The sequence below is a fragment of the Callorhinchus milii genome, unplaced genomic scaffold (genome assembly GCF_018977255.1).
Source record: "Callorhinchus milii isolate IMCB2004 unplaced genomic scaffold, IMCB_Cmil_1.0 Scaffold5, whole genome shotgun sequence".
Lineage (NCBI taxonomy): Eukaryota > Metazoa > Chordata > Chondrichthyes > Chimaeriformes > Callorhinchidae > Callorhinchus > Callorhinchus milii.
The window spans coordinates 17,135,258-17,393,162 of NW_024704746.1; the positions used below are offsets into that span (position 1 = coordinate 17,135,258).

The window sequence follows — 257,905 nt, forward strand, 5'->3', positions numbered from 1 at the left end:
CTTTCTACAATCAAACTGGTAGTGGGGCTGAAAGGAATTTTCTGAAAAGAATTCCTCCAAGTCCCTAGGAGGTAGTTTACTTTCAGCAATTGAGTACAAGCAATTACTTTTCCTTAATCCCAATAACCCACCGATTAAACCTTAAGTGAAGAGGAATGTGTGGAATCTCAAGGACTTCTCTGATGGGACCGAAGGCTGTGCAAAATGTTACCTTCAGAATCAAAGCCAATTTTTTTCTTATGTTTGGAAATCATGTGAGTAGAGTCGAACACCTCCCAAAAAGGCGATGGGCAGTATTACTTACATACAGTAGTGACCAAATTTCTTCTTAAGAGATCAGTGAGATAAATGAGTTAGACTGAATAGATCTGTGAAACCAAGGGAAAAGTAGCAAAGTGGAGGTACAATTAAACACCCAGTCATGGAGTTGAATTGAAAGCATAGACATTGCTTATAATCTAACTTCACGATCATTAAAAGTCTAATGCATGAAAATGCAATTGCACCCAGTTGTCAGAGAACAATCCCAGTTCAGCTTGCAAAGAAACGTCGTTAACTTTGGAAAATAAATAACACTATCAGAAGTTTTCTAGTTACACAAAGCTTTATATTTGTGTCCTGCTTAGGAATGAACTCTTATTGAATAAGAGTACAAAATTGGTTGTTATTCAGTGGTCTAAATCTTCGCTTCACGTTTTCATCCATTTGATCGTATTGACACCTCTGCACCACAGGCATTGAGAAGCATGAGCTATAAATAGATCTGGTGTGTCAGCTGCACTGCACTTGAGTTTCAAAATTGACAAAAGCATTGTTTCTCATGCATGACCATCTATTAATACGTTCAACACTAAGCAGTGATTTGTTGCTTAGTTCTTTTTTCCAGGGAAGGAATCTTTTATTCCATTACGCTTCTGGAGGCAGGTATGGAATCGCAGTGGAATGCAGTAGTGGCTCAGAAAGCAGACAACCTGATGGGCAGCAGATGTTTTGAAAATAACGAGGGAACTAAGCCAGTGATGTTCACTTCAAATAGCAACGTTTAGCTAAAAATACTTTTGTCTAAATACCTTTAATTCCCATGGAGATATATCTGAAGAGATTCAATCCCGGCAGACTGGTCCTTGAGCCTTTAGTCTGCAGGTGATTGGAGTGGGTTAGATAATAGATTTTATTGGCATGACTAAAACTACATTTAAGTTCCCAATAAAGCTGGTTTGACTATTACAAAGCCTATTCACCATCTTCAGCTAGCGTTTATTCTACGCATGTTTACGGCTTTTTCCAATAAACTGTGTTTAGAAGATTCATGCTATGTGCTTTGAGATAAATTGTGTTAAAAATAAAATCTAATGATCTGCTATTGCAGAATTTACTGTGAATGAATGAATATGCGCAACTTCCTTTTAATCGCACAAAGCACTAGATAAGCTCATACAATACTTTGCGCTTCATGAAACACCGAAGTATATTATGTGAATGATTCACAACGATAACTTTAAAGGTTCAGAGACCATTTTCATTCCTGAAATATCGAAAGGGCAACAGAAGTGCAGTTCCTGCAGCAAATGGAGACATCAACAAAAATAACTAGACTGGTGTAATCTTTCAGCACTATTTTGAAACCCCAAACACGCACGCACAAATAAAATGAGTTGGGAACCAGTCAACACGGCACACCAACACGATTTAAAAATTGTTATCAACCTGGCAGTCTTATGCACACAGTACAGTTAACCTTCTATTGAGCAAAAATTGAATAATTTTGAGTTAACTAGTAAATAACTTTCAATTTCAATCTCAGCAATGTGGAAATATGAAGCAGCTTGATACCTTTATTTATGTGATGTTAAGGATAACCGCACTGCTATCGACATTTAAGCCAAGCACTCCTTTTGAACTTTGCAATTCATCAATTCTTATAACAGTCAACAACAACATTGCTGAGCACATTTCCAGCTGGGAAAAATATATTTTTGCTTTCCGTTAAAGCCCTCCAGAGCAATATGAACCAATCTGTCTTTTATCCTGTTTAGCGAAAGGCCACAAATTCAAAATAGACCATAAAGTAATATAATCCATGGTCAAATGTAATATTAGGAAAAGCAAAATTAATGGATTAGAGTCCCATTATGTTCCGTCTCTCCATTAAAGTCCTGCTTCTTTCATTCTCATCCTGAACTTCACTGGAGTAAACTGTCTGGAACTAAGCCTTTCAACCAGGATATAGCTCCACCCTATAGCAATTGCAGAAGCCTTGTAAACCTATTTTGCAAACAAGGTACAATTTAGTCACATAAATATTCAAGCTAACACGCAACTTAATTCAGTCTTGTGATATGGGAAATAAATCATGTGATGTAGAAAAAAATACACCTTAAGTCATCAGAACCTTCAATATTTCAAAGCCCATTGTACAGGTTCCACACATTTGAGCTTATCTGGCAGAGTTGTTCTACGTTTTTCACTTGGACAAATATCCAACAACTTGCATTTACAGAATAGTTTTTATGTAAAATAATGTCTCAAAGTACCTGATATGTAGTGTAATGGTAGACACTAAACAGGGAAACTAAAAATGTTTATTTAAGATGTTGACAAAAGGCATGGTTATGTTTTCAGGAAGGTTTAAAACAGGAAGAAAAGATAGCAAGGTAGAGACACATATCTGAAGACCATTGATGGGGTGAAGGGAATTTGTGTCATCATCTTTGACTCTGATCCTGCCCAGGTGTAAACCTACCCAACAGTACAGTTTACTGAGTACTTTTTATTTCCCCAACATGTCTCATAAATGGCAATTAATTGAGAGTATAGGTGCATTTTATAGTTAGAATCTATTTCTTATTGTTTAGCCAGTTTTCAATCCATTCGTCAACTTCCTATTTATTTCTGAAATCTCACTATATTTTATGAAACACCTTAACTTTGCTTAGAATCCCCCATTTACTAACATAATCATATAATCAAAAAGTCCATTAAATTGATAAGACAGCAGGATCCACTCATGAATTCATACCAGATGTTAATCATACATTAATAAACTTAAGATGGTTGTCTTGTGCTTTCAAGCAATTTTACTTTACTGTTAAGTTAATGATTTTAGTATTCCCGGAATCAAGTTTATTTCTTACATTAACTATCTTCAAATTCTTACACAAGTCCACATTTCCTGCAAATTCTACTCAATTACATTTTTAATGATTTTGCTTGTGACAGTGCACAACAACTCTGTCACAAGCAAAATCATTAAAAATGTAATTGAGTAGAATTTGCAGGAAATGTCATCCCAGATACTGAAATAATTTGTGACTTTCAGCTAGGGTCAGCTGGTTTCAAGTTATCAGACACCAAGTTTCATGTTGTTTCTGGTACTTATCAGGTAATAAAAAGTAAAAGTATGATTGCAACTTTTAGCAAGCATTCCTTGTTCTTTGAATGTACTTTACCCTCCACATACTTGAGGATAAGCCAATTATCCACGAGTAGGAAATCATTGGGACAGTGTACCCTCTAGAGCTTTACGCTCCCTACTTTACAAAATAATTCTGATACTAAAGAAAGCTTCTTGAATAAGTAATAATGGATGCATAACAAGTTATATATGAGGGAGACAGTCTCTTCTTTCATTCCCTTGCTTTGTATGCACTTCTATAGACGGGAAAAATAACATAAAATGGGATCCGAAATTTACAAAGTGTGAGATCAAATGTGTCTCATGAGACTTTGAAAATATTTCTTAAAGCAAGAGGTCCTCTAATTTCTATTGTTGGATAATGAACCTTATTCAAATGTATATAGAATAATAGAGGAAGAAAATAAGTTTTTAAACATGTTACACAAGCTTCATCTCTCTTAGAGAACTATCAGTATTTGAGATTTAACTTTTTTTTAAAAAAAAGTCCTTTTACTTGATGTTTTTCTCAGCCAGAGAGTGCCATTCATGAAGGGAAATATAGAAATGGTCACAGTTCTAAAGGCAGGAGAGTGTGCATTTCATCAAATGTTCCCCTAGAGTGAGGAGAGTTCGCTACCATTCAAAATCAGTCTAAGCGTCACATATTCTGTTTTGCAACATTGGGTCAGGATCACAACCTACAGAGGCAGAAAGCAAAGCTAATTCTTTTTGTTTGATCTATAAATCAATTTTAAACACATGATACATTTTACTTGTTTTCTGGCTCTTGGATAAAGGGAGACAGTATCTTCTTTCATTCTTCATTCTCTTCTTTTGCAGGCACTTTGTATCTGACCCAAAATCTCAGCCACCTACCCATGCTACGTTAACCTTAGAACAAACAAGGATAGATCTGTTGGAAGAAAAACATCGGAGACATTCAGAATCAATTAAAGTATTATGCAAGTTTGACTTCAGGCTTTCGTACAAGATTCAGAACATATGGCTAATGAGTAAAATGCAGACAAGTTTCAAATACTTTTGCTTGGTACAATATTAAAGTGAAATAGTATTGATGCTAATTGTACTTAATTCCAATTATTGATCAGTTCTTTCAAACTTTGAATTTTTTTAAAAAAATGTTTATTGTACAGATTATTTCTACACCATTTTAAAGAAATTATGCCAGATCAGTATTCTCAAAAGATTGTAAAATACTGACACAGGAATGCTCAGGAAACAGTTGTACATTATTATTACAAACAAAAGTTAAAAACATAAATAATACTTCAGGGAAAATTAGGCAATAACCTTTTGCTATCTCAAGATCCAAAAGAGGTGGAAGGCCTGCCTACCAATAGTGGGGCGAGCAAGGCGGGGGATGTGAAGCAGGCCGGAGCCCGCTGAGCGGAGGGAGCGAACAGGGTGGTAGGAGGTTTAGGAGGCCAGAGAGGTAGGGGAGAGCAAGACCGTGGAGGGCTTTGAAGGTGAGGACCAGGATCTTGAACTGAATCCTCTGTGTGATGAGAAGCCAGTGGAGTTGGGTAAGGATGGGGGTGATTGGGTCGTGGAGCCTAGTGTGGGAGAGGACACGGGCTTCAGAGTTCTGGATGATCTGCAGCCTGTGGAGGGAAGAGTTGGGGAGGCCGACAAGCAGTGAGTTTGCAGTCGAGCCTCGATGTAATGAAGGCATGTATGAGGGTTTCGGAGGCCTGTGGTGTGAGACAGTGTTGGAACTGAGCAACGTTGTGGAGGTGGGGGAAGGCAGAGTGGGTCATGGCGCAGATGTGGGCTGCTATTTTTCGAAACATTCAGATTAATACATTGCTATATAAAAGGCTATTATTCTCTTCCTCTTTTAGCGACATTAGTTCATAAGTTAAAAAAAACAGATGTTTTGGAATAAAACCATGTTTATTAATGACTGCATTCTTCCTATTTGAAATATACTTTTACTTTCTATTTGTAACACTTGGATATATACTTTGGCATTCATATTTCCTGCACACAAACCATTGCAAATATAAACGTATAAACTTCAGATGAGTTACTTCAAAAAGTTGATACAAAACATGCAGTGTATTCTGAATTGTCTTGTTCGAGTTTATGCCAAGTACTAACGAAATATTATAAAGAAAGTTGGTGTTATGTTGATAATGATTAAGTAATTAGTTCTTAACAAAAGATTTACAATTGACTGATAAGCAAAGACTGTTACCATGCAATTCTGAAGATACAGTGTAAATTATACTTGTAGAGTGAACATGGTTGAATAACAAGGTACGTAGCTAAGTTGGGCCATTCAGAATTACCATGGAATGCACATTCTCAGTAATGTTACATCAATGTCCTCTTTCTTCTGATAATTAAGATGATTTTGCACATCCACATTGGTGGTTCACAGTTTACCATAAACAGTGACTGAAGGGAATTAAGATGTTCCATTATGATCCTGGAATTCTCTGGCATGTAATGCTGGAGACTGATCTCTGTCATATCAGATCTGTCTGAAGTTAGAAATTAGATGTATACTATATAAACAGGTCTACACATCTGTTTTGAACTGCATGCTGACCAAAAGGACAATCATAAAATTAATTATTAAGCTTTTACATAAACAAGTGCACAAGGAAATCGAATGAGATTAAACATTTGGGAATGTGTTGGATTCAGTGTTTATCCAATGGGTGGATCATATAGTGCACAGTGCTGAAGCTGTGTGTTTATAATGTTGGATCTGCTTCCTAGATAAAGTTCATTTTCAATAGTTCCCAGATGGGTTCCAATCTTTATCATGAGTATAAACAGAGATGATCAACTTCAGGGAAGTTGGAAAGTTAAAAATAAAACCACACCCGGATGTACCACGGATGCAGACAGCCACGTAATTTCTTCTATTAGTGTGGCTGTGGTTACTAGGGCTGCTTTCACCAATAAATGTATTAGGAAATCCTTTAGAAAGATTGGGTAAAAAGGTTTTGATCCACTATCGCTGACTGTCAGACAGGGACATCCTCCTGATGTGAAAGGTGCTCTACAAATGTAATTTGTATTGTATTGTACTATACGTTCTGGGGTGTCTTGAGAGAATCTCAATACCATGGGGGAAGAAAGAAGAATTATGGAACTGAGGTTTAAGAACAAAACATGTGTAAAATCCCCACACAATCATCTGAATTTTCTGGGTTCACAAACAATGAAGGGTTTCTTGAGTACAGTGCCCAGGTTCAGACGTACGTGTGCTTAGGAATCATTCCTTTATTTCTCCTTCTTCCTCTTCACTTTCTGAGGAAGTCGATTCTTCCATATTCTGAGAGTCTTCAGATGAGCAGATGTCTGAAACAAAAAAAATCAGCCTACTTTAGCAATACTCCGATATTTTCTCTGTGGTTTCAATGAGCTGATCATCAACACTTGTGTTTGAAGCAGGATGACCTTAGCTCAATTGCCTTGACTAGGTATAATCAGCTATGTCAGCAATTAAAAAGGGTGCAATCACTCCTATTAAAAGAAACCTGGAAAGGTAAATAAAACAACTTTCTAAACTGTTAAGGTCAGGAGACTTTTACCTTGTTTAATTTTTTGAAATATTTACATTTGATTCAGTTGTTTCACATTCGGAAAGACTTTTCAAAGTGTTTCGCATGATTCACTGGAAAGTGCAGCGATTGTGTATTTTGTAGGTGAACGCAGCAGCCAATTACATGCAGTAATGTCCCACAAACAATCATGAAGTGAATGACCAATTTTATTTAGGGGATTGTTGGCCAAGTCACCAGAAGAACCCCTCACCCCACCCCACCGACAGCACTGGGGGAATCTTACATTCATCAACGATGGCATTTTATATCAACAACATGAACATTTCTTTCAGAATTCTTTCATAATGAAATTGCAATAAAAATTATGAAGCCTAAACTGGGTGTGTTTTTGAAGACCTTAAACTTAAGACCCAATCTCAACATCTCTCATTTGTTAAAGCGGATTGTACAATTCCTCTTGTGCATGTATTCAATTCATGTCACATATTGCTATATTTATAAAGCATTACACTGAGATTACTTACTATCACCAAGCAATCTGTATTGCTGTGAATGCTCCTTCAACACAATGTGAATTGTAGGATATTCAATAATGGTCTTCTGTCCCAGATTTTTGGTAAGACTTTCACTGGAATCCAGACTGAAATACCTTTATCAAAAGAGAAAATTTGCAATGGTGAAAAATTCTTATGATTGAGTAAATTGCAATAGATTCTTTCCATTAATGAAATGGCACAAAATTAAGATAATCACAAAAAGCATAAAAGGCAACGTTAGAAAAAAAGTAGTTAGAATGTGGAATTCTCCACCACAAATTCATTGTTGAGGGAGAGTCACTCAATGTTTTAAAAGAAACGGACACTTAAAAAATAAAAATTTTAAAGAGTATGTGGTGCGAACAAGAGTGAGATTAGATAAGTAATTCATGTGGAGAAGATACCATTAGAGACCTGATAGTCTGCCCATATGGCCGATTCTATCATTCCACTTCCCAGCAGACTGTCTTTCTAAAGATGAATTATATACGCTTAATTTGAATAAACAGGATTGCTTAATATTAGCTTGACTTGTTCTGGTAGTTCAAGCATTTGAACGCTTGAATTGTATCTCAAATATTCTCAAACTTAAGCACCAGTGATTTTGTTTGTTTTCAGCCCCGTCAGAAACAGCGCCACACAATCTGGGGGGTGAAAGATAAACGAGAATAGAAAAAGGATGTCTTCTTGACAGTAGCTTACTTAATCTGCTTGAAGTATAAACGCTGACGGCCAATTGTGGAATAGTGTTAACTACCGTCACAGCTAATATAAGAAATATAGTATTCTCCTTCAGTGAAAAGGTGGAACTCATTTTTGAACCATTGCCATTAATCTGATTGTTTGGCAGTCTGTTGTGTAGCAAACATCTGCTATGAATATTCTTGTACTGATACTTGCAAGCTGTGAGTTAGAAAAATACTATCATCCTGAAAGAATGTCTAATACCATTAAACTAGGTTATCCTAACAGTGGAAACAAAAACATGCCCACATTCCTCAGGAAACAAAAACGTATGTGTGAAGAATTCAAAAACAATCATGAAGTCAAACAAGAATAAAACGATTCAACGGCATTATGGTGCAGTTTTATTGAGGGCGTCTGATCTTAGTCTACTTTTATTTCTGTACAATTCAGACTTAATCCAATTCATAAATAACACTGTACATAATAGATTTTGCAACACATTAGTTAAAAAGCCTTGTACAGCTTGTGAGCCTAATTTATACAACTAGAAACAAAGAGATGGTGCTTCCAAGAGTTGAGTGATAATGAGCAGAAAGCCCAATTTACAATCCCCACTCTTTATTGTTTTGCTCGAGGACGTTAAATACCAAGACCCCATGCTTAGAACATGCAAATCAGACATGGTTTTTAATGTTATTAGAAAATTTGGTCGCATTAGTGGGTCTTTAATAGCATTGAAAATATTCCCGTGAAAGTAACAGGGCCGTTCATTGCACTCCCCCAAATTTTGAAGGGATCACTGAAGAATGGAGCTGTAAGTGAGTCACACCATTGCCTTTATTCTGAAGCTCTGCACATTAAAGTGCTGCCAAAACCACATAATCAAGGTGGTCTCGGCGGAGGGCCCAAGTGTGATTCACTCCTGAATTGCACAGTTCAATTCCAATTTGTACTGACCTTTTGCAGTGATCAGTCACATCTCGAAACGTCTAGAATAAACACAGCGCAACTTTTTTACCAACCTCATATTAGTTTAGTAATAATAATCCCTGCATTTAATAATAATATAATAATCCTTGCATTTGATATAGCGCTTTTCACGTCGAGAGGACGTCCCAAAGCGCTTCACAGAACACACTGTAAAGTGAATTGACTGTATATTTGTGGGCGAACGCGGCAGCCAATTGCGCACAGCAATGTCCCACAAACAGTCGTAGATTGAAAATGACCAATTTATTTATTGTTTTTTTTGGTTTTTTGGAGGGATTATTATTAGGCGTGTGGAGTAAGGAAACTTGCCCAAGGTTTCGCCCTCTGCCTGGATTTGATACACCGACTAAAACATTGAAACATCTCAAAACATTTCACAGGCAATTATAGAAACTATTTGTAGGCTCAGAAGCAAGAGCGCTACCAACTAAGCCAAGCTGTCATTTCAATTTAGGACAAGATACTATATTGAGCATTAGGCCAAGGACTACAATTTCATTGGTCTAATGAAAAACATGATCCGATTTGTCTTAGGTCTCTGGTGGCAAATAAATAGGCCTACAATGCCAGTAGATTGAAGCAGATAAACTGTAGTAAACCAACCTTTTGCTTCTGACAACATTTATACAACTGCTCACAGCCTGTTATGCCAGAAAGCAAGTTGATCAATCGTATTATCAGATAAGTCCCACAAGACCAAACTTCACCTCATCTTAGGAAAGTGTGATTATAATTGAATGCAATGCACTTTTATTTCTCACTATCCTGGCAAACAGTGGAAATAAGGTTAGAAGGATCATATTTTCACAGCCTAAGGATTTACATAATTTAATTTAACATTCCTATCATGTGATGAGGCTTTGGGTCTTTAACACTCTTAAAAATGGTCAAGAATCCTGATGAATGTTTGTATAAAGCAGGCAAAATCTTGTGCCCACTTGGGTGCTTCTGTAACAGAGGGAGTGAAGTTGCACCCTTATTGCATGGAGGAGTTCAGACAATCAATTTTATATTTCTAGAAATGACTGGAGTCCAAATCCCAGAAAGGTCCTGTGCCCCTTCGGAGAGAATTATTCCTTAAAAACATGCAGAACTGAAATCCCTCAAGATTTATAAATCACGCAATGAAATATTTGGAGAAGAAATATTTGTACTGAGGAAAACACTTTACATATACTATTGGCTCTACAATCTAACTTTTTCTAGTAGAAACATGGACTTACTTTAGGAACAAATGTAGTTTTAAGTATTGGTTGTGATTTGCAACTAAACTTCTCAGGCAGTGCTTGTGAAAAGTGATTGCCCTATTGTGGGTACATATTATTTGGGAAAAGTTAAGGTACATTGGTCAATCCAAGGTTACAGGCATATTGTATCCAGTTATTCAGATAAGGTGCTCTGTCATATGAGGACATCAATGATGGCTAATGGAAATAAATGGAAAGAAGATCTGGATAGCAATGAGGTCACAAAGGAGAATGGATGTGATAACGTAGTTTAGTGATAAAGAAATCTGATGTAGATTGGAGGCAATATAAAGGTATAAAACATAAATGACTGAGCTTGGGGAAAGCACATTTGGAGGAATAATATTAATAATAATAATAATCCTTGCATTTGATATCGCGCTTTTCACGTCGGGAGGACGTCCCAAAGCGCTTCACAGAACACACTGTAAAGTGAATTGACTGTATATTTGTGGACGAACGCGGCAGCCAATTACACACAGCAATGTCCCACAAACAGTCGTAGATTGAAAATGACCAATTTAATTATTGTTTTTGGTTTTTGGAGGTATTATTATTAGGCGTGTGGAGTAAGGAAACTTGCCCAAGGTTTCGCCCTGCCTGGAATTGAACTCAGGTCTCTCACTTGCAAAGCGAGTGCTCTAACCACTGAGCTACAGGACTCCATTCAAAAGGATGGACATAAAATTAAAAAATGCAAGACCAAAAAGTGTTTACTTTATTCTGTATATAGTGCTTTATTTATAGAGAAGTGTGCAACATCTAAGCATTGTGTGTTAAGCCTGTAATATTCAAACAGTCCCTTGAAAATAGTAGTGATGCACTGGTACTTCACACTGCACCACTGACCATATAACCACTTCTGTACAGTACTTACTGAAGATTAAAAAGCAGGGTATTTTAATGTATTTTCAGTGCTAGAAAATCACACAAAACTATGGGACACAAACATTTCTCTGATTCTATTGAAAAGAGTGAGTTACTGGCAGAAATAAAATTCTCAAGTGGCATCCCACTGAGTGCTGTGCCAGTGGTACGATATGGGATGCCTGCCACAATTCCTCACATAGTGAGGCTTTATCTTTGCCAACCCATCAGGGTGCACTGTGAGTGCGGGAAAAGACAACAAACACACACTGGGCAACTTCCAGCAGTCAGATTAGAAATGACATTGGTAGTGGCCTGGAAGCCGGTCATTTGTGCACCCCCTGGGCTGGGGATCAACATAGAGGGACCCAGGGAAGAGGAAACAAGAGAGGCCACATCAAAGCTGCACTTCTAAAACCATCATAACAATGTTTTTTTCCTCAACTTTAGAACCAGTACTAAATTCAGTAGAAACATTCAAAAGAACATTTTCCCTTATCTCTATTGGTTTGCAACAATTAGAATCCACCCCAATTGTTTTATGGGCAAAATAAATTGATCTTGATTCTGAACTGTCATTTCATTCATAGTTGTGGACATTTGACATAAACCACACTGAATCTTAAGCACATTACTGTGATTATTAGTTTTTGAGGGAAGGTAGCCCCTAGTTTCTTTAAACAAAAGTGATTGCCAGTGGCTTGGGTAGAATGTAAATAGAAGAGTGATAAGGCTTTAAAATGCTCTACAAAAAAAANCACATCAAAACAAGCATACATAAGTTCTGTACGTATGGTGTAATGACATGTGAGAAGGAAAAGCTCTACAACTTTATTAGCTTTGAGTGCTCCCCTGTAGTCTTCGCTCTTCTTACTCTGGTTTGCTGCTTGCGACCCATTGTCTCTGCTCCATTATCATCATCATCATCACCACCACCACCACCAGCAGCGGCTACCCTGGAGCTCAAATCTCAAATAACTGCACCTTGCTACTTCTCTCTCTGCTTTCAAAAACCTCCTTTTAGACTATGCCTTTAGATGTCTCTAAATTTCTCCCACTTTCTGCTTGGTGTTCATCACACCCATTGTTAAATGCTTTTGAGATTTTCTTTTTAACTTGAGTGGCACCAAATAAATTGCCCAAGTCGTTTTTGTTCCCTGAACGTTTCTTGTAAATAACATTAATGTATTTGCTTTTATATGCAACAACGCTAGAGACTTTTGTAAGGTACACGTCTTTCAATCCTGAATTGCAACTCTCATTTAGAAACATTGTTTTTTTAATTTTCTATACTAAAGTACTAAATATGTATAATCTATATATATATATGTATACACAGTATAGGGACTAAGGCAAAAAACAAATGTGGAAGAGTTAGAACAGGCATGCCTTGAAAAGTATTCAGTTTTATGAACTAGAGGTATTTTACCCCCAAAAGTACTGGCTTTGAACTGCTTGGCACTCAACTGAATGCTCTCAGCAGGACTCTTACTACACACGCTATTGTCATTAAACTGTATTTATATATTGTTGGCATAGCGCTGTGCATCAAATCACAAATCCAAGGTAGTTAACATGGAAGAACAGTAATAGACAAAACAAATAAATGTTCAGAATATAATGCTGTACATTAAGACAAAGAAACCCTAATATTAAGTGCCACAAATCTGAATTCTATCCAAAATAATCAGTTACATAAAATGGTAGCATCATCCGAGCTGCAATTGTGCACCTGCAAAGCACAGAGTTTCAAAATGGGTCAATGATAAAGACTTAAAGATATAGGATTACAGAAAGAATGTTAGGAACAGCTACAACAAAAACAGGCTGGGCTGCAGCATGAAACGTTAAAGATACTACTAACCCCATCCCAGTACCAGAGAGAAATAAAACTCTAAAGGAAAGTGAAGAAAATTGTTAAGTCTGCATTAGCCATTTAAAACTGTTGGTGATTAAATGATAACTCCAGGCTGTTTTCAAGTAGTTCAGCTGTTGTGCTCTGTATAATAACTGATTTATAGATATGCTATATAAGCATAGGATTGCAGACTGTTCCAGCAATGAAAACAGGATATTCAGCTCAATTAGTTTGTGTTTTTTTTTAATATACTCCACACAAGCCTCCACTCCTTCTCATCTCCACCCCAATACACCTCTCTTTCCAGTCTCCCTCACATATGCTTTAAATTTCCTCTAAAACACATTCCGGATTTTTGCTATATCACAGCTTGCGGCAGTGAGTACCACATTCTCACTACTCTCTCATAAAGAAGTTCCTTTAAACTCCCTTCTAGATCTGCTATGGCTATCTTACATATACACAACCTTGTTTTGGACTCACCAACAAGTGGAAACAGTCTATTAACAACCACCTTATTGAATCCTTTCATAATGTTAAACATTTCTATCGGATTCCTTCTCAATTGTCTAACGTCCAAGAGAGAAAAGCTCCATCCTGTCCAAGCAGGTGAGATTTATACAAATGCATTACTTGATTAAAATGCCAAACTTCAATAAGTTTCCAGTTCCCTTTGAAATGATTGTCAAGCTTAGAATTCAATATTTTCAGAGAGAAATCTTAATAGAGTACAATTTAAACACCTCATATTACTTGTTATTTCTAGGTTTGATGTGATCAATAATTAAAATTTCATTCTTTTTACAATAAGGGTAATTTATCACCTGAAGAGCAACAAATATTAATAATAATCCTTGCATTTGATATAGCGCCTGATCACATCTTCGAGACATCTCAAAGCACTTCCTAGAAGATACTGTAAAGTGAACTGACTGTACATTTTGTGGGCGAACATAAAATATTTTGTGGATATTTTCTGGGTGAACATTGACTTGCATATACTTAAAAATAAAATTACAATGATCATGAGAGGTGGAGTAGCCTAACTAAAAGTTAACTTTAAGAAACAATCAACAAAGTTAAACTGGTCCTACAGCACAACAGCTTGTTTAAACCTGCTAACATGAACTTGTAGACCAGGGCAAAGGGGATGTGTCAAGCCTGGCATCCATTCCACTGTTTTACTGACATCTCTGCGTTGGCCTATGTGGCTCTCAATGAGATTTATACAATCAGAGGCAGCTTATTCCACAGTATAAAACCCCTGGATCCAGACAAGGGCCGACTGCTATTGGGAGTTCTCAGCATGTGTTTAGTTGGGAATGTGCAAGATTCTCCTCACCCTGAGCAATATATTGTTTTACTGCTGGAAGAGATATTGCTTCACTCTATAGCATAAACTCCTTTCTCTTGCACATCATTTATTAAAATGAAACCCAGTGCAGTGGCTCAAATATATTCTCCTGTCTAAGGAGGGTTGAATATATGACTTGTGCCATCAGCCATGCTTGAAGCGGAGCCAGAGCACCATGGGATGAAATGCTAATCCTCTCTCCCCCGACAGGAAGCACTGATCAGATTCTATTAGTGTCATCTTTGTGACTGTTCATCTGATATGTCAAACTAAGCGCACAGAAAATGGGTCCCTCATTATTTTATGTTAGCATTAAGCTTCAAGCTGATTATAGCACTAGATTGCTGACTCTCAAGATGATTCAATGTAAAATTGTGAAGCACCAGCCACTGTTAACTTGTAACCTTAGTACGCTGCAGATGAGTTCTTGTCCAGCCAGCACCATAGATGAGAACTATTCCTGCAACAACCCTTCCTGGTTTAGACACTAAACATTATCAAAATGTTGATCTGGTCACATATTTAGCATTCTGACACTCAAACAGATTGGGCTGACAGACAATTATCCTAATATTTAATAGTGGTTGGTTAGACAAACAAAGTACTGAATGCAAGTGAAAGGTTCAGTTTTCAAAAAAAACGAAAGGCGTAGAAAAAATTAACTAGGTTCTATATGAAACTGTATTAACTGACATATTACAAACAAACATTAATCTAGTTGCTTATTTGAATGTTGCAAATAAGTATTTTTACAGCTGACACTATTTAACACTTGAAGTTTACTTGCTTATTTTAATAGCAGCTAATTTCATGGTTCAACGTGTCTGCTGTGAATGCAGTTCAGCTTTTAGCTCCACAGCACCACTCAAAGGACAATGTAGCTACTGCTTCAGAGAGAATTAATGTTAGTAAATATCAGCTTCTCCTCTCCACAGATTTTCCATAAATATCCAAAAATGAAAGTAAAAGTTTGGTATAAAACACATTTTTGCAGCACAGAAACGAATAATCAGACATTAAAAAGAAAAGTGCTTGCAATCTCAGAAAGCACATAGTTCAATTAATATGAATGCATATTAATTTGATTGCTAGCGACTACAGGATATACACTTTGTTCAATGATGTGAATGTTGGAGGACGAAAGTCAGGCAGTTGTGTTCAGTGCCAATACATCAACACCTGGTGTGCAACTCGGTTCTGCCAACTTCACAGAGATGAAAGCAAGAAGTGAAAGCCTTGTTCCTGCATGCACCCCAAAGCCTTGTTCCTGCATGCACCCCTTTATCTTTTGCCACTCACTCTCTTCACAGCCCACAGTGCTATATGATTTGAGGTGTGAGCAATTCCAGCATTTACAGTATATATGAAAGTGCTCTATTGTAAGGGCCTTCAGGAGTTATTAAGAGACAGCAGTTTCTCTTGTGCTACAATAAAGTGGGATAGTCCCAACTCAATCGTAATCTGCTCCAGCTCATTTGACTGTCACTTACAATTGCCTACATTTTCTTCAAAGCGTTATGGCTATTGTTCTAATAATTCTTTCATTAGTAAGCAGTACTCGTGTTCCAATAAAATGGTTTCTTGTCAGAAATATGAGCCAAAATGCTCAGTTGCCAAATGCTTCCAGTATATAATAAAACAGAACGCAGTTTCTACAAGTTACTTGGCAAGTATCTCCTATTTGGAACACTTTTTTTTATTATCTCCAGTCCATCACACGCACAATGTCCCACATTTTGAGGGAGCAATTATTCAGGTTGCACTGTGGTTATGGAAGAAAAAAATAGATAATTTGTAGCTTGGTTTTATGGGAGTGACTCTGCACATGCTGGGAGACTCATATTGTAAGAATTAAGGTATCTTGGTCCCCCCACCACTGTATGCGTTCTTATGGTTATTTGTTTGATGGAATGCTACTTTACAGTATCCTTTGAATTTTAATTCAGGCACATTATGAATTTTTTTTAAACAATAAAATTTACAGTTTTTCTGTTTTATACAATGCATTAAAGAATAAAATAGAAATCAAGTTAAGATTGCTTTTGCATAGCATAAACATTAATTGAACAGTTCCTTTTTTGCTTAGAAAATTTCATTTCCTGAAAACCTAAGACTTTTGAAGGCTGGTAAAATAGATCAGTTTCCCCTTACCTGATGGAGTTATTTTCCTGTTCTCTATTTTCATGAAGATTCTTATTTTAGTCAAAGGAGTGAACACATAAGCTTTCAACCTACAAATAAGATAAGGAGGATTCTGCAGGTTAGGATCAGACAAAGACAATATGTTTATCTGAAGAAATCAATTCAATTAAAAAAATCATAATATACCTGAATTCAAATTCAAAGCAAAAGATCAAGTTCATTTAAATGTAATTAATCTGAAATTGAATATTTAATCTAACGAATATAATGCCTATAATAATTTGATCAAGTCATAAGCTGCAATATTTTTCACTACATTCTATCGAGTTAGATACAAAAACCTGGCATGTATTAGCAATGTAGAACGCTCCACATTATCACAATAAAAAGTTATTGCCCCGTGCTTCTTCTGATCTTTAATCTCACTTAACAGATCAAAGGCATTTTCAGGCAACCAATACTCAAATCCACCATTTAGTTTTAAGTGTATTTTGGCAAACATTGAAACATAATCTTGAACCTCAAAAATATTTTATAGACATATTCTGAGAATTGTAAATTTTAAACTTTCAGCTTCAAAGACATAAAAAGAATTTGTTGAAGGGGATAAAACCACGATTAAAGTGGCAACAATATATTAACACAAGTGTCCATGTAGGTTCACCCTCACAACTCCTCACACAGCACATTATTCTCAAGCAAGATAGACTCAAGGGGTGCCAAACAAATGCCTTACCATTTATTGGTTTAAGTCAGTCTGCTCACACTCTGTGCCCCTAGGTTAGGCACATTGCATCGAGAGCTATGAAAAGTTTCTTGCCTATGTGCTCAATTAGGAAGATCATGGAGGAGATTCCACAAACTGAGAGAAAGTAACATCTGCAGTTTCATTCGAATTGGTATGCGTCTAAATGAAAAGCCAATGCTATTTTTTGCAAACTTTCTAGATTTAGAAATTCTGTAAAAACAAGTTACTTATTAACGTGTAACTGAACATGAGAAGAAAGGCAGTTATTTATGATCATGAGGCAAGCAGCAGTACATACTTCTGTCGAATGACTGGGTTGGCTTCTTTTGGATTAATGTATTTCTTAAGGATGTCTTCCAAAGTCTTACTCCCTGGCACCCTAAAAACATTTTAAAAACAAAGAATTTACATTTATATAGCACACTTCAGCTCCTGAAGATGTTTAAAACAAGCATCAATTGGGTTCAACACTATGTAAATTATTATGGCAGAGCAGAAATACAAATGGGTACGAGTTTATTAGGCAGGGAAGAATGCAATCTTCCCTTAACTCATTTGTATCCGATTCTAAATGCATTGGTTTAAAATACCGTAGAATTGCATTTGACATTTCTCAGCATTATTCAAATCACTTTACAGTATTAAATGAGTTGGATTTGATTTTCCAGGTCTGCCCCCAAAAGACACAAATCCTGACAATGAATTTGCTGGTTTTCTAACCACTTCCAGTTGTGCACAATTCTTTCTCAGGAGTTCATATTTCTGAAGAGATTTTATGGAGAAAGCGAAAGCGTCCATCATGCTTTGGATAGTCCACAGCAGATCACCTAGCTGACCATGAACTTCTGAAGTATGCATGGCACATGGAGCCTCCGCTGAATCTGATCATGAAAATGTTCTTCAGACAAACTAAAATTATTCCGCGTGTCTCTGCTGTTGGTTTGCTCAGTACAATACTATTCTAGAATTTAATTCTAAGCATGTATTTGCTTGTTAACATATTGTCTCAATTGGAAAGAAAATCATTAAAGTACCTACAAATAAACATTTTCCTAATAATTTAAGAGATTCACATGTTTTAATTTTTTTAAGACTTTGACAACTATACAATTGTGTAAACTTGAAATAATACAAATATTTCAAACAAGACTGTAACAACTAAAATGTACTTTTAGAGATGGAATTTGACCCAAGGTATTATCAGAACTTTGTTTTTTTGGGGGGCTTTCAGTATGTTGAGTGATGAAAGGCTTCCCTTCTTCTTATTTCCTCATTATAGAGTTAAGCTTGGTGTTGACAGCTCTCAAACAGGACAAATTACACCTGCTTCTTGTCCACAAAGATAAAAAGGGATAGATTATAAGGGCATGAACTATAGTCTCCAGTGCTTTAGAGAGCTCAAGATAACCCGAAACAGTTTACAATAATTCTTTGGTTACTTTGCCCCAGATGTTTTGCTGAAATGCACAGTGATGTATCCCAGCTGTCAGTCAATCTCTGGTCACTTAACCAGCACTATTAGAAGTGCTTTGGACAACAAACAGCTCATAATTACTGCATGTTGTATTGGCTAACATGACAGGAATGTGGAGATGAAGTCAAATAATCCTGGACTTAGTTCAAACAGGAACATTACAAATGTGGGTAAAGATTTTCTGAATTAAGAGTGACTAGACCTGTAAAATCCAGACGAGACCATATTTCAGACTTGAAAATTGGAAAGTGGAATATGGGCCATAATTTTTGTTAGGGGCAAAAGTCAACTAACAGCATGAACTGATAATGAACTAAAGTCTACTTCTGTATAATAATAATCGTTGCATTTGATATAGCACTTTTCACGTCTTCTAGACGTCCCAAAGCGTTTCCCAGAATATACTGTAAAGTGAAGTGACTGTATATTTGTGGGCGAACTGCGCACAGCAATGTCCCACAAACAGTCGTGGATTGAAAATGACCAATTTATTATTGTTTTGGGTTTTTGGAGGGATTATTATTAGGCTCTGTGTGGAGTAAGGAAACTTGCCCAAGGTTTCGCCCTCTGCCTGGAATTGAACTCAGGTCTCTCACTTGCAAAGCGAGTGCTCTAACCACTGGACTCCATGATATTTAACTGCACGCAAAGCAGTTGTCTATCAAACTACTGTACATTGTATCAAAACACTCAATTATACATTATGTCTCAAATTAGTGCTGGCTAGTTCTTAGTTACTGAAGCAAATGGTATGCCTTCTTTATTAGCCCTTCAGAAAACCTCCTAAATTTTAACAGGTTCAGTCTTGAGGGTGATTTGCCAATTTCACCCGAATCAAGAGCTAAAGAAGATGCTTAATGCAACGTAAGGTGTCTTAAGTACTTCATATCTGAATCAAACAGATCTCATCACTTTGCAGTATCTCAAGGTAATGTAGATTCCTTCAAATTCTGTCCTCACATTACTTTCGATCGTCCAATTAAAAAGCAATTAGTAACAATGTCCAGCAGTGCAAGAGGTCAACAGCTTTTTACAGGGAGTAATCTTGGAGAATTAACTGGAGTCTACATACTTGCTTTGCCTTACAAAACCAATTAGAAAGACAGTTAACTGAACTGACACGAGATATGAGAGACATGAACTGCTGAGTTACTGAGCAATAAATCTCAAACAAGTTTGCTGCTTGGAATGTTGATGAGCAAACCTGATCTTCCAACAACTTTCCAATTAACGACTGAAACTGAAGTGCTCCAAATAACATGTCGCACTTTCCGAATTCAACCTCACTAGTAGTGCGTGATTTACACCTTCATACTTGCTGAAACATACCTCTTTTCGACATATTCAGTTTTGCTCTGAGGAAATACCAGCTTCAAGTGCCAATAGAACACCTGCTCCCTGAACAAAGAAGAAACAGACAATTAAACTTTTTCTTTTAAAAAATACAAAAAATAATTACTATAACTTGTGACATGCAAATTGATAATTCCTTTACTAGTAAATACCACACATACAAAACTAGTCTGAACAATTAAAAACAACCCTAACCACTCAGATTGAGTGAGCCCTTCAAGCAGCCGCAATGCAACCGCTCACCATTGTATTAGAAATATGGTCTTACGTAATAAACAGCTGCACACAAATTAACACACTCTCTCAGACTTTGCAAGCACGAAGGCCAAGTCCAATCTAATGTCTTGATAAGTATTAGGTCACCTGGACAAACAGTTTAGAAGTAAACTAAGGATTGTCACTGAAAAAGTTAAGGGTGAGGCGAGAAGAAATTATTCACATTGGGTGGGAGGAATAGGCTCTATTGCTTGCCCAGCTAGGATATCCACAAAAAGCAGTCGTTACGGTTTATATATATCCTGGAGTCCCATAGCGTAGTGGTTATTGTGCTTGCCTCACAAACGAGAGGACCCAGGTTCAATTCCCGGGTGGGGCGAAACCTTAGGCAAGTTTCCTTACTCCACATACGCCTCTGTTTACCTAGCAGTAAGTAAGAACCCGGTTATTAAGTCGATTGGCGGATGGCTTTCCAGGGATAATAATCCCTTAATAGTGTGGTAACTCAAACCATAACTGCCTGTGAGACACTGCTGTGCACAATTGACTGCTGCGTTTCATCCACAAAATATAGTGAATTCACTTTACAGTATATCCTGTGACTTTGAGAGATATCTCATCGATGTGATAAGGCACTATCAAATGCAAGGATTATTATTACTGGAGTATTAATAATCATGGAACACTTTTCCACAAATTATTGAAGCTGAGACCATAATATTTACAAAGGAATTCGATAAGCAAGAGAAAAAATCCAAAAGGATATGGAAGGGTGTTGTTGTGATTGCGGTATTTAGAGCTGGCAGAGCTGTTGGGATTAATATCGGCTTAATGGGTTTGACGGCTTTCTCTGCGCTGTAACTACTATGAATCTAAGTATACCACCCACTTTCAGAACTGACATTTTGATCAATTACACAGAGGTACCCTCTACACTCTCATGCTGAACAGAACTGTCTGTGTAACAAATTCATTGTTCCCCATGGCTCTGTACAGAACTTCAAAACTCCAGTCACCTCTTTCAAATCCTTAGACTATAATTCTCAAACTGAACAGGAGAAGCTGTTCAGATAGGAACAGAAAGTACTTTGGTAGTAAATACCTCTTCCTTTTTTGAGAAATGAATTCAACTTGGAATATTTCCACATTTGCAAATGATCTCAACTTCATGTAGCATTGAGGCTGGTTGTAAATACATGCACTTCCAGGTGTAGTCTGCTCTAGTTTCTTTGTATACCAGAGCATTTTTAATCCCCAGAACACCCAGTATATAAATTATGTTAGAAAAAACATGAACTGTTTGCGCAGTGGATTGATCTTGATCAGTAATCAACTTATGACCCATTAAATTTTTAACAGCTGAATTCAGGACAACCTGAATGGTCACAGACACACATCAGACATTTTGTAGAAGTGGGCAGAAGTGTCCATCGAATGGCTGCAATGCAGAACTACTATCCTCTTAAATTGCTCTGCAGTCTATTATATTTTAACTTATCCGGAAGAAGTCTACTATGCAAAAGAAAATTAGTATTTCCTTGAAAGGTTTATAGATGTCCAGTGCCCAATACGTTAAAATACTTGGAACCTTTTTAATCTCCCTAAAAAGAAATGATATTTCATGAAGAGAATGATCTGCCTTCTTTGTTGCCAGCTTTTTCTCTGAACTACTATTCTGCTACAAAATCTTCCTAATGGAAAAAGATATACAGTAACCTCAAATGGGATTCAATTCTTTGATAGGGCGTAAAGTACCAGCTGTGATTTAACAAGCCAAACCTCAACGGAATTTACGATCCTGCAAATGAAGCAAATAGTCAATGTCAAATATGCCTCAGATAAATGATTTAATAAGGTTATCCATCCAACCTCAAAAGGTAGATTGTACTAAAAGCCTGCCACAGACATAATGGCACATTTGTCTTGTGGCTTTCATCTAAGTCAGTGTGGTCAAACTGGCGACCCACGGGCCACATCTGGCCCGGCGGGTGATTTTACCCAGCCCAAGACCATTTCCAACATTCCAACTTCCACTCCCCTCCTTGGTGAACGTCCTCTTATGGCAGGAGCCAGCGTTGGGAGGATGCAGTGTGAAGAGTGGAAATAATGCCGCCCATTACTGCAATGTGTCAGGAAAGCAAGCTTGTCTCTTACCAACCGCATCCTTAGCAACCGTTGGCTCCCGCCCCTGCAGATAGTGATTTCCACACATCTGATTGGGAAAGAGAAAGATTGAGACGGGATAGAGGGGGGAGGGGGGAGAGGTAAGAAAGGGGGAGTGAGATAGAGAGACTGTGTGAGAGAGACTGTGGGGGAAATGAGTGGGGGAGGAAAGAAACAAAGCCCAAAGGAGTAGCCTATTCTAAGCTAAGAGCAAAATTTTCATTTGTAAGTACTGGTCACTCCCTTCATGCCATTTGAAAAGGGATAACCAGCTAAGAATGACAACCGGAATCCTGATAATAGCCATTATCAAATGGTCGAATCAAACACAGTACTCCTGCAATGTCACTAGGGTAAACATGTGATATTTGTCCTCAGATACATTCTAGATATTTTTCAAAAGATTTATGTTTAGAGGAAGTGTTTTGCGGTGCACAACACAGGGAGAATTATTGGTGGTGGTTTCAGGAAGGAGCAGATTGAGGTGATGAGAGCACAGCATGAGAAGATGGGCACAACATTAAAGAATATTGGCTTAAGTGTGATTTTTCCTGTATTGGTGCTAAATAAGACAAACAAGAAATCATTCATGTTCAGTGACATTGTGTGAATATGCTTCCTGTTTGTAAAGTTTAGAAATAACAAGGGAATGTTGATTTAAGGCTTTTACTTTTAACTTCTTCTAGAATTCACGGACTGCTGCCTTAACTCCATTAACAGCTTCTCAAAGATGCAGTGTTTCATCAAGTTACTTCATGTCCCCAAGAGCGATCAGCAAGCTGCAACACTTTAGCAGGTCTTTCACTGCCAAGTTAGCGTTGGAATTAAACTGGAGTTTGTAAAGAGTTGGCTTCAACTCGGGAGATATATCCTGCCAGACCACAGATGCTAAATTATAACCCAGCCCAGTGGGAGTACGTTTCAGCTTCATGAATAGGGAGGCATGAAGAGTAAATGTAATTGTGCATGGACAAATCTAGCTCCCCCTTCAAAATGAAATTCTATCTTAATTATAGCAGATCACGTAGTCTGTTACCGGTAAAAAAAATGAAAGGCAAATTAATAATATAATTTCTGGTGAATACTTTATAAAATATTAATTTATGAATCCAACTATTTTAACTTCACTAGCAGTTTTATCTTCGAGACAGCTCTACCTTCTGATCTAATGATTCTTTCTCTGTTTGATACTGGTTATGCTAGAATATTATGCATAGCACTCATAGAGATACTTAGCTCTGGGTTCTCTTTGTATTTACATCTTTTTATCAATTTCAGCAAATTCTTATACTACCCCACCCAGATTTGTCTCTCTTTTTTACCATTTTAATTTATCCTTTAATGCATTCTTGAGGGCGCTCATTTGGATTACACTATTTTTTCATGACCATACACGTATCTTGCATACTCGCAGAGTAAGGTGAGAAATAGAACAGAGGTAATCATGGAAATATACGTTTTGTATATAGTTGTCAAACTGCCAATGAAACAGATTGCAGCACAATACAAACAAAACTTTAAATAGATGTCCTGTTGCTTTTCGATTCAGCTAGACATTAAAGATACCATGGAACTATTCGAAAGTTGAAGGGAGTTTCTTTCAGTGTCCTATACAACAATCCCCCAGATAATATTGATCATTCACCCCATGCTTATTTATGGGACACTGCTGTGCACAAATTGGCTGCAGTATTCACTTACAAATTATAATCGCTACAATTTATATATAATTTATAGTAATTCCTCTGAAGCATTTTACAACAACCTCCTGACATAAAAGGGGTTATACCAAATGCAAGGATGATTAATTCACCGATCATAGTACATTTGTTACAAAAGACAACTTCCACAATTTTATTTCACCCTACTTATAATGATTATCTATAAATTAAGAGGCAGTGATTCAATTGTCCTTGTAAACTTACTTTTTGTTGAAAAATGTGGAATTCTCTTTTCTTTTGCTAAATCCAAGTGGCAAAAACCTCAGGTGTATGTTACATTTGCGAGCTTTGTACATCATAAATTTTAGCTGTAGACAGAAAAAAAAGTGCATTCACCAAAACAATGAATAATGGTCCCCATACAGTTAAGTGCACGAGAGTGAAGCCAATACATTCCAGAATTAGATTTTGTGCTTTTGAAATAAAAACACCACTGTAATTCTTAAACGGTTAAAAAGAACTTACACGTTGATTAGATGATGGTCTACGAATACTTGCATCTCGGTTAGCACTGTCTGCCAGCCTTCCACTATCCTCCAGAAATCTATAGTCTAAATGAGCAAACAAAACAAACAGTTGATGACTGTGAATCACAAACCTTTGAAATCGTTGCATTCAAGTGCTTTACTGAACTTACCACTAAGAAGGTGCATTTCATTAAAATGGTTGACAGCCAGAAATGCCGTTTTATCTCGGACTCCATTGCATTCAGCATCTGCTTTGTGCTTCTTCACACAGGATAAACTTCAGATAATTAAGAGAGACAGGGAAATTAGCAACATACAGACTGCATGCAAACTGCTGCTTACTTAATAACCATAGACAGACCTACCTGCACGAATAGGTCATGCAACGTGGACATCTGTATTTCGCTTCAGTGGCACAACACGTTCCACACCTGTTAGTCAGAAAATATAGATAGCTAAACCAGATGCAGATCAATTAATTAAGATTTTAATAGATATTTACTCCTTTTTCTTTTGGAGCAATAGCATAATATCTGGATGTACACACAATAAATCTCATCCACAATGTCCTGTTTTCCCCAGAATACAATATAAGGAGGGAAGGGATTTCCAAAAAAATAGTTGCAGCTTGATGCAATTAATTTTTTTTAAAATGTACAAACACAACTAGATGATTCTGCACAGGTATTTCCCACAAACCACTATGAATTGGGAGATTGTTGGCCAGGTCAACGGGAGAAACTCCCTTGTCTTTTCAAATAGAGCCATGGGATCTTTAATGTCCACCCTTAAACAGGCCCTTGGTTTAACATCTCTTCCAACATTATAGCATCTCAATCCTCCAGAACACCCACCTTACCGTCCCATCACTTCATCGAGCTTCTTTTTAAATGAGGTCCAGTGTCCTGGCCTCTACCACCTATCCTGGCAACCTGCTCCATTCGTTGATTACCCTCTGTGCAGTTGAGGACTGGCTTCCCGAAAGAGCTTGGGATTTTCATGGAAAAAGGTGGGCGCCAGTGCCAAACAGCACAAATGCATCACCCTCCTCTATCGATATGATCGGAACTCTAGCAGCGAGGGGGAAAGAGCTCCCTTTGCGCTAGCACTTAGGTGCCTACAAAGCCGAAGTGCAGCTACATGGAGGGTAAGTGTATGTACGTCAGTTGATTCTCAAGGACCCAGCGATGGCGTCAGTTTTCTGTCTCCTACTACATAACAATAATAACCCTTGCAATTGATATAGTGCCTCATCCCATCTTCGAGCCATCTCAAAGCACTTAACAGAATATACTGTATTTTGTGGGTGAAACGCAGCATAAACAGTCGTGGATTGAGTGACCAGATTATTATTATTTTTTTTAAGGGATTATTACCCCCCCCCCACCCACCACCAGAAAGCGATCTACCAATCGACTAACCGGAGGGGGCACTGGAGAAATTTCCTGAATAGCCAGTCCGCCCCCTTCCTCTGGTAAAGCCCAGACATCCCTGGTTTCTGTCCTGAAGTTGCCCTTCGCAAGTCCCTGAGCCCCATGTCCTCTCGAACCGCTACACGGTCTTGGGTGCACCCAAACCATTGATCTTGGGGTTGATTATTTCAATCCCATTTGTAGCTGCAGTTCCTCCAGCCCCAGGGCAGGGCACAGAGAGCCAAGTGCGGGTTTCTTACCCTGACAAGGAGATCTTGCGCCTCAGTTGATGATGTTGTTGTACATGCGGCTGTTCTTGTACATGCGGCTGTTCTTGTACATGCGGCTGTTCTTGTACGTGCGGCTGTTCTTGTACGTGCGGCTGTTCTTGTACGTGCGGCTGTTCTTGTACGTGCGGCTGTTCTTGTACGTGCGGCTGTTCTTGTACGTGCGGCTGTTCTTGTACGTGCGGCTGTTCTTGTACGTGCGGCTGTTCTTGTACGTGCGGCTGTTCTTGTACGTGCGGCTGTTCTTGTACGTGCGGCTGTTCTTGTACGTGAGGCTGTTCTTGTACGTGAGGCTGTTCTTGTACGTGCGGCTGTTCTTGTACGTGCGGCTGTTGTTGTACGTGCGGCTGTTGTTGTACGTGCGGCTGTTGTGTACGTGCGGCTGTTGTTGTACGTGCGGCTGTTGTTGTACATGCGGCTGTTGATGTACATGCGGCTGTTGATGTACATGCGGCTGTTGATGTACATGCGGCTGTTGTACATGTGGCTGTTGATGTACTTGTGACTGTTGATGTACATGCGGCTGTTGTTGTACATGCGGCTGTTGTTGTATATGTGGCTGTTGATGTACATGTGGCTGTTGTACATGTGGCTGTTCTTGTACGTGCGGCTGTTCTTGTACGTGCGGCTGTTCTTGTACGTGCGGCTGTTCTTGTACGTGCGGCTGTTCTTGTACGTGCGGCTGTTCTTGTACGTGCGGCTGTTGTTGTACGTGCGGCTGTTGTTGTACGTGCGGCTGTTGTTGTACATGCGGCTGTTGTTGTACATGCGGCTGTTGATGTACATGCGGCTGTTGATGTACATGCGGCTGTTGATGTACTTGCGGCTGTTGATGTACTTGCGGCTGTTGTTGTACATGCGGCTGTTGTTGTACATGCGGCTGTTGTTGTATATGCGGCTGTTGATGTACATGCGGCTGTTGATGTACTTGTGGCTGTTGATGTACTTGTGGCTGTTGATGTACTTGTGGCTGTTGATGTACTTGTGGCTGTTGATGTACTTGCGGCTGTTGATGTACTTGCGGCTGTTGTTGTACATGCGGCTGTTGTTGTATATGTGGCTGTTGATGTACTTGTGGCTGTTGTTGTACATGTGGCTGTTGATGTACTTGTGGCTGTTGATGTACTTGTGGCTGTTGATGTACTTGTGGCTGTTGTTGTACTTGTGGTTGTTGTTGTACATGCGGCTGTTGCTGTACATGTGGCTGTTGCTGTACATGTGGCTGTTGCTGTACATGCGGCTGTTGTTGTACATGTGGCTGTTGCTGTACTTGTGGCTGTTGATGTGCATGTGGCTGTTGCTGTACATGCGGCTGTTGTTGTACATGTGGCTGTTGCTGTACTTGTGGCTGTTGATGTACATGTGGCTGTTGCTGTACTTGTGGCTGTTGCTGTACATGTGGCTGTTGCTGTACTTGTGGCTGTTGCTGTACATGCGGCTGTTGCTGTACATGTGGCTGTTGCTGTACTTGTGGCTGTTGCTGTACATGTGGCTGTTGCTGTACTTGTGGCTGTTGCTGTACATGCGGCTGTTGCTGTACTTGTGGCTGTTGCTGTACATGCGGCTGTTGTACATGTGGCTGTTGATGTACTTGTGGCTGTTGATGTACTTGTGGCTGTTGTTGTACTTGTGGTTGTTGTACATGTGGCTGTTGATGTACTTGTGGCCGTTGATGTACATGTGGCTGTTGATGTACATGTGGCTGTTGTTGTATATGTGGCTGTTGATGTACATGCGGCTGTTGATGTACATGCGGCTGTTGCTGTACATGCGGCTGTTGCTGTACATGCGGCTGTTGCTGTACATGCGGCTGTTGTTGTACATGTGGCTGTTGCTGTACATGTGGCTGTTGCTGTACATGTGGCTGTTGCTGTACATGTGGCTGTTGATGTACATGTGGCTGTTGATGTACATGCGGCTGTTGCTGTACATGCGGCTGTTGCTGTACATGCGGCTGTTGCTGTACATGCGGCTGTTGCTGTACATGCGGCTGTTGCTGTACATGCGGCTGTTGCTGTACATGCGGCTGTTGCTGTACATGCGGCTGTTGCTGTACATGCGGCTGTTGCTGTACATGCGGCTGTTGCTGTACATGCGGCTGTTGCTGTACATGTGGCTGTTGCTGTACATGCGGCTGCTCGTGTTGCTGACGTGGCCGTTGTTCAGGTGACTCGCTCTCACCCGCTGCTCCCGGGCCCGGGCCGGGCCTCGGCGTCGGCCTCGCGCTCGGCTCCATCGCGAGCCTCACAAACCGCCGAACAAACCCAAGCGGCCCAACCGCCGCCGTCGCCCCTCCTCCTCCTCCTCCGCCGCCGCCGCCGTAAGTCGCCAGGAACTTTGCGACACTTTGCGAGCTTTACCCGATCCAATCGACGGCGGCCTCCCCGACCGCTGGCGGGGAGCGGGCGCCCGCGGTGGCCGAGGCGGGAAAGCGCGGAGGAGGAGGTGGAAGAGGAGAGGAGGAGACGTCGCTGCTGCTGCTGCTGCTGCTCTGTGTGTGTGTGTGTGTGTCGGTCGGAGCTGATCGGTGTTGTGTCACAACAGTAAATAAAACGTCTCTCGAAACGTTCGAAGAGAGAGAGAGAGAGGGAGAACGTGAAGGGCGTCTTCGGTGAATGATTCGCTGCCCCCCTCCTCCTCCCTCCTCCTCCCTCCTCCCCCCACACACACACACAGTTGAAGCAGTTGTTACTTGTGATGTGGGGCAAAGGTTGTTTTGGAAGATGACAATAATAATAATAATAATAATAATAACAGCAGTGTTTGCTTTGGATACGGCCCCGTCACGCGTGGTCGCGGGGGGGTGGGGGGGGGGGGGGGGGGGGGAAACGCACCTCTCGGAAGAGCTTCACGGTGACCGCGCCCGTGCGAGCGCCGGGGCGGCGGCCCTCAAGCCGTCGACAGCGCGACACCACGTGGTTTTTTAACGCGGCGCCTTTCGCGTCGGAGGGGGGACGTCTCGAAGCGCTTGACGCAGGCCGCGGGGTGGGGGGGGGAGGGGGGGGCGGTGGGGCAGACCGACTCCCTGAAAGGGCTCAGGGTTTTTCAAATAAAATGAGGGCGGGTGGGGAGGGGCGGGGGTTTGGGCGCTGAGGGTCGGCGCCAGACTCTGGTTGGCTGTTGTTGTTGTCAGTCATCAGGGAGAGAGGGTGGACAGCGGGAGAGAGGGTGGACACTGGGTAGATGTTATGGCTACTGTAGCTGTCACTCATTACTGCAGGTGGGCTCTGGGCATTGATGGCCAGGTCCGAGCTGTCGCTCACCCCACGGTCGGGGGCTCAGGGGTGCGACGTATCAGATGCCGATGACGGGCGCTCGGAAAACTTCCCAGATAGCCGGTCCACTTCTGGTTGGGGATAAGCGGCACGAGGGATAGGGTTCCAGAGAGGAGGAGCTGAACGGCTGAATTTCAAATGGCCTGAAGAGGCTTCTCGATCTGAACCTCTCATGATCTCCACTGATTTGATCAGCGTCTTATGGGGTCCTCCTGACGTGAAAGGCGCTTTACAGATGTAATTTTGTTGTTGTGGTAGATTGGTAGACAATACAATACACCTGATCTATTTCGTTAGTGCTCTTTGTGATGTGTGACATTTTTTGCAGGCTCCAATAAAAAAAGTGCACCAGTTTAAAAGAGGGCATTGTCTCTAAAAGATTACACAGCCCATCTCCGGTCCTATTGGAGGAAGTGGTCCATATTATCACCTTTTCATATACTCTTATTATTTTGTCCTGAATGAAAGTTGAGAAAACAGCTTGTAAAATAAGTTTTAAAAATCCTCAAGAGGTCAAGATGATCAATATATGTATGTATGTATGTATGTATGTATGTATGTATGTATGTATGTATGTATGTATGTATGTATGTATGTATGTATGTATGTATGTATGTATGTATGTATGTATGTATGTATGTATCTATCTATCTATCTATCTATCTATCTATCTATCTATCTATCTATCTATCTATCTATCTATCTATCTATCTTTTGGTAGAGATAATACATCCAAAGATTATTTATTGAACAAAGAATTAATTGAGTGGGAAAATACTATCTCACTGAGAACAGTGGTGTTCTGTCACCTGAGATATAGACTCCATTCTGTTTATAATTTGAGTGTTATTTGCCTTGTACGGTATATGTCATTTAGAAAGTGGAATTCCATAAAAATTGGGTTGATGGAAATAAATATGTTGCTCACGTGTTTCAAGCAAGATGAATCACATCATTCACATCCTTTTTTGGTAAATATAGTCTTGCACACAAAACCACTCTTTTCTAATATAAATCCGTTTGGTATTTTGTTCTCATACATATGCACATTTGGCAAATATATAAATGCAAAGAACAAGTTCCAGCTAACTGTCAGCTTTACTCTTGCAAGCTCTAGGAGACACCAGGGAGCATGACTCATGCATATCTCCAAATACTGCCTCATGTTGCATTTGGTCATATAGTGAAGAATGCCCCATGATATACTTCCCAAATGCAAAAGGCTGCAAGTTCCTTTTCGGGGTCCGATTGATGGCCAGCTTCTTCTTACAGAAAAATATCAGTTTCTCTCCTGTGAGGTCGGGGTTCTTCCAAGAAATCTTCAAGATGAAATGTTCAGCAATAAATGTCGGTAGTTACTGTTAGTAGAGACTCTTACTACACTAAATGTATTGCAATAGAAAATTTGCCTATTAACAAGGTACTGCTGATGTTTGCATTTAATTTGCTAGAGTGACACAAAGCCACGATCAGCAACAATAGAATATTAGATTCAAGCATTAAGGATCTATTAGAAGATTGCCAGATATAACCTAATACTTAATATCAATGTCATATTCAGAAATAGTATATTTAGTACATGCAGTTGAATGTTGTACAAGTCTATTTATAGAAATGACGACATTTCTATTACCTGGATTTAACAGTACAGCCTAAACACACATTGTTTTTTGTTTGATATATGGTGTTTGTCATTTAGAAAGTGTAATTCAGTAGACCTTCGAATGATGGAAAGCCACTTATATATACATGTGAGGATGATGGAAGGAAGGAGCTGGGTTAAAGTACTATTTCTACTACTACAATTTTAGAGGCAGCCATAAAAGAAATTGTTAATAATAGGGCATGATTTGATATTTCATCTATGGGGTATGAAACATGGTGTATCTGTTCCAGGCTGTTCTGGTAGGATTGTGACGCTTCTGTTTGTGGATTATATTGTGCTGATGGCAGACTCACCTCGGGGCAATGCACTACACTCGCCTTCTTGAATACTAGGCTACGCAGTGCAGAAACATGATTGAGTGTGCCCAAATGTAGAATCATGGTTCTGCATGACTCAAGAGGAGAGAGTTTGCCTGATGATTGACTTACTCTTTAAATATTAACAAGTTGAGCTCGTTTTTATGATGGGTCTCAAGAGGAAATAAGTGCTGATAGTTATTTTCCACTTGGTAAATTTACTGACAAGCGGATAATAACCCTCTTTGTAACAAGATGAGATATTCTTAAATACTGAATAATTTTTTTAAAAAAAACTTGCATTTGACACTTGGATACATTGTGTCTCTAAGTGGTTCACACCATGAATTACACTGAAGTGTAATAACCGTTAGACAGGCAAACCCCGGGATAATCTATGATAGTACACTTTTTAATCAGAAAGCTACAAAACTGCATAGAGCGATGTGCAGAATTGTATCAATTTGATGTAGACATTCAGTCAGCAAACGAGTAAGCTTTGGCCCCCCCACTTAATATCTGAATGCAGAACTTTTAAATAATTTAGCAATTTATCTTTATTTTGATTTCCATTAACAATAACAATTTACACTTATATATGCCCCTTCCTGTCAGGTAGATCGCTCAAAGCACTTAACAAAGCTGACTGGGAACCTGAGCTGTGAGAGGGTAGAGAGAGAAACACGGTTGGACGAAACGACCATTCTTAAGGCTTACTTTAAAAGTGAGGATGGAGAGGGCGAGGAGGAGGGTTTCCACGATGGTGTTCGTGAATTAAGCTTTTTGAAATGAAGTATGGTACAGTTGGTATTCTACCACTTACACCTTTGAAAATATAAACACTAGCAGGTCAAAAGAAATTATGTTCCTAGCAGAATGAAGACCACGTGTACACATCGCTATTACTGAATTTTATTTAATTGTAACATGGAAATATTGGTAAATAAAGTTTTGATGAGTTTTCTGTAAATAACACTTTTAATACATTTTTTTTTACACATTTAATTTATCTTTGATGGTAAACGGTTTCATTAGCACTGTATCCTGTACACATTTCTTGGTTAAATCCAAATCGGAATGTCTATTACGTTTTAAAACTACTTACCAGTGGTGCAGCTAGAAATGGAAATTTGGGTGGCACCAACTTATGGTGGACAGGCAATGACCAAAGGTTTCCATTCCAAGCTACGCCATTGGAGGAGAGTTGGAGTGAGAGGTATCATACTCTCTTCCCGTCACTCTCTGCGCTGCCTCATAGCTTCACACTCTGGCAGGATGAGAGCCAGAGTAGAACACAAGGGTGGAGATCAACATGTGAGGCAGTGTATCAGTTCACACGAACTTTTCTAGCAACATCAATTGGTGTGCAGGAGAGGCTGGACTTCCGACAGGTGCTCACCAAGACTGTCGAGCTGATGTGCAATGGGAAGAAAGCAGGAACATCCCGGGAGTTTTGAAGCAGTGCGGAGAGCAACGGGTGAGCCCCGGTGCTAATTGGGCCACCCAGGCCCACCATGGCTATGCCCCTGCCACAAACACATTACACCTTAGCTGAATGCACTCTTATCTCTTTTCCAAATTAATAATTGAACCAATTACAGTTAATCCTTCTTAGAAGCAAATCAGAATCTCCAACAACAGAGTTCTTAACTGAAACTGTCTTTATTATTAATAATAATAATCCTTGCATTTGAAATAGCACCTGTTTACGTTGGAAGGATGTCTCAAAGCACTTCACAGGATTTACTGTAAAGGGTATGACTATTTAATAGACAAATGCAGCAACCAATTTGCACATATCAATGTCCCACAAACTGCTATAAAATAAATGACTATATTTGGGAGATGTTAGCCAACAACTCCCTCACTTTTTGAATAGGGTCATGGGATCTTTAACGTCCACTTGACTCAGGTGGCGAACTGTCTCAGATAAACTGAAACAGGCTGATCTCTACATTTATGTAGGAATTTACCATTTCACATGATGCATAAAGCTCAAGTGATCTTAAGGCACATGTTTTTTTNGAAGCCGACAACTGATTGTGAATACCTGGCTTGCAAGCAGACAATCTAGTTTGGAGTATTAATGGTGGTAGAAATGCAATTGTTACAATAAGGACCTTTTTGGACTATTTGAGAGGAATTTTATTTAAATACCGACTTTCCTTTATGACTTTTGATTATTAATCATCCAAAAGAGCCATTGGACATAGTTTAAGCAATTATGAAAATGTTGCTGTTTCCCAAAATCATGCAAACAATTGAAGAGGTACTTAACATTATAAATAAACTTTTATTGCTACAACCCATCTGAATGAAGAATGCTCCTGATTAGAACCAATCCTCTATTAAAATATCTAGTTCTACTCCCCTCACAACCACTGTAATAAGAGGCACAAGAACTAAATGAGATATTGGAAAATGTAAAGTATAACTAAAAATGGTCAACACAGTAATTCTAAAAAAGGAACCCTGTATAGTACTAGCTTTTGCATAGCAGAATCACCACCGTGATGGAATAGGCAGATAGTGAGTATGATAACTTAGTAGCAGCAATTTAAAACAAATTGCTATTTCATGATCTAAAACAAGCTTGGGCTGTGACAACCAGTTACAATTATTTGGAAACATGAAACTACGCCAAGAACAGTCTGACTTGATGATAAAATATTTAATGAGCAAAGACCAGCTTGTTCAGATTATAATTTCAATGACTCTGCCCCAACTATTATGTATTTAATATTCAGCATTTATTATGACAGCAATATCAGCAGCCTTCAAATAAGCATGATCAAATGGGTATACAGTTCCGCACCCCGCTAATACGATCTGCCTCCGTTAAGTTAGTAAATTGTTTTTTGAAACTTGTAATAATTCATTTTTCTCAAAAATTGATTCATTGTCACAGCCTGATAAACTATACAAAATCTGCACAAGTAACATTTTGCTTGATGTCATCGAATGATAAAGATTTAATGACAATATAATAGCAAGCTACAACCTTAGAAGCTGAACAAAAACTATGTAGTCGTTCTACAACATTCCTTCTACTGGTCTATCTACAGCCACCAAATAAACTGTGCCAATCTGTACAGCACATCCACAAAGTAAACCAATAGACGACTTAAGTGGCATAATTACACAGTTCATATAAATAATGTTTTGATAGAAATAAATGACCAAATAAGTTCTTTTAAAACTGAAAATACTGAATGTAGCCAGTACATACAATTTGAAAAAAATAATCTCAAAACCTTTCCACAATGAAACAAATAGCACCCTTTCTTCTTAAAAAAAACATAAGCACAGATGGTGAACAACAGGCAACACATAGGAGGTAGAGGACTGTTCCTTAAGTGTCAAACATCCAAATTGTAACAAAGATATCAAATTGAAGAGAAGATTGATGAACTGGATGCTGCTATTTAGTCGGATTTCACACTCATCCAAAGACGATTGCACATTTCGCAACATAGTCATCAGTGCTGCCTGCTAATAGGAATTTATCCCTTTCTTTAGGGTCAGCATTACAGTAATTGAGCAAGTTGAAAACAAAAATGTAATTGTTTACTGAAACGGTTTATTCCTTTCAACATTTAAAGGAGCTTTCAAAAGGAAGCCAAAAATATTGTGCAGGATTTAAATCTATTGGCCTTGCAAACCCTTTATATTTAGAATTCCGTAAAGCAACGCCATTAACGCATTCTTCCTGAGAAGTTGCTTTTAAAAAATGCACTGTAATTTGTTTCTAAACTGTTCTTAGATTTTCCACGAACTTCTTCCTTTTCCTCTTCAAAACAGTTACCCAAGTAAAGGATTTAACCCTCAGGTAGTTGTTTCCTCGCAGAGCTTCTAAGGAATAATTCATTATTCACTACAGAAAGCATACAGGGCCAACTTCTACATGGAACTGCTTTCCTGGCTTGAATTGTGGGAGCTTCTGAATTTCAACAATTGGAAGCTGATTCACATCCTGAGCATGAACAAAGAACTGTGTCTGTCGCCAGCTGCCGTCTTGAATCTGAAATTAACAAATGGCAACACTTAGCATACAACCAAAATGACCAAGTGAAAGTTCAGGACTGCTTTCTAATCTGTCTAGAGCACTGTACATCATCTGGTTTCAATGACTGTCATTTTAAGTGAGCTAAGGATGAATTAGCGCTATGATGAGTTGAATAGCTTCATCTCAATGCTTCTGAGGGGTTGACCTTCAAGTATTAGTTTGACACTGTTAAGATAACTGACATTAAGTGCTGAATGCAGTTTACAGATTTCAGAATACACATTGGAATTGCTTACATCCTATGATACATGCAAAAGGTGTATTCTTTAAATGTTTAGTGTTGAGAATCATAAAACAGAACTGAAGATGCTTAAATGATCTTAGAATGGTACTGCATTTTTTAAAAAGTACTGTAAATAAAGCGTTTGCGATATTCTGTAGAACCGGAAGCAACTCCAAAATACACGTGAATGTACCTTGCATTCGTCTTTTAGCACCATTGGTTGAAATCGTGTGTTTGCTTTAAATATCTGCCCATTCCATCCTCGGAACCTTATAGAATTAGCGTAGGGATCTGTGTTGGTGGCGTTCATCCAGACTGGGATATTGAGACAATGGATTGTGAGGGTCTGGACAGCTTCTGAACTCAGTAAATGCAAAAAGTTCATCTGGACCTTCCCAATGCCAAATTGCAACTGAGGGGGAAAGAAAAGTGTTATCATTTTAATTCAAATATTTTAACAACAATTTGCATTTAAATAGCGCCCTTGAAGCGGTTTATAATAATAAATAATAATAATCCTTGCATTTGATATAGCAGGTCTTCTCGACATCTCAATGCGCTTCACAGAATAGACTGTAAAGTGAATTGACTGTATATTTGTGGGTTTAGCATCCCGGAGCGCTTATCTTGACTCCACTGGTGAAGATGCTCGACCCTTTACAGTAAAAAGTTTATTGAAGCAAGTTCAAATGTAATTCCCCTCAGCAAACAACACATAACTTGACACATTCTTATAGCAAGTACAAAATACTGACCTTAGATGCACTGACTGGGTATAAACAGGTTTGGCCACCATTAGTAAAATTGCAGAATACTTCTATTGTGTCTGAAGCACAGCCCAGATTTGGGTCTATCCAGTATTTCCCTGGCAGAATGAACAGAATCAGTAGTATCAGTTATTTGCACCTGATAGTTGGGAGCTATCTGATAATATTGAAATGCAGAATAATAATCTTTAGCAAAACTCACCGTCTAATAATCGATGTTCGCAGTTCAACAAGTCACGACAAATGCGTGCAGGATTGTCTCTCGTTCCTAGAGGATTCTTCATACTGTGCATTAGATTGCTCAGGTAGTGTAGAGTTTTGAATATCTCTACACCCTGTTCTGGAAAGGGTATTTCAGTATTTTGGTAGTTCTATAGGATATGTTATTTATCACCAAAGTGGAAGATGGTTATAGAAAGTGAAGCAAGGTGGACATAGCGAAAACAGCAAAATAATATAAATTATAAATATTCATCAATTCAGTAAGCATTTCAAACAGCAAAAAGTTCAAAATAATTTAGTATTAATATCAAGGGTAATGTCGGTATTATTCAAAGGTCAAGAATAATTTTGTAGCCACGCATGCAACAAAAGAAGAATTAATTTTATTAGATTTGAATTCACAGCACATTCAGATTATGATTATTCCCCAATACAAAGCAGAATTCACAGAGATATAGCACAGAAGTGGTGTTGGGAGAGAAAAAAAGAGAAAAAATAATTTAATCAATAAACTGATGACAAATGAGTAAATTACTATTTAATATCAAAATTTATGCTGAACCATTGGCCTAGGAATATCAATGTCAGTTTCTGACAGCTTGCTGACATGGATACTACTAAGCCAATACACATGTATATTGTAATTTATAGCACGGTATTCTATGCTTGCTATAAAGAACTGTCTGCTTTTCTACAGTTATGTTCTTTATTTCTGAATGTATTCAACCCACTGTTGAAAAAGTAATAAATTCACATCAATTCAATTGCCTCGGAAAAATATGAGCTCCTATTGATTAATTGCCACCTTCATTCCATCTATTCTTTATTTTAAGTTATCATATATTTATCAGTGATTCTCTTGCACTGACCACTGTACTTCCTTTATTAGAAGTAGATCTATTCATACGGAATTGTCCATTTTACTAAAATGCAAAGAAAAGCGAATGGTAGGAAGAGCAGTGACTTGTGGATACCTCTTTGCATTTACGATTTATGCATCTTGGCCCACAGGAAGAAGACTTCTCTATTCTAGGAACCATTGGCAGGTCACTATGCATTCCCACAGGAATGCATTTACCCATAAGGAATAGATACATAGACTGGAAGGAGCGAAAATGCGGTCCTTCAGTGTAAATGTACAGAAGTGGAGTATGATTAATGAACTAGAGTGTCGTGTAGAGGATGCTTAACAACTCCTAACCACTAGTTGTAGCCAGGTATTATTTTTAAAATTGGGTTATTATTTTAAAATATAAAATGCAACTTTCATGCTGCTTGAGTGGGAGGGAACCCATACCTTGAAAGCTTGACTTCAAATATGTTGTGCATCAAGTCAGGCAAACATAAATTGTTTTAAGATGTTGAATACCGTTATACAGAACGATTTCCAGACAGAAAAGTTCTACTAGAATATGGTATGCAGTGTGTTAATGCCTCAAGGATCACTTTTCCAATCTGATATTTAATTTAGGATGTGGTAATTTTTTTATTGAACAGATTAAATTGAGGATATCTTGTGTACAATCATTTCAAAATAGTGTTATTAAAAAATGATTTCCTCCAACTGCCCATTTTTCAGCGTTATTTCTTGACTAAGATGCTAGGAATGTAGCCTGTTTCCATGTCTTGCCCAATCGCATCTTGAGGGGGTTGGCAATACATGCAGGAGAGTACTGTACGTTGACACATCTTTCTGCCTTCACTACCTCACATCTCCCCAGATGCTTTGGCAGAGGCGAGAAGCTCTAAGTGCAGTATGACACAATGTAATACTTGCAATTGATAGAGTGCGTTATCCTGTCAAAATCTCTCAAAGCACTTTGTACAATGGGGTCTTAATAATAATAATCCTTGGATTTGACTTGGCGCATTATCACATTGTTGAGACATCTCAAAGTGCCTCACAGGATATATTGTAAAGTGATTTGATGGTGTATTTGACTGCACGGCAGGCCATTGTGCACAGCAGTGTTCCACCGTTGTGGATTGTGTGACCAAATTTATTTATTTATTTATTTGTGACGGATTATTACCCCTCGAAAGTGATCCATTAATTGACTAACAACTAGGTTCCTACTTACTACTAAGAGGTGTGTGGAGTAAGCAAAATTGCCTAAAGTTTTGTCCTGATCAGGAATCGAACCTGGGTCCTCTCGCTTGCGAGGCGAGCATGCTAACCATTTTTGCTACTTCATTTGTGAGTTGGGTTAACAATACATGCTCACAATTTTCAGGTTGGATTAGCCATGTACTAACACTTGAGTGCAAAGAGAAATATAGATAGCCATAATTATGTAATTATAGACATGTTGCACATATGCATCACTCATTTCCTAAAAAATAATGCGGATTTTCTATTCTACTGAATTTTCAAGTTATTGGGTAAAAATGAGAATAGGCAGAAAAACGTTTCAAGCAAATGATTACCACAATCTGTAGAGCCTCACTGGATGCGATCAAGGCTTGAATAGCTGCACCAAAGTCCACATGTTTCTACAGAACAAATTGTTTGTTTAATAGTAGTCAGTTTCAAACCACAAATACTGACTGTGTAATGTTAATGCGCTGTTTAACAATGCCCTTGAAATACATCTTCAAATTGGAAAGAAAAGTTTTTTTTTAAAAAAGCAGGCTGATAATGTAATCAGAAAACTAATTTAAACGACAAACAAAAGGACATTTAATTTCAACAAATAAGGACTGCTTTACTTACCGATAGGCCAGCTGCACCCGGTAGACCCTAAAATTAAACACCAAGACATTGTAGTCATTTCAGTTCCACTCAGGTTAAAATGAATCATAAACTTACTTCAGTGAATGACATGTGTTACTCACAGGCGGACCAGGCTGTCCTCGAGGCCCTTGAGGACCCTAGGAGAGAATGAGAACACAAAGTCTTTCCAAACAGCAGCACTAAGCAAGAATCAACTGCAGAATCAGGAAAAGCCTTTTATCCTGAAAACACAATTTCATCTCTGACATATACACTTCGTTTGGATCCAACCAGTCCAATATACCAATTGCCAATACTTTGTCCCAAATCAACACTAAACTGTCAGTCATCCCTAGTGATACTTGTTGCCCGATTGTGGGAAATGGACAAGTTTACACAGTTGAGATGTAGAACGTTCTTCTAATCTTGGGTTTAGACATGCTGTTTGGGCCAGATCCTTAGAGCATGCCTGGGTCTCGGCTTGGCTACATTCCTAGAAACGGTGGATTTAGTGCCAGAACCGATATCCCTCACCTTGATGAGCACTGATTCCTATGATAATGGCTGAACAATAACTGCTAGGTAAACAGAGGTAAATAAAATAATGCGTAATAACACAGCATCCCTCGCATACAAACTGATTCATGAGTTTCATCAATGAATACTGGTAGGTATTGTTAATCCTTGGTGAATCAATTTAATGTTCTCTTTTGAAAGGTTGTGTGAGTTCATCTTTGACAGTTTCCAATTAATACAGAATTTAAGTCTGATTTCCATGTAAGTCATTTAATTCCATGTTTAAGCAGTCTAACTGCAGCCCAATGGATGAAATTAAAACTTCACCACCTCTTTAGCGGACTTTCACAAGCCCCAGAATTATAATCGTATCGAAATACTTTAAGTGAAATATGCCTCTTCTGGGTTACAGAGTTCTGAGACACAAAAGATTTTAAAAAATGCTTTTTTTCAAAAGAACCGATTTAACTTTTTAGCAATCTATAAATTATGTATTTTCGAGCAAGGTTCTGCAATATCTTATGAAATGTTTAATATTTACTGAGTATTAGGTTTCCTTTGAAGTCTTTGAAATACCCACATGTTTTTGATAATGTATTGTAACGGCACTTCACAACATTCTAAGCCTAAAACAATTCCAAGTAGCATTGCAGAAATGTAAGAAACCACAGAACGTTTGCAATTTACGGGGATTATCTGAATAAACAGAAGTAAAAAGCCTGCAGGGACCTTTTCCATTTGCACTGATTTGAGGGCAGCCAACCATTAAAGTTGCTAGGTTACATTTGGCTCAATTTATATTTTCCAGTTAAGGAACGCCCCTGTGATTGGAGAGTAAACAATATTGGGGGAGTGATAAAACAACATCTTTCTTTGTTGCTCTCTGCAGACCAACTCATAGCTGCATCACAGATGGATTGCATGATGGCCCTTAGTCACATCATCTCATGCAGCCCAACTCTGCGCTGCAGCTGCGCTAAACCTACAGATTTCACTCATGTGAACTGCACCAAAATCTATTCTGTGACTGAAACAGAAAATCTTGTCAATTCAGGGGATTTAGTTCAAGCATCCACTGGCTGAGCATGTAGGAGTTGCTGGTATATTAGTCTGCGGTCAGATGGCTCCAGCTTGATTACAAGCCAGTCTAGAGTGCCATAACTGCTTCAGAAGTCATGCAACTGCTCCCTGTTTATACGTCACAGAGCAGCTGAGAAGGGAAGGAGGCCAAAGTGCAGCTCCCAGTAGGGAATTCCATTATACTGTATTTTCTCTCAGGCCACATGTAACACTGCACATTTAGACTTCAAACAGAAAGTACCCTCCTCCCACTTTGTTTGAGCTTCAAAGGAAAAAATTCTGAGTTGATTTCAAGCCACTTTCTGCATTGTCTGCATTTTCTTTAAATTGTCCTGTGTGCAACTGGCTGCCATGTTTCGCCCACAAAATATACAGTCAGTTCACTTTACAGTATATTCTAGAAAGTGCTTTGAGACGTCTGGAAGACGTGATAAGGCGCTATATCAAATGCAAGTATTATTATTATTATTCTATTATTATTTGATTCAGCTTTTCTCTTTCCCCCAAAGGTGTTCAGACCAGCATTTCGTAATCCACACTCAAATAGTCCGGCTATTCCATCGGGCACTTGCTGTAGGAGCACAGAAACTTCTCCTGTTACGTTTAAGAAACAAAAAGATTTATAAAAGCTGTAAAATGTTGATGGTCAGCCTTCCAGTCATTCCTTCAGTTAAAAAGGACTTTATTAGTGCATTACAGATTGGTCATTTAAACCAACACTTCTGTTTTGCTGTAAGCTTAACTAACTATTCAATAACAGATGGATTCATATAATTTCAGTTGTTTTTACTGCATTTGAATTTTGTGTATAAAAGCGCATAAATCTTAATTCCTAATTATCTGACACAATTGGTGGAAAGGCTCCCATAGCTTCTTAGATCTGTTTTAGGAATTTATCATCTTGATCTTGATGGTTTTAACTGATGGGAACTATCAAGGGAAGCGATGCCATAGCTTATTGTCTGAATTGCTTTTAGATATTCTGATATGTCAAGGAGTCGCGTCAAGTTTTTCTTCACTAGTCAGTCTGGTAGTGTTGTAGTATCAGACTTCTGCCATAAGGTGGCAACGCAGTACAGTTTAGTGGTTAACATTAAGAAATAATTTTCACAGGAGAGTTTTTGAGAAATTTTGTTGAGTCTGATTTTGGTGTTTCTGAACAAGTTCTTACTTATAATCCTCAACAAAGGGAATGTGCTATGCAAATATTTGCCCTTGTATCCCATAGCTGCAAGGATTATTATTATTATTATTATTATTATTATTATTATTATTATATTGTCCCTATGTGCTATATGGCATTTTTGGGAGTCAGCCAGGTGTCTGACACATGTGGAAACCCATCACCATGCTTAAGAGTATCCAAACCAAGCTGAGATTATACGCATACAGTTCAAGGAGTGCTGAATAACTAGACACAGCAGTGTGATTTTGAACTATTTTATATTTATGCTCATTTTACGATGTCCAGTTAGAATTAGGCTGCACAAGATGGTTGCTAGCTTCAGCTAACAAGACATGTGTGAAGATTATGAGATTCATTGGGTCATCCCCTAACTTCAAAGCACATGTGACAACGGGCTACTGATGGAATGCAACATTGACAGCCATATTTAATGAACTGCATAAGACTCAAGCTTGGATTACAAAGCTCTCAAGGTTTTTCTTAGAGGTCATTAAACACTTAATCTGTTGTGCCAGTATTCATGCATTACCATTCTCAAGCATATTTTCCTATTGTAATACAATAGTTAAAGGCATATCATCAGAATGTCTAAGTAAACACCTTACCATTTCCCCCCTGTTTCCTTTTTGTCCTTTTGGACCCTGTGTGGAAAGAAGAATAATACTTGTTACATTATATTCAAACAGCTGAATCCTGATACATAAAATCAGAAATGATTTGCCTTGGGTCAAGACTTTTGTTGACCATTTTTCATTAATGAATGGCTAATTTATAACATATCTATCTTAACTTTCAAAGCGCTCCAACTTAGAATCAATTATTGGCAGACAAATTTTATTTTTGGATTGTGTGTCTGCTGATTTGGAGTTAACTGTGTGGGTTTGAAATTACATAACAAAAAATGACTTTAAAAGTCTTACTGCAACTCTACGAAGGATTGAGGCTTCTGGTTAATTGAAAGCGAAGGGTTACAAACATTACATTTGGAGCTTGTCCAACACTGGTAATGTAAGACACTTTGCTTTGCTTGAATATTTCATTTTATAATATTCAATGGATGGTATACATATTAGGGCAGCCACAGGAATGAGGTAGTTTTTGCTCCATAAAAAAACAATGTATGAGCAGAAGGACCTGTCTGTGCCAAATACTGGACCTAGCATCTCCCACATCCGAACTGTTTTCCTGGCAGTAGCAGCACTCTCAGACTCTTTACGAGAGAAATTAACTGTTCAAGAAAGGAAAGTTGAAGCTTAAGGTTATATAATAATAATATAATAATTGTATTTGATATAGCTCTTTTCACATCTTCTAGATGTTTCAAAGTGCTTCACAGAATATACTCTCAAGTGAATTGACTGTATATTTGTGGGTGAAACGCAGCAGCCAATTGCACACAGCAATGTCCCACAAACAGTCGTAGAAGAGTGACCAAAATATTATTGTGTTTTTTTTCTTGAGGGATTATTATCAAGCAGTGGAGCAAGGAAACTTGCCCAAGGTTCAAACCCAGGTCTCTTTATATATCAGTAGCTCACTGGAAATAACGTAAATGAGATTCTGGAGAGTCTTTTCCTGATGTGTTCTTTAGTGCTGTGAGGGTGTTCTGATGCATTCCTGTTTATACAGATAATTAAAGCCTCAAATAAACTTGGAACAGTAAATGAAAGATCCTCTCATCTCTCTCCCATGACCTTGGATCGCGAGTGTTCAATAATAAATAGAAAAAAAATGTAGACAGAAAAAGATTGTGATTATATAATCAAATACAGTGGAACCCTTCATAAAGCCCGTCATTAAAACTGCATTAAATGGAGTGCAGTCAACTCACTGGCAGCTTGTCAGAGCCATTGGATGTAAGAATAAGTGGCTAGTAAGATGGACATACAAACAGACTACTTGATTTCTGGGGTGCAATGTATTAAACAATAGTTTGGACTCTAGGAGAATATTTCATTGAAAATACTATCTTTCTTTCTCCCATCCCTCCCCTCATTGTGTTCGTGTTTTTTTTAAATCTTCCATACAGTATTATTGGTATCAGTAATTTTACTGGTAATACTTTCAAATCAGTTTCTTCTCATGGGGAAAAGGAAACAAGAAAGTAAAAGTTAATTACTAGAGATCTGTAATTGGTCAGACTCGAAAACTCGTCTCCCCTGCAGCAAATGATCAAGTGCTCCGGGCTCTACCCCGCATGATCTAAATGCAAGTTCTTGCTGTAGGTTATTGGGCATCAGATATGTTTGCTGTTAGAAGTTAGAAATGTTGTACTTACGGGTTTTCCTGCAGGGCCTACTATTCCTGCTGGTCCAATTGGCCCGGTATATCCCTTCAAATAAACATCAGAAATGTGAATTAAAATTTGAGTAAGAAATTAACATATACAGGTACGCAGAATTGTTAGATAATTGAGTTTCAGGGTTGAAGAAACATAGATTAAAGGTTTATATTTCTCATGTTTGCCACCTGCTTAAGTTTCCCTGGGCAATACATCATTTGCTGAGGAAAAGGGTTGTCTTGAATTTACTGATAAGGTAATCGGAAAGTGCTGTGAGTTACCAGAAAAAGGATGGAAGAGGCCAGAACTCTGGACTCATTTAAGAAATAGTTTGGTGGTATAACAGGAAAGCAACAGGTGATAGGTTGAAAGCAGGAGATCATCCTCAGAAACTGTTGTGATCTCAATAGCAATAGAGGGCACAGGAGCCCCATGGATGGACTCTCCCATTTTTATCTCCTTACTGATGGACATTTTCTCAACCTCTGCTTACAACCCACCCAGGTGTCCTGTCTGGAATACACATAAAAAATCACTGAGGAGAGATTAATGACTGTTGTCTTGCCATTGCATCATGTGCAAAGGAGCAGCGCCAAAAGCATTTAAAATGATTAAGAGACAACATTTACTCACAAACAGTCCTGCAGGCCCCTTTGGACCACGAATTCCTGCATAACCAAAGTCTCCTACAGGACCCTAACAAAACATCAGAAAAATACTCTACTAATTAGCTAATAAATGCAGATATTCATTTTATTTTATGCACACAAAATCACAGCTTTGATCTAAACATTATCTGAAACGATCACTTAAAATTCATACCAACACTTAAAATTGGTAATTTCCCCAATATTTTCCCCCTAAACGATGCATGTTTGTACTGATCAAAGGGAGTGGTATCAGTGTTGGAACATGGAGTGTCCATTGCCAGTGTTAGACACTCCAGTCAGGTGTAGGCAGAGCTGGATGCAGATCATAACGTGAACCAACAATGTGGTATGATCTCACCGCCAATCTGACAGTTCCGCATTACCTTCTAAGTTTTTACTATGTTGCAGCCTGTTTAACTGTTCATGTTGTTATAGTAACTTTGCATGTTTTCTGTATCCGACAATGCCAATACTGCTGTCAGCATGATTTTAAGCCCAGAGATATGCTTCTGCAAGTTTTCATATATTAATCTCTGCTTCAGTTCTACGTACCTTTGGACCCATGAAACCCTGAAAACCCATTAGTCCTTGATCACCAGACTCTCCCTGTAAGAACAAAACAATGTCATGAAATCAAAACCCTTCGCACAAATTTCCAAAGGGATATTTTCACTAATAATCTCACAAACAGTATAGCAAACTGTGAGTTGAATGTTTATACATGTAATCCCTTTATGGATAAAATATTTTTACTCAATTAGACTGTTGTTGCTGCAGAACACTTACTGGCTGTCCTTTTGCACCAGGTTCACCAAATGTTCCTTGATTACCTTGCACTCCAATCTGACCTCTTTTCACACCTGGCTGCCCAGATTCACCAGGTAAGCCTTTCTCTCCCTGTCAAGGTATAAATGTTATTATACAGCACAGTTGAAAGGAAATATTGGAGATGGAAAAGTTATGAAATAACAATGTATCACAACATAGAAAACATCAGCGATGAAATGTAAAGGTACATATGTAACATACAATCAGACAATATAATCAATTACTGATAGTTTTGTTCCTTTATTAAATAAATTCTGATAAGAAAGAAATTATTTTTAGCAGTAACAATTTCTCAATAAAATATTTTAGTATTACCTGCTCTCACATGAGAAAATTTGAATGGCATGATGTTGAATTTGAAAATTTGAATAGCAAAATAATTTTTTTTATAACATGATCAAACAAGACTATGGTATGAAATACAAAGAGCTATGCCAATTCCCAGATACTGTTATGAATCATATTACTTGGTAGGTGACAATAACCACGGTCATGAGATTGCCTGAAGCTGAAGGCATCAGTTGACACTTCAAGGACTGACAGGTATATATTACTTCTTGACAAAAATTGCCACCATTAAAAGGCTTTAAGATAAATTAGCGGAAATATTTTGTCTATTTCACTGTGGGCTTAAATATGCTATTGGATGGAAAGGAGGGTCTATTGCATAATAACAAAGTATTCAAATATTGACCATGACTGAGTATTATAGTGAAAACGTTTGATTGATGTTGACATAACTTGAGTGTACATATGGACAATAATTTATCCAGTGATTGGAAACTGTTAAAGAACCAGATCATTGAATTTTGCAATCTGATATTCATGAACCAGAATTCACACTTAACACACCAAATCCAGTTTGCAAATATTACATCCAAACCCCATTTACTGCTTAGAAAACATGGAAAACAACATTTAAATACCTTTGTTCCTCGTTGACCTCGGTCACCTAGTAAGCCTGGCCTTCCTGGTGGTCCTCGTAACCCTGGAAACCCTGCCAGCCCTGATAATCCTGGCTCACCTGGATTGCCCTGTGATAAGCACATTTGTGTCATCAAGACATTAATTTGGATGTCAGGTTGACTCAATTAAACTCCTACTCTAGGCTGACTGTTCAGTACAGTGCTGGGGAGCGCTGCACCATCAGAGTTTCCATCCTTTGGATGAGACGTCATTAACCAAGGCCCTGAAATACCAATTTCAAGCAAGAACGCTGTCCATTACCAGATTAACTCAGTTCAGACTCGGCAGTGTAAGCAGGTACACAGGAGGACAAACAGAATTAAGTGTGTTAAATTCAAACTTAATTTCACAGCTTTAACTTCAAAAAGGCAACTATGAAATTCACTGTAGGGTTATACAGACAAAAAGGATAACAGTTTCAAAGCCTTTATATGACTGGATTAGGTTCATATTATTTGTGGTGGGCTGATCTTTGACACTCATTTCTGCTTATGATCAAACCTAACTTCTTTAGATAATGCGTGCAATTGTCTGAAAAATCCAACAGTATTAAGTGAATGACTGTAACACTGAAATGACTGTGCAAAGCAGTCAGGAGTCCTAGAATGCTGGTAATGTTTTAGTTTACAGGAAAGGAAATACTGCGGCGAACACATGAAAGACACAAAATAAAAAGAATCTCACTTTAAATGTGGCTATTTTATCATCGTCCAATAACTTCTCATTTCAGTGCCAGGCTGGAAATATTTTCAGGAGAAATAGCTGCAGTATATAAACACTTTTCAATATGATTTTTAGTAAAAACTGATTTGTTTATAACAATAATCCTTAATCCGATTACAAGCAATTATACCCGATAATATCTAAGGGTGGAATTGTTCTGTGTGTAGTAATGCTACAGCCTATTTTGGTGTGAATCTTAGGTTTGATGTGGTGACTGCATCTTGCATTTTGTAAAATTAATTACACAAAAGTAATGCATCAAACATAAACTAGAATGCTTGTTTAAAGCAACTAAATGGTGGATTTAATTACTATCCCATTTACACTCCTGCAAACAAACTGAAATGAGAAGGGAGTTTTTCATTATGTCCTGGTCAACAATCTCTCAGTTAAAATTGGTCATTCATTTCATGGCTGAGTTGGGGATATTGCTGCCGCGTTTGTCTCTAAAACACCCAATCTATACCCTTTACAGTGAATCCTGTGAAGCGCCTTGAGATATATTCCTGATGTGAAAGACACTCTGTTAAATGCAAGGATTATTATTATTAAATCACTTTGTAATTGGAGTGGTTAGGAACAAGAAACAGTTGTTTCTATTTATTTCCCCAAATTGGTTTGTGCCAGTTGAGGAACAATCTGCTAACGAGTGCTAAATGTCACGTTGGGTTCAAATATAATTAAAGAGTTGCTCACACAAGCAGTCCCTTAGTAAAGCTAAAGAGCACTTACTCAGAGTTTCAAAGGGACCATTTTAGTGGCAGACTAACACAGACTGAATTGGTTTACACTGTCTACATTTATTGGGGTGAGTGCTGTATTGTTAGAGGTACCATCTTTTGGATGAGACTTTAACTGAAGTCCTGTCTGTTTGTTCAGGTGGAAGGTAAAAATGTCATGATACTATTTGAAAAGAGAAGGGAGTTTACCTTGGTGTTTTGCCCAACAATCTCCAGATAAAATATTGCTCATTCATTTCATGGCTATTTGGGGGACATATTGCTGTACACAAATTTGCTGCTGCGTTTGCCTATAAATACAGTTTCTGCACTTTACAGAAACCTCTACAGTGCTTTGAGATGTTTCTGTGTGATAAGAGCTGTATCATATGCAATGACATTGCAGCGATAAATGTCACTTTGCTGGTGGCTTTGCAAGCTGCAGAGAGCACAAATTGCGCTGCAATAACATGCCCACACCGATATTTATATCATGGTCTGTTCAACATCATTTTTGCATTGGCCAGTTGCAAATAGTAGTTAAATGGGGCATAAATAATTTAACTTGCATTCTGTGTGCTGCAGTTCAAGCGCGATAAAATAATGCTCACATGTACAGAATCTTTCAGTCACAGCAATGTTTCATGGCAATGAAATATTTGATTTGGCAGCAGCAGTCTTACAGAAGGAGAAGGAGATTCTAGTGGATGAGGCATGAACCATTTAAAATAATTGGCAAAAATACAACTATTTGACACGAAGAGAACAGCAACGTCTTTGTGGCCATTGGCTTAGTGGAGATTCACTTGCACCACCTCTGGCTGTTGCTTTTTAGTTGAAGCTTCATTCAGTGAGAAGCAACAGACTATGTAGGTGGTTCCAAAACTGCTGCACAATGCATATAATAATCGTTGCATTAGATGTAGCAGCTTATCACGTCGTTAAGATATCTCAAAGCGCTTCACAGAATATACTGTAAAGTGAAAGGATTGGATATTTTGTGGGCGATATCGAAACATAAGAGGGAGAGACAATCAAGGGATGGCCTATCCATCATTGTCTTTGTAATCCCAGTTTGTAAAATGGAACTGTATAAAATGGAACAAATCGGAGTTGTATGGAAACTCTTCAGACATATGTACTACCTGCTCTTTCTCCCTGGAACCTGTTGAAATCAAGAAACAATGACACCTCTACTCTAACTCATTCTTTGCCATCAACATTGCAAAAAGTACTGCCGTGAAACGTACAAGTGCATTTATTCTGCTCGTTTGTCCTTTTAGTTTGTGTGATTTCTCAGCAACACTGGTGCACTATTCACTTACAGGATATCCGACCGCTCCAGGCAGGCCAGGTCTTCCCACATTTCCAGGGTTGCCTTCTCGTCCTGGGTAACCTGCTGCTCCTTTCTGACCTGTTAGTCCAGGGCTCCCCTAGAAAACCAAGAAAATAACTGCTTGGAAGTTTGCTGTTTTTAAACTATTTCATTCAATTCTCTCCCCTCCACTGCAAGTTGGACAGCAATGAGGATTGTCCTCTAGTGAGTCTGGGCTACCTTTATGCAGGTTGCCAAGGGTGCCACTGCATGGTTACTTGTTATGGCTTGTAATTGTACAAAACAAGCCGTAAAATAACAACTCAGTCAGTCCCAATTCAAACTGCTTCCATGCAACCCACTCAGTGAATGAACACAGCTCACCTTGGCAACAGGAACCAAACCAAAATGTTTAGAGGCGAGAGAGGAAGACAAATCTGGGACTTAAACACATGGCCTCCTGGCTACCAGCCAAGCATTCGTACACAGGAATATCAAGGTTCAGCTACAACTCCAGAGCCACCAAGAGTCATCTTTTAAATCACTAGCATACAACTATAACAGGGTGAGATTAATCAACAAGCAATTTGAACCTTGATATTCTTGTATGTAATAGGCTTATGATACACAGGAAACACACAGCATTTGGAAAATTATAAACACTTCTTTACATTAATATCTGATATGAATTCCACTCACCCACTTTTTAATTTAATTTGTAAACAGTGATCATTGAGTGAGCTGTGGAAAATCATTTCAGGACACTGATAGTTACAATGTACAGTTCTAGAGTGGTACCTAATAGACACGAGTTGACATTCTAACAGTAGAACAGTTCCATGAAACGTCTTTGGAGTAATAAAATGCTTCTAATAATAGTGTTAAGAGAGTACAAATATGATTTGTGCTACTTACTGGGAGTCCTGCTTTGCCTGCTCCACCACGAGTTCCTTTAGTCCCTTTTGGACCCTGGAATGGTAAATAGAGCTCAGAATTTGTTACAAATAAACTCTGATTACAATGAAATATTAAATACGCAATGACAAGGTGCGTTTCGTAATCACGTCCCATGACGTTTCCTCCCACTGTAGGATTTTGTGTCTTGTGTCAGCTTGTTCTTATTTGGCATCTCTAGAAATCTTTATGGAAAACACAGGGTGTCAATGCTTGTGCATTAAGTGACCAAGGGTGGTAAAATGAATGAAGTGGAAAGCTGTTATATCCTGTACGTAAAAGGGACTGGAAAACAGCTGATTATCAGAGAAATCAAATAAAGTACAAAACATCACTATCCCTGCGAGGTGATCACGTTATACATTATCAGGGTGTTCTTCCACTTGCTTAGGAAAAGATGAGAATCTATTGACAACAGCAATTACAAACCACAACAGACGTTTGAGGTTTGTGAAAAGAGTGTTTACAGATGAAAGAAAATGTCAGTAATCTGCAAAAGGCAAAGCATAAAAAGTGGAACATTAAGTCCTTCTGAAAGTAAATGTATTCACTGTCTATATTTAATCAAATGCTGAAACTTAGGAGTAAAGAAAGAGAGAGATAGAGATCAATTTTTTTTCTATTTTCTTGTTTTGTAGTGGAGACATCGACTCATAGGTTTATGGAAATTTCAACACAAAAGTTTCAATACCATTATCGTTTCAGCACTTTTAAATTGCTGAATACTGCTGTGCATTAAGAAGCTTCAGAGAAGATGTAAAACACAGATCTGAACACTCACAATGTGGACATTCACACTGTAATATACAAACACTGTAAACAATCTGGGGTCGATCAAATGCAGTTCCTAACAGACAACCTTCTTTATTTTGTGCCCATTTAATGTCTACTGGGACAGATCTAAAAATACAGTCTTAATATCCAATATGTATGAAAGAATGAGACGTTATGTAAACTGCACCGCGTACAGCTGGAGAATCCAGATGGTAGAGCAATAAACCGTCTCTGTCTGAATGCTTTGCTATGATCATTTCTCTTTGTGTTTATGTCAAAATTAGTGACATACTAAATCAGCAGGAGTCCTGAATCAGGCTGGAATTGGCTTTATGTCCATTTAATTAAAAATATAATAAAGCTTATCATAAAAAAAGGAATAATTTCTTCAAGAAGGATACCATTAATGGATGGAGCGAATACCTACAGAGTAGTAAACTTCTCTGAATGGACATCTCTCTCTTTCCCCCTCCTCCTGTGCTCAACAACTGTCCCTGTGAGTCTTTCTGAGATATTAACCTGACGTGAAGAGTGCTATGTAAATACAAGTTATAATTGCCACTATACTCGATTGTAAAATACTTGCTAAAAAAAACCTTTGAGATACTTCAACGTGATTAGGCGTAAAAATACTAGCTCTTCCTTTATCAACAACAGGGCTCTTTCAGGCTGGTTGGGTAATTTCAAAGATACAAATTCCAGTGAGCAAATACAAAATCTTTGAGCAATATTTACCAAATGCAAGCAATCAACTCAAAAGCAAGAGAAATAGAAAGCAAGAGAGAACAAGTGAGAGATTATTTGCATTGGGACCATAGCGAATTTCATTCAGTCAAGCTGTAGAACAGACAGGTTTAGTTCCCGTCCTGGAGAATATACTCTATCAACAAACTCTGAAATCTAGTGAGAAATGTGTATGGAAATCAGTGCAGTTATAGAAGCTGATTTCTGATACTGCTTCTCTATTACATAGCTTGTCAGCAGTCTCTGAAATAACAGAGACAGAAATAACATACTTCAACCGTCTGTTCCTGAGCAGGTTTGCACATTTCATTTTGCAACCTTATCACCATAGAGCTTTCAACAGGAAGGAATACAGAAGTGTACATATGCAAAAGCATCAATCCTACTTTTAATGTTCCCATTGATATATGGCCACTATTCTGTGCCCACTGTTGTGTGCCAGATTGTTGTTTGGAGTCCTGCCACAAATAAATTAATTAACAATAGACTAGGTTACATTACATATAGTCTAAAAACAACAAGAAATTGTGTTCATGTAGCACCATTCACATTAGGAGGATATCCCAAGGTGCTGGACAGTGAAGGGTTTGCACCCAAAGTGGGGCATAGCAAGTTCCCTATTGTCAGGTATCACCAGAATTGAGGTGATTTGCACCTCCATCTGGTTTATTTACTAACCTGGGATCCTTTTTCTCCTTTATGCCCTGGTTCACCCGGATCGCCAGGATTTCCCTAGGTGGAGAAAAAGCAGAAGTACAGGTATAAATATTTTGTTTTTTAGATCATTAACGGTGACAATGTTTAAAATGTTTTTTTTAAATAAAATAAATACCATACCGGCACTCCTTGCTGCCCAGCAGCCCCTCTCAGTCCTGGTATACCATCATAACCCTATACATATAGATAAGATAATAAAATGTTTATCAAGTGTATCTGAGAAATATGAATACAGGCAAATCTGAGTAAATGCATAATTCTATCAAAGCATATAATGTTCCTTGTCAAATTAGTTATGGGTTTTAACAAGCCCACTGAATAAAGATATTATCACAGTAATGGGAATTGTAGTACCGGCTTCAAGCCAACTGACTGAATAGTTGGCATCAGTAGGTTCATTTTCTAGGAATCAGAGGCAGAATAAACTGTACAACCGGGTACACAAGTAGGCACAGGAACATTCTCTATCAGCATTGGCTCGTGCAAGTCAAACTAGATTAATGGTTCATTAGTTTGTAATTATTTGCCAAGACAATATTTTGTTTGCATACACTTGACTCTATCAGATGGAGACTGAGCCCTTTAAGTTTTGGGTGCAGTCATGACAAATAAAATTGTGTGAAATTTTGTAATTTTACGGAGATGAATGAAATCTCAAATTACAGCTATAATTAGCTGAATGAGAATAAAGCACAATCCAATATATATGGGTGAAAAGTTGTATCTCCTGTTGCGTGCATTGGTGATTGTGTAGGAGAGTGGAGTTTAACAGAGTCAATAGGATACAGTTAGAAGGACTGATTGGAGCACCTGCATTGCTTAAACAATTTACAAAAGAATTTATCTGTGGAGCATGGAATATCTGTCTACAAAGCTGGAAAATGTCCTGCTAGCTTCCCTTCCCTTGGGTGTCTGGTTGTATGTCTGTGGGTGAGGGTAATGATAATACTCATAAGTGTTGATTCAGAAGGTTATTCTCCGCTAGTCAGTAAATTTACAAAGTGGAAAATCACACGCAAGAGGTCTATTTCGAATGAAATTCTTTAATTAAGAATCCAGAAGTACATCACACCAACTTGGAAGAACTTCCTTTCTTTGTGGTCAACTTGTGTTTGCCTATAGGTACACAGTCACTATACTTCAGACACTTGGTGAAGTAATTGGAAAGATTTTCAATGTTATATAATGTTCAATGTTATAGTTGCCAAATCATAGAATCACAGAATATTACCGCACAGAAAGAGGTCATTCGGCCCACCGTGCCTGTGCTGGCTCTTTGGAAGAGCTACCTAATCAGTCCCACTACCCTGCCCTTTCCCCATGCCCCTGCAAATGTTTTCTCATTATTATGACATTAATATTTTTAAAGTAGTCTAAACATAATCCTTCTGAATGGTCAAAACCAGAGTAGTTCAGAACAAATGTCAATACTGTACAACTACTAAACTCTGCACGTCAGAAAAATACTCATACCCACAGAACAATCCAAACATCTAGCTTGTGTAGGTAACAAACGTTTAGAACTGAATTAGAGCTGGATGGTTTTTGAATGATGGGCTGTTCTTATTTTGTAATTCACCGCAACTCACTTTGACTCACTGAAACTTCTCCTATAATATGTCAATCCAATTGGTAGAATTCATCTTCAAAAGCAACAGAAAGAATTTCATACCAATCTTCATTCACTTACCATGTAGCCATCATCCCCTGGCTCCCCCCGGTCTCCACGAGAACCTACGGGACCCTATGAAACAGAACAGTCAGTAACATACAGCATGCAAGTAATTGTCTGTCACACCCAACCATAAGCCATTGAAATTTTGCAGGCTTTAATTTCCATGTCTAGTTACATTTAAATCACCCAGCTTTTAAATAGGGTTTGCAGGTAAATTTAACAAGATTCTGCAATTTTAGGTTTACTTGCTTTCTAAGTCTTAATATTTTCATTTTGTTTTGAAACAGAATAAATCAGGTTTGAATCACGGTGATTTGTGCTGGTGACAGCTGCAGAGGCCACACTGAGTAGGTTGTTTCACAAGGATATCAATTTTGTCACTGCAGTTCAAATGCAGGCAGTTTGAATCAATCCAACCTCCAACGTGAAGATGGTCCTTTCAAAGTCTTTAAGAACCATTCTAAGAAACATTACAAACTGCACCAGAGATTGGTGCTGCCTGGAGACCTCCTGGTGAGAGCAATTCAGAGACTGAAATATATATCAGACTTCCTGCAGTAAAACTGGGTATAAGAAACCTTTAATGACGTAAAGCAGAATATATTATACCAATTTGCTACAGAATGAAACTGGTCTAAGCGTTCATGATGAGGAACAAATGATAAATGAACGTTCAAAGTGCTCAGTACAGCAAAAACTGGGAGGCGTCTGTGACTCTACCAAACGGATATTATTTGTTGTATACCTATATGAAAATACAGCTGTTCAGCACCAGCTTTCTTTGAAGCACTCTGTACTTCCTTATGAAAGTACCTTTGCTTAACAGAGTTGAGTTGTAGCACTTGTGACCTCTTCAAGAACACCACGACAGGCGCAGAATTTGGAAGTTCACGCAACTATGTTGCTACAAGGGAATTGGGTGCCACCAGTGAAGAGACACTCAATCATGTCTGCTACGTATTATTGGTTCACAGCTAGGTGACAGAACTGGCACTACACATCTTTACTTGAGATACACATGCCTTTCCTAATAGGCCTAGAATGGAAAAACGTGGGCAGAAACCTACACCCATCTTTACTACAGAATGTGTGTCTATGAAAAATAAAAATTCATTCACAAAAATCGTTGGAATGGACTGGAATAATAAGGTTATCCAGCAAGCAGAGCTTTTTCATAGAACTTACCTTACCTTGGTGAGGTAAGTCTATAGGAAGCTAGCTTGATAGGTAACCTCCAAGTTCTCTTTTATAACATCTTAAGAGAAAACAAATTAGAATCAATGCTATTAGAGCTACTTGTCGTGAATTATTGCCAATTTTATTAAGTGTAGCGTTCGAGAATCAGTTTGTAAATGAAACCCTCAGAATGTTCCTTTACGCAACCGTTTCGTGGTGGAAGGAATATCAATGCCATTGACGTTGAAGGATTAGTAATAGGTCAGTTATGTTAAAATGAATTTTCATTTCACTCTTAAATTTCATAAATAGGTAGGGATTTTTTTTCCTTTCCCAAGATCATGCACCATTTTCCTGCCAAGGAAGAGGTGTGCAAATATAATGTATAATGAACCACTGGATGATGTATGAAAATGACTGGGTTTCATTTCTCCTCATCCCCCCCAACCCGCCCCTCCTCTACCCGTCAGTGAACAAGTGCTTCTCACTGGCGTTCTCACCGTGTTTGACATGATATTCTATTACTCTGTGAAACTCTGCACTACCTTCGAGTGTTTTAAATTCCGTTTATCAAATTTATGGAAGTACATTTTTCCACTGAAAGGCAGATTATGTGAAGGAACATATGCTGAAAGCCATCTCTGAATCCAAGATTTTTTTTAAATTGGTCTAAAAAATTTATAATAATTTACTGTGAAAAGTATAACCTACTGGTTCACCTGGAGGCCCCGGCAGACCTGTGGCACTGCTCGCTTCCCCTGGATAGCCCTGAATAGTAAAAGAAATGTATTTGTCCTGTAAACTGTGCAACAAATTTAACAGGAGCAACGTTGAAAATATTTTACATAAATTGTCATTAATTTTCAGATACATGTTACTTTCACCCACAAAACATACAGTATATTCCGTGAAGCGCTTCAAGACGTCTCGAAGGCTTGATAAGGTGCTATATCAAATGCAAGGATTATTATTATGACTTCAATGTAAAACATTCTGTAAAGTGAGATTGTAGCATTATTCGCTGGATGAAACTGGAAATGCTCAATGCTATCGAGAACTAACTTCTCCAAGATAAACACTGGCCTCCGAAACACCGTCATTAAATTCTGAAGCACTTTGAGACGTCCTCCCAACGTGAAATGCGCTATATCAAATGCAAGCCAGTGGAGCCTGGCAAGGACTGGAATAATGGGGGTATGGAGTTTTGTTGAGTGAGCATGCAGGGAGTGGAGTTTTGAACCAGCTAGATTTTCTGAATGGTGAATCTAGGGAGACCGGCGAGGAGGGCATTGGAAAAATTGAGGTGGGAAGTGACAAATTCGTGAATAAAACAATTGTATTTTACCTTTTCACCCTTCGGTCCCGGTGGTCCAGAAGACCCTTGTGGACCTTGATGACCCTGAAATTAATATATGTTTTAATGTTGCTCAGTTCATTCTTCAGTATTTAAACTTGTGCATTGGATACTTGAACAATTCATATAACCTAAATCGATACATCTTGAAATCCCCAGTGATTTTCACAGAGTACTCTAGATGAATGGAAAAATATATACGTATAATACAATATATTAAATTGGTAAACTGTAAGCTTGTGAAGATTCAAATCCAGCAATTTGGAGGCAAGACAAAAATTCTAATTGGAGCTACTCCAACATCTTAGTTCGTCAATCAGCGTTTAGTGCAAAATTAAGTGAAACAGCACTTAAGGTCTCAAATTAGATCCAAGATTAAGGTATGTCTATTTTCACGACAGTCTCAACCAATAAAAAATATTTGCTAAAATTTTTGAAAGCACATCTGGTTTGTTCTCTGCCTACTCTTATACATATGGTCTTTTCTGAAGCCTGTCCTACTGGGAATAAAGTTAATGGTAGCAGAACAAAGACAGCCAAAGTGCATTACAGTACTGTGTGTAGTCTAATTCATTTTTGTCATCACTCACCCCATATCCCAAAAGTCCTGGTTCTCCCATTGGACCCATCAAACCAAAAGATCCCTACAACGATATGAATAATTACTATACACATAAAGAGGAAATGTACATTAAAAATAAGATCTCAATTTGATGCATCAGCAAAAAGTGGTGGGATGTGGATTGTGTGCTTGCTTCAGTTGCTGGCTTAATAATTCAGCACTAATGGGATGTAGGCAAGTGCTGATCAGACGCCAAGTGCATGCCCAGGGGGAGGAAAGAAATTTGGAAGAAGAGTTGTCCCTGAACCACTCCTTCACACACAAGCAGCTCAGTGCAAGCCCTGGAGGCCTAGGAGAAGCTCCCTGGCTTTGTTTAGGCAATGACTTATGACACAGGAGATAATACAGTAAGTAACAATGGAGTTTGACTGCCCAAAAAGTAAATCAATAAGATTCAGTTAAAGCAAATAGTCCAACCCAAGCTGAGCTAGCTTGAATGCACAATGAGCATTTGACAGTACAGTATGCTTCCCTAGGGTATTTTTTAACCACTTGCATGTGTGCAGAATTTAAATACTCATCTTCCCCCCCAAGTTAAACAAACATAAATAAAGCACCTCCTGCTGTCTTGCTAATGGGTAGCAGTTGTTACTTTTTTTTAAAAAAAAGGGACTTTGTCTGATCTTATTGTCTGATGTTGAAGGAGAAACCGGGTGGAGTGAAATGTGAACGAACTCCATCGGGGCCAGGATACCCAATATATCTGCTGCCAGTGCAAGTAGGGAAGCCTGAGAGGATTATTGGCTCAACACAGTGGAAATTGTTAATTGTTAATTGTATTTGTCTTGTTGCATTGAGGAGAAATAGAGAGGGACTCATTCGGTTTCAAAGGAATTTGTGTCAAAATCTAATCCTGAAATCCTGGCTCACAGATTTTAATGTGTTTGATGAGCCACAAACACACGTTACCATGGATTAAGGCAGACAAATTCTCCCACACTTTGATTGCTTAAAAAAAATTACCATCAGCCCCCGTGTCCCCCTTGCTCCTTTAGGTCCTGGTTTTCCTTCGTCACCTGGACGACCTGGGTCACCTCCTTCACCTAAAGGCCCTTGTTTGCCCCTTTCACCCTGAACACAGCAAAATGCAAAATGAATAACTTTTTTTCCTAGTTTTTTTTTTAAAACTAGCTTTTAAACAACTGGAATTTATTCAATTTAGAAGAGCGAGTCTGACTCCCAAAGAGATTAAACCTTAATATTTAAACAAAGTCAATTCACAACCACAAAACAGGAACCTTTTTGCCTTGTCGTCCCCGTTGTCCTCGCTTTCCACGTTTCCCTTCAGGTCCCTGTGAATGAAAAGTGAGAAATGTGTGTGTGCGTATTATTCCTGGATGAGGAGAACCAAGACTTTCAATTCACTTGTGCTTAGTTTATTTAGTTTCTGCTCAAAAATGATATTGAAAAGTTCTTTGCTGAGCCAACAGCTGACAACTTGCTCTTTAATAATAATAATCCTTGCATTTGACATAGCGCCTTCTCAAGCCTTCGAGACGTCTCAAAACGTTTCACAGAATACACTGCAAAGTAGATTGACTGTATATTTTGTGGGCGACTGTATACTTTTAATAACATTAAAAACTGATTTGCCTATCCTGACTCTCCTCAGCTACTGATGAGAAAGATTGGGAACAGTTAGGTAGGAATCAGGAATCCCTGATTCCAGCGGTACAGACCAGGGTAACAAGAAACAGCTTAATTTTTTAAGCCAGCAAATCTTAAAAATCTTAAAATGAAAAATGAGTGTTCATAGCGATTGCACAATATGCTTTTGCAATAGGCATATGGAGTGTTAAACAAAGCTACAAAGTAAACATAAACACTATAACATGTTTGTTGTAGGAAAACAAATAAATATAGATCAGCGTATAAAGTTTGTAACAATTTAACATTCTTTTGATCGCATCATTTATCATAGTCACTAAACAATGCACTTACTGGCATGCCATTTATCCCAGATCCTCCAACTGAACCTGCACTTCCTCGAACTCCAGTGTTGCCTCTTTCTCCTGTCTCACCTTGACGACCTCGATCACCAGGTTCACCCTATAACAACAGTGCGTGCAGTTAGAACTAAAGGAAATAATATCAATAACACCAATACTTGGCACTGAGCAGTGCTTAAAAAAATAAGAGGGACAGTTGATTTCAATCAGACCAGATTATCTCACTTCTCCCACTCTCACCAACCTTGTGTCAATCCTTCCACTTATACACATTCATATTCAATAGCACAAAGAGAGAGTACAGCAGATTACAAGTATTAAGTTTCCTGTGCTATCGCATATTACCAGGTGAATTTCATCAAGCTGCTATTTGTCTTGTACTGATAGTTAGTATCTGTACAAATGTAAACCTGATATGTAATTGTAAGTGTTCAATAATCCCTCTAAAGTTACACAAGTATTGTTGTGGCACTAATTGCAAACATTAAAATTCTGAAATATGAGTTTCAACTCAAACCTATAGGAAGATCAATAGGATTGTAACTACATGCACTGGGTGCAGTGGATATGATGGACAGTGTTCATCTTATATTTGCATTGGATTTATACCAAATTTAGCAAGTTTGTGCAGAGCTTTCTTCAAAAGAAAAAGATCTGCACAAACTTGCTAAACAAAGCTGCACGTCTGTGTTTTTGCATGGTGGTACCTGTACCAGCTGATTTTGCAGTAGTTCACCTGACTCTTTTTCAAGGTAATCATTTCACTGAATAGTGGAATAGTTCCCACATGCGTGACTTAGTGATGTCAAGGTGCAGAATTTCTGCCCCGAGCCAGGTTGCACAGCATTTGAGCACCCGTTTGCCACTGACAATCACAGCTATCTGTTGAGATAAATTTAACTGTTTATTTATGGCAGTATATCTATGTCTCCTACTCCCACACAAAAATCCAGATCCTGTAAGTTCAGCATGTGGATTTACCTTTATTCCATCTTTTCCTTGAAGACCTTCTTCTCCTATGGGACCTGGTTCCCCTAGATTAGAAAAGATTCTCGTTTTAGGAGGGGTAAAAGTAAATGCACTGTATATTTTTTCTTACTGGAAATAACACTTCAAGCATCAATTGATATGTAGCCTTACACTATGAGAATCATTGGTGCAAATGAATTTTAATTTTTAAGCAAAAGAAAAGAAGATTCTGCACAATGACTGATCAAAGTCTGAAGTTTGAAAAAAAACTTTCCTTTACATGAGTACTGAAATCAATACCGTTCACGTGCTCTGATGGGTAAACATGCCTGATGCCTGGATAGAGTAAAATAGGACAGAAAGAGGATCTCAAAGACAATGTTTTATTTTTATTTGTGTGAGTACAAATTCAGGCTTCAGCGGAGTGGCAGAAGCATTTTAAGTGTAGAATTTCAGATACGCACACAAATACCACAAGTTTGCTTCCTTTGGGGGAGAACGACTTCCAAAAATAATGCAAATTAAACTGCAATCTCACTTCATAGAAAGAAAGACATTGATAAAAATTAATGTTAATAAAGTGTGAAAATATTGTAAATGTTGTGCCATATTGTGACAAAAATCCACCCCACCCTCAAGCATACTACAGAGTCAGATATTGGTAGTAGAGATGATAAACACAACAATGGGATATTGTTATGTGGTGCAATGTACAGTATGATTTAACATTTGGCTCCTGAAGTGGTTACTTTTATAGGCAGACAATAGACACAATTATTTGGTACCTTAATTAATATTAACACATGGCAAAGCAGCGTTTCATAACTGTAAACTCTTTGAGTCGTGATTCTCCAGATTACATCAATATTTCAATTTTTAAGGCAATGAAGATCACTTGAGCAGAGTTAGAAACAATGAAGACAAGATATTGTATGGAACTCAAACTCACTCTTAATCCCAGTTGACCTGGTTCTCCGACATTTCCAGCTGGTCCAACTTCACCCTGTTTTATTCAAAAGAAAGCTTCATAATACAACGTAAAGAAGAGAATACGTGCAATATTCACAGGATCGGCAAATTACTTTCTACCTTTGTTCAATCATTTGCTTTACTCTGCACTGTGAATATTATCTTTTTTTGTTTCCACTTGTTCCTTTTATTATGGTTTATAATACTTAGCATTTCAAATTTTGTTGATGATTGGAAGGTGGTATTCTGCACGTTTCTTGGCTTTTGAAGTGTGCATGTTTAAATGGGAAATCCCATTCTGAAAGCACATCATCAAAGTGAGATGAAATACATTGCACCCAGGGATAATTTCAAACAATAGATATCACCTCCATATTTTGAACTTTATAAAGATTGATGGGACCAAGAGATAGGTGGAAGGGGAAGTGAAAGTCTAGACAACAGATCAAGCTTCAGTCACCAGGCTGAATAGGTTTGAGGTTTTGTACAGAGCAAGCAGGTTACCAGCACTGAGAGAAGGCTTCCTGTAGACCAGCAGAAGGATACATTGAAGGAAATGAGGCACAGACATAGTTGAACAGAAGTCAAAATGATGGAAGACTGGACTATAGGATTTGTGTCTACGATGTATTATGTAATTTGTTTCAAATGATGCTGTCTTGGAAAAAATCATTCATTTTAATTGTTGAAATTTATTTTAATTGTTGGAAAGTCATTTCTTTGGTGTTTTTTTCTTCCTTTTCATCAGGCATAAGTCCATATCTACAAAGGTGTATATTTCTTTGCCTGAGTTGAACAAATATAACTTATAACGTCCTGTGAAATGGAACACATGCAACCTCAATTTATGCTTTTGAGAATTGGTTTTCTTTTGTATTTGTCACATGCACTGTTATATACAAAAGTTCACATCATTCTGCTGCTAAGTCTAACAATTTCCAGAAGCTGGAGGTTTGAACTCTGTGGTTATGAAGTTTCAATTCAAAGACGCATCAGATCTGTGGCAGAATGTAAAGTTCTTCCAGCTGTTGACAGGAAATTGTAATTCATTTCTGAACACCACTGCATCTTCCCACAAGCAGCACCCCGTCAATTCACTGGTTGTAAAATGTATCGCACTTACCTTCGTCCCAGGATCCCCCGTGTGACCAGCATCACCCGTAGCACCTGAAATTCCCTGCGAAATAAAACGTTATTCATATTGTGATGCGCTTTTAATCTGATAATTACAAAGTCTGAATGATTCTGGCGAAAAAAAACCTATCCCTAACTAAAACAGATCAACGCTTTAAAATCCTCAAAGGTTGGGAATATAAAATCTAAGGCAAAATAGACATACCTCAAGTCCAATTTCTCCGACGGGCCCGGCATCTCCTTGTTGTCCTCGAGGGCCCTACAAAGAAAAGATATGGGCAAAATGTAGCACTTTAAGACATAAAAATAATAGTTACTTTCCGCAAAAGAATATAGCCATCCACAAGCATCACCATTGACACAATAGTAATATATATATATGTATGTACAACAAGAGTTATTCCACACAAAATTGGTCACGATTTACAATAATGTTCCTCGTGTTTTTCTCCTTCATTTGCTTCAGTTTTCTAGATTTTCTTTCTACATTTGTGTACAGGTTATTTTCCTATAAAAACAAATATGTTGGTCACAGGAAATATCTCGAGAGATGACCATGCGATGCACATAGAATCAAAGCTCACAACGGTCATTCCGAAGTGGAAAGTGAACTTACCGGTGGCCCTGCGGGTCCCAAATCTCCTCTGCTTCCTGGAAACCCCGCCAGACCCTAAAAAGAGATGAAAGTGATGAGACCGAATGTTTAGCAATGTATTTTATTGAGACTCAATGTTTATCCAGTGCCATAATCAAAACAGATATGACGAACTCCAATGCATGAAATTACAGGAAATTCTGTTCATATTTGAAAATGAAATGCACTCAGTTTGCATTTAATTACAGTGCACATGTGCTCCAAGATCATTTCCATTTCAGTGTGATCAACAATGCAATTATGAAAAGTTGCGGTGTGAGACTGTGGGGTATTCTGCTCCGTTTGCTAAATGGACCAAATTTGTTCTGTTCATCAAATTTACCAAGGTTATTGCCGTGCATTTTTAATAACTGAATGAGCTATCATATTTATAGATTCATTTTAAAATATTTTATTACAGCAGATTCAGAGAGCCAGCAGTTTATCCTTAGCCCTGATCTGCCACTATTTCTTTGAACTGAGACAGGTGGATTTTCTAATACAAATATAATTACTCTAGTGGGCAGGACTTTTGAGTGCATACCCTCCATATAGCTACAAATGAACTTGCACTAGGTAAATGTGTCATTCAACCAATTGGTCTCAGTGAGAAGCTGGGAATCAAAAAGAAGGGAGGGTCTAGGAGCCATCTGCTGTACCAAGTGAACATCTGCAACCAATTTTATGTTCTTGGACAAGTAAATGACCAGAATGCAAATAACATATGAATTATAAGATAGCTGCAATCTTGAGTCAGGGAAATCAAGAGAGAAATAATGCCAAGCAAATTCCATTGCTAAATGGCAATGCACGTGGTGACACCATATGCATAAGAGCATAAACTGATTTTAATACTGATCTTCAATATAAGAATACAAATTAGTACTTAAATAACAATCCACTCTAGGGAACCTTTGAAAATGTCAGGACAGTGAAAGTTTCACTATTTTTAGTGGTGAATGTGAGACAGAACACCTGTGATTGTTATGATGATTAAACGATGAACTAGTGAGAATGGAGGCTGAATATTTTCCTGTGTTTAGACTGCTGGCAGTAAAGCCTCTTTGCTCTCGGCATTATAGTGATACGAAGTGGGAAGCCAATTTTTACTTGCTGTTCCAAATAGGTTCAAATCAGAGGATATTTTCCTATTATTAAAGCGCTGATCACATAACTGGCTGAATATACAGCGGCATTATTTGCACTGTTCGAGCCTCAGATTATATTTCATGTTTAGCAGAACATCACTGTCAAAAGAATCACAGCAATTCACCACCAAATGTGCAATATACACCCAGGATTAAATTCTGTAGCGGCGGAGGGGGAAAAACCGATGTGTTCACTTTATAAGCTGTAAAGAAAGCCTCAGGGTTAACACGTGCCTCTATTTTAAATCTGTCCTGCACCAAAGTTTATATGCAACTCAGCAATTAAGCATTCATCTTATGAATGAAAACCGCTTCCCTTGGAGTTCACTTTTATTACCGTCATCTTTGTTAACATCATGGTAAACACTTGACTTCATGATGACCTTTTGAAGTGTGAGTGGGATGCGATCGCCTGACCAGACAGTGAGGCTTCCTCAAGACAGATGGAAATAACAGCTGTAAGTGTGACTGAGCTCCTGGTGGTGGAATTAACCAGTTCCAAATCCATTTTGAACTCTTCTAACTTGAATACAAAGGCAGGAAAGTATTAATATTCATTTTAAAAGCACCAAATCTGAAAATTGTTCACAATGAAGAATAAAGCCATCTGCCAGAGTTCAACCTGCCCGATGGGTGACATTTAATCAGCAGGAAAGATTATTTGCTGTGTAATGAAATTTTATGTTCACTATGAAGTACAGTAATATGTGATGCCCATTTTTTCCAAAAGAACGATGAACTCTTGCTAAAGCAAACTGCCTTTTAAATACAAACAAGGCTTCCGTCATGTCTCACAGGTCATTCTGCATTTAAGCAGTTATTCTACATGGTGAATTCTCCTGTTTATCTAAAACCAAAGTACATCCAGAAAACTAAATATTTGAAGATCCTCCAAAATAACAGGCTTGTATCTCAATATACTGACCCCTCGCTATTTTAAAGCTGGTTCCTGCGGTCATTTCCAAGTATTTGATCCTATTTTTTAAAAATTAAACCCTTCCAAATGCTGCTTTGACAAACCCATTGTTTGAATTTTAATTTTACAGTCCTGTAAAACTGTCATGGAGATGCCTTTCCATTGTTAATAAATACATGACACAGTCAAGCATTGAGATTGAAAACCTATCACCGTGACACAAAACTCGGCACCTAGTTTGGGCAAAAGAGGCAAAGAGAGGCCGGATGGTTTGAGTTACTTCTTTCTATCCTTAAAATTTACTGATTTTCCCCTTTAAGCTCTGTGCTGTGGTGACTATCATTTTCTCAAGTACTTGATGATCCTCGGAAGTCAGCCACAAGTGATGTGTTTAAAAATTTGAGTAGGATGTTCAACATGGCCTTTCTCTCCTATCAGATTTGCAAATCTGTGCTGCATTAAAGTTACATGTGTAAAGAATTTGTGTAAAAACAACTGTCAAATAAATCATATCATACACCCAATTAAAGAGTACACAAGCAATAGCTTCAAACCTGATGATCATTTACTTATTTCAATTTGTAAAAAAAAGAAATCGCTTTTAAATTTTGTAGTTTTTTTGTGTATATTTCTGATGTCGGTGCGGGAGGATGAATGTACTCAGCAATGCTAATTCTTACTGATAAAAATGTTCGCATTTGTTGATACAATCAAATCTATGATCTTTGGCACATTTGAAAACAAATATAGACATTCCAAACAAGCAAAATCAACCAAAATCATCCCTAATCTTGTTCTAACTTACTTACAGAACTCAGGAGGAATAAGCTGGTTGAGACCACACACCAAACTTGATCCCAATGGCCAGCAAGAAATAATCTCCAAGATCACGTCTGGTGCACTATTTTGCATTTTGTTTAAAAATAAAGTGAGATCACAGAAATACCATCTGTAACCCCCCACCCCCCACGCACACACACACACTATTTTTCCAATATATCACATGTGGTATTCCAATTCTTATGCCTGATGAGTGACTCTAATAAAAAAAAGTATAAAAGTGAAGTGCTGCCCTTGGTTTGAACCCTTGTTACATAAAACATTACTGTGCACACGGACCCAAACAAAAAGAGATTAGCAAAACTGCTGATGGGGATTTTGGATCATTAATACTTTTCCCTTCGCATTGCACAGGAGAAATATCTTCGGATATTTCACTTGGAAAATACTCTTTGAATCTATCCACAGCCAAATCTTTATTTCCAACATTGCTTTTGAGAATTAGAATAAAACACTCTGCACAGAGATCACAAATGGACTATTTCTCCACTGATCATGAATGAAAAATTCCAGATCACGTCTCTCATCTGAGCCGTAGTAAATCTGGATTTTGTGTGTGAGCACCCGAGGGAGTAATTCTCTATTTGCCGGTAAATCCATGGACTTTGATGGTGTGTGCTTATAATGGGAAAATCCCATGAAATTTAACAAGTAGAAAATTACTCCCTAGGGTCTCAATGTTACTATCCCCTGGAATGTGTGAACTTGCATCACTAGGCCAAACAGATCTCATGAGCACAAGCAGTGATCTTCTCAGGATTACTGACTAATGATAAATAGAGTGCTAGGTGCATGAGTAGTATTTAGTAGTCATATTGGTTATTGTCGGAAATGGATTCCACCTGAATATGCAGAACAGTGTTGTCTGTCAGTTTTTACTATTTTTCTAAATAACCTTTACCTTTGTCCTTCTTTTGATTTTCTCCCCCTTACTGATTCTCCACTGAACACAGTGGTGTACAATGTGGTATGTTTCGGTGAGTGCTAACAGCAATCTATATTTTGTCCAAATTTCAAAAACATTTTGTTCTTAAGAAAATTATCAATGAAATAATTAAAGGAATAATCTGCTGCACCCTTCCTTTGTCATACTCTTCTGTTCACTGTAATAAGGACTTGTGCCTTGAAAGACTCATGATGAGGAAGCAGACATCTGTACATTCAGAATCAAATGCAACAAGCTTGGTTGGGTAAAGGTGAAGCGAAAAACAAATAAATCAGGGCTAAAGGCCAGAAGAGGTGAAATCAGGTTTGTATGTGTGAAATTAGAGCAGGAGACTGTAACATTGAGGCTACGGGAAGCAAGATTAGGAATCAGAACACGCAAAAGTATTAAAGCATGAAAACAACATCAGAGTTAGGATTTTCTGTCAAGATTCTGAGCTCCAAAAGCTCAGAACAAATTAGAACTCAAGAATAATTTTTTGAAATGATTTTAATCTAAAGATCTTAAGAAAAATATAATTGCTTATTTTAAGTTGCAATCATCGAACATTATTTTTTACCTTGTCCCTATAAATGAACAGTTGATGGATACGCAGAATCATAAACAAAATGCAGCCCAGATGACCATTTTCCCCATTGACCCTTTGCTGCTGATGGTTCCTCCACTCTTGATGGCTGCTATGTGCTATTATTAAAATACCTTGCTTGTTCCCATACTCAGTCGGCATAAGCCAAGGATACCTATAAAGATTGGATCCATCCTTGGTAGTATAAAAGGACTTCAGTCTCTTTAGACCATGTTGGATTTGAGTATAGGAGCTGCAAAGGCTTTGCTCAGACTGACCTAACCTTCATCAACCAAAATTTATGATAAAATCTATGGAAGCCCATAAATGTCTTCTCTGGTCCTATGGGAGCTTGTGTATTAACTCAGCAGGTTTTGGATAAGTAGAGGATAACGATAAGAAAAAGTGGCTGGAGTCAGCACATTGTGCGCATTAACATTTCTATTGTACCTGGAATACATTGATAACATTGAATTCTTGGACCTGTCCTATTTGCAATTCCAATCCCAATTTAAAGGAGATGTTCCAGCCAAATGAAGGGCGACCCTTGAAATTACCCTAACTTACTGTTTCAGGTATTGATTATGTATATGTTCATGCATTTTCTGCTTATATCTTGTGGTAAAGTTATACTTACTGGGGCTCCTTGAATGCCTCTTTCTCCAGGATTTCCTGCTTTGCCCTATTGATGAGAAATTACATGATGTCAGGCAGAGCGATAGACTTCCAAAGATGTTGATGGATATTTTTAAATGTCAATCTCTATTGGTAGATTTGCTTCATACTTACAATAAGTCCATTTTCACCTTTCAGGCCAGGTTCGCCTCTTTCTCCCTGGAAAGGAAATATGTTGTTAATGTACGAGATGTGAAGACCTCGAAGGTTGTAAAGGAAATGACATGCAACACTTGCATTAATGCTTAATTTAGTGTGAATCAAATAGAAGAAAGCCTAAGGCAGACAATGCCTTGGAATTCTGCCAATTTACTTTGTGGGGGCACAACACTTGTGAATGCATGGAAGAAACTGCGAATTCATGCAGTGCACAGCAGCTTCTAAGCTGTGACTGTTTTTTCTGGTCTTGGACATTCATAATGTCTGGGGTAAGTTCAGCAGAATGGTTTCAGCTCAGTCCAGCCTGGACCACATAGCAGCCACTGTACTTACAAGCAGGTGTACCAGGCACTGTTACCTCCAGAGGCAGGGTGAAGTCCCTCATTTAAATTATACAATACTTCTGAAGGTAATATGCCATTACCAGCACTGGCGCAAGCTAAAGTGCCCTAAGTACTAATATTAAACTGTCTTGTTGGCTCTGCACACAAAACATTTTTTTACAACAATAGCTTTGCAAATTGTAGCGTTTTGGAACATTGCCACAAAGAACACACAAATAGATGTGGTTGACAGTGCAGCCTCTGCCAATACATGTTGGTACGAATGAAGCATTGCTATACCTGGAGTGTCAGCTTTGCTGGCAGCTTGCCACATCTCTCCACTGATTATCTGATACAAAAGCTGACATTTTCAGTTCGAAACACAGAATTTTTTTTTCTCTCTAAAAACTGAAACCTGCCCAGATTATTTTCCATTCTACTTATTAACTCCAATCTAAATGAGTCACTTGAAATTGCAGTCAGAAATGTTCCGGGGAAACAAAAGCAAAACTAATTTGACTTTTACCTTGTTACCTTGTGACCCAGGTTCTCCTGAAGGACCATCTGGACCTCGTGGTCCCTGAAAGTCGTTACAACATTGCTGTTAAACACCACAGTTACCAAGATCGTCTATGGGATAATTTCTTACGTAAGTACTACGGTACATCTTAATGACGCGGGTTTTTAAAAGTAATCAGTAAATGTAAAAGGTGTACAAAAGGTCACTACACAGGGCTCAATGCTAATAAAAATGCACTTGTTATGACACTGCTCCTTTGGTGACAACACAATGTGTCCGTGGTTTGACACGCAATTGTACTGGACAATTTTAGTAAATTATTGGGTAATTTGGATCCAAAATGTAGGTGCACCGGGTAAATAATGTCTGCCTCCCGTGCACATTTTCTTGCTTGGTGGAAAATCTTGGACATTATCTCAAAACCAATGTTCCGATTAGGCTACCACCACACAGACTTTGGGCCCCCAAGCCTTGGCTCTTGCGAACTGGGTAATCAGGGTGCGTCCTTCCAGGGAGAGGCTGCGCTTCCCATTCCAGATACAAGAAAATTTCCACGAATTTTCCAGAATGAATAACTATATTTCAAAAATATTGAAAAAAACGTAAAAGCTTTTTTTAAGCTAATGTGTAGATATTGTATTCGTGCAAAAACATAAAATCGTGGCAGTTGTGAAATATCACACAATTTATTTTAAATTTTGATGTTCACTTCCTTATTGTTCTTTGTCCAAAAAGCTCCACCTTGTGTGGATCATCCCAATTAGTCAGAAGCAGCTGGTCTATGTACAACTAACTTAAAATAGAGAAAAAAAAGTCACTTCCTGAAATAAAAGGATGCTTGCAGAATAAATAAGCAAATGTTTAACAGAAAAGCTTATTCTCAGTCTTAACAGAATACAAAGATTGTGCTAAACTATTCTGATTGAAAGGTTCACTGCACACTGCAGGAGTCATTTAACACATTGCTGTTAACATCTCTCTCTAGTGATTTTCAACATGATGAAGCAGATGTTCAGTCACATCTACTTTTTGATATCGTCATAATATTCCACTGTGCAATACATCTGCCAACATTATAGATAATAACTTTAGACCACAGAATTTCACACCTTGTATGCCTCCTCTTGCTGTATTTAAAAAAAACATTTAATTCAAGTAGATAGTTCAAGCAATAGTTAGACCAAATTAACATTGTGTTAATTATGCATATGTTAACACTGTCTAATGCTGCAAAGTTAAGATAGATTAATTTCTCCAATCAATCTACTCATCAAGAAATCAGTAACTGGATGTCTCATGTTACTATGAATATAACATGAGAAAGTACTATTAAAATTGTGAAAATTGCCCCTGATCCCCAAAACTCTAGAATTTTTTTNCACATTTGCTGCATTATTTCTTGAAGTGAACATAGTAACCAATACGGTGCACAAAGCCAATTGTAATCCTACTGTGTACATTTCAACCTCTTGCACCCAACATGCTCATCTACAACCAAACACAATTATTGTTGTATATTTCTAATCTTTCTTAAAGTAGCAGAAGTAACTGAAATGACAACACCCATTTTCCTGCCACATACAGTTTCGCCCACAAAATATACAGTCAATTCACTTTACAGTATATTTTGTGAAGCGCTTTGAGATGTCTTGGAAGATGCTATATCAAAGGTGCTATATCAAATGCAAGGATTATTATGTTGTTATACATCACTGCCAAGAGGAAGAGAGCAGCCAGTGACACACTTGGAATCCTGAGAAGTGCCAAAAAATTCATCTGGAAAATGGAGAGAAAGCTGATAAAAGGGAACTTTAAAATTAAGGCTGAAGATTAAAATAAAAAAGGATTTAGGTCACTTACCCTCCTCCCTTTAGGACCTCGAGGGCCTTGTAATCCTCGTCCTCCTGGAAGACCCTACAACAAAATGATATGCAATGTCAAATAAGAGGCAATTTAACATTTAAGCTTTATTTTACAGCTGGATTGGATAATCAAGGCTACAACTATTGAACTATTGAACTATTGTTCAGGGTTATTGAATGGGTCATATCTAGGCAGCCTCCGGGGAAGTCTGATGTCACAGGTATTGGCAGTAGCCTGAGAATAAGCTGTACACCTGTGCTCTTGGCATTTTGTTTCAATCCCTACAGTTACAAAAGATATGTCTTTTTATTGTATAAAAAGAGTGAGGAAATTTTTCAAATGCCACAAAAAAAATCTAACAAAGAACAGGAACTTATTTTTCACAAGTGCAGGCTGGATCAGATAATCACGTCATTCTGGAATGATTTGATCATGTACGTAAGAAATGTTAACGTCGGTAAAGTTACAAAACGTTGACTTACTGGTAGCCCTTGGAGCCCTATTGGACCAGGGATTCCTGGAGATCCCATATAACCCTGCAAAAATAAGCACAGTGGAAGAAAGAGAGACAGAATGAATACAGGGCTAAATTTATCCACAGCATTTTCCATTAGATCACATCCTCGAAGTGACATCTCATGTGATCATTTATTTCTCAAACCAGCTAATTGCTGCTCCCTGGCTCCAACTAAACTATTTTTGTCTTAATGCGTTAACATTTTCTCCAAATAAAGCACTCGTAAGCAAAATTATCTTAAAACTTGATGCAAGTGTTCAATTTAATAAGAATCTCCTACCACTGAGCATTCTCATCAGATAAAGGTAAAGGGGTTAACCAAGCACAATGCAACATTTCAAACTCAGATTTATGCTTGCATGAATCAGGACATATCTAGATCTGCAGGATTATCTTGAATTATTGCACCATCTCATTTTGCCAGACACAGCCAGGCACCTTATTCAAGAAAAAAAATAACTTTGGAATTGAAAAGGATCAATTACTCAATGCAAAATTGTTCCACACTTACCTGCCAATCTGCCAGATACATTATTATATATCTATATAGGACACAGAATCTATAAACTGGATCCTAAAACACCAGTTTGAAATTTAGAGAAAGTGCAAGAGCATGAGTTGATAGACGACTCATGCAGTTAATACTAATAATATAATCCCAGCAAATATGTTCTTCAGCTTTTGTGATATTTCTTTATCTTAAGTCTCAGTGATATTTGTGTATTGGGAGGTATCTGCAGAGTTGAACAAGTCCCAGGTAATGTCACAGAACTTGCATGAATTTGTAACTTTCAGATGATGGTACAGAGAACCTTGTAGAATTATGGATTTGGCAGATATTGTTCGAAATCCCAGAAATATTAAACCTGTACATTCAAACTGTACAAAAATTCTATATAATCTTAAATTTTAAGGCTATGGCTAATGAAAAATTTATGACCATGAAGAATTTCAGGCGACAATTGATGGTATCAAACCATGAGAGAACTCTGAATTTTGCAGCCTCTCTGTTAACCACCAGATGGTGCTCACATCTCCTAAACAGATACGAATAGAAACTTCAATCCAATTCTCATTCTGTGGTTTCAGGTGGATATCAGTTATCTCTCCACCATTGGTAAGACGTAAAATCGGATCAAAAGTATCAGTATAAAAAGTGATTCAGCTGGCTTTCTGTAGGACTATGGCAGTGCCTGCTAATGGGGACAGGTGGGCTGTGCTTTAAGTGTTCCGTCAGCCCCCAAAGACATGTCAGATTGTTCAATATTGCACTTTCGAGTACGCGATTAACCTTGTTCATAAAGTTATTACCATCGGACTGAAGTGATCTCCAAATGGCTGTGCCTCATCATTCAATTAGGTCGCCATTGTCTATTCCAGCAATAAATCTGCTGAATCTTACTGAACAGTTATTAATAGACAAAGCCAGCTTGAGTCTTTGGGATCCAAATTTAAGGACCCAGGACACTTGGCCAATCACAGTAAATGAATGTCAGCGAATCATAATGAATCTGGGGGAGTGTAATGACACATCTGACCAAAACAAAAAAAACAAAAAACAATTTACTCTATTTGAATAATTCAGAAACTTTATGCGTTTTCTAAGTTTCCATGATTTTCACTCAGGAAATTACTGGATGCAGCTTCTATGATTTACTTCCAAACCGTTACAGAGGTGGTGGCACAGTTTTGAAGACGTTTTTTGAAAAAAAACTCAGCACTCAAAAGGTTAAGTCCACAATTGTCTGAAATCTCAATCGTGTCAGGAGGTGCGTGGAAAGTACTGGTTAGATTCTGAGGTCCGTTTTATAAAAGTGCATTATGGTTGTACGGCCAAACTCATGGAAAATAGTGCTAAACAATTCAGATGTGATATACAGAAACCTGGAGTAACATAGATCTGACTTACTGCTTACCATGGATCCTTTTTCTCCAGGAGAACCCAAGGGGCCTGGATCACCTCGATCACCCTGAAAAATGACAACGCATAAAACAACTAGGTGCCAAGCTCTGCACAAACACTTATCATCTATCCATCATTTGCTTATAGTTTGAACAGTAGAATGCATGAACTGCATCACAATTTTAATCAAACCAAACGTTATAAAGTGCAGAGCGGTCTGCTTTCTTCTGCATATTTCTTGGTTTCGACGCGAACCCACTTCACACATAAGGTGGAAGGTGTTTGATCTTCATGAAAAATGTCTTGAAGAACAAGTTCTCTATGTCATCGAAAGGCGCTATTTGTTGGAAGAAATCATTTAACACGGATGTGGTAAAGGTAGCTTGCTGAACTTAGTCCATCATATTTTCGGGTTGGGGAAAAGGGGTACAGATGTACAACTGTGATTCTGCTGTGTACTTATGCTTGGTGCAAAATTAAATTTTTCTGAGATGTAAACTGATTATGACCTCATGAACACCTTGCAAAGAAATATGTGTTCGTCAATTGTGTGACGCTTTAAGAAACTTTTTGCACTTTGTTTTTTTTTAATTTGTCTATTCAATGTGCTGCTTTTCTAAGTAAATCAAAACATTGACTATGATAAACAGGATCGAATTTATGAAATTACTGTAGGTAACTTCAGTGGAAAAACACTAAAATATGATTGAATTTAACTAGATCTCTGACAGTTCATCTTGTGCAGACTTGGTGTATGTAATAATGTGCGTGATCATGTTAACATCCTTCCAAACTAGCACTATTAACATAACAATAATAATCTTTGCATTTGATATAACGCCTTATCACGTCTTTGAGACATCTAAAAGTGCTTCACTGAATATACTGTAAATGAATTGAGTGTATATTTTGTATATTATAACATACTAATATTTTATATTAAAATTGAAATTAGAAAGTCCACATTTAAAAAGGTTAATGTTGCAGGATAAGATCTGATTCTGTCTCATACCAGTGAACTTGGCAGTTCTCCTGGTGATTACATTATTGAACTTCTAAACCCATCTGGTTAAGGTTGTACTAAATTAGGAATGAAGACAGAACAGAATTATGCCAGGGAATTAACACTTCTGTATTTTTAAGGAATTTAAACAACTTTCATACAATGTAACCATTTTAAGCCACTTCATTTCTTGGTCGAAACTATCTACAAGATATGCAGACAATCTCATGCAAATCGTCTTGTACTATATGAGCTTTCCTGTTTTAACACTAAAAATTGTCAATGGATTAAATGCATACTGCAGCCTGAAAATAAATTAGCAAATGGTGCTGCTGGATTGGATCTAATGTCAGATCAGCTGGAGATATTGATTTTCTAATGTACACTTATCTGGATTCTTTAAAGATCACATTCAAGTATGAGATGGGTACATCTGTTTCCAAGAGAAACTGGCATTAAAACCTTAGATTTGTCACTGTGGCGCAGTTTCACGCCACATTTTGATAAGTTATACAATCAACATCTGCCTAAAGTACGTAAATTGCAAATAATTTGAACACCAGAAGCTTATTTCTATTTCTAAAATGAATCCCTGTGGATTTACCTAGCAACTTTACACAAATAATAACTTTCCCTCTCATCATTCTTGAATAAGATCAATGAGCTGCTTTTCCTCCACCTGCTGTGACTCAGTAAACATATGGAAAGATAACAGAAACCATGCAATACATATTGCCAGGCTACGCATAAACTAAATTTTGATGTAGCAAAGGAATTTTTGTGCTGGTACTGTATTTGAAGGACACAATTCTGAATTTATTTAAAGGTATCTCCAGGTCACTGGTTGTAAAATACTTGAATCATAACTTATAAGCTCAAAGGATTTATAGGATTTCTTTTGTAAAGGGATTTTTCTTGTCTGGAGAAAACTGACATCAGGTACCATGGACTCCAGGCATCTTCAATAATCGTTTCAGCCTGGATCAGTTGGTAGCACTCTCGACTCTGAGTCAGAAGGTTATGGGTTCAAGACCACATCGAAACTTTGAACTTACAGTCTAGGCTGACACTCCTATGCAGTCCTGAGGGTGCGCTGTATTGTTGGAGGTAGCATCCTTCGGATGAGAAGATGGTTCTTTTATTTTAACTGTGCAAAACCAATTTCCAAATTAAGATTGATTTCCCAAGATCCAATATTTTTGAGCACTTTGAAACATTCTTTCTTGTGAAAGGGCGCTATACAAATGCAATTCGCTATTATTGAGGGATAAGAATGAGAGTTTGTAACAACACTTAAAGGGGAATAGGTACACTACAGTTAGACATGTCAGTGACACTGTTTATTTCTGGGCCATGAGAAGGGCAGACAGATGGGTTTCATTATTCTGCTCCAAGCGCAGGTGCACATCTCCCTTAGTAATAGTTGCTCACAGCTGGTGTATCTCACACTGTCTGAACCAAGGAAAATAACTTACTTTTAAAGAGGAATCAAAAGCGTTTTACTCAAACAGTAAAAATGTCAAGATAGATTTACCTTTTCGCCAAGTATTCCACTGGGACCAGAAGGCCCAGGTAAACCAACAGCACCCTGTGAAGAGATAAAGAAATCAATTAAAATTAGAGCCTCTCACTGAAGGTTAACATTGCATTTTGTAAGCATCAATAAATGTACAATGTAAACAAAAGGGGCATCAAAACTATGGTGCTTTTATTATATTAAACCCTTGTAATTGCAGGCTTTCAGGCATCACCGCAAACCAGGGTCACCTCTTGGCTAACCTTCCAGTTAGTGCACTGGAGCATATTTTCCCTCTCTCCTGTAGACAATCAAGTTGAAACTAGCCCAGCATGTCCTGATGAATACTTACTACAAAATGTGCATGATAAGGCCTCCCTCTCTCTTCACATTCACTGACTTATTCTTTTTTTCCTTACAATTTGTTGACAGTAATTTCTTTTAAAAACTTAAATGCTTTTTAAATTATTTTTCTACTTAACATTCCTGGTTTCCTGCCTCCTCCCAGCTATGAGTAGGTGGTTAATCGGTTCACATCGCAGTGATTTGGTAAAGAGAATCAGCCCTTGTACCTATTTGTTTGCAGACCAAGTAGCTGAGTGCTATTAAAATATTAGTGAGTGGTGACCAAAAAGTTCAAACTCAAAATAGTTGAATAATGTCCTTGTTGCATCCATGACCACCTTCAAACAATCCCAGCGCAGAATGAGCATTGTTTTGCCACTCTATTGTAACCCAAGAATGTGTCTTAACCTCAACCTCAGAATTTTAACATTACTAAGTAGTCTTCTATTTCGATTTCCAACACCAGATATCCTTGTGATACTCTTTGAATGGGATTGCCAAATTATGGGAAGATTTGTGCTGGAGTGATGAACACATGGAACTGAGATGAGATCAACTAAACAGAATTATCTGAGAGCCTCTGGAATTTTCGGAAAGGTCTTTCCTAAGATCAGTCTGGGTTGGAATCAAACCAACTTACCCGAGGAGAAAGGCCAACCTTCTAACACACAGCATCTTCCAATTGTGAGATGTTTTATGAAATAGTATCCATGGTTTGTCAAACCAATGCAATACTAAAACCATACATCATGCTTCAGCTTTACGAATGCATTAACTGCTTATACTTTAAATCCACAGCAGCCTTAGTCAGAGAGTTGCACTCTGCTAAAACTCCCCTGAATGTTTCCATTTTTCAAAATCTCTCAAATCATGCACGCAGACTAACTCTGGGTTCATAAGGTATTTTGGCATTGAATGCAAATGTGAGATCAATTTGCTGCTACATTTTCCATGTAACTAAATCTCAGACATCATAATGAACCCACATGGTAGATGTAAATTGTACAGGACTCATTTCTCTGAAGGCTTCAATCTTTGGGATGTTCAATCGTATGATTGCCGTTATAATGATTCTTAAAAAAATATAAACACCCATTAATAAGCAGTATTAAAGTGCAGAATGGCAAAATTAGACATATTTTTCCTGACTTGGAATGAAAGTGACATCTTGTCACCACACATCACAATATTCATTGCTTCATCATTATAAATGTACTGTGCAAGTTCCTCATAAATGTTCATTCTTGGAGCCTTTCTTTGGGCATGATTAGCTCTCTATTCATACTTAAACAATGAATACTTTCCTGAATCGCACAATTGGCCATCTTTATGTTCTACCTTATTTCCAGACAATTTCTAAAACGTTTTACCCCATTCAATTTTTTCAGCTTCTCGGATTCTATTTTAACATTTTGGATCACTCAGCATTACCTCATTCAGTGCCAGCAATTTTATTTAAAACTTTTGTCTAAGCTGCACTTTTTAGACTTGCCATGAATGTAAAGAGATGCATACACATGAACGTTTCCAATAAAAATTCATTGCAATGTGCATTTGGCTAATATCCAGTCAGCTCATAATAAAATAAATAGTATCATCTGGTGGGCATTCTTAGATCCTGAGTACAGAGCAAATGTAGGAGAGGCAGCTGGCCTTTCCAATTCCACCTGCTACCTTCCTACAATATTTAGCTCAACTGTTAACTAAGCTGTGCTGTGCTTAGTCCTCATATTTTTCATGCCAATTCACTGTGCGGATTATAACAAACTACTGTGAAACACACAGTATAAATCAGTTATTAAGCCACAGTCTCATATCTGTTCATGCAACAAACCACTTAACTTGGCCACCTGAAGGATTTGTCAGAATATCAATTTGTCATCAACTCAACAAATAGTTCCTTAAAAGATTGACCCCAAGAAATCTCAGGAGTTTATGTAATGTTATTGAAATGTCGGTTGCTTATCCAACTCTTAATAACATTTTTGTTTCTGCAAAAAAAAGCATATTCGCAAAATATGTTTCATTGTGAATGATGCAATTGATATAAAATTCATCAACGGTGTCTCATTGCATTTTGCATTTCAATGATTCATTGACTGAGCAGAGAACAAGCAATTTAGCAGAAGTCTCAACAGCACTTTAGTTGTCACGTATTGGAATGTTATCATGGGTTATCTGTCCAATAAGAACTACAAAGAGCAAATGGTCAAAGCACCAAGATATCAAGATCTTGTACTCTATATCCAGTAGTATCCTTAACGTGTTCCCCATAAAAAAGACTGCTAGCTCCAATTTGTTAATAGCAATCGTAAATAATTTTATGTTGCGTGATCTTCATGAAATTTGATTTGACAGTATAATGTGAAGTAATTTATCATCTACTGGCTTCTAAAATGACAAACTGCTTTTTGACAATTTTGCATGAATATCTGTTGAATTGTTGCTGCTTTGGGTTGAATAACGATCAAGTTGGTGCTTGCAGATACTGTATTTATTTTAGCATCTTATAATCCACAATGTTCCATTTCATTTCACACCAATGTGGACTGCCCCTTACCTCAAGTTCTCAGTGAGAAACCCCAATTATGGATCTGGTCCAAAGCATTGCATTTCTTTCATACAAACCATTAGGTGAAGGATTGGAATAAAAGATTGTGCCCTCACTCCATAGCCACTACACTGACCCGTGTTTACAGTATATCCTGTGAAGGGCTTTGGGACGTCATGATGTGAAAGGCGCTGCACCAAATGTAAGGATTGTTATTGTTAAAAAAAACCAACGAATCCAGAACATATGGGAAACAGGAAACAATGGCAAAAGTAAAAGAGTAACTAAATAAAAGTTACCACATGCCTTTGTCAACGTTCCAAAAGTACGTTTAAAGCCGTAGCAACGATAATTCTGTTGAAACTAGTTTCTTCCTCAGATATTTAAATGCAACAGGTAACCAGCCCATTGTACCATACAATCATTACATTTTTGATACGTTACGAAGTTTTTATACGGTGTTTGCTGGCATTTTGCTGCAAAAATGAGCAATATAAATCAGGATTGAGCACTGTAACCTTTATATTATAAATGTGGAAAGCATTGTATTCGGAGGAGGTGGTTTCAGGTCAATGCAATCAGGTGCTGCAGTATAAACACTGTGCTCACCACCCATGGTTCAACAAATGTTCTCAATAAAGTTCTCTTCCTTTTAAATAGACTTTTTTTTAAAATGTGACTAAAGAGTTCATCGACAACATTTAAAGGCCCTTTATAACATTCAAACAAAATTAACACTTGTTTGGTGTTCTGTGCATGTGCAACATTCTGAATTAGCTGCCAGATGTGCAATAGCCTGTGTGTGATGTGGAGCAGGAAATATAAATCAGTTACATGCTACAAGTTTCTCCACTGTTCTAGTTTACTCCTCAATTATAGCAGTAAGGCACATCTCAAAATGCACCTCTAAGTTTGCTCTCATCTTTCCCTTCTATTTTCTATTCCCCACTCCTTGGCTCAGATCACCTGCAGCACTGTTAAGCGCTTTGAGATGTCCTCCCGCCGTGAAAGACGCTATATAAATATAAAATGTGTTCTATTGTATTTAAAATAAAATAAACTATGGCATAGATACATAGAAAATTCTTACCATTTTTTAAAAATTGTAAATGCCATAGATTGTGTGGTTTCTTTTCTCAACCAACTAAAACTTCAAGGTAAAGAAATTCAGCTGATAACATTTCGCTCATAAAATATTTATAATATTAAGGTGGCAGTGATTCACATTATCCAAGTCCCTAAACTTTGTAGTTTGGGCAAGTTAGGGGTGCTCACTTTTGTTGCATTAAAAAAAATTGTGCTCAAAACAAGTTACACTGAATATGCAGTATTTCAACTGTAAACCTGACCCAAATTGCTTTGGTTGATTTATAGTCACAAGCATCGTCAATATTCACACGGAAACTCATACAAAGTGGATTTTTAAAATAATGAATAACCTACCGGCTCGCCATTCTTGCCAATAATCCCCGTGTCCCCTCGTTCTCCCTGTTTTATCAGAATAACAAAGTATTGTTACTAGCCCATTTGAGGATTTGGAAATCACACACATTTATATTTCCCATTAGTAGACTAGCATTGGTTAGATCACAAATGTAAAGCTAATGTTATCAGACAATACTTTGCAGATAATCATTCTATTGTTCTGAAAGAAGTGATTTGTTACCACCTTAATGCCTTCAGGTCCAGGCAGACCAGGATATCCTTTTCTGCCTTGTCTTCCCTGAAACAAAATGTTCACAGACAAGAAAGCAAAACATTTTCAATAAACACATAACTGTACACATATTTTTTTATATATAATTATTAGGGGAAATATTGCTTTGTCACTGTGCAACAGAAGGTTTAACTTTAAAAAATTCATATATTAAACTTGTACTCTAGTCATTGAACCTATCACCACCACAGGAAAATCTGTACCAGGCTTGTTCGTCAATTGCAATATACTAGGAAAAGTACTACAATGAAGCTGAAGAATCTGCCTTTCAATAGTGGGATTTTTGATCCTAACTTTATGACAGTATTAAATAAAATCATGGGAGTTCATTCAAAACACAATTCAGTTTCACACTAGTACTAAATCTCCCTAAGAAATAGACAAGGTGCCAATCTGTCCGTTATGTAAAACAGGTACAACAAGCAATTTAGCCAAACTGTCAATAAAATGTAATAAGATATTTTTTTATGAAACACACGACTCTTTACTCTAGCCTGTTATGACAGTTACAACATGCGTGTTGCAGCAAAATTGTTGGCACCATTTATGAAAACACAATTTAATAAAAGATAAATATTTTTTGGATTATCGGGTATTCTTTCCGTAGCAAGTCCCAATATGCTCATAATGGCAACAAACAACAACAACAACAACAACAAGATTCCATTTATAAAGCGCCTTTCACGTCAGGAGGACGTCCCAAGGCGCTGCACAGTTGGGTCATGACCCGAGCATTGGGGGGAAATGGTCAGGGTGAGGGGAGGGAAGGGAGGGAGCGAGGAGGGGGAAGAGAGTCGAGAGGGGAGCTGAAGGCACGGTCAAAGAGAAGAATGTCTCACATGTAGCAAAGAATCTCTCACTTGAAACAAAGAATCTCTCACTTGAAACAAAGAATCTCTCACTTGAAACAAAGAATCTCTCACATGTTAAATGTGAGAATACCTGCACAGAGTTGCTCAAACACACAGTGGTAAATATGTAAGGAGTACTTGGAAAAATAATAATATACCTGATTCCACTTCATGGGTACAGCAGTATTATAGAGCGCTGATCAAGCACTTCGAAATGCTATCTCAGATCAGGCGCTATATAAACGCAAGTTGCTGTGTTGTTGTTGATGTCAATTGTAGATAACACCTTATGATGTAGGATTATTAGCATTAAATGAGAAGTATTGCAATTAACATTTTTAGATTAATAGAAGGTCAAAACTTACCACTAGCCCTCGACCTCCAAGAGGTCCCAAGTGCCCTTCACTGCCCTGTTCAACAAAGATAGTATTACAAGCATGTTCAAGATTGTAGGGAATGACTGCCTACTGCCTATAATTCTGGCTGTTACTAAATGTTACAGCATTTATGTGTTGTTCTGGGAGAATTCTACACAGTGGTCATATGGCAGGGTCAGCATGCCTGATGGTTTCCGTGGAAAAGGAACCCTCCAGGGCAACTTAGCCCAAAGTGTTTGGTGAATGAATAAAGATGGCCTTTGGAGACGAGAGTCTAATAGTACTTTTACTCATGGAATGGTCAGCAGCTATAATTGATTACTTGGATGGGTGGTTGAAGTCAGGATTCTGGACTCATTTAAGAAAAAGCTTGCTGTTGTAATAGGAAGATTATAGTTTGGGTATTCTGGACGGATGAGATCAAATGAAAGCAAAGGGCTTCGTTCATCTGTGCCTGTCTTCTAAGATCATACATCTGCAAAAAGCAGAAGATGCAACCACATTTATAACAATTATTGAGCCAAAAGTTGCAAGAAATATTGCAGTCTTTGATTCGAACTGCAATTGCTAAAGTGGAATGAATAGATGAATGGCTCATTTATTCCAGGAATGTAATTGATTTCTTTTAACAACACAATGAAGCGCTCACTAGCATTATTTCTAACTGATATTTGTACACTTGACATACATTCTTCGGTCTAGTCGCAGATGATCATAAAGTTAAAGTCAAATTCTGCTGAATAGAATTAAGAAATTCCCAATGTCATATATTGCCTGAAAGACAAGAACTACACATTTCTGAGAATCCTTCGCTGTAGGTTTCTCTCCTACCTGTGGTCCTCTTGAACCAAGTGGCCCCGGTGGGCCTCTTTCACCAAAAATTCCCTGAACACAAACAAAGGGTGAATTTAAAATAAAAGAAATCATGAATCAAAAACAATAATGAAATCAGAACGCATCCACTTATATGCTGCACATCGCATAGTCCTGGAACAAAATAAAAGTTTAACATAAGAGTTATTAATAACACGTACCAAAAAGGAGGAGAAATCGTTTTAAATATACTCGGTCTGCATCAAAGACTCTTTACGAGCTACGTGCTGCAATGGTGCGTGAACTGTGAAAAATGGCCCATTACAGAGTATAAAACACTATGATTTACATCAGTGCAGATCAGATCTATTTATGGTCCCATGACACGAGAAACTACAGAGACCGGTGCTGAATGTTATGGGTTCACAAATAAAAATGGATTTAAATCTCTTTCAACATCAACTTACCTTTGGGCCTTCTGGGCCATTTGGACCAGGCAAGCCAATGTCTCCTGGGAAACCCTATAAAGACACAAAAAAAATTAAACTTTTATGTCGTAATAATCTGTTAACATCAGTATTAATAAGTACATTGTTCATGTTTGTGTTCTGAATGAATTCATCCTTTCAGGCAAGCAGTCCTTAACTTAAGAGTCTTCACTTCACTTAATTTGACCATTCTGACTTCAAGCATGATTATAGTTGTGTTTACACTGCAAAGATATGAGCAGCACAAAGACAGAACATACGCCCTGAACATTTTCAAAGGCAACTTCAGGGTATTATTTTAACTGGCTTATCTTCATGTACAAATTGGAGTGTCATCTTAATGTAGCTGTCACACTGGATTCAAATAGTGAAGTGAAAAGGGAATGGATAGGAAAAAGTTGTTGAAGTGTTTAAATGTTGAGAAACTATTTGTGAAAAAATCTAGAAGCATTTAAATTCTAACTCTTTTGTTTGGAATCATTAATATAAACAAATCGTAAATTTGCATGTGGAATATAGTATACAAAATAGGAAGCAATTCTCTAAAGTATTAATAGATAGAACAGGAAGTCTTTTTATTACCTTATGAATAGGTCAATGTAAATTTTCCCTTGTGATTAGTTATGGACTTATAACTGGTTATAATAACAACAACAACTTGGATTTATATAGCGCCCTCCACGGCGTCTCAGAGCGCTTTACAGTAACAGATCCCGGGACCGAGCCAGCGGGAGGGGTAAGAAGGTGACGAAAGGCGCAGTCGAAAAGTAAGGTCTTCAGCAGAGACCTGAAAATAGGAAGAGAGGGGGCGAGTGAGGAAGGGAATTCCAGAGCCTCAGGGCATAGTGGCTGAAGGCACGGGCACCGAGGGTGGAGTGGAGGACTCGGGGGACGAGGAAGAGGCCAGACTCAGAGGAACGAAGGCAACAGGCACTGTTTTGAGGAGAGAAGAGGTCAGAGAGGTCGTGGGGTAAAGAGGAGTGGAGGGACTTGAACACAAGGGTGAGGATCTTGAAGTTGACCCTCTCTGGGATAGGCAGCCAATGCAGTCTGGCAAGGACTGGGGTGATCGGGGAGGGGAGTTTCGTGCGGGTGAGAATGCGGGCGGCAGAGTTTTGAATGATTTGGATTTTATGGATGGTAGTGGAGGGGAGACCGGTGAGGAGGGCGTTAGAGTAGTCCAGCCGAGAGGTGACAAAGGCATGGACCAGGGTTTCAGCGACTTTTGGGGAGAGGTATTGGCAGAGACGGGCGATGCATAAATAAATGGTTAGCGATAAACATTCTTTGTTGCTGTAATAGTTTGGCTAAACTGACAATGAACATTGTATTTAAATACACTACACATTGCTTTCACCATGAGGCATGGCACTTTTCAATTAAACACTGTGTCGAATATTCTTCAAGTCTTCATATCTACTCATGTGCAGTATCAGCACCAGCTGGACAGGATGCTCTGAATAGTCTGTTTCTTGGCTGTACTTTCTTCGAATCTATGACTTCATAATGTAGTTTACCTATCTTTTCTAAAAACGAATTGTGCCATGCAGTAGGGAGTATTTGGTTGTGTACCTATTTATGCAATAAATCCTAAATACCCTATCTAACTGTTTGTAAAGTTTTCCAAACTTAGCAATAATTGACAGGGGATGGAGGTGTTTTGTAGTACAGGACATTGCTATGCCTGAGGAAAGCCTTGTAGCATAAGGGAGCCTGGGAGCGTGAAAGTTACAGAACATAACACATTCTCTAATAAATGCCAACTTCCCAAATTTCAGGGATAGATCTGTGTTTCAACCTTTCAAAACCCTTCCCCCTTTCATGGCTGTTAAGTCAGGCTGCCTTGCTAACTGTTTGTCTGTTTGTCAGCAGATCTCTAGCATGCCAAACAGAGTAATTGGCTACCAATCTTACCATTTGTTGGATTTTTGGGGCACTTAGTGCTACCCAAGCAAATTATGTATGCTACTGAACCAGCAATAAAAAAAGTACAATTCCTTTCACTCTTTAATCCCTTGGTTGCTAGAATTTCTTCCCCCTGGTATAAATGGATTATTGTTCCATGGAACCTTACACAATGATTTGCACTACAATAACCATACCATGAAATTGTAGAAAAAAAATGATTTAACCCATTTCAGATGTCACACTGCGCATTTTAATAAAACGAAAGCTTTCAGCAAAGTTCAAGCAAAATACGCTAAAATGGTTCCCAAGCGAATCAGTCTGCAGTAGACCACAACAGCCACATGGGGGCATGTGAATACACGTTGACAAAATGGGTTCTATTATTCATTGCTTGGAATATTAGGCAGTTATCAATGGGAGACTAAAATGTTAGACTCACTTGTGAGTAAAAGTTCTATGGGCCTTAATTGGATGCACCTTGAGAAATTCTCACTGCTTCAGAGTCGACTTAGGAGGATATCAACTTTAATATCCCACAGCTGTAAGTAAATAAGTGGTGTAGCCAGTTTGAATTTGAATTATAATATATGGAAAGAGCACATAAATCTCCAAGTGCCTTCTCTATTTTCAGCAAAGTGATTTTACAACTAGCCCCTCGTTCAAAGTCATACAACCATTGGGATCTAACATGCGGTATAAATTTAGAAACTCCTAGAATATCAAATACCATTTCCCCAGATGTGCTTGAGGCAGATTCTTCCCCTTGGACCAATCTTTGCGTCAAAGTCTGTGAAGCCAACTTTCATGCTTGACTGCCAGTTAGGAGGATAGTGACCCCTTGCTAGCCAATGCAAGCCAGGATCCCTCTAACCAGAAGTCCAATGCAATGTCAACATTGAGAATCGTGTTGAGCATATCCAGCTCCAACACATCCAGGTATTTCTTATTCAATGTGTAAAAAATGTAAATAGATCCCAGTATTTAAACTGCTTCCTTGATAAATATTCAGGGTAAACGGGAGAACAACACTGCTTCACTGATAGCAATCACATGTACATTGAGTGTGTGGTAAAGTGAACTGGAAATTTGAGCATTTGGAAAGTCAAATGTCCTCATAACAATACCAATAGTTGAAGCAAGAAGCTGCTGAAAGCAGATATTGTAAAACATAGTGAATGTGGGCCAATAGCAACGGTACAATCACTAGAAGAATCACAGACTCCATGTATTCTTTTTCAAAGTGGAAACTTTAAATCAGGATAAAGTCTACAAAGTCCTGTGGGATTAAATCCCAACTCTGGGTTTCTGGAAGTCTATATGTTTAGGCTTTTTGTTGCTCACTGGCAGAGCTCACTTATTTGTGAAAATTTCTTCCCTGACATTTCTTCAGTGCAGATTTTCAGCCATGGCCCATGTTTAGTTCTTTCAACCTACATAAACAAAGCCAATAACAAAAACATCTACTGGGGCATAATTCCTACCAAATCTTTCCTTAAGACACCAGTCCCGTGCCAGAAACCTAAAAATATTGATGTATTTGCCTTCAATACCATCCAGGAAAATCACAGGTAACACCTGCAATAATGCACACTCTGTGAAGATCTGAATGAGCAAATAGTAACTGCAGTTAAATTCATTATTTCAGCTATGTAGTGTGGAATTTTCCTTATATATAAATCTGGGATACAAAGAAGATAAAGAATCTCCAGTAGAATAAAAACAAGGCAAACTGACGTTCAGCAGGAAACCCAGTACAATCTCTTGGCAATGGAATAAGATTTCTTAAAAGAGATATTTTTAATTTTGTTTCCTTCAGCTGAAAGCCAAAATGAATACTTTGGCCTTGTTAATCTTATTTGCATCCCATATGTTGTGGACTTTTTTTTGCAAACATATTCAAAAGTATTTTGCGACTGAATCCTACAGGTTCTCACTTTCCTTTGCAGGTTAATACTGAAATTGTGATAGGTTATGTAATCCAGCCAACCAGGAAGGTTGCTGTACTCCAGGGTTTTGCTTACTCTATACTGCTGATTACAGCTCAGTCAGCCCAGCTCATTGGCAGGACCTGGAAGAGCAGACCAGTCACTGGGGACAGGGAATCCTCCCACTCAACTCCTGATAAACCCGCAAGACAAAGCCCTAAGGGTTAGAAAGTAAGGTTGGTCCTAGCTGTACAAGCAGCAGGAAAGGTTGACAGACATTGCTATCAATGGCACGATGTGCAATTTTAGCAGGTTAGACAGCACATACTCTGGGGTCCCTAAGCCTTGGCTCTTGCCAACCTGTCCTAAATACTTTCTGGAATTAGGTAACCAGGATGCGTCACTCCAGGGAGAGAGTGTGCATTGCAGTCCAACAGTTTATCTCTGAAATTTCCATGTGTAGGTGGGATACATTGAATTCTCAGTTTGGTTTGGATTCCCTTCAGCATGGGTGATGGGTTTCTGCATGTGTCAGACACACAGCTGACCCCATCCTCCCACCCTCCCCCAAAAATTGAAGCCAACTGTGAAGATGTACAGGACTGTAAGTATGTATTGTCATATTAACAATTAAAAGTGGAATTTTGCTCATCAACTGAATTCTTTTTCGCTCACATGCAGCAATACAATATAAAATCTGATTCTGTATTTCTTTTTTTTTTAGTTTAAAAATTACTATATTTTTTGACAATAAAATTGTTAAAATGAGAAGAGTTTAAATAGCCTTCTGTTTCACATAAAGTTTGAACCTTGTGTACTTGCTCCATCGCCTGTCACTAAATCTGAGCTGACTACTGGAACCGATGTGGATGGAAAGAAAGTAAAAAGTAATTTAACTTCATTGATTGACTGGATAAAGTGGAGGGCTTATTCACAATGAGGATGCACCCACTTGGCAACTTTAATCTTACATCACCTGCGGTAGATTCACTTTGCTTATCATTTTCTCTCTTTTTTATCTCCTATGTCGGAAGAGGTGACAATGGTGGTCGTGTCTACCTCTCCAACCCGAACTGATGCAAGCTTTCTGACATTGATTTTGGTTGAATATCTTTGCGATTACCAAAGGGTCAGAGCTTACATTTTGGTCAACCTGTTCAGTTCTCTTGAAAACCTTCTCTGTTACAAACTAAAACAAGAGAAAACAATGACGATTCATTGCTCTGAAGTCCTTACCTCTGGTCCAGCAGAACCTGTCAAACCCTGCGGCCCAGAATCACCAACTTTACCCTAAGGTCAAAGAGAAATGCCATAGGAATCAGTCTACGTTTAGTGATCTGATACAGAACTTACATCTCTAATGCAGTGAAATATGGTGATTTTAAAAGGGATTTCTTCATTCAGAAATCTAGATATATGTCAAGTTTACTCACATAATATGAGCTCGTATTTGAAATATGTTCAAAGGAGAGAATCTGTGAAACATTGTGACACAGTTTTGGTTCTTAGAATAAGTCCCTACATGGGTTCATTCATTCATTAAAGAATTTTATTTGAAATCACCATCTGATACATCCCAATATATTGCATTTATTTACCATTAAAAGCTAGTCTTAGAAGTTCTGTGGGTTCATTTGATTATTGAAAATACACTGTATATTTAAATTCAAACTACAAGCATGGTCAACATATCTAATCAGTTTGAAATACTTTTGCAAAACATAAACCTCCTGAGTAGTTAAAACCACAATAATTATAATTCTGCAATAAATGTGATGCTAAATACCATTCATACTTCGCAAATATAAATCAAAGGCTAACTGTGATAGTCAGCTCAACTTGTGAAGTTTGTAAAAATAATGAAAGTATGAGATAAAAATCTCACACACTCTCCCATTATAGTAGTCCCTGGACCACTGTAAAAATGATTGGTACATTTTAGTAATTGCATTTGAAAACAGAACTTGTATTGTTTCCCCTGATATTTAAATAGATTATGTTGATCTGGCATTTGAATTGAATCCATTCTTAAGTGAATGCAAGCAATTTGCCACAGTAACTTATCTAAATGTCAATTGGAGTATATTCATCATGACAAAAACAATGAATGAAACAAGCTGATGGAACATTTAACATACCAGTGGTCCTTGTTTTCCTTTAACTCCTGGTGGCCCCGGTAAACCAATTGTGCCCTTAAAAAGTGAACAAGAATACATTTGGAATAAGCAAATACAAATTATAGAAGGCTATTAATGCAAACAACCGTAGTCTACCATTACAGGCAATAACAACTGAGTTTGGGAGTCTTTGAATTATACATTATTATCCTAATGCAAAATGTTATTAAAAGTAATGGAGCTATTTTAAATTTAAACAAATTAAAATAGACAGTAGCAACTTGCATTAACTCACTATACACACATGAGGTTGAATAATTATTGCAGACACAAATAAAGACAATAAATATGTCATATGCCGTAACTTCTTAATATGCTTGGCTTTAAATATAAAGCAGAATAAAAGAAATACAGAGGTTGAATTGTATGGGTTGGTGAGCATGTATACGGGGATTTGCTCACTCTTTTATGTGAAAATAAATTGCTATTAGCCTGGGCATGTAACAAGCCTATGTTCTCTCTGATGTTTAGTGATTGTGTTGTGTAGCGTGGTTACTATTAATAATTGTGTTTGTCTGTGCAGAAAGAAGTTGGATTATTTTCCTTGATGTTTAAAGAGATTGTGTTGGTCTGGCATTAAAGCAATTGCTGATGTGAAACAAGTCTATATAAAGTGACTGTGTTCCCCATTCCTTTCTTTGAAAGCCCACTGCCCCAGATGTATAAAGAGCCTCTTATGTTCAAAGAATTCTGTCGGACAGATGTTCTGAGACAGAAATTGACACTAATGTTGTTTTCTCCTCTACTCCGCAATGGGCACTGACTCAAATTGGGATATGACTCCACAAGAAGCAGTCACCTTCCACAACCTTATTTAAGTAGCAGATTTTGATGCAGGAGCTCAGTAGTCAAAGTTAGTAGCCAATGGAACCATGCCAAGATTGTGTCATTCCTAGAGCTTTGAAGGATTGTGCTGCCCCAAATGTATGTTTGCATTGTTCCTGATGCATAAGAAATAGAAATGACCCCAATATTTCAAGATATTCTTCTTGACCTGATATTTAAAGAGGTGGGTTTGATCCTGATGTGATACAGATCGCTCATAATGGCTGGAAACTAGATGATTTTTTACTGATATTTGAATGCTATTCAACTACTTATTTTATAAAATTGCTTGCCACAATATTTCAGACTCCTGCCTAAAGATGTAATACTGTCAGTTACATTTCAGCTGTAAATAAATGTTGCTGTTTAAGTGACTTAATTGGGTTAACTAGACAAGCATTTTCTACTTTGGCTGGCCATGTTCATGCCTCAATAAAATGAGAATAATATGGGAGCTGATAACATGAGTAGGATTTACAACTCTTGGATTTTCTCTGCCAATCCCTCTCAGCTTAGTAATGCAAGCAAACTTGGCATCTTTGGTAGTGCACTCACAGCAGTGCAATCACACTAGCAGTAGTTTCCATATAGCATGAATGACAGGACGGAACTACTCCAAGAACAGTAGTTTTCTTGATGATTTATCAAGGCTCAGAAACTTTCTCTCCTATAACATCAGTGTCAGCCTAGACTATTAGCTCCAGATATCAGGCTTTTACCCAGAATCAGGGTGCAACAGTGTTAAGATGACCAGTTATCTTCAAATGAATTGATCATTCACTTCCTGAGCCTCTGTAGAACCTTACTGGCATAAATGGCTGTCACATTTGCCTGCATTTACAGTCACTATACTTTAGTAATTACCTGCAAAATGTTTTGAGATGTTTCAACATCAAAAGGAGCTACAAAAATTCAGGTTCTTCTATTTGGTTTCGCATTTGATGGACAGGACAGCCAGATTGCTCAAATAATCTGTGACCTTTTCCACAGATACTTTCTTAAGGGTTAGTTCGGTCAATTTATTTATACTGTTTTTTGTCATGCAATACATTTAAAACCAAACACCCACTTCAAATGGACTTTAAATCTTACCCGGTCTCCTGGATATCCTCTTTCTCCAGATGCTCCCACTAGACCATGCTCACCCTAGACATCACATTGCCATATATAGATACACAATGATCACAGCCAATTTTCACATGAACAAAACAGCATTGTTTAAGCTTCACATTTCATGTAAGAAAACACCTGTGTTAAATAATTTGCACAAGTTGATTAGCTTTGATAGTTACCCAAAGGCAAATGGAAAATGAATGTTTCACATATTAATCACTGTTATTATCTTTGCAACTGAAGTGTTGCTCCTGAGGATTTCTCTGCAACAATAAGGGTAATGCTTCACATTAGATTTTGTGGTCCAAGAGGACTGAGTGAAGCAATACAACCTAAAGTCCCCAAATCACGCAAGTACTGTAGTTGAAAGCCTTTAATGATTGTGGAAATACTTCTGCACCACCATTTTGAAAATACAGTAAAGCTTATGGTACATTTTTCATTCCAATCATTACCTGTTGATAGCTCATTTCCTAATAGTTCATTTCTCTAACACTGGGATCATCCTCATTTATTTAGAATCAGTAACTGCCACTAACTCGTGCTTGAACAGCAGCGTATACTAGCGAACAATTGGCATAGATTCACATCTGGTGCCATATGCTTCTTTTCCATTTCAGTGTTAAAGCTTGCAGATGTATTCCCATCAATGAAGAGAGGTTGACATTCAAAAGCATTAAATGAATTAGCTGGAATTAATTTAGCTTTTTTTCTCAGATAAGCAGATGTTTAAACAGTGTACAGTTTCTGTACAAGTGATGTATTACTCCCATAAGACGAGAAAAACAATATGGATATGGTACATAGAATATGTAAAACAGTGTTGTTTCACTATCTGTACCAGTGTAGACAAACCAACAAACACTGTCCTATCCCGTAAAAGGATACATCATCAATATCAGCTAATAAAATGTTAAAAAGTATCATTAATTTCTTATTTCTTATTGGTTTTCAGCTTGGTTTTATTCTGTTCTCGTGAATTAACAATGAAGAATTTATTAAATGACGAGTAATCAATGGTTGATTAGAATATAACAAAGAAATCAGTTGAACACTCTTATGATTGATGTTGCCCCTCCTTTCTGATCTACAGAGTCGGCCTGTTTTCTCCCGTTTATCACTTAATCCCAGACCTATGCAAACTCATGCTCAGCAGATGGCAGAGGAATGCTTCAATTTGCCTTCCAAATTTGCCTACCTACATGGAAGCACCTCCCAACATTATAGAAACCACAGCAACAAATGCTTTCATCACCACATGAAATTGATTCTATGTGGACAGTTTTTCCCTTGATCATTAGACACACTTAACCCAGTAAAACATATTAAATATATATGCAGCATCAGGAAATTTTAAAATTCTTTTCTTTGAAATTGATGAAGTCTACATGTGCAGAGAGCACTTTTACTAGTTCCCACAGCCTGTGAGGTTTATTTTATCTCCGTTCAGCCATACGGAAAAATTACACAAGCAGAGATTGAATTTAAATACAATTGCTTTATATTTTCTCAAATCAAAGCAACGTTTAAAATGATATCATAAAGAAACTTAGCTAAATATTTCATCTTAAAAATATACTGCAAACTTTAAATTCGCACAAAACAATATGTTCCATAGAATCTATAGGATTCTGATCTTTGTTTTGTTTTCCTCACTTCCAGGCTTGACTATGCCAACTACAAGCCTTCTTCACGTCCCCCCCACCCGTGCTGCCCTACCATCAGTGGACCAGCTTTCAGCTGATCTGTCCCCATTTTCTGGAATTCCATTCCGGAGTTCCTTCGCCTCGCCCCTTCCTTCACCTCCTTCAAGATCCGTCTCAAGGCTTACCTTTTTGACTGAACCTTCGGTCATCTCCATCCCACTACCCCCACACCCTCCCGAATCTAACGCCCCCTCTCGAGTGCAAATACCCGGCTAACTAGCACCTTGGGACATCCTCCTGACATGAAAGGTGCTATATAAATGCAATTTATTGTTGTGCTTTTGTTTAAAATAAGATCTCCAAATGTTATCATCGTTTGATGGTGCTATCTACTCACCAAATACAATATGTTAGTATTTTAGGTTTAACGTTTTATTTTCTGAAATTAAATAATAGTTTTGTTCATTGCAGTAATCATTACAACAAGGGGCACAAATCGCAGGGCACTGCTCACATTTACAACAAAGGCTGAATGTGATATTGATTTGTGTGAATTTATAACCAGTGATTAAAACTTTCTGCAAAAACGGATTTCACATATGCTTTCTTCCCCCCACCCCCCTGCAGTTTTCTTTGACTTCAAAAGACTCTGAACAGAAGAAAACCTTCCACAACTACAGCCTTTTAAATTAAAGTCAGGCTATTGTGTGTTCAACACAATATGGAAATCTAGAGAATTGCGTGTTTACACCATAGTGTTTAAAGATTACAATAACAGAAATATTTAGATCACCTTATCACCTTTCAATCCAGGTTGCCCGACATTTCCCACCAAGCCCTGTGGGGGAGAAAAAAACATTGAAAGCAGAGGAGAGGTTTTGTTACATCTGGAAGATATGAATCACATGTCACAATAGGATAATTGTAGAAATTCAGCAAATAGAAAATCAGTGCCTTAGAGGACAAAAACAGATACCTGAGGTCCTGAAATTCCTTGGAGTCCACGCAATCCCACAGGACCCAAATTACCCTATAAAAAAAAGGAATTAAACATTCTTACAAAGGATAGGGTGCAAACATTTCATCCTTTGTTCTTGCTCTTGATTATTATCCAGCAACCTCTGTTGGAAAGTGCACATGTATTGACATCAGGTGAAGAATGAATCCATCCCATTCATAAACGACTGCAAACACCAGGTTAGCCAATTGGGTGAAATACAACAGAGAGGTTGAGCCCAGTATGCGTTAATGCATTTTGGTCTACCTACTGGAAAGATCCCCATGTTGCAACACAGGAATAGGCCAACCCCTCTCCCTCACTCCTCCCACCTCAACCACAACCTGACTGAAGCTTCTGAGAGTTGTAATCCAGAGGAAGTCAGGGCTGAACATGAATCAAGTATCAAGTTGAAGCGGGGTGAGGGGGTGTTTGGAGTTGAACCCTGCTTTCCCAACTTCCAGGACATAATTTCTCAGGAGATTTTATTGTTGCGGTCTTTGAACACATGACAGGTCAACTTATATCATATGCTTTGAACTGGAAGCCCTGGAAACCCATCTTTGAATAGCCTATGAATTTAATACCACACTAATTTATAGTATGGTGCAGGATTCTTGTTAACAAATGCCATTTTGACATCACCTGGCTTTCAAATTTTATGGATTTCAAATCAGATTGGTAATCTTTCATTAATGCTTTTTAATTAAAAATATCTATCTATCTAATTGCAAACTGGCCAGTTTCCAATATGAAGCACAGAGATGAACTTGTCTTCAACACAGCTCTTGGATATACTTACAACTGTAAGTTCTTGGATCTGGGACTAGAAAACACCCTTCAATTGAATGTTACCAAAAATCTATAAGAAGATCTTGTCCAATTTTTGAAAAATACTTGTAAGCTTTGATTTAATAATGCAAAACTGCACTTGAAATGGACAACATATTGGCAGGATATTTTTAGACGTTTGTCACAACTGAAGGCTTTATTGCCATGTTTATATTTACAAAGCCAATACCCCAGAATGTTAAACTACAATAAACTAATTAAACTGCAATTGGTTATGCTATTATATCTACATTTGTTTCATAAGTTTACTAAGTTTATCACTGGTAAACTTATATTATAGCTTCTGGCTCACAGCATATTATATAAACCCTGCTAGTCCATAAAATGAATCTCTAAACAAACAGTCCTGTGAAATAGACATCAACACCATATTTGACTTGTACGCCAGACCTTTCACTATGACAGGAACATATGTTATTTATTTATATTATTTCAATGTGCTGTCAGAACTCATGTTTGGATCTGTTAAATTCATAAAAAGAAATGGTTTATTAAATGTTCCATTCAACCGAAAGTCCATAGCAAACAAAATTCATTTTATCCACATTGAAACTTAATCATTGGGAAATATGCTGATACAAAAGTCAAAATGAAGTACTGTTATTCATCCAGTACATCCTGTAATGTGTCTGCTATATACATATTGCAAAGCATGCACCAAATATACCCCATACACAATGTTTTAAGAGCAGAAGATAGCTAATATTTTGGGCTGGACATAGTTTAACTAAATTGACAAGTAAAATACGAGTTACATCAAATAAAATAATGAGTGTAACTATGTAGTAATATTAAATATACAGGGAATATTGAAATTGGTAATCAGTATTCATTTGCCACACTTCTGAATGTGTTCTACTTACTCTGAGACCAGGAAATCCAGAAGGGCCAACACCACCCACAATCCCCTAAAATAAAACAATTCTATATTAATACTTAAGTTTTCTTAGACTTCAAAAAAATGCGACAGTAAAACTTGCATAATTCGTATCTTTATAAGTCGAGTCCAATTCAGCTTTCTACCAAAACACTTGGATTTCATTGTACAAGTCGTATTAATCGTAACACTGTATCCTTATCCTCTATTACTCCTGTGCTTACCAGCTGTATTGAATTACGATTGCAGATTAATGATTAAATAGGATTTTATACAACTTATACAGTTTGTCTGTAACTTGGACTTCATGCAAGTAATATTAAATGTTAACAACACTTCTATTTGTGTGTATTTAACAGCACATAAAATACAATACAATAATACTGTATTGTATTTAATAGCACATCATACATCATCGCAATTCCTGTGTTCATTTCCCTTCGCAAAGATCTATTGACACAGTGATTTTAATCAGAACCAAAATCATATTCGACTAACTACAATAGAAATTACTAGTTTTTTTTCAGAATGATCTTGAATAAATGCTGCGTTGTTCTACGTTTCAAATAACAGATCAGATAAAAAATAACTGGAATCCAGCTTCCGATTTGCAATGCAGGTTGATTTATAAATTCTGAATCAATTCCACCTTTGGGGAACATTTCACACTGAGGCTGATTTAGATGTACAGCAGTGCAATCTAGGGACAGACTTGAGGCCAATTATGATAGACAAGTTCCCCGTGCTGTCAGCACATTCACTCCTTCCGAAATGCTACAAACACAGCCATTCTGCCTGCTGTTGCTGCATGTACATTATGCGTTAAACATTTAAAAGTAAGCTGCCACAGAAGGCAACAGTATAAAGCAGAATATTACCTATTTCACACACTATAATAATAAGGGCAGTCTGGGTAAACAATACCATGATTTTGAATTTTGCATTACATCTACAAGACCTTGGAATTTAAAGGCCTTTTACAAGAATATCTTGAATAATATCTTCTCCCCTTGTAAGTCAATCGTGAAGTATGATGGTTTGTGATGTACTCCATGATAGTTACAGCTTGAATGTTATGCACTTTACGTGTAAAACTGCATGTAATATAATCCTGTTTGACATAGATGATTTCAATAAACTCAAGCTGGATTCTAGAGAACTTAATGACGATGACAACAATTCCTAGACAATTTCAAATTATCGGGCTGTTTTCTGTATTAGGCAACAATAAGATTTCAAAGGTTAAATGTCACATTTTACAAGTAACAGCTCCATGAAAAAGTGCTTTGTCAACTTTTTTAAAAAATTGTTTGCCAAGCACACAAAGCAATGACATAAATCACATCAAAACACATCATGCTGTAAAAATATCTTTGCATTGCTTTCATGTTATGTCATTGCAATAAAAATGATCTGTGACGTTGCTGCTTCCATGCAATCAAGACAGTCCCCCTTCAAGACAGAAGGCTCTGATAGCACTGATAATGGACAGAAGACACTGGCATTCGGGTAACTCACAGGGTTGCCATCTGAACCAGGAGGACCTCTTGCTCCAAAATCGCCTACAAAACCCTATTAAAATAAGGAAGAGTTTCAGATGAATATTCTCACCAAAAGCGTCATAAGAGAAAGGACATGTGAGTCCACTTATATCTCCTTCACAATCTCCTGCCACCACCACTGAAATATTCATTCTAATTTAAACCAAAAGCAATCGTTCAACAGAGGCTTCGCCGAAACTTGCCAATGCAAAAAAAAAGCCACTGCTTTACATGTAACTTTTGTGAGTTTGAAAGAGATTTCAGACATCCCAAAAATATTCTGTTATTAAAATTAACATTTTCATTCAGCTGCTAATATGTTGTAAAATAAAGTACTTTGCTGCCAATCAGAAGAATACTATCTCCAGACAGCAATATTAGAATATACTATAGTTCCTCTCATGGTCGGTTTGAATTAGAATAGTTCAATGCAGGTAACATAGCATCTGATGCCTCCTTGTGGCTAAGCAGGCATAAGCAATGCAACATCAGAGGATTTATATGGTATTGTTTGTTGGTAGCTTGGATGCACGATCTAAAACAAGATTGCATTTAATCTTGCAAAAAATTAATCTTGCCCAAGGAAAAGAGCGCCCCACCTTAAGTAAAAGAAATTGTTTTAATAGTTAATTAGGAAACTATGCACTGTCCAGAAATTTCCATATTTCTAATGTTATTTACGTGTCCTGGACGTCATATAGATTAATTCAATCTCAAATCTGTTTTACCTCCCCAATTTTATCTCCTGTTTGTGCTGATTGTGTGATTGCACAAAGCTCATCCAAACTATCACTTATTCATCTGGATGTTACTCACTCAACTTGTGGACGTCTCTTCACTCACTGGTTTATTTCAGTTCCATTAACTTGCACCAGATGTACGATCCAATGAGGATGGCTTTGTAAGTTATGGGATAAAACCTGCTCCCAGTAGTCTTATGAGTCAGACAAACCCAATGCTTATGATAAAAATGTGTGTGCTATAAATAGGCAAAAAATGTCAGATGACTGTTATGCACAGAATTTATATACTGCAGTATATTGGACGGGACAGATTGAAAATTCTTTGACACTAGACATATTTATCAGTTTCACCCGACAGCTTCATTTAGGAAAATAAAGTAAGCATTTTTTTTAAGTAAGAACTATTTGGTTTTAATAAAATGTTTGCCAGTAGGTTTAGGTTGGAATAGTCAACAGACAACTGATTAAAACATAAACCAAGTCTTTTTAATTCACCTTATTCCAGCATAAAGCACAATGCATCATTCATTCTAATCATTCCCAAGGTAGATAATGCAACTACAGTATTACATTGTAGTGAGTGAATTTGTTCAGGAGTGTTGGCTTTTATGCAATGAGTTATGTCAACAGGGATTGATTCCTGGCAATCCCATTTCCCAATGAGAAACACAGTGTACGTTTGTTAGGACAATGACTTTGGGAGACATTCAAAGAAAAGATTACTGCAAAAGGCAGTTTTATAAGGAGGAGTTTCTAAGGTTTGTTGACTTCAAGTTGCAGTGAGATTCCATTCTAGCTCGAGACAGTACATTATGCGCCACAAACCAGACCCAAGAAGTAAACAAAACACATACTAGCTTCATAAGCTCTCCACATCTGTGGCACTTGTGGGTTAATGAGCCTGTCATAAACCACTGGTTCCTGATGTGTGTTCCCTGTCTGATTGCAGCAAGTGTAAACACATTCCAGTGGCTGATAGCACTGTCTGACATAGCCCTCTCCCTCCCTTCTAAACAATCATTGTTTGTTCATTTTTTCCAGTCTCAAAGTGATTCGATCTCTACTTCCCCAATTGTTTGCTCTTTACAATCTTGTATAAAAGAGCTCAATGTTGGGTGGGAGAAGTGGAAATTTGACTGGAAACTGGAAACTCGTACATTTTTCCAAGCTCCTAAAATTTCATTTCCTTAATGTTACTGGCTCCAGGGCTCATCACAACAAATGTGGTTTTATCTGGCGCAGAACTTAATTAGTATCAAAGCTGGAAAAAGCAGGACTATCAACCTTTGGTAAGGCTTTGGGCTTTGCTGAAAGAGCTATAATTTGGCTACCAGCTGTAACTTGAAAATATTGCTTGATCCTAAGCAGTCTCACTCATCACTAAAGCAGGTTCTGCACATACACAATTAGCAGATGCACAGTCCTGCAAAGTGATGTTATTTTTCATGCTAATGAAGACCTATCAGAATAAAATGACTGTAAAGAAATTACAACCACCCTCAAAAAATGAAATGGTCGGTTGGAGCGACTATATAAATGGACCAAAGGCTCATTATTGTATTTACTGCTTTTATATTTTAATTAATTTTACTTGACTCCAAATAATTGTGATTATTTCAATTTCTGAGGTAGTAACTCGAGCAGGATTTGGGATCAGAAGACAATGTTTTTAAGTTATCTGCTCTTTAGACACAGTGAGAACTGATATTTTATAACAAATGGATTAAAGAATAATAATCATAGTGCATTAAATATTGTGTTATAAAAAGAGAACCTTCTTATACTTAATGCCAATCATACAATATTTCCAAAGAAGTGTCCTGCGAATGACAGAGCTGTGAAACTTAAAGCGAACAAACTTTTGATGTGCAGTCATTCTTAGCATGTTTATTGCTTTGAAGTGTGGGTTATCAATTTAACATTACTATTTTACTAGTGTTAACCATTGCGTATTTGCTCATTTTATTGTGACCTCATTTAGTTTGCTTATTCTAAAAACAATCAAAAACATCCAACTTCTATTTCTCTCTAAGTTACTATCGTAATTAGATATCCATTTCCACCCAAGAGAAGACAAGAGAAGACAACAGGGATTAGTAGATTTCCTGTCAACCTTGAACAATAATATGCCAGCAGGAGGTGCTGTAACTAAAGCAGGAGGAATCGCTCGCCTTGCTCAGTACTGTGGTTCCATGCCAAGTGTCTAGTGTTGAGAAGCCTGGAAGTATTTAAGTTTTGTTTCTTGCTGATACGTTTTAAAATGTTTTGTTTCACTGCAGCTTCAAACTGCAGTCTGCCAAATGTGTGAACTCATTTGCGTCAGTTGAATGAGTTTAGGATGTTGGAGCGAGTGTGAGGTCAAGATCTTCGATCTCAAGGGGGCGAAAACAGTAACATCTTACTCATCGTCCTCTACCTGAATTTTCAGTCCTCTTGGTTGGGTTACAAGAACTGTTGGTGATAAAAGTTTGCCATGGGCAAAAAAAATGTACTTTTCCCCTGGGAAATACCACTTTCAATGTTCAAAGAAAAATCAAACAAAAGGTGCACTTAAAGTACCACAATCTGACCAGTTCAATGAAGAATAATCTGCCTTTTTGTTTATTGCAGATCAATAACATAAGATCATGTGGTCCCATCCAATATGAAGCAACACTGTAGCATTCACTTTAGCTCCAGTTGCTTTGCCAAATCAAGCTCAAGTCTAGTGACTGGTTGGATTCAAGTAAGTAACAGTACAGTTTTAAGATTCACAATTAGTAAAGGCTCTTATTATCACTTCTAAAAATAATCATGGAGCTAAATCTGGCATCATCAACTTTACAAAGCGGCACAGAAAAAAAAACGATAATGAATAATCTTTTAAGGTCAGTGCATGGAATAGCATTGATGAACACTGTTTTCCAACATTGCAAATTCTTTTGTAAGACTTCCTGGTAAATGGAACAAGTTGCATTCTTATGGAAAAAATGCTTTTTGGTTCAGTGAAGTTTAGCACAACAAATAGTGGGAACGCGCTCGCCCACGGTCTACCATCAGATCAGAGCTCCCATGCGTCAGCATGACAAACTTCGTATGTACAAACCCCAACATAATTAACCTGTTTCAGTGTGTACAAAGTTTCCAGAGTACCAGAAGAACAAAGTTGCAGGCCCAGAAGTTAATTTTTATCTTAAAATCAAAAATGTCAAAATAAAACTAACAGTTCTAAGCTGGAATTATGTTATTTCACAGGAATAGAATTTACCTGTCTGCCCTTTGGACCTCTTTTTCCACTGGGACCAATCACACCCTGTGAAGAAAAGGTCATTGTTATTACACCACATAACATTTAAATGTCATGGTCTTTTAAAACAATTGAACAGTCCACTACAGTCTGTCATCTGTACTAGTCACTGTAGTAGATTTTTGAGGGCTGTTGACCTATGATGGATATGGGTTTTGCAGGAGACTTTTTTTGTTTAAACGCAAAAGTTGTTTTAAAATGAAAAAAGCAAAAAAAAAAGCTAATTTAAGTAATGCAGTTATTTTCCAGGTTTCTTTGTTGTTTTTTTGTGAGTGATTAAAATGTTCACAGCATTTGAGAGGCAATTATATTTAGAGCTGATCATATCATAAGCTACAACATACGCAGCACTTTACAGTAAATTTTGTGAAGCACTTCGAGACATTCAACTGACATGGAAGTCTGTGTAAAATGGAAGGATCATTATTGTAGCGTGTGGCCTGTCACAAACTTACTCGTTTTCCTTCAGGTCCAGGTGGTCCCATTGTCCCCGGAGAACCGATAAAACCCTAGGGACAGAATTTGGATGAAAATCAGACTGGAACTTAATGCAGCAGAAAATCATTAACATTAATCAGCCGTTCTTCGGATGAGATGTTAAATCGAGGTTCGGGTGGATATTAAAGATCCCATGGCACTATTTGAAAAGAGAAGGGAGTTTCTCTCTCCCGGTATCCTGGCCAACAATTCCCCAAATAGAAAATGTAATAATTCATTTCATGGTTGTTTGTGGGACATTGCTGTGTTACAGTGTGCAACTGGCTGCTGTGTTTCACTTAGAAAGTACACAGTCAATCCTGTGAAGCTCTTTGAGATGTCTCAACGACATGACCAGGCTTGTATATCTAATGCAAAGGTTAATATTATTATTATTGCATTTCTACATAACTATGTCTGACTGCGAGTCAATAATACCATGCAACTATTGTCAGCTTATGATAAGCTACTTCTACAAATTAAGCGCCATATAGTTTAAACCTGTTAGGCCACTTTGTCTTAAAATTTAAAGTCATGCAAAATTGTGGAAAAATTACAAAATCCAGCCTTCATCTGGAAGATGTTTCTTTTTAAGAATTGCAGAAGACTCGCTACCAAATTCCGACTTATTTAAAGAATTTTCAACGACGATACACAGTTTTAAATTTTAAGACAAAAGGATCTGATTTTCTGATTTAAGGGGGAACTTATTGAAAACTTTAAAAATGTTGACACTTTACTCTGCATAGTGAATAGAGAAGTGACTGGCGAGTCAGTTCAGGGTCTCTACTTGAAAGGCACTACACAAAATGTAATTTGTTGTTGACAATGCAGTGAAGCAGTTAGAAAACCGAATGTAGAACTTGGATACGTTAGCCAGAACAGTAGAATATAATCGTACAGATATTATATTGCTCTCACGACACCAGGCTGAGTTTGTCAGGATGAAAGAATGCTGGGCAAGGGAACATGTGGGATTTCCCCAAAGTAAAATGCAGTTTTAAAAAAAAATCACAATTGCAGCTTCCTGCTAAAATGTAATAGGAAAACAGTGAGCACTTACCAGTTAATATCATGTACATTAGCCTGACTGCTCTTTTAAAATGGATGTTCTGCACTGTACATTGCAGTCTGATATAGTGGCAGAGAATAACTGAACAGGGCAAATACTGTATATGACTTGTAAAGTTGTTATTTTGCTGCCTTTGATCTGATCAGGCAACATCATGCAAGAGAAGCATGCAGCACAGAACAAAGGAAGAGTTGAATTGGGAACAGAAACATCCTGATTTGAACCTTTGTATGATAACATATGACAATTAAAAAAAACAGAGCTTTTCAGACTGTTGTTGAGATGAGAAAAAATAGTTCTATTAAATTAAGAGCAAATAAGAAATAGGTCCAAATGACATTCAGTGAGTCAAGTAATTTAAAGTGGAACCTGAGAACTATCCTTCTGTGTAAAGATATTGCAAACTAAGAAAATCCTTTCTTCTTTGCAAAAACTATCTCCTCCTATCACTTGCTATCTCCCAGCAAAATATTGGTGGTACAAACCTTAGAGGATGATTTAGATCGACACAGAAATGAATGGTAAAAACTTATGACAGTAACAGGAGACAACGAAACAGAATTCCATGGGAACCCGCTCAGCAAAGCTGTTGGCTAAACATCCATCTTAACAGAGCTGAGCGTTGAAAGAAGTATAATTTTCAACAAAACAGGCATGGGAAAATCTGTGTCGCCTAAACACAAACATGTGACATAATGATAGTAAATCATGTTGCAATACAATGTCACACTTAATCTCACTGTGGCTGATCAGATTGTCCTCCTTCCACAAACAAAGTAAAGTTTACAAACCACTGCCTGAAGACAGCAGCTTCCTGTCGCCTAAAGTTTAGGGGGAATGGGGTAAAAGAATAAATCTTTCCCACCCCCTCTTGAATCCAACTTCCAGCTCAGGTGGAAACCTTCGACTGTCCAGCGCCTTGGGATGCCCTCCCTACATGAAAGGCACTAAATAAATGCAATTTGTTGTATCTAAATTACACACAGGACCTCTGCTTTGCCACACAAACTGGTTAAAAGTTTAAAGATTTGTAACACTTTCAATTATCAATTATTCTCCATACTATTTATTGCTGTTAAGAAAGCTTAGCATTTTGATACTGATTGAGGTGTGCAATCATGTGGTTAAAATATTTGTCTCAATAGGAATTAACTAGACCTTTTTCTCAGTCCAATTAGGCAATTTGAGCTCCAGTAATAGAGGCTTGAGTGTTTTAATCGCTGTTTCTGCTGCTGGTTGCAATCCTGTGGAATTCTCTAAATTTTTTAAAAGTGTTATTCCAACATTCAGTAACGTAAACAGTACTGCAATGAAAATTCCATATTTATATTGTAATGTTCACTCTGATAAAAAAGTATACATTAGCCTGATAAGTGCCCATGTGTTTTATGTAATGTAATCCAGGGTAATCCTGTACCAAGGCTGTGTTTGGGATACATCCGCGTAACAGTAAGGTATGTCTGTGCTCGTGCGTAGCTGAGATGCTTATTTTTCGCACGACAGCTTGTTTTGCGCGACAAAATAAAACATTTCTGGGTCTTCGGGTCACCATCAAGTCACTTACTTTGCATGAGCAAAGTGGGACATGATGTTCCTGCTTTAACCTGGATGTCATTAGGTTCCTAAGGATGCATCAAAGCAAGAAGTTCCGTTAATTATGCCCTAATGAACTGAGAGTCATTCATATTCATGTGAAAAGCCATCGACAGGCAGGAAGTGTGCAGGATGTCTGCACTCGGGTCCAAAATGCAATCGAATAGTAAGCAAATTTGTTCTGTGGTGTTATCTCAGTGTTTGGGGATTACACATTTGTCCATCCAGGACTCTGTAGTGAGAGGCTCTTTCAGAAGTCTTTAGAAATGTATTTCAATTTGAACGGTTTGGAAAGATGGTTATATGTCACAACGATAGTGCTTTAAATTTCAGTGGTACTTTTCCACAAAGCTGTCTGACCTCCTTTCCCTGTGATCACAGATTTGCAGGCAAGTGACTTAAGAATTTAGCTTCTTGTAAAACAACCACCAGGGGGATAGCAAGGCACTTCTTGAATTAACAATCTGTGCACACATGTTTCATGTACTGAAATCACATATCTTATGCAGGGAGATATATACATCATGTGCTGACATATCCAAACTTGATAATACACCACCATACATGCTCCCCATCCTACCTGCATTACACAATACGATGTTGAAATTAAATCTCATTCATAGATATTTATCTAATCTTCTCTCTTACTCTGCTAACCGTGTTAGATTTCTGCACTGTGAACGCCTGCTCCTTCCGTGATCAGAAAATTGGAAATATTAAAGAAAAGCTAAGGAAAAATATTCCGATGTTGTATGAAGAGTTGCAACATAATATTAAAAAAAGGCTCAACAGTATTCTAAATATGAATCAATCTTGCCTCCAAACTGAGAATTGTAATATATTTTGGATGAAGGCACAAATGTTTCAGCTGCCAGATTAACTCAGTAAGAAGCAAACCAGATCTGTAATCACAAGTCTGTCTGTGGGTTCAGTTCCTACTGCAGACTTGACTTGTTTTGACAACAATAATTAGATAGAGGAAAAGGTTTGACTGTCCAGCTGGCGAAATGCTCACTGAGGTGTTGCTGGAGGGTTTAAACCCTCTGATGAATTGAAGTGGAAATTGAAGTTGTAATTACTCACCCGACAGAACTGGAGTATTGCCCACAGAATCCTAAAATTCCAAGGTGTTCACGTAGCTACTACAAGTGGCAACAATCACCTATTACAGTTGAGCCAAAAAACATCTAATAGTCTGCTTACTGCAATGACATTTATTGATAGGTTATAATTTAAAACATCCTGGGTAAAATGCACAGGTCTGAATCATCTGTACAGTAAGAATATGAATGGATCATTTGTTGTAATTGTAAATGCTGTGCTCGAATGTATGATCCCAGTACATAAATAGGACTTTGAGTGCAGTTTAATAGGCCACTTAAATGAACAATGTAAAAATGATAGAACATTAAGCCATCCATAGGGCAATTATATTTCGATTTTTAAAAAATTGTAAAACAGAACTCAGCTAATTCGTAATTATCCACTATAAATCTATTATTTTAAGAGCAAAGAATACTGATTTTTTGTGACCAGCTTAGATGTGTGTAGTTGTAATCAGAAAATTAGAATTATCAATTGCACTCTGGAAACAAGACAAACTGCTATTCTACTATGAATGTGAAAGTGAAGGTCTTTGTTCAACAATAGTGACCAGTATTAATGAATTAAGAATGACTGAATCCAGCTCATTTGGAAGTTTCAGAGTTGAATCCTTGCTGTTCTGTTTTGTTAAGCTGAAATGCATTTAATGTCCACACAAAAAATAATACTAATAGTTCTTATGCTATCTCTTGGTATGATAGACAGAGGAAGTCATACTGCAGTAAGCATTGGCGAGAGCCGACATTATACTAAAAAAATCAAAACTGGAGTGGTTAGAATAAGTCATCTGAAGCCCAGCCTAAATTACTGCTTGTTCTTCACTCCTACTTCAGGAGAAAAATAAAATTCTATTTTCAGAATCTGATAAAACAGTGCTTTGGAACATTCAACAAGATATTAGACTGGAGGGATGTTGTGCAAAAATGTTGTTTTACAACAAAGTGCTTATTATAAAGGAGTGTTATCTCAGCAAACACATGATATTGTATCACGTGACTTTCTGGGGTTGCAGGGTTTACTGGGTTGTTAGGTATTAGTAAATGGAGTTCTACCAGATTTCACTGAACAGTGATCAGGAGCAAGACCTCACATTAGTAATTTTCAACTCACAACTCTGAAAGCTGAAAAATGCATGCACAAATCTAAAATTGTTCTTGAAAAATATTGTTGTTTTGCACCCAACACTGATGCTAGTGAATATTTTGTTTCGGATTTGTCAGCATACAGTACACGTTAACACCCAATATGTTGATAACAATTACAACTGATCATTCTTGCTGTTCACGTGATGAAAATCTCCTCTTGAAAATCCTTTGACCTTCAAAAAGCTGGATTAGCGCCCTTTGTACCCAAGCTGCCATAGAAAAAACCTTGCTAAATTCCTGTACCTATTTTGTTCCCTGAAGGATGACAAGATCTGTTTGGATGAAGAAAGCCCTTCTTTCATCCTCCGAGAACACCCACCCTCCCATCATCACAACATCAAGCTATTTTTTTTTTTTTTAAAAGTCCAATATCCTGGCCTCAGCAATCCTTTCTGGCAACCTGTTTCAGTCATAAATTAGTCTCTAAAGCCACCAGCAGAAATTTTGCACAGCACCAAAGCCCAGGAGCTTGGACAATTTTCCTCCCTAAACTGAAATCCTGATCCTCTTTGCACACAATCCACTTCTATCAAAGCTCAGAACGGCTAACTTAGCAAAGATCAGGGAACAAACCTTTCTGCTCTGTGTTGCTCAGCTACTCTTGATTAAACTCATGAACTTATTGGTGAAGACTGTTTGTTAATGTTGTGCTTTATGCAGAAGTTTACCTGTATTCTCTGAAGATACATTTGTCCATCTCTGATGCACGGAAAGCAAAACCAGCATGACAAACACAACCATCGTTACAGAGTCATTTCATTGTTTGTAGTGATTGAAGGTTGCTATACAAATGTAATTTTGTGCTTGGTGGCGGTGAGCAAATGCTGTAGCATTGTCATCAATGGTTAGCAGGTTAAAGCAAATTGAATGGCTGGGAATCCTGTAGCTCAGTGGTTAGAGCACTTGCCTCGCAAGCGAGAGACCTGGGTTCAATTCCCGGCAGGGCGAAATGTTGGGCAAGTTTCCTTACTCAACACGCCTCTGTTTACCTAGCAATAAGTAGTTGTTAGTCGATTGGTGAGTTGCTTTTCCGGGGGTAATAATTCCTTCCAAAAAAATAATAAATTGAGCACTTCAATCCACGACTATTCGTGGGACACTGCTGTGTGCAATTGGCTGCCGTGTTTCGCCCACAAAATATACAGGCAATTCACTTTGCAGTATATTCTGTGAAATGTGTTGAGAAGACTTGATAATGCTGCGCTATATCAAATGCAAGGATTATTTTTATTATTGATTGTTTACTATGAATTTGCAGAATCAGGGCTTCACCAGCTGTATGATAGGCATAAATAAGCATTGGGTGCTGGGATTGCGTTATTCCCATTGTGCGAAATGAAGCAATAACCCAGGCCAGTGGCTTTTAACATGTGATATGTTTGGACTGAATTCTTTAGAAAAAGATTAAGGCAGAACACGGAGGCACACAGATGTTGACAGCACTTTCTCCTCAACACATTCTCCAGCACAAATTACTCAACTGTTTATTCCTGTTCTAGGTTTAAGCCCCCTCCCCAAAAAGTTGAGGATACATATGTACTCAGACAATGTGCTCCAATGCATGAAAGGAATGATACAAATGAACTGACAACTGAAGGTATAGAACGTAGCTCTAAAAACAGGCAGCGACACAGAATGAATTGTCTTTAAACCTTACTGTCCTTACTAGCCTTATAATTATTTGAAACATCCTTAAGACCTTACTCACCCTTACACCTTTGGGACCTGGGTTACCTTCTGGTCCAGCTAAACCCTGCAATAAGCATAAAACATGTTAGTAGGCAACATTAAAAAAGTGGTAGAATTCGTGATCCTATTAATTCAGTATTTTATCCCATACAAAATAAACTTGATACTTAGTAGGCATTCATAATTTTGTCGTTGAATGATAAATTATGAAACTATGAATGAGATATATTCATACCAAATGCACTATTTTATTCATCACCATAGCAGCTGCCAAGTTTTAAATACAATTTAATCTTTCATGATTCATCTCAGCATTGGTCTTGCTCTTAACAAAATAAAGGTTGGACAAAACACAGGCATGTTCCACATGATTGATGTTTCATTTGCAGAATCACTGACAGAATGCTAGGCGTGAAGCATGAACAACTGCTAGAGAAACACAATGAATCTGTTACTATTTGAGAAACTCGGGCAATGTAAACCCTCAGAAACATCCACTTATCTTTTACAACAGGCATTCTGTTTAGAGCAGTCACCTTTGCCAAGGTCTTCAGTTGGTTTGTAGAGAGACAGCGATCTCTAAACGAGGTTGTGAATATGGTTTGGGTCTGAGATTAGGTGAGTACCATTGAGAGGAAGGCTCTCTCTTTCAAGGTAGGCTTTATGACAGATTTCCATGGAATTGGCCTACGTTTTAACCTTAGAATATGTTTCACACCACTATACTGCCCATTCAATGTTACGTCAATAAACTATTCAACAGAGCAGGTGGATTGATGTTCCACGTGGTGAGTGGTGGCAGAAAGCTGGCTGATAGCTGGCTCTCTGAACAGCATAGCCGATAGGAAATAGATTCATGAGCATAGCTCTCCACAGGGAGAGCACTTAATATCAGCTATAGTGGGGAGAGGAGATAAAAGGAGAAACAATTGCCCACAACATGTATCTTCTTTTGATCGCATTGCTGCTTTCTAATATTCTATAGCTGATACACGCCATATCCTCTATAATAGAAACATTTGCCTCTTACTAGGACCATTGTAATAATAAATTTGTCACTCAATCCACGGCTGTCTAACTGTACACCCATGGATATTAATTTGTGAATCCTACACTTGATGGTAATAGGACATGAGAGTAATGATTGGTGAACTTCCAACCGATCAATTATTTAAAAACATGTTAAACATGTCTTGGACACCAAATATTATTTCAAACACATGTCAAGCGATAATGTCAATATAGCAAATATTTGAAAACTGTACAAAACAGTGTCAAATACGGAACCCCTCAAAAATCCAAAGTATAGTTACTGCACCTGCCTGCCAGGGTAACCAGCTTTGCCAGGACTGCCAATTGGCCCTGTAATTCCCTGTGGAGGAAAGAATTAGACGTTAACATTGATATTAAATATTAATGTTGAAAAATATTAAATCCTGCTGAGCATAAACTATTTCATTTAAACTACAATCTCTTATTACGATAAGGGATCTGTTCCTTCCATCGTGGGGTTCCATTGATTGAGGTTTCAATTCCAGTACGCAGGCCAATTAAACTTTCAACAAGTCCAAGCTAAGGTTTGTTGGGAACAGGATATTTAAAATCAGAGATTATCATAAAAAGATGTCATGCAAAATACAAAAGTACAAATGCGAGCAGTACATCTCGAAAGTCACATTAGCAGGTTCTTTTAGCTTTTGGGTGATACCTGTAGTTCCTTTGTTATGTCTGATTGCTGACACTAAACAGAATGGTGCCCCATTTCTAATTCTAATCACTGGTACCTGTCACAAGAAACGCTCAAGATTTGTTTCTCCAACATTTCAACTCTTATCAGTTACAGCACACTGAGTATCTAGAGAGTTAAGGCGATCAAGGGACATTAAGCATTTGTGGCTCATTTTCAAGGCTGATTCCAGCACTGTGTCTTTGATTTTGATCTCGATCTCCCAATGGAAATAGTGACCATGCTTCATCCAAAACCAAAAAAACATCCAGCAGATGCAGAAACCTTAATTAGAAGATTAGGCAAAGATTTTTTTTCAGCAACTTCCTCTGACTTATTTTTTATTACAGGCCTCTCATTGATTAATATAAAGCCACAATGAAATAGTTAATTTTCAGTAAATTCCTGAGGCCTCTCACATTTGCTGTTTGCCAGCAACAGGAAATGTTAAATCCCATTGTAAACAAGTGATGAAGAAACCACAATTTCTAACAAATCAGCACATGATAATTCCTCCTTGTCAACGTACAACTTTCTATTCATTCATAACAGTTGATGTGCTGTTTCTGTGAAACTTACCTATGTGCCTTGCACAACACTTTCTCAAATCTCATGTCGATTACAATGCAAACATCAACAAATGCAGAGAAAAGGAATTCAAGAGCACATACCTGCTCTCCCAGCAGACCTGGTGGTCCCTGATATCCTTTGGGACCCTGAAACAGAAAAAGTCAACAGGTGCTCGTTTTAGACAACTTCCAAGTACTTAGTAACTAGTCAGTTCTTAAGGTGCTGACATTTTAAATGAATCAGGCAATTTGCTTTGCTTTAAACGTAACTGGAAGCAAAGAGTTTTTGAAGATGACAATTAATTTAATTTAGCTCCTTTTTCTGAATATGCGTTGAGTATAAATTCAATTATTTTGTGGATTATAAATGTGCTTTTGCTGAAAGGAGCACCATCTTCACAACGACACATGTTTGACAAATGCTTTGATTAGATAAAAGTAAATTGTGTCAAAACATGTCACCGCACGATAAAGATATCATTCCATTGCTTCTGGGTTATGCAGTTACTGAAAATGACACAAGCCTGGTTTGCTCATCTGGCTTACCATCGAACAAGACAGCGCTTCTGCCATGAATCATTTATTGTTCAGCCTATTAATGATAATACTGGAAAGAGAGAGCTTCAGTAACCAAGAACATGAAGGCAAAGTGCCCAGAGCAACCTGCTGTTCGCAATTATTCTTTCAAAAGGCTGGAGACAGTCCAACCAATTTACTCATTCCCAATTCATATGCTAGCGGCTGCTATCTAAGAAATACAATTGAGCCAAATATAATTATGAGATGAGTACTACACCAAAGTGTCCAGCTACTTCTTTCTATATAATGGCACTTTGAAGAAGAATGGAAATTTTTTTTGATTTCAGAAAGATTTATATAAGTAACTTACATTGTTACTTATGTAAGTCGAGCAAGATTAGCAAGATCTTTTCAATGTAAATCTTCCAATTCGTTTTTTTTGTAGGGATTATTTTTGGTAAATTTTCAACTTTCTCTCTGAAATGTTCCCTTGGCCTGAAACCTTCGCAGCAGTGGAAGTGAGCATTCTGTTCCCAGACAATTCCTCCACATCAGGAGAGCAGGCATCGGTGGCAGACAGGTTGCTTTGCAAAGGTTTGGGGCCTCTACATTTTACTACATGATGATATTAAATCTTATCAGTGGATCCACTAGGAGCCCAATTGTCTTGGAGACCTGAGCCATGGGATGCCATGGGTTACATGGTCCCAAAAGCTGGAGAATCAAACATCATAACCTTATAAAAACACTTTATATGATTGCAATCAAAACTCTGGAGAAATATTTAGTTGATTTGGACAATAATAAATAATAGATAATCCTTGCATTTCAGATAGCGCTTTATCACGTCTTCGAGACGTCTCAAAGTGCTTCACAGAATATAATGTAAAGTGAATTGACTGTATATTTTGTGGGCGAAACGTGACAGCCAATTGCACACAGCAGTGTCCCACAAACAGTTGTGGATTGAGTGACAAAGTTATTATTACAATGGTCCCAATAAGAGGCAAATGTTTCTAGTACAGAAGATATGGCGTGTATCATAACATAACATGTAGGAGCAGGAGTAGGCCATTCGGCCCTTCGAGCCTGCCCCGTCATTCAATCATGACTGATCTTCTAATCTAACTCCAGCTAATATCCTAACCCTGCCTTATCCCCATATCCCTTAATCCCTTTTGCAATAAGAAATCTATCTATCTCAGTCTTGAATATGTTCAAGGATTGATTGTCAACAGCCCTTTGGGGTAGTGAGTTCCATACATTCACCACCCTTTGAGTGAAGAAGTTTTTTCTCAACTCAACTGTGAAAGGGCTGGCCTCTAGTTTTAAGGTTGTGACCCCTGGTTTTAGTTTCTCCAACCAGGGGAAATAATCTCCCACTATCTACTCTATCATGCCCTTTCATGATCTTATAGGTTTCCATAAGATCCCCTCTAATTCTTCTATATTCTAGAGAATATAGACCCAAATTGGTCAGCCTATCCTGGTAACTCATCCCCTTCATCCCTGGTACTAACCTAGTAAATCTGCGCTGCACCCCCTCCAAGGCAAGTACATCCTTCCTTAAATAAGGAGACCAAAACTGCACACAGTATTCCAGGTGTGGTCTCACCAGGGCCCTATACAGTTGCAGCAAGACTTCTCTACTCTTATACTCTAACCCTTTCATAATGAATGCTAACATACCGTTCGCCTTCCTAATTACTTGCTGCACCTGCAGACTAACTTTCTGTGATTGGTGTACAAGGTCACCCAAGTCCCTCTGGACGCTAACACATTCCAATCTCTCCCCTTCTAAAAAATAACCCGCTCTACTGTTTTTGCTACCTAGGTGGATGACTTCGCACTTCAGCTATAGAATATTAGAAAACAGCAATGTGATCAAAAGAGGATACATGTTGTCATGGTCAGCAACAAATAGATACCCTTTTTGATCAAATGTAAAGGAGTATGGGGGTACACTGTGGAATAGAAATAGAATAGAAATTCAGATTTATTTAAAATTATCAATGAAATATAATCAAATAGAAAACAGCAGAGTCTGCAAAAAAAGAGATTTCACATGTTGTATTAAGTACAGCTAAAACCATACCAGTTGTGTTTGAAGTTTTAAACATCCCTGCTGCATATTTTATGCACGTGGACTGGTAGATATGATACCCCTTTGTGCAGTTTGTTGAATTCATTCCATTTTAATTGTTCACAGATTTTCATTGTAAAGTTATAGCTCAATATGTTACTCGATGTGGAAGAAGGCAATTTATCATTCTAGTCATTAATAACGGCATACATATGTGCACTAACAGCACACATACGCGCAAGTTGTTGCAATCAAGGAGAGCGTGCAAGTCTACAGAGGGCTTGAATTATTCCTTTGATGATACAGACTGTGATTCCCAACTAAATGGTATGAAGCAGATACAGTCCTGTTGCACATGTACGAGCTATGTTTGTGACAAACTCAAGCTAATAACGGAAACAAAATTAAAAACAGAATTGGAAATTGTCTAGCGGGAAATCATGTAAGTTCTTAAACATTACATCTCTATTTGTTATTATGGAAAAATAGTCTTTTAAGCCCTAAAATATTGATTAAACCATATTTGTGAAGTATATTTAGCACAATGAGTTGTGACAAGCTGTCTTATAATAATCATTACATTTGATGTACAGCATTGAGACATCTCAACCGCCTCACCGATATACTGCAAAGTGTAGTAACTGTGTATGGAATTGTGATCACTTTCATTGAACTACAGACAAAACAATTGGTTGATAAATATTTGGATCAGAAACCACTGTCATGGAGTTGCTCATTCAGCAACTCAATCTAATCAAAAATAACAATCCCTGAATAATTATTTCAGATGTGCAGCAAAACAGGAGACTTCATGCTCAGGGTTGCGAAGGACAATTTTAAGACAGACAGCAAGAAAGACAATCAGCAGCTGGAACTGTTTATTTAGAAGAGTGGTTGAGGCCAGTCATTGGCTTTTTATAATAGCTAGATACTATAATGGGATAAAGTAGGAAGGCTATTCTGGAAGGATGATATCAAATGAGCTAAAGGGCCTATTATGTTCATTCCTCTTTTGTGTTCTGCACTTTTAAGACAAAAGTGAATCGACTTATAAACTACACTATGATTTCCAGAGCACAGATAACTGTGGATGGATTTGATTTAAGATTGTTGCACATGAATTATTCCAAGGTTTAGGGCATTTTCTGAGTTGCCTGGAATTTTATATTGAAATGCTGTACTAGGATCATAATGTCTGTTTAAAGTAACCAAGTGGCAGTGGATTGTACATTGAAAATCTTCGCTAAAATCAACATTATACTTGGATCAGGAATCTGGAGCCAACTAGTCCAGCCCCTATACAATTTTAAAACTTCTAATTGTCTAAAACGTACCTCACTAATAAATGCATAAATAAATAATAAGTCTGGTCCGATATAACCTGTAACAAATTCTCCCCCCAATGATGAAAATCTATTCTTATATTTGGCTATAATTGTTAGTGGAGTTGTCCCAATGCTGAAACCAGATAAAACCATATCTAACATGAATTAAAATTCAGTTTGTCCAATTCAAATACACAATACATCAGCTTTTACGAGATGGAGAACTCATTCCCCAAACAATTTAATGGAACCTAAAGACGTTTTTATATTAAGAATATATCATAAATCTACATGTAGTCAGCATGCTGACTGTTCCTATAGAATAGCTATAAATATTAACTATAATTTTATTCTTCATTATATTTGATATTTTAAAAATTCAATAATTACAATTTTTTTATCAAGAAACCTGTTAATAAATAGTGCAAATTTGTCCCCAATATGGACTATCCCCATATCCCTTAATCCCCAATAAAGGGATTAAAGGATATGGGGATAAGGTGGATAGGTGGAGTTAGAATAGATCAGCCATGATCTTACTGAATGGCGGGGAGGTTCGAGGGGCCGAATAGCCTACTCCTGCTCCTAATTCTTATGTTCTTATGTTCTTATGCACCTTAAGTATACAATATTGAGAGAATTAAATTCTTTATTCAGACTTCTAGGCATTCCCACTACTTAGAATACCAATGAAAATACTGCATGTTCATTCAGGTAAATTCTAGCTTAAAACTTACTTTGTACAATAAAAAATGATTTACGGCTTTGGCATGCTGTTACTGACCTCAAGATTACTCAACTGAAAACGAATCTGAGCAACAGTTGCCTTCAGAGATCAATTTTTGTGACATTTGGTTACTTTCGATTCATTGCCTAGATTCTTAAAATGAAATATTTCAAATACATTTCATACACCTCAAAAGAATGTACACAATTCTTTTATCTTTAAATAATTTTTTTTTTGTGGAGTCCTGTAGCTCAGTGGTTAGAGCACTCGCTTTGCAAGTGAGAGACCTGAGTTCAATTCCAGGCAAGGCGAAACCTTGGGCAAGTTTCCTTACTCCACACGCCTAATAATAATCCCTCCAAAACCCAAAACAATAATAAATTGGTCATTTTCAATCTACGACTGTTTGTGGGACATTGCTGTGCGCAATTGGCTGCCGCGTTCGCCCACAAATATACAATCAATTCACTTTACAGTGTGTTCTGTGAAGCGCTTTGGGACGTCCTCCCGACGTGAAAAGCGCTATATCAAATGCAAGGATTATTATTATTATTATTATTATAGATGCAGTAATAAACACTCTCTCCTGAGTGAGATTAACAAGTTTAACCATTAATCTAAACTTGGATTAACTGATTAGCCCAAATTTAGACTTGGGCTAAACAGTTAATCCAAGTCTGCTATAAGCAATTCACTGAAAATATTAAGATGGCTAAATACAAATTTAGCAAGGCTTAAGAACAAATACAGTAAATAGCAATTTGATCACTTTGATCACTGCCTTTGGTTAGAATTATTTAGCCTTCAACTCCTTCATCGTGTAAGAATTAAAAACCTGTAACACCTCAAAGGCAATATTTGGGAAAATAACCCTTATGGAAGTGTAGAAGGGAACCTATTCAGAGCACTGCTGCTAGCTGACGAAAATTGGTGAAGGAAAGGATTGGTTGTATGAAGAGACAACAAATGACCTTTAAATTGAGACAACAAAATTCACGATTGATATATCAAGCAACTAAAGAAAGTAAGTTAAGGCAGTCCACTGTATTGGTGTACAACCTGGTGTGCAGACATGCACACAGACACTGCTGTCATTGCACAATCAGTCAACAACAGATGCAAGCAGGCACTTGGCTTCCAAATTCAAATAGTTTATATAGCTGTTTATTAATTTTAACCTCCAAAAACGTTCATGTGGCTGTTCGAATGGAATGATCAGGAATGATCAGGAGAATAAGTGAGGCACCTTCTCCTGAGTCAGGAAGACAGCTTGAATTATTCTGGGTATTCTTCAGTACCTCCTAAGACTGGTTATAAAGCTAGTAAAGGCCAAGGAACAGTTCGCAGGCAAGCAATGTTGCATGGTATCAGAACATTGAAGACGGTGAAGAAAAGAATATAAAGTTAGTTTTTTTTAAAAAGGATTGATTTATTTAGTTTAATGGTTTACATGAAGTGAACATAACCTCAAGGGTGAAGTGGAATTTTGAAAAATGGCTGCAATCCAGTTACAGACGTGATTAGACAGAATATTCTACCATGTACAATGGGGCTGGTATCTAGCAATCACAAAATAACTATCTCCAAAACTGCTTGGTAAGGAGAAAAAAATTCCCGAAGACTGGAAAATTGCAGTTGTGGTTTCAATATTTGACGAGAAATGTAAGCATTGCAAAATGGTATTGAAAGAGAAGACTGTGAAAATAATTCAAAACCAGTAAAAATGTCTCAAGCAGAAAATACACAGAAATGTACAGATGTGCAAATATATATATATTATACATATAAATGGAAAGGTCTGAAATTTTGCTTAAGAATGAATGCTTTGGTCGATTTGAAAATATAGACCTTATGCTTGCTAGTTGTAAACAATTGTCTACTTTGGTATGATACTATGCAAAGTTGGCATAATTTATAGAGGATCAAAAGAAAAGTTCCTAATTAGAAAAATGTGAATCCCAGGGATTGTCTTTCTTTTTTATATTGTGGTCAGGTCTGGATATGAGCAGTTTCAATCGTCCAAATTACAAATTTTAAAAGGGGCAACTTTACGGTATTTCTTGACAGATTTCCTAATTGGGAAACTTGGAAGGCCATGATTCTGACTCACAGGAACTGCCCTTTCAACTCTCCATTTTCAAAGTAAAGCTCCAGCAGGTCAGAGTGCCGTGTATGACACCTTCACTCATATTTCTTAAGAAATACCACAACATTTATTCCTATTTCTGTGATAAAGTTTTATTCTGTTGCCAGGTGCCATGGTACACTGCAACTGATGGATTGCTCCAGCGATCAGCTCTTCTGATTTGAACCACAGTGACACTGGGTTTTATGTTAGTCTTGTGAAGGGAATAGCCACTCCGCACATTTTCAGCCGAGCGTCAGTGTTTATTTTAACTGCAGCGCCCGTGCTGATGAGCCTGAAACTGCACTGACCTGATTTGGCCACCGTGTGCCATCTGAAGCCAAGTTGATTCAAACTGGGCAAACGGAGAAAACCTGACAGGCCAGAATTCATCCAATTTGGGAACTACATCAATCATGGAAAACTATACTACAGCATTTTAGAAAAGCAAGTAGACAAGACTGTAGAGGATGATAAGCAAGAGGAACACGTTACTGTTGCAAACAAAATGCAATTCCACGGTGAGAGTATTTCTCTCCTGAGCAAGCAAAAGAAAGCGGTCCAGCCAAGGATTGTGATTTAGAAGAGCTTTTTTAAGTGTCTAGGATAAAAAAAAATCTTTACTTTTGAGGACAGATTAGCAAGTATGATATAAAGGGCCCTCTAATTGAGGTGAAGCAGCCATGCGTTTTAATTGTAAGTGACAAGATACATGTTTGAGTTAGTAAAAACGCTTACTGATCTAACCATGGTATTATACAGTATAAATGAATCAATCCAGAACTTTACCAGGAAATCGGTAAAGTCCAGACAGAAGCTACTAAATTCCATTACAGTCTATGCAGACATTTCAGTGTCATTACGCACAGACCAAGACAAACTTGATGAAGCATGCTGAGGCAACAAATGCAGAAACGATTAAAATAATGTCTATTTCAAAAAAGGCACGTACAATTACATCCAAGCTGGAGAGAGAATCAAGCAGAATAATTGTACATCTTTGTTTCCTCCAGCACAATATTTCAAAGGACCTCACTTGGTCTGAGAACGAGCCCAACCAACAGCCAGGCGCCAATCCTGAGGCAACATCAGTGTGGAGCATTTTGATTTTCTTACTGATCTGAATTTATTACAGTATCTCTGCATGATGAAGATAATACATGAGAGGCTAAAATTTAACAGGGAGGTTGCCACTGAGGTGTGTCATCTGTTCCACTGGAGGCCTGTGGGAACAGTCCAGCACTCGGACAACACTATCAGTACAAATAACGGTCACACAAAAGTCAGCTGGCTGAAGTGTGCATGGCTATATTAAGGAGGTAACTGAAGCAGCGTATTGCTGATCATCCCCTGTAACTCAGCAAACACCATCAGCCTCTACATGCAAGGAAAATAAAGCCTCAGGATCCCATTATGTGATTCTCCTAATAAGCTTTGCAGTTGAACACTACAATTTTTATATGTACATAAATTACTGTCACTGAACTGCGACTTGACAGCCCAGTATATTATTTTGGTGCTTACTATATATCTTTTGTTTTAACTTGTACACTGATCCTTTATTCTCTATATGGTTTACTGGGTAATTTCGTCAGTACAATTGTTGAATTGTCTACATTTTTAAAGACATACAATAGAAAATATAAGAATTACACAAGGTATAAGATACTCAAGGGCAAAACAATGCCTAATTCAGAAATGTTTTATAATGTTATGCAAAATTTTAAGATAAGCTCAAAGAGAATACAGTAACTTATGGAAATCTATCAGACTCACATCTGATACAATCATACTTGGCTGTGAATGCAGTAGGATACAGATCAGCATTATTGGTCATGTTTGGACAGAACATATTAAATTGGAGGATTTAACCATCACATTCTTGCTCTTTTTGATTGTTAACACTTTTAGGGATAGAAAAAAGTTCAAAGGTTTTATTCATTGAAAATTAAATTTATAACTGCACACAGAACTAAGACATGATCCCATTTCAAACTCAGAAATGAAATAAATATTTGGTTGATCTGTTTGGTGTCCGTACCAAGTTGATATCACAGTCCCATTCAGTGCCGAATTTGCAGAGTATTAATACATCACTTGACTTGAATTTGAACTATGTGGACTCGGATCATCCTACTGTTGGTCACCTTAAAACTGGTACATGTCTGTCTTTCACAACATTCAGAGTTCTAAATCAAAACAGGAAGTATAGGCAAATAATTGATAGCTCAAATGTGACAGCACTTTGATTTCTTTTAGCCCTCACAAATATTTAAGAAAATAAATTTGCTCAGATGAGACCAATTCAGCAGCAAAAAGAAAAATACTTTACCTTCTGACCTCGGGGACCTGGAGGACCCGTTGGACCAATTGGACCTTCATCCCCCTGTGTAGGAAATCATTGATACATGAGCTGTGGTACTGCATGGAATAACAACATAATATTTAAGGCAGAAGGTGGCAGAATAAATGACAGTGCTGGGCACTGACTGAGCTTTGTAGCCAGGAGGGCATTTGTTCTCAGAGTGAGTATTATGATGACAAATTCTTCAAAATATTCCTGCCAGTTGAAAAATATCAGGATGGTAGTGGAGTGACAGATTTAGATTGCAATGGTCTTTGTGGACATTAGTGATTTAGTAATGGGCTGTGTCTTGAAAGTAACCCTGAGCTTGTGACAAGACAATATTTTGTTATGGGTAATATTTTTGCATTTTTTTNGACACAACATTTGTTTTGAAACTAGCCCACATTCAAATAATTTTCAGTTTGAATATGTACCGCGATGAAATATTTTTAATAACAAAAGGAAGAAAAAGTTTACGTAACACTGCAACTCCCACAAAATATACAGTCAATTCACTTTACAGTATATTCTGTGAAGTGCTTTGAGAAGTCTCAAAAGCATGATAAGTCGCTGTATCAATGCAAGGATTATCATTATTATCTAGCCACTTCCACGTGTATGAGCTTGGAAAATGCCAAGCTTTCTGTGAACAGTTCTGAATTCTTCAGGAATTAGCTGATGTACTGTTACATTCCAGTGGCTATTACAAGTAAAATAATATCTGGTTCCCATAAATTGTTAGATACATTTGACTTTTGTACAATTTCCATTTTAAATTTATAAAACGTCACTTCAGTCACAGTTTAACAGTTACATTCCCTGGTGGGCTTATTTGAGAGCTTTCCTCATATTTCTCTCTCCCAATGATACTTCCTACACTCAGGTGCTACTACCTGACCAGGGTAATTAGGTCCAATTCATGTTAATGCTTAGTTGTGGTTCAGATGCTAAGTTATACTGTGGTGAGGATGAACCAGCCCTCCTTTTATTTAGGACATCATTTGTACCCTGCCAAGACTGGCAACTTGAATGGAGGAAGGTGCAATAGAGCATTTGTCATACATTGGATTGTGCATCTCAGCCAAGAATGGGATTTGAACCTCAGTACCCAAGTCGGTATTGCACAGAGCATTAAAGTGTTGCCAACAACTGGCTACTTGAATTGCATTTAATTGTGGCTGTGAATTGGTAGCACCGGCCCATTTTAAAAGTGGAAATGTTGCTCTCAAATAAACTCACCCTTATTCAAATACTAACAGTAGGATCCAACACCACATGCAATAAAAACAATCAAACTGATGGATTACAGCGACTGTCATGGAAATTCACATCAATGTAAAACACAGATGAAATGCAGAGATGGAGCACAAAAACAATGAACCAACATTGATCACATGCATCGCAAACCAGAAAGGATATACCGTCACCCCATTCTATCATGCACGCTGTTCGTGGTGAGCAGCCTTCTTCACAAACATTCCTCCAAAGAGGTAAGAGCCAAAAATGATGATAATGGTGAACCATGCAGGTGTGACAATGATGGGAATGAATGAATGGCAGCAAAGACAGTTTAGCACAAAGGATTGTGAGTGAAACATACAGTGATGAGGAGAATGACTTCCCAGTTCAATTTACCTTTTCTCCAGGTGGTGCTTTACTAGGTGTTAAGCCTGGATCTCCTTTTGAACCCTAATATAGGAATTATGCATGCACCACATGTAATCAATAGAATACAGTCAAGAGATTGTCGAACACTCCCTGATTTATAAACATTTCTAAACAGCATGGTTCATCCAACACGGTACTCAACAATGACTTCTCTCAATTATTGGAGGAAATGCAATTCAGCTATTATGCATTACAGAATTGCACTTGCTAACTATTAAATACAGTCATATTGGTTAAACATTTACCACCGTATTTATTGAGAATGCTGGGTATGATTCCTGCATATGTATTACTAGTGAATTATAGTCCGATTTACAAGTAGAAAGATTTTTTGTTTTGATCAGCATGTGTCTGATACATGCAGAAACCACATTTAAGAGTATCTAAATCCTACAGAGAGGTCCACATATGTTTGACACCTACACATTGAAATTTCCCTGCGTCTGGAATTGAATGTGGACTGTCTTACTCGATGGACGCACCCTGCTTACCTGATTCCGACCATGGTTGGCAAGAGTAAAGGTTTGGGGACCGCATAGTGGGTGTTTAGGGTACTACTGAATTTTAACCAGCTAAAAACCTTTCCATTGAGAGCACTGTCTGGCAAGCTTCCCTGCTTGTTCAACTACCCATTAGGGCTTCGGCATCGAGTTAACAGCAGCCAATGGAAAGAAACCCTGTACCTAGTCTGCCTCTCCAAATCCTGCCAATAAACCAGCTCAGCAGGTCTGTCATGAGCAGTGCCCTGGAGCATTGAGCTGAGGAACCAAACTATCACAGAGGTTGACTTCAAAGTGGAAAGCAATTTCATACAATGGAAACATCCAGTCAATAAAGTTCATTGTGCGTTACATCTAAACCATTTGTAACCATGGTTATATTGTTCACATATGTGAATATGATAAAAAATACTTCATTTTAAATTGAACAAATGACCTCAGAATGTACACGACAAGTAATGAAGGTCTATTGCGCATTATGCAAAATATGGCCTTGTTGCAGATGCAAGACCTATACCCAGGGCTTCTGATTTTTAGTTTTAACAGAAAAATAGCAATAAAATACTCCCAATATAAAAAAAATGAAATAGGCGTTTATCCATTAAACATCGGAAATGGTTGCTCAAAGATACTCATCAGTGAGATTCTCTCTTTCTTTCTCTCTCTCATTCTCAGTGGATACCCTGGTGTGCCAACTGCACATGTCTTACTTCGCTCTCTGCCACACTGTGTGCAGGAGCATCTGGTGAAGGATGTGTATGTGAGAGGAGGGAGTCACTTTGCGTGCATAAGGGCACCTCTCTCTCGCTTCTGGGACATCTGGAGAAGCATGCCCGATAAAATCTTCTCATTACAGCACGGAAAAGGCAAAAGACCCTCAAACCCAGATTTTTGGACATCTACATAGAACTCGAAAATTGCTAAAAATGAATCCTGAAAAACAAAATTAATTAATACCAAAAAACAGAAGCCTTTCTTATGCCCTACATGGGCCTCTGACAAACTAGAAAAAAGGTGTTATTAAAAATACCTTGGAAAAACAATGTAGCTATTACAATAAGCATTTGAAGCATTTCCAAGAAAGTGTATTTAACCCACAAATAAATAAAAGTTATTATTTGGTTTACAAGTTAAATGGTTGACAGCTGGAAAAGCAAAGCCTCCTTGGCATGCCAGCACTCCCAGCTCTACACAGATTGTAGCATTTAATGAGGCCCGCAATTTGAATCTACATACTAGTGGGACAATGGCAAATGGTGCTATTCTACAGGGCTTTCCATTGCTATGCATCCTATCACTTCACAGCAGCAGTCAAGAATAACAGGGGATATTTCGGATCTCACTGACCATAATTGTTCTGCCGACTGCAGCCAGAACCAATACGAGATAGACCTGGAAGTTAGGTGTGAAACGGGAGGAGAGCAGAATGAGAAAAGTGAGGCACGGTAGAGAAGCAGCAAAGAAACTATACCAGGCCAGCTGATCACAGCTGGGGCTATGCAAGTGGGGATGGGGAAGGAATCAACTAAGGTCCTGTTCTTCAGCAATTTGGGATGTCCTCCCGACGTGAAAGGCGCTCTATAAATGTAATTTTGCTGTTGCTGATTGATATCCAGTGACTCTCCTGGATAAAATCTATGCTTAGGTGAGAACAGAATTAAGTTCAGCTGTGGTAACTTCCAAAACTCACTGCCTGAGCTCACACATGAAGAAGTTATACGTGAGTTATACTGGAGGATTCCTGCTGTATCCAGTAAAATTCAGTACCTTCAGGGGAGAAGACAGAAAAGGGAAAAAAATAGGAAAGACAGGGAAACAGAAAGAAATAAAAGCCAACAAGAGAGAACAACCAAGGGGCTAGGATAGATTAAAAGAGCAAATAAAATGCATTCAGTCAAAGGAACAGAAAAAGAAAATTAAGTATTACAAAAGGCAAACAAAATTAAAAGATATATGCACTTGTTCTACACACTTCAAAGTTTCACTGTGTTCCCTTTATGTTTCTTCTTTCTATAGACATGCAACTGGAATCAAACTCTGTAACAGTTTAATGCCTTTTTATACCTTAGGGATCTCCACGCGTAATTAAATCAGAATTATGCTCCACACTTCCATCTCTTAGCTGGAATAGATTCAACAATCTATGCACTTTGGCCTGCACAATAACATTAAGACACAAACGCTTTGCAACACAATGCCCCAAATTTCACCATTTTATCACGTGCTCTGTGACGTCACGATGGCCCTGAAATCACAATTAATGCAAGACTGCAGGTGTGAAATGACTAACCCTGCACTTTCAGGATCAAAATGGCACAAGTGTATGGCAGAAGGGGAATGCTTGAACATCACGTTTCTCTTTGTGTGTTTATGCAAAAACCAAATCACTAAAGAAATGCTGAATACATTCAAGAAAATGAAAAGCTTGATCCTGATCTGAGAGCATAAAGCTGTTGTTAAAAACTGAAATTACACCCAAATAAAAGATCATTGAGATGTGACAGTTGTGAAGAGTGTACCTAACCTGGAATTCACTATTTCAGTGGTACTGGTACACTTTTGTTCACAGGCACATTTCTGATTAGATTATTGTTAAGCCTCTTACTGACAGAATGCCTAAGGATTTAACCTCCAAAGTATTGACCCACAATACTTTATCAACACATTGCATGCATTTTCCATCATTTTCCCCTGGAGTTTCCCCAGGACTAGATTCTTAGATCTCCTATTTGTTGATATGGTGAATCATGTAAAGCTATTTATAATGCCCAGTGCATCGTTTTCTTTAATAACTCGTATTTGTGTATGTAGGAACCCAGAGATTTAACTCTTTCCTTGTCAATATGTTTGGCCTGCACGATTCACGGGTTCAATATTGCTGAAGATCTGGGAGCACAGTTTCATGTTTTAAGCTAGAATTCATATTGAGAGAAACAACCCTTTTCCTGGGTACAGTTAATATATTTCCAATGAGTGAACCAGATGATGATACTATTCTAAATCAGCTGCTACTCTGCAATATTGATTTGACAATGTTCTTAATTTTGCAAATGTTCTAAGAAACTTATGCAGCTCCAATTCATAATTCTGCAAACAGTTCAGATTTCACTTTGCACTCAAACTATGCTGCATGAACTACAACCAATCATTTTTTATTTTAAGGAGTGGAAAAAGCCGTAGCTTTTATCCATTTATACAGAGTTTTGTTTACACAAAAATTTCTACTGCCATTTAAACAAAACATCAATGTGAAATTTGATCTTCATTTTCGAAAATTTGTACTGACCCACCTTTCCCGACCAGAGTCTCACAAGATAAACTCGATATGTTGACATCCATTGCAGTGAACTGAAGGTATGTTCTTAAAAAGAAATCTCCTGAGCTGCCTGCTAGTGCAAAACACAAAAGTAAAGCCTGCAACATTAAAGAGTCTTTTGTCTGTAAAGATAGGGTAGATTGGAGCCTGAGAAGGGTGAGAGATGGGAGTGGAAAGCGTTGTGTAGGTAGGAGAGAGACAAATGACCCATATTTGTATTGTTCTAATTTCCTACAAAATACACAGTCACTACATTTTAGAGTAAATCTCGTGAAGTACTTTGAGACGTCCTCCCGACGTAAAAGGCACTGCATCAAATACGTTTGTATCTGTACACAGAGACACATCATTAGCTACAGCCTTATCTCCACTTAACCTTTGGGTTGTGTGTGTGGACATTCTGAAAACAATTCCCTTGTAAATTTTGATCAAAAATCAGATTTCTGTTTAAAGGAATTCTTTTGGAGTCATTATGCCTTTGAAATAATGTACATGGGGACTGCATGAACTTGCCAGTATGCAAAGGATGGTGAAGAGAAAGAATCTATTCCTGTAGCTCAAATACCAGCTGCAGTTCAATACCCGCATCTTATAAATACAAATAAGCAGCTGGCACTGGGATGTACGGTTTAAGGCTACAACTCCATTTATATGAATACATTTATAAAGTAACGTGAGACACTGAATTCACTGTGAGATAATTAAACTATTTATAACTAAATTGAAAAACAGGTTTATATATACATATCACTAACTAGTCACAAACAGAAATAGTGGCAGTTGATTGACACATTCTCATTCCTATATATTTATAGCTTTACGATCGTACATTATTGATCACTTGTAATCTTCATTTGCCCCTCTCTCACTGACATTGCAATTTGCTTGCACCATTTTTTTGTTCAATGGTAACCCGAGGACAATCAACCAGACAGAGAAACAGTAAAGAGAGAATATCTACTCCTCGCTTTTGGTGGCCTTTGCAGACCCGGTCATATAAACACTCATTCCTCCCACTCTTTTAGTACTTCTTTTTCAAATTGTAACTCTTAAAGCACCATGGATGATTCAAGCTCCCTTCTTTTCCTTTTTACATTGGCTGCAAAACTTTCTGGCAAAGCCACTTGTCAAGGGAAGAGAAACATCAATAAAAAAACGCATTTCTACCTTTCAAGGTGGACAACAGAGCAAGAACAAACAGAAAAGGGGACTGTAAATGGCCTTTTTCAGAATAAACCTGTGAAGGAAATAGCTTAGCTAAGACCTCCAGCTTTAATCCGGTCTGCTGCAAGCTCACATTGCAAAAACTGCCCGAAATAAAACCCAACTATGTCTATTTCACCCAATTCAATTGTCTTCAATGACAGCATCAACAAAGCAGTATTTCAGGATTGACAAAGGTTATTCAGCCTGACATGTTGCTAGACGCTGTCATTTGGATGTCGACTTGTGTTAAACCTGGTCATGTCTCAGCAATAAAGACAAGTAAGACAGGCAATGGCGGCATTTATCATTTTGGTAACTGATTGGCATAGATAAAAAGGTTGTACACACTTTTGCCTAAACCAAGAATTTCAACCCAGGCTTTTTTGTAACAAAACATTATAAAGATTATGATGAAATGTCCAGATCGTCAGAAGTACGAGTGCGATTGTTTAAAGAAAAACACCAAGTATTAGGATCAAACGCCTTGTGTAGCATTTAACAGTGAAACAGATGGGACCAGAACAATTGCCCTCAGGCGCAGAGGTAAGGATTTTAAATTGCTCTCAAGACAAAGTAGGATACCATAAACATCATGTTGATCACACCAAGGGTGAAATGTCAGGAACTGTAAAGTGCCATAGGTGAAGTTACAATCAAAAATAAGATTTAAGCTTGTCCATATCAAGAACATGTGTACAATTAAGGAGAGTTAATAAAAAAGATAACTTTGTAGATTTTACGATGACCTGAACAACTAAAATAACTTTAGAAGTGATATTTAAAAGTAAGAATGGCAGCACTCTGAGGATTTTCATATCATTCTGGTGAACAAATTACCATCGCTCTCAGAATAACTGCAAAATATATTTAACTACCATGTAGTGCGAACACTTGTTCCATGTATTGTCGCCAATCTACAAAACCAATCCAGGACCACAGGAAAATACATTTCACAAATACCTCCAAGTTTCATGTGCATGTAGAAGTGAAAGGAGTGTTTTCATGGCATCTTAGGTTCTGGATGATAGATTCAGCTCAAAGTTCACCAGAATTTGTGATGCTTGACTAATGGGTTATTTAACTAAATTTCCATAAAAGCACTTTTGCTGTCACACATTAATTGACAGTAAACTTGCACATCATAAACAGTGCTCAGATCCTGCAAACAACTACTCCTTTATCCAGATGTTGTTTAAATTATTCAATTTTAATGGTTTAAGATATTGTATTAAATTAACGCAATACTCCAAAGTCATTTTTGTGATTGAATTGGGCAATGCAAACGATTTAAACATCAATTTGAAGTAAGTCATGTAAAGAATACATAGCAGACATTATAGGAAATGTCAAAAAGCAATGCAACAGCACCATACAAATGGCTTGTAACGCAAACATTTGACATGACTGGAATTGGAGATGAATACTTCAAACAGAGTCACTCGTCAAGCTTTCCGCAAATCAGAAAACTATTTAATGCGGTTAGATTAGTTTTCCCTTTTACTCTTGAAGAGGGGTAAGAATAGGAGGGTTGGAGCTGCATATGGAGTATTATCACCAGTGCATCCAATTGAAATGACAAGCTTATAGTTCTGCGTGTGAAGACAAGCCGTGCTCTCACTATTCTTCCCTCAAGAACGGTTACAGTTTGGGGTCAGAATTCTGAACATTTTCAGTAAACGCTGATTTATTTTGATGGACCTCATCATTCCAAATGTTCGAATGACAGTGACTGCCCTTTTGGCAACTTCCCCCTCCTCCCCCTCTTAGTTACCTAGCTCAGGCTTCCAGTCAACCAGGTGAAGCACTTTGCAGTATACCCCTGATGCGCTATATAAATTGCAAAATGTTATTGTAATAGTTCAATTATAACAAAATGATTCCAATTGGCAGAGAATTTGTTTTACAAATGGTGATTACTAATACAACTCTTGCTGTCATCAAATAAATTTATACAATATGTTTGACCAGGAACCAACAATTTCAAGGCAATGCAAAATTTCACATCTAAAGAATTAGGTTTCTCTAATAATAAAGTAATAATATACAGTATTACATAACAAGACACAACGATGATTAGAAATAATGATTTTTGCCTTATACCAAGTATGAGGTATACTTGAACAAACATGTTATTTCAATTAATTGTTTCATTTCTAGAAATCAGTCATTCAAACCTAGTGGTTAATTTTACAATTTTGTATGAGGTCATTTTAAACCTTTGTATCTTTTTGGCAGTTTGTTTACTTTCATTTCTCTCATGGGTTTAGCAATAATATTTGAGGAAGACAGTGTTCAATGGTGACATCTCACGTTTAATTCACATATGGCCCAGACAATCAAAGCCAAATGATTTAAAGGCCAAGGACTTCTTGAATACTTCAAAGATTGCCTACATATGGAAACAGGGTTGGTTAGTGACACAGATTAATTGCCTGGAAGTTAAACGTACCTTTGGGCCAGGGAATCCTGGCAATCCTGGATTCCCATGTGGTCCTGACATCCCCTAGAGAAATGAGAACAGGAAGTTTACACTGAGTAGCAGCATCGCATCATTATCTTTCCCCAGCATGACTATATTAATTAATGATACACCAAACCATAGAAACTTTGGGTCTCGGTCTACCTCAAATGTAAATCTGACAGTAACTCGGCTTTTCAGGCTGTGTTTGGTAATTGAAGATCTCCTCCAGGATTACACAGTACAATAACATCTGCACACCATGCATCTCATTGCTTAAGACATAGGGGCCTGCAGAATATTTGGGGGGAGTTACGTAACAGAAATCTGCAGGGAGAACGATGTCAGGTTGACTTAAAATTATCCATCTCCCCCCTTCATGTTAAATTCTTAACAATCCCGAGGGTTCATTTTAATGATTTCATCATCGGATAATTTGTACTCAGCTCATCTGGTGGCTCCTCTGCTTGGAGCTGAGCCAAACAGTTTCCACACCACTCTGTGATGGGTTAGTTGACCTCAGCTTGGGCAGTAAGTAAAAACTTCACAAAACGATCTTAATATCGCTGGATTTGGGAGTAGAGAGCTGATGCCACACTCTTGAACTCTGCCCTTGACGTGACCCGCTGTTGTGTTGTCTGAAAATGGTGTCAATGCAAACAGCTGGTGGAACCTAAGAACTAAGCGAGTGAAAAGCATGGGGTCCTTATAATTGGTAATGAATGCTGACATTCTGAGACATCATACACGTGTACGATAGTAGTGAGTATTATACAGATGACCTTTGTGGGTGTGGGTGGAAAAATGTTCCGAGTCCATTAAAGGTGCCCTGCCATTCATTTGTACAAGACTTGAGTGTTGTCTTACAGAACTCCTCAGTTACTACGAACTGTCTCCGCCCATAGAAATAGCCTGGAGCGACCTTTAATGTATAAAATGTACTGGCTAGTACTTCTGCTGTTTGTTTCCAAAACAATCCGAATCATTGTCCAGTTGACATTTAAGGCGAGCTTAGAGTATTCCTAACGAACTCTACTGACATTAAAACCCCACAGTCACAAGCTAGAGTGGCTTAACTCTTTGAGTTCTGGGTATTCCTTACTGCTTTCCAGACACGCAGGTGTTGTAAAAATACAGGCCAACAACAGAATCTAAAATCAGCTTTCTTAATTAAAGAATCTGGAAATATGTCATGCTGATCTGTGAACACCTCAAACCTGGCTCAACATCACCTCAGGAGAAGCTGTGAGATCCAGAATTATATTTTTTTAATGTCGGGAGGTGTTTTTTCTGGCAGTGAAGTCCCAGTTAATATTACCGCTTTCCTGAGGAGTGATTTTCAACCCCTATAACTGGGTTAGACTAACTACTTAGCCATCTGTCAGCAATGGATTAAATACTATTTTTCTCTGTTGGGTGCCATGCTATAAAGGTCATACCAGAGAAATCGTTGCAATCTTTTGACAGGAACGTTGGAAATGTAGCATTAGGACAGTCCACTTAAAGAGATGTTTAATGGAATTTATTCGATTTTTAAAAAAGTATGGAAACAATTAATTTGCGTTCAGCACTTTTATATTTTTAAAATATATCACAATACAATTGTATTTTAAGTGACTAACTTGTTCCTAAAACTTCCACCCCTTGAAACAAAATGTAACAAAAAGCCATGCCATATCACCTAGGAATATATCAATGTACATTGTTGAATTGCCAATTAAACTCTTGCTGGTAAATGAAGCAAAATGCACACTACCATTGGGAAGCACGAACACTATAGCCAGGCCCTGAGATTAAAAGAGCTGCCAAAATCTAATGAACTGGTGGAAATGGCTGAATGGACTCATCCAGCTCATGTTAGTTTGTTAGGTAACCGGCTTCATTTGCAATATTTTTCAAAAGATGACCACCTATTATCATTTGTATAAAGATTCAGAATATTCTCCGAGTTACTAATACAAAAAGCATTCATATGACTTTGTCCAGGGCTTTGGGACGACCTCCCGACGTGAAAGGCGCGCTATAAATGTTATTTTGTGGTTGTTGTTGTTCACAAAAAAGTGCACAAGCTCCTACCCAACTCCCAAGAATACCATTTTATTCTTTTCTGGTGAAAGCTTTGAGCTATAAAGAGAAAGCTGAGGGTTTGGTCTACAGCAATGCTTCCTTATAATCACCTAAGAAATGCTTGAGACATTAAATTGAGGTACCGTCTGCCTGTTCAGGTGGACGTTAAAGATGCCATGGCACTGTTCGAAAAGAGAAGGGGATTTCTCCTGGTGTCCTGGCCAACAAACCCTCAAATAAAATTGGTCACTCACTCCTCGGTTGTTTTTGGGACTTTGCTGTGTGCAACTGGCTGCCTCATTTCGCCTACAAAATATACAGTCAGTCCACTTTACAGTATATCCTGTGAAGTACTTTGAAATGTTTCAATGACGTGATAAGGCGCTATATCAAATTAAAAGATTAATATTATTATAACTACCTCTTATTCTTAGGCGTTCAGCTACCAATCTCCCTGCAGACTGTGATGCTCCTGTCTCATATTATATATCCAGAACTCAAAGTTGTACAAAGATGTACTTGCAAAACCTGGTCAATCGTGAATTGTTGGCTGGAAAGTCTAAGAGTGAGATTCATAGCTTTGACAATCACATTGGAGATGCTCAGAAAGGCAACAAAGTCACGTTTGTGAGATTCAGAGCCAAAATTGAAACAGGAAACTTCCAAGATACTTCTAATGCATGCAACAATTTCTTCAAACAAGTGAGACAATTTTACATTGAAGGACTTGACTACATGTAAAAAAAAAGTTGCCTCTATAGAATGAAATACAAAGGGGTATTGCATTTCTTGGGCCATCAAAGCACTTGCAAAGTAAGTTCAGCCAGCTTGCGAATACTTTGGAATAGTTCACCAATGATCAGCAAGAGTATTTGAACAGGGAGTTTGTTGTTGACTAGTGCATTAACATCAGTCTCCTAGCTTTGTTACAATTTGATGGGGTTTGATGAATTTGGAGTTAGAGTATCCTGAGTGACAGACTGATTGACTGGATGCTCTTGGTTTCCATCACTAAGTGCTCAGGCTAAAGTGCTTACTCTTACTTCATATCGTGACTGGTTCTGCAACTCTTCAGCCAACGTCAGGAAAATTACGATTGAGCTGAAGCCCCAAATCAAAGGGAGGATGAGCCAAAAGTACGTACTCTGAAAAATCTAATGGGGTTTGAAACACCTTCTGTGGTTTATTTGCTGCAAACTTGAAATCATTTGAAAGTGAGTGTTATAAACTGACAGCCCAGTCAAAAAATAATCTAATGAAGGCTACATACAAACAAATGATACCCAGAGAGAAAATAGGCTTGCTGAGCAACAGACTATTTCAAACCCTACAAATGGTTGTACTGTATCATCAGAGTTGTACTTTTACCTACAACATGTGTTTTGGTGATTAGTTTAACAATGATAAAGTATATTTTCTATATTTTCTAAAAAAAAGTTTTTTTAATAAATTAATTAGGTGATGGTGTATCCTTGTGTCCACCCACTCAGCTCACTGAAGACAAAACCACTGGACTGTTGGCTGCAATAATAATCGACTTCAACTTGTCACGAGATCAAACGAGGGGTTTGGTCTATTTGATATCTTTCCAGAATGCTAACTATCATTTTCCAATTACCTCAACAATCCTCTTCTTAACCAAGTCCAGATATTTAGTTAGAGGTTTTGAATCAAATATGTATTTCCCATATTTTAATTCAAATGAGTTAATTATTACTGCAGCTCATTGTTTTCCTCTGCACCTCCTCCAGGGCCTGGGTGCCCCCCTTATATTGCAATAACCAGAATGGTAAAATACTGTATGAGGATTTGACAATGTAACTCAACATTCTGTTTACTAAATTTGTTGCTGCCTCACACTGTTTGGGAAAGATGAGCAAAAAGCCAACTAACAACCCTAGGCCTGTTTTAAATTCCCTTTTGGCAAGTTCTATTCCAGCTGTGGAGTATGTATTCCTCCTATTTTTACTACCAAAATGCAGTACCTAGCATTTATCCATAAGGAACATAATTTACCAGTGGTTAGCCCACGTGTAAAACCTATCAATCTCTTTTTGTTAGATCTTTGTTGGTTTCTTTCATTCCAAGTACAGTAGCTTGAGGGCACCAATTTAATTACCACAGAACCTTGACAAACGTACAAACCCTCGGCATATAAAAAATCTCCTAGCTTCTCCCTTGCACAAGCTCTTCAAATCCAGGTGATTTTGTGTACAAGGAAAAAGAAGCATCACAGCATAAATACTTCATCCCCACTGTGACCTAACTCCATGTATGACCACACTATACTGCCCTTCCTTTACATAATGATTTATCCATGTCCTAACCTTGATACCCTTTTAAAGCAATCTGTTGTGTGATATTTTATCAAAAGCCTTTTGGACGTCTAATCATATTATGTCCTATGGCTTGCCACTATTAATTTGGGAAACCATCTAATAAATGATCTATGGCAGCTGATATTACACTCATTGTTATCAGTCTGCGGCATCTGAGGAATTCCCCCAAAATGATTGTTGAGTTGAACTTCTTTACGTAGAACACAAAAGAAATGTGTTTAATAGCAGCTGTGAAAATTCTCGTGCTAGAATTAGCCATAGTCAATGGGATGGTTGTTCCACCAAAACGGCATCATTCTTGGAAGTTGCTTATACAACTACAAACTTCATTCAACTTTTATGTCATAGAACATTACAAGGATTACTGATTCTGCAACTTCGACATACACAACATTGTAGTGCAAAGATTACAACAGCCTGTACTGTACAGAATCTGATAAGAAAGTTGGTGGGATGAGAATGGTGCATAGACTGTAAGATTGGCATCACATGCTGCCTTTGTACTCACCCTTGGTCCTCTTCTTCCAGTGGGACCAGGTAGACCAGGTGGGCCTGGAGGTCCCTTGTAGGAGAGAGAAAAATAATTAATTAGATTAAAAAAATCTGTTGATAAGAAACAAAATCCCGTTTTATAAAATTCGAATAAATATTAGGAGCTCAAGGACAAACATACAATCAAATAAGACCAGAAATTGAATACACATTTCTTCAAACACATATACACAAATTTAACAATATTTTATAACAGGCGTAAGCTTTCGTAAAGTGCAATCAATATCTGGAAGTAATTACAAAACCATAATCTAATCAAAGGCACCACATAAAGTGTGAGAGTTGAGGCTCAAATGGTTACAGTTGCAGTTATGGACTGTTTTAATGTGATGTGGGTCTTGTTCTGGCTTGGATCAGGTATGTACCAGCAGTGGAATCTTGTCACTTTCTGTCCAGTCCTCGGTGTCTATTAGCATTTGGTACTGCAGATTCATGCAGGCATCATAATCTGCAGTTGATCACTGTGAAGTTCTATGGCCAATATATTTTATTAATTGATAAAACATGTTATTGAGCATTTTAAAACGTTAAGTCATACCTCTCAATTTATACTGCTTCAGCAAAGCTATAAATAACGCTTTGTTATAGCTCTTTCTATTGAACAGGGTTTTAATTTATGGTCATATCACCGTGTCATTAAACATTTGTATGTTTGGTTAGTTAAGGTATTACAGCTTTATCAAGCCATTGTGAACTAATTTATGGCATCTACTTAAAATGGAGCACGAGCCATAAATCCTAGATAAGAATGCTAATCTGGAACGGAGAAGTAGAACCGGTTAAAATAGGCGGAAAAATTAAACCTCATGCCAGAATTATGGTGCGAATCCATAGAAATAAAGTTGACACTTATGGATGTACTAATTCCAGTTTTGCTACCAACCATTTTGGAAGGTGGAAATCAATCAGGTGAAATTAACCAGATTTGGACGATTTCCATCCATAATGTGCATGAAAACAATTTCATTCACAGCCACGATACTATCATCAGTTGAGCATGTGGCATTATAGCCCAACTGCAGAAGAAATGGGAACAAATTATCCCCTTTTGTTCTACAATGTTCTGTTTTTTATGTAACTTCTGGGATCACTTCATCACTTCAAATTTAGATGATAAACTAAGTGGATTTGATGTCCAGTGACTGCCCACAATAACATAATTGCCCACCCTGCCAGGAGAGATTTGTACCCCATTCAAACAGCTGCTAAATTCATCAAACTGTTTCTAGATCTGTAGAAGCAGCAAACAACTGAACCTGACTGTGGTGCATTAGCTGCAGATATCTGTGTCTCTTCCATCAGCTTTATGTGACATTTAACCCTCAAGGACTCTTTGAAAGATCTTAAAAGCAAATCACAGGAGAAATAAAAATATAAACAAAAAAAAGGAAATGACCAAATTATGTTTCCAATATGTCTCGGTTAACCTATTATTTAGAGTGATCAAGGGATCCCAGAAGTTACCTAAAAACATAGAAACTTTCAAGCACAAAAACATTTGGCCCATTGTATTTATGCCAAAGTTCAAACTTGTTTTGATACACTGTATTATACACACACACACGCATTGAACTTCAGCCTTGGTATATCAGGGATCCATGTGTTAAGAGGCTAGAAACTGCTTTGGCAAAATATTAAAGAATGAGAGTGCACAAACAAGCCGGTATCCAAACCAGAAGTTTAGATGAGATTCTAAATTGCTGGACTAAAAATACCAAAATTTCCTCAGAGCCTCAATTGGACAACAAATGTTTAACAGAAATCCATTAGAAAACACTGCGTGCCATCTGTGTGGGCCATTTTCAAAGTAATGTGAATGACTGTATGGAGTATGGCTAGCAATATAATGCCCCATTAACTTCCCAGCTTAGCTGTCTATGGCAGCCCAGACTTCAGTGGTGGTGCTGCAAAGTAAGCAAGACAGAGGTGCTGCTTTTGGAGTGCTAAGACTTAAAGAGGCATTTTTTACTGCTGTTTCTGAAGTAGCAAAGTGACAAATATAATCACCAGTCATCCTTTCTGGCTGCCTGTCGGTTTGGGAAGCTCCTACAAAACAGCAATGTGGTACTTTTAACGCTAGCTGGCCTGTGTAAACCCTCCTCAGCTATATAAAGGCCTAGCACCACAAATAAGTTGTGAATTAAGCCTTTGAAACAACAAAGCATGCACAGGCTTGCGCATGCATAGTTATTTTCTTGTAGCTCTAGAAATTTGCCTGCAATAATAGATGAGGTGGATTCCACAACAACACTGTGGAAAAGCTAAGACTATATTATTGCATATGAAGAAGCCTTGAATTCGCTGCTGCACTGCTCATCCTGTTGAGTCAGTGCACAAATTATTTTTAATTTCAGGAATACTAACTGGAGGTCTCACATGTGACAAAGCATATACGAGATGAAACTACAATAAGTATTCCATAATTCTTTCTTGCAGTATTTGCTTTGTTTATTGTGCTTTGCACACAGAAATTAAGCTGCATTCCTTGGTGAAATTCCAAAAAACTCCCAATCCACGAGAGACCAAATTAGTATTTGTTTCTTGTCATTTTAGTGCTTAATCCATCTACAGATGTACTATCCTTTGCACAATCACATATTTGAAATGTAATTGAACATTCATCCCATCCAGATTTATCTGTAATTTTCCACCTATCTTTCAGACAGTCAACCAGTTTTCAAGTCAGTCCTATTATGCAACCACAAATACAACTAGTCTGTGGAATTATGGATCTAAAAATCCTACTGTTCTGGGGAAGAGTCAAGGACTATGTCGCACTCACAGATTTTGTTAAAATTCTGCAGTGTACTCCGATGGTGATGTAAATAGCACAGATTCTGCCAAGATACATAAAACCTTTAGGGAAATGAGTACTGAAATGCAATATAATTATTTTCCCTGTGCATCAGTCTAAGCAATAAAACTAGACAGAAAATGATTAATGGTGGTTAGTTTATCATTTTATTCGAATATTACTTTGCACTTTTAACACTGTCAGAGATGAGTATATATTGATGTGCAAGGTCACTAAACTGGTTACAGTATCCAGCACCAGATAGCAGCCAAACAAACAGCAATGCCAAGAAAGATCTTTCATATAGTAGTTGGATCAGAACCAAAACCTTATAAAAGATATGTGTCAGTTGATCCATCTTGCCCTTTAAACCAGTTCAAGTTCTTCCTGTTTTGGACTTTATTGAGATCACAGCATTGCTTCCTCTTCCCATCTACAATTGACTTTGCCAGCTTGGATGTCACGATTGAATATTATTACAACCAATCTTGCAGTGGCCTTCCAATGAATAATATTTCACGTGAATTAATTCCTTTACTGGAACACTGCCATCGTAAGAGGTGTTCAGCAAAGTTTCCCAGATACACAGTGCAATACCAAATCACAATAGAATGCAGCATTTATGAATAGTGTAATGACAAAATATACATAAAAAGCTCTAAAACATATTTGAGTCTAACACAGGTCAATCTATAAAAACAGAGATTTTGTGTTACTTTTTCTACACTGAGATTGTGTTACTCCAGTTATCATACATTGATATTTTCTATGATCATAATTCACAAGTGATGACGTCTGCTTCCATAATGCAATTGTATGACATTGCTCAAAAATGTCACAAACGCACTACTTGCATAAACCTATTCTCGAACAGATTCAAGTTGGGCCAAAAAGTTTTACTCAATTCTATTTATAAAGTGAAGCAAGGAATCGTAGAGTTATATTTTGCATTCCAAACACAATTTATGTTTGTTTCAGCAAGCATTTCATTGGTTCCCAACCTCACTGGGGGCATGGATACATCCCACTCAGTTCCTGTTAACCTAGAAAGCCGAAGACCTAATGGATAGGGTGGTCCCAGCTGGACAAGCAACGGGAAACTTGCCAGACAGTGCCTTCAATGGTGAGCTATGTGGAGTTGTGTCAAACACCCGCTGACCAAAAAAAACCAATCTAGACCCTGAATAGACATCTCAACATCTTATGTATACTTGTATTCTAGGACATTCAAGTTCTCAGCTATTCCAGGCAAGTAATGGGGGAAAAAAGGTAGTGGTTTAAACAGTCTGAAGAAAGAGAAACAAAATAAACCAAGCAAATCTTGAGCAGCCTTATATTCACATTTCAATTAAAACACTTCAAATAAATATATGAAATGCCTTGTTTTAATCACAGTGTTTCAGATATTGCCTAATAAAATTAACTGGCACGGTTTTGTTCCAAGTGAGCAGCAATGACATTTACAACCACATACTGTTAAGACATCTGGCTTGTCTACCATGCTCCTCGAAGAACAAACTTAAATATCAGTGTCAAAAGCCAAAGACAGAAACATTTTGAACACTTTGGCAGAAGGCCGAAATCCACTTCCAGTAAAAGCACTGTAGAAGTTACAGAAACTCTAATTCTCTTTATATTGCTGTTGATAGCTCTTATGTTCCTGTCATGCATATCTTTTGGCATTTTACAAATTGGCTTAAATAATATGAATTAATTCCAATTCTAATGTTTCACTAGCAAGTAGCACAAGACACAGTAAGAAGGTTTGCCAAAACTAACTAAATTTGCATGTATTCCTGTTGAATGCTTCCTTGCATTGGTAACTTAAAACATGCACCTTTAAGTAATTATATTTAAAAGACTTACTGGTGGTCCTGGCTCCCCTTTTGACCCTTTTAAATCTTCGTAATCAAAAAGGTCAGTGAAGTCTTCATAATCATAGTCGTAGCTTTCAATATCAATGTCGTATGGCTTTTCCATGTTGTGTTCTGTATCCTCATTAGAGTGAATGTTTTCATCCCATAAATCAAATTGATTTTTTGAAGAGGTTTCCTGTGACGATCTATACAAGGTTGCATTTATCATCTGTATTTCCATGAGCTCATCTGATTTTTGTTTAATAATTCCGGACTGGTTTCTTTTGTTGAGACTTTCTGTTATCTTACTTTGTTTCACAAGCGAAGTTAGAGGAGGCAGCTCTCTAACCACAGACAGCAATTTGCCTCCTCTGTCACCCTCGGTAGCATTGTCGGATTGATTTTCCTTTGTTTTCTGCTCTACGGGTGATTCCTCTGCATTCCCAAGATTAAAGCTGACATTTGGCTGCCCAGTCACAGCCCCCACAACCCGAGATTCAATGTCAGTGTTCAAGGTCTGATGTAACTGCATGGGATCAGTGATGTTAGGAGTTGGCAATGTTGTAGTCGGAGCTGATGTAAAAGAAATTCTTGGTTCAGGAGAGCTTGTTACTGCATTGGGCTCTGTGGTGCTTGTCAATGATTGATTTAAATACATGGTAGTGTCCTGAATCTTTTGCTGTTCTTCAGGATTGACATAAAGTGAGATTAATGATGAGCTGGTTGGTTGTGTTCCTTCACTGAATGGCGAGGACGTTAACTGAGATCTGGAGCTGGTATCTTTATAAGAAGCAGTAGTTAATGAAGGTGACTGAGATCGATATGTGTCCGCCCGACGACATTGTTTCTTCACATAATTGCAATAGTTTGTAGAAGCTTGAGCATTAGGATAAATATCTAGCTGGCAAATAACACCTTCAAACGGAGCAGATTTGAAGTTCATTCTTCCTAAAACGAGTTTGCTATTCGAAACAAATTTCTGTGGCTTTTTAAGGAGCTCTTTACTGAAATGTTTTTTACCACAGTCAGCAGAAAAGGAAGCAGTTTTACCTTTAATTTCAATAGCAAATGAATGCCATTGTCCATCGTGAGCATTGTAATCAAAATATACAGACGGCTTTTCTGCGATATACACGACTAACTTTCTTGGTAAAATCTGTACACCAAACTGTATTCTGTTTTTATTTCTAATACTAAAAAGAAAGGCGTTATTAACTCTATGAGAGCGGAGGCTAGCTATTATTGTGAATTCACTTCCAATATCTAGTGGTACGATGCTTTCTGCTTGAGTCTCAATGTGGGCTTCGCTTGACAGCATGATGCCCAATTCTGTCATCAGGACCCCCTGAGGTAATGAAAGTGATGGCCATGGTTGCGTGGGCGATGAGGACAGGCGCTGTCCGTTGTTTTCTGTGAAACCAAGTCTCTGGAGAATGTCTATACCTGGAATAATAAAAAGAATAAAAACATCAGGTAACGATTTTATTTGCAGTTTTATTGCACTGTACTCCAAGTAAAATGGATTAAATCAAGGAAAATTGTATGGCGGCAAACCTTGAAGTTTGCAAAATGCTTCCACCTGTCTAAAATCGTATGTAATGTACCATACACACAGCCAACTATTCAACCAAAGAAGTGGAGGAACCAAGGGATAGCCAGATCGGAATGCAGATACCTGTAAAACCTCAGGTGAAATGAGCCTTCCAGAGAAAAGGGAATGCTCACTACTTTATACGGTGTTTATTTCACATAAATAAATTGGCCATTAGATTCTCTGAGCAGAATTTTACTTCCATTCAGGTCAATTTCATTATTAGTTTAATAATCTATTTTAAGATAAAATAGTTTAATGCATCCAATACTTTATGTTTTTGAAAACTCTTTTGTAAAATGCATGCCTCACTACCTCTTTCCCAGACACACTTTACCACACACAGTAATCACAAACAGAATTATTAAAGGAAGTTAGCGTAGAGGAGTCTGGAAAATTGGCTGGACTATTGATGATCCCCTGATGTGTGTGAGACATTGTCCAGACTAAACATCGGTAACAGTGGAGGTGGTCAGCACTATAAAGCTATCATGCACCCAGCAGAGCAACCCCCACATAATTCATTACGTATATTAATTTCATGTTTCCCACAGGGCAAACCTAAAGACTTCCTGTATGTGGATTTCACTCTCTAATTTTACAGGTTGGCCATCAGCACTTGAGGCATGGTCATTACATGCAAGAGCAGGATTCCCTATTTAGAAACTAGTTTAACAATCAATTATTCAAATAGAGAAGGCAGAAAGACCACACCAAGATACAGGAGCAAATGGAAGCAGATTAAGGTTCTTGTTTTCAATTACAGAAGTCAGATTTAATATCACCTTCGAATCTTTCAGGCTGGTAAAAAAAAATACTCAAAATATATTCTTTCCCACAAGAAGAAACAACAGTTCCTTTAAGGAGCTGATATGGTTCACATGCAAACTTTTTTGCCAAGTCCACCTACAACAACAACAAGATTACATTTGTATTGCGCCTTTCACATCGGGAGGACGCCCAAGGCACCTATAGATAAATCGGGATTAAAATCAGAATTTACTAAAGATTTTCATGCCTCAGGGAACTAAACTGTCAGGAGTTAAAGGTTTGCGTACATCATAAATGAATTTGACTCCACTTGTTATAACAGAAAACACTTCAACAGCTCTGCATGTCTTTGCCTTCCATTCCACATTCTTTTCTCAAAGCTGCTCAGCAATATTTAAGTACAATACACTTAAAATTAACTGCTATGTAAAATAATTATTTATTTTACATGATGCTCCTTGGGACATCCTCCCAACATGAAAGGAGCTATACAAATGTAATCTTGTTGTTGTTATTGTTGCTCCATGATGTAAAAAATATATATTTCTGATGACTGTTCTATGCAAGTCCACTACTCACAGAGCACAGGAACAGAAAGGGTCTATAGATTTAAAAATGTTACTGAAGCCATCAAAGTGGTTACTGCCAAACCCGTACTGGCAGAAAGCCAGAATTATTGTAACAGACAAAGTGATGAAGCAGGTCAATGTAGAGGCTTACTTAGGAAGGTATCAGGCCAGAAAATAACAATGTGTTCCTTCTGACCACTCCCAACCATTTCGTCCACAAAATACAGTCAATTCACTTTACAGTATATTCTGTGAAGCACTTTGAGACATCTCGAAGAGGTGATAAGGCACTGTATCAAATACAAGGATTACTTATTATTATTAACCTTGATGCTTAAACTTAGGGTGTTGGGTTGATGTGCCCGGAATCTATCACCTACAGTTTACTACTGGGGGTAGACAGAGCACATTCCATGCAGGTTATAAAATATTTTTAATAAACCATATAGGTGAAGCTTTTTTAAAAAAAACATGCTGGCAATTTATGGTGTAGTTGTATGCCCTTAGGGTAGCTTGGCTTACACTGGATATTTGAAAACACAATAATATTAAAATACACTTTGAGTTCATTAAACACGGATTTGGATTAACCTCAGCGGCTCATATTTAGAATACATAAAGCCTATGTTCTGGCAGACTTTAGAAGAACATTGGAACAACAGTAGTCAAATGTGAGGTTCAGCAGACTTGTGTTAACTGCAACGACCTTTGATTCTGAAATTCTATCGTTATTCCAGCAATAGATATGAATCCATTACTATTCTAAACTGTGTTCTTTCACAATCAGTCTCCTCCTTTTCCATTTTTTTTCTTTAGCCAGCCAGGTGTCCGACACGTGTGGAAACCCATCACCATGCTTAGAAACTAGATGGAGAGTTCCACATATCTATGTCAACTATGCATGGAAATTTCCCAGAGTCTGGAACACAATCTCACTCTGGAGGGTTGCACTCTATTTACCTAATTCCAAAAATGATTAGATGCAGTCTGGCAAGAGCCAAGACTTGGGGACTCCAGAGTGTGCGTTGGGATATTGCTGAAGTTTAGTAGTTTAATCAGCTAACATTGCATAGTTTTTCATGGCTTAAATGGGAATGTTTCGTTTTCAAACAGCCTCATTACTTCTCCTACATAGAATTCAGTCCACAGAACAGCAGAGCTTCAAATATCTCAAGGGAGTTTTCAATAAAACAAAATGCTGATTGCATTATGACTGATAAAGACACCTCATCCTTTCCTTACTGGTTACAAGGGATGGTCAGCACACCCCTAGAATAATGCCAGGCATTTAATTGAATATCTTAGTCGGGAATTATTTGCAGCTAGTTCAAAACACCCAGAGTAATAGGTAGGTGAATGTACTGTAGGCAGAAACATGTCCAGGCAGCAATGACCTGTCAGGAGGTTTATCCAGGTGATTGTGCCTTAGGAAGGAAACAGAAATTTGATTCTAAATTCTACAGTCTAAAATATTGATCTCAACAATCTGGCCTTGAGCATGAGTTGATTTTATATGACTAGACTTAAGTACACTACATGACATTGTAGTTAATACGAATGATTTTCTTGAGAGTTTTTGATTTTAAGTGAAATATAGTAATATCAGAGTGGATCTTAAATAGCATCTATGACAACAGCAATACTCTACACTCAGTAGTTTGAATACTTTGGTGACATGGCAAAAGGTATATCAAACCAACACAGTATTAGGGTTGGCATAGAGTAAACTACAATCACTCAAGTTACCTCCCACTGCCATATTCAACTTGCTTTCAAAACTCTTTCCCTTTTCAAATTCAGTAAGAGATCTCACCAATGAACATTCATTTGTAGATAGTGGAGTTGCAGAAACAATCATGGCACCATTACATCATTGCACCAACTATCCCAGTAACATTGCATTCAGACAGGAAGAAACTGGCCAGCAGGCAATTACAACTACTGTAGTTTCAGAATTGGAGCGACAATACTAATAATAATCCTTGCATTTTGATATAGCGCCTTATCATGTTTTTGAGATGTCTCAAAGCGCTTCACAGAATATACTGTGAAGTGAATCGACTATATGTTTTGTGGGCGAAACATAGCAGCCCATTAACCACAGCAGTGTCCCACAAATGATCGTGGATTGAATGACCAATTTATTTATTATTTTTGAAGGAATCATTACCCCTGGAAAAGCAATTGGCCATACGACTAACAACTGGGTTCCTACTCACTGCTACATAAACAGAGGGGTGTGGAGTAAGGAAACTTGCCCAACGTTTCACCTTGCCGGGAATTGAACCCAGGTCTCTCATTTGCGAGATGAGAGCTCTAACCACTGAGCTACAGGACTCCACAATCAAGGTAGGTCTCTGATATCTAGAACAGCCAGAATGGTATAGTTTTGCATGCAAGAATAGAGTTGTTTGCTTTCCAATTGTCAGCATAACTGGAGCACTCCATTCTAGACAAGCCAAAACTATTCATCTTTGCATCTGAATGCTATTAACAGGTTTACAACAAACTATTCTGAATTCTATCGCAGTATACTGACTCAATCTCTATTTTAATGGTTACATTGGCACAGAAAGGTTGTTATATCTGCAATTCAAGTCTGTTATAAATATGTTTAAGGTGTCTACAATGGCAGTCTGGAGGTTATTTATGATGAGGTCATTTTTTCCTCCACCAACACCTCAGTATAAGCACTAACAATCTAAAGCCTAGTAAATCAGATTAAAAAATCTTGTTTGAGAACAGAATAAGATTTACAAGTCTTGGAGTAATTTGGTGGACTAAATTAGAATGTTTTTGTTGAAAAGATCCCTCTTTATCTTGCTTTCCAAAGACCACATTCTGTCTATACTTTATTAAATATTATAGATTGTATTTTCAATTTAGCTTTGCATGTGTAACAAGACTTGTTCACCAATACTGGAACAAAGAAAAACAATGAAACTATCCAAGTCAGTTATTCATTGACCTGGGGAAATGGCTTTGCTGATGGGAGAAACGTCTCCATGGGTTAGTGCAATTGTCGGGCTGTAAACCATGAATATATTTTTAATGGAGTTGATGACTTTTTTGGGAATATAGAAAGATCACATTGTTGGAACTTGGTGGAAGTTAGGAGACTCCTTAGTTTTAAGTTCTTCATTATATAACCTACATTTTGTCCAGCGAGGTACTAAGATGCAAGATGGAAAAGCTGCTCCTTTGACGTCTCCTTTGGTAAAGCCACTTGGAATATAAAAATGGGAAGAGGCTAGGAAATCATACAGTCTTGGGCGATCCCCAGTTTTGATCCATAACATGGAAAGACAGGTAGCTGGTGCAGCTTGGCAATGCAGAAAATCACTGTCCTGTGGTTTAGGAACCCACAGATTTTCTATACAGCTTTAGCACTAGACCTCAGATGAAGGAAGTTATTTCCTTTTTTCAAGAAAAAGCACTGATTGCTTCCACAATCCTCAAGAGCGATGTTGTCTGGAAAACAGTCTACTCGCTTACACGGGGATTGGATGGGAGACTAAAGGGAAGAGAGAAAATAACTTGGCAGATGGTTTGAAATGACTAATTCAACATTCAGTCCTGTGGAGACTAAACACTGTCCTTCGTCCCTGCTCTTGGCTAATCTGTACTGAGTGAACTGAATTCAGCTGGAGCTGTGGTGAAAGTGGAAAAATTCAGTTTGTTTCTGTTCATGATCGCTCTCCAGTGATATATGCTTAAAAAGGTGTGTGTATTCTACTATCTCACAGTTGCATAGCCTTCTGGCACTCACTGTATGGCCTCACATGTGAAGAAAGTCAATTTGAGTGGGATACCAGTGAACAGCCAGAACCCACAGAATTACAATCTATATATTGAGTTAATGCATTCAGGAGATGAGGTAAGGAAATTAGGTGTCCGAAATCCCAAGGAAGTAAGGGATATGTCCATTTCTTTATAATACTCTCCACAGCTCACACATAACCTATAACGCAAGTCCCCAAGTCATTTTTAGGCTGAATTGATCGCTTCAGCAAAGGATGCATTCAATGACATTCCTAAAAGTATTTAGAACCCAGCTATCTGAAAAAGATAGCAGGTTATAAATACCACCCATGTCCCAAAGTGTATGTATTGAGTTGAATCTAATCAGCAAAGGCAATAAGTAACAGCAACACACCCTATGTTAAGCATCAGACCACAAGAAAGGAGGCATGTAACAGATAAACAACCATCACATCATTGTTAAAATACTCGGCCCAAATATCAGATACGATATCAGATCTCTGCCAAACTGCAATCTTATTTTTCACATCCAGAAGAGGAAATGGTCAAACATACTTGCTGGCCACCTTGAGACCAGACAGTACTCGGACAAATGAACTCATCCTTCGCACTTTAGGTCGTGAATTTCTTCACAACTCACACCCTTTAAAAAGTGTTTTTCACATAAAATGCCTCTGGAGAAAATCAAATGTAGTCAAGGCTGCAAAACACACACAAACATACATGAAGTGATCTAATAAATAGCATAACTCTGAGATAAAGCTTTTCACACCGTAGGTTTTCTTTGTTTTCTCATTGACCACATAGAGTATGGTTAACACACATACTTGGAAAGAGTTTCACCACATAAATATAAAATTAAATGAATCATGTGATATTAATGCCTTATGCCCATTTGTTTATTTGTATGTATTTCAAATTATTACTTTTTTTAAAAAAATGTGATTACGTCACCTTAACCACAGTACAAAAGCTGTACGACAGAGCAAGCAAAGCATTTCATTGTGGTGGGTTTGTGACTCTGCAGTTTTAATGAAAGCCAGAAGCAACTGAGACAGATGTCTGGAAAGGAATACTTGAGACTCGCCAAAATCACTGGCAGATTTAATCATGTGCAATATCAACACCTGCACTTCTTACAAATGTTTGGAAACAATGTGAGGCCAGAAATGTCATCTCGCACTATAATCACAAACCTGGTTGGTTTGTGAGAATTGTGATACCAACCCAATGCCTCAACCTCAGGGTTAATTCTAAATGTGTCATCCTGAATACTTGACCCTATTAAAGGTGCAGGAGATAGATGGTGACAGGAATCCTGCTAAATAGAGGGAAAAGCCTTTTTTCCTTTATGCTACTTGAATAAATCCATTGTATTGTGCTTTTTAAAATTGACAAGAGCTGCACTTGTTCATATTTGTAATGTATAATTCATGTGGATAGTTATTTGAGATACTGTTCCACTATCCATGTAATCCCAGTCAACCCAATTGCAGTCACTCATGATTAAACATTTAGGTTTAATCCTATTATTTGTTAAATACAATCAATTATTTGACACTAAACCCCAATTTAAAAAAAAACTGATGTCATCAGAAATTCACTTCCAACTGTGACTTGTTGATCCAAAATATGACACATATGTGACACATTTCTCTTTAAGATACTTTACTTTCAAGTAGAATAAACCTCAGAACACACAGAATAGTAAATATTTTGAAACCCAGGTATTTCACTGGAAATACAACATGAAAATTATAGCTTTTATAGAATATATATTTAAATCATTTCCTATTTTACACGCTAGCTATTGAAGCATTTGATATGTGACTATGTGGACTAAAAGTGGCAAATTGGATTACTTTTGTTAATTGTGACTTCCAGTTTGCGAATAACAGATTGTGGAATTCACTGCAAGACTCATCAGTGTTTAATCAACAACAACAACTTGCATTGATATAATGCTCCTCACGCAAAATAGCGTCCCAGAGCGCTTGAGAGTGGCAGAGCATGTCGCCGAGCTGGGGAAGGGGGGGTGGGCGCGGGTGGGGTGACCATAGGCACGATTGACCTGAAGATGGGGAAGGAAGGGGCAAAGTGGAAAGATAGAGGAAGAGTGTTCCAGATTTTGAGACGTAGTGGCTGAAAACGTGGCCACCAATGGTAGAACGGAGGGCACGAGGGGCACAACTCCCAAGCTGACACAGTGAGCTTCACTTACTGGTATTTTTATGGCCTCTGTTGGCTGGGAATCCATGAATTGTCTTTCATGAATCTTGACATGCATTTCACAAGCTGCTGTTCGCAAAACCATCCAATTTGCTAGTCCTATAAATTTAAGAGCTTCCCACTCATCCCCCCGCCTCTTGGATGACCTTAATGGAACCACACACAAAAGGTTGCAAGGTCATTGGGTGCAGGTGAAAAAATGTTTGCAAATGGGGATGAGAACAAACATGGCATCTGAGCTCAAACCAATATTTTTCAGGGAGCTGGGAGGGATTTTGGCTGATCTTAGCCTTTCTCAGTTATAGCTGAAATTTGGCTCATTCTTTTCAAACAAGTACAAATCAAAACTGATTCTGCATGTCCTGACTTTGCTTGTGTACAGCTATGCCCTTGAAAAATTATTCTTAGTGAACTGTGCATGCACAGAATGTTAGATTTCTTTCTGTAGGATCCTTGACATCCTAAGCAGCACATGTCAAGTTTTGGATCACACTCTATTCTTATAATTCATTTTTGTTAATGGGAAATGTGTTTATGGAAGTTGTAATGAACAGTTTTGCACACAAGTACGCCCTTGCCAACAATGAACAATCCAAACCTGGACATGAACCAGGTGAGGGAGATCTGGCAGCAGGTACATTTGGATGGAGAGAACTTGGGAAGACTGGGAGGAGTTGTGATAGGAGCATTCAGCAGTCTGAGCAGGGCTGCAATGGGTGGAAACAGTAGATTGAGCAGAGCTGTGAAGGGGAAGAAAGGGGATAAGAGACCCCACAACAGGCAAATAGACATTGAGGACAGTGACATTGGAAGAACAATCAAGGTAGAAGAAACAAAGTGAGGATTGGTCCAAAAGTGTGAAGATTCAGTAGTATCAGTGATTGTTTGAAGACTTTTTTTTCCTTCCAATATAAATCTGAATAAATTAGAATTGAGCAGAATGAAACCAAACCAGTTCTTTCATTCAAGCGAGTAAATACGAATTGGTCTAAATGTGCAGTTGCTAAGTCAGCCAACTCTTCCAGGCATTATCCTTCCCCATCTCCTCTTTGAGCTGTTGCGAAGGCTATCACAGAACTGTGTTAATCACATGTTTGTCGTAACCAGCCCCTCTCACACAAGATAGTTCTTAACAACAATGATGAGTGAAGGAAAGCCAGGGACTTCTGCCATCAGAGACATCAGCTGTAGCAGAATCCAGATGTTCTGCAAGTGTCCATAAGAACATAAAAGTGCTTCGGAGCGAAAAAGGAAACATGAATATTACTATGAACGATTTTTAGGATCACAGCTGCACATGCTTAGCTGCGCTTTTTGGTGACTTAGAATTAATACAGTCAAACAGAAACTATCCAAAGAATTGGATTTTAACAAAATATGTGGGAGTGAAATGGAAGTGAAAGAGTTCATCTGGACCTTACCTGAAATTAGCAGATAAAAAAAATGCAATATGAATACTATTTGCTTTTATGTAGATTAACCGATATATATACACACATACATCACACAAATCAAATAATAATAGTTTTCTCCCAGAGAGCAAGTCAAGGCAGATCCAGAGCCACAGCTGTTGTGAGTACTTTGCCAACACTTGCCCATCTCCAAATACACCTCATCCAAATCCTTTAAGTGTACTAACATTTCCAGTTTAACCCACAACTGAAGTACAGCATATAAATAGAGCACATTAAATTCTCAATTGAACAATCGTTACACATCTAAATTACTGCCATTTTCTTGTAGAAAGATTAATATCTGCAGAACATATAACAGAAATCTTCCCCAGTCCCTTTGGAATCCCCCCATATTCTATTCGAACAAAACCATATTTGCCCAGAATTATCCACATGCTATAAACCCTCTCAAAAGTCTTTAGTAATTCAGCAACAAACAAGAAACCAAAGCTTCTTTCAGCCAGGAACTTCAGCTGCAGATTCTCCATCCGGAACAGTTACTGTTACTTTACTATTATAACAAAAACTGCCAAACTTCTACCACAACAGTGTGTCACAATGGCGTGAATGTATATATTCAGTTGGCCAAAGCCATTTGTGGGATCCTCAAACCAACAACGCACAACCAGTTTTGTTTTCACCAATCTCATCCCCATCTCTAGATAAGTCTTAACCAGGCTCTTGTCTTGCACTTGTCACTCACAAGGAATATCTCGCCCTTTATTATTTCCATACTGGACCTGGTGTGGGGTCCGCAATAATCCAAGGCACTGCCGATGACGGACCAGCCATCCTGACTCATCCAAGGGCCTTGGAAGGGCAGACCAGTTACTGGGGGCAAGGATTCTTTCTGCCTGGCCTCCTGTTATCCCTGCAAGCCAAATCCCTAATGGCAAGGTAGCCGTAGCTGGAAAAGCAGCAGAAGCTTGCTGGACAGTGCTCTCAATTGCAAGCTATGTGGTCAGCTGGTTCCAGGAGTTCCCCAATGCACACTCTAGGTTCCCTGAGCCTGAGCTCTTGCCAATCCACACTTAATACATTCCAGAATTAGGTAAACAGAGTGGGTCCCTACAGTGAGAGAGTATGAATTCCATTCCAGACACAGACACTTTCCGTGTTTAGGTGGAATATATATATATATGTGGAACTGTCTGTCTGGTTTGGATATTCTTAAGCATGGAGATAGGTTTTCACATGTGTGGGACACCCGCCTGACCAAATTAAAAGTGTGCAATACTCTATGAGCGTAGAGATTGAAATGTAATGTGTATATTAACTTATTCTCACAGGAGGAAATGGAACGTTTCCAGCTGTAGAACACACTGTAATTGAGAATTCATGACTAACTAACTTTGTAACTACAGAATACGCTTAAAACTAAATCATTACCAACCAAGACCTAGACTGTGAAAGTCATATTTCTGATGTTTTTGAAACTCAGAAAGATATTCCACAATCAAATGTATTCAAATGAGCATTCAAGAAGAAAGACTGCTGCATGGTATATAGTACAATCCAGGCCATTCCATCCAACCCATGATTTCATGTTAATTAGAGATAAAATGGTTGCCATTGTATATTATTAATCTTTTCCTAGATTTATTTTAGTGATCAATTTATAGCACACGTTATCAATAACACTGTAAGTAGACAAAAAAATACAATGAGGGGTTGTTGGAGACTTCCTTTTGAAATACAAACTCCAAAGTACACAAAGAAATTGTTAATAGTGTACATTTGGAGGTAGGGAACGTACAAATGTATCTCCTAATGCTCATCTTCATTTGCAACTTAACTGGGAAAACCAGCTAAAATTGAAAATTTGCAGGAACTCTCCAAGATAGTTAGTTGACTATAAGTTGCAGATTGTTACATAAAGCCAATTACGTGCTGCAACATCACTAGATATATGATTAAAGGGAATAGTATCATCTTACCTTGCGAATGTCCTTGTGCAATTCCGGCAGTCAAACATACTGTAAGCAAGAAAAGGAGGGAGTTCCTGCAGAGAAGAAGCACAATGGAGTTTAGTAGATCTTCAAAGTTATTCTAAGTTCTACCCTCTAGAGATCAATGTGGTCTAGCCTTGCAGACCTGGCTCAGTCCCAAGATGATAGGCAGGACATGGAGACTAGAAGCATTCTTGCTTCTAGAAGCATTCCTGACTAGCCAATGAAGGCCCATTGCTAAAACCAAATATCCTTTTATATATGCATATGGGAAATTTCATTAAAAGTCAACAATGATAAGATCCCAGCATTAGAAATCAAGTCAATCAATGAGTGATTGGCTCAAAAATAAAGACAGAAACCTAGTAAATTGAAAACAAACAATAAACCTTGTATTATATTGCGCCCTTCACAGAGAAGGAAAACAAAATGAAATCAGCCAGGTATTTCTAAAGGAACATAGAGTTGATTAGATTAAAATTGCTAGCTTATTGCTGATATCCTAGTGTTCCTTCCACACACCTTTAGCTTAAGCACTGCTCACTACATTCTGACCGTAACTAACACTTGGATCACTTAAGGTTAATACCTTACATATAGTCTGTACAAGAATCTTGCTGTTAATATCCTATTATAACATTTTTACTAATAATATCCATACAAAATAAATTATAGGTCTTTTATGATCTTAAATACAGGGTAAGAGCAGGAATGCTTCTAGTCTCCATGCCCTGCCTATTATCTTGGGACTGAGCCAGGTCTGCAAAGCTCAGGGGTAGATTCCACCTGCCTGCAGTTTGATCTAATTTCTAGATCAAATATTATCATTGGGAGATAAACATCATTGCCCACAAACCTTATTTGAAAGGGAAATGCACTACACCTAACAAAATAGGTAAAATACATGCATATAAGAATTTTGTGTTTTTAACAAAAGTGCTTTTTACTGCGAAACGCTCAACTCTTCATTAAATGTAATGTTGTAAAATGAAGAGTGTCATGCTCTTTAATTAAGTAGAAGACTGCTGCAACAATTACTTTCATCTCTTTAAATGTGCATATTATAGTAGTCTTTACACACATTTGTTTAGATTAAATGCCTATACTCTTGAGGTAGCACATTTGAATTCTACTCAAGGTAAACAGATTAAATTCTTAAACATATTAATCATCTGTTTCCATAAGCTCCTTTTTTTCTTAAAAAAAGACATTAAAATTAGATGTAATGGTTAACCACGGGGTGTTATTTCAGACCCCTGTCAATCATCTCCTGATCCTCAGTGCTACAAATAAGTTACTTGCAAACTAGGAAAGTACAACACAATGTTTAGGTCCTTGCCTTCACATGGATCCATCAATAAAGCCACATATTTCTATGCCTAGCATTAATATTTGAGACTAGATAGTTTCTTTCACTGCTCAAGAGTATCTACTGATTTGACTGGAACATCTTTCATTTACAGCCTACAACAAAACCAGAGCCAGAAACCATAAAATCGACTTAACCTACAGAGTTTCAGAACCTGTGCTGTTGTAAATTACAACACATGGTAACAAACGTGCACAGTTTACAAAACTATTACATATTTATAGAACAGCAACGATTACCTACTTTTGAAACAAGATTTTCTAAAGTAGTGCAGTTATTTACACAACCCCTCAGTTAAACTACACATCACTGAACAATTTGATTTATGGGCCCATAATTATGGCCCAAATGTATACACACAGAATTAAACATCCCAAGTATACATTGAAAGAATATGTTCCTCTAATTTATTTTCAGATACAGAATCAAATTAGGTGCCTACTAAGAAAATTGCACTTCATTTATGGACAAATATAATCTTGTTCTGCAAGTATGTTGCTTTAAAATCTCAGAGTTCTAAAATTGAGCTTTCTACCTATAATTAGGGAAGATAGTAATGGCTTTTTAACAGTTCAGATGAAGCTAGATAAAGTATTAAGAAAAAGTCACAGGATGCAGAATCAGTGGATCCAAACTTTTTATTGCAAAGAACATTCAAAACAAATTTATGGCAAGATAACAAATCTGTGCCATTAAATAAAAAGTAATATTAAATTATATGCAAGTTTCACTTAAAACACATTTAAATATCAACAGAGGGTTTGAAGTGGAACAGATTATTTAAATTGGGGCAACATCAAACTTTGTAGATAAGGGTTTTAACATTTAAAATATGCTTACCAATTATATTGTACTGTGGAAAGTAAATTTCACAAAATTATTAGCATATCTTTTTATTTACGGATGGGCTATGTGGGTCTGTAGAGATAATCATAATAATAATAATCCTTGCATTTGATACAGCGCTTTTCAAGTCTTTTAGACGCTCAAAGCGCTTCACAGAATATACTGTAAAGTGAATTGACTATTTGTGGGTGAAACGCGGCAGCCAATTGCGCACAACAATGTCCCACAAACAGTCGTGGATTGAAGTGACCAATTTTTATTTCTTTATTTTTTTCCTTGAGGCATTATTATCAGGCATGTGGAGTAAGGAAACTTGCCCAAGGTTTCGCCCTGCCTGGAATCGAACCCAGGTCGATTGAGGAATACTAAGTGGTATTGTGGTACCCACTATAAGAATGGCAATTGAATTGTCACAATACATTCTGCTGAAAATGGCCTTTAGTTGACTCTAAGGAAGTCCGAATGTGGAGTCGCTCTGTGGTGTCACATGCTGTTGCAAATCCAGGCTGGCTTGCTGGAGATCAGTACAAGAATACTGAGCACATGATTGGAGAAACAGTATCCTTCAATAGATGTGTAATATTACAAAATATTTGGCATCATTCTACGTTCTTATAGTCGAACTTGTGTATAACATCCCAGAGTTCTAAAAGTGACCTTTCTACCAAAAATCAGGGCAAACAGAAAAGATATGAATATGAAAGATAAAGAAAGAGGTACAGGATGCAGAATCAGTGGAGCCAAACGTGCACAAGTTAATGGAACCTCTGAGAGAAGGACCAAATTCTACCTCTTGTTGGCTCTGTGATTGTGCAGCCAGGGAACATTAAAGAGCACAGCTGCACTTACCCCACAGAGGGTTAATATGTCATTACGTACAAAAGCAGTCCCTACATTTGATATCAATTTATTGTGAAGTACTGAGACATTTTGACATTCGTGAACTTTTTTTCTCATTCTCCTGTCACCTAGGCATGTTTTTTTTAAAAAAAGATCTATTCCCCACATGGCCATTTTTGTTGCTCTCCAACCATAGCAGTTCCTTTGTGGTGTGATGTAACCTCCTTCTCTAAGATCTTGATCGATGATCTATTTTGCTGAACCAGAGGACGAGGATGTGAAAGATCTTCTGTAAAGATACAAGAACAAGAATTTTTTCTTAGGCGACAATGGTTTACATATAATTGAAGGAGGTTACAATAAGATGACACTTTTATTATATAACTTATTATCATATAGAAGCAATTAATTATAGGCCAAAAGTGGTTGATTATGCTTGCATGTGTATTATTGTAATATATATTTTACAATGTTTAATAATAATAATGGAGATGCTCATGAATGAAGTAATAGAGCATAGTTTGATAAAATAATGTGACACTTACCAGAATTCCTGGAATAGCCAGAGTTCAGCAGGTCCCTCTTCCATAAGATGTAATATTCTGATCACTCTTGCGTCTGCCCAGGTAAAAGTTTCTCCTTGGTCAAATCTATATCTTGCATGGTTGCTTTCTATCATATTAAATACCTGGAATCACAGATTCCTTATGCATTTAACAATTCAAGCGTTAGTGACTTTATTTAAAAAATCATTTCAGGAGCCATGTTCACAGAACTGTACAGAAGTATGTGGGGTGTTGATGCCTGGAAATAGATTTTGTAAATTGTTAAGCAAGAAGTTTTAAAAGCAGTGGAAAATAAATTAAGTTTGGACTCATTGCACTTTTTTTCTTAGTGGTATGATTCACCATTTGCCTTGGCCCTGTGTAAATACACCTGCAATTCACAATGAATAAATACATTTACACATGGTGCAAATACAGCTGTGTTTATGCATAATGCCAAACATAACAGGAGTATCATTTTAAGTAAACTTGCAACTGAATTACTGGAAGTTATACGGCTGATAGTAAGTACCGAATGATTACCTGGTCAACAGAAATACTGCAAATCCTGTGGAGATTGACAGTCATAAAATTACTGAGCACCACAATAGCATACAGTGTGTTGTTTCAATGCTGCAGCATGTAATACTGACCTAACTCAACTAAACTGAGCTTCTGTACAAATGCAGGCAGCCTCTGGCACCTTTGGACCAACTGGAGATCCAGAACTCAAATTAAATGATTCTTAGCAACCGGTGACATGAGATGGTTATAAGTTTCCAAATTTGTTATTTTTCTGTCCTTGGTTATTCATTACCCTAATTGTAGACAGGCAACTGAATGTTTCGAATAAAGCTTTCTTGTTTCTTTAGGGATCTGCATGTGTGTACCATCACATCTTATCATAAACGCTACCAGTTTTAAAAGAAGAAACATCTTGGCTGGAATTATCCTGTCTGTGGTAATGTTACCACTAATAGGAATATAGTTCCTTAGAAGATGATGGTACTTTTCACATAATTACTGCCAGTCAGTTTCTTGATGTTGAAATGCACGCTCACATAATGATTTACTGAGCACTAAAACCCTGATTAGAACTCTCACTAAAGATAGCCCAGTATTATTTTCATTTTGTTTATATCTATGTTAAACACACAGTATAAGGATAAGGATAAATAAAACATGGTACAACACTTATATTGTGCCCTGATGATTAGTCAGAAAGCTCCCTCACTAAATACGAATTTGCAATTTATAGAACTGAAATGCAACTAACAATCGTCATGATATAATACGAGAAAGATTTTAACAGTTTCATTGGAAATAATTCTGTAAAACTAACCTCAATAACCTTTTACTCTATATTGTAGTACACTTAAAATGACAAGCAATGGAAAATGCACCTCCCGTTTGTTTTTTTAGATTTGGCAAGCCACCTCCTAAATCTAAAAGATACTGTGTGATATGCCCCAAAACACTCCAGAAGCTACATGAGTGAAGATTTTTTGTCACCACTGACCCTTGATCTCCTTAATAAACATTGAACTTACAAGCCAACACAAAAATGTCACACACCTGATTTTCTTCAACTTATCTACCGATCTCTTCCTTTGGAGGCCCAACCAACTCTTTTCATACTAGCATTTACAACTATAACCACAAACAGTGTTCCAGTCTTCATTAGATCCAAGATGATTTTTTAAAAAAAATATTGTCTCCCTAGTTTCATTTGTGGTATATTACATTCAAGTAAACCAAATGCATTCTCGATCTGCTTACATTAAATCAAAATGTTTGTGCATCTGCTGTGTTTCTTTACCTGTCATTTCAGTTACTTTGACAACTGTATCTCTAAGTTCCCAGATAATTATTTAAAATCTCAATTTAATCTTTCTCCTCTTGAAACATCAAATTCTGCCTTATGTGTAGTTTGGCACAAAATTCATCGACATATCAAACCTTTTTTTCCCCTCACTTTGGGGTTGTTGATTATTTGTAGAGCAATTTGTTAATGAATACCAAAAGGTGTTATTAAACCATGATGAACCCCATTGCATTTCACCGGAGCCTGGGACAATCTCAGTAATTGCATCCTCTCCCATCCAATGTGATCCAAATCCGGCCTGCTTTATTGCTACATAATTGACATCATGATGAGTACAGCTCTGTGTGAATTCCATTTAAGGAGTGATTTTTAGAGAAGTTTTTTTTTGAAAGGCTGGTCCTTATTATCTAATTGCTACATCCTGTAGATGACTTGCTCAAAACGATTTAAGCCAGCCTGTCCATTTCATGTCAATGCACTTTAAGAATCAGCTTCAACTTATCCTTGCCCTAAATATCATAAAGTTCCAAGTGAATTAGTTCAGTCATTTTACCTTCAAGTGATGGATCGACCCACTCAATATCTGTCTAATCTTTCTGGGAAGCAAGACTGAAAGTGGTCTTAATGAGTTTGTCCTGATCCTTCTCAACAACCAAAAACTTACAGAATTAATCCCTTGACTAGTATCAGATTGTTGCATTTATTTTACTTTTTTTAAAAAACATATTTGTTCCATTTTATGTAAAGATAGTTTTCCATACAGTTATTTTTAGCGATTGCACCTTCCAAGAAATTGATTGGTTCTATCCTGTTCCCATGCCTTTTAGGCACTTAGGCACAGCCCAGTCATTTTTGATCTTTTTGCCTATTCGGTTCAGTGTAAATGTTTTCTCAATTAAAAGGGATCATGTTCCATTTCAACTTCACAGGCAAACCCCTATTCTTGCTTTTTTTTTAAAAAAAACTTGCCAACCCAAGCCCCCTCCAGTATCAATGCATTCATAAAGCTGTCCCTTCCTCTGTACATCATCTCTTCAACCAGTTGTGGAGATTAATTATCCAGCTCAGCCTCTCTTGGGCCCCTGACATCCCCTGAAGCAGCCCAAGTATTAGTACCTTTGTCTCCTTATCTCAAAGAATCTTCAACATTCCTTTAAGTTTCCTCTTCAATTGCTTGGACTTCCTAACCACTGTATCAATAATATCATCACTGCATTCATGTAAAACTACAAGTTTCAAGGCACCTGTTTGCAACATTAAAGTTATGGGGATACGTTTTTCTACCACTGATTATTCATTCATTTTATGTTTAAATCTCCCTCCCCCGGTGGGATTATTAAGCAATAATGTAACATCTGAAACTTGATTTACTTTTTTTCCCTATGGAGATCAATGCATTCAACCTAATCCCCTCAAAACCTCAGAGTCTGAGCTAGGCAGAAATAAAGGCTGACAGGAAGGAAATAACTTATTTCAATATTTCTAGATTAACACAACGATTGGAGCAAACTATTGAAAGCACATAACTTCACATAACATGTATTATGGGCCATTTTCTCACAGTTGAGGAAATATATGTTTCATTCATTTAAAAGCACTGCTTAAGATGATACATAACCAATAAACATGATGCTGAAAAGCTCGACAGTGAATGACAGACTCCTTCCTACTCTCATAAATGAACACAAATATAAATTAACATTTTGAAACACTTTTTTTATGGAGCATTTACAGTCAACACCAGGAAAATGGATTCTGCTATTCTTCAGAACTCAGAGAACCATACTTCAAAGTTTTAAGAACTTTTAAGACCTCCATCCCGCCCCCCCACCACCCCCCCACACACACCAGAATTAGCAAGTTACATTTTCTTACATTCCAGTCACAAAGGTATATTTGTGGGAAATTATCCCTTTAAATTCTTCGTAAATAGCGTTTGGAAGGCAGCTATTATGATCTGCAAAGGAAGCGCCCCCAACCCTTCTGTAGTGGGTAATTTAAGACGTTTACAGACACCACGAACCACACGTTTACACAGTGACAGATTAAATGGAAAACCTCAATGTCTGCTCATCACTGTATTCTGCTGTCTGTCTGTCTGTCTGTCTGTCTGACCGTCTGTCTGACCAAACAAGCAAATGTATTGCATGTGAAAAGAAGGGCAAACATTTGCCTTCTTAGGATAATCACTTAACAAATCGCTTTTCCTTTTGCACTTTCTCTCAATGAGTGATCAATGCACACACAGCCCACCCAGCTCGGGTTGCCTTAACCTCGTCAATCTGAGGGGGGGGGGGAACGGACGCCGACGACACGGGGACATATTAGGAGCAAAGCAAAAGTGCAAAGGGAAGTTTTCATAGCGGATGGCACACTGCGCATTTTTTGAGATGTGTTTGGTTGTGCAGTGTGTGAGAGCATCGACAGCCCCAGTGTAATCGTTTGCTGCAACTCGTGAATCACTCAGTGGGTTTCCAGCCCATTCCAGATTCTTTGTTTTAAAACAAATGAAAGAAACCACGTTTATTTAAATGGTTTTTGTGTGTGTGTGTGTGTGTGCCACGTTCCCTTTACTACAGTAACATCCAGACGTACTGGGTGGGGGTGTGTGCGTGTGAAGGTGGATGGAGGAGGTGAGGGTTCATTGCTCAGCAGTGTTAAGAGTCAGTGCTCCCTGGCATGTTCAGTCTGATGTGTTTGCCTCGAACTGTGGGTCAGGCGGCCACACAAGCGCATCTATTCATCTGGGTCACCCTCAATGCTTTTCTTAACACAACAACACTGGTCAGTGGAAAGCAAAATGCGTTCATTCTTTTTTCTTGCGCCAGAGGTTTGAATAAAATAACTTCCTTTTTTTTAAATATAAAAATATTTTAAAAAAAGACCCCCCCCCCTCCCCCGCCCCCAATGCAATAAGGTTATTGGGAGGGGAAAAGAAGGCAAATCTAGTTAGGGAAACAGAAACTGCACGTTCAAACAGGAGCGATGCTATCGATTCGGTTCACAGTAGTCGACCAGTGTGTAAGATAGTGAGGCTGTGTAGGACGTAGGGACGAATGGGGTCCGTCTGTGTGTTTGCATATGCACACAGAATGGGGTCCATCTGAATGGGGTCCATCTGTGTAAAGTGACGAGGTAAAGTGGATCGATAACTGCAGCGTACGGTGTGGTTGCGTGAATGCATATGTGACAGGAATGAATCACAGCCCGTGGACGTGTGTGTCCACGTTGCCAGCCTTCCCTCTCCACCCGCAGTGGGAGTCGAGGTTAGCGTCCTCTCTCGGAATGTCGAGCTGAGTTACAAGAACACTCTTCAACACTAAGGCAAAAAAAAAGAGAGAGAGATTGAGAGAGAGAAAGAGAGAGAGAGAGAGAGAGAGAAAAAAGCTGCGCTACTTTCATGTTGCCGCGTTGTCAAATGCATGAGATTTTATTTTCAAGGCTTCCCATACCACTGTTTCATCATCTGGAGTCAATTACGTTATAAGCCAAAAGAATTCACCTCGGGCCTTTGCAGCTTCTGCCAGAATCTACTCGAAAGTTTGTTGCACACGTTTTAGGAGCAGCGACCAGAATGCACAAGTGAGTGGAGTGGAGAGCAACGTTTTGCTCCGAGTGTAAACACATCGGTTTATACAGAAAACGACAAATATGTTTGACTACGGATCATCCAATTAATTTGCGTCTCTATTGCCCATATATATATATATATATGTTTATATATATATGCACACAAATACAAACACACACACCCATCTCCAGGATAGAGAGCACCAAACTATTCGACAGATAAACTATGTTCTATTTCAAATCAGCTTTGGAAAACAGTTCCTGAATGAGCCCATTCTCCAGTGTAAAGGCTGAGGTCCGCGTCTATTACGCGTTACTGCGCATTTGACAACTGGATGGTATCTTTCTTCCGATCGGCTTTTTTTTCTTAAGCAAAAAGAGTCAACTCTTGATTTCCCAATGGGGGTGTGGGTGGGTGGGTGGTGGGGGGGTTATTTTGTCCTGTCCGGGGGTGGTGTAGATGTTAATGCCCACTTTAACCCGTGCAGCATTGCTACAAAGTTCGCCCTGAATCGCGACTTAACTTTATCGCAGTGATCTTAAGAATCGCGGTGTCTTCCTGATTCCCTTTCCCCAGTCTCGCTGCAAGTGTTTTTTTTTCAATGGATGGATTGATCCTTTTTTTTTTGCGCCTGCAGAGCCGCAGCAGAGCTGCTGCAGAGCCGCAGCAGAGCCGCTGCAGAGCCGCAGCAGAGCTGCTGCAGAGCCGCCGCAAGAGCTGAGCCCGAGCTCTGAAAGCTGGAAGGGTAGGCGGTATTGAACGGGTTAAACATTACTCGCGACGTACAGTTTTATTAGCAATGCCGAGCAGGAAGTGTGGATCTTCAGCTGCCATGTTTTTTTGTGTTTTTTTAAAAAAAAGGAACAAATAATTCCGACAATGACCCACTCCCCCCCCCGGGAGCAGTTGTTCTGTTGGCTCTTGCAATGCAAAGCAGATTATTATGGGCAACGGGGCGAGAGAAACAGGGGCTGTGAGTGTTGAAGTGGGGTGAAGTGGGGGGTGCAGACTCCATCCAGCAAAGCCTCTCTTGACTTGCTGTGCGCACTCGCCCAACTCTCCCATCCCCAACTGCCCAGGATAACGCTCTGAAGCGCTGCTCTACTCAGCGGCCCCCTTCATGTTTCAGACCTTCAGTGAAACCACCTCCACAGCAGCTGGAGCATCTGTCTCCCAAGACATAACAAGTTACCGTCACGCACATTCGGCGGCGACTTAAAAGCGTTTGGGCGACTTTGTGGATTTTTTATTATTATTTCCCTCTGACCTGCACACCCGGGATCACACGATTTCAGATGGGGCAAATCACAACGAGTTGCAATGCGATCCGCCAGCGCTCCCGAGAGCTGACATGTACAGGCACTGCTTGGGGTGGGGGGGGGGAGGTGGGGGGGGAGGCACAGCTCTGCGACTGGGATATCATCATCAATAATGTGCTCCGAGTGACTGAACCATTCAACGTTCACGCGTAGCCACAACACGACCTGTCGATGTAGCACCACGACTTCAACCGCTGCCGACGCCACAACTGGCTCCTGTGTTAGGTGGACTAATGCTACCAGTCGATTTGATAAAAAGACTTTTGATCCCCGCCGAAGCATTTTGGTGTTTGGGTTCATCTGCCTATTCCTATGCAAACAAGACTGGGGTGGCAAAGAGCCAGGGTGGTCTGTAACCAGAATACAGAGAGCGTAACGACCACATCTCTTCCAAATGCTGACACTAACACGAGGATTTTTTTTGGTTGGGGGGTGGGGGGTAAAGCTTACCATACTTGTACTTGGGGGAACTCATGTTTAGATGTTTAGATCTGCTCCCCCCCACCACCACCAAACGACGTAACCGACGGAAGCAACATAAACCGACCAGCTGTGCCAAGTATGTATCTGCTTTTTAAAGCACTGGAAAACGACCAATTCACCATATTCCCACTGCACGCCCGACTGTCTGGACACAAACGGTCTCGTTAAACTGTCTCGGAAACGTGTTGGCAGAATTATAGGTGACATCGAAATCGGAGGACTAATGAGACACAAGTCACTCGAACAATTAATTAAATCCAATTGAGACACGACCCAAGAGATTCCTGCCCAGCTCTGCGTTTGCAGCGTTATCAGAAGGTGCCCCTATACAAACATAGGCGCTGGGTATATCCGATGCTGGGTTTTACTTACGTTTTCACGGGGGGAGAGATGATTCCACTCCTTGTCCTTTGGGCTCCTAAATGCATTTGTATGCATTTGTCCAAGCAGCGAAGTCCGAACTGAAAACAGAATTCGACAGCGAAGCTGATTCATATACAGTGTGCATGAAAACCAATGCTGGCGGAAATACACACACACACACACACACAGTGAGAGAGAGAGAGCCCAGACCTAGCACGTTATCCACATGTTGCAGACGGGGAAGTTGTGTGATTTGAGGACTGCATCGCTCCTCCGGCAAAGAAGCATAAACTCTCTCAGACCCTGGCGTGGGATCGATCGATCGATCGATCGATGGATGGATGGATGGATGGATGGATGCAGATGCTTTACTGTGGACGAGCAAGCGTTCAGACTGGAGAGAATGGCATGTGGATAATGACAAACGGTGTGAGTGTGTGTGCGAGTGTGTGTATGTGTGTGTGTGTGTGTATGTCAGAAGTCTGCGTTCAGTATCAGTGTCTTGAATGCCAAGTAAACTGGGAACAGCCGCTCCTCGTCCTCCCTGACGCCCCTCCAGGCATTGACTTCAGGAGGTGCCTTGACTTGTTAGCGAAAGAGGTTGCGGGCAGGAGATGGATTTGCTTCTCGGTGTTAGGTTTCAGCAGTGACATCACAGCCCTGTATCTGATGGGTTTAATGTGCAGTCTCTCGGAGGCTATTGCCCCCCCCCCCTGCACTTCTCTCGCCAAGTGCTGACCCTCCTGTACAACGCACAGCGCATCCTCCGAATGCAAATCGAAGGAGTTACTCATACCGACAAAAGGCGAGGGTGCAAATAAAGAAATAAATTAAATGAATCATATCAATAAATAAGTAAGTAAGTAAATAAATAAATAAAAATGGTTCTAACAGAAACGTTGGATACAGTAAGTGCGAGACAGAGAGCGCACACAGCAACGAAATGACCCCATGCATATTGTAACTTTACACCATAAAAAAATACTATTTAGTACAGGAACATTTTTTTACAATGGGTAGTTAGTGCATCGCCCACACCATTGCCCACACACTGCCCACTGGATGCATTGCCTATAATTCACATCAGCGAGTTACATTTCCCCCAACAGCCAAGGGACACAGTAAATCTGCCTCTGCTGTTGGGAGTGGAACATTTCTCGAAGACACCTGTCCTTAACGGTGTCAGTGCTGAGAGCAAATGAATGAAGGATGACAACTGGAGGCTACTCACCTAAGAAAGATCAACCGAAAGCATTCCCCAAAAGGTGACAGGCTCTCTCCACTCGCGTCTTACCCTCTCAGAGAGGGGAGGAGGAGGGGGGAGGGGGGGGGGGGGGGGGGAAGTTGACTGACGTGTTCGAATTTACATTGAGAATTTAATAAGCGAAACTCGGTTTTTATTTGGGGACCTGGAATCTTGAAATAGGCTATTTCCGTCTCCACACCCCCCTCCCTGCTGCTTCACTCTGCAAAACACGACACTTCGCACCAGCAATCGCCGGAACCTTCAATGCAAACTGTTTCTTATTAAGATTATTCCCGAAATACTTTGGATTGCAGTCCTGCACATAACGAGCATCCGAGCAAATACAATGGTGAGAGGCTGTTCCTGCATCCGAAATGTACCATACACACACACACACACATGTAAGGGAAGGAGGGAGAGTAGGGGCTGAGAGGATTGGCGTGGACATAACCATTACACTAAATCACTTTGGAAACGTTGTGCAAATAAGGTTACACAACACTTTCGGCACAACATTTTATCGGATCGTTTGGTTGGCGGAAAACAAAAGTATCCTTTCGTTCAACCCCGTCTTCCCGTTTGCCAGATCGACTCGCGAAATGAACCAGTGTTGCAACCCGACAGGATGCTCAGGGGGATTTCTGCTGCTAATAACTCTTGATTGCTTGTCTAGGGAGGGATTAAATAAAACACGGTTGGGCAGTGATGCCCCCACCCACCCACCCACCCACACACACACACACCCAAAAGATAACCAACGACCAATTCGCTTCAAAGTAAAAGGAAGATCCAGTGATTTGTTAGTATTGGCTTTGCAAACCCGTTTATTCACTACCAGCAAAACCAACAGAGCCAAGTTACACCAGCGCCGCCCGTGGAGCTCTTGTGACCAGGAACTTGGTTTCAGTTTGGGAAGGGGTGGTGGGTGGGGGGTGGGGGGACCTGCATATTAATCTACAACCTGGAAATATAAACTAGAATTGTGGGTTTTGATAGTTGATGGATTGGTTAGCGTGGCATGTCGTCGTGACCGATGCCTGAACGTTGCATAAAATAACGAGGCTTCCTCAACTGCTGGGACCTTGGGAACCTTATACTTTCCTAAGAAGGAGGTCGATATTGGATATTCTGTACAATGCAAAATTAATTAAGTCCAATATTATGGATTTTTTGTTTTCGATTTACTTTTTAAGGGCAAGGACAGACACACTTTGCAGAACCTTCTTCTCAGGAGACTAAATGAGTTGCGAAGAGTCCACCATAGTTAGATTGTAAACAACTGCGAAACGGACTCGATGGGTTTTCTCGTTTGTCCTCTATGTTCTCACAAGGATCCTCCAAAATGCAAAGGTCGCTGTCCAACAATCTCAACAAGGAAGAGACGGATAGGAAGGAGGTGGTCACTGGCATTAGAGAGGTTGATTGAGAGCCAACTTGCTGAGCAATCGGTGCAAAGCTAATTAACAATGATGTGATGGGTCAACAAATTCAAGAGACAATTAGATATTTGGCAAATAAATCACTTAAGTGCATACAATTGAGTCTGCATTATCTTTTATGGTCCTCTGCAGTTCGATGAAGCAATGATGTGTCACGATTTCACACCTAGTTCCAACGCTTCTCCACACCAGAGCATTTTTTCTCTTGTAAACAGTATAGTCTTCAAGTCACTAGTTATCTCCCACATTTTCAAGGTATGGTTAGGAAATGGGGGCATGGTTGGAAGCTGGGATTGAAGGATGTATATTTTAATAGGGTCATTGATATTGTTTTCGGTTACAACACATTTGCCTGTTGAGGTGGACATTAAAAATCTAATGCCATTTGAAAAGAGTCCTGGCCAATAATCATTCTGTGTTTGGCTAGCAAAGTAGTCACTGCACAACTGAAATCCTTGTGAAACACTTAGAGATGTTCTGATGTGATAAAGCACTATTAAAGGTAAGTTCTTTCCAATTGTGGTTGATCCTTATTGGGTGGTCCTTGTTTCAAGTTGTTGATCTGCTTCAAGTGTTTGGATCATTTGCTTTGGTTGCTTGTTTTCTCAATGGCTGCTGAGTTTGGTTGCACTGCCAAAGTTTTTTATGAGATGCAACAGGATGGAAGAATGGCGGCACACAATATTGAAGCAATCTGGGAAGCATTACACACTGGTAGAACATTAGAATTGGGCACCATATATTGGTTTATCGGAATAGTTCTGCTGTTGCAACTTTAATAATTATATAGTCTACTCAGACTGGGCCACATATATATATATATCGTACATCTCTCCCCATATTTTGATGGGGAGGGGTTAGACAGAAGGATCTCCCTGAGATTAGTTTGTGGAATGCACTTTGTGAGTAGGAAAGCTAAGTGCTTGCTAGTTCTTTGATCTAGGGAGTCCCAGAGGAAATATGTTGGGTGAGATGTGTGATTGTGTGAAGTCTAATCTTGTTGATTTCACACAACATCAGTGAAGTTTGTGCTATCGCCACTAAGTTCCACCCATGTTGAAGCTTGGGATGATCCTGTTATGTAGACGGGAAGGGGTGTAATATTGTACGTACTAAATTGAATGTGGAGGATCTTGACAGGAAGCTCATTCTTTGGGTGGGTATTCTGCTTGTCAAAAGGGCTACGTGTGGTATATAACCATATTTTTAGTTTAATCTTTATGGAATATAGGTGAGTAATGAATATTAGCTATTTCTTGTTATAAGTCTAACAAAGGCAACATGAGGCCATACAAACCAGAAATGCAGATTCCATTCTAGATCTGTGCTGAGTTAGCTAATTTGGGCAGCAGTTTCCCTGCTTTACATGTGATGGATATTTTCATACCATGAACAAATGTGAAATCATTCATGTGTTACAAATTAATTTACCGGAATCAAAGGACTCAGGAACGCATTTCTTACTTGCATGCGGATAAATATGGCCATCTTTCCTAATGTTGGAGAAAGTAATTTTTCAATACACTTGTACATTTAATATGGGGCTATTCATCCTTGTCACCATTTCCCTTCAATTAGATATTTGGCAAATAAATCACTTTTGGCTAAGCACAAAGCAAACCAGTCATAAACATGAAATAAACACAATTTAGGAGGAGAAAATCTTAGTTGCCCAATCAAGTCTGCACCCTCCACAATCACAGAAAACCTACCTTTATACTATATATTCAAACCTACCCAACCCTCCTAACTGCGCCATCTACTGGGGTGAGGGAAGAAATATTGCATACTTCTCCCAGAACTCAAAGCCCAGTTAATTCAAAAACTCCAGAATACTAGTGCTTGTCCAGTTAAACACAAGGAATTGCCATAGCTGAGAAATACAAAGACAAGTTGAACAGGAGAGAAATATACAAATAGTTAATATGTAAATGAAATAAAGTTGTTCAAATAAAAAGTCCTATCATATGCTTGCATAATCTTGAAATTAATCCTAGCCAGAGATTCCTGTTGTGATTTTATAAAGTTAAATCCATGGATTTCAAAAAAGTCTAAAAAGTTAAGTCCTCTAAGTCTATTGGAAAAAGTTAAATCCTTATGCAAATTTTGTCTGCAACAATCCAGTGGAATTCTTATTGCTATCAGTTATTTTCTTTCATTAATTATAACTTCTGTCCTTTTCTTCCTCTTATTGTCCATGTTTTTTTCTGATTTCCACACCATTTCTCTATTTCTCTCTGCCTCCATGCTTGGACTAATGAACATTAGTCTCTTGTTTCTCATTGCCATCTGTTTCTTTAAAAGATATAATTTCTTTATATTGAACTAGTAAAATATTGCAGTAATATTTCACCAGTTGCTATAAATTAATAGGCAGATTTTGTTTTAAAAAGCTGAGAATATTAAAAAAACATTGTGATAGGAGACTCTTTGCCAAACACGCTTCTGGTCTTTGGAGAAATGTTAATGTAACACACAGACATTTTCCCAGAACAACTTCCAAGGAAGTCCACTGTACTGCAGACATGTTAAAATTGGCCACCCAATAGGCAGAACTACCAAGTATGTATTCTGTGAAGATTCTGCTCCTTTCATTCCTCATAAAATGCATTGTGCTGTGTTAAAAAGACCATCACTATATATAGAATTTAGGTAACATTTTTAAAACACTGTTGTACATCTATACTAAAGTAACTAGGAGCTGGATATTTCCTTTCTTCTAACTATGCAAAGCACATTTTGTTTTACATGATTGCATCCCATGTCTATTCTTGACACTTCTTTTTATAATTCTCCTCATAACCTGCACAAAAATAAGGCTCGGCATCAATCTTTTTAAAGTTACAAATTTACAAATCAAATCAACAATTTCAGAATCAATCAGACAACAAGTCAAGATTATATTACAATCATAAATAGAATCCTTTTCCTCCACTCTATCTGGAAAAGTGCATCTTAATTTATTAACCCGCACCCAAATATTCAGACAATAGGAACATAAACATGCAAGTGTGATCTTCAATCAAGTTATTCACTTCCGGTTAACTACCACATATAGGCACTTTGCTTATGTAAGGAAAGAGAACCAATATTTGGGATCTAATTTGTGGCATTTCTTAATGAGAAAGGAATCCCATTAGAATTATCTTTAACTCATGGGAACTCCGGTCTGAAAGTAGATGACTTCTAAGCAGAGTTTCCACAGGACATATGATATATTCACAGTTGTTGGAAGGGGTCCCATTTTGTGTGACTAGGCTTCTTTATTTAAGAAATCTGATTAAGATATGCTGCAAATTGGACTCCATACCTTTGCGCAAACTTTCGTCCAATGAATGCAAGTTCTGTGTTTATACAGGTTTGTCTTCAAAAATACAGCTTTGTGTATTATTTAACATCTATTGGAGAAGATTAATCAACTATTTCAAGTGCATGATGATTTCACACTTGCAGAAAAACAGGTACAGCACAGATTCCCGTATTTGTTATTTAGACATAAAATCCACAGAAATGCAGCATGGAATCAATAAAAGATGTTTCCTTAGCTGCAAAGACGATTATGAAGGGGCGATTGTATCTCCATTACTTTAAAAGTATTTCTTAGTATGAATTTCAATACATAAATTGCCATGTTAATAGAGATGTGGAAAATGCCAACATTTGGATTTTATTCTCAGGCACATATTGAGAGCATTATACATATAATTATGCCTCTTAAGTGTTTGCTTTTTTAAATATAAAAGGAGAAACTGTAATATTCACAGCAGGTGGGGACACAACCATAGTTGTAACTGTTGATTTAACTTTACCTTTAAAGTGAAAATAATTGAGAACAGACTAAAACCAACAATTTATTTTGAAACATACTACATGAAGCTAATAAATTCCAGTTTTTTTAAACAAAAATTAATCTTGCAAATCTGGAATTTCAAATAGGCTTATTTTCACCATGTTATTTGCAATACCACAGTTCTTGGATCCAATATTGAATATATAACTGTACAATTTGCATCGAAATGTAACCTCAGACACACAATCACTACACTTTACAATTACCTATAAAGTAATTTGAGATGTTATAGGTTCTGTATCAAATTCGAAAGATTATTTAATTAAATATTCCTATTTGCCTTAGTTCTGGGACTTTCAAAGATATTTTATGTCAACAGAAACAAGGGAAATAATTTACAATAATAAAAAACATTCTTGCATTTGATACAGAAACATTATCAGAATATAAAAATGTCTCAAAGTGTCTCACGGGATTTATTGTAAGAAGTAGTAACTGAGTAGTTGCAGGCAAACTCACCAGCCAATTTGTGCCATGTCACACAAACCTTTCATACACATAAGCAGGATTTGCTAGCTATTCAAACAGGTTGATTCTGATGTTGCTCTGAAGTTTTGAGGTCTCCAATATATATGTGAAGTTGAGGGCAACAGGAAACAGTGCAGTGTTATGCCTTCTTGTTGTTGACCACACAGAGTCACAACTGGAATCATCTTTCTATTCCAAAATAGGAAGAGGTACTTGACTTATATTTTAAAACAGAACATTCTAATTACTTTATTCAGGTTTATAATGTACAATTCACCAAATATAATCAAATCACTGCCAAATTTCACCCACAACTCAAAACACATCTCAATGCTCAATCTAATTTGTTTTGGTTAGATTTGAAATGTTGAAAAAATATGAAATGAGTTATGGTACAAATATTGCAAAATATCCATGTTTGTATCTGGAATTTGGATACAGTGATTCAATTACCAGATATCTCCTCTTTGTTTATCAGGATACAACTATAATTATTTAAAATGTGTGTACGTTTACAGATATAGTTGTTTGATCAGTTATTTGGCAAGGAAAGAGTTGTTAAGTGACTGAATTGTTTAGGAGATGAGTAACAATGATAGGTTTCTACAAATATACAAATTATTGTACATTGCAGAACATTGCCACATGCTGTGGACTTCTAGCATAGCTGCCAAACCCAGCAGAGAACGGTTTACTAACTATGGCAGGTCAAACCGTTTAAACGATCAGAACTCAAATTATTGATTTATTTAGGGGAATTAAGTTTAATTACTTGAAATTAAGCAAGAGCACTTCACCTCATAAATATAAATTAAACATACTTGTTATCGAAATGTGGTTTTATAGTGGGGATTAGATTGGTCAATTTTCTCCCCTCCTAAAGGTTTACAATTCGTGTTTTCTTCCATTGAGTCATACCTCCATTGCTAGGATAATATTTGCTAACCTAACTCACCAAGAAGATTATTTTGTTCCGGATATGTTTGCAGTGGTTTTGTAAGTAAAGATTGAGAAACAAAAAAGAAAATAATAATGCAATGAACAAGCGTGGGTTTCAGCCCTCATGAGGTGGATGGTAGGTACAAGGAACTCCTTGCAAACTTCCCGGGGAGCAAAGCGTCTCAGCATAAAATGTGTGAGAGCATTGCCACTGTCCTCCTGTCCGCAGCTCGGGCACACATCCCTTCCCTTTGAGCGATGGTTCCACCAGTTGGAGGTGTGTAGTTTAAGCTTTAGCTGCTTGCCTCTCTGCAGATCAATCAAGGTGGATTCCAGGTGTAGGACGTAGGACGTGTAGGTGTATGTTACGAACTCGGACTCCAGGTAACGCCTTCCAGCAGCTGTTGCCCTAAGCCTCGGAATTTCTTTATCAGCATTCTGGCAGGCATTTGCCTTCAACAGATTTGCCTTGATCACCTCTCGAAAAGCATCAAGGTCTTGATTTAGAAAAAAATTGTGCTTCAAAGTTATGGGACATACTGTAGTATCAGAATCACTAGCAATGCCCACTCTACTTCCACCCCCATCGGAATTGAGATTAATTATTCTGGTGGGAGAAAATCTTTCTGGATTCAGGTCCTCAGAATTCGGGTCTCACATACTCTTAGTTCAATGTTTTTTTCACCAGTGTTCTGCAAATGTAACCACAAAGAAGTGTAGCTGGATTCCCTGCTGAGTGTGAAGAGCTCCATTGCATTTAGGTCTGAAGAAGGGTGTGGATCTTTTAATGCTCTTTGGCTTCCACTAGACATAATAATAATCCTTGCATTTGATATAGCACATTATCACGTCGTCAAGATGTCTCAAAGTGCTTCACGGAATATACTGTAAAGTGGAGTGACTGTGGATTTTGTGGACATCATAACAAATGAGAAGCTAAGACATAAGACACTTGGCAATGTGTTGCTTCATACAAATCTGAAGCACACAGCTTCAAAACAGATACACAATTGTAAAGAAAGGCCCCTTTTCTTTAAAAAAAAAGCATAGAAGATGAATTTTCCATATAGTTTCATTTTTAGCCCACCCCAGTGTTGCAACATGTTTAAAAGTGAATGAAATGCATCTGCTTGATGAGTTTTCCAGCACCTGATCTCAAGAGAGGAAACGGAAAGGCAAAGCTCATGATATAGAATGAGTTAATATCAGTTTTCACATTTTTTAATATTTGATTATTCACTGCAACATGACCTCCTTTAAAAACAACTGGCAGTCTTAGTTTTACAACTTCCTTCCATTAACCAAAGGCTTTTAAAATATTAACAAATGAGCCGTTCATATCATATACTTACATTAAGATTCCAGCTGCAAAGAAAGATTCTATTTGAAAACAGCCTTTGTGTAATACATTTCTTGGATAAAGCATGTGAAATACTAAGCTCCAAGAATTAGAATTAATTAATTTTTCAAAACATTGTTGAGATAGAATTTATTTTTATTCTTGTGGTCAAAAAATAACTTCTGCACAATTCAGGAGATTGTGCTGAATTTATGTTAAAAGGATTTTAAAAAATTATATGCTTCTTCAAAGGGAATGAAACTAATTATCAGTAAAACACTTTCAAAACATAAAAGGTAATTTATATCACTGGGCCACAAACTCACAGTGACATAAAATATCTAGTTGAACTGCTCATTAATAATAGTAATAATCCTTACATTTGATCTACACCTTTCCTGTCAGGAGGAAGTCTCAACGAGCTTCATAGGATATACTGTACAGTGTAGTGACTGTATATTTTGTAGGCAACTGGAGTTCAATATGGAGAAGTGTAAAATATGATATGAAGCAGGAACCAAAGTGGAAACACTGACATAGAGAACAAACTGAAACAGATATTGTGTTACTGTTCAAGGCATTGATTAATATTCATTATTAAAAACTATTAATGATGATTTTATAAAGACGAGTAATAATTTGAAAGACAGCAATATTTAAAAAGTGGTTCTGAAAGTTCAGATCTGATACCCAGTGTACTTTAACTTGTACCAGTTAAAAAATGTAGATATTCATCTTTACACTGTCCAATTTCTTTGCTCTTATTTCTTGATAAGATTTCTTCCCATATACTGCATGCTTGCATACTTCTAGCTGTTAAAATAATTTAGTTAAATTATAACTTTTTACAAACATATTAAAGATTCACAGAACATTCTGAAGAAGAAAACTCCAGGTCCCAAACTAACTATTTGAATATTGCTATTTTTGCAAACTAAGTTCCTTGAAAAAAAATCAGTTTTTGAATTTAACCTCGCAGTAAGTGAAGATTTGTAGCAATTATTTTGAATTTCCAGTGAGCAGAAACAAACTGCTTTAAAGAGTGTGGTGTGTTTCTAAAAAAAATGTTTTTGTTCACCAGATGTGATATCGCCACTTGTTACTGTTTACTGAAATGCATGGGGAAACCAGAAATGTCAACATAGAAGGTTTCTGTAATTAAGCGGATTTCAAAGCAGGAATTTGCTATTCAGTCATCAGAAGAGCAGTACTTCTAGTCAAACTCATCCTGGAATATTAAGTTCCATGTTTTCTGTCTCAAATACAAAAAGTATTAAATGTTTTGCAATTCTAAACAGCGGGAAGTAGCGAGATATTGTTGTTGACTAGGAAGTAAAGTATGTCGTGATCTCCTTCAAAATATTTAATTGTAATTTTAAATCTCAAATGTAAAAAGTTTCACCCACAAAATATAAACTCAATTCACTTTACAGTATGTTCTGTGAAGCATTTTGGGACATCTCCACTTTGAGACGCGATAAGGCGCTATATCAAACGCAAGGATTATTATTATCATTTAAGTAGAAAAAAAATCCACTTTCAAATGAGGAGAATAAAATAATAAAAGCATGTTTTTGTGCTGAGAAATGGATATTGCTAGAATTTTCAGTGAAATCCATTGCCTTCCACTGTCAAAGCCACTCAAACCTGCCAAAGCCACTCACAATCTGCAAAAGCTATTCACAACCTGATGATGCAGGGTCCAGTGTGTAACCATAACTATATTAAATAGTTCAGCAGTCATATCAAGTTTGTGATTGAGGACACCATTCACCACCACTATTCACTAGCGTTGAGGCTCTTCAAATCGGACAGTGACCAACAATAACATAAATAGAATCAGCACTCAGATATATCTTGTTTCTTTGAACATAAAATGTCTTCTCAGTATTAAAAGAAGTTATGTCTTCCTATTCAGGAGAGAAAGTAAGATTATGGGCTCTGTCTGAGACGTCATAATGCAAATCAAAGTCACAGGTTTTCTTTGGATTTGTGATCCAGTGAGGTAAGGACATACATGTAATCATTGGTTTTCATAGATGTTCAATGAAGCCAATAAACTCTCAAGCATTCTTTGATGGCAACGTGGAAATAACCCCTCAGTTTTTCACGTCATTAACCGGACACCAAGGCAATAATAATAATAATAATCCTTGGATTTGATATAGCGCTTTTCACGTCTCCTAGACGTCTCAAAGCGCTTCACAGAATATAATGTAAAGTGAATTGACTGTATATTTGTGGGCGAAATGCGGCAGCCAATTGCGCACAGCAGTGTCCCACAAACAGTCGTGGATTGAAGCAACCAATTTTATTTATTTATTTATCCTGAGGGATTATTATCAGGCATGTGGAGTAAGGAAACTTGCCCAAGATTTCGCCCTGCTGGGAATCGAACCCAGGTCTTGGAAAGAGTTGTCGCCTCCCAACTGCGCTCTTTCCTCTCCACCCATTCTCTTTTTGAACCCCTTCAGTCAGGTTTCCGTGCTGCTCATAGCACAGAAACTGCCCTGGTCAAGGTCACCAATGATATCCTGACTATCTGTGACCAGGGCTCCCTCTGTCTCCTCGTCCTCCTCGACCTATCGGCAGCATTCGATACCGTCGACCACGCTATCCTACTCCACCGCTTGTCCTCCCACCTCAACCTTCAAGGCACTGTCCTTGAATGGTTTAGCTCTTACCTTTCCCACCGTCTTCACTTCGTCTCAACGAATGGCTTCTCCTCCACCCCCCGTACTGTCTCATGTGGTGTCCCTCAGGGCTCTGTCCTCGGTCCCCTCCTCTTCACCCTCTATATGCTCCCCCTCGGTGACATCATCCGCAAACATGGGGTTAACTTCCACATGTATGCGGATGACACCCAACTCTACCTTTCCTCCTCTACTCTCAACTCCACGACCACCGATGTCCTGACAGCCTGCCTGTCCGACATCGAGTCCTGGACGAGAGACAACTTTCTTCAGCTCAACGTGCGAAAAACCGAGGCCCTCCTGATTGGCTCACGTCAGCGCCTCCGCACCTCAGGCGCTGACACCATCAGCATCCAAGGCTGCACTCTCCACCTCTCAAAGCCAGTCAGGAACCTCGGCGTTTTGTTCGACCCTGAGCTGTCCTTTCTCCCTCACATCCGCACCACAACTGGCACCGCCTTCCATCACCTCCGGAATATCGCCAGATTACGGCACTACCTCACCCCTCACGCTGCTGAAACCCTGGTTCACGCCTTTGTCACCTCAAGGCTGGACTATGGGAACTCTCTCCTCGCCGGCCTTCCCGGCACCTCCCTCCACAAGCTGCAGGTCATTCAGAACTCTGCAGCTCGTGTACTGTCCCGCACCAGGCTTCGGGACCACATCACTCCTACCCTCGCTCGCCTCCACTGGCTCCCCATCCCCCAGAGGATTGATTTCAAGATCCTCATCCTCACCTACAAGGCCATTCACGGCCTTGCTCCCTCCTACCTCTCCAACCTACTATCCCCCTACCTACCTGCCCGTACCCTCCGTTCCTCTGGCTCCGGTCTGCTCCACGTCCCCCGCCCCAACCGCCCTACTATCGGTGGTCGGGCCTTCAGCCTCTCAGCCCCGAGGCTCTGGAACTCCATCCCCCAGTGCCTTCGCCTTGCTTCCTCCCTTTCCTCCTTCAAGGCCGGTCTCAAAACCTTTCTCTTTGACCGTGCCTTCAGCTCCCCTCTCGACTCTCTTCCTCCTCCTCGCTCCCTCCCTTCCCTCCCCTCACCCTGACCATCCCCCCCTCTCCCCCCCCTCCTCACCCTGACCATTTCCCCCCTGCTCGGGTCATGACCCAACTGTGCAGCGCCTTGGGACGTCCTCCTGACGTGAAAGGCGCTCTATAAATGGAATCTTGTTGTTGTTGTTGTTGTTGTCTTTGCTTCCGAGCCAAGTGCTCTCAGCACTGAGCTACATGACTCCACAAAAGTAAGGGCAAGGTCACTTTGTGAGGAATTGGATCAAACTAATGAATCCAAATCCTCTGCCATATTGAGAACCACAACATTGTGAGGATTATATGGAAGTATTATTCTTGGAAGTGATGGAATATTGCTTCCAGCAGTGGAGTGATTCAGAACAAGAAACTGGATTTCTGCTTTTTGTTTGCAATCGAATCAATCAGTGGGATACACACACACACATCCTTGAACAACTAATCAATCACACTGGACACAAACTAAATATTGAAGCTTCACCTTAGCTTTGAGGTAGCTTTTAGGTGTTGTATTATAATCATTAGCACAGTTTGTTTAAAATAGATTGCTTTACTGGGTAATTAGGATTTTTGTGGATTACTGGAGAATCTTTATTCAGAAAACAGACATGTGTGCTGCTGGCTGACCTTCCGTGTACCTTTTTTTGTTTGGATTCAAATGTTTTGCAGGATTTGTTTGGATTACCTTTCACATAAGCAAAGGCTACCAGTTTTCCATCAAAGCTATGCAACTATGCTATTTAATACTTCTGACTGTTGTGTGAACAAAGTGCAGTAATAAATGCATGTTATTTTAATGGTGCAAATAAGATATCCTGGCCCCACAAATTCAAATATTTGTTCCTCTTCTCTTTAATCCATCAGAGATCCCGACTGCAAACCAGGAAGAAAATAAGTGCTGCGTTGCTGATTTAGTCTATTATTGAGTTCCAAATTGAAACTAGGAACTGTCCCTAGGAACCAGCTAACATTCTTGCTGGTAGTCTGTCAAGCTGTGGCAAGAACGAGAAACAGAATGGTTTAAACAGGAGGGGAAATAAAGGATCAACTCCTGGTCTATCGAATAGGCTCTCTCATTGTAAGGAGCAGGATGAGAAAAGGTACAAGATCGATAATGAAGTACTGCACTACAGTCACAGATACAGCGTGACTTTTGTCAGTCATTTTTGGTTAGTCAGCCGGGTATCTGACACATGTGGAAACACATCACAACAACAACAGTGTGCATTATCTAGCACCCCTCATGCAGGGTAGTGTCCCAGAGTACTCAAATGCACCATGTGTAACAGGATCCAAACCAGACTGAGTGTTCCAATCATCTCATCTACACATGGAAATTCCCGTGTTCGGAATGGAATGCGTACTCTCTCCCCGAAGCATCCTGCTTACCTAATTCCAGAGAATGTTTGGGACACATTGACCAGATCTAGGGATTGTGGACCCCAGAGTGAATATTGGGGGAGTTACTATTGGGAGTTTAACTGGCTCACAGGGTATGGGCATCACATTTGACACATTTATCTGAAATGCCTCAAAAATAGATTTGGAATTCATGTCTATCCTTGCTCACGCAATTTACTCCACACAATCTACATGGTAGTTTAAAGAAATAGCCCTGCTAGCACTACATTTAGAAATGTTAATACACAATGATCATATAAAATCGGCGGGTGGTGCCCATCTCTTTGATTCGGTGGCAATTTTTGGCTTCAGTGCAGGAAAGCTTTGCATTTATTTATTTTTAAATTTCATCTCAAATACTATAAAATGTCATTAAAATCATTGGCTCGAGGAGGATAATAATCTGAGTTTATTTGTGAGAATGTAATTTCATTTTAAAGTAAATTAAGTTATCCGAAAGATAACACCAAAATTATTTTGTCTTCATCTTTGCTCAAATAATATACCACAGTAAGAAAGATAGATAAGATGCATTGATTCATGTGAGACTTAAAAGTGATTGTTGCACATCCTATCTGGGCAGTGAGACAAGGTTTCCAGTCCAGGTGGGGAGGGTTCGGGGAGTGATCATATCAATCAATCATATTCAATACACAGATTAACAACAAAGAGATGAATAAACTGTTTTGTTCCTTACCCTCCCATTCAAACCCTGCTTCCAAACATGAAAGGGCATGTCTCACCCACTGCATTTGGCCTCCAATAACCAGTTGATGTATTAAGACTTTTTGGCACATTATAACTGGTGACAAGATCTCATAAGATTACAAGCCTAGTTTAGATGAAGGAGGCTATTTGGCCCATCTGATCTCATGGTTCCAGGATACCCTCTCTTTCCATCAAGCTGTGTTTTTTTAAAAAAAAGTGCCCAATGTCCTGACTTCAACTATACTTCCTGGCAACCTACTCCAGTCATTAGAAAAATATTTGGTACATTATTAAAATTCTATTCGTCTTTGATTTGTGATCTGGTTTGGTACTAATGTGTAATTCTTCCTAGAAGTTAAAAAGAATTCTTTGAACTACATATTGAATGATATGGATTATACATGCTTAATGAAAAGTTAAACATTTACTGAAAAGTAACGTAAAGTATTAACTCAATTGAAAATCAAGGATATTCTGGATACCATTTTTCTCTAAACCTATAATTACCTTGATGCAAGTGAAAGCGTTATATTCCAGGCCTATGAAAATTGATACAGCTCTTTGCTGTTCTTTCTTCTTGGTAATATTATGCAACAGAATGTTTTCCTTAACTAGAGAGCATATTATCTTTCATCTTCCCAAATAGTTTAAGACTGTTTGTTATCAACATTAATGCTATGTTCTACTGCAAGCAACTGGTACTTCAATCCTACATTTTATAATAGTAGAAAATGTTGCTAATATCAGCAGACTTGAAAGCAGGAACCAAAAGGTATTATTACTGCTTGAAAATATACTTTTCATAAACAAACATGATGGGATAACAATAACTACATCAAAATGCACCATCACACAATGTCTGTTTAATATTATGTTTCTTGACTTTGGAATTGAATATTGAGGTTTGTAAACATCTTCTTTATTAAAAACAATTGTTGATCTAAGGAACACATTCGGAAATGAACTCATTGATACTTATTTGGGAACCTCTGATCCAACTGATTATTTTTAGATTCTGAAATATAACAAGTCTCTTCACTAAAGACATTTTATTTTGATGTTAATCCCAAAACATGTTTAGATTTCTTTGTAGAATTTGGGCTGTTGGGTGTCCTACAGTTAGCTTGTAGTGCTCACAGTCTTCAAGAAACACATTTTAAAATGTAAAACTTACTCTAATCTACATATACCTGCTTCTAAAGATAATTCCTGTGACATAAATACATCCTAAGGGTTAAACAATGCTTAGCTGATACCTAATGACATTGATAGGAGAGGTAAGTGATAAATCACCATAGACTAAATTATGTTCGCTCAAAATGGGAATAAATTTTTTTTAATTATATATATTGCAATGAGATTACAGTCTTATAATAAATTTGTTCTAAAATCTTAACCTGTAGCTAAAGCCAACCTCCAAAAGTCCTTCTTCCTGTATTTACTCACAGTACAGCATGTTTAGCATAAAGTTGGAGACACAGCCAAGCTTAAAGTGTACTGATTTCGGTCCAGTCTGTTTGACAAACCTTTTCCAAACCAAGACTTCTAATTAAAGAGAATCTTTGCTTTTTCTTGGTATGTAATTTTCAGATTTTATTATTGATCTTAGCACTGTAAGTCAAAATTGTTACTGGTGTGTCTGATGAGAGAAGAACTCTGAGCCACAAAATGAACATATCCAGTGCCACGTTGCATCAGCTGGGAATGCTTTCCCTCCAAAAATATTTTTTATGCAAAAACAAACCATCCAAGGAAAATGCGGTTCACAGCTTTCTTAACATTTTTTGACTGAGCTGATTAGGAAACAGCCATTTCAGAGAGGATTTAAGACTATTATTTTTCTAAATCTGTACCATTTCAGAAATGGTACTCAAAGAAAAATTACTTTTGCACAGTTGTGCACATGATGAAATAACAGAAGAGAATGTTCAGAGTTGTGCTGCTTCTACTTAATATTCCCAAACTTTCGTTACTGAGTTCCTGTGCACATTTCTATGCAAAAACTAGCAGAACATTGATGAGAAAAACAGTACTTTTTCCAAGGCTGCATTTCCTGCAGTGAAAAATGGCCAGTAAAGTGCACATCTAGGAGTGAAGTCTGAGTGATCAACAATCTGTTGAAAAGCTTGTGTTTCAGAACTTGTCCTTCTGTGATGACAGACATTCACTTCCTTTCTTTTATCACCATTTTCGCCAATAAGTATTTGCTGTAACACACACCCTCAACACAAAGCTCAGTCACTGGGTTATGGCTAATATATAGATGATCTTTCTTGGAATAAAGCCTTAATACATAATATATAATTCAAATAATGGCTTCTGAGCGCCAAGAAATAACAAATCAAAAACGTCCAGTATTGAGATTTTAAAAACAAATAAAACTATTTAAATTCAACTTCTATTTCGTCATCAGCCTTCAAGTAAAATTAAAAAATATAATCGTTATTCATTTTATAAATGTGACCAGAGGGGCATTCACGTGCAGCAGCCTTTTATTGGCTCAAAACTGCCCTGATTTTTTAAATTTTATTTATATTTCCGTTCCCAAGGCAGGGGTGAAGTGTAGAGCACAATTTATATTTTTTCAAATTTTATTTGGTGTAGATATGCCAAATCTGAATATTATAAAACAGTAAAATCTATCTTAATGTAGCACACTTTATTCTTAACTATACAATGCATTCATTTGAAACAATATATTTTGGCTGCTTCTGTTTGTGCTTGTGAACGATTCTTGAAATTCACTGCAGTTATTTTGCAAAGCCTTATATAAATGTTTACTTAAAAGGGGCCGGGCTACAGGAAAAAATATCTTGCAAACCATCTTGTTTATGGGGGAAGAAAAAACAATTGAGTAATTTAAATCACAATGGCAATGTGTTTATTTTAAATTATAAACGTTTCTGTTGACATTTATCCTGTTCAAAATCATCTACTCTCTTTATGTGTTCAATCTTAAAGGCATTCAAATCCATTGTGAATAATGTACATTTTCGTCAGGTATATCTAGAGTTTGAATGCAGAAAAAGGATGTAAACATCCCAACATCTTTTAAAGAGAACAGATGATCAGTTCACTTTATTTACTTTCAGTGTGATGAAATCTACAAGAAACTTAATACATGTACTGGATACTGCCTTCTGCCCTTAAAACACTGGAGAACAATTGTGTGTCTGTCACACCTTATGCTAAGAAAGCAAAAATGTGAAAGTCTACTCAGTTTTTGAAAAGACACTTCAGGGCATCCTTTGCTCCAGTTACAAGATTTGTTTTCATTTCTTTATGGCCACCAATAACATGAACTAAATAAATCCAGTGTCAAATTCAACTTTTGCACACAAAATATGGTATATCAAATATCATGTGGTACAAATTCACCATGGTGATCATTTCCTTTAACACTTTGCACCAACATTTGATTAACTGCTAGCTCAATTAGTGATGGCACACAGCGTATCCTTCAGAATGTAATGCAATAGGAGTGCAACAAAGACCAATTTCCACTAAAGCAACATAGCAAAAAACAACAAATTACAAAGCACCTTTCACATTGGGAGGATGTCCCAAGGTGCTGGAAAAAAAAGCACAACAACATTGTAAAATTGGAGGATATTGCTTTGACCTATATAGAAAAAAGTACTTACTTCCTCTCTGGACTTTATCCTTTCTTTCTAGACCTCAAATAGATCACAGTCTCTGAATCCAACTGTAGAAAGCATCTTCTTTGTCCGAAATGAGTGGTGAGGAGTAATAAACTGTAGTGGCATTTTATTGCTGTCAATATTTTCCTTGCTGAGGTACAATTGCTGTTAAAACTCTTTCCTCTTTCCGTAGTCCTTTCCATTCACTTTACCAGAAAGCATGTTAAGATTAACTGTGAACTCCTAGTACTGCGTTCAATGGCAAGAACGTGACATATGATCATAAAGAATTCGTTTTTATGTTTTAGGACTTCAATTAAGAAAATCTTAAGATCCTCGCTGTTTACTTCGACTGCCAGACCGTCATGTTTTTTCATTTCATATTTTCTTTATGACACATGTATTGCATTTCATTTTTATACCATAATCAGTGTTATTTGCATTTGATCCGACCAGCAGTGCAGTATGTACCAAATGAGAAGGAAGAATTCAAACTTTCAGACCACAGTGGAAACTTGGTGAAATAATGCCAACACCATGGAAGGAAAAGATGTAGTCACATTGGTTATAGTAATAAAATATAATACTTGTATTTTGACACAATCCTTTTCACATTGAAAGAATGTATCAAAGTGCTTCACAGTATTTACTGTAAAGTCTGTTGCTCATAGTCTAAGCTCTCAGGCGGAGAGGGGGAGTTGCGTTGCATTCAGATGAGGTAGTCAAGGTCCAGTCAACCTGTTCAGGTGGACGTTAAAGATCTCTAGCACTATTCGAAAAGAGAAGAGAGTTTCTCCTGGTGTCCTGCCTAACAATCATCCAGATAAAATGGCTGTCATTGCTGTGCCCAAACTGCAAGGATTATCATTATATGTTGGCCGCCACATTCACCTACAAAAACACAATCACTAAAATCCTGTGAAGCTCTTTGAGATGTCTCGATGATAATGATAATGTCAAATAGAAGGATCTTATTATTATTAATTTCAATTGAAGACTCCAAAATACATACTTTTTGATGGCAGCATTCTTCACTACCAATTCAGAATTCCATTTTATCCAACAAGATAAGGGTTAAGACCACCGTTTTGTTTCGGTACTTGAACATAAAGTAATAAAAAATTAAAGCCACTATGATAAAATAATAGGTTGTCTGCAAATAAGATCCAGATAGCGAGCCCCCATATAGTGTATGACTTTTGGGATCAACTATTAAGCATCTTGGATATAGTTTATTTATTTTTCAAGCTTTCTTTTTGAAAATGATTCAGCTAATTTATTTTAAAAAAGGAAATAAAATGATTATTGCTTGCTTTTATTGGAAACAAGAGGTTTCCAAAAATATGGGAGGGTATTCAACAAATTTATTCACTGAAGGTTTCCAAGACCACCCACTTTAAACCCGCTGCCAGTTTATCACAAATCAAACATAAAATGGAAGATGAATTATGTGACTATTGAAAAAAATGTGTAAAACATAACTGAGACTATACAATCAAACATCTCAACATCCAAAACCAGACCATGCTTCTTTGTGATAGTTCACTAGTCCATGGGCGGAATAGAGAGGAAACCAAATCATCGATGTGATCATTTGTATACTGAGTTTGTTACTGGAAGTTAGTTAGGTAAAGTTGGCCAAGCAAACTGCAGTGCATGTAATGGCTTTCAGCCAATAGTTTTTATCTTAGGCAGTAAGCTTTAGTTGGTTTATCCTTGAACATCTTTCTTATAATACAAAAGCCAGACAAATACTGGATTGAATTTAATAACCATTAAGTATTTCACCAGACCACATATACATTTGGGAGAGTTTTACAAGGCCATATACAATAGGGATTATTACTGAATATAGGAATTGAATTTCTCTGAAAGAAAGAGTGTTTATGCACTTTAGTTTTGTATTTTGATTCTCAAGTACTAGGTAGAAAATTTACATTTTTTTTTACAATTCCCCCACTAGGTCTTACATCTACATAAGTAAGTTACTTACCTGGAGTCCAGCAGTAGATTCATGCAAATAAGTAAATAAAAACTGTTTGCAAGCCTCCCTAGCAACTGATATGGAGACATCATACAAGGAAGTATTGTGCCCAGTTGTCGTGACAATTCATATTAAAAATGAAAGACATCAGAATATGTCAGAGTAGCAGCAAGAATGGTGTTTGGTCTTAATTGAAGTTAAGCAACAGTAATCTATTCTTATTGAAAGAAAAGGGCAGGTACAAGCCAAGATCTGTACAGTCACTAAGAAAATTGATGGGGTAACAGTTTTAATACCATGGGGTTCTTGGGATACCAGAATTCATGAGGTACCAATTTTTGTGCAGAACAAGAACACATAATTACAAGCTATGACATTTTTTCAAACTACATTCAAGCGATAAAGTTCCTACTTTTAAAATACTGTGAATGGTCTTTTAGTGCACTGAATGAGGCCTTGGTTGAAAGTTTTATAAACGGAACATTGCAAATTCCTGAAATGAGGATGTAAAGACAAACAATGCCAAGGCAAAAGTGATGAAAAAATCTATGCAGATTCTGACCATTGGTTCAAAGTTAGTGTTGAATACTAGCTCAATCCAGTGCTGAATGGCATTTCCATCTTCTTAAAGTCTAATGATTTATGTGTCCATAGAAATTGGCTGTAGAGTTCCAGATCAGGTTCAGATGTACATCAGCATAAGATGGTTTTGTCGGTGCCCTCAGCATCCACAAGGATCAAATTAGAGATTGTTTGTCCTCATTGCAGGTGTCGCAATCGACTGCAAACTACATGTGGGTGAAGAGCGATGAAAATAATTGATGGACTCGAAATAGTTGGATCATTAACACTGAATGTCACAATCCATCATTTTGAGAGATATGTTCTTTTCTCTATTAATTTCAGATATGTATAAACTATATTAGGATTCTCACATTAAAAATGCATTAATTTTATGAAATAAACCATCAATTAAAATAATTGAGCTGAAGGGAAACCAGACAAATTATACAGATGGGCACTTAACAGACTTTAATAAACACTCATGGATCTACACGGCTTTAAGTATTACTATATATTTCAATATACAAGTAACATGAATGAGAATATTTATTTCTCTCAAAATATATATTGTCACTTCGGTAATAATCTTTTCCCAAGAAGGACTAATTTTATGAATAAGATTTACTTGCTTTCTCCTCTCCCCTTCCCTCTGTTCATTTAGACTGGATACATGAATTGACAGATACCAAGCAATAAGTTGACCTTAACTTCCACATTCATTTTAGATCTAATGGCTCGACAGATTACTTGGCAGAACAGTTCCAGTTAATGCTCAAGTGGCAGTGTTATCACCTTTTGTATATCCTGCAACTCCTCTCATTTGATTTTATACCATCAATGTGGTGTGCCAAGATAAAAAGGGTAATCAATCATAATCCTTTGTTATAAATATCACTTGAACCAGAGTGAATATTCTTAAACTAGCCTTCTAGATGGGTATATCGGATAATCATATCTAAAATCTCACATATTCAGGACATGTCACATGACAGATAATTACTGGGAAGATTGCTCAAAACAAATTAGCTTACAGAGCAGGTTCTGTGATCAAGATTTAATTCAGCAGATTTACAACTAATCTTCTGAAATATAATTGAGGTAATCAATTATGATAATGGATTGAAGGAACAAAATCTCAGCTTGCACTAATTTCATACACATTACTAGTTACCCAAGCTTCATATTACTTTGGATTTATCATGTCATTCGAGATGTGCAACCACCTCCTCAAGCAGCTTTGAGAAAAGATTTATTGCTATATAAATAGATAGTCACTACAATTTACAGTATATCCTGTGAAGCATTTTGCAGAGTCCTCCTGATGTGAAAGGTGCTTTATCAAAAATGCAGGGATAATTATTGTTAGCTTTGCTGTTTTACTTTATCAACCGAAAAGCAGTGAGTGGTAGTTAACGTAGACGATTGTAATAAAGGACAGAGTGGTGCATTAAAGTATGCAGCTTCAAGCTTCATTACAGTTTGTTGCCTTCTCCTTCCAGCAATTGAGTAAAACCAATCTAAACAGTGTTATGAGTTGTACAATCAAACTTTTTTTTCTCTTCATTGCAATTACAACGCAGTACATGATATGGGTGAAGCATTACCTTTTGTTTCACATCCGCTACAGGCATATGTACAGTACAAATTGTGAGAAACAGATTTATTTTACGATCATCACTTCAGGAAAGTATTCGCTTTGAACAGCACATTGTGACATCTTTAAAGCTAGAGTAAACGTTCACTAGAAATGAGAATCAAAATAATGGGATGAAGGAACAAATTCTCAGATTGCACATTGTTTTCCATACAGAAATTTAAAATAATCTGGGAATGCCGTAAATCTAAAATAAAAAACTGAAAACAATGAAAGATTAACATTTGAAATGTTAACCAGCTTCTTGCCTGACACCCTCAGTGTGAATCTGCTGGTACTTGGGATCTAGACAACTTTTTGTAAGTGCCCACCTTTTTCCCATACAAGCTGACAACTTGCAACTGCCTGCCTTTCGACTTCTGTGTGATTAAACAGGTGGTAAGGATTATATTCTTCTGCTATTTATGCCTAAAGACAGGATCATCTTTTTATTTTGAGTTTCTCTTTAATTAGCATCTCCTAGTCTGTAACCATTTATTCTGCTAAATTCCTCTAAATTTTGGTTATTCTCATTACTGCCACATTGATGATCTCTAGTTCACAAACATCACTGACATTTCTCCTAGATTTGCCATTTACATGTAACTGGTGGGTACTCAGGATCAGTGAGGCATATTGTGTTCTATATTGAAATTACACTTGGCACCATGGTGCTATTTGGCCAGATTCCTATTTATATCACTGTAACACAAGCACAAATCTTGGCCATCGTCGCTCAAACTGCCAAAGCAACTATTACTTTCCTAAAATCAAATCTCTTACAATGCTGTCCTTTTGGAATTCATAGTATTAGGTTTCAAGTCAAGTTTTCTTCCTGTCAAAACAGTATTTAAATCAACCGCACCAGCTTTTTAATTTGTATGAATCATTGCCGCAAGTGCTAAATAAAATTCAAGAATGTAAAATGACTTTCAAAACAAAATTTATAAATAACTTCAACCGAAACCCAGCCCTTGTCTATAAGGGCTGCAATAAATAGTCCCTAGCTTGTACCCTCGCATTATTTCACGATACCACAATCCACATTTGCCTCAAAACGGCAACTTTAAATCTGGTGCATAAGACACAAACTTTAAATTTAGAAATACTTCACCAGACCATGATACAAGTCAAGTTAGCTTTGAAATAGCAATAATTTATTCTATTGCGGTGAAAGGCACCAGCACAAAGTTTATGGGCAACCTGGTCGATTCACCAAATTGCAATCAGCTACCCAAATCTGCTCCTCTGCAGCAAAATAAGAGTTATGTGGGAGTTCCCTCTCTTACTTAAGGATAAGTTACCTTTAGAAGAGAATTTTTTAAAAAACCTTTTCAGATTTTTATGTCTTGCTTATGTAGCGACCATGAGCTATTTTTATTTTGCCTGGACGTCATTAGTTGGACTGTGGAGTTTGCTTCCCTCCCCCTTTTCCTAACATCCTTGGTAGATTTCCCAGCCTGCTAAATTGTGGTTTAATGGGAGACCCTTGAGGCACTCTGTCAGCATGAATAAAAGAGAGGTTTCCTGCAACGTAGAATTTTAAAGCAAATCTGTTTTAAAACTACCACGTAACATTTCTAAAATTCAGAGAACGCTACACAAAATAACAGATTACTTCTCAATTGACGTAGTTTTAGAAAGGAAACTTTGGAAGATACAGAACAACCATTGGTAAATTTTGTGCATTAGGTGCATTATAGACGGACTAGGTTTTTTTGCACTCTATTTTTCAGTTTTGGCATCTGAATTCAGGAATGAAAGTAGTCAATCCCTACTGTTTGTCAGGGCCTCAAGCGGTATGAATTTGGAGTAGTTTCAGCCTAGGCTACACCACAAAACCTAAGTATGAAACACACTTGAATTTTGGCAATCTCTCTAAGAGGCCAAAGGTTGGCTGATCTGGTAGCCAAGAAAAATCACTATTGCGAGAGGTAGGGTTCTTTTGAAATTGGGCTTAAGTACATCGTAGTGAAAAGATGAGGCATTTGCTACACTGCATCTGATCATGGAATATCTGATCTGAAGATTGATGATGATGGGAAGTGCCCAAAGTGGAAAGTTCTATTTCATTTTCCAGCAGATCATCAAGATCACCAAAATGATATGAGTTTTGGTTAATACATCTCTTGAAAGGCCAGATGTCCCTGTTTTCTCTGTTCCCATACTTACTTTAACCATCAGTTGAATGGCGGTAAAGAAAATGGTAAGTACGTGTTAAAAGTATTTTGCAGAGTCCTCTTGAACATCAATGCTTCTTCTGTGATTGAAGGAAATATCATCATTATTATAAATGTAAAATCTAAAATCTAAAGCACAACATATGTAAGCGTTTACATACAACAAAAATAACTCCAATGCAAAAAAGTTCCATTCAGAATAACTTAATATCTTTTAAAGAATTTTCTCTTTTTTTTGTGGGACCACAGACACTAACCGCTCTCCTGTATCTCACCCAAGTGATCATTCATAACTTCTGTTTCTAAATCATAAATAAACAGACAACTGTTGTATCTGATCCTCACCATTTGGTGGTGCTATACAAAAATAGTTGCACCTTATAATTGTGCACAGAGCCACCCATGAGATTATGAGTTACACACCAAAATACCATCACCTACATGATAATTCAATGACAATGTTCTACAGTACCACAAAACAACACCAGTTAGGCATTGCAGTAAGCAGGTGAAATATCCTCTACTTATACCTAGAAGATGAGAGGTATTCATAGGGCCTGAAACTCACTGGTCTTTGAAGCTAAGATCCATACCATCAGAGTGACTTTCTTCCAAGATGGTGCTTTTAAACAATTTATCATGGCCTCTGCCACGATCTGCACAATGTGGCCCTTGATCTCTGAATATATTAGAACAACATTAAGAATATTTACTTTACAAAATATTTACAAAACTGACAGGAATGTTGTCCAAAAATATTGCATTATCCATATTCATTTTCACAAAGGATAGAATACATTTTGAAGCACAAAGAAAAATACCTGAATGCTAAATGTGGGATGAAACAAAGATAAATACTAGAAAAACTCCACCAGGTCAATCAACCTCTGAAAGAGAAAATTAAAGTTAACATTTTGGATCTGACTGTTCCCTTGAGATCTTAATATTATTATTATTATTTGATGACCTGATTTATTGTGAAATGGATTGACTGTGTTTTTGAAGGCAAACGCGGCAGCACAATTACGCACATCAATGTCCGACAAACAGCCATTACACGAGTGAACAATTTTATTTTGGGGTATTATTGGCCAGGACATTGGGAGAAACACCCTTCTCCTTTTGAATAGTGCAATTGGACCCTTAATATTCACTTGAACAGGTTGACTGGACCTCAGTTTAATGCCTCATCTGAAAAATGGCACCTCTGACAATGCAACACACCCCACTGCATTGGAAGGTCATAGAAGGTATCCCACACATTTAGCATTAAGGTCATATAAACTAAAATCCCAAAGTGGGATTTGAACCCACAACCGTCTGAGAAATCAGATGAGAGCACTACCACTAAACTAAGCTCATCTTTCCTGTTGTTGATTGCCTTGCTGTGGATTTTCAGTGTTATTCAAATAGATTTTGAAGATTTGATTCTAATCCTGATCAGTTAATACCGGACAGAACCAAATGCAACAATACAGCTAAGGCCAGGTTTGTTCCATGTAACTGAAAAGATTAAAAGTACAGAATCTTGCAAGGATTTCAAAGATGGGATTGGAATTCTGAACCACCGGATGGGAAATGGATTAGGGGCCTTGATTTAAGTGAAATGATTTAGGTGCAGATATAGGGCAGCCAAAATCTTAAATTAACGTTTACTAACTAATGGATTATATTAAGAGGCAAAAGCACATGAAGATATCATTAGAAATTGGGACATGTCAAGTAGAAAAGTACAAGAAAACAATTAATGATCAAACAATAAGAACAGCACTGGAGACCTCTGGAAATAAATGAACTAAGATAAACATACCCCTAGCAGTAAGCACTCATGTAATGGAAAAAAAAGATTAAAAAAACGTTGGCAGTAAATTGGAAGGAATAAGCACTGTAATGAGAATAGGGGAAAAAAAACTCTCAACAATGTTATTCTCCAGACAGTTTGAGCAATGCGAGCAGTTGAGACAATACATGAACATGCAATAAAGAATGAAACCGCAGACTGCCTGAAACACATGGAACAGGTTTTTTTCTAAAGAAAAATAGAAACAGCTCTGTATGGCTGTAGCAAGATGGAATGAAGCAACAATTTAGATGAGACAATTCTGAATAAGTGGATGTAAAGGGAACTCATCTTCAGACACAAACGCTTGTTTTAAACATCTGTGCTAATTGAAGTGGTATAAATAATAAACTTGATAACATATTGTCTCCAGGGTGAAATATTGAATTGTTTTGAAATACAAGCAGTGAAAAGCAAATTGTGCATTTACATTCCATCAAAATAACAGGAAATTTAGCAGAAAGCAATGGGAAGAAAGAGAAAAACAGAAAGAAATTACAGTTTTTCTATTCTCAGCCCACATTGTAAGATTGCAGAATGTTATTCAGTGCAAGGGTCAAGAAGTAATCATTGCGATAATATGTTACTTCAAATGGAGACATTATTAAGTTTGACTAGAATTTTCCAAAGTTCCCTGAAAGCTTATAAATGTTTTTATATGTTGGCTAAAGTGCTGGAATATTCTTCAATACAATCTAACATTCTATGCTCCATTCCATGTGAAACCTATTCCTGCAATACGTTTATGTTCATATATGTTCATGAATAAATCAATAAGCTCTCCCCCTTTGCAGTATTCCTCCCAATGCAATCTATCCTTTCTGTAAATGGTGAGCAGAATTGTTTACAGTACTTCAGCTATGGTCACATAATGCCCTTTACAAGTTCAATATCAGATTGTTCCAGTTATTTGCAACTCCCCCAGTTATCAATAGCAAATTTAGATGTCTGCTTGCAATTCTGAGTAATTTATGTAGTGTAAATAGCATCAGCTATAGCATTGATCCAAGGCATCGCTCTAGGAACTTCCTTCCATGCTGATGTAGCTCTATATACAATTACCCATTGTTTCCTTTGAGTTTGCCAATTTTGCAACCACTTCACAAGTTCCCCCTGTTCTGTGGCTTTAATACACAGCTAAACTTATCAGTACTATAGTTAAATTCCTATATTAGTCTCTCAAATGAGTTTTTCTCTCATGGCCACCTTTGGAATATTTCAAGTTCTCTTGCCTGAAACTCCAGCCGCTGTTAAACACGTTGGCGATGTTGGCTCGTAATGGGAGTTTTGCATTATCTTAGTGTAGCAATAAAGGCATTAGGTCTGTTGCCGCCTGGAATTTCAGCCAATGGATATTTAAATTGGCCCAGATGGAAAATACAAGCTTTTTTTAAAGTTATTCTCATGCACTTTTTTTGCAACAGGTTTTACAGCAGAACCAACAGAATTCTGAAAGCAAAGGTTTTCAAGTTTGCATAGTGATATAGGCCATGGGAGAACCTTAAAAGGATTAAAACAAAAGAGAGGGTACTGAATAGTATAATAGTTTAATACAGTGGCCTTTCACCTTGGGATGTGGGTTCAAAGACGTAACAGACTGATGCAATGAATGCTTCTCTTTGCTGGCTGTAAGAATCTTATATGAAATGAATCCATGCAGTCTCAACCAATTCCTGGTGGGTGTGGACCTGCCCACAAATGAGCAATTAAATTGGCAATCTTGCTCAGATTATGTGGTGTGGGATACAGAACAAAATCACAATGGATAGAACTGAAGGATGTTCTTCTGATGTTAGGCATATTTGGAGGGGAAAATATACTGTGGAAGCGCTTGATATAAACAATGTTTTTTCTAAAAAAAAACTCAATAGGTTTTGCTTACAAACAAACGGTCACTACACTTTGCAGTAAATTCTGTGAAGCGCTTTGAGATGTTCTTCTGACGTGAATCAAATGTAAGGATCATTATTATTAAAAATTATAGTCAATTAATGTCCAAATTGATCTTTCTTTGAACAATTGGTATTTTAAGACATGAGAGACTGTCAATGGACATCAAGATTGCAGTGCAAAATTCCATTAATTCAATTCTAAAACTGGAGCATTACTGCACTTTTAATGTTGATACAATGGTAAACTCCTTCTCCTTCTGTTTGCTGCTACTGCCGCAGTATTCTAATGACTGAGCCTTTCTTAGACTTGTTCACTTTTCATGCAGAATTATAAATCATACAACTCTTTTAGTTTGGAATTCTCACACTTTTTTTTAGATATTATTGTTTTTCTACCCCCATTCTCGCTGCCCTCCAGCTCTCCGAATCCCAACCCCCAGCTCAGGTGCAAATCCTTAACTGTCCATTGCCTTGGGACACCCACCCGTCGTGCTACATAAATGTAATTTGTTGTTGTTGGAGAATAACTTTGGGAGCAACACTTGGCAGCAGGTATATTGAGAAATCTATGAATAAATTTATGATCTAATTAAAATTTATTTGAGTTCACAAAAAGCCAAAGCATACAGCGAATTTCAGACCTTCCTTTAATTGCAAGGGGGCTATAGGAACATTAGGCAATACTTAGTGGTTTTCTTAGCTTGAAACAGTAGGGTGGAATAAGACCCAACTTCAAAGATACCAGCAGCCAGATGGATTGTATTTTGTCATTTTGGGAACTTCTATTTTTGTAGCATTACGTCAAGGTACAAGGCAGCTGACTGGTTCAAAAAAGACCAAGCTAAAATTAGTCTGCACTTTTTATAATCCGTGAGACACCTAATAAATATAAGGTCTTTGTTCATTTCCTAATCAAAAAACAGGGGGAAAAAAAACCTAGGCTAATTTTTAAAAAGTGTATGAAATCAATTTAATTTACCGTTGGATACAATTTATGGGTTACCTCAGGAGATTTGGGCACATTGTAAGTTCTTGAAAAGTGAAAGACAAAAGACAATGTTTTTGCTTTCAGTTTGAAAAACCCAATCTATTTTACAGCCCTTTCACAAGGTTGGTGAATGTTTCTCTGGATGGTACAGTGTAGATGTGCTGCACATTTGAGGGATGAGGCCAAAACTGCAACATTGCCTATAGTCAACCTGTAATCCTATAAACAGGAGCCAATGCTGTCATCATTATTAGTTTCTTCAATACTTTCCAAAACTTGGAAAATAGCATCTCAGCAATGGGTTTTGATATAGCATTTCCTAGTAATGACCTGGAGCACTTCACTGGGAGACACACACACACAGAGATAGAGAGGTGGCTTAAGGTGTGTTTAAAGAGGCGAGACTTAAAGACAAGTAAACCAGTGCACTTAAATGTCTGCTTTAAAATAACACAAAAATTGTATAACTTCTGCAACTTCATAATATTATTTAAATAAGCTTTATTTTATTAATGGTGGCTGTTCACTTTTATCTTCACCATCACTAGTTTTTCCTTCCCATTTCATACCTGCTAAAGAAACCCACTGTAGATTGGCTTTTCACCTTCTAAGATACAGCTCTGACAGTTCCAGTCACATGTGATGTTCTGTTAATCACTGGGCCCCTCTCACAGTACAGTGAAAAGGTGGATTTGGCTTTTGTCAGTTAAAAGGAAAACTGTTGCAATCACAAACGTTTTCCTGAGTGTCCATCCTTTGCTACAACGCTTGAGTTTTATAGCGCCTATTGAAAAGAATAATGGTAAGGGGGAAAAAATATCATTGTTATCTGGTGCATTACAGTGCATCAATAGAACTTAAACATTCATTTACATTTTATCATCCACATGAAATAATTATATGTGATACCTTAAGTCCTTAAGTAGTAATACAGTCTTTTTTATTGACTGTGTAATTTCAAGCTAGTGGCTGCAATGGTTTCAAGTATCAGAATTTGATGGACTTTGCCTTAGTTACATCCACTCACATAAGAGGCTAAAGTAAAATGTGTATGAACTTGCACTTACCATCATTTATAGTTGCAAAACCTATACCTAAATATGTAGGATGGCAGCAATACTGCCATCCCACATCCTGTCGATACTGAATCCGCAATGTTGAAAGCAACACTGGCGCTGGGATGCTAAAATGGAGCGAATTTAAACTTTTTTTACAATTGTTATTACATGGATTTGAAAACCTCATTATTCATATACAATTGGTAAAGGCTGCCAGTACAACAACAACCACAAGATTCCATTTACGTCGGGAGGACGTCCCAAGGTGCTACTATACACCTTAGCAATCTATTTTTATTTATAAATTTAGTATTAATCGCAAACTGCGGTTCTACAGCGACATTTGCATTTTTTGGACATGGGCAGCTGGTTACAGTGCATGCTGAGGATATAGTTTTTCCTGTAAGTTTAGACTTAACTTGGGTCATTTGGGCCAGTGTTTATACATCCCTGAACCCTCCCACACATTCCCTCATAGAGGAATCCCATCTCCTGCGCTAAGAAATCATTCTATTTCTCTCTGTTTACCTTTGTAATTGAAACTTAAATGTTACATTGAAACACAACTATTTACAGCCACATCTTCAAACAAAGTATTCACAGCACCATGTGTGATTTACTCCAGGAACTGGACTGCAGCTACAATGCAGGACCTCGCTTTTTCTTCGAGAGTGGAGTGCATTTGTTTCATCTGATGTCCCTCGGATTGATTGGAACCTCTTCCTTGTCTGAGTTATTTCATCAGTCCTCTATTCTATCTTCCTCTGTTTTGTGGCCCATTTTAACAAAACAACTCGAAAGCATCTGACATCAAAAAATATGCCAAAGCAACAATAAGTTGATGTGCTGCTATAGTTTAAACAAATCCCAGACACATACATTATACAATTGCACGTTTGCAAAATCTGATGTCTTTGAAATCTGGTTGTCCGTGAGGCGAAATGCTTCTTCTAATTTGCTTTACTAATCATCTTTTTTATTGCTACAATCAACCTTGCGCGGATCTAAGTCTCTCGTTTCTGTCTCTCATTCCTCATCAAACAAATTTGTCGGTGTTTCCTTAGAGTTCTCAAACTTGCCTATGGAAAATATGGAAAATTCCAAGTTTATTAGGCACCATCACCTCCTAATTTATTACAGGACATTTATAAAAATGTTTTCAAGTTTCAATCTTGATTGAAATAACTTAGATAAGAAAGAAGCATCTAACTGTCCAGGGGGGCATCAGATTAAACAAATGCATTCGGCTCTAGAGGAAAAAGCAAGGACTTTGATGTCCTGCATTGTATTTGCAGTCCAGTTGCTCGAGTAAATTACACATAGTGTTGTATGAGGATGCAGAAAGGTGGTTAACTGATTTTTTTCTATTCTAAACCCCTGATAGATAAACCGTGTGCTTCTAACCTACTTTGTTTCCTGGTAACTTCAGTGTGAACAACACTGACTAACTGCTATATCTCAATAGTGTTTTCTAAGTCTAACAACAATTTATCATGAAGCCATTGGAAGTATATTAGGCAACAAAAAGCATCACATGCCTTTGCTTGTGTGAGAAGCACTCTGCCTCCAAAGAAGCAAGAATCCACACATTCCTACTTTAGAAACAAAATTGGGCAGCAGATTTCTTAATTACAAAGAAGTGTTGACATTTTGAAGCACTTTCATTGTATGCAGATTATAGTTCATTTACTGTCCCTTTCCTTTTCCCGAGAACCACCCAAATGCACTAAAGTCACAATTTTGGACTTGGTGCGTCATTCAGTTGGGTTATAAATTGTAATTAAAAAACATTGCATGTCCATGATTTTGTTTTATCTCTAAGATAATACAGTTTATACTTTTAGGTTTTGATTTTGTTGTGCAGTTCCACAACTTAAAAACTATTCTAAAGGCAGTGTTTTACATCAAAAATGCCCGTGGGAAAACCTGGGAATATCAAGCTTGCTGAATAAAATATTTACTGTATTTGTTCACAGTGTTACAAAAATCATGGTTAAGAAATGACTGCATTAGATTTATTATTCTTCCGTAGTAGTTTTCATATGCTTAAGGTTGATAACAAAACTTTAAAACAAAACATTAAATAAATAAACTGTTAAATACCAATTACCCAGATTATCCAACAAAACATGAAGCTCTTACCACCACTCTGATCCACAGATCCATGATTGAGATGTTATTTATTAACATTGCAGTGTTTGTTGCATCTATGCCCATGTAATTTCAGGTTGGTAGTATGTTCCAATGTTTTATTTATGTATTCCTCTTTAATGTAGTTTATCGTTTGCATTCTCAGGCGCTGACAGCACCACCATCCATGGTTGCAGACTCTACCTTGCTAAGTCAGTCCGGAACCCTGGGGTCTTGTTTGACCCTCAACAACAACAAAAACAACAAGATTACATTTGTATAGTGCCTTTCACTTTAGGAGGACGTCTCAAGGCGAGGGACAGTGTATAGCATTTCAGAGCCGATTATCAACTATCCTTTCTGCCCCACATCTGTGCCATGACCCACCCTGCCTTCCCCCACCTCCGCAACATCGCCCGTGTCTGCCACTGTCTCACACCACAGGCCTCCAAAACCCTCATACCTCCACGGTCTTTCTCCTCCCCTACCTCTGCGATCTCCTAACCCTACCATCCTGTTGCTCCCTCCGCTCAGTGGGCTCCAGCCTGCTTCACTTCCCCTGCCTCGCTCACTTCATTTTTGGTGGGCGGGCCTTCCGCCACTCTGCCCCCACCCTCTGGAACTCCATCCCTCCACCTCGCCCTCTCCCTTGCCTCCTTCAAGACCCATCTCAAGACCCTCCTCTTTGACTGTGCTTTCGATCTCCCTGCTTCCCCCCCTTGCCCTCCACCCTCCCTGACCCCGACACCCAGCTCGGGTCCGTAACTCTGTCTGTCCAGCGTCTTGGGACATCCTCCCGCTGTGAAAGGCACTTTACAAGTGTAATTTTCTTGTTGTTGTTGTCTTACGTGTTCAGGGGAGTTAATATTATTGTGAATAAAACTATTGTTCCAGCTAAAGAGTTCTTTCAAACATGTTGAAAAGTGTGAATTTTAATATATTCAAATCAAAATTCAAATTGAATCTGCTACTTGGAGAATAATTGTCTGAGATCGTTTTTCCAATAATTATCATGAAAGAAAATTAGCCCTATACTGTATACTGCAGTGTGTGTTTGCCATTCCTACTTCAGGATATTGGCAAGTATTTAAGAATGCCCCATAAAAACGTCAAGGGGGCTCAGATTAGTCTAACGTTGGAAACAAACATCTTGTAGCCAGCCATACAACTCAAAGATTTAGAAAGGGCTTCACATCTGGAACCAAATCTGGAATACTAATGCAGGAAAATACACAAACAAACCAATATGGAATACCTAGGGGCCAACGTAATTCAAAACATGACACTAAATTTGTTGAAAAGACACTAGTTTAAGATAGTGTGTCCAGTAAACTTCTAATTTTTAATGGCGGAAATTTCAAACTGTGTGGTTGGTATTTAAATGCAATCAGTGTTTTTATAACTTTTTTATAATTATGATGATTGTTCTTTGTCATTGAACCCACGGTTTCAATTACTTTTAAAATCAAGTCACAGAAAGACAAAGAATAATAATACTTGCATTCGATATAGCACCTTATCATGCCTTCAAGACTTCTCAAAGGGCTTCACAGAATATACTGTTAAGTGAATTGACTGTATATTTTGTGGGTGAAATGTGGCCACATTTAAAAATATAAAAAGTGCCGCATTTACACAGCTCCTTCATATCCTCCCAGTATCAATAGCCTCCATCCCTGCCCTGCCAATTCAAAACATCTAATCAACGAGTATCACGTCAGTCCCAGAGCAAGCTGTTACACAAACAAAACACTTTAAGAAGAGGTTACTTTGTACGTAGGAACAATGTTTAGAAATGTACAACAACAAAGTTGCATGTTAGCTGATTTAGCTTTCAATTATTGTTGTGATCCTACAAAAGATATTTTCAAAAAGGTAATTTAGCTATTACTAAACATGTCTGTGGTTTTTGATGATTTTTACAATGATTTTAAGGACTTTTGACATGTATGCATGAATAATCCATTATTTCCCCAAATGAACCATGACAAAGTGACAGCCTGAGTCACTGCGATTAAGGATTAAGCATATATATATAGGATTTATTTCAAAACTGACCAAACCAACCTTGAAAAATATCTAATTCATGAGACATTGGTGATTATTTATGATGAAAAAACCTTCCAAAGAATAAATCTCCTATTGCACAATTGTTGGTGGTACTGTCACAGTCTGAGCAAATGTTGATGAAATTGCTCATCAAATTTGCCTTTAAATCAGCAAAGAGTTTAGGAACAAAGGTCATCCAGATAATCAAACCTATCTCATCAATTTGTTAATCATTGCAGAAATTTTGTTCCAAATTCCCTATCCATATTCCTTATATTCTTAATTTCCCTGAGTAGCAATATACAGGGAAACCTGGGTCAAATGTCATACTGACTGTGTTATAAGAGAGGTGTGGAAAATTGGCCAAATACCCTGTCACCACTGCTATTACACCCTGGAATTCCATATTTAGTGTTCTCTGGCAATGCATTCCACATTCAATCAGCAGATATTCACACTGCACACACTCAATTTCCCAGAGAACTTTAATTGAACAGATGTATAATTATGTAAATAGTGAAATAATCCAGAGTTCCAAGAACATGATCTACCTTTTGTAACTGTTCCCAGGTCTTAAATGTCATTCCGTTTACTGCTAAAGGCAAAAGACAACCACACCATATGAACACTGCAACTGTGATCTACTAAATAAAGATTGCTTTCCTTGTTTAATCGATGGTTGCTAATTATGCTGTTTATTAGTTAGATAAACAAAATCATTCAAGAAGCTGAAAAAAAATAGCACTTTGTACCCTGTATCTCTAACACTTCCCTTTGATGCGAGGCGCGTGGGCTGGGTCTAAGTAGCATTATCTGTCTCACGGCTGGAACTTCCAGTTTGAAGCTATTGCATGTTACAGTATTTGCTAAGAGGCACGTAAGGAGTCGTGTTCGTAGGTTAGTGTGCTCACCTCACAAGTGAGAGGAGCCGGGTTTGATCCTGAGTGGGGCGAAACCTTAGGCAAGTTTCCTTACTACAAATGCCTGTTTATCTAGCAATAAGTTGGAACCCAGTTGTTAGACGATTGGCAAATTGTTTTCCTGAGGCAATGGTTTCTCCCCGTGTAGTTAGCAAGTGGTCTAGTCTTCTCGAATATTCCTTGACACCAGGTTACAGTGCTTGCTGTGCATAGAGTGTGGTTGCTGTGTGGGCAGCAGCTTCTACATGATAAAGAAACTCACACATTGGGTGTTCACATTGGGTGAACGTCCATCTTCGGATACGAAGGACAATCAATACCGTTATTTGCCAAGAAAAAAAACAGATTTTGAAAATTTGAACATTTAGGTAATGTGGGAGATATTCTTTGATGTGGTTTGAAGCTGATCATTTAGAATGAAACAGCAATGCCAAAAGTACTAGGGTACAGCAATGGACTCAGGAGACTTGAACAACAAGTCACCTATGCTTTGATTACAGACCCAACATCCAGAAACCTTACACAAAAGATCCTTTAGAACAGTGGTGGTCAATCTTGGTTGGTCGGTCACCAAAAAAATAAATTTTCCTGATTGAATATTTATTGATTTATGCCATAAATTTGTGGGTGTTTCGCTTTGATACGTCGAGATGTGAAAAGCGCAATATCAAATGCAAGGATTATTATTATTTATCATTATTAAATACATAAACAAATCACATAAATGGATAAACAAATCAATATTCAAGGGTACGAGGAAAGAAAAATGAATGAGATTGGAATAGGAAGAATCTGCACTTCTGCATGGAATTCTATGTAAATGTTTGATTTTAAATTTAAATGATTTCTCGCTCATGAATCGCAGACTATTCAATTGCCCACAGTAACAAGTCATTTTTTAAAAATCTATAACAGCATACAGTAAAATAAGGTTCTACAAACACAATAGGATAGAAGAACCAAAGGACAGAGGATAAACTGAGGAATTTTCCAGCTAAATGTATCACAAATAGGCCTTGACATATCGAATATACTGCCACCTAGTGCTGCAAATACTGTAAAATATTGAAAATGGAGTACTAGTGGATTGGTTTTAAAGTTAAGAATATCAAAAACTTGCAGTTCAGTGCTAAAGGTAAGCTTAGCAGCCCTGACAAAAAAAACAAATGACATAATATCACAAATAAATATCTATAATTAATACAGTTTTAATAATGTTACAAAGCAAAATAGAAACAAAACCATTTTTTCCAAAGATATACAAATTTGTAAACATTTATGACCTTAGCAATAGGTTATAGACTTGATCCAACAATTTGCATGATCTTCAATGAGTTTTTAAAAAAAAAATTAAAATACATTGATGGCATATTACAAGTCTGAGCATGACTACTGACACAAATGAAAAATAAATTACTCATCTTAATACAGGTTCAGAAATGATAAATTCTGTCTATGTGTTAATCGCCAAACATAGCTGAATAGGTAGTTTTCAGAAGCCGCACATAACTTTGGATGCTTTGATTCCGACTCTCAGATTGTTCAAGACAAAGTTTTAATTCCTGAAGATTCATGTCATAACCTTTTTCAGCCTGTAATATAAAGGATTAAGATTATTTCTGTATAGAGCAGCAGAATTTCTCTAGTAATCATTAAGTTTACTGATATCAGAGTGATTTAATGTGCTCTTCCCCACTTCCTAAAAGCTAAATGGCCATTTCTCACCGCCCTGTTAATATTTTTCACAATAGACTCCAAAAGAGGAATATTCATTTATTCGCTTCAACCTCTGACTCTTGTTCTCCGTTGCTTGGCTTGAGACATTGTCTACCCAAGCTCTCAAAACACAGTATACATACAAAACCCCAAATGCACAGTCCCTGGACATTATAGTACGTTTTGTGAAGCACCTTGAGACGTCTTCCCAGTGTGAAAGGCTCTATACCAAATACAAGGATTAGTATTATTTTCAATAAGTGTAGATTTATGCAAGCAAAGTGTAGATATGAATGGATGCTAACATATATAATGGTTCAATAGCTATTCTGCCAAGCACAGGGGGAATAAAGAATGTTTTTTTCCAAACAATTATTTTAAAACATGTGGTAATCATTTAATGGGTTTGATGTTAATCACTCCTTGTAATAACTGACTTTTTAAGCAAACAAAGTAGGCTCTAGGAGTCCATGCTAAATGCAACCCACAAATATGTAGCAATTATACCACAAAATATATTAATGCAATATGTATGTTTTTGTATAAAGGAATTCACATCATGAAGCCTTTCACCATGTTTTCTTGTGTGAAATTCAATCTTCATGACTTTAAAATAATACTTTCACAAACATTGTGGTGTCTTGCACAGCAGGTATCAGTGAAGCAGTGGATCTTGATCTCAGCTGCATTGCTAACACAAACAGAGGTCCCAAACAGGAACATGTTGCCTTGCATTTCCTGGAAGATGGCACTCAAGTCAACACAAGTGGAGATTTCCTGCTATTAGTCAATTGATTGCCCTGGAAGGCTTTATAACACCTATATTAAAGATTAATACAACCCTCGTTGGTCATACAGATGCTAGAATAGATCCACCTACTTTTTTGTTTTCTAGACCTTGCTCTCTTTGAGCTTTTATTTGTCTCATTCCCTTCCTTTTGATGAACAACCGACTTTCAACCTATTTTGCGAATTCAGCCGTAATCTGTTGCTTTCTTACATGCAAACCAAAAGTCTCGAGCACAATCTGGCCCTCTCAGCAAACATCCTCTCATAGCGTCTTCCTCCTAATATGGCCCAAAACGCCATCTCTGCCAATACCTTCCAACAATCTCCAACAGCAGTGGAGGGCAAACAAATGCGAAGGTGAAGCTTCCTTCTTATGTTTATTAGATTGAATCAGATTAGAATAATATATTAAATTACAAGCGAATAAGCCTTATCAAACAGCTGAAACCTGACTGTTCAGCACTTTGGGACGTCCTCCCGACGTGAAAGGCTCTCTATAAATGTAATTTTGTTGTTGAAACCCTGAAAGTGAAACTGTTGTGCAAATGAACGAACAAAAGGATCCATTTCACCTGACAGAGACTCACATATTTGTTGTTGTGCTGAAGCAGTTTCAGTTCCTTTGCCTTTCTGCTGAACTCGGTTTCCAGACCAAGTATTTTGTTTTGAAGAACACGCTCTCTGGCTACAGCCTGATCTTTTACCTCACTGACCTGTAAATCGAACAGTAGGTAGAAATAATGGTGAACATACGATGATATGTAAGATAAAATTCATTACTTTTTCAAAAAAAACCTGGTTGTCTTTTTGGAATAAATCTTGTCTTTATAACCCAAGGTTAGAATTCAACTGCAATGCTAGTATTTAACACTATTCCTACTGAAGCAACCAAGAGCACATACCTTTTTTCGAACATCATGTAATGCAGCTTCCAATTGACGGCTGAGCGCTGAAGATTCTCTCGTCCTCTCTTCTACTTGTTTTGTACTGAGCTGAAGTGCTCCTTCTTGTTTGATTACAGTGTCTGCAAGCTCTTGATTTTGCAAATCAACCTCTTTTAGTTTCCTTGAAATAAATCATTTAAACATAGATGAGCAGTTTGAAAGTTTTAAAAGAAAAGTGAGCATTCCTTGCAAAAAAAAAGAAGACCCACTGTATTATTTGTTCCTTTACCTTTGCAAAATCCTGAATGAACTGACAAGAAAAGCCTTTCAGCCAAAGTGACGTTAATTTGTTTAGACTTTTCAAACTCATCTCCTTGAATCCTTCAGTGGTCATGAGATCCTCAAATTCTATCCATATACATGTAAAGTGGTGAGGAGGAAATATAATGATCTTACATTGATTCTATCTATTCTACATTAAAAAAAATTTGGTCACTCAATCCATGACTGTTTGTGGGACACTGCTGTGCACAATTGGCTGCCACGCTTTGCCCACAAATATACAGTCAATTCACTTTATAGTATATTCTGTGAAGCACTTTCAGACGTCTAGAAGATGTGAAAAGCGCTATATCAAATGCAAGGGTTATTATTATTATTTATATTGCAGCACTGCATTCAGGTATTCCTGTTGATCTAATTTCTCTCAAATTTCATATTGTGTGACACAAACCAATTTTGAGTGCTTTCGCACTAAATAAATACCTCGAAAACAGGACTAAAAGATGCATTTTATAACTCTGTAGTTGTGGATGTATATCCTTAAACAGATAAATCCTTAAACCTGACAAATGTAATGGGCAATGATTCAGTTCTAAGCTGGTTCCTATAGTGGGCGGCTGCACAACCCCATTCAAACTGTTTTTTTTTCATTCCTCCCAACTGAAGAAGAATCAGTGTGGAAAATAAAAGGAGGAGAAAATACCTACATCAAAATCAACTTGGAGTTCAATACACACAGGAAAAAAAATTGTCAAAGTTAAAATCTGATGAAACATTACCGAGAAAGAACTTCAAATTTCATTTGTAGCTCATGCATTTCTTCACTCAAAGGCTCTCTCGTTTTCAAAGAGGATTTTAAACTCTGGATGTCAACCTGGAAAGTCAACAGATTTACAGTACTTTGACAAAGAAATCTACAATCCATTAACTGCAGTAAAATTACCGTGAAATAGAGCATTATATCAGAGACTAAACACCGGCAGGTAGGGCAAGCTAAGACTAGATAATAAAGTACAAAGAAATAATAAAGCTCCATACAAAGGAAACATGGGGTGGGGGGTGATGGATTTGGGTTTATATCTTAAAAGCCAAGTTGTTCCAGGAATGCACACACCATGCTTTGTACATAGTTTCCCAAATCATGTAGACTAGCATTGTACAAAAATACACAGCAACAGGAGCACAAGTACCATGTGAGAAATACTCATTCACATGCATATAGGGATGCATATAGCAATGGCTGGGTAGAGTAAGCATCAGAGATGGCTTCAACTAACTACAGTGTCAAAGTCCATTACCCAATGAAGGCATTTGCTTTTAACACTCAGCACCTTATTCTGCAGTTCAATCATTGATTTTGATTGATCAGAGAATCTTCTCTTGAGACACAGGAGGTTTTTCTCACACTCATACAGCCTATGTTCAGCTGCTTTCAGCAGCTCAGGAAAAGGTTTCAATTCCTTCAAACGTGGTTCCATTTCATCTTTCACCTGCGCATTGGGGGTTAACAGTAGTGAGTGGTGAGGGGGGGTGCAAAAGGTAGATGGTAAATGAATAAACCTGATAGGATCACCACTATATCACAATTCATATGGAAACCTCTATGGTGTACAACATAGCATTTTAAATGTACATGATATAATAAATAATCCTAATCAATAGGGAAAATAGGTTTGAACGACACAATGCTTTTCAGAACAGATGATCTGTAATGACAGTGAAGAGTGTAGCAATATTATTTGTTTTTGCTTCAACAGTGTATGTATGTAATTAACATGCCAGCAGCATATGTGGTATGCTTCATAGGAATTAATTGCTGACTTGTTGGCTGCAATACTGGCTCATTTTTTTCTTTAAATAGAACCAAACTTTGATGCTGTCTAAAGTAACTGGTGTAGCCATCAATAATGGGTAAAGCTGTTTAAGGGCGAACTGGAAGGAAAAAAACATCAGCATCAGTCAGTAAAAATATTGTGCTTATTTTACTGGTGAAAAGAACACAAGTAAAATTTGGCTTTTAAAGAAGCAGAATAATGCCATTTTCAAATTGAGATTGTTTTTAAATTTCTTCTAAGAACTGGTTGTATAAAAATATAGCAATGGAATCATCATTTTTGTGACGTTTTAAACTTGGTAACATCAAACAACCAACAATTCAGTGAAACCTGAATCTTTAAGTAGAGTGTTCAAAGGAAAAAGCAATTATAGTTAGGCTCATTTCTGCCCAAGCCAATATACTTGTCAACAGGAGTTCTAGGTAATTTAATTCCTTCTAATGTTGAAAAACAAGTTTAATAGAATTACCCTCAAACAATTAAGATAAAAAGGGTTTAGCTTTTCCTCAACACAGTGCACTGAACATTAATGATTTGTTTTTGAGTCGCCTAAAGTTTTCACCCTCTATGAAAATATGTACATTAATGTTAGACATTAATGTTAGACATAAATACACAGAAAATGCTTGTGAATATACCCTTTTAGTTTCCATCAGCCTCACATCTTTTAGCTGATGATTTTCTTTGGTAGTCTTTCCAAGTTTCGCCTCCAAATCTTCAGTTGTTGTTTGCAATAACTGGACCTGGGGTTGCAGGGGAAAGTGCATTAACTTTCTGTCTCCCATCATTTTGTAATTTGCAGAATATATGCTTTTTCCAATCACAAACTCTCTAAATTATAGAACAAGTAAAATGTAAAGATGGAATGAAGGAAGAGATAAAGATTTTCTAAAGCAGAAATGCTTTTCCTTTCCCCACACAAGCCAATGTTATCTCATTAAGCAAGATTGATGAAATAATGAAAGCAAATTGAATACTTTTTTCAGTAGAAACGCTCTCACTGTCACTCTCATTGAGATCAGCTAAATGAATATAAATAGAGAATTCAACCTAGGATGACCTTAGTCTGTGTAGCTCAGCATTATACCAGATGATGCATTTCGTTTGATTAAAAATTGCCTTTAAAGAAGGATTTTTATAACTATCAATTTAGTTTGGTTCCAAAGCCAGTTCTTGCAGGTGAATATCAAGCTGAAATGTGGATTGGATGTCAGAGATGGAGTTTGGGATGAAAATGAATTATCAAGTAAAACCTTCAGGAGCTTGGTCAAATGCACCATTAGCAATGCCCAAATTTACTATGCCGCCAAGTCCATTTAAAAGATCTCTTAAAGGGATTCTATAATCTTCCGGAGAGGTAAATGTTCATAACATTTTGCATTGTAGCTTATCAAAGTGGTTTGTTTACCTGCATTTCATACTGTGCAACAGCCTCTTCCTGCTGTTTGGCTTCATCTTTCATCTTCTCCAGTTCAGTTTCAGTAAGAGCTGTCTTTTCTTCTAATGCTGCTATTGAAGCCTGTGAAAGGCATTGCAGTGATCATTTTGCCAAAAGAACTCATGGCCAGTACAGTGAAATCCACCTATACTTAAATCAACCAATACACAAGTCATATTAAACTCAGTCTCACTCAAAGCATGAGGGACGGGTTCAACCCAAAACACATTTGGGCAGAAAAAAGGGAAAACAACAACAACAACAAGATTCCATTTATTGAGCGCCTTTCACGTCGGGAGGACGTCCCAAGGCGCTGTACAGTTGGGTCAGGACCCGAGCAGGGGGGAAATGGTCAGGGTGAGGGGAGGGAAGGGAGGGAGCGAGGAGGGGGTAGAGAGTCGAGAAGGGAGCTGAAGGCACGGTCAAAGAGAAAGGTCTTGAGCCTGGCCTTGAAGGAGGAAAGGGAGGAGGCAAGGCGAAGGCACTCGGGGATAGAGTTCCAGAGCCTAGGGGCTGAGAGGCTGAAGGCCCGGCCACCGATAGTAGGGCGGTTGGGGCGGGGGATGTGGAGCAGACTGGAGCCAGAGGAACGGCGGGTACGGGCGGGTAGGTAGGGGAATAGTAGGTTGGAGAGGTAGGAGGGAGCAAGGCTGTGAATGGCCTTGTAGGTGAGGATCTTGAATTCGATCCTCTGGGGGATGGGGAGCCAGTGGAGGCGAGCGAGGGTGGGAGTGATGTGTTCCCGAAGCCTGGTGCGGGACAGTACACGAGCTGCAGAGTTCTGAATGACCTGCAGTGTGGAGGGAGGTGCCGGGAAGGCGGCAAGGAGAGAGTTCCCATAGTCCAGCCTTGAGGTGATAAAGGCGTGGACCAGAGTTTCAGCAGAGTGAGGGGTGAGGTAGTGGAAACGAAGCTGGGAAGCGACGACTCGCTCTCAGACCTTGGAAATAAAGTAGAAAGATAGAGACAGTGGGCTTCATTTGGGAGCAGGTGGTCGGCTTCATTTGGGAGATGATGGTATAACTTGCAATGGATACTGAACCAGTTTGCTAGCTCACTTGTTAAACAGAAACTGGCATAGCAATATTCAAGTTCTGACCGAGCAGCTAAATCAGAGACAGATAAAGCAAATGCATACTAGGAATTCCCCTTACACCACAGTTTACTTTGTACGAAGTTCGAAAATCAGAACAGTTCAAGGCTAAAAGATGCCACTGAACTTGCAGACTTATGGTGCTGGGTGCTAAAAGCAGATCAATTCCCTCTTAAAACAGAGACACAAGATTCTCTGAATACAATATTTATTCCACGAGTGAAGGAAATTACATAAAATGAATGGCTGCCAGAACCACAAACCGTTTGTACAAGCTTCCTTCACTCATAAAATAAATTTCAACAATCTTGAATTCAATAATCTATGTTAGGTTATAATGACAGTGCGAGTTTACATTATCAGCAAAATTGAGCGCACTATCTGCACTGGTTAATATGTTACAAAGAAGCAGTCAGTGAACTTCCCCATTGCAGCTAAGATATTTCTGTGTATTTTTGAAAATAAGATTATTAAAGCAAATGGATATTCCCCACCTCCCACCCACTGCAGGTTTAAGAAGTGGAAGACAGTAATGAAAGACAATAACAAGAAGATTATATTTGTATAGCGCCTTTCACGTCGGGAGAACGTCCCAAGGAGCAGATTAAAAAACATAAGAATATTATACCTTCAGTTGTGCATTTTTCAGGTTTAAATTGTAGTTTTCAAAGTTGCTGGTTTGTAACTTCTCCACTAGTTCGCTGTTCGGCACGACAGCGCTTACTGTAGTACCCTGAAGCTGCTCCTCCAGACCAGCCACCTTACTGTGTATTAGAATGAAAATAGATTATAATCCCCGACTTCTACAACAAAGAGATTAGTAATGCACAGTGGTTTCTGGTTAGAATCCCCAAATACAATAAAAAGCACGCTTACTCTTGAAGGGAAACTATCTCGGTCTCCAACAGGGTTTTGTCCTCAACAGCCGTCTCGTGTTGTTTCTTCCAGCTGTCCAGAGCTAAACGGGCTTCCGATAATTTCACATCCTAAACATTTTATGGAACATTATAAAATAATCCTCACTGTGCGACAGCAGGTCACCAACTTAACATCGATCTCTCAAAAGGCTATTGTCCATATTGGAATTAAATCCATAAGAACAAAAGGCCCTCGCTCAGAGGAGAAAGTTAAACTAAAGTGTGTGCTAATGCAGTCTCCATTCTTAGAGCTGCATTGCTTAAGGCAACATCTTTTCTATTTAAATTCTTTGTCCAGTGAATATCTGGAAGGCCATCTCCCTCACACCATCGGTGTCTAACCCCATCTCTGTGAAGCAATCTGAGACATTGCCATACTTGAAGGGAGCTATATAAATACAAGTTGTTGTTGTTGTACCTTGTCATTGAGCTGAGAAGTAAGGTTTGCAATAGTAGCTTCAAACCGTTCTGCTCTCCGTTTTTGGGCTCGTGTAGCCTTCTTCAGACCCTCCTTGTCTTCTTCAGCCTTCTCCTTCACAGTCGATAACTGAGATTTAAGGTTCTCAATCTGCAGGTTTTGGTCAATTACTGTCCTCTCTAGCCCCTGTAAGGATACGTTTTGCCCACAAAAAAATACAATCAATCCACATTACAGTATATTCTGTGAAGCGCTTTGAGATGTCTCGAAGACATGATAGGGCGCTATATCAATGGCAAGGATTGTTATGATTACATCAAACCTTGATATTTTCCAGAGTGTCCACTAGGTGTCGTTAGACTGTATAGTTTCAAAGAGGGATTAAAAATATTAAAGAGCATAAAGGATGGGTCCTAGAGTAAGAGATCACAACAATTTTTACAATAAGATATTTGATACGGTTTTGACAGGAAAATGTTTAAATACCATTACCTGCAAGTTACATCTGACCCGAGTATTTAAACAACCTTAGCTGAAGAGATTTTTTAATTCTATTTGAGGGTCTAACACGCAGTTTAAAGTATTGAGTAGAAATTACTCATACTTACCACAATTTGAACTGACAACCTATTGTTCTCAGCCTCCTTATTTCTAAGTTGACCTTGAAGATGGGCTCGAGTTGCTTCTACAGATTTTGACATTTGCTTTGCACAATCAGAATTATCCTGCAAACACAAAACAGTTTTTTTTTAAATCAGTAATTTGTATTTTTACATTTAGAAAAAAAGATTTTATTAAATTACTCAATCATCTTTTACCTTTTCCATCTGGTACAGTTCTGAGAGCTCTTTCACACTTCTCTCTGTCTCCAGGAACTTTCTTTTTAAAAGCTATAAAATGGATTCAGTACAAGATTTAGGTGGTCCAAATGGCCTGTTTCTGTGTTGTAACTATCTGCAATTAATTCTATGTAAATAGGAAACAAAATATTTTTGTGCAAATGTAATGTTTAATTAGGAACCATATTTATTTAGTCATTTCATAATTGACACAATACTTACATTATTTTCAATTTCACTTCTGGTCAGCTTGTGTATCAACATGTCTATCTGTCTGTTGGTATAATCCAGATTGAGCTGTAAAGGGAAAAAAAGACCGGAATATGAATGCTTACTTTATTTTAAAGTTTCGGGAGGTGGAGGGGACAGGAAAAGAGAGAGAGGAAGTGTAGATAATATTTTAAGAACATTCAATAAAACAAAATTAAAGAACTAAAATAGCAGCAGTATTAATGAGACAATTTCCAGGTAATTAATTTATTTTTAGTTAGGATCTGTCTGCATTTTTATAGCAAACCACCCACTTTATACACAATAAAATGTTAGTTTGCATGTTGTTGCAAATATTAATCATGCTTGCCCCAAATCATCATACTGTATTTGTATTTATATTTTCTCTTACTTCTGGACTCCACAAATCTCGGAGCAGATGTTGTAGTGTTCGGTTTGTGGTCTTAAAACTCTCCAGTTTCTCCAACAAGTCTTTTCCCCCAGTGATTGTGCGGAGCCCTGAAGCTGAAACTCGATTCTCCTACAATGCCAACAAAAAGACACATTGATAACTAACAGCTGAGCATGTCCACTCGGTACATTCAGCACTGTGGACCCATTCCTATAAGAGCAAGACTGAGAAACCCAAATTGATTCCAAGCCTTTAAAAGCAGGTACATTTTGTAGGCAAACACAGCAGCCAATCTGCAAATAGCAACGTCTACAAATACACATGATGTGAAAGACTAATAGGAACTGAAGGATTTTCAGTCAGGGCACAGGTAGAAATACCCTTTTCTCTTTTTGGATAGTGCCATGGGATCTTTAACATCCATCCAATCAGGCAGCTGGGACCTCAGATTAATGTCTCAACCAAAGGAGGGCATCTCCAACAATACAGCAGCCCCCTCCCCTCCCCCAGTACCTCATCAGAGTGTCAGCATAGTGTATGGGGTCAAGGTGAGTTGGGGCTTGAATCCACAATCTTTTAATTCAGAGGTGAGATGGCCACCAACTGAGCCAGGCTACTGACACCATAACTAGTGAAAATTTAAAATGAATGTAAAAAGTCGCAGTTTGATCGATAAACTAGCAGTGAGCTTAGATCAACCTTAGGTCACAGAATTCTGAAAAGTTGCTGTGACAGATGTAAGGGTTATTCTCTTGTTAATATCTGCTTTGAGAATATACGTAGTCGACTATATTGTCCATTTATTTGTTATCTGTATTGAAATGCTTCACTTTTACTTACGTGCATTAAGTCAGCTATGGCGTTCTCAAATGTAGCAACCTGTATTGCAGCAGACATTGACGCCACCTCAGCTTCAGCAAGTGCCTGCAATAAAAGGTTGTCCTCATCACGCTCTTCCTTCTGTAATCTAACAATCGGTAAAAGCTACATTAAAGGTTTACAACTGTGTATTTGTTTGGAATACACAATCTTGTTAATTACAGATAAAGTGGCAGGGAACAAAGTGAAATATACATCAATAAAGTCAACTGTAAATCCTACACTGGCTGGCACGGAACATATAAGATAGTCTTATCTTAAAACCATCATGAAATGGATCACAATAAATGGTATTCAGAGGAGGGAGCGAGATGGAGGGAGTGAGTAAGGCAGTTCCAGAGCCTCGGGCCATAGTGGCTGAAGGCACGGCCGCCGAGGGTGGAGGGGAGGACTCGGGGGACGAGGAGGAGGCCAGACCCAGAGGAACGAAGGCAACGGGTACTATTTTGAGGACAGAGGAGGTCAGAGAGGTAAGGGGAGTGCAGAGGAGTGCAGGGACTTGAATACAAGGGTGAAGATCTTGAAATAAAAAAAATGTTCAATTGTACAAATATTGAACAGGATTAACAGTTTGCAAATACAGTGAATGAGGCTGGGTGAGGTGCATCATAAATAACTATATTGTCAATGATTGATAACTGAGTTAATGAAAAGGATAGTCTTAATCTTGCATTTTCAAATGGGGGGAATGTCTCAAAGTGCTTCATAGAAATACTGTATACTGTAAAGTGTATTGATTCGCCTCGCTTCCTCCCTTGCATCCTTCAAGGCCGGTCTCAAGACCCTTCTCTTCGACCATGCCTTTGGTCTCCCTCCCACCTCTCTGCCTTCCCTCATCCCTACACCACCCTTCTCCCATGCTCGGGCCCCGACATCTGACTGTTCAGCGCTTTGGGACGTCCTCCCGACGTGAAAGGAGCTCTATAAATGTAATTTTGTTGCTGTTGTTGATTGTAGTATTGTTTGGGCAAACATAAAATTCATAAATTATTCCAGAATAGATTAACTAATCCGTTTCACGCCTGTGGTTTTGGAGAATTAAAAAGAAAAGCCAGAAATTGAGCAAACTAGAAATATTTTTCAATAACCGTAAAGGATACGTTTCCACTAATTAAGGGATAAGACTTGTAACACTTAGAACCATTACGTGTTTCTGTTTAATCTTGTGTAGGAATGGACCATGAAAATGTGGTGCCCACAGAGATCAATCTGTTAATAAAATTGATGGTTAAAATTGTCAATGGCAGCAGGAATGTCAAGTGAGATGAGAAAGGACAGCAAACCCAGGAGCAGTCAGAGAGAATGTCATTGGTGGCTTTGACTAGGCCGATATAAGTTGCTGTGGGCAGTTTGGAGTTGGTTTGCAGGGTCTCAAACAGGAAAAAGTGAGTATTGTGAGTCCCTTTGGATGACAACCACACATTCTAAAACCTTAAGAAAAAAGGACACGTTAGATACAGGCGAGCTCCCTAACAATATTGCATTATGAAGAGTGGTAATAGAGAAAGCAGGGCTCAAAAGAAAGGACATGTGAAAATGACAAGTGGTGCCATATATTTAGTCTAGAGTGTCCTGTACAGTATAGAACAATTTATATAAGCGGCCTTTGCCAAAGTAAATCATAGTACAGCCATAAACAGCCATGACATTGGCTGGAAAAGTAGCCATTTTAATACAGCTAAATCCCAAGCATGTCTGCAGACACAATTCCATATTGTTAAGAATTACTGTTACGCAATTTAAGCAAAATGATTTCATTGAGTGAATAAAGACAGCAAGTTGTGTACTTGTGTTACTTGAGCGGTTACCTCCTTTGGTCCAACTCTTTCTGTAACTTTTCAAAACTCTCCCGAAGATTCCTATTTTCAGATGTAGTTCTTGCTAGCTCCTGTGATAGATCTGACAATTCTTCTCCATAGTCTTTCAAAGCTTTGTTTGACAGATTAAATGTATCTTTGTTATCATGTTCCTCTGACTGTTTGATTTTCTTGTGACCTGGTAACTAAACACAACAATAACGTTTAGCTGGTAAACTTATTTGTTTTAAATCCAAAAGCTCAAACTGGGCTACATAATAATCCTTACGTTTGATACAACACCTTATCACATCTTCGAGACGTCTCAAAGCACTTCACAGAATATACTGTAAACTTGAATTGACTATGTTTTGTGGGCGAAATGCAGCAGGCAATTGCGCACAGCAGTGTCCCACAAACAGTCATGGATTGAGTTACCAAATTATTTTTATTTATTTTAAAGGAATTATTACCCCCAGAAAAGCGATCCACCAATCGACTAACAACCAGGTTTCTGCTTACTGCTCGGTGAACAGAGGCATGTGCAGTAGATAAACTTCCCCATCATTTAATCCTACCAGGAATCAAACCCAGGTATTTTACTAACCACTACAGGACTATGTAGAATATGGAAGGAAATGTAAGCGGCAGAACATTATCTGTTCTTACTTCACTTTTCAGACTTTCCAAATCTTCCATCAAGCTGTCAATCTGCTTTTCATATTGATCCATTCGTTCACGAATGTTGACTTTGTGATCAACACTTGCTTCACTGGAATGGAGAACCAAATAGATCGTTTCTGCCTCCTGTGGAGTGACTGCTGTTTCTTGTGTTGGTTCCTTACAATATTAAAAGAATACATTGTGAAAATGGTATTAGACAGACATAGTTACCTATTGGAATTGTAACCTTTTAAAAGCATTTATAAGCATATATATCTCCGGAGTATCAACCAAAAGTTTGCCTCCTTCTCTCCCCCAAGAAGATAAGTCACGATTCCGTTAAAAGTCTTGCAGGATACAACAAGACATTCGGTTCAGTCCTGCAAGGGGCGATTTCAGGACAGACACCAGATAGTTTTATTACCCAGAGAGTAGTCAGCCATTGGGAAACTATAATAATAATAATCCTTGCATTTGATATAGTGCTTTTCACGTCGGGAGGACGTCCCAAAGCGCTTCACAGAACACACCGTAAAGTGAATTGACTGTATATTTGTAGGCGAACGCGGCAGCCAATTGCGCACAGCAATGTCCCACAAACAGCCGTGGATGGAAAATGACCAATTTATTATTGTTTTGGGTTTTGAAGGGATTATTATTAGGCTCTGCGTGGAGTAAGGAAACTTGCCCAAGGTTTCGCCCTCTGCCTGGAATTGAACTCGGGTCTCTCGCTTGCAAAGCGAGTGCTCTAACCACTGAGCTACAGGACTCCACTACGGCCAGGAAGGGTGGTCAATCCCAGGACACCGGGTTTAGCAGGATATGGTGATGGGAGATGAGGGTGGGGATCCTGGAAGAATGAAAGCTGACGGGCCGAGAGCACGCTTCCTCACCTGGACTAATCTTTGTGGGCTACTTTTGTGGAAAGTTTTAGAATTCGTGCGAGGAAGAAGCCGACCAGCGAGGGGGGGGGGGGGGGGGGGGGGGGGGGGGTTTGCAGGAACTCCTGATCTTCAACGTGTCTCTCAAACTTGGTACAAATAAGGTTACATTCAATACACACACACACAGACACATTTAGAGTCAGTGCAACAGTATCGAGCTGTGACTGTCACACACACACACACCCCCACACACCACTACACACACCCCCACACTACACACACCCCCACACACACACCCCTCCACACTACACACCCCCCCACACTACACACACACCCACACTCTACACACACACCCACACACACCCCCACACTACACACCCCCACACTACACACACCCCCACACTATACACACTACACACCCCCACACTACACACCCCCACACTACACACACACACACTACACACACACACACACCCACACTACACACACACACTACACACACACACTACACACACACACACACTACACACACACCCTACACCCCCACAGCGGCTGCGGACAGAGAAAGTCACAGAGGCTGAGCCCTCACCCTCGGCTCTGGACGATCTGATCCTCTCAGCGTCACTCTCAGCTCAGCCATCGGCGGCTTAACTCTCCATCCACCCCCCACTCCAAACAGCAGCTGTGTTTTGGCTACAAAGACACGCTCGGCATGTGGGGGGGGGGGGGGGGGGGGGTGAAGGGTGGGGGTGAGGCTGGGGCTGAGTGGGAGTGGGGGGTGAGGCTGGGGGTGGGGGTGGGGCTGAGTGGTGGTGGGGGGTGGGGCTGAGGCTGAGGGTTGGGGGGTGAGGCTGGGGGTGGGGTGAGGGTGGGGGGGGTGTTTCTGGGGTGGGGGGTGAGGCTGGGGGTGGGGGGTGAGGCTGGGGGTGGGGGTGAGGCTGGGGGTGAGGGTGGGGGGGGGTGAGGGTGGGGGGGGGTGAGGGTGAGGCTGGGGGTGGGGCTGAGGCTCGGGGTGAGGCTCGGGGTGGGGGTGATGGTGAGGGTGGGGCTGAGGCTCGGGGTGAGGGTGGGGGTGGGGCTGAGGCTCGGGTGGGGGTGAAGGTGGGGGTGAGGGTGATGGTGGGGGTGAGGGTGGGGGTGATGGTGAGGGTGAGGGTGGGGCTGAGGCTCGGGTGAGGGTGGGGGTGAGGGTGGGGGTGGGGCTGAGGCTCGGGGTGAGGGTGGGGGTGGGGTGGGGGTGGGGGTGAGGGTGGGGGTGGGGGTGGGGGTGGGGGTGGACCCGCTGAGCTCCGCTGCTTTCGCTTTGGTTACCACTCGGTGACCTCAGCAGCTGTTGCCGACGCCAGAGACTGAGCAGCTCATTGGGCACTTTAAAATCTGGGCGCAGGCGGGAGGTCAGGGGATTGGACAAACCTCTCCCCCACACACCCCCCCCCCCCCACACACCCCCCCCCCCCCCCACACACACACACACCCCCACACACCCCCACACACACACAACACACCCCACAAACACTACCCCCCCACACACACACACCACCCCCCCCACACACACACCCCCCCACACACACACACCACCCCCCACACACACACCCCCCACACACACCCCCCACACACCCCCCCACCCCCCCACACCACACACCCCCCCCACACACACACCCCCCACACACACACACACCCCCCACACACACACAGACCCCCACACCCCCCCCCACACACACACACACCCCCACACACACACCCCCACACACACACCCCCACCCCCCCCACACACACACCCCCCACACACCCCCACCCCCCCCCCACACACACACCCCCCCACACACACACACCCCCCCCACACACAGCCCCCCCCCCCACACACCCCCCCCCACACACACACACACCCCCCCCACACACACACACACCCCCCCCACACACACACACACACACCCCCACACACACACACACACCCCCCACACACACACACACACACCCCACACACACACACACCCCCCCACACACACACACACACCCACACACACACCCACCCCCCCCCACACACACACACACCCACACCCCCCACACACACACCCACCCCCACACACACACCCACACACACCCCCCCCCCACACACCCCCCCCACACACACACACACACCCACACACCACACACACACACCCCCCCCCCCACACACACACACACACCCACACACACACACACCCCCACACACACACACACCCCAACACACACACACACCCCACACACACACACACACCCACACACCCACACACACACACCCACACACCCCCCCACACACACACACACCCACACACACACACACAACCCCCACACACACACCCCCCACACAACCCCCACACACACCCCCACACACACACCCACCCCCCCACACACACCCACCCCCCACACACACACAACCCCCACACCCCCCCACACACACACCCCCACACCCCCCCCACACACACAACCCCACACACACACACCCCCCACACACACACAACCCCCACACCCCCCCCCACACACACACACACCCACACACAATCCCCACACACACACACACACCCCCACACACAAACACCCCCCCACACACCCCCCCCCACACACAAACACCCCCCCACACACACACAACCCCCACACCCCCCACACATCCCCCACACAACCCCCCCCCACACACACACCCACCCCCCACACACACACACACCCCACCCCCCCCTCCCCCCCCCCACCACACCCCCCCCTCACACACACACACCCACACACACCCACCCCCCACCCACACACACACACCCCACCCCCCCAAACACACACACCCCCCACACCCACATACACCCCCGCACAGCTCTGGGTCCCCCCTCCCACACAGCTCTGGGTCCCCCCCCCCCGCACAGCTCTGGGTCCCCCCCGCACAGCTCTGCCCCCCCCCCCCCGCACAGCTCTGGGTCCCCCCCGCACAGCTCTGGGTCCACCCCCGCACAGCTCTGGGTCCCCCCCCGCACAGCTCTGGGTCCCCCCCCGCACAGCTCTGGGTCCCCCCGCACAGCTCTGGGTCCCCCCCCGCACAGCTCTGGGTCCCCCCCCGCACAGCTCTGGTCCCCCCCCCCCCCCCCCCGCACAGCTCCCCTGTGCCCAAAGCCCTTTCTGCCACAATCTCTTTCTGCAGATGTCATCACTTTGCACTGTGGACTGAACCTGCACAGAAGCTGCCGCATCAGTAATAATTATAGTAATCCTTGCCTTTGATACAGCTTATCACGTCGTTGAGATGTCTCAGAGCTCTTTGCAGAATAATAATAATATATAATAATCCTTGCATTTGATATAGCGCTTTTCACGTCGCGAGGACGTCCCAAAGCGCTTCACAGATACACTGTAAAGTGAATTGACTGTATATTTGTGGGCGAACGCGGCAGCCAATTGGGCACAGCAATGTCCCACAAACAGTCATGGATTGAAAATGACCAATTTATTATTGTTTTTGGTTTTGGAGGGATTATTATTAGGTGTGTGGAGTAAGGAAACTTGCCCAAGGTTTCGCCCTGCCTGGAATTGAACTCAGGTCTCTCACTTGCAAAGCGAGTGCTCTAACCACTGAGCTACAGGACTCCACAATATACTGTAAAGAATAAAGAATATACTGTAAAGTGAATGGACTGTATATTGTGTGGGCAAAACGGAGTAATTAACTACACACAGCAGTGTCCCATAAACAGTCAAGAATTGCGTGACCAATTATTGTAAATTTTTTGACGGGAATGTTACCCCTGGAGAGCGATCCATCAATCGACTAACAACCAGGTTCCTACTTACTACTCGGTAAACAGGGGCATGTGGAGTAAGGAAACTTGCCCAACGTTTCACCCTGCTCTGGAATCAAACTCGAGTACGAGACCCCAAAAAACGGCCACTGACTCAAAAAGCATCTTCACACTGAGCCCGTTGCGGCCTTCGGACACCACGTAACATCTCTCAGGAATTTCTGACTTATTTCCTTGAGCACAACAGTACGTTAAACCAAGGGACCTTTAAACGAATACCGGAACATTAAACCTGGTTGAGTTTTCTCACAACGCATTAAACCATTGAACGCACTCATCACCCGTTCCCGTGCAAACCGGTCATCTGACCCAGGTATAGGGGCGAAAGACTAATCGAACCATCTAGTAGCCAGTTCCCTCAGGATAGCTGGCGCACAGACACACCCAGTCTATCTGGTAAAGCGAATGATTAGAGAGTTCATGACTGGGACATTTGTTCATTGCAAAATCGCTGCAGCATTTGTCTACAAATATACTGTCACAACAGTTTACAGAAAATTCTGTGAAGCACGTTGAGATGTTTTGACCTAAGGCATTATATCAATACCAGGGATTATTAATTTTATTCTCAGGGACATATGGATTATATGGTATTATATGGATATATAGTAGATAGTGAAATTGATTTCCCAAAGTACTACAGGCACTAAAGCTCTCCTTACTACAGATCACTCCACAAGCATCAAAGTTTGTTGGTTTTGAGGTTTTTCCAACAATTTACAGAAAATTAAAAAGAATTGACATTGATGCAGCAATAATTGAAGGGAAGACCTCGTGAGTTATTTAACAATGATAGCAGATGGTTATGCAGACATCTGTGCTGATATTCTGTTTGGGTATCAAGTATGTCCTCAAGGTTAACAATCACTTTTTAATCCATTATTCTAACTATAATTTTGAAATCTTTATTTCACTGATGACAAGTCATTTCTGTACTTTATTTTTTTGTTAAAATCTGGGTAGCAGATTAGTGAGTTTTAGGAAAATAGAAGCAGGAAACCATTCAGCCCATTGACCCTTTGCCACCAGTTTATTAGATCTTGGCAGATCTTTCAATCCCAATGCCCTTTCCACATATTCCACAATATCGCTGAGTCAATTAAATACAAGGATGCTTGCAAACCACCTTTCACTTGGTGATACATGACAAACATAGAGGTAATTATCCAAAAGAAAGTCAAGCAAAGTGTAGAAAATATAGGAGGGAAACAAAAAAAAGTAATTAGGAAAGCCCCCAGAGGTTTTACTGATGAGGAGAGATTGGATGAATTGTGGCTGTTTTCCCTAGAACAAAGAAGGTTGAGAAGAGACCTGATGAAGATTGTTAAAATTATGATATTATGATTATTGCTCAAGCGCAAAATGCAAACCAGGAAACCAAAATATTTTTAAATATATAGATGTCTGAACTGTGGACTTGGTGGACCTGAATTATCAGTGTTATTTAACACTTGGGTGAATCACACAGGTGAATTATTCAGTCACTAGGAGATGGCACTGCCTGTTGTCTGGATACATGACCTCCATCCACTCTCTCTCCTTGGTTGAACTTAGACTCAGGAAAAATTGGGATAAATTATTACAGCACTGCTCCAATGTTAGGTTATTTTACCATGTGCTGATTGAATTGAACTCATTTCTACTACCACACTGTGTCTATCACAAAGTTTGGATTTAAAACCACCGATAGGCTCATGGATCTGGGCATCAGAGAATCAAATAGCATTATAAGACTGATTTGGATGAAGGAAGGCTCCTCTACCCATTAGTTCTCATCCTTCCAGAATATTCACTTCACCGTCTTCCAATCACAACATCAGACTGCATTTTAAAATTAGTCCAATGTCCTGGCTCAACCGTACTTCCTGGCATCTTGTTCCAGTCGTTAATGGCCATCCGGCTAAAGAAAATGTCCTCTTGTCCTATTGCCTTGGACCATACTAAAGAATTGGCTGGGTTTATTTTTTCAATCCCATTTAAAATGTTTATGGTCCCCTCTGAGATGTCTCCTTTCAAGACTGAAAATCCCTAGCTTGTCTAATCGTTGCTCATAGCTTATTCCTCTAACACTGGGGATCATCCTCATTGCTCTCTTCTGCCCTGCCTCAAGAGCAAATTGAAAAGCCGACTAAAAACAAATCGCTTCCCTATAATTTTTTTTAAAAAATGATTGTTTTCCTGAGGAATGGAGTCCTGTAGCTCAGTGGTTAGAGCACTCGCTTTGCAAGCGAGAGACCTGAGTTCAATTCCAGGCAGGGCGAAAGCTTGGGCAAGTTTCCTTACTCCACACGCCTAATAATAATCCCTCCAAAACCAAAAACAATAATAAATTGGTTATTTTCAATCTACGACTGCTTGTGGGACATTGCTGTGCGTAATTGGCTGCCGCGTTCGCTGCCAATTCACTTTACAGTGTGTTCTGTGAAGCACTTTGGGACGTATTATCTCCAGAAGCACTGGGACTCAAAATGCAAATGGTGGCCCAGGAAGCCAAGGAAGCATTGCAAGCGGTGCTAAATCTGATTGACAGATCACTTATCACCAGGAATGAAGACTGTGCATTCCTTAACATGACCTGTGTGTTAACTCATACAATGATGCATCATGAAGCATTGCAAACTTTACCCTCATGAAACCTGTGGCAATTAGTTGGGAAATTTACAACCATAAAAATATCTTCCAAATGACAAAAGCATTGCCCAAACGTCGTCTGTAGGTCAATTATTTTGTTCAACTATAAAATAAGAGGTTATCTTGCAGAGGTTTATTATGAAATATTATGAACTGTTAACATTTATGACTGTTATAGACTGGAATTTTATCTACAGCTTTCATGCTTGATCTAATGTTTACACATAGAAGTTTGAGGCCAAACATACATTGCACATTGAACGTACCTACAATCTAAAACATATCACTAAATAATGTTTCCTGAACTCAAAGGGAACCATTAAGTGAGTACACAGCATCAACTAGGCAGACATCAATGGGGTATTTGCCATCAAAATACAATGTCACTACACTTTACAATAAAACCATGTGAAGAAGTTTAAGACATCTGTTTGATGTGAATGGTACTATATCAAACACAAATGCAAAGATTATATGGGCTCCCGAAACTCAGTGTGGAAAACAATGCAGGCTGAGGAGTTTGGGATGACCTGAATCTCATAAGATGATGAGCAAGGCATTAGAATATTATTAACCAAAATCGTAACATACATTTTCCACTTTTGATAATAATAATAATCCTTGCATTTGATATAGTGCCTTATCTTGTGGTTGAGTTACCTCAAAGCGCTTCACAGGATATATTGTGAAGTGAATTGACTGTATATTTTGTGGGCGAAACGTGGCAGCCAATTGCACATAGCAGAATGCCACAAACAGTCTTGGATTGAGTGACCAAATATATATATATTTTGGAGGGATTATTATCCCCTGAAAGCAATCTGCGATTTGAATAACAACTGGGTTCCCACTTACTTCTAGGTAAACAGAGGTATGTGGAATAAGGGAACTTACCGAAAGTTATGCCCCACCTGGGAATCAAACCCGTATCATCTAACTTGTGAGGCGAGTGCTGTAATCAATACAATATAGGTCTCCAAAAATGACATATAATCTGAACAAATCAGTCTAAATTCTTGGGAAAAGAAGTTTTATTTACACTGCTCCAGTTACACACAAAAGTCTTTCCCTGGGTCAATTTGAGAAGAACCAATGAAGTAGAATCAGGAAGTATGAAAGGGACACTGGGAAGGGAGACATCATATGGGTTACGGTTGGAGTATTGGATTATTGTGAGTTGATAATTAAGAGACTACCTAGCATACCCATGCTTTGGATTAAGAGTCATTACACAATTGTTTGTTTATTTTATTTCTTTTACGTTAGCAGACACAAATCATCAGAACTAGAGACTTAAACAGGAAGAGGTTTTTTTTGCTGCTTGACTTTGGGAGTGTTCAAAATAAGGGAAGTGTTGGTAAATAAATCCCAGCTACTGGAAAATAATTTCTCACCGAAATTCAATTCCAATGCCAATCTGAAACATTTACTCCCATTAACTGTTTCTTTTGGGAGATAGTTCTTCCCTATTAGTAGAGGCAACGGAAAAGCCATTGCTGTAGGCGGAGAAAAGAAAGTGCAGAAAAGTAATCAGAAATTGACTTTGGGATGGTGAATGGTTGTATTACATTTTAATCCAAACGTTAACTGTGATTCAATTCTTTGTCCTGGCAATAACAATTTTTTTTAACAACAGTCATGTGCAAGCACTGTAAAATATATGAGGTGTGTCACTTGGAATTGTGTTACCAAGAGCACAAGTTCAGAATCTGTATAAATAGATATTGTGTATTGTTTTGAAGTGTGTTGCGTAAATTCTTAATTTAATATCCCAAGTGGAAGACAGTGGACTTTTCATGTCCAATAGTTTCTAACACCAGCAACAAGGCTAAACTAAGCAAACCCTAGAGGTTATTTAGGTCTAAAGAACAATATTGAGTAAGTACATATGCATCAATTCACCTTTGAAATATTGGAACCCTAAAATTTCTTACATTTGTCCAACAATTGGTTGTGGAACTGATAGAATTTATCTAATCCCTCATGAGAGTTTTCTTCCTATCAATTTATGACACAGGAAAATGAACTCCAACAATTGGATTATTTGAGACATCTGAAAAATGAGCTTTTTTTTTTCTACATGGTACACCATGGAACTTGTCTAAATCAACCAGTGCAACTTCAAGCTCTTTAAACTAAGCTCCATTGGAACTTCTAGTCCAATTCAATCACTCCATTTGGTTCAAGTCCTTTTGAACCATTTGGTTCAAGCCCATAACTCCTCAATCCCTCTCCCTACCGCCACCCAACCAACCTCCATCTTATACCACCACTGGAAAAAAATCTCCCCCACCTCTCGCTCAGCTGCCTTGGAGGCATCTGAACTCCTTCCCCTCTGTGCGTCCTCCCGCAATGATCTATCCTCCTCCAGTTACTCTCCTCCACAGATCCCTCTCCTCTCCTCTCGATTCCCTTGCTCCCCTTTCTTCCCAAACCGTCTCCTACTCACGCAAATCTCCTTGGTATATCAGCCACCTCCGCTCCCTTAAAGCCCAGGCGCGTTCCTCTGAGTACACCTGGCTTAAATTAAACCTAACTGTCCATCGGCAGATCTGGCTGGACTATGTCAAAACCTACTGCTCTGCCCTCGCCTCCACTAAATCGTTGTTCTACTCCAAGACAATCTTGCAGGGTAAGGACAACCCCAGGCTCCTCTTCTCCATTACGAACCGGCTCCTCTGCCCACCCTCCCACTCCTCACCCATCCTCACCTCAAATGCCAACCCCGAGGCGATGCTGGACTTCCTCAAATCCAAAGTTGAGGGAATCCGCTCAGCTGCCTCTGCCACTGCAACTTCTATCCCCTCCCCATCTCCTCCTCCCACCCTGGCCAGTACCCATCCCTCCCTCAACACCTTTGAACCTGTCTCCCTCCTCCTCTCTCATCACCACCATAAATCGTATGAAACCTACACCTGCTCCCTCGACCCTATTCCTACCCCTCTTCTTATTTCCCAGCTCCACCTCCTTACCCGTCTACTCACTGACATCGTTAACCTCTCCCTGTCCTCTGGTACTGTTCCCGCCCCTTTAAAAACTGCTGTCATCACTTCTATCCTTAAAAAACCCTCCCTGGACCCTTCCCTACTCCCTAACTACTGCCCCATCTCCAACCTCCCCTTCCTCTCCAAGGTCCTGGGACGAGTTGTTGCTTCTTAGCTTCGCTTCTTCCTCTCCCGCCACTTCATTCTCGAAGCCCTCAAATCGGGCTTCCGTGCCACCCAGAGCACAGAAACTGCCTTGGTCAAAGTGACAAATGAGATTCTGTCCATCTATGACCAGAGCTCCCTCTGCCTCCTCGTCTTCCTTGACCTCTCTGCTGCTTTCGACACCGTCGACCATTCTATCCTGATCCACCGCCTCTCCTCTCACCTCAACCTCCATGGCACTATCCTTGACTGGTTCAGATCGTACCTTTCACACCCCTGCACTTCAACTCCCTCAAACGGCTTCTCCTCTAGCCCCCGGACTATCTCGTACAGTATTCCTCAGGGCTCTGTCCTTGGTCCCCTCGACTTCAATAGCTATATGCCCCCTCTTGATGACATCATCCGCAGACATGGGGTCAACTGCCACATGTATGCCGATGACACCTAACTCTATCTCTCTGCCTCCACACTTGACTCCAGCACCACTGCTGTGCTGACAGAATGTCTGTCAGACATCAAGTCCTGGATGAGAGCTAACTTTCTTCAGTTGAACATCAACAAAACTGAGGCTCTCCTGATTAGCTCCCATCAGCACCTCCTCACCTCAGGCGCTGTCAGCATCACCATCCATGGTTGCACACACCATCTTGCTAAGCCAGTCCAGAACCTTGAGGTCTTGTTAGACCCTCAACTATCCTTTCTACCCCACATCTGCGCTATGACCCGCTCTGCCTTTCCCCACTTCCGCAACATTGCCCGATTCCAACACTGTCTCACAACGCAGGCCGCCGAAACCCTCATACAGGCTTTCATTACATTGAGGCTCGACTACGCAAACTTATTGCTTGTCGACCTCCTCAATTCCTTCCTCCATAGGCAGCAGATCATCCAGAATTCTGCAGCCCATGTCCTCTCCCGCATTTGGCTCCATGACCCTATCAACCCCATCCTTGCCCAACTCCTCTGGCTTCCCATCATACAGAGGATAGAGTTCAAGATCCTAGTGCTCGCCTTCAAAGCCCACCACGGTCTTGCTCCCCCCTACCTCTCCAACTTCCTAACTCCCTTCCATCCTGGTCACTTCCTCCGCTCAGTGGGCTCCGGCCTGCTTCACATCCCCCGCCTTGCTCGCCTCATTATTGGCAGATGGGCCTTCCGCCACTCTGCCCCAACCCTCTGGAAATCCATCCCACAATCCCTCCATCTTGCCCCCTCCCTCACCACCGTCAAGACCAACCTCAAAACTCTCCTTTTTGACCATGGTTTTGATCTCCCTGCTTTCCCCCTGCCCCCCACCCTCCCCCCACACTCCGGCCCCCAGCTCGGGTCGGTAACTCTGTCTGTCCAGTGCCTTGGGACGTCCTCTTGATGTGAAAGGCGCTATACAAATGTAATTTTGTTGTTGTTGTTGTTGAATATCACGCATTACTAATCATTGTTGTAATGATTCTCACAACGCAGGTGTATCAGGTGTACTTTATTATCAGCCCCAAACACCACCCATAAACCTAATCAATTATTCTCCCACACTCCCTTTTTATACTTCCTGGTGTTGTTTCACTGTTCCCAGTCAATCGTCTATTTCCTCTTAAAGGATTAACAACAATTACATTGAATTATTTCCTTTTAAATAACATATGTTTGATAAATACAGCATACTTTAAATATTTTCCACATAACCATTTCTTTTGGCTTTATTTATTATCCCTTCAAAACAAACAAAAAAATTGGTCATTTTCAATTGACTGTTTGTGGCACACGGCTGTGTGCAATTGGTTGCTGCGTATCGCCCACAAATATACAGTCAATTCACTTTACAGTCTATTCTGTGAAGCGCTTTGAGACATCTAGAAGACGTGAAAAGCGCTATATCAAATGCAAGGATTATTATTATTATTATTATTAAGGCATTAAATGTGGTTGCTTCCCTATTAAGGCAGTTACGGACCGTCGGCCTTTGTTTGGAAGAAAAGTGGAGAAATCTCCTTGTGTCCTGGTTAATATTCTTCCTTCATCCAAGATTTTCCAAATACAGATTACATTTGGTTAATGCTGTTCATGAAATGTTGTAGGAAAGGATTAATTTGTATGTTTTCCCACATTCTTTCAATAGTTAGATTTCAAATGAACAATAAAGACTATATCAAATTCAAGAATTATTATTGTTTTAAATTCTAAAAGTCCTTTGTTGAAATACTTATATTGTCATTTCTTACCATCTGAAACCTTTTGAACCCACTTAACCCTTAACTAATGATAATGTTTTTGGGGGTCAGCCGGGTATCTGACACATTCAGAAACCCATCCCCATGCTTAAGAGTATCTAAACCAAACTGAGAATTCCATGCATCCCACCTACACATGGAAATTCCAGAGATAAACTGTTGGAATAGAATGCGCACTACTTACCTGGAGAGACATATCTTGTTTACCTAATCCTGGAAAGTATTAGTCACAGGTTGGCAAGAGGACCCCAGGGGAGGCTTAGGGACCCCAGAGTTTGTCGGGGGTACTGCTGGAGTCTAACCATCTAAAACTGCATAGATTGCCATTGCTAGCACTGTCTGGCAAGCTTTTCCACTACCCATTAGGACCTTGTCTTGCAGGATTAACAGGAGATGAGTAGGAGGATTCCCTGTCCCCAGTGACTAGTCTTCCCTTCAAGTTCTGCCAATTAGCCAGGCTGACTGCACTGTCATCAGCAGTGCCCTGGAATACTGTGGAGCAGCCTGGCTCAGGAGATGGACTACCCAGACCGCCACAGAGGGCTGGCTTTTCATGTTCATAACATGACATTCTGTTGCCAAACATGTCAACTTGGAGCCAGTTCAGCAGCAAAGAGATCCCGTTTACCTCCCCCCAAGGAGGATAGTTCGCCCACAAATATACAGTCAATTCACTTTACAGTGTGTTCTGTGAAGCGCTTTGGGACATCCTCCCGACGTGAAAAGCGCTATATCAAATGCAAGGATTATTATTATTATTATTATAGTCACAAGCTGCTCGTTTGACATCCGACAAGCACAGGATTGAGCCCTCACTTGGTGGATGGTCAGTACCAGGAATTCCATGGGAGCTTCCCGGTGGGATCTATATTTCTGGTGAGTTAACTATGTTGATAATGTTATCAACAGAGATAATTCATAGGACTTTGCACTTTGTGGATACTTTGGAACCAATAAAACAATGATTACAGCATCAGAAGCATGATTTAATGAGAGTATAAATTTGTTCTCACTTTATTTGCAGAAAACATTGCTATTGACTTCCACATACTGAATGAAGCTTTGGGGTATTAATAATGCTGCCCAAACCCTTCAACTTGGTCCTGAAATGTCTTCTATTCAGTTGTGTTATAAAGTGTTTCAGTGGAGAATTAGCACGTAATGGATACAAAGACCTAATTATCGCTATTAATCCTGGCGTTCCTGAAAATCCGAAAATTATTGAAAATATCAAGGTAAGAAATTGCTTGAATTCTCATATAAAACAATACTGCTGTTTTGTGGATTTGCACGAGTGAGTTTTAAATCTGTGGTTTCCTTCAGCAAATGGTGACAGAAGCTTCAGTCTACCTCTTCGATGCTACCTACCGGCGAGCTTATTTTTCTGATGTGAAGATTCTGTTACCAATAACATGGCCACCAGATATCAAGTACGAAATTCCAACGCTCGAGACCTATGAGAAGGTAAGAAATGAAAGACTTTAAATGTCATATTTTCTTAAGAGTTTCCTAATTCAGTGGACTGTGCTTGTAAGAATATCCACCAGTAGATTTTAAAAAGATTGATATACAGCTCCAGCTATGCTCAATTTTAGTTTCTCAGTTCTTAGTGTTACTTTAACAGTAGTTAACAATCATTCCCCATTTCCTTTATGTTTCCCATTTCATATTTTTTGTTCCATGTACAGTATTGAGCAATAGATTAATACAGTGATTTGCTTTTTAAAACAGTTTAGCAATGTATTGACTTGACATTCACGTCTCACATTTCCCTTAAGTAGGTTTCGTTGTTTCAAACAAGTTATTGTAAGTAACACAGAATATTTAAACTATATATACTGTACTTTAGCAACTGACAATATAGGTTAACAATGTCATTTTACCATCATCACACATTAGTTCACAACCTCAAAGTCGCAACCCTCAGCAGCAGATGAAATAACTGAAAGCCTTGAGATTTTCATTTTCATTTTCTGTTTTTAGCTGATAATTCTTGTTTTGTTTTCCCTTATATTTCCCATTTCATATTTTTTTACTTCCTTCTTCATTATTTCTTCGTGTTTTTTGCATGTGTGTTGATACCAAAGGCAATACATTTCTATCAACCCAAGATTTTTTCCTGGAATTATATTGGCGCTCTAAGCAGAGTATTCCACCGCTTGATGTGTGTATGCTGTGATTGGCTTTGAGAAGGAAACTTGCAATTTTCTTTCAATAGGCTTCTGTGATCATCGCTGACCCGCACGTGAAGTATGGAGACGACCCATACACTTTGCAGTACGGTGGATGTGGTGAGAAGGGACGATACATTCACCTCACCCCAAACTTCATGATGCATGATATGGTTGCTCTTTACGGTCCAAGAAGTAAGATTTAAATCATTGTTAGTTGTTGTTAGTTTTGAATGTGACAATGTATCTACTGATTCAGTGAGGTAATTCTTCTGCTCCCATGCTCGCAGCCCAATAAACCATTTTAGTTATTTCTACATTTTTTTGCACTCCTGCAGTAGAAGACATAAAGTAGGTTTTGGGAGTGGGTTTTAAAGAGAAAGTCTATTCTGTAAAACTTTCAAATAATCCTGAATACTAAAAAAAACATTTTGTGTTTAATTCTTTTGCTCTACCCTACCTAGCGTAAGTGCTTTAAAATATATATGCGGCTATATTGCTAAACTTGTTTCAATTAGAAACTAAATGCCTCAAAAATAATCCTGGACTACTGCTTATCAGACAAGTCATGCCGACGTTTTCATTGAATCCATTACAGATGTAGTTGTGCATTGATACTGCTATTGACATTATTCCCCCATAACATAACAATAACGTCACTTGCTAGTAAATGAAAATTGATATTTTTGCAAAAAAGTATTTCAAACTCCACATCATTCACAACTGAACATGTGTAAATGAAAGAATTTGTACCAATTCTCAAACATTTCTGAAAAGTCCACTGGAAATCAATGGTGCACTTTTCATATTGTTTAAAAAGGCAAACATTTGTTCCTCTCTTTTATTGTCTATAAGGAATGTTTCTGTTTGAACAGGTAGAGTATTTGTCCATGAGTGGGCTCACCTCCAATGGGGAGTATTTGATGAATATAACGATCTTGAGCCTTTTTACATTTCTCAGAATAGTACCTTAGAGGCAACAAGGTAAGACACTTTACAATTGTGAGCACATGTTTTAATTCAGCAGATGTAATTTGTTGTAATTTCTGAACATATCTTTGACTCCCATATCGAAATTCAGTGATAGAATTTAGGAAAAAAATGAAACTGGGTAATATATTAAACATAAAATATTTCAATTGACTTTTTAGGGGCAAATAGGGCCAAGATTGGAAAAGATAGGTTAGGATAGATTAGGTAGAAAACAAGTAAAATTAAACTTTAAAAAGAAGGATGGAGAAATAGGGACGAAGGACAACAATCAGAATTTTAAGTCTATGACTTTTTATTTTCGATTAAATTGTGCTTCATGTGTTTTCTTTAGTTTTACAGTGTTTAACTCTGCCCTCCACTAGCTGCAGTTTGCTTGGAAATCTGCAGCTTGTAACCTCTCCCGCACCAAGTTCATGAGCCATCCTTACCTGGCTTCACTGAATCCCCATCCCCCAGAGGATTGAGTTTAAGATCCTCGTTTTCATTGTTAAAGCCCTCCACTGTCTTGCTCTTCCCTATCTCTGTGACCTCTTCAACCCTTACCAAAATGCATGCTCCCTCTGCTCGGCGAGCACTGGCCTGCTCCATGTCCCCCCCACTGCCCATACCACCATTGGTAATAGTGACTTCAGCCTTTCTGCCCCCACTCTCTGGAACTCCATCCTGGAGTCCCTTTTGCGTCACCCCTTCCTTTGCTTCTTTTAAGGCAAAGTCTCAAGACCTTCCTCTTTGACTTTGCCTTTGGGATGTCCTCCTGACATGAAAAATGCTATACAAATGTAATGTGTTGTTGTTCTTGGTCATCCTCCTCCCACACCCCAAACCCTCCACCCCTCTTGATTCCAACCCCCAGCCGGGTGCAAACCCTTGACTGTCATTTTTGTCTTTCACTTTGGGATGTCCTATGAGTGCACTTGGTTGTTGATATATAATAGTGATATATAATATATAATAGTGATAATGCTACTCCTGATGTTCAGCAGCTTGGTTGCTGTGATAGTGTTTCTTGAAGCCACTATGACGACATTCTTTAAGTTTTGTTTAAGATTTTTTTCTAGCCATGATCTGGTGAGGAATGACGAAATCCAAACTAGGCCACAAACATGTTTTGATCATGTGCTTATGAAACAATTCTACACTGTAATTCCTTTTTTTTCACTACTTAGATGTTCAGAAGACATAAAAGGGAAGATTTGCAAAGGGAGTGGCTGTTCCAGTTGTATAATTGATACAAACACAGGGCTGCCCGAGCCAGATTGTGCATTCTTTCCAGACAAGAAACAAAGTGGATCAGCTTCCATAATGTACCTGCAAGGACTGCCAGATGTAAGTGGGGCAACTGGAAAGTGATTTTGTGACAAGGTGTCTTCATAATCAAGTCAGCATTTTTGCTTTACTGATTCACTATCTTTATGAGTGTTTGGCAATCTTATCATTCATCAACATAAGCAGCAAATGCATCAATCAGCAACTGCACTTGCCCCCTTGTTAATAGAGGTGAATCACTATTCATTCCTCCCTTGCAAAGGAAATCAAACTTGGCAAATGATTTTGTTGCAGATACTGGGTTATTCTCCATTCCTCCTCCCGCCTCCCCAGCCCAGATGTGCCAGGCTAACTGTTGCACCACAAACATTGCCATGGCTGAGATCCGCAAACTCAGCAAATAGCGTTCATTGAATTTGGGACTTTTCAGGGTTAGATTTGCTGAGATTCACTCTGGGCAGTGACCTTACTAACTACTATAGGAAGATCTCCAAAAATACTGTTAATCAACTATTCCAGTTATTATCACATCTGAAAGTGGTTTTGTCTTAAATAATTCACATATTTGAGAATTATATATGCAGCCTTAGTAAGCTGCTGTGTTCATATGATGGTTAGATCCATCATTGATATCAAATGTGAATAATTTCATATATGTTGTCTTGATTTTTTTCTTCTATAATTTATATGCTTTAATTTAAGATGAAAATAACTCTTGTAAGTGAATGATCCCCACCCCCAACTCGAGTTCAAAACCCTGACCAGTCCAGTGCCTTGGGACATCCTCCCAACTTGAAAGACCCCATACAAATGTAATTTGTTGTTGTAGTTGTAGAGCTGTCGAGTGTGTATTGATTATTTTTTGTATTTGTAAAACTCTTCCTCCAGCATTCTTAAGGAGACCTGCTTTTCACTTGTGTTGCCCTCAGTCCTGTTGGTCATTTCATGCTTTACCTCATCGTACGTTCATTTTTCAGGTGGTGCATTTTTGTAACAATGAGACTCACAATTCTGACGCACCAAACATGCAAAACAGAATGTGTGAAAGCAGGAGTACGTGGGATGTAATCATCAACTCAGAAGATATGAAAAACAAACTTCCAGCCAATCCTTCAGTCTCACCAAATAAACCAAGCTTTACATTGCTGCAAGCCAAAGACCGAGTGCTATGTTTAGTCCTTGATGTTTCTGGAAGCATGGCTTCGGTATGCTTTTCTTAATATATGACAAAGACACAAATTTCTTCCGTGGTTTCTAAATCGGGGGATAACGCCAAACTGTGTGTATGGTAAATAATGAAGAGGAAAGCAAAAAAAAGGAAGATATAAATAGGCTTGCAGTATGAGCAAATATGTGGCAGATGAAATTTAATGTAGAAAAATGTGAAGTGATTTCTTCAATTCTCTCTCTGCTGAATTTCTTATTCCAGTTCATCAGTCAATCAACTTCAAGATCATCACTCTAACTTTCAAATCCCTTCACGGTCTCACCCACCTTAGCTCTGCAATCTCCTCCAGCCCCATTCTCCTACCCTTACCTTCATCTCACTCTGGCCTATTGTTTGTTCCTCACTCCTTCTGTCCTTTCACTGATGGCCAAGCTTTCAACCACCCCACCACAGCTCTCTGGAACTGTCTCCAGAAACCTTGATACCTAGTCATTCTCCCTGTCTTCTAAACCTAATTAATAACACATGTCTTTCACCCTGCCTTTGGTCAAAAACTTTGAACTGCCCCTCTCACACTCTCTGCTCATTGTCTACATGGAAAGCACTTGGGTATATAAGTAGAAATAGTTTCTGAAGAGGTTTTTAGCTTACAGGGTTTAAAAATATCACATGGTTGATTATTAAGAAGGTTACATTTTACCTAGACTTGTATTCTTTCTGTAAACAGGAAAATCGTCTTGACAGATTACGCCAAGCAGCTGAGATATTCTTGAGGCAGATCATTGAAATGGGATCACATGTTGGCATTGTTACCTTTGAGTCTGCAGGACACATCAAGAAGCATTTGACAATAATTGAAAACAATTCAGTAAGGGACGACCTCGTAGCAGCTCTACCTACAGGAACTAATGGTGGAACAAATGTCTGTGCAGGTGTTGATATTGCATTTCAAGTACGTCCACAAAGTTTAACTCTCTTTCTAAAAATCTTCGCCTCGCTGTAATCATCATGCATATTTCTAACTCTGATAATAAATGTTTGCTCTGCAGGTACTCAATAAAGCTGTTCATGGGACAAAAGGTGCTGAAGTAGTTTTGTTGACAGATGGCGAGGATAATAAAATACGTAATTGCTTTGTTAAAGTGAAGAATAGTGGTGCTGTTATCCATACTATAGCGCTGGGACCAAGTGCAGCTAAAGAACTGGAAACACTCTCTACCATGACAGGCAAGTCACATTAATATATCTATGAAGATAAATAGTTTACAGATAAAATGTGTTTCTCAGTGACTGAGATCTATAAATTGAATTTAATGGACATTGGAACAACATTGTGTATACTTCATATTCATTTATGATCAAAATATATATATATTTGGTGACTGATGCCACAGTTTACTACAGATTCCAATAATAATTCTCATTGAATTATTGAAGTGTATTCAAAGGATAATTAGAAAGTTTTAATTTTTAGTTTTCATCTATGAACAATTCACTTCCCCATTGGAGACTGATGTTGACTTGAATGATTAGGGTATGGATAACAAGCATGCCATTATACAGTACTTAGCAATATCCAGATAAGTATCTACAGTGTTTGAAAGCAGTGTTGGAAAATAAGTACAATCAAACGAGCTAATATTGTTCAGGATGGAATGATTTCCTTATTCATATGTCTGGTGCAGGGGACAGAAATGTGGTTAGTGGGAGTAGGTTTTGCATGGTTATGAGGGAGTACTCTACTCTTTTTTAAATAAACTAATTTATCTTTATTACCAGTTGAATCTTCATTGATTGGAATTCTAAATTCATAAAATGTATGATTTTCAGTTTGCGCTGTCCACCACTGCTGTCTGTGTTAAATACAATTTATCTGCTGACATTCCTTCTCTTCCTTTAGGAGGCTTGCAGTTTTCAGCCACTGATAATTTGGAGGTAAACGGATTAATTGACACTTTCACTGGATTAGTGTCAGGAAATGGTGATCTTACACAACAAGCCATCCAGGTTTGATTATCTTAAAAGCATTTTTTTCCATTTTTTTCATGTATAACGGATGTTGTACAGTAAAATAATATGTATCTCCCTTGGTTACAGCTTGAAAGTACTGGAAAGACTGTTAATGGCAAAGGTTGGTTTAACGGTACAGTCTTCATCGACCAGACTGTTGGGAATGACACTTTTTTTGTCATTACATGGGTTACAACAACAATACCTGCTATCTTTGTACATGATCCTAATGGAAAGATTTACGAAACAGGGACTTCAAAATAAATGATGTCTTACGTACGGCTCGGCTTCAAATTAACGGCACTGCACAGGTGTGATTTAAAATAAATACTTAATTTTGTTTACACAGATTACTTAGATCAAACTGTCACTTTTAGATTTATTTTAGTGAACTTCCAAGTAGAAAATCAATTCTCTAAAACAATGAGAACCAAAGTTCATTGTAAGTACACCCAGCAGGACATAACTTCCTCCCCCTCCTGCCAATCCTCCCCCCTCCACATCTAACCTCATGGCTTTAATGGTTGGGTAATAGTTTGCACAAGTCAAATGGAAACAGATGACAATTGGGACATGGCTGTTTGACACTGGCTGTTGCTTTTGCCTCAGTCATTACATAGTACAGTCAATTCTGTGAAGCTAAGTGAGATGCGCTGCCCAAGTGAAATGCAAGAATTATTTATTATTATTAAACATGGAATATTTATTTTCCAGCCAGGAGCTTGGAACTACAATATCCAAAATGAAAACTCAGGTTCCCAGGTTATAACCATCACAGCGACATCACGAGCAGCAGATCCGAAAGTTCCCCCGGTTATTGTGTATGCATATATGAGTAAAAAAGATACTTCTTTACCTGGCCCAATGACAGTCTATGCGGAAGTCAGTCACGGATTTTTACCGGTCCTGTTTGCAAATGTGACAGCTGTTGTAGAACGACCAAGTGGTGACCCTGTTAACCTTGACCTACTTGACAATGGATCAGGTACTGTACATACATTTGCTTTATTGACTATACGTGAAATAGAAAATATTGTGCACTTCTGTTGTGCATCAGAAATTAAAAGGAAATTTTAACTTTGTTGTACAAAAAATAACTTTCAGTGATAATTAAGAAAGCTTTTATGCGTAGATTACTCTCAGAATTACCACACTTTTCTGAAATAAATGTTTCGCGCAACCATTGCCCATCTTCCAAAATAATAATTACCATTAAAAATGTATAATGTATATATATTCCATAATATAAATATGCAGTCTGGTGCAGTGGTAGCACTCTCGCCTCTGAAGGTTGTAGGTTTAAGCCCCACACCAGGACTTGGAATCACATAGTCTAAGCAAACACTGTGGGTATATTACATTGTCGGAGGTGCCGTCCTTCGGATGAAACATTAAACCAAGCTTTCTCCGGGTGTCTCAGCCAACAATCCCCCAATTAAAATTTGTCACATACTCCATGGCTGTTTGTGAGCCATCGCTGTGCACAAACTGGCTGCTTCATTTGCCCAGAAAATATACAGTATTACACTATATCAGTATCTCATGTAATGCGCTTTGAGACATCTTGATGATGTGATAAGGCACTATACCAAATGCGAAGGTTATTGTGATCAGTTCCAAAGCTAGATATTTCATATTAATTATTTACAAAGCTCTCCTCTTAGCTAAAGGTATTTGCTGGAAAATTGTTGAATCTATTTTTGAGAATTAAAAGGTGAAACCAAATCCCAAATAAATGTCCATTTGAAGTTAACAGATGGTCTGATCTTTACACATATGCATTTTACTCAACTGGGTGATTGTTATTAGGGCCATCCATAATAATCATGTTCTTGTATAAAATTACAGTCAATGTTACTTTGTGTTATCCTCCTTTATTCTTTAGAGTATAGAAAAGCTAAATGAAATTGATCATTGTTGCTTTTAAATCAAAAGGCTTTGTACGAGGGAGCAAGAAGTTCATTTTGCAAACTTTGATTGAAATATTTTATTTTCAGTTTTTAGGACTTCTTATTTTTAGGAATTTTAAACGTTTTCTCAGATAACTGCCTACAAATAGAGTGCAAACGTAATAAACCACAATTTGTGATTCCTGGTCAAATCTGAATCAACTTTCAAAGCCAAACAGCAACATAGTTACTAATTTGCATATTGAAATTCTAATAATTTTTTTGGAACAAATTTGTTTTAATAGATGATAGAAAGAGTGAAATCCAATTGGTTCTTGTTACATGTATCTTCAGTCAGTTCGAGTCCTTGGAAATCTTAGTTGCCACAAAAGGGTCTGATGGCCACAAGTGCCACTTAACAGGACAGCAAACCATAAATGAAGCGAGCAGATGTTGTAACAACAGACATAATAAATATGTTGGACAAACAGAGGCTCAGGAAAACCCATTAACATTTACAGAAATTCAGAGAATTTTTAAAAGGTGAATTGTAAGATTTGAAATTAAATCTTCCCCTGAATGTTTTGCTCCACATCTCACTATCAGTTGAATGGGGACATTTTAATATAATAATCCTTGCATTTGATATACACTGTAAGCACTAGCAACTGATCTGTGGAATAAGTTATCATTCTGTATATTTTTTAATTCCTTTTTTCCTTATCTTTAGGTGCTGATATCATCAGCCATGATGGTATTTACTCTCGGTATTTCACAAACTTTAGTGGAACTGGGAGATACAACCTTAAAGTTCACGTACAAGGAAAAGAGGGAACTATGAAGATAGCGATGAGAAGAGGCAGTTATGCCATGTACATACCAGGATATATAGAAAATGGTACTAAACATTGATCGAGTGACTAGTTATTTGTGGTTGATGACTTATCCCAAGGGAGAGTTATTAGAGTTTCACTGTAGTTTGAATTGATGAGTGGAACTTTTTAACTGTGTAATATTGTGTTGTCTGTATCTGAAAGATGAATTCTGTTTTGTGTAGGCGAAATTCATGCAAATCCAACAAAACCTCCAGTTGGTGAGGGAGATCTTCAGCCTCAGATAGGAAGCTTCAGCAGAGCCAAATCAGGGGGAGCAATTTCACTCTCTGGAAATGCTGGAGGACCAATCGACTTTCCGCCTTGTAAAATTACAGACCTCAAAGCAAAATTTGTTGAGGATGAAATTCATCTAGAATGGACAGCCCCAGGAGATAACTTGGATCAAGGAGCAGGTAATTGTTTCTGAACTCCAGTTACTGTAATATACATTTTCTTTCAAGGAATGAAGTGAAGAGATAAATTTTCTACTCATTGTGTGATAAATACTAGGGTGATTTCTCACAAAGGCAAAGCAAGGAAAGAAGATTGGAGAATAATCAATCTATACTGATCCTGTCCAAATTCTAGTAGTTGGTTCAAGTATGATATTGGCAGAAACATGGGCATTGCTGATATGTTACTCTCTCATGAAACAAACTTAAATGGGAAAGAAAATAACACATAGAAATATTTAATTCCAAATTTAGCTCAAAGTATTTTAAAGAGCCCCACACATCATAAACATATGTCCAGCAAATCTTTTAGCAACTCCATGGCCATATGCTCATGGAGTGTATGAATGTTGTAAAAAATATATTCTGCAATTAAACCAAAATTGCAAGGCACCGTTACGACGAATGTGTTTACAGCAATGAACTTATAGCGCGAGCAGTAGAGCGACAGTATTTGTCATCCAAATTTGCTCATTTTTACTTTTAAAGGACAACTCAAAAGTATAATTTTGCCATAAAACTTGTAAAAGCTTACGATACTTCCAATCACTTAATATTCTGCATCTTATTTTTAGCATTCAGGTATGAGTTGAGGATGAGTTACAGCCTGTCAGAGCTACGGGATCAGTTTTCAAGTGCCATTGAGGTTGATTTATCCCGGTTACGTCCACATCCTTATGGCAACACTGAAGTAATTCAATTTACTCCTAGGAATATAGAAATACAAAATCAGACAACTCTCTACTTTGGTATCGTTACACATGGTAATAGCAAACAACCATCTGAATTGTCAAATCTAGCACGAGCTTCTTTAATTTTGCCTTTCGCACCTCCTGTGCCTCCTGTGCCTCCTGTGCTTCCTGGAGATCCAATTGAGTACCCTCATGGTGTTAACATAGCAGGAATTATGTTGATTGTAGCGGGTGCTGTAATTCTAGTTTGTCTGATTGCTGGAGTTTCTGCATGTTCTATGAAAAGAAGGAGTCAGAAAAGAATATCTCCAAATGAAGAAATAATGTAAAGAATTGATGCACAAAATCATGGAATCATAGAATTATACAGCACAGAAGGAGGCCATTTGGCCCATTGTGTTTGTGCCAGCTCTTTGAAAAGAGCTATCCAAATTCAAGCCAACTCCTCCACTCTCTTCCCATAACCCTGCAAATTTGTCCTCCCCATAATGCTGACATAGTGCAAATAATGAAACAGAATGCATTTAATGAAGTGAAAACCATATAATTAAGCTGTACAGATAGCCGCTGATCAAAGACGGAATCAAGGTCAAAGAGAAAATAACCATGATCCAACTCGACTGTTCAGTGTCTTGGGACGTTCTTCTGACATAAAAGGCACTATATAGATGCAATTTGTTTTATTAGCCGTTCACGCTTCAAACACATAACCAACTTACCCTCTCCCTATACGTATATGAATATCATATGTAGTAATTTTTCACAATAAATAAGGCACCTTATAAAAAAGTATTGGTTTCATGACTTCTTATTGTGTACTTATAATATGCTAATAAAACAATATAATGATCAGCAGATTACATTGGTGTTTGTTTAATTTATACCATCTTGTTAACTTTTCAAACTGCATAATAACATTATACACTCCAGGATTAAACTTAGCATTCAAACCCAGAACCTTTATTTTACAATAAAATGAATTACATTTTCTTCTCCTGAGAAAACATGTATCAGTCCGGCTCAGTTGGTAGCACTCTTGTCTCTGAGTCAGAAAGTTGTAGGTTCAAGCTCTATGTCAGGACTTTGAAATCACATAGTGGAGGCTGGCAGACTAATGCAGTGCTTGGAGGAATGCTAAGGGTTCACTTCATTGTTGGAGGTGCCGTACTTCAGATGAGATGTTAAACCAAATCCTACCTGCCTATTCAGGTGGACATTAAATATCCCATCTCACTATTTGAAAAGAGAAGGGAGTTTTTCCCAGTATCCTGACCAACAATCCCCTAGATATGATAAGGCATTCACTTTGTAGCTGTTTGTGGTCACTTACCTGAATTCCTGAAGTCACTGTGATCATCAAAACTGTGACAATTAATTTAAAAGAAAATGCTGCTCAATAATTAGAGAACCAAATAAACATTGAGATGAATGAGAATTCAGACTATTGCTTAAGAGGGGAAAAGATTCTGTCCTGTGTTTAGTTAACCACTACTTTATTTTCCCTGGAAACATAGGAATTGGTTTCAACCTGTGGTCCAATTCAGTTTGAACATCTTTTGTTCACTTGCAAATAAAATAGTTTAAGTTGGCCTTGTTTCCATTGTCGCAAAAGAAAACACTTGCTAAAGAGAACTCATGAACATTGCCAAAGTTTACTTTAATTTTCTAGAATGAACAGTGAAGCACACTCAGGATAGCTTTAACCAACTGAATTCATTTTTTTAATAAAACAAATCCCTTTCTCCCTATTGCATTGAATTATTAATCTTCCTTTAAGTTAATTGATCGGAGATTAATAAAATGTGTTCAGAAGAAAGGAGAGGTTAAAATTAAAACACAGTTCACAAAAGTAAGCCTAAACTCAGAAAATGCAAAAAGAATTTGGACTGCCTGCTAATTTAATGGAATCTATTACCTGTATTTCCAGGGGGAAAGGGGAACAGCTGATTTTGTGTACTGATGTTTGCTTACTGGAAACATTTTATGCAAACCAGTAACAGTAATACATTTTATCACAGCACCTTGTTTCTACTGACATTAGGATGGGGCATGCTTGATTTTCAGGCATTTCAACAATTTGCCAGGTTAGAATCATAGAATTATAGAATTGCGGCACAGAAGGCCATTGAGTCTGCACAGGCTCAAGCGGTCTTGGTTATGGACAGAATGGTAGAATTTAACTGTCCTTTAGTATCAAAAACATACTTCTGGCTTAATATATCTAAATGCTTTTCCTTCGTTTAACTGTCAGCTAATGTGCAGGGAGTTCTGTATGTTGTGCTAAATTAAAAGTATTTGTTTTGTACCAAGTTATACTTTATAGTTAATCTATACAGCAACACATCATAACCCTGCTGCTCCAGAGTTAAAGTGCTTTCATCTGCAGTGAAACTAAACTGGACTTCTGGTCGGAAAGATGCTCATGCATAATAAAGATGACTCAATAATTTGCTATGGATATAGAACTTTCTGTGGTGTCTCGAGATGTACTGGAACCACAAACTGAGTCATGAGTTTGTGATAATGATCTAAACAATGAGTGAATGAGGGCACACCCTGAAGATGAGAAACAGAGGCACTTGTAGAAGTGAGAGGTAAGCAAAGGAATAACAGTGACACCTATTCGTTGCACACAGAAACTGCAGGTTTTTCACTTCGGAGATGAAAATATGAAAAGGGATGAAAAAGCACCACCTCCAGGCAGCATGTAGACCACCAACTACTGAGGCATTAAATCAAATGATTTAAAAAGGTGAATCTGCCTGATCACCAAAATTGCCATATTCTTTCATGCTTCACAGAAATTGTTGATTTTTTTAATCTGCTCGTAATTGAAGCTTTTTAGTGTTTCAGTTTCTGAAAACATAATATCTCATATCAAACTAAAGTGACTGAGTTAATGACTAGCACTTTGGAGAATCTGAAGTGGCAGCAAGTTTAGGTTTCGTTTCTATGGACATTAACCTCAGGATGGCAGCTTTTTTTTAAGAGCTGGTGAGTTGGCTTCAATTAACTCAGCATTCTGATGTGAAATGAAAGCATTGTAATTCTGGGGTTATTTCCTGTAGCTAAACAGGAAGGAACAGTTTTAAAATGTATAATTAAGAGATTCAATCAATGTGCAGAGTGACATTAAGCACTTAGAGACTGGACGCAGCAGTTCGTATTAATCTCGGGGGCACATTCCACTGCTCTTCATGAGCAAAATAAATACTGTATATCAATCCAACAATTCTTTGATAACCTTCTCACAAAACGTTTGTCCAATTATAATGTAAAAAACTAAAAATATTTTGTATCATGGGGTATGAACGAGGAAAGAAGTGTTGAGTTGAACTGTCATGCTGTGATAGCCAAATTTCAATGAAACATAGTAACATAGAAGCACACTAATAGCTTTAGCAATTAATTTAATAGAAGTTGGCACTTCCATTAAAAAGAGGTGTGTGGGCAAACAGCATTTAGAATCATGTATCCAACGCAACATATATTGCAACACATTTGCACTCCTCGAACGGTGAACAGGAATACTTTCAGAAGATAAAAGCAATGAATAGTTCGCACTGTTTTTATAAATCTTGCAGAAGTGGGTGATAGTGGCGTGAGATTCTGAAACTCATTGCGCTGGCAGTGAATAAAATTAGCATTTATCAAATACAATAGTTACTAAATTGTGAAACGTGTGAGTTGAGAGCAGTCGTTCGCTCTTTCTCCTGTTGTCAGCATCAGTTGTGGTTTGCCGCATGAAGTGTAGCAACTTTCCCACTGCTGTCAACCTTTCTTACTTTTTTGCTCAATGTTTACTTTACAGGGCTATTTCTGCAGTCTCAGATCAAAAAAAAACTGCACCCACGCCTGTTTATCCAGTGACTGGGAAATATCGACAGTGGGGCAACTGTGGCAAAATAATTTATTTGGCCTGAACAGGATGGGCACTTCCAATTGCGAACACTTAAGCCACAGCACTTGGCAGTGGTGCCCTCCACCTTAGGTGTATGTTGCTTCTAATCTTGAGACTGCCATCAGCAAAAAATATATATTTTTTAAAAAGTTCCAAAAAGGTGTCTGCTTAAAGTTCACACATATTTTATTTGGGGTGTGGGGGTGGGTGGGAGGGGGGTGAGGGATGGGGATGGGGGAATGGGGGGGGGGCGATGGTGTGGGGGCGTATGGGGTGGGGTGGGGCTGATATGGTGGGGGGAGTGGCGGGATGGGTTGGGGGGATGGGGAGGTGGGGTGGGGGGAGTGGCGGGATGGGTTGGGGGGATGGGGAGGTGGGGTGGGGGGAGTGGCGGGATGGGTTGGGGGGATGGGGTGAGGGTGGGGGGATGGGATGGGGTGAAGGGAATGGGGTGGGGGATGGGATGGGGTGAAGGATGGGGAATGGGGTGGGGGGGTGGGGGGGGGATGGGTTATCTGGGGGGTGGGGGGGGAATGGGGTGGGCTGGGGTGGAGGATGGGATGGGGTGAGGGATGGAGGTGTGGGGAATGAAGGGGATGGGGTGTCTGGGGGGTGGGGGGAGGGAATGGTGGGGGGTTGGGGTGGGGGGAGGGAATGGTGGGGGTTGGGGTGGGGGGTGGGGAATGGTGGGGGTTGGGGTGGGGGGAGGGAATGGTGGGGGTTGGGGTGGGGGAGGGAATGGTGGGGGTTGGGGGTGGGGGGTGGGGAATGGTGGGGGTTGGGGTGGGGGGTGGGGAATGGTGGGGGTTGGGGTGGGGGAGGGAATGGTGGGGGAATGGGTGAAAAAAAAGGCCATTCTTCACCCAAAGCGCCTCGGCGTGAAGTGCCGGTGGCTGTGACGAGCGCGGCGCTGATTGGCTGGGGAGGGGGAGCTTCCGGGGCGGGAGCTTCCGGTGCGGGCCGGGGGTCGGGGCTCGAGCTCTGCTCTCTTCACTTCTTCCATGTCCGGGAACATGGACTTTAACGTGAAAAAACTCGCGGCCGATGCCGGCACTTTCCTCAGCCGCGCAGTTCAGGTAAAATGCGGGGGGTGGGGTGGGCGGAGTGTGAGGGGGGGGTTTACTGACTAACCGACCGGGACGTGTCGCCTCGCCCGCTCGGTGTGTGGGGGTGGGAGGGGAGAGAGAGAGAGAGAGAGGCCTTGCGGTGGCGGGTCGGGGCGGGTCGGGGACCCGGCGCCATCGCGAAACGAGGCCGTGGAGGGCCAAGGTTTGACGGGCAGGAAAGGCGGCGAGCAGTTCGGGCGGTTGGGCCTCGGGTTACGGCGGCCCGTCCGCCCGCCCGCCCGCCGGGAGGAAGGCGGTGTCGCAGCAACGGACGGGGGGATTCGGCCTTTGGGGTGACGGGTGGGGGGAGAGGTTCAAGTCGCGGCCTTTGCCTCTCTCGCGCTCTCTCTTTCTTTTCTTCTCCCCTCTTTGATGCCGATCAGCTGGCGGCCGGAGTCATGTGTTGTTCCGTGACAGCCGCTTCCTGACAGCCCCTCCCTCCCTCTCCCCCTCCCTCTCCCCCTCCTCCCCTCCCACTTCGAGAGGCCGAGCCGTGGAGTTTTCTGTCCGATCGCTCTCCAGCCAAGACGGCAGTGGATGTGCTGCAGCTGTCCTCGTTGCCCCCTGGGGCTGGGGCCCGGGGGTTGGGGATGTTCTCCGGGATTCCTGGTCCCTGATCCGACGCTCACAGACCCCCCCCGGGCTGGGTGTGGACTTCCGATGCGGATGCGCAAGTTCCAGCTCCGACTTACTTACTGTGTGTAGGGACTCTTTTGACAACTGACTCAATGCTCACACGTGAATAATAGTTGCAAGGAACTGAACGATTCTTGTGCAACTGGCTCAACAATTAAGTGATGCCTTCAGGGAGGGAGGGAGGGAGGGAGGGAGGAATCCTCTTAGCTGGCCTGCAACTTGCCTTTCCTACAGCTATTACTGTAATCTGGCTTCCAAGAGTTTTAAAAACAAAAATTGGAAAGGGACCGTATGTAAGTGCCTCCTTCAAGTCCTGCCTCAAGACCCTCCTCTTCGACCATGCCATCGGCCACCCTCCCCTTCCCCTCCCTTCTCCCCCCCACCCCAGCTCGGGTCTGAAATGCTATATTCTATCCAGCGCCAGTGGCATTCAAAGAGTCAAAAGAATGCTCAAGATATATTTGTAGTAATAATAGTAAATAATAATATAAATTGGAAGTTTTAGCAAGGCAAATTATATATTTGTGTACAGGCATGTATAACCATCTCATCTCTTTATATGTGCACGACCATAATAACTGAGGATATGATTAAACAGAACATCCCTTTAGTTGCATTGGATTTCAAATGGGATTATTTTATATTCCGGATACAATACACAATTACACATGTGTAGAATATGGACAGTGCTGTACAGTGAGGGATTTGTACTATTGGTTCCTACGAACTTCTAGTGGTAGATATCCTGCATTAGGCTTCCATAATGCACTATGAATGCATCCATTACATTCAGGTTGAAGGGTTAGACTTGCCTGTTACTGATTTATTTGAGCTTGTTGTAGTGATGCTGCTTCCTTGGGAGATGTAGACAAGAAGAGATGAGAATGATGTGTTGAGATTGTGATGTCTTGAAATGAACATTATTTTTCTAATGTTTAATTTGGAATCAATTTACACCTGTGTCATTTGACTGATTCAGTTTACAGAGGAGAAGTTTGGTCAAGCTGAAAAGACAGAGTTGGATGCACACCTCGAAAATCTACTCAGCAAAGGGGAAGACACCAAACAGTGGACTGAGAAAATAATGAAACAAACAGAAGTTTTGTTGCAGCCAAACCCAAGTAAGATTATATTTTGTATGTTGTGTGAGTATTTTTTGGGTACAGTAACATTTGTATTTTACTGAATTAACAGCAACTATGATTGGGAAGATACAGAAAAATTCACCTCTTTAAGTTGAAATGTATATTTGGGGCTTGATCCCACAATCTTCTGACCCAGTGGCAAAAGTGTTAGTGACTAATAATCAACAAATGAAACAGAGTAATACAACAGTAGTACTGTATATAGTATAATCATATCTAATAAAAATAATCATTTTATTTAATATAGCGCCTTATCGCGTCACTGAGATGTCTCAAAGCACTTCACAAGATATACTGTAAAGTGGATTGACTATTCTGTGTCCGAAACGCGGCAGCTTATTGCACAATCTCATGTTGATGTTTTGTATACCTGATAGTTTGTATCGACTCGGGAGTCCAAACTATAATTTCCTTGCTACTTTCAAACTCTGCACATGAATACCCGTCAAAATGATGCCTGGACTGTTGTGTCCATATTCTACACATGTGCAACAAATATTTTCCAGGAAGGCAATTACATTGCAGCTAAACAATTGTTGGTAAATCAGTGTGAATGCTTGTTAGTTTAATTCTGAAATTGTACAGTTGCTGCACATTCACTCAAGGCAAGTCTCACATAATTCTTAGTCGTGACTTGAGATTAAATGAAATATTTATACTGTGACCTTTCAGCTAAAGGAAGTTAAAGCAAGCCTTGTTAGGTCTTGTGATCTATTAGTGCATAATTGCTTAATCAAATTTATTTGCTTCTCCTTTCATGTGTAGATACTAGAATAGAAGAATATGTGTATGAGAAACTGGATCGAAAAGCACCGCCTCGAATGAATAACCATGAACTATTGGGACAGTATATGATTGATGCTGGAAATGATTTTGGTCCTGGAACCGCATATGGTAAGAAAATAAGAGCACTTAACTGGGAATAATAATATCTCTGGTGATATTGGATCCTCTTAAAGCAGTTTAGTGTCTCAAAGCAAGAAAGCCTTTGCCATATGAGAATTGCAATTTTTTGATTGTGGCTATTTTAAAAATGTGAATTTCATTTCAATCCTGTGAAAACCTTTGTTCTTTTTATGAGCACTGCCATAAAGCATCATTGTGCCTATGCAGCAACATTGTTTGTTACACCTTGCCAATGGAGAATGTCTTTAATTAGTACATGGCAAGGTAATGGCTCAAATTGCTGGGTATGTAATCTTTTTAACTAATACAAGGTCAGTGTAATTTTGCTTGGAAATAAACGCTTGCTGGGGAAACCTCCATTCTAATATCCAAACCGATACTTAAACATTTTGTAAAAAAGGCGATACATACCACTGTAATACTGTTGGATAATTTCAGGTGACATTCCACTGTCCAATTCAGTCCTGAATCAGTACAATTCTAGTTGGTACCGTGGTGAATTGTAGAGAAACATAAATCAGATTAAAAGCTGTCGAAGTTCTGCAAATAAAGTCTGATTTAATTTGACTATCTTTCTTTTGACAGGCAACTCTCTTATTAAATGCGGAGAAACTGAAAAGCGAATTGGTGTAGCAGAGAGAGAACTTGTACAAACATCAGCTATCAGCTTTTTGACGCCCCTTAGGAACTTCCTGGAGGGAGACTACAGAACAATTTCTGTAAGTAATTCCATAAAATAGTCTATCCAATGAACTACCTACAATTGTTGTATTCTGATGGAGATCCGAAAACAAATGAAGGGCAACCCTGCCCCAGACCCTACTGAGCCAAATCAAGCTACTATTCAAATGGTTGGGGGAACATTCAGACTTTTTCTCAAATCCATAACACTACCGATAGATTGTGGCGTCAACCTTTTGTCCTACCATTTGTTGTCATGTATCATCATAGAGCAGAGAAATGTCATCCTGAGCCCACAAAATACACAGTCAATCTACTTTACAATATATTCTGTGAAGAGCTTTAAGACGTCTCAACCCACTATATCAAATGCAAAGATTATTATTATTATGTTTGTCACTATTGAATTAAGTGATTGAGATCATACTTTCTGACAAGCCACTTGGTTGTTTAGCATCAGGTCTGATACCTGGGGTGTGAGTGAAAAACATTCTGGATGTCACTTTACCATTGCTGCTAACCGATAATATTATTTAATAAAGAATAGTATTAGTTATTGGAAGAAGTATATTGTGCTGTAACATCTTTGTACATTGGAGCATTTCAGTCATTAAGACTTTGAATTGTTAATAACTAATAGGTGAATGAACTAATGCTCAGAATTGAAATTTTTCAGAAAGAACGCAGGCTCCTGCAGATTAAAAGATTGGATTTAGATGCAGCAAAAGCAAGAGTGAAGAAGGCAAAGGTAGCAGATGCTCGATCAACAGTAAGTGAGGCACATTACAGCTGAACTTCATCCCATGTTGTTTGTTTGTATATTGAGTGCTTGATATGATCTTGAGGAATCAATGTTAAAGGGGAAATTAAAGAATAAATTTTGTTCCAAGTACTCTCTACATATGGAGGAAAAGCCATAATTAAGTAGTGCTATTTGGTATTTGATGTCCTGTTAAGTCCAAATCTTCTGGTTCTAATACAAGGAACTGCACCAAGTTGTATCGTCGTAACACTGAAGTGGCCTTATGCAGGACACGACTCCCAGGAGTGGCAATAAATTCTAGCTGAGGTGTGGGATGCAATAAATTGGAAACTGCAGTCTGTGAAGGTGAACTTTGGAACACTGAAGCTTTGTGTTCTGGGATGAATCTCACTTCATTCATGTCTTGATGTGGCGCTTGCTCCCCGAAGGAGGAATATCATGACTGGACAGTCCACTAGTGCCTTTTAAGCACTCTGAGACGCTACCCTACTTGGAGGGTAGTTGCGCAAGTTGTTATTGTTGCCTCTTGACAATTGGTTACAGGGGATATGGTGACAATCTTTACTCAAATCATCTGCCTGTTCCTTAGTGACAGAGGTATCTTGTCATGAGACGGATGAAGATGGGAATTAATCATAGGGAAGTTGCAAAAAGAGAAAAATCATATTTCTTCAAAGCTTTCATTAAGCAAAGAGTGTGTTTCATTGCATGGAGATTGTTTGTTAAACTACACATCTATCAATTAAAAGGCACCAATTTGCACTTCATTAACCTGATACTTTGTAGTGGGGTGAGGGAAGTCACTACGGTACATTTAATATTAATACAGTAGTTTACATTGATGAAATCTTGACCTCAACTGTGCTATTGTGGATAATTGTGAATATTGTGTGCAATATGGCCCATTGTGGACTAGATCTGTATTTCTCGACAAGGTCTGGAAGTTGACTTCATTCTGCTTTCTTGGTCTCAATGAATGGGTCAAAAAGAATTTATACTGATACCAGAAACTTCATTGGATGATGTAGAAGAATTGTTCAACCGCAGCAATTTACATTGTACAATGCCTTTGTTGGAATTGTTTTGTAAATCTACAGGGAGTGTTTATTTGTGATGTTAAGAATATTGAATGCTTCCTGGATTGATATCCCATAAAAGAGATGCTGAAAGTAGGCACAGCATATGCAAAGCAGCATATCTAGAATATCTATACACTTTATTTGAGGCCTTTGGTTCCATTGCTGATCAATGCATACTGTAAATTATACAGTCTGTTGGTATTCAGCTTTAAAGTTAACTTATTATGTTTTTTNCTTCAAATTTGTCTAATAAAAATGTCTTGTCCTTGTCTACTTTATCTGAATGCTTTAGCAACTAAACACTTCTCAAGTTGAAGGAGACAGCTTTATGGTAAATTTCTCTTACATGCTCAACTTGCTGCATGTAAAATGGCTGAAGGTTTGTTGGCCTTGTGTGTTCTCTTTTTATACTTGAATGCTTACTCTTGCTATTACAGTTAGGTGTTTCTCCCAAGACAAGTTTATACTTGTTACCTTAAGTAAACTGCTTAAACAAAGCAGCTAATTGCAAAAGCAGAACATTGAACATAACTTATCTTGATTTCTTTTGCCCTTCCTCTGGACTTGATACTGTAATTTAACTTTTCTGTCTGGCTTTCTATTAGGGAAGAGATTATGTATATGTGGTTGCAGAAAATATACATCAATTATAGAATGGCTCTTTATAATGCCCCAGGTAATGGAATATGCTAAAATAGAGAGTTTAAGCTAAATATTCACTGCATGGTGAACTAGACTTTGGTGTTGAGCCAATTTTTAACAAGTGTTTTAGGAGATGGTGGAAAAACAAGCTGCATAAAATCTCTGATGATAAACAAATTCACTTTTTGTTTTAATCCTGTTGTCTAATTACTTCACTATCTGGGTATCCATTGAGTAATCACCGTGTGATGGCAAGAGTGGGTATTTCTGTTTTTATTGTGTTTATTCCATCACCATTTCTGGCATTGAACCATATCTGAAACTGTTGTATAGGTTTGTGTTACCCATTCAATGCTGAATAACCCATTCAAGTTTAAAATGTTTTTCTAACAGTTCAAAGGTTTATTTCCAAACATTCTCGAAGTAGGCAATCCTACTAAGTACCTTTGAGTAAACTAAAACTTTATTTGATCTTGAGTTTCTGAATGTTTTCTATTTCTCCTCCGCCCCCCCACATAACTTGTGAGATAGTGGCTTTTGCTCACTATATATTGTAGGGCAACAGCCTGTTGAAATAAAACCTTTCTATATATCCTGTCATTCTATGGTGCAGTGTTAGGGCAGCCTACTTGCTACGGAATCTCAATCAAAAGACATATTTTGATCCAGTTCAGAATATATAGTTTCATGATGCAATTCTGTTTTGCCACGTTCTAGTTTAGAACAATCGCGAGCAAATCTCACTGCTAATACTTCTATTTAATTACTTTTGTAATAATTAATGGTAGGTTCCTCACTACATTGGTTAGCTGAGATAATTGATAGGATGGCTTAATATGCAGTACTTTTAATGGGATTCTTTAATAAGAATCCCTTTAGAATTCTTATCCACTCCTAGAATTTCCGTTCTAGAAGTACATTTACATTGCATCAGAATTCCCATAGTCTGTGTGATATATTTCCAGTTATTAGAAAGAGTCTCAATTTATGTGATTGATTCATTATTAAGGATCTTAATGACACTGTAATTTAGTGTCTCATACAGTGATGAATTGGTCCAAAATTTGCTTTGATTTCTGGACACCAATTCAGGAATTCTTGAAAATTGAATGGATTGATATCAAATCCATTCCTTTGATGACAGTGCCTGCTTTTATCTTTGACACTTGAAGGTTATGCCATAAATATCATATAGAATAGTTTAATAACATACAATGACCTTTGTCTACTACTGCTGATTGTAGAGCGAAATCCCCATTGTGATAGTTATGCTGGCTTTGGCTTTGTTACTCTGAGTAGTTTTGCCAGTTTGTGGCCAAATTGCGTATCGGGCTGGCTTAGTGTTAGCACTCTCGCCTCTGAGTCAGAAGGTTGTGGGTTCAAGCCCCATGTCGGGACTTGAAATCACAAAGTCTAAGTTGATGCTCCAGTGCAGTGCTGGGAGTGCGTAACATTGTTGGAGGTGGCTTTCTTTTGGATGTAACGTTAAAGCGAGGTCCTGCCTGACTGTTCAGGAAGATGTTAAAAATCCAATGCCTCCGTTTGAAAAGAGAAGGGAGTTTTTTCCGATGTCCTGGCCAGAAATCCTGCAAATAAAATGGGCCAATCGTTTCATGGCTGTTTGTGAGACATTGCTGTGTGCGAATAGGCTGCCGCATTCAACCACAAATACACAGTCACTCCACTTCACAGTAAATCCTGTGGAGCGCTTTGGGATGTCCTCCCGACGTGAAAGGTGTTATAGCAATTATTATTATTTTATTATGAATTTTTTTGTTGGCTGCCTCAGAGGAAATTGGTCCAACCCTGCAGAAGTGCCCTTCCTCTCAGCTTATGGGGCAAGCAATGATGGCTTATTGTTCAAACTCGTCCTCACAGCTGAAGGCAGTGATGAATGCCATTATAGAATAGAAAATGTAATCCTGCTCCAAACCATGTTTTAAGCATGGTATGAAATTGAATTTGTTTTAGTGTTGAAATCATTCAGATTTATATGCTGAATGGCCTGCAGCAGTTTATTCAAGAATGCTTTTTGTCATCATGGGCACACATCACTATCATGGTGGCTTCACGTTGTTTAGTAACTTGAAATGTATTAAATCTGTATACAATCTGTATATTCTAAAAAAAAATCTTGTGAGTGACTTTGTTGTTTGTTTAAATGCTTACCAGCTATGGGCACAAGAGTTGGAAACAGTAAGTATACAGTAAATGTTGGTAGTATGCAATTTAAAACCTCTATGATGTTCAGGGCATGTTAATTGAGTTCAGTAAAGTTTAATTTGTTTAAAAATATGATAATCTAATATTCTCATAGTTTATCAAAAATGTTGTGCTATTTTAGTGAAAAGATGTTCCAGTTGCTGTTTTCTGCATGTGAACAGGTTCCCTTTTTAATTGTAATGAGTGAAGCACACTATATATCACAAGTCTGAGATCCTTGCCTTTGGATTATAGGTATGAGGCTCTTCCACACTTCCCGTTTTTATGTGAGCTGCTCTGAGACTTCTGCCAATGGTAATCTTCAGCCTCACCCAAATAGGTTTGCATGCGATCGGCATAGCTTGACTGTTCCCTGTAGAAAAGTGCCACAACTCCCCAAATTTGGAAATTTGCTGTGGGGAGCAAAAAATATGAGCTTGTGTCCTACCACACTAATAGCTTGCATTACGTTTATGCGTGATAAGTTTTTTTAAAAAAACATTAGTTCATCCATTCACTTTATAGTGTAATGAGTGGTGTTGGTTTTACTAGTGTTTGACACAAATTTTGCATTATGCTTACTTTGTCCACAAACACTTATCTGAAATTCAGTTGAAGCTCAGAAATTAGAATTCTAAACTATTTCCTCTTTATACTGTTTTCTATTTTTGTCAATACTGTATTATTAGTCATCATTATTATTAGTGTACACTTTAGCTCAAATCAAATTTTGCTATGCATGCACTTTGGGTTCTAATCCTCTTTTGAGTATTAATACAATTACAGAGAATGATACAGCACAGAAACAGGCCATTCATTCCATACAGTATGTGCTGGCTTTATTCTCCACATGAACTTCCAACCCTCCAATCACCTATCCTGTACCCGTCTAGTCCCTTTATGTATGCATCCAGTTTATCGGGTCTTTTGTAGGGTCACAACAATTCAATTGTATTTTTTAGGCTTTCAGCTCCAAAATTCTAAATGTACTTACATTTGACTTTAAACTTACAATAGCTTACATTTTGAGATTAAATGTAGATACAACTAATTTAGCTCACCTCAAATACTGTTCTGAAAACGGAAGTAGTCCGAATAACAAAATGTGCTGCTATCCACTTGCATTAAATGTTTTAAGGTTCAGGGTAATAAGCCTGTGAACAGCTGAGTGAGCAAACTGTCTTGAGATCCCAGAGAGAACCAAGCTCTTAAAGAGACCTTGACCCAAGATGCTTTTCCTCTGTTTTATATGTATGTATCATTCATAACAAACTAATTATTTTGTTTGTTTAAAGAGTGTAATTGAACTATTTAATTCTGGCTTAAGATCTTTTTTGCAAGTGAAAAATATTTTGAATGATTCATTGGTAAATGCTTTGAACAGGCCCCAAAGTGTTTTTCTTTCAGATAAATAGCATAGTATCCTTATATTTCAAATATTGAAACAACAATATTTCTGAAATGTCTCCCTTCTTACACAGGCTGAAGGGGAAATGCGATTCACACAGAGTGAGTTTGACCGCCAAGCAGAGATCACAAGACTTTTACTTGAAGGAATCAGCAGTACACATGTAAGATCTTCCTTTTTCTCGCTAGCTCTACTGTATTGCTGTTTCATTGAGCAATAAGAGTCTAATCTGTTGTCTGCTGATGTCCATTAGTGAAAGCTCTGAATGCCAGCTCTTCAGACAGGACATTTATTGTTTCACTTGAAGGCCACAGAACATGCTTCCTAAAGTTTGCCCTTGCTATTTGATTAAAAATTGAAGAGCTGATTCTTACGATGTTTTTGTGTTTTTTAAAGGCCCATCACCTTCGCTGTCTGAATGACTTTGTTGAAGCTCAGATGACCTACTATGCACAATGTTACCAGTATATGGTTGATTTACAAAAACAACTGGGAAGGTACTAGAAGTTTTCAATAAAAAATTGTTTGCATTACCTGATAGATGATTAGATTGAAACACATATAAGAAAGCTTATAGAAGTTTCCATACACATTTGTGCAGATCTGTAATGCAACTTCTTTAGTTCACTCAGACAGAATGACCTTGTCCTCGTAGAGCCTCTGAGCAATGCTCTTACAGTTTATTTCCTGTATTTGTTCTACTTTTTGCAACTTCCTTTACTTCCTTTTTCATTTTGCTAAAATTGCGTCTCTAAATAAACTTATTTCGGAAACATGACAAAACCTAGTCATGTGTAGCCATTAACCAATCACTGGGGTTAGAGATTCTTCCCACTCAGCTTCTGTTAACCCTGCAAGCCAAAGCCCTAATGGTTAAGGGTGGTCCTCGCTGGACAAGCAGCGGGAAAGCTTGCCTGATAGTTTTCGATAGCACGGTTTTAGTTGGTCGGACTCCAGTTTAGGGCTGAGGATGTTTATAAGTGACATGATGAGGTCCATTAGTCAAAAGCCTTTCTGATGTGTAGCATGTTGTAATGGTCAGGGCCATGAGTTAGATATGCATTTTATCCTTTACATCTTTATTGTCTGGTCTGTTTATGAGGTTAGACATGTAAAATTATGAATATTCATTTTAAATATAAAATCTATCAGTGCCCAAGATCCACTGTTCATCTATCTACAGTTCCATCTGTTTGTAACTGAGAAGTCTCTGTGAACTACAGCTTATTAGTGGAGATGAGCATTTGTGGTATCCCTAAACATATTCTGTATTCATATTTATCATTTTATTTTCTAGTTTTCCAACTACGTTTTCTTCCAACAACAATCAGACATCCTCAGCTCCACTTCTACCTGTAAATGTGCCCTCTTTTCCTGTATCTTCATTACCAACAGCAACTGGTTCAGTGGGTACAGCCAGTTTCAGTGAATATAAAGTGCCACCTAGTGGCACCAGAAAGGCTCGGGTTCTCTATGATTATGATGCTGCAGATAGTAGTGAATTGTCACTTCTAGCAGATGAGGTGAGTAATTATTGCTTATATTTATAAATCTGCTTTCTCTTGAAACTTTTTATTTTTAAAAAAATTCCTACTTGTCCAGAAAAAAGTCTAGTAGTACTCTCACTTCCAGGTCAGATGTTTGTAGGTTCAAACCCCACATTGGTACTTTGGATCATGGTCTAGGCAGCCACTCAAATGTAGTGCTGAGGATGCCTTCCTTCCAATGATGCATTAAACCAAGGTTATATTTGCCTGTTTATTGGACGTAAAGATCCCATTATTTGAAGAGAAGGGAGTTTCCCTGAGAATCCTGGCCAAAAATGGTCCAGTTAAATTGGTCATTCACTTCTTGGCTGCTTGTTGTTGTGCATAAATTGGCTGTGTTTCTACACTTGAACAATTACCTGTAAGCATGGTCTGGCCAAAGAAAATAATCAGATCCTAAGAGAAGTAGTTGGAAAATTAGACTTGTGTACATCTACCAAGACGTTAACTTTCCATTTGTTTTTTTAAAAAAAACGACTGTTGTACCTCAACTGCTCCCACACCTGCTTATGTTCAGTGGGAAAGGGTGGAATTATGGATGGATAAATTCAGTGCGATTACTAATACATTTTTATTTCAAAAAGTGGAAATTGAGCCGAACGTGGAATTTCAAATTGTGCCATAATTTGCCATACAAAATTCATCAGATGTTCCTTATCCTCAGTGCAGTTAAATCTACTGTTTCATTAGCTGTTTCTTTATGACTGGCTTGATGTCTTGAATAAAGCTCTTTCAATGCAATGTTTCCAGATGAAACATTTATTCCAGTATGTATGATGGGTAAATATAGGTGCAGGAAGGGAGAACTTGCACTGTTATAGCATCTTATGTCAAAAATTCTTCAAGCTCTATAAGTAATTAAAATCACTTGTTGCAATTGTTTTGTACATCTCTCTCGCTCTTTCGATTGTCTTCCTCACATACTAATAATAGATCTTACTTTTGTTTTAGGTAATAACAGTTTACAGTCTGCCAGGAATGGATTCTGATTGGTTGATGGGTGAAAGAGGAAATCAGAGAGGAAAAGTCCCTATTACATATTTGGAACTGCTTAACTGAGCTGATGCCTATTTGAGCCATTAGTATGGTTGTAATTGCAATATATTTAAATGCAGCTAACTTTGTATAAATCAATTTATGAGTGTCTTCCTCACAGTTGTCTTATAAAGAGTTCCAGTCGCTGAAACTGATCCCCACTATCTTAACCGTGGCACAACTGTTGCATGTTAAATACTCATTTCATTAAAAAGAATATACAAGTCTTTGCTTTTCAAACGTTAATTCTCTTGTGCCATGAATATTATTTGCTACAAGATTTCTGCTTTAGATTTCTCCTCTATTTAATATTTCATTCACTAAAGCATAAACTTGCGCACTGTAGTAGTTGGAAATGTATTTCTTTATTAAACAACTTGGATATAATGTCTGTGTATGATTTTTAATGGCTTGAAAACACATGAAATCACATGTAGGAATAAAAGGAAAACAGCAAAGACATGAAATCTGAAACGGAACCTAGAAATGCTAGATATCCATTTTATTTACACAAATAAAATGAGTTGATACTACTGTAAATATTACGGAAATAGGCCGTTTATCCTCCCCAAAATGATTTATTCCAGCCTTTGCACATTCAACTAAGACCAGCCACAACATAAAGCATAATTTAAATTTGTTTTTGTTTTCAATGTTATGAATTAAATAATAAAAATGGCTTTAGTATTAAAGTAGCTTTTGCAGCATGGTGAAAATGTCTGGAAGGGATACAACTGGTGCACCACATGTTTGAAATGTGAAAATCACTGCTGGAAAAAATCGTCAAAAGATTTGTTTAATTTTTTAAATTGAGATATACAGTACTTGTATCACAAAAGATTGTACTTCAGTAGTAACAATACTTCCAAGTGGATTATGGAATCCCTGCAATAGCAAAGGTGAGGATTTTCTGCACTCTTGGGCAAAGGGTTTGTTTCACTCTTTATACTCAAACCAACTAACTAACAACTAACCTGCTCCTGATAATTTTGCCTGTTCCAATGTGAAATTTACAGGAGCTGCACAGTGTGACTTTCAATAACTTGACACACAGAAAACTTCTTTACTCCTGTCAACTGCACATGAAGCATGTCGGAAACATAGAAGTCTCCAATTATGACTTGTTCAACAGAATGTATCCTCACAAAAGAAAGAAAATGGGATATCCAAATGGGTTTGTTCTGCTAGGTTGGGTGAGAATGGAATGCAAGGAAATATGCTTTGGACTGTTATTGAGTCAGAAGAGCATCGAAGATTGCTGCACTGTTATTGTCATTTTGTCTTGAGTTTTGCACCAATTGTGAACCCAGTACTGTAGTTACAACCACAAATGTTGAATTGCACCCTGCCCACAGAAAATACAAAACAATTTATAATAATAATAATCCTTGCATTTGATATAGCGCTTTTCACGTCGGGAGGACGTCCCAAAGCGCTTCACAGAATATACTGTAAAGTGAATTGACTGTATATTTGTGGGCGAACGCGGCAGTCAATTGCGCACAGCAGTGTCCCACAAACAGTCATGGATTGTAAATGACCAATTTTATTATTGTTTTTTTGGAGGGATTATTATTAGGAGTGTGGAGTAAGGAAACTTGCCCAAGGTTTTGCCCTCTGCCTGGAATTGAACTCAGGTCTCTCGCTTGCAAAGCGAGTGCTCTAACCACTGAGCTACAGGACTCCATTTCTCATTTCAATGACCAGGGCTGGTATAAACCTTTACACAGAAGTGGTAAATGTAGCTTATTTAAGTGATATTTGCAGTATTGTTATCTTGCACTTTACTATGTAATTGCAATTAGCTTCTATATTTTATCCATGGCAGAGGTATATTTTGCAGCTGAACTCTGAAAGATTCATGCTACAGCCAAAGTTACTGTACTAGTTATTTTTCAACAGGTGGTCACCTTTTGATCACCTTTTTTGTTTTAAAAAATACAGCCTTTTTTTGTGTAAGACTACACAAAAGGAAATGGTCTGTTCATTTTGATGGGTTTGCAATTTGTCAGTGTTTTTCTCGAACAATAACAGCTCACTGTTTTCAGTGGTTTTATGGTGGCACTTCTGTAACAATTGCTGAGGACTGCAAGCCATTCTGGATTTGATGCTGAATGCTTTTAAAACCTAGATATTGTTCAATAAGTCGGGCAAATCAAATTTCATTTCTGAATTTAATAAAATAATTTAATATCTAAAATGGATACTGAGGAATCAATTACAAAACAGTAATTTCACCTCAGGGTTTAGTTGCATAAATTAATATTTTACTCAGTTTGGGACTTAGTGTAGTCTAAATGCAGGAGATTATTGTGTCAATACAGCAGCTTAACAGAATGAAAGCAGCAATCTTAATAATCCTTGCATTTGATATAGCACTTTTCACATCTTCTAGACTTCTCAAAGTGCTTCACAGAATATACTGTAAAGTGAATTGACTGTATATTTGTGGGTGAAATGCGGCAGTCAATTGTGCACAGCAATATAATATATCTTACATCAAAAGTATTTTCTTGAACCAATGACTTGATAATACTAACATGTACCTGATGCGTTCGATACTTTCAGTATTATTTCTAAGAACTGGACCAATTCCTGTGTAGGTTTGCGTGTAGCATCAGGAAGATTAGCTGTCTGGAAATGTCATTGGTTTGAGGATGGAGCAGTAATTGATGATGTTTGACCCAAAGAATAGCAGCATCACATGATGATACTGCAGTATAATCAGTGTTGTGGTTTCTAGTAGGTTACTGAGAAATAACAATGGATGGAAACCTGCTATTAAGGACCTGCCTATTTTGCTCATGTTATTGAGGTGTCCTCAACAACAACAAATTACATTTGCATAGTGCTTTTCACATTGGGAGAACAGCCCAAGGCACTGGACAGTCAGGGATTTGGACCCAAGCTGGGGTTTGGGATCGGGGGTGGACGGCAGGGAAGGTAGGGGTACAAGGATGCCAAAAGATGTGGTCGAAGAGGAGGGTTTTGAGATTGCCTTGACGGAAATAAGGGAGGGGGCGAGGAGGAGGAACTGGAATGGAGTTCCAAAGGGTGGGGGCAGAGAGGCTGAAGACCTGACTACTGCTGGTGGGGCAGGCCTGAGGCTGCTGAGTGGGTAGGTTGATATGGGGTAAGCAGGTCATGGAGATACGAAGGAGCAAGGCCATGGAGGGCCTTGAAAGCGAGGATTTTGAACTCGATCCTCTGGGGGATGCAAATTTGGAAAGGTCACTATAGGCAATAAGGTCTTACCAACATTTTCAAATGCAGTATCCTCTACAATCTACTTGGTTGGTATTATTTAGAAATCTATTTTTATTGGTATAAAAAAATTCACACACTAAGCCTAAATAATTGTGCATGAATCACACCAGATTTTTAAGCACATACTAGCAATGATAGATTATACATTTATGTATGTTCACATTTGTTAAAGGTTATGAAAAAACCTTTGTAGTGTAAGTTCTAAGCCGGTAAGAGGAACACAATGAAATATTTAGTCTGAAAGTTACAGGTTTTATTATTCTTAAGTTCACTCATCTCCAGAAGCAATGGGAATTAAAAATGGATTGTTAAAAGGAAGGAACAAGGAGATAAATCATCTGCTAGCTCTGAACATTTTAGATCTACCTCAATCAATTGACAAGGCAACTGCAGATCATTACCAGTTTACTGCACTGGTTTAAAAAAAGGGCCAACGAAAGCATTACAAATCAATAATGATTAGGTCAGCGCATTGTTTTACTATGTGGAATTTCAAGAGAGAAAAAAAACAAAGTTTACTGATTTTTCGATTTAATAGGAAATTATATGACAAGATGAAAAACAGTCATTGACATTTTCACTGAAAATAATTAATCATTGTTTCATCACTAGGTGAGTGGAGCGAATAATTTTCACCCATCAGTTAATTATCACCGAAAGACAAAGGATCGTGCTATACTCAATATAGATTTACATGAACTCACCTAGGGATGAAAACACATGTAAACCTTTAATTAAGCATCTAACTATGGAAATATTAGAAATGAAATAAAAATAATAATCCTTGCATTTGATACTAGTACCGTATCACGTCTTTGAGACGTCTCAAAGTGCTTCACAGAATATACTAATGTTCATTTTCATTGATCATGTCCATTTACATTTTGAAGCTATAAAATTGCATA

The 257,905-nt window shown here is 38.6% G+C and overlaps 4 protein-coding genes across 6 annotated transcripts; 2 read left to right on the plus strand and 2 right to left on the minus strand.

Moving 5' to 3' along the window:
* Nucleotides 1–33,471: 33,471 nt before the first annotated feature.
* Nucleotides 33,472–162,943, minus strand: LOC103174799 (collagen alpha-1(XXIV) chain). The gene is made up of 62 exons (XM_042334983.1): nt 162,504–162,943; nt 162,303–162,391; nt 151,121–151,185; nt 138,818–140,250; nt 135,078–135,173; nt 134,114–134,167; nt 129,191–129,244; nt 121,687–121,740; nt 120,037–120,090; nt 111,028–111,072; nt 109,949–110,002; nt 108,650–108,694; nt 102,006–102,059; nt 101,512–101,556; nt 97,499–97,552; nt 95,967–96,011; nt 94,231–94,284; nt 94,048–94,092; nt 91,588–91,641; nt 89,632–89,685; nt 88,730–88,783; nt 83,640–83,693; nt 83,191–83,244; nt 82,348–82,392; nt 81,084–81,137; nt 80,858–80,902; nt 76,537–76,590; nt 74,013–74,066; nt 72,062–72,115; nt 71,577–71,630; nt 69,723–69,776; nt 68,829–68,873; nt 68,677–68,721; nt 63,607–63,660; nt 63,196–63,249; nt 62,980–63,033; nt 61,837–61,890; nt 60,941–60,952; nt 59,911–60,018; nt 59,208–59,261; nt 58,933–59,040; nt 57,938–57,991; nt 57,339–57,392; nt 56,705–56,761; nt 54,833–54,886; nt 53,263–53,316; nt 53,104–53,157; nt 50,869–50,922; nt 49,964–50,071; nt 47,157–47,264; nt 46,189–46,299; nt 45,955–46,008; nt 45,386–45,448; nt 44,750–44,803; nt 43,077–43,112; nt 39,812–39,847; nt 39,690–39,716; nt 39,404–39,469; nt 36,957–37,125; nt 36,743–36,852; nt 36,181–36,399; nt 33,472–35,719 (listed from the first exon to the last, which is right to left on the minus strand). Exons 2-62 carry the CDS (start codon nt 162,356–162,358, stop codon nt 35,573–35,575), a joined length of 5,268 nt encoding a protein of 1,755 aa, XP_042190917.1. The 5' UTR covers nt 162,359–162,391; nt 162,504–162,943; the 3' UTR covers nt 33,472–35,572.
* A 36,538-nt stretch (nt 162,944–199,481) lies between these two features.
* On the minus strand, nt 199,482–214,038 carry LOC103174686 (outer dense fiber protein 2). Of its 2 annotated transcripts, XM_042335350.1 has the most exons (18): nt 213,936–214,038; nt 212,469–212,639; nt 211,812–212,005; nt 209,965–210,091; nt 209,125–209,253; nt 208,725–208,799; nt 208,482–208,553; nt 208,272–208,388; nt 207,664–207,849; nt 207,205–207,314; nt 206,957–207,092; nt 205,206–205,316; nt 204,436–204,540; nt 203,294–203,452; nt 202,742–202,836; nt 201,699–201,861; nt 201,384–201,509; nt 199,482–199,883 (listed from the first exon to the last, which is right to left on the minus strand). In XM_042335350.1, the coding sequence occupies exons 1-18, from the start codon at nt 213,984–213,986 to the stop codon at nt 199,752–199,754; spliced, it is 2,259 nt and encodes a 752-aa protein (XP_042191284.1). In that variant the 5' UTR covers nt 213,987–214,038; the 3' UTR covers nt 199,482–199,751. The 2 variants fall into 2 exon arrangements, with proteins under 2 accessions (XP_042191284.1, XP_042191285.1); XM_042335351.1 differs by lacking the exon at nt 203,294–203,452 and having other exon boundaries at nt 199,582–199,883.
* Nucleotides 214,039–226,190: 12,152 nt separating this feature from the next.
* LOC103174685 (calcium-activated chloride channel regulator 1) lies at nt 226,191–237,471 on the plus strand. Its single transcript, XM_007887184.2, is given in 15 exon segments — nt 226,191–226,401; nt 226,490–226,630; nt 227,385–227,532; nt 228,213–228,321; nt 229,497–229,656; nt 230,574–230,801; nt 231,492–231,716; nt 231,814–231,991; nt 232,665–232,771; nt 232,862–233,021; nt 233,024–233,085; nt 233,489–233,759; nt 235,394–235,561; nt 235,721–235,951; nt 236,566–237,471. Coding segments are annotated over 15 exon segments (2,793 nt in total). The 5' UTR covers nt 226,191–226,242; the 3' UTR covers nt 237,012–237,471.
* A 4,034-nt stretch (nt 237,472–241,505) lies between these two features.
* On the plus strand, nt 241,506–254,120 carry sh3glb1a (SH3-domain GRB2-like endophilin B1a). 2 transcript variants are annotated; one of them, XM_042334751.1, is made up of 11 exons: nt 241,506–241,659; nt 243,305–243,446; nt 244,236–244,364; nt 244,962–245,095; nt 245,734–245,826; nt 247,192–247,230; nt 249,714–249,737; nt 251,225–251,314; nt 251,548–251,648; nt 252,449–252,674; nt 253,650–254,120. In XM_042334751.1, exons 1-11 carry the CDS (start codon nt 241,585–241,587, stop codon nt 253,755–253,757), a joined length of 1,161 nt encoding a protein of 386 aa, XP_042190685.1. In that variant the 5' UTR covers nt 241,506–241,584; the 3' UTR covers nt 253,758–254,120.
* Nucleotides 254,121–257,905: the final 3,785 nt, after the last annotated feature.

Excerpts from the sequence above, each read along its gene's own strand:
- LOC103174799 (XM_042334983.1), bottom strand. The coding sequence starts at position 162,358 with ATGCATTTAGGAGCCCAAAGGACAAGGAGTGGAATCATCTCTCCCCCC. Across the intron at positions 44,804-45,385 it reads AGGGGCCTGCAGGACTGTTT|GGATATACCGGGCCAATTGG; the intron begins GTGAGTAAATGT and ends GTTTATTTGAAG. Across the intron at positions 39,470-39,689 it reads CGGGTGCAGCTGGCCTATCG|AAACATGTGGACTTTGGTGC; the intron begins GTAAGTAAAGCA and ends TTTGTTCTGTAG.
- LOC103174686 (XM_042335350.1), bottom strand. The coding sequence starts at position 213,986 with ATGGCTGAGCTGAGAGTGACGCTGAGAGGATCAGATCGTCCAGAGCCG. Across the intron at positions 208,389-208,481 it reads AACTGTACCAGATGGAAAAG|GATAATTCTGATTGTGCAAA; the intron begins GTAAAAGATGAT and ends TTGTGTTTGCAG. Across the intron at positions 205,317-206,956 it reads TGAAAAATGCACAACTGAAG|GCTTCAATAGCAGCATTAGA; the intron begins GTATAATATTCT and ends TGCCTTTCACAG.
- sh3glb1a (XM_042334751.1), top strand. The coding sequence starts at position 241,585 with ATGTCCGGGAACATGGACTTTAACGTGAAAAAACTCGCGGCCGATGCC. Across the intron at positions 241,660-243,304 it reads TCCTCAGCCGCGCAGTTCAG|TTTACAGAGGAGAAGTTTGG; the intron begins GTAAAATGCGGG and ends TGACTGATTCAG. Across the intron at positions 247,231-249,713 it reads TTGAAGGAGACAGCTTTATG|CTATGGGCACAAGAGTTGGA; the intron begins GTAAATTTCTCT and ends AATGCTTACCAG.